Below are 288,358 nucleotides of genomic sequence, written 5' to 3'. Positions count from 1 at the left end.
TTAGCAGTAATATTTCACTAAGAATAGCATTTGTGCTGTCAGATTTACCACTGCAAATTGCCTGCAGCCTTGAAAAAGGAATCAGACAGGATGGCCATGGCATCTGGCAGCACATTTAAAGCCCAATAATCCCTGTTAGCACAGCTGTGAAGACAGATACAAAATTAGTTAGCCTTATGGCTTTTTTGAGTCTGAGTGAGGGCACACAGAAAGATGTTTCCACTTTTCCTGTTCTTTTCTCTTTGGAGCCATTGATATATATTTATAAATAGTTTCTCCACTTATCACACATATATTGATTTTCTATAGCTTGCATATTTATTGGTGTTCTCCTTTTATTTATTTCATTATGTAATTCCATGTCTATCTCAAGGAGTATGGTTTTCCAGTGATAAGAGTATTTTCCCATAGCTATAGATGTTGGTCTCTTTCAATCCTTTCTTTTCATTAAAATCATTTATCCATTTCTGTACTCTTCTTAAATGGGGATTTATTTATTTTTTGTCTTACCAAGACTCTACTTAATTTCCAACAATCATTATATATTAGCTTTGTGTTGTCATCTTCACTATGACCTAGTACTTTGGCCCAAAAGGTAAAGTCTAAGAGGTTCGTTGAAAGAGTGACAGGCATTTCACTGATTGCTATCTGTAGTACACACAAAGGCATAGTAATGAAGGCACTATGTGATACACAATATCTGTGCTTGGATATAGTCTAGTTTTCTCAGATTTGTGTTCACTGCTGATGCAAAGGCCTGTCATCCATATATCAATAATTGGCCTAATTAGCACTTTGTATAGCATTACAACCATATTCTTATCCATGTTTCGGGATGTTCCAGAGATACTTTTAAGTAAGTTACTTATATTTTTGCAATTATATTTAACATTTTCAATATGGTCCCTCCACGTGAGCTTGTTATCAGATATCATACCTAAGAATTTTTATTTTTACCCTATATTTATCTGTTGGTCATATAGATATCACTTTACATGCTTTTTTTATTTTCCTTGTTGTGAAGATCATTCCCTTAGTTTTGTATATGGAAAATATGAAACCACATCTGTTTCCCAGTTATACCTTTCTCTTAAATGAATCATTGATTCTTTTGGAAGTGCTTTCAAGGTTTCTGCTTTTGGTGCATATGGCACAGTTGTCAGCACATAATGTGATCCCTATTCCAATACTCATCTCTGAATGGAGGTCATTTATCAGGATGTTAAAGAGGTTTGGACTAATTACACTTCCCTGTGGAGTTCCACTTGCAATTGAATAAAAGCCCTTTTCTGCTACAAACTTCCTGGCTTTCTAATCACTACTCAAACCCTCCTCATCTGGGTTTCATTATCAGTTAAGCAGGGCTTTCTCTCTCTCAAGGATGCTGCCAGGTATGTTAATTGGCCTCTCATGGCCACATTAACCCCTTCAGGACCTGTGTGGGGTACACACCCCATCACAACTATAATTAAAGTTTTGTGTTCTAGGCTGAATGTGATCAATCTATCTTTCTTTATCTGTTGGAGAGAGAAGGGAATTCTTTATAAGGATGCAGATTGTGTCACTGTTAACGGAAAGCTGTTCTGTGGATGTTATGGTACAGTGAAGAAGTACCCCATTAACTTGGCATTGTTTTAGTTTTTACTGATTGCCTACGAGTGAGGTGATACACTCAACCAACCTTAAGCCCTTGTACATAGAGATTTTGTTTATGGACTCATGTTACTGTACTATATTTTTTTGCCTGTGTATTTCATTTAGCCTAATACTTGCTTGTGGCTGTTGCCTTTTCCTAGTTTAGCAACTCAATAGTGGTATTAAGATTGGCAGCATCTCTGTACATATAAAAGATTCCTTTAATTTACAGAGGTGAAGATGTCTCATTGTAGAACTTCTCACATGTGCATTTGTAAAACTATTTATCTATATTTCATGTATAGGAGTTGTTTTTTTGTCTCATTGGACCAACTTAAAACATTTAAGGTCACTTAGTTTTGCTCTAACCTCTAACCTTATACTAAGGTGGGTTTGCATGATCTAAAAAGTTTAGTTAGGATTTATTGCTTAATCAATGATTAGTGGAGCATATATATGAGTATGAATTCTTTCCTAGCCTAAGTGTCCTTCAAGGTGTGGATAACCTTTATAAATGGAACATTGTGGAATCCTGGAACTGACATAGACAAAAATACCAATTGTTTGTTTACCTAACCTATACTATATGTCAAACTGAATCTTCTTTGCCCCTGTTTGATTGTGTATTACCTAACATGCGCATTTAAGTATCGCCTAATACAAATCTAATGTATGACCTAACTGGAATCCTCTGTAACAAGGATTAATAGGCTGGGCTAGATTGACCTCAGCAGGTGAAAGGAGAAATGAAGTACAACTGACTCATGCCTCAACAAATCCTACTGTACTCCCAGGAGAATTCACCACTGCCTCCTGATGGCTTCACCTCCACTCTCTCTCAAAGACATTTATTTTGTATGTATAAAACAATAGGTGTCCATGACGGATTCTAGGTGCCCTCTCAGGATATTAAAAGGCACTGTAAGTGCACAAAAACCTATCACAAAGCTGCTCATCCATTTTAGTAATCAGTTGCATCAATTTAAATATCAAACCAAAGAAGAAAATGATACTAATTATAAAACTCTTTGCCCCCTCAACCCATCTATTCCCACTGTGGGTAGGGCAGCTTCCTCTAGTGTCTCTAGAAGACACCTGCTGAATTAAATCAACACAACCTCCAGCAGCCCTGGTCCCATAGTAGTCCCTTTGATAGAAAGGAATCTGAAGCCTAGTGACTTTGCAACTTGAGCACATTTCACCTTAGATTTTACTTGCAGTCAGAAGCTGAAGTAAATTTATCCCACTGATTAAAAAGATTACCGAGGCATTTACAAATATCATGAACTTGAGAATATATACAATGAGCCTATGTGTGAGGCAAAGAGAGCAAAGCTGTGGAACAGTAGGCAAGATTCATAAAAAAGTTGCATGAAGTTCATATGATCTGGGGAAAGAATAGAGAACTGTGTTTTCCCAGGAGTCTCTTGTAGTGCATTAGACATTGCATTTGAAAGTAGGATTAGCTCCAGTTAGTTAAACGTATCCTACTCCTTCTTCATGCTAAACAGAGCACTTATTTTAGATGTTTTACATGATGAGCCAGATAGCGAGAATTTTTGGAACGACTAATTGCCCAAATCCAACAGATTCAAAATTTCAAGCAGATGGGTCTTAACCAACAACTCTAATTTCATTCTGAGAATCGCATATTCCAAATACAGATTAATGCATTACATATGCAGATAAGCAAAAAGAATCAGGGCAGAAAGGCAGAGTTTTCTGTTGTACTCTGTCTCTCCAGTCTCCAGAACCAGTTCTCCAGAAAAGTTCTTGTCACTTCACTTTCTGACAGTTGAATTGACAAGAGCCTTCTAGGTAGGCTGCCAGGGAGCCATCACTTGGATTTTTCTGACAGAAAATCTTTATTTACTTACTTGTTGGTGTGGGGGGCAAAACTGGAATTTTCTTGGGGAAAGTTCTACTTTAGCAAAAAGGGCACTTTTAGTTGAAAAAAAAATCACTCTTACAAAACCCTTTTGACCAGATATAGTTTTATACTTAACAAAGAGACATGAAAAACCCAAGCTGTTGCATCAATCATGGACATACTCCAACCTAATTTCCTGGATCTTAATTATGCATTTATTTTGAAGGGAATTTTCTCAGACAGTCTCTTTGAACCTCTAAACTGTTCACTGTTCCTTCCAGTTCATGTAGCCTAGAGTCAAATGCATTCATTGTTAAGTTAATAGGTTGAAACTGCTTTCTCATATCATCACTTTTTGAGGGGCGGTGGAGAGACAGGGAGTTATTTCTTATGTTCTTGTGCGAGGCTTGCTCATGCTTTTTATTTAAGAAGCCTCTGCTGCCCCCTTAGGTACAAAAGATCTAACTTCAAAAATTCTGCCTCTTTCAGGTTGATTTACTCTCATTATTCGTTCTACTTGTATGTTATATTGCTTGCCCTCTATTCCACTTGTTCCAGAAGTTGGAAGGTGTGTAATGAATGAGGCATGGGACTGCCAGAAGAGAAACAATGTGAGTAAGGCATTTTAATGCAATGCTGGACAATAGTAACTCACAAGGACCAGATGGTATTCACCCAAGAGTTGTGAAGGAACTCAAATGTGAAATTGCAGGTCTACTAACTGTCATCTGTAACCTATCATTTAAACAAGCTTCTGTACCAAATGACTGGGGGATAGCTAATATGATGGCAATTACAAGCTGGTAAGCCTGACTTCAGTACTGGATAAACTGGTTGAAAGTATAGTAAAGAACAAAATGGTCAAGATGCGTAGATGAACATAATTTGTTGGGGAATAGTCAACATGTTTTTTGGAAAGGGAAATCATGCCTCACTAATCTACTAGAATTCTTTGAGGGGGTCAACAAGCATGTGGAAAAGGGGGAACCAGTGGATATAGTGTATTTAGATTTTCAGAAAGCCTTTGACAAGGTCCCTTACCAAAGGCTCTTAAGCGAAGTAAGCAGTCATAGGATAAGAGAGAAGAATCGCTCATGGATAGGTAACTGGTTAAAAGATAGGAAATAAAGGGTAGGAATAAATGGTCAGTTTTCAAACTGGAGAGAGGTAAATAGTGGTGTCGCCCAGGGTCTGTATTGGGCCCAGTCCTATTTAACACATTCATAAATGATCTGGAAAAAAGGTTAAACAGTGAGGTGGCAAAATTTGCAGATGATACAAAACTACTCAAGATAGTTAAGTCTCAGACAGTCTTCAAATAGCTACAAAAGGATCTCTCAAAACTGGGTGACTGGGCAACAAAATGGCAGATGAAATTCAATGCTGATAAATGCAAAATAATGGACATTGGAAAACATAATCCCAACTATACGTATAAAATGATCGGGTCAAAATTAGGTGTTACCACTCAAGAAAGAGATCTTGGAGTCATTGTGGATAGTTCTCTGAAAACATCCACTTAATATCCAGTGGCAGTCAAAAAAGCAAACAGAATATTGGGAATCATTAAGAAAGGGATAGATAACAGGAAAGAAAATATCATATTCCCTCTATATAAATCCATGGTATGCATACATCTTGAATACTGCATGAAATGTGGTCGCCCCATCTCAAAAAAGATATATTAGACTTGGAAAAAGTTCAGAAAAGGGCAACACAAATGATTTAGGGGTATGGAATGGCTCCCATATGAGGAGAGATTAATAAGACTAGGACTTTTCAGCTTGGAAAAAAGACGAATAAGAGGGGATATGATAAAGGTTTATAAAATCATGACTGGTGTGGAGAAAGTAAATAAGGAAGTGTTATTTACTCCTTCTCTTAACACAAGAACTAGGAGCCACCAAATGAAATTAATAGGCAGCAGGTTTAAAACAAACAAAAGAAAGCATTTTTTCACACAACGCACAGTCAACCTGTTGAACTCCTTGCCAGAGGATGTTGTTAAGGCTAAGAATATAACAAGGTTCAAAAAAGAACTAGATAAAGTCATGGTGGATAGGTACATCAATGGCTATTAGGCAGGATGGGCAGGGATGATGTCCCTAGCCTCTGTTTTCCAGAAGCTGGGAACGGCCAACAGAGGATGGATCATTTGATGATTCCCTGTTCTGTTCATTCCCTCTGAGGCACCTGGCATTGGCGATATCGGAAGACTTAATACTGGACTAGATGGACCATTGGTCTGACCCAATATGGCCGTTCTGATGTTCTTATGTAATTGGATTCTATTTCTGGCTCTGCCACAGAATTCCTGCACGATGTAGGGCAAGTCAATTACACTAAACACTTTATAGGCTGTCATGATTCATGTGTTCCTCATTTTCTGCGTGCCTGACTCGAGAAACCTGGGGATTGGTTTGCAGAATTGCTGAGCATTCCCAGTTGCAAGTGAAGCCAATGACCATTGGACTCTGATCAAACAAAGTGCTGCTAAATGCTAAATAATCAGAAAAATAAGTCCATAGGTATCTAATTTTGGGTGCTCGCAATTGCTGCACACTCCTCCTCATCTCATAGGATTGTTGTGGTGCTAGATTGATTAATCTTCTTGAAGCACTGGGTTACAAGTGCTTCAAGTATCAGAGGGGTAGCCGTGTTAGTCTGGATCTGTAAAAAGTGACAAAGAGTCCTGTGGCACCTTATAGACTAACTGACGTATTGGAGCATAAGCTTTCATGGGTGAATACCCACTTCGCCAGATGCATGTGGTGGAAATTTCCAGAGGCAGGTATAAATATACAGGCAAGAATCAGTCTAGAGATAACGAGGTTAGTTCAATCAGGGAGGATGAGGGCCTCTTCTAGACTGTCCGGATATGTTGACTCTCTATTCAGACCCTACACCACCAGCACTTCCAGCTATCTCCATGACACCACTGATTTCTTGAGTAAACTACAATGCATTGGTGATCTTCCAGAAAACACCATCCTAGACACCATGGATGTGGAGGCACTTTGCACAAACATCACCCACACAGATGTAATACAAGCGGACAGGAACAGTATCCCTGATGATGCCACAGCACAACTGGTTACTGAGCTCTGTGACTTTATCCTCACACACAATTACTTCAAATTTGGTGACAATATATACCTCCAGACCAGTGGCACCGCTATGGGCACCCGCATGGCCCCACAATATGCCAACAGTTTTATGGCTGACCTGGAACAACGCTTCCTCAGCTCTCATCCACTCACGCCCCTTCCCTACCTACACTACATTGATGACATCTTCATCATCTGGACCCATGGGAAGGAGACTCTGGAAGAATTCCACCATGATTTCAACAGCTTCCACCCCACCATCAACCTCAGCCTGGACCAATCTACACGGGAGGTCCACTTCCTAGACACCACAGTACAAATTAGTGATGGTAACGTTAACACCACCCTATACTGAAAACCCACTGACCGCTATGCCTACCTTCATGTCTCCAGCTTCCATCCCGGACACACCACACGATCCATTATCTACAGCCAAGCGCTGAGGTATAACCGCCTTTGCTCCAACCCCTCAGACAGAGACCAACACCTACAAAACCTTCACCAAACATTCTCAAAACCACGATACCCGCACAAGGAAATAAGGAAACAAATCAACAGAGCCAGACCTGTACCCAGAAGCCTCCTTCTGCAAGACAAGCCCAAGAAAGAAACCAACAGAACTCCACTGGCCATCACCTACAGTCCTCAGCTAAAACCTCTCCAACGCATCATCAGTGATCTACAACCCATCCTGGACAACAATCCCTTGCTTTCACAGGCCTTGGGAGGCAGGCCAGTCCTCGCCCACAGACAACCCGCCAACCTTAAACATATTCTCACCAGCAACCACACACCGCACCATAGTAACTTTAACTCAGGAACCAATCCATGCAACAACTCTGCCCACATATTTATACCAGCGACACCATCACAGGACCTAACCAGATCAGCCACAACATAACTGGTTCATTCATAACATAACATAACAACACATAACATCCACCAATGTAATATATGCCACCATGTGCCAGCAAGGCCCCTCTGCTATGTACATTGGCCAAACTGGACAATCCCTACATAAAAGGATAAATGGACACAAGTCAGATATTAGGAATGGCAATATACAAAAACCTGTAGGAGAACACTTCAACCTCCCTGGACACACAATAGCAGATTTAAAGGTAGCCATCCCGCAGCAAAAAAACTTCAGGACCAGATTCCAAAGAGAAACTGCTGAACTTCAGTTCATTTGCAAATTTGACACCATCAGCTCAGGATTAAACAGAGACTGTGAATGGATAGCCAACTACAAAAACAGTTTCTCCTCCCTTGGTGTTCACACCTCAACTGCTAGAAGAGGGCCTCATCCTCCCTGATTGAACTAACCTTGTTATCTCTAGACTGATTCTTGCCTGCATATTTATACCTGCCTCTGGAAATTTCCACCACACGCGCCTGACGAAGTGGATATTTACCCACGAAAGCTTATGCTCCAATAAGTCGATTAGTCTATAAGGTGCCACAGGACTCTTCGTCACTTTTTACAGATCCAGACTAACACAGCTACCCCTATGATACTTGAAGCACTTGGTTACTGTGGTGATGAGTGCCAGAGAAAAACCCATGAGGAAATTAAGTATCAGGGGGTAGCCGTGTTAGTCTGTATCTACAAAAACAACAAGGAGTCTGGTGGCACCTTAAAGACTAACAGATTTATTTGGGCATAAGCTTTTGTGAGTAAAAACCTCACTTCTTCGGATGCATAGAGTGAAAGTTACAGATGCAGGCATTATATACTGACACATGGAGAGCAGGGAGTTACTTCACAAGTGGAGAACCAGTGTTGACAGGGCCAATTCAATCAGGGTGGATGTAGTCCACTCCCAATAATAGATGAGGAGGTGTCAATTCCAGGAGAGGAAAAGCTGCTTCTGTAGTGAGCCAGCCACTCCCAGTCCCTATTCAAGCCCAGATTAATGGTGTTTTTGAATTTGCAAATGAATTTTAGTTCTGCTGTTTCTCTTTGAAGTCTGTTTCTGAAGTTTTTTTGTTCAATGATAGTGACTTTTAAATCTGTAATAGAATGACCAGGGAGATTGAAGTGTTCACTTACTGGCTTATGTATGTTACCATTCCTGATGTCCGATTTGTGTCCATTTATTCTTTTGCGGAGGGACTGTCCGGTTTGGCCAATGTACATGGCAGAGGGGCATTGCTGGCACATGATGGCATATATGACATTAGTGGATGTGCAGGTGAATGAGCCCCTGATGGTGTGGCTGATGTGGTTGGGTCCTCTGATGCTGTTGCCAGAGTAGATATGGGGACAGAGTAGGCAACGAGGTTTGCTACAGGGATAGGTTCCTGGGTTGGTGTTTCTGTGGTGTGGTGTGTAGTTGCTGGTGAGTATTTGCTTCAGGTTGGGGGGTTGTCTGTAAGCGAGGACTGGCCTGCCTCCCAAGGTCTGTGAGAGTGAGGGATCATTTTCCAGGATAGGTTGTAGATCGTGGATAATGCGCTGGAGAGGTTTTAGCTGGGGGCTGTATGTGATGGCCAGTGGTGTTCTGTTATTGTCCTTGTTGGGCCTGTCCTGCAGTAGGTGATTTCTGGGTACCCGTCTTGCTCTGTCAATCTGTTTCCTCACTTCCCCAGGTGGGTATTGTAGTTTTACAAATGCTTGATAAAGATCTTGTAGGTGTTTGTCTCTGTCTGAGGGGTTGGAGCAAATTCGGTTGTATCTTAGGGCTTGGCTGTAGACAATGGATCGTGTGATGTGTCTTGGATGGAAGCTGGAGGCATGTAGGTACGTATAGCGGTCAGTAGGTTTCCGGTATAGGGTGGTGTTTATGTGACCATCAATTATTTGTACTGTAGTGTCCAGGAAGTGGATCTCTTGTGTGGACTGGTCCAGGCTGAGGTTGATGGTGGGGTGGAAATTGTTGAAGTCCAGGTGGAATTCTTCAAGGGCCTCCTTTCCGTGGGTCCATATGATGAAGATGTCATCAATATAGCGCAAGTAGAGAAGGGGCATTAGGGGACGAGAGCTGAGGAAGCGTTGTTCTAAGTCAGCCATAAAAATGTTGGCATACTGTGGGGCCATGCGAGTACCCATAGCAGTGCCACTGACTTGAAGGTATAAGTTGTCCCCAAATCTGAAGTGGTTGTGGGTGAGGACAAAGTCACAAAGCTCAGCCACCAGGCTTGCTGTGGCCTCATCAGGGATACTGTTCCTGACAGCTTGTAGTCCATCCTCATGTGGAATATTGGTGTAAAGTGCTTCTACATCCATGGTGGCCAGGATGGTGTTTTCAGGAAGAACATCAATGCATTGTAGTTTCCTCAGGAAGTCGGTGGTGTCTCGAAGATAGCTGGGAGTGCTGGTAGCATAGGGTCTGAGGAGAGAGTCCAAATAGCCAGATAATCCTGCTGTCAGAGTGCCAATGCCTGAGATGATGGGGCGTCCAGGGTTTCCGGGTTTATGGATCTTGGGTAGCAGATAGAATACCCCTGGTCGGGGTTCTGCAGGTGTGTCCATGTAGATTTGTTCCCGTACTGTAGCTGGGAGTTTATTGAGCAGATGGTGTAGTTTCTTTTGGTATTCCTCAGTGGGATCAGAGGATAGTGGCCTGTAGAATGTGGTCTTGGAGAGTTGCCTGGCAGCCTCCTGTTCATAATCTGACCTGTTCATTATGACTATAGCATCTCCTTTGTCAGCCCCTTTGATGATAATGTCAGATTTGTTTCTGAGGCTGTGGATGGCATTGCGTTCTGTACGGCTGAGGTTATGGGACAAGTGATGTTGTTTGTCCACAATTTCAGCCTGTGCACGTCTGCGGAAACACTCTATGTAGAGGTCCAGTCTGTCATTTCGACCGTCAGGAGGAGTCCACGCAGAGTTCTTCTTCTTGTAGTGTTGGAAGGAGGGTTCCTGTGGGTCAGTGCACTGTTCAGTGGTGCGCTGAAAATATTCCTTGAGTCGGAGACGACGAAAGTAGGCTTCCAGATCACCGCAGAACTGTATCATGTTCGTGGGGATGGTGGGACAGAAAGAGAGTCCCCGAGATAGGACAGACTCTTCTGCTGGGCTAAGTGTGTGGTTGGAAAGATTGACAATGTTGTTAGATGAGTTGAGGGTACCATTGTTATAGCCCCCAGTGGCAGGTATTAGTTTAGATAGCTTACAGTCCTTTTTCCTCTGTAGAGAAGTGAAGTGAGCATTGTAAATGGCTTGTCTCATTTTTGTAAAGTCCAGCCACGTGGAAGTTTGTGTAGAAGGCTGGTATTGTATGAGAGTCTCCAGTTCTGAGAGCTCATTCTTGATCTTCTCCTGTCTGCTGTACAGGATGCTGATCAGGTGGTTCCTCAGTTTCTTTGAGAGTGTGTGGCACAGTCTCTCACCATACTCAGTGTAGTATGTTGATTGCAATGGATTTTTTACCTTCAGTCCTTTTGGTATGATGTCCATCTGTTTGCATTTGGAGAGGAAGATGATGTCTGTCTGTATCTGTGCAAGTTTTTTGTTGAGGTTGATGGATTTCCACTCCATACGGCTAAATTTAGTGCCTTGCATGGTGTCAAGTATCAGGGGGTAGCCGTGTTAGTCTGTATCTACAAAAACAACAAGGAGTCTGGTGGCACCTTAAAGACTAACAGATTTATTTGGGCATAAGCTTTTGTGAGTAAAAACCTCACTTCTTTGGATGCATAGAGTGAAAGTTACAGATGCAGGCATTATATACTGACACATGGAGAGCAGGGAGTTACTTCACAAGTGGAGAACCAGTGTTGACAGGGCCAATTCAATCAGGGTGGATGTAGTCCACTCCCAATAATAGATGAGGAGGTGTCAATTCCAGGAGAGGAAAAGCTGCTTCTGTAGTGAGCCAGCCACTCCCAGTCCCTATTCAAGCCCAGATTAATGGTGTTGAATTTGCAAATGAATTTTAGTTCTGCTGTTTCTCTTTGAAGTCTGTTTCTGAAGTTTTTTTGTTCAATGATAGTGACTTTTAAATCTGTAATAGAATGACCAGGGAGATTGAAGTGTTCACTTACTGGCTTATGTATGTTACCATTCCTGATGTCCGATTTGTGTCCATTTATTCTTTTGCGGAGGGACTGTCCGGTTTGGCCAATGTACATGGCAGAGGGGCATTGCTGGCACATGGCTGACTTAGAACAACGCTTCCTCAGCTCTCGTCCCCTAATGCCCCTTCTCTACTTGCGCTATATTGATGACATCTTCATCATATGGACCCACGGAAAGGAGGCCCTTGAAGAATTCCACCTGGACTTCAACAATTTCCACCCCACCATCAACCTCAGCCTGGACCAGTCCACACAAGAGATCCACTTCCTGGACACTACAGTACAAATAATTGATGGTCACATAAACACCACCCTATACCGGAAACCTACTGACCGCTATACGTACCTACATGCCTCCAGCTTCCATCCAAGACACATCACACGATCCATTGTCTACAGCCAAGCCCTAAGATACAACCGAATTTGCTCCAACCCCTCAGACAGAGACAAACACCTACAAGATCTTTATCAAGCATTTGTAAAACTACAATACCCACCTGGGGAAGTGAGGAAACAGATTGACAGAGCAAGACGGGTACCCAGAAATCACCTACTGCAGGACAGGCCCAACAAGGACAATAACAGAACACCACTGGCCATCACATACAGCCCCCAGCTAAAACCTCTCCAGCGCATTATCCACGATCTACAACCTATCCTGGAAAATGATCCCTCACTCTCACAGACCTTGGGAGGCAGGCCAGTCCTCGCTTACAGACAACCCCCCAACCTGAAGCAAATACTCACCAGCAACTACACACCACACCACAGAAACACCAACCCAGGAACCTATCCCTGTAGCAAACCTCGTTGCCTACTCTGTCCCCATATCTACTCTGGCAACAGCATCAGAGGACCCAACCACATCAGCCACACCATCAGGGGCTCATTCACCTGCACATCCACTAATGTCATATATGCCATCATGTGCCAGCAATGCCCCTCTGCCATGTACATTGGCCAAACCGGACAGTCCCTCCGCAAAAGAATAAATGGACACAAATCGGACATCAGGAATGGTAACATACATAAGCCAGTAAGTGAACACTTCAATCTCCCTGGTCATTCTATTACAGATTTAAAAGTCACTATCATTGAACAAAAAAACTTCAGAAACAGACTTCAAAGAGAAACAGCAGAACTAAAATTCATTTGCAAATTCAAAAACACCATTAATCTGGGCTTGAATAGGGACTGGGAGTGGCTGGCTCACTACAGAAGCAGCTTTTCCTCTCCTGGAATTGACACCTCCTCATCTATTATTGGGAGTGGACTACATCCACCCTGATTGAATTGGCCCTGTCAACACTGGTTCTCCACTTGTGAAGTAACTCCCTGCTCTCCATGTGTCAGTATATAATGCCTGCATCTGTAACTTTCACTCTATGCATCCGAAGAAGTGAGGTTTTTACTCACAAAAGCTTATGCCCAAATAAATCTGTTAGTCTTTAAGGTGCCACCAGACTCCTTGTTGTTTCCATGAGGAAATTAACAATGTTGTCTTCAGAGCAGAGTTTAAATAAATAAATAACTATATGTGGCTATACCTTGAATTATGAGGATAAAATGAAAGGTTTAATAGCTGCTTATTAGTGAGCACTATACATTCTGTGTTCTGAAGGATGCAGGGATCTTGTGGGAAAAAAATAGTATGTGATGTAATTAAAAGTGTAACAAAACAAATATATACATGAGAGCCAAATTAAGATTGCACTGGCAACCTTCATTCTGACATTTACTAAATTTTGAGAGCTTGATTTTGCCACCCTAATGTTCTTTCAACATAGTTTTTATTTTTTGTATGTAATACAGCATTAAGAATGTTTTGATTGTCCAGGTCTCTCATGGTCAGAAACCCTATTATTGTTATTATTTTATTTTATTATTTTATTAATGAATGGACTGAAGCAAGTGGCAAATAACTACAAATTTAGGTTTCAGTGAATATAGTGAAAAATGGAATGCTGTCCAATTCAATGCTTCAAAAACAGGTTTATGTTCCAATGCAGCACATACTGTTGATTGACAATTACTTTTCACCAACAAAACTACTATTATATTGAAATATAGAGAACAAAATTCTCATGATCAAAAAATATAACTCATGAATGAATATTTCCCCTCTTTTAACTGTGATCCCTTTAATCTTACTAACAGCAGCAAGTTGTCTAGAGAAATAATGCTCTTTGAAAGTAATTATAAGTTGTTAGGAAACAGTTGAACTTAACACAGAACACTTTATAGTATCCATTATACTTATCTGCCTTCCCAGTGCTAAGCTACAGTAAAATGTATTTGCTACTTTCAGATTCATGCCCTCATTTAGTAAATTATCATTTAATTATGGCCAAAGTGTTTACAGCTTGTCAGATATACACATTATCTAAATCTTTAAAGTAGAGAAATAAATACTAGTATGTATAATTTGAACATTGATTTCCTTAAGGAACATTGCACAATGTTTTAAACGATGTCACAATTTACAAGCAGACACAAAATTGCATACTCATCCTTTTCCCAACCCCACCTACTGATCTTTATTCTAATTACATTTTAAAAATACAACTCTGTGTTAATTGTATGTTAATGAGATGATTTGTGATCGAACCTCTCAAAAATCAAGGTATTCAGAGTTAAAGGCCCCTCAACAACCTTATCTCTGTCTTCTTGCATGTACGTTCTACAATAGGGCCATTCATTCTGTTTACTGAGCAAGATATTCTAGCTTGTAAGTACTGAATGACCTAGTTGGTTGTAGCTGGAGCTGTCAGCAACCAGCTGAATACATGTTCAGTACTAGATGTCCTCTAGGAATTCTAGGGAATAAGGAGGGACAGAGGGAGCAGCAGTATAAGTAAAGGAATGGAGGTGCATAGGGAGACTTGATGAATAGCTCCCAGAGGGGTAAGGTGAGATACAGTACAAAGAACAGGTCATGATGCTTGCTGATTTAGAAAAGTGTCTCGCTTTCCCCTAAGTAAAAGATCTGTGGGTTTTTTTGTTTGTTTGTTTGTTTTTTTGTAGGGTTTTTTTATTATTATTATTTTGTTTTGTTTTGTTTTGAATGGTCATAAAATGGTATTGAACACCTCTCATAAATTATAAAGAAAATCTATTGGGAAAAGTTGAAATTTCCAGCCACAAAAAATCCCCCAAAATGTATTTAGGAAATGTGAAAATGAATCATAGAATCATAGAATATCAGGGTTGGAAGGCACCTCAGGAGGTCATCTAGTCCAACCCCCTGCTCAAAGCAGGACCAATTCCCAACTATATCATCCCAGCCAGGGCTTTGTCAAGCCTGACCTTAAAAACCTCTAAGGAAGGAGATTCCACTACCTCCCTAGGTAACCCATTCCAGTACTTCACCACCCTCCTAGTGAAAAAGGTTTTCCTAATATACAAACTAAACCTCCCCCACTGCAACCTGAGACCATTACTCCTTGTTCTGTCATCAGGTATCACTGAGAACAGTCTATATCCATCCTCTTTGGAACCCCCTTTCAGGTAGTTGAAAGCAGCTATCAAATCCCCCCCCCCTCATTCTTCTCTTCTGCGGACTAAATAACCCCAGTTCCCTCAGCCTCTCCTCATAAGTCATGTGCTCCAGCCCCCTAATCATTTTTGTTGCCCTCCGCTGGACTCTTTCCAATTTTTCCACATCCTTCTTGTAGTGTGGGGCCCAAAACTGGACACAGTACTCCAGATGAGGCCTCACCAATGTCAAATAGAGGGGAATTATCACGTCCCTCGATCTGCTGGCAATGCCCCTAGTTATACAGCCCAAAATGTCGTTAGCCTTCTTGGCAACAAGGGCACACTGTCGACTCATATCCAGCTTCTCATCCACTGTGACCCCTAGGTCCTTTCCTGCAGAACTGCTTCCTAGTCATTCGGTCCCTAGTCTGTAACGGTGCATGGGATTCTTCCATCCTAAGTGTAGGACTCTGCACTTGTCCTTGTTGAACCTCATCAGGTCTCTTTTGACCTTATTTGATGTTTAAAATATCATTATAATGGTCAAAACAACAAAGTCAAAATGAAGTGCTTGTACAATTTTCACAGAAAATTTAGACTAAATCATTACTTTCCTGAAAAATGTTTCTATGCAGTTGAATCAGCATTTCCTGCTGAAAAACTATTCTGTCAGAATGCTTTCAACCGGCTCTACTATGGACAATAGGTGACATGGAACCAGCTCATGTCTGAATGTTTAACTGAATTTCTTAGACAGAAATCCAGAGTTTGAGGAGTAGAGGCTTGATTCTGTTTTCACATCAGTTCTTTTTTTTTCCCCCTTAAACCTGGGTGTAACTTCCATTGACTTCTGTGGAAATTATCCTAATTAACAGCAGTGTAACTGAAGGCACAGTTAAGCCTTACGTTTCTTCATTAATTTCATTCATTGTGTTTCATCTCATTCTCACATGAGTGTGCTGGAGTGATGCACACAACTAAGGTTAATAATTAACAGCACTATGCACTTCTACAGTCCCATTGAGGCTATAAAAGCACTTTAAACAAATGCATGAATTATGCTTCAGAATATCCCTCATGCCAAAGATGGGGAAACTGAAGTGCATTGACATGCAAATTGTCACACAAGAAGAATGTGACAGAGCCAAGAGTAGACCGCTTGTCCTGACTCCAAGCCTGTGCTTTAGTCACAAGACCACCACTTACCTCGATAAATGTCTGTTGTGCCTCTAGCATAATGCTAGGAAAATTTATTCTTCTGTTTGTTATTTTTACTATGGTCTTCAGACACAACTTGGTGATGAACACCCCTTTCTTTTCATATGGATGACCCATGGCAGCTGTGAATACAAACCACTATGATGCGTGGATTAACTATTGCCATATATTTATAGTTAACAATGCTATCTTAAATCCTTTATGCTAAAAGATAGCAGACGCTCTTTGCAATAATACCAATATCCAAACATCAAAAGCTATTTAAGGTTACTTCTGAGAACTATGTGCTTTGTAAATATATTTCACAGATTATATTTTCATTTCAGATTTGTATACCTTTCCTCTTCAGCGAGCCTACACCATTAATAAACATCAATGCATAAATATTTAAATACTATGTTAAAAAGGTCAATCTTCCTACAACTATAGCACTTTAATGACAAACGCATTCAAGTGTAATCTTTTCAATGTACAGTCAATTGACTTTATTCTTCATAAGAACTTGGTTTACCTGTAAAGTACAATTTGACCTAAACTAACTTGCAAAAATAGAGATTCACAACATATAAACAAAAAGCTAATTTTTTCAAAGAGTACGGCACACCTTTAGGAAGTACTCCTTAATACAGCAACATGTGACATAGTCTGCAGATAAACTATATTTATTCCTGTATTATCTATATGCTATGAGTTGAAACAACACAAGTCTAAGCGGTGATCATATGTTACTAATAATTTAAAATAAAATAAAATCTATTTTTTTCTCTCTCTCTTATTTTCCTCATGGTATTTTGGTACAAGAACCACTGCTGGAAAAATAGAAATTTCCTTGTTAAATCAGGAGTCCTTAGGTTCCACCCCACAATACTGTAGTGCTGTCCTTCTTCTAACATGCTTCACAACCTTGGGGTTCTGTGGGATTACTGAATATGTAGATACCGTGATTTTTTCCTCTCACATGCTAACCTCATCACAGTTATCTTTGTATTTGTCACCACTGATTTTGTCACCAGTGCTTTTTGGGTTACTGTAATGTGCTCCAATTGTGATGATCTTTGGTATCCCTTTGCAAGTTTCAACTGATGTAGAATGCAGGGACCTGCCTGGCTGAGGTGGGGCAATGTGAGAATATAACCTGGATCCTATGTACTGCACTGATCACCTAGTCTCCTCCAGATGTGATTCAAGGGATTGGCAGGGTCCATGAGATCTTTGATTCTGCTAGTGCATAATTTGTAACGGAATCCACCTCTTCTGAGTTTCTCTTTTGCCATTTCTCTTATTTAATATGTTTATGAAACTGTTATGAAAGTTAGAGAGAAGACCTAGGTTGGGGGGCCTTTGGTAAGATGACACTGATAGTAGCTGTATGTCTCTATCTTGTCTGATCCTATTGGTGAAATCCAGAATATTGCTCAGTGCCTTGTTGACACTAACATGGGGAATGATGACATGGCTAAATCTCAGTCCAGATTAGACTGATAATGGCATGTTGGGGGAAGCAACTGAAGGATTTGGCATGGATTATATCAACCCCTCTGACTGACAGGGTTTGTCTGCCATTCGTTACCTGTTTGGCAACAAAAGATGTGTTGGATCTACAGCTGCTTTTAGACTATCACATGCTATTCGGGCCACTAGTTCTATCTTTTTCATCTGTGTCTGGTCAAGAGGCTGAACCATTTATTTTGGATGAGGACCTTCCTAGTGTGATCCATTCCCATGTCACCATTGTTAGATTTCTTAAATACTTTCTATAAAGGGCTTACACCTTTAAATCCACTTGAGTGTCACTTTCAAAAGCACACAGCATTGGCTCAACTGCTCTGCTTGAAGTAAATAGTAAAATTTCATCCAATTTCAATGGGAGTAGAGTAAAAACAATCCCGAGCGCTTCTGAAAATCTCACCTTAGAAAGCTAAATTTGGTGCAGAATACCTGCTATGCTGTGGGTTTGGGGTATTCAGGGTAAGACAATTTTGTGGTGTGTGCTTTTAGTCTTGTTCTGTACCTTGACAGGAGTGCATGTCACCTTGATCTGCATTATGTGACTTAAAAAAAAATGTTGCCCAGCTCTGTTTACAACCACTGTCCCTGCTTGTGGAAGTTGTGCAGTTACTTGTTCTAGAGTAACAAAATCATTACATTAGATTATCCACTGGCTTATTTCCAGTCACCATTTCTGTGATGTCCTGTCCTTTAAACGTTTGAGTACTCCACTCCCAGTGCAAAGCCTCATTTTTGTGTTGGTTTCAGTTTTGCTACCTGAAAAATAAAGCCAGAACAGCTCCCTGTGTGTCTATTTCCTTCTCTGCTGGGTCCAAATATACCATTGTTGGTAAAGAATTTCTATCCCATGAGTGTCTTGTGCTGTCTCTGCTTTAGAAGAAGAAAAAATAAGCAAATAATACTAAAAAACTGGGGGGAAATTCACCCCAGTTTAAACCTGCAAGTGACCCATGACCCATGACCCATGCTGCAGAGGAAGGTGAAAACTCCCCAGGGTCTCTGCCAATCTGACACAGGGAGGGGGGAGGGGGGAGGGGGGAATTCCTTCCCAATCCCAAATATGGTGATCAGTTAGGCCCTGATCATGTGGGCAAGACCCACCAGGCAGATACCAAAGAAAGAATTCTTTGTACTAACTCGGAGCCATCCCTATCTAGTGTCCTGTCATTAGGGGATTTTTGCTACTGGCAGTTGTAAATGGGCCACATGCCATTGTAGGCAGTCCCATCATACCATTCCCTACATAAACTTATCAAGGGGAAGCCAGTTAGGTTTTTTGCTCACACCACTCTCCTTGGAAGACTGTTCCAGAACTTCACTCCTTTGATGTTTAGAAACCTTTGCCTAATTTGGAACCTAAACTTGTTGATGGCCAGTTTATATCCATTTATTCTTGTGTCCACACTGGTGCTTAACTTAAATAACTGCTCTCTTAAATAAAACTGGTATTTATCCCTCTGATGTATTTATAGAGACCAATCATATCTTGCCTCAGTCTTCTTTTGGTTAGGCTAAACAAGCCAAACTCTTTGAGTCTCCTCTCATAAGGCAGGTTTTCCATTCCTCGGATCATCCTAGCAGCCCTTCTCTGCACCTGTTCCAGTTTGAATTCATCTTTCTTAAACATGGGAGAACAGAATTGCACACAGTATTCTAGGTGAGGTCTCACCAGTGCCTTGTATAATATACTAACAATTTTCTATCTCTACTGAAAATACCACGCCTGATGTGTCTTAGGACTGCATTAGCCTTTTTTATGTCAGCATCACATTGATGGCTCATAGTTTTCCTGTGATCAACCAATACACCCAGGTCTTTCTCCTCCTCTGTCGCTTCCAACGGATAATCCCAAGTTTATGGCAAAAATTCTTGTTGTTAGTCCCTAATTGCATGACCTTGCACTTTTGCACTATTAAATTTCATCCAATTTCTATTACTCCAGTTTACAAGGTAATCCAGTTTTTTGTTTTTTGTTTTTTTGTATGATGCTCCAGTCCTCCTTCATATTGGCTCTACCTCCCTACTTTGTGTCATACACAAATGTTATTAGCTCACTTTCACTTTTTGTGCCAATGTAAATAATAAAAATGTTAAATAAGATTGTTCCCAAGGAGTTCCCGGAGGAATTCCACTAGTAACCTCTCTCTAGCCTGACAATTCACCTTTCAATATGACCCATTGTAGTTGCATCTTTAATCTGTTCCCTATTCAACTCAGTTATTTTATTAATCCACATCTTCTCCAATTTAACTAATAATGTCCTATGCGGAACTGTATCATATGCCTTACAGAAGATGCAATCTATGTGGATTTCAGGATTTTGTTTGCCTAAAAATATCAGTTATCTTCTCAAAAAAGGAGATCAGGTTGGTCTAGCACTATCGACCTTTCGTAAAACTCTATTATATTTTATCCCAATTACCATTCATCTCTATGTCCTTAACTACTTTTTCTTTCAAAATTTGTTCCAAGACCTTGCATACAATTGAGGTCAAACTAACAGGCCTGAAGTTACCTGGATCACCATTTTCCCCCTTTCCTTAAAAAGAGAAACTACATTAGCAATTCTCCAGTCATACGGTATGACTCCCAATTTTACAGATTTATTAAAAATCCTTGCTATTGGTTTTACAATTTCATGTGCTGGTTCCTTTAATATTCTTGGATGGAGATTATCTCCCCCCCACATTTAGTCCCATGAAGCTGTTTGAGTTTGTCTTCCACATTTTATGTGTTAATTTCTACCCCCATATCCTTGTTCCCATTAGCCACCCTGCCACTACCCTTAAGCTCTTCATTATCCTCATTAAAACAGAGGCAAAGTATTTGTTTAGGTGTTGGGCCAGGCCTAAATAATCTTTAGCCTCCACACCATCCTCAATGCTTAGCGGTCCCATTTATTATTAATTATTATTATTATTATTATTATTATTATTATTATTATTATTATTATTATTTATTATTGTGGCTCCTGGCACATTGTGAGCCAGCCAGCGAGAGAGGGGAAATTGGCAAATAAAGGTAGAAGAAAGGATAAGGATTCTGCAATTACAAATAGCTATATTATTGACCATGTGCAAGCAGGCAGGCAAGCAACCTTAGCTTTCACTGAGGATCCGTAGCCAGCAGAGTGAGGCCAAGTACAGCCAAAGGAAGAACTCTGCAGTATGCAGTATAAGCACACAGCCAGGAGAGGGCAATAAAGCACAGCTAGTTCACTGTAAAAAAAAATGAGGGGCAGGGGGATTTCCTCGGGCAAAGAAGACATCCAGAACATGTGAAGTCCAACAGGAGAGCAGTAAAATGGCCACTTTTGTGGGCAATGTCAGTGAATTCAACAAAAATTGTGAATTGGGTGTGGTGTACCTCAAACACTTTGAGCAGTTTTTTACCTGCAACACAATTCCAGAGAGTTTCATTCTGTCTGACAGTGATGGGTTCAGAGATTATGTCCTCTCTTTTCTCCAGCTATTCCCAAAGCTGCCACATACACCACAATTACTGCAGTGGTGATTTTTCTCCTATCTCACTGATAATAGCTGAACAATAATGGTTCCATCAGCAACACTAGGGAAGAAGATATTTGAGAGCACAAATATATTTGTTGCTACTCTAAGGAAGTTTTCAGAGCATTGTCAGTTTGGACAAACAATAAGTAATGCCCCGTGTGACCAGTTAGTCTTTGGATTACTCAATAATTCCAATTTGAAAAAAAGTTATTGACTGTATCAGAGATTATATTCAAGGCTGTTGAAGTAGCAGATGCAATGGTAACTGCAGAAAATGATTCTCTGGAATTTAGTGTGAGTTCAGAAGTACATTTTGTGAATCGACAGGACAGAGGAATTTCTGTGTGGCCGTTGTGCACAAACTACCCACACTGAGAAGGAATGCTGAGCATGCCAAGTTATTTGCAGAAAGTGCAAGAAAAAAAGAGCCTGTCACACAGTTCAGAGACCAGCAACAGAGAGTAGCTGTCCATCCAAGTATACACCCCTGAAGACTGGAACTAAGAAAGGATGGAAGTTGGGATTTCATAATGTAAAAAAAACCAAGAGCTCTAGTGATACTGTCCAAGATCTAGCACTGCATATGTTATTGAAAACTGGAGTCAGAGATGGCATCTGGGTCACAGCTTTGATTGAAGGAGTTCCCATAAGAATGGAGCTTGATACTAGAGCTGCTATTTCATTGATTTCTCCATCTACTTATCACCAGATTTTCTCCCAAGTTCCCCTGAAAGAAACTTCCATGGTTTTGAAAAGTTATACCAGAGAAAAGTTGATCCCAAGAGTTATACTTCTTGTGAAATTTCAACTAGATGGAGTATTAGTTGTTTTACCTTTGATGTAATGGAAATAAAGTATCCACAATTATTTGGCGGATCTTGGTTTGAAAAGCTAAAGGTGAGTTGGACCAATATCAAGGAGATCATGAAAGCCCCTTGAAATCTTTAAGAAATATTAAACAGATGCTCCAAAGTTTTTGAAAAATAACTTGGACAGATAAGCAATGTGTAAGTCTCTTTGTTTTCAGTTTAAACCATTTTTTACTGAAAATTTCCCAGGTTTTATAAAAAGCATTATTCATTGTTTTCTGATTTTCACCCTACTTTTATGTTATTCAAATAGATAAAAATAACTTGTTTTATTAGGAAAATACAGTAAATTGCATGAGATATATGTATTACAATCATATATTAGTCTTCTATCTATAGGGAAAGCTATCTGTTCAAGTAAGGCAATGTATTAGTCTAGAAAATACATACAATAAACAGGCACGCACTCAAGCTCTGAAGAACGTGCACATCTGAACGTACTGATGAATCTCCTGCTCACCATGTACACATTTCAAGCTGTTAGCAGATAACATTTTAAAGATTTGACACACTAAAATGCAAAGAAAATGAAAATGTATATCAGAATATGTTTCTGAACACAAGGAAGTATTCAAAAAATGTTAAATAACAATAATAGGAGAAAAGGATGAAGTTGAATTTATGAGCTGCAAGTATAGCGGCCCAATTATTAAATGTAAATATGTATATGCTAATACTTCTAAGTCTACAACAGTAAACTGTTTATTCAAATGAAAAGTTTTATTGGGGATTAGAGATATATTGTTTTCTTAAACTCAGCGGTGGCATTGTGTTTTGAGTTCTGTATTAGTTCTGCACCAAACCACATTGATGAACGGAAATCGAAGCATTAATCTACTAAATACTTCCCTCCCTGTCTTTATGTCCACCAAAATAAACCCTGATATTTACTCTGAAAAAATATTAATACTTTGCACTGATTTTCACCTGTTTTTGTTGTTGTGGTAATAAACACTGATAAATTCCCAGGAAAAATTAAATTAAAAAAAATTAAAATGTGTCAGTGAAGCTTATTGTTAAGTCTAACAGACAGCCAAAATATTGCAACCCTAGTGTGACGAAGTTTGGGATTTTTGTAGTGTTTTACATGAATAGTGTGTGCGCTCCTCAGTTTCCCTGTGTGCTGCATGTTTAACAAGGTGGAGGGAGACGGATTGTTGTTGAAGAGGACCAGGTATGACCTCGCCTAGCAGCCAGGACCCCCAGACAATGGCCTGGAGATGGGGAACCCTAACATTTGGTGACCTGGAGACTAAAAGGCCCACCCTAGGTTGGCAATCAGCCTGTTCTGTCCAATGGGAGGACAATAGGCTGAGGAGAGAGGACCCCAGTGACCTGACCAACCAACCAGTTGCAGCCAACGGGGAACAAAGGACTGAAGAGAGAGGGCCCCAGTGACCTGTTTACCTGGGACGGAAGACAAAGGACAGGGGAGGAGCTGTTGGAGTCGGTGATATTGGAAGCCCAGCTGGAAAGTGCAGGGTCTCTGGACTGGAGGGAGACAGCAGGCAGAGCCTATCTGGATGCAAAGAGACCTAGATGTACTGTGCTGAGGGACGCCAGGCTTGAGAGTCCTGAGAGTTTCCTGTGCTGTGATCAGATGCTCAATAAACCCTCCTGTTTTATGCTGGCTGAGAGTCACTCTAATCTAGAGATCAGGGTTGCATTATTCCCTCTGGGAGTGGAGGCCTGGGGGGTCCAGAGCGAGTGGACTCCCTGAGGGGGCCCATGGCAAGAGACAGGCGTGCTGAGGGCTCAGAGAGGTGTGGTTCCAGGAGGCGGAGGGACCTACGGCTTAACACCCGTGAGAGAGTGGACCTCCGAGAAGGGCTGTTGCACTGAAGAGGGTTCCACCCAGGGATCGTACGGGGCCAAAAATGGGCACGACCTGTGAGTCCATGGCACCTAGTGTTATGTCCTTGCCTGAGCAGGTTGTGAAAGCTAGGACTATAACAGGGTTTAAAAGTTTACTAGATAAATTCATGGAGGTTAAGTCCATTAATGGCTATTAGCCAGGATGGGTAAGGAATAGTGTCCCTAGCCTCTGTTTGTCAGAGGGTGGAGATGGATGGCAGGAGAGAATTCACTTGATCATTATCTGTTAGGTTCACTCCCTCTGGGGCACCTGGCATTGGCCACTGTCGGTAGACAGGATACTGGGCTGGATGGACCTTTGGTCTGACCCAGTATAGCCATTCTTATGACTTTTTGGAAGAAACTTTGGCAGCTGATTCCATACCAAATCCAGTTAATTCTTTATCACTGACTGTTCCTGTTATTCAGGACACTGTCACCCCATCATCACCACATTATCCCAACAGAGTGTCAAAACTAATTCTGCACCTGAATTTATAGATTTATAAATTGGTTAGCTAGTGAGTTGCTATTCCAGGACAGAATAATACCTTGCAATTTAAGAGTCCGAGTCACTGCACCCACAACTTTTCATTAGGTTATATAGTGTTTCATGTTAGCCATGTAAACAATAATGTGTATAAATTTGGGAAGTGGAGGAATGTGATGTCCTGTCCCTTTAAATATGTGAGCACTCCCCTCTCCCCACTGCAACACCTCCATTTGTGTTGGTTTCAGTTTTGCTGCCTGAACAATAAAGAAAGTACAGCAATCTCCTTCTCTGCTGGGCCCAAATATAACAATCTCCAAAATAAGGTAATTGTGTGTCCCACTGTAACCATCTAAGAATCCAACCCTCTGTTATCCTAATAAGAATGGTGATCCAGTAAGGCTTCATTATTGACAATCCAGTTAGATGAAGTAAACTAAGGGAGGGTAGTGGATAATGCTGGGTAGAAGGCCAGCAAGACACTGTGCCCAGCACTGATCATGAAGCATTGGGCTGATGACACTTGGATTCTCCATCTCCTTTCAGAAATATACAGCACTTTGCAATATTGAGCCCTAAATCAGATGTAGAGTAAAATTTTCAAAAGCCCCTAATTTTAGTAATTGACAATGTATTATTTATACATATCATACCAGAGGAAGGTTGAATGATAGAAGATTATGGGATCACCATATCTTTAAGATTAATAGCAATTTTTGGCAGAAAAGAATTGAAAAAAAAATATTTTTTCTACATAATACAGTAACTTGATGAGGGCAAATATCCATTCTTTACAAAAAGAAAGAGGAAAAAAGTATTTAACTTAGATAAAACAGCCATGAGCAATATCTTCCAATAAGACATATGCTTGAAGAGATAACAAACCTGAAATGGAACAATATCTCCCTAAACCTTCCTGATTTCACTAAAAACATCAGCCAAATAAAAGGAAAAGCTCAGCCTTAGTCATCTACAAATATTTCTTCATCAACAAATATTTTTCACCTTGATGAAATTTAATATAGATAAGCTAATACATTCATGGAATGAAGATTTCAATTTAAATATAGTCAGTAAGACCTGCAATAAAGTGTGTGTGGGGAAAAAAAAAAAACGACCAGATTAGAGCAAATTGTTACATGCAAGAGAAAAATCCTGGTTTCAAGAATGTTTTAAAACAGTCATGTTAGAAATAAGAAAGGAGTACAGTCTGCCAACCCTCAAGCACATATGTAGTCCTTGTTGATGTGAAAATGAAGCCAATGGAATTACTCACATGAGTAAGCATAGGTGCCAATTCTGTAGCCCCTCCCATTCCCAGCACCTCCGCCCTGCCAGCGGCCCTAGCACTACTTAAAGTCTATGTTAAGGGCTTAGACACGTGTTTAAATAGTGCCTGGCCCTGGGTGTAATCCTTCACAGTGGCTGATTTCTTATCTATCAATCAAATATTTCAATATCAGTATTTCTTATCTCTTGGATAAACAATGACCGCAGAGACTATAAATAGTCACTGAGGTCAATATTAATCTCTCAGGACAACCCCCCCACCCAAGATGAATTATCTGCTGGTGTAAACTGGTGTACATCCACCAGTTGCACCATTTTACATCCAGAGAATTTATATCATTATGTAAGTCACTATCTTCTCAATTATATTCAGACCTTATTGATCTATCACGAGTACAGGAAAACCCAATGGAAATATAAAGGAGAAATGCTGGAATTTTGAGGAAAGGCAAAGTAATACAGTACACACATAATACAAATGGTTATACCTAAACTGTGTTATAGAAAAAGTAAATATGTGAATTCCTACTGAAATATTTCAGTTTTCCCAATGTCCCAACGATCTTTTTGTGGGGAAATTTGAGCTATTATGGAATATTAACAAAGAACAAGAGGTGGTATTTCTGAGGAAAAAAAACACTGCAAAATCCCAATTCAAATAAAAGCCTAAAATCCAAAATTGTCCTTGGCCTTTGTGTGGGTGCAGAGAGGGTGGAGATGGGGCATATCTACCCTTCACTTTCATATGGAAGTTCCAGAAATGACCATGGCTCCTGAATTCAGAGGCTTCAGTGAAAGTTTTATTCCAGTAAGTACTAGAAAATTATAGGATTTGGATAAATATTTCCAGGTGTCAGGTAATTTTTATTCCCTTAAATCTTATTTTGCACTTGATAGCTCTTTCAAGGTCAGGATTGGGTGCTCATGTGAGCCATGGCCATCAGTTACACTAAGGGGCACTTCCCTGGGGAACCCTTCCCTTTTGTGGTACTGAGAGATATTTTGCTTCGTATCAAATTCAGGGGAGATAAAGATATCATTTAAAAAATAAATCGCAATGCTGGAAGCAAAGCAAATTTTTTTTATCTCAATAAAGTCTTAACATATCCTGAAGGATTCTAACAGGTTCTCAAAAAACTGAAAAGTACCACTGCATAATTTATAAAGCCTATAGTAGGACTAACCGTGGGCCTGCCTACTTCTCTACAATTCATCAGATGCTTGTCAAATTGAATTAATTCTGAACCTGTTTCAATGTTGTATGGATAATAGATCAAATGAAACATAGCATTTCAAAAAGATATTTTAAAAAATCACTATAAAAATAAGGTCAAAGACTGACTGATGGGGAAAAATTAGTTTGACATAAACAGTATATTGACCAAAGAATAGTACAAAGAAAAGAATAATTAAATGGCAGGAAATCTATTCTGTCTAGAAAACACCTACTATACTGATAAGCTTTGTAGAAAGCAATGCCATTAAAGGTTCTTTCAGCTCTGCATCAAAAGTCATGGAGCTTTGAGGCTGCTCAACCAAGCATTAACAGAGCAGAAAAAGAAATATTGACACTGTAGGGGTTATTACTAACTTTATGGATTAAATAAAGTTTTTAGCAAGTCTCTAGGACTGCACGTAAAAATGTCTTAATATTTTGAGCTAGCCTGTGAATTTAAACCAAAGTCTTCAACATGGAGTAAAGCTGAGGGGGAACACACCCCAGCAGGAGCTCACGTATTGATTGTGCCGCAAGCAGGCATGGCACTTCCTGGAGTTCAGGAAGAGAGGCTGCTGGGTGGGTTTAGCATATGTAATCTTGCTACTTGGGGCCTACTCTGCCACCCAAGTAAGAGAGGCAGTAAACCAACACTCCTCCCTGCTCCCTCTGGGGAAGCTAGTGCCTCTGTGCTTCAAGGCATCCTTGTGCATTTTAGGCAGAGTTTTCAGGAAATCACCCACTACTGTACTATCACTCATGAAGCCATGTTTATGGTAGGAATGTTAATGTAGCATAGCCACCGGCATATTGTTGTCTAACCATGCTTAGAGCAGATTTATGTGACACAGTGATAAACAGTCCAGTGAATGGTTGACACTAGCACTTTCACTGGTTTTAGAGAAACTGTGGGAGATTTCTCGCAACTCCTCAGTGTAAACAGAATCCTGAGTGCAAGAGTTGTGACTCCTTCACATAGGAGCAAAGGTTTCCAAGGGAAGTGAAGCTCCTCCTCCACTCATTCATCTTATGAGACCAGAAATTATCTTGATCAGAATACTATTTGGCTAAAGGCAGCTTTCCTTGAAGGCTGGGATAATACATCAGCAATACATCTGTTCATGTTGTATTGACTATTGTATTTTGGTAATGGAAAATAGAGAAACTTTATTTTTTATAAGGAAAGCTTTGAATTTGCCAAAATTTACAGAAAGAGAAAGAAGTTGCTCTTGCAATATTGATTTAGTTTGTGGTTTTATTCTGTGCCTCCTTTCAAGGCATCCTGTGGAAGTCGAGGTTGCTCAGCACCTGCCAGGAGGCACTCAGTAGGATTTGTCTGTAAAGGAGTTAGTCACACCTATTGTTTTCTTCTCTTTCTCTTTCTCTTTCTTTCTGTTACTAATTGTTGGAACTGTTCCCCAGAATAACTCCTGAAGTATTGAATGAAGTCTGGGAAAAACACTTGTACTCTCAGTATAACTTCTTATTATTTCCTCTGTCACTGAAATACCACTTGTATCTAGTGTTGGGAAAATCCATAAAAAGTTATTGGGCCAGACATAGAGACTGAAGTAACTGAGATCAATCTGAAGTCATTCCGGTGACTTCAATGGAGACACTCTGAATCTACCCAGTGCAAGAGAGCTCAGACTCTAGTTCACTATATGATATGTGGCACTTTCCCAACTTTGTACACTTCAGTAGCCCTCAAAACACTTGAACTATTAAGAGAAAACAAATTGTGATCTTGCTTACCTGGCTTGTTTTCCCATGTACCATTTCTGATGGCAAACCAGTGGGTCAATGCTGTAACATGAAGCAACACTTGCAACCAAAGAAACATACACCTGAAATATTTGGAATGGAAAATGCTACTGAAACTTCAGTAAATTACACTGTACTCCTATGTATTTGGGATATTAACAAGTTACTCATTTTATATTTTTAATGGATATATATAGAAGATATATGGAGATATAAGGGCTGTTACAAAAAGGACAGTAATGAATTGTTTTCCATGTGCATGAAAGGTAGGACAAGATGTACTTGCTTAATCTGGGGGAAGGGAGATTTAGGTTAGATAGTAGGAAAAAAACTTTCTAACAATAAGGGTAGTTAAGCTCTGGAATAGACTTCAAAGTGGGCTTTGGAATCCCCATTATAGAAAGTCTTTTAAAATGTTGGAAAAATACCTGTCAGGAATGTTTAGGTTTATTTAGTCCTGTCATAGGGCAAGGGGTGGACTTGATGACTGCTTGAGGGCCCTTCCAGCTCTACATTTCTATGATTCTCTATATATTAATTGTTGAGTATATGCAACCCTCTCTGTAGCATGTGTGTAATATCAAGTATATTAATAAGTAAATAATTGAACAAAGGGTCTAAAATACATCATGCAATTAGAATTTAAGCCACAGATCTTTTGCAGAATTAGAGAGGTAATTATTGCAAGAAGGTGAACTGTTCTTCAAAATGTTTTCATCATAGATTAGGTATAAAGAAGTTTCCTTCAGAATTAAGGTGAGCTTGTTCAATTTTTATATGCATCTGGTGTGATCAGTTCAAAGAGAACCCCCCACACATTGGGCTCAATTTTGCAGGGTGCTTAGCACTCTTGTCCTGACCCAGGACAGCACTTAAACATGAAATGGGTGACTGGTCCCATTCACTTTAATAGGACTAATAGCAAGTTTAACATTAACTATGCATTTGATCAGAGACAAATCCATAATACCTTTTATGATTCAGCTCTGTTTGAATTTCATGTTTATTAGTGTACCTAGGTATTGGTACAGTGTACAATGTAATTCTAGAACAATGCCTTTTTTGTCTTTTAAATGAGATCTTGAATGGTCATGACATTAATATCAAGGGCAATTACTTCTTAGATACTTTATTCATCAGTATATCTGTCTCCTGATTTGGCAAACTGATTTTTGTGATCTTGGTATTTAAAGGGTCCAAAATGAGCAATTTATCCTTTGTTCAAACAATTGCAATTGTCACCGGCCACAGAAGATCTGGGGCCAAAAGCAGTCAGGCATCAGAAATGAAAGCACCAAGATCAAAGCAGGCCAGAATTTCCATGCATAAAGATGTAAATGGTAAAAGCCCAGTCCTACTAAAAAAAAATAAAAAATTGGAGAAATATTTCTCCTCGTAAACATTAAAACACGCAAACCATGAAGTGATCCAAATATTAAATGAGTGTACTCATTGACTGCTGGGAAAATAGTTCAAGTGTGTTCTAATGACTTGAAGCACAAGAAAATGACTGGAAGTTAAGTGATGCTGTGAGAGATCCACATAACTTAATGCACTTTATCATCTGAAATGCACTTTATTCCATAATATTCTGCAACTGTATTTTAAATATTTTTATTTTTATTTTTTTAAATTGAATATAGTGAAAAAGGGCAGATTAATAAACCCACAGGTTAAAATCTTCTACTGAAAGAACCGGTACAGCACAGAAAAGAAAAGGAAAAAACAACAACAACAAAAAACGAACTTCCCTACCACTGTGTTTTACATGTAGCAAGTTCCACACTAGGCCCTGCCCCTTGAGGTATTTTGTAGGCATAATTCTTCCCACCACCATTGCTGAGATATTACCATACCTTCCCCTCTCCAGATTCCCATCATCTTCTTCTATGCTCCACTGACTCTCAGAGCTGTGATTTAGTACTTAGGCTCAGCCCAGAAGCTAGTTTGGTTTAGTGGATGGGGCACGGGTGTGAAAGTCAGCAGACCTGTAGTCTCTTGGTGGCTGTTCCACTCACTGCTGCGTGAAGTAACCTGGCTTGAAGTAACAATAACAAACACCAAATACATGGTTTTCATCATCAGCACCCCCACTATAAAAATTGTTCCAGCACCCCTCGTTCCACTGATCTGCTGTGTGACCCTGGGAAAATCAATCTCTGTGCCTCACTCTACTCATCTGTATGATGGAGATGCTATTTACCTTTTTAAAGATGCTTTTGTGCTCCACCGATAACAAAGACTACATGGGCCTTATTCTGCAAGATATTGAGCACCCTCAATGCCTGTTAAAATCAGAGAGAGTTGTTGGTGCTCAGTACCTTGCAGCGTTAGACAGTACAAGAACAAAATATTGTAGAAAAACAAAGTGAAACCATAGCAGAAATAGTTATTGCATTCACCTATCACAGAAATATTTATATTTAAGAGAATGAGCTTCTTTCATCATGGTGGTTTGAAGGTTTTCTTAAATCTAGAGGAAAAAACTTCTACCCCTTCCCCCCTCCCCCCCGTCACTACCTGGAGACAGCATCATCTTGGGTATAATTTCATTCACCTATCACAGAAATATTTATATTTAAGAGAATGAGCTTCTTTCATCATGGTGGTTTAAAGGTTTTCTTAAATCTAGAGGAAAAAACTTCTACCCCTCCCCCCCCCCCCCGTCACTACCTGGAGACAGTATCATCCTGGGTATAATTAAAGTCACACACATTTAAGCACTAGATAATTCAGGACATTTTATTTGCAAACTGTTGTGTAAAAATATCTTTAAATTATGAGGCAAGTAATGATGAAACATTCTGTATCAGCAACTATCAAATTCATGTGAAAAGTTTGTTAACTTGCTATAGACATTTTTGTATATGTGAATTAATGGATGATTTAACTGTCCTTATTTAACACAGTTGATTTAATTGTTTGATGCCATATATCCATTGCCTGCAGCACACAGAATTGCTTTGAACCTCAGTTCAGTTCCTACTCTGCTCATGCTTGCATTTATTTGTAAACCAAATATTGACACTGCAATTCAGTATCTGGCCTCACTATACACACTTATTGGATTTGCTCAGCCGGGGTTTCTGAAGTGTTCATAACCTGGGCACTATCCATTAACCACATATGCTTTGCACGGAGCCAATATGACAAGATTGTCAACATTATGGGATCAGCAGTCACCCAACCAGCTGCTGCTGCCAACACTTGGGAAGCCAATGCACCTGAGACCCAGGGAAAGTTACAAATCCTTTGATAAAATGATAAATTCCACATCTCCTGTTTTTACTACTCATCTGTGCCAATTACCTAAGTGTCACCATCCCGCTTTTAGTGAACCCTGGCACCAAAATCCATCATTCCTATTATCTATATGTACCACATTTGAAAGCTGTGACACAGCATGCAAAACATTCCAATTCAAGTCAAAGAAGAACTTTAACACTCAATTTGCTAGAGGCCTGATCCAAAACCCATTGAAATCAGTGGAAAGGCTTCTGTTTTACAATGTTCCTCCTCCAAAATACAGAAATAGTGTGTTAATCCTGTCATATTCATGTATAACTGTTATTTCTGTAAGATATGTATGTTAGCTTTTTGTGCGGCAATAACATATATTACCTTAGAACAGTCATACTGGTTCAGAGCAATGGTCCATCTATCTCAGAATCGTGACTTCCAACACTGGCCAACGCCAGATGTTTCAGAGGGAATGAACTGAACAGCACAATAATTGAGTGATCCACTCCCTGTTGTCCAGTCCCATATTCTAACAGTCAGAGGTATAGGGGTGCCCAGAGCATCTTGGCTAATAGCCATTGATGAACTTATCTTCCATGACTGTATCTAATTCTTTTTTTAACTCACTTATACTTTTGGCCTTCATAACAACCTCTGGCACTGAGTTCTATAGGTTGACTTTGTTTTTTGTGTTTTAAACCTGCTGTCTATTAATTTCATTGGGTGGCCCTTAGTTCTTGTGTTATGTGAAGGTGTAAATAACACCTCCCTATTCACTTTCTACACACTATTCATGATTTTATAGACCTCTGACATATCGCCCCTAAATCAACTCTTCCAAGCTGAACAGTCCCAGTCTTTTTAATCTCTCCTCATATGGAAACTATTCCATACCTCTAACCATTTTTGTTTCCCTTCTTTGTACCTTTTCCAATTCTAATATATCATTTTTGAGATGGGATGACCAGATCTTCATGTAGTATTCAAGGTATGGGCATAATATGGATTTATGTAGTGGCATTATGATATTTTCTGTTTTATTAGTTATCCCTATCCTCACATTCTGCTAGATTTTCTGACAGCTGCTGCACATGGATCAGATGTTTTCAGAGATCCATGATGCCACAGAGATCTCCTTCTTGAGTGGTAACAACTCATTTAAAGTACATCATTTTGGAGGTGTTTTTTTTTTTTCAAATGTGAAGAAGCAGGCAGGCAGTGAGTTCCCCACCTTCCCCAGGGCAGTGGGGTTCTGGCTTTGGGATTCATCCCTGGGGAGGTGGGGTGGCAGGCTCTGGCCACAGGGCTTTGGGCTCCACCCCTCAGATCTGGCTGTGTGGCAGTAGGCCCCAGACTCCAGCCGCACAGCTTCAGGCTCCATCACCATTCCCCGCCCCTCATCTGTGGGGCTTCGGGATCCGGACAGAGGGTTTCAGACTCCATCCCCCAAGTACTTTAGGAAAAAATATGAAAGTGGCCACCAACAGAAGTTGGAAGCTGCAAGAAGCCTGGGAAAGAAGTAGGAAGAATTAGAAATACTGGCACAGTCAAGGAACTATGATGTGACTGGAATAACAGAGACTTGGTGGGGTAACTCACATGACTGGTGAACTCTCATGGATGGGTATAAACTGTTCAGGAAGGACAAGTGGGGGAGAAAAGGTGGAGGAGTTGCACTGTATGTAAGAGCTCAGTATGGTTGCTCAGAGCTCCAGTATGAAACTGGGGAAAAGCCTGTTGAGAGTCTTTGGGTTAAGTTTAGAGGCAAGACCAACAAGATGTTGTGATGTGCATCTGCTATAGACCACCAGACCGGGAGGATGAGGCAGACAAGGCATTATTCAGATAATTAACAGAAGTTTCCATATCACAGGCTCTGGTTCTCGTGGGGGACTTCATCACCCTGACATCTGCTGGGAGAGCAATACAGCAGTGCACAGAAAATCCAGGAAGTTTTTGGAGAGTGTTGGGGACAACTTCCTGGTGCCAGTGCTGGGGGAACCAACTAGGGGGCCATCTGCTGCTCACAAACAGGGAAGAATTGGTAGGGGAAGAAGAAGGGGGTGCCAACCTGGGCAGCAGTGACCATGAGATGGTCGAATTCAGAATCCTGACAAAAGGAAGACAGTAGAGCAGCAGAATATGGACCCTGGACTTCAGAAAGGCAGACTTTGACTCCCTCAAGGAACTGATGGGCAGGATCCCCTGGGAGGCTAATATGAGGGGGAAAGGTATCCAGGAGAGCTGGCTGTATTTTAAAGAAGCCTTATGGAGGGCGCAGGAACAAACCATCCTGATGTGCAGAAAGAATAGCAAATATGGCAAGTGACCAGCTTGGTTTAACAGAAATCTTCGGTGAGCTTAAACACAAAAAGGAAGCTTACAAGAAGTGGAAACTTGGATAGATTACTAGGGAGAAGTATAAAAGTATTGCTTGAGCATGCAGGTGTATAATCAGGAAGGCCAAAGCACCATTGGAATTGCAGCTAGCAAGGGGTGTGAAGGGTAACAAGAAGGGTTTCTACATGTATGTTAGCAATAAGAAGAAAGTCAGGAAAAGTGTAGGACCCTTACTGAATGGGGGAGGCAACCTAGTGACAGACTATGTGGAAATAGTTGAAGTGCTCAATGCTTTTTTTGCCTCGGTCTTCACAGACAAGGTCAGCTCCCAGGTTGCTGCATTGGGCAGCACAATATGGGGAGGAGGTGAGTATTCCACAGTGGTGAAAGAACAAGTGAAGGACTATTTAGTAAAGCTGGACATGAACAAGTCCATGGGGCCGGATCTAATGCATCCGAGGGTTCCGAGGGAGTTGGCTGATGTGATAGCAGAGTCATTGGCCATAATTTTTGAAAACTCGTGGTAATCAGGGGAGGTCCTGGATGATTGGAAAAAGGCATACATAGTGCCCATCTTTAAAGAAGGGAAGAAGGAGAATCCGGGGAACCCGAGACCGGTTAGCCTCACCTCAGTCCCTGGAAAATTTATGGAGCAGGCCCACAAGGAATCTATTTTGAAACACTTGGAGGAGAGAAGGTGATCAGGAGCAGTCAACATGGATTCATAAAAACATAAGAACGGCCATACTGGGTCAGACCAAAGGTCCATCTACCCCAGTATCCTGTCTACCGACAGTGGCCAATGCCAAGTGCCCCAGAGGGGTGAACCTAACAGGTAGTGATCAAGCATTTGATCATCTCTCCTGCCATCCATCTCCATCCTGTTTGCTTTTTTGACTGCCTCTGCACACTGCATGGACGTCTTCAGAGAACTATCCACGATGACTCCAAGATTTTTTTCCTGATTCGTTGTAGCTAAATTAGCCCCCATCATATTGTATGTATAGTTGGGGTTATTTTTTTTCCAATGTGCATTACTTTACATTTATCCACATTAAATTTCACTTGCCATTTTGTTGCCCAATCGCTTACTTTTGTGAGATCTTTTTGAAGTTCTTCACAGTCTGCTTTTGTCTTAACAATCTTGAGCAGTTTAGTATCGTCTGCAAACTTTGCCACCTCACTTTTTACCCCTTTCTCCAGATCATTTATGAATAAGTTGAATAAGATTGGTCCTAGGACTGACCCTTGGGGAATACCACTAGTTACCCCTCTCCATTCTGAGAATTTACCATTTATTCCTACCCTTTGTTCCCTGTCTTTTAATCAGTTCTCAATCCATGAAAGGACCTTCCCTTTTATCCCATGACAACTTAATTTACGTAAGAGCCTTTGGTGAGGGACCTTGTCAAAGGCTTTCTGGAAATCTAAGTACACTATGTCCACTGGATCCCCCTCGTCCACATGTTTGTTGACCCCTTCAAAGAACTCTAATAGATTAGTAAGACATTTCCCTTTACAGAAACCATGTTGACTTTTGCCCAACAATTTATGTTCTTCTATGTGTCTGACAATTTTATTCTTTACTATTGTTTCAACTAATTTGCCCGGTACTGAAGTTACACTGACTGGACTGTAATTGCCAGGATCATCTCTAGAGCCCTTTTTAAATATTGGTGTTACATTAGCTATCTTCCAGTCATTGGGTACAGAAGCCGATTTAAAGGACAGGTTACAAACTATAGTTAATAGTTCAGCAATTTCACATTTGAGTTCTTTCAGAACTCTTGGGTGAATGCCATCTGGTCCCGGTGACTTCTTAATGTTAAATTTATCGATTAATTCCAAAACCTCCTCTAGTGACACCTCAATCTGTGACAGTTCCTCAGATTTGTCACCTATAAAAGCTGGCTCAGGTTTGGGAATCTCCCTAACATTCTCAGCCATAAAGACTGAAACAAAGAATCCATTTATTTTCTCCACAATGACTTTATTGTCTTTCAGTGCTCCTTTTGTATCTCGATCGTCCAGGGGCCCCACTGGTTGTTTATCAGCTTCCTGTTTCTGATGTACTTAAAAAACATTGTTATTACCGGCTGAGTTTTTGGCTAGCCATTCTTCAAACTCCTCTTTGGCTTTTATTATTACATTTTTACACTTAATTTGGTAGTGTTTATGCTCCTTTCTATTTACCTCCCTAGGATTTGACTTCTACTTTTTAAAAGATGCCTTTTTATCTCTCACTGCTTCTTTTACATGGTTGTTAAGCCACGGTAGCTCTTCTTTAGTTCTTTTACTGTGTTTCTTAATTTGGGGTATACATTTAAGTTGGGCCTCTATTATGGTGTCTTTAAAAAGCATCTATGCAGTTTGCAGGGATTTCACTTTAATCACTGTACCTTTTAATTTCTGTTTAACTAACCCCCTCATTTTTGCATAGTTCCCCTTTTTGAAATTGAATGCCACAGTGTTGGGCTGTTGAGATGTTCTTCCCACCACAGGGATGTTAAATGTTATTATATTATGGTCACTATTTCCAAATGGTCCTGTTAGGTCCAAGCGCTCCACTCAGGACTAAATCAAGTGGGTTCCCGTACCAGCTGCTCCATGAAGCAGTCATTTAAAGTATCGAGAAATTTTGTCTTTGCATTTCATCCTGAAGTGAAATGTTCCCAGGCAGTATGGGGATAATTGAAATCCCCCACTATTATTGAGTTCTTAATTTTCAGAGTCTCCCTAATTTCCCTTAGCATTTCATCATCACTATCACTGTCCTGGTCAGGTGGTCGATAATAGATCCCTAATGTTATATTCTTATTAGAGCATGAAATTACTATCCATAGAGATTCTATGGAACATGTGGATTCACTTAAGATTTTTACTTCATTTGATTCTACATTTTCTTTCACATAGAGTGCCACTCCCCCCTGCACGACCTGTTCTGTCCTTCCAATATATTTTGTACCCCGGAATGATTGTGCCCCATTGATTGTCCTCAGTCCACCAGATTTCTGTGATGCCTATTATATCAATATCCTCCTTTATCACAAGGCACTCTAGTTGAGCCATCTTATTATTTAGACTTCTATCATTTGTGTACAATCACTTAAAAAACTTGTCACTGTTTATTTGTCTGCCCTTTTTTGATGTGTCCAATTCTTTATGTGAATGTTTCTCTCTGATCTGGCCCTTACATTATCCTCTTCCATCCTCTGCTCCTGACTATAATTTAGAGAATCTCTATCCATAGACTTTCCTCTAAGAGAAGTCTCTGTCCAATCATAGAATATCGGGGTTAGAAGGGACCTCAGGTGGTCATCTAGTCCAACCCCATGCTCAAAGCATGACCAATCCCCAGACAGATTTTTGTCCCAGATCCCTAAATGGCCCCCTCAAGGATTGAACTCATAACCCTGGGTTTAGCAGACCAATACTCAAACCACTGAGCTATCCCTCTCACATGATCTTCTGTAGCAGTTGGCTTTCCCCCATCTCCAAGTTTAAAAATTGCTCTGCAACCTTTTTAATGTTAAGTGCCAGCAGTCTGGTTCCACTTTGGTTTAGGTGGAGCCCATCTCTCCTGTATAGGCTACCCCCATCCCAGAAGTTTCCCAGGTTCCTAATGAATCTAAACCTCTCCTCTCTATACCATTGTCTCTTCCACGCATTGAGACTCTGAAGCTCTGCCTGCCTACCTGGCCCTGCGTGTGAAACTGGGAGCATTTCTGAGAATGCCACCATAGAGGTCCTGGATTTCAATCTCTTCCCTAGCAGCCTAAATTTGGCCTCCAGGATGTCTCTCCTACCCTTCCGTACGTCATTGGTACCTACATGTATCACAACCAGCAGCTCCTTCTTAGCCCTATACATAACTTTTAGTTCTGTTGTATTAACTTTTTTCTTCAATTCTTCTTCCCCTTGTGCTCTTCTAGCATTCTTCCCCCGGAGCATGATAAATGGAGTCGTAATTCCTGGCCTGTAGCCTTGTCGCTGTAATCCTATATCCTGGTTTTTCTCTTTCTATTTCTCAGATTTAATCAATATTTTGCTTCTTTTGTAGTAGAGATGGGCCAAATTAAATTTCATCAATTTATGAGAAACAAAGTAGAATGTACAACAATCACTACGCTCTGATTGTACATACTTATTTTTGGCTGCAATCTATTAAGTCATAACTCTTGTGACTTTTTGAAGTTTGTTATTGTTCCCTATAACATTATTTCAAATGTCATTTAGTAACTGCATGACAATTTAATGTCATCTGAAGCACTACACGCATATGTGTTATCTGGTTCTATGTATTGCAAATTAGTGCATTTTTTTTAATAAGTTAACATTTGTTCTCATTTTTTACCTCCAATAATCTCAGCCGGTGCAATATTTTTCAAATGGGTAGGAATGTTTCTATTTTTCTCATCCAGTATCTCTATTTGTAATTTCGTGTTAGCAGATACTGTCTCATTGCATCTTTTGGACAAGATACAACTACAATGAATCCAAATACTTTATTACTGCACAATTACTGCATAAAATATGCAAATACCTTTGAGAAACCAGGGTTAAAATTTCTGTGGGATTTTTTAACTCCCGAAACAGACTTCCACCACTTGAACTAAAGGCAATCTCCTTTGGCTATAGTTCACACTGAGATCCAAAATCTCTGTGGGCCAGTCACTTGACGGCAACATGAGCAATCACAAATTTAATTAATCACAATACACATGCTCAGTGTATAAGGCCAACATTGATGCTAATAAGAATTTGTACAAGTACATGGATTAAATATCGGTGTATACAATTGTTTAAATGGGTTGATTCTAATACCATTAACAGTTGCATTTACTTATGAAAACAAGCATATGATTGTGTCATTTCAAAACCTGTCCCTAGAATGTACATGCTTTTTTGTTTCCCTTTTTAAAAAAAAGGTTTACTCATCAAATTTGTGTATGCTGTTGCCCAAAATAAAGCCATTTACCCTTGGAGCCCAAGATGTAGCCAAAGCAATATATTACCTCTGCTAATAATATGTGCTAATTAAATTTTTGGTCTGTTTGAGCAAAAGCTTTTGAGAATATTTCCACACCATGACAACCAAGTGCATTTCAGTTCATCTGATAATACGACATCATCAATACACTAGCTGGTTAAATGCTCTTCAAATATTTACTTCCAAGTGCTAAAATGAATTTTCAGTTCATCTGGGAAACTGATTATAGCTTAACTGATTAGCAGCCATCATTTGTGCCATTATATTGAGTAGCCTTAGCATAATATAATAGATACAAACAGCACTACCCTTTTCTTCCAATTATAGCATTAACCACATTGTCAAAAAATACATAACTTCCTGGGTTTTCTATTGGCTAACATTTAGTGCCATGTTAACTTTAAAACAGCTTTGACAAGTTGTCATAACTATAAAGGGAAGGGTAACAGCTGTCCTGTGTACAGTACTATAAAATCCCTCCTGGCCAGAGACTCCAAAATCCTTTTCCCTATAAAAAGGGTTAAGAAGCTCAGGTAACCTGGCTGGCATCTGACCTAAAGGACCAATAAGGGGACAAGATACTTTCAAATCTTGGGGGAGGAAGGCTTTTGTTTGTATTCTTTGTTTGGGAGTGTGTTCGTTCTCGGGACTGAGAGGGACCAGACATCAATCCAGGTTCTTCATATCTTTCTAAACAAGTCTCTCCTATTTCAAACTTGTAAGTAAATAGCCAGGCAAGGCGTGTTAGTTTTCCTTTGTTTTTCTCAACTTGTAAATGTACCTTTTACTAGAGTGTTTATCTTTGTTTGCTGTACTTTGAACCTGAGACTAGAGGGGAGTCCTCCGAGCTCTTTAAGTTTGATTACCCTGTAAGGTTAATTTCCATACTGATTTTACAGAGATGATTTTTACTTTTTTTCTTTAATTAAAAGCCTTCTTTTTAAGAACCTGATTGATTTTTCCTTGTTTTAAGATCCAAGGGGTTTGGAACTGTATTCACCAGGAGTTGGTGGGAGGAAGGAGGGGGAATGGTTAATTTCTCCTTGTTTTAAAATCCAAGGGGTTTGGATCTGTATTCACCAGGGAATTGGTGAAGGTTTCTCAGGGCTTCCCAGGGAGGGAAAAATTGGGAAATGGTGGCAGCGGAACCAGAGCTAAGCTGGTAGTTAAGCTTAGAAGTTTTCATGCAGGCCCCCACATCTGTACCCTAAAGTTCAAAGTGGGGATCCAGCCTTGACACAAGTAGTCAACCCCTGTGACTGAACATGTAAAACTGAAGCTGGTTCTCCTTTCAGCAGATGAGATTAGCAATTCCTTCACAAATGGTAGATGGATACAAGGAAATAGTCAGAATAATAATTGGTGCAAATCACTTATATTGGAAGTCCTTGAAAAGTCAGCTTTTGGCAGCAGTTAATACACAGTTAATTATCGGGGGAAAGTGTGGTATCTCACATACAAAGGTATGGTAGCTATTCATTTTTTCACAGAAACAAATGCAAGTTACATTTGTTTTTATTGTGTTGAGACATTATATAATGTAGTTTCTTTTCAATTACTGGGGAATCTTTTTTAGAGGGGAGCAGCAAAAATGGATGAGACCCAGAAAGTGGTTATAGATTGTGATAGAGTTTTTGTTTTGAAGAGAGTATTAATAGAATAACAAAAAGAAAGGATGATACATTTAATCTGCAAAGGAGACAATTATTTTTGGTAAAAAAATCTGCAAAGTAATTTCCTTTTGAAAAGAGCCAAAGAAAATATTTAGTCCTTAAATTAGCTCTCCCCGTAGTAGACATAAGAAGCTGATTAGCTCATCTGACTACAGAAGTGTCTTAGGGGATTTAAGAAGCTCATATGACTTACAGTGGTGTCTTCTTTCCATGGAGTAAAATGACAAACTTCATAGGGCAATGATAAATATTAAATGATAGAAATATTTGCGAACATACCTGAAAAAAAGAAATGAAATTTCCACTCACATTTTAAATATTTAGAGTTTTGCTTTGTTAATGATATTGTTTTCTGTGGTGAATTTAAAGGAAAGGTTCAGGGCTCCTTTCTCCTAAATTCTTAAGTCCCCCCACACTCCCCATCATCTTCTTCCCTGCTACTGAATAGCTTACCCTCTTCAGGCAACTACAATAAGAAAAGATCATTGGAAGCAGTAGAGGGAAGAGTGAAAAAGAAAACAAGAATTTAGGAGAGAATAAATGGTCCTTCCCAAATAACTGTTGGATTTTCTTTTCTCTTAAACCTCTGTGTATGGTGGTGGTCTTTGTTTGCCCTTCATTTTTTTTCTGCAATGGTCTATAGTTTCTGCTTGAGAGAGTGCAATAGCAGGCGAGCTTCCACCAGTCAACCCATACTAGCTGCCTCCTGCATTCTCATTGCCTCACTTAAATTATCACATCTAGGAGGATATAACTTGAGTGGAATGTTCATGAAATGCTGTCATAGCTCCTCATTGGAATGGGTTACTTAGGGAGGTGGTGAAATCTCCTTCCTTAGAGGTTTTCAAGGTCAGGTTTGACAAAGCTCTGGCTGGGATGATTTAGTTGAGGATTGGTCCTGCTTTGAGCAGGGGGTTGGACTAGATGACCTCCTAAGGTCCCTTCCAACCCTGATATTCTATGATTCTATGATTCTACTTAAAATATAGTTGTGGCCAAGAATTTAGCTAGATTCAAAAGAGGATTAAATATTTACATGAGTAACAAAAATATCCAATTATAATAATGAATGTTAATAAAAAGTATTGGAAAGGAGACCAAATCTTATGTTTCAGGTTTTATACCAATCTCTAACTGTTAAGGATTAAGATTAAACCTTCATAGTGGCCAGATTACTCCACATTTTCCTAGTCTGGCACATTCCTCTGAAGCATCTGGTACTAGTCACTATAGAAAATGGTATAGACCATGATATGATCCAGTAAGCCAATTCCTATGTTCATGGATTCATCTGGAATGGGCCACACCATCATATTATAAATAAAGGTTATTCTCAGCATTTTAAGTTAGCCAGAACTAGTAAATTCTGGAAAAATCATCAGAAAGATCAATATTGTGGGATTTCCTAAGTGAAGTGTCACAGAAACAACTTCAGTAGGTATCCAAAGGTTTGATACTTATATACAAACTGGAACTGATTTTGAGGTCTTACACCAGTTTCACAAATCTTTGAGAATATTTTTCATCACTATTGAGTAGAGGGTGTTTCAATCCTTGTTTATCTCTGCTTTAAATGCGTCTCTTTCATTCTGCTAATCTTCAGATGCAATTCATATTCACAGAATTTTCTAATACTGTTATGTGGTGATGAGAAACCATTTCAAATTATTCAGGAAAGAGAATAATGTCAGATATTTTGGCAAGAATATTGGGATTTGCCAATGTTGATCAAAATGATTGTATAGGTTTACAAACTCTAAAAAGCCAAGACATTAGCTTTAAGTGTCATGTAAAGCCAGGCAAACAAATAATGCTTTGGAATGCTATCATCAAAGAATTAGATCACTTTGTTCATTTTTCTTTACAGCATTTCTTATGCATACTACCCCTAAACAGATAATAGTTCAGATCAGTAATAGTATTAATGAACTATAACTTATAAATTTAAATTCTTTCATTCAGTCACTGCAGCTATTTTGGCAGCATGACTGCTAGATCTGGTCTTGTTATTGCTGGATATAGAGTACTGCAGAATATATATTTTGTGCTGGAGGGAAAAGCTTTCTCCATGATTAGTTTGGTAGCATTCCTGGCCATTATTTTTTAAATAATCACAATGTATAAAGATATTTTCAATTTTAAAATGGGACAATAAAGATATCTGACCAGCTGAGAGCTGGTTAGACAAACACCTGTCAGGAATAGTCTAGTTATTACATAGTTCTTCCTTGAATGCATAGGACCTAGATGACACCTCTGTAATTCTATATATGTGCATGTGTGTTTAGGTTGCAAAAGAAAATGACTTGGCCAAGTTCATCCTGGTTTCTGTTTATCAATATCACAAAATTTAGAGCGCCTGGCAATGTTTGCTCAACACAGTCCTGAACTAGAATGGCTAGGTGTGTTGTTCAGGATTAAAATGCCTGGACAGAGCTATATAGGGAAAGCTTATACAATGCCTGCACAGTAAGTGCTCCATGTGCATACTTTTCTGCCCTTTACTTGAGTCAAGACTATTAAAATATCATATTTTAAGTGTTTATACATCAAATATATTGTTATAACTTTAACAAATTTAAATCACCTCCAAAAGTGAACAGTGTATAGCAGAGGGAATAGAGAGTGAATGGTATAATATTTAAGTTCCAGAGGCTGATATATAATATTCTAAGGGCCAAAATTGTTATTGTTTATTCATTTATTAGCACAGCCCCTTAGGTGCACAAGGATCTATACAGACAAAATACCAGACAGATGGCCTGAGGTGCTCACAACCTCTACTACTCTGTTAACTGTAAGGGAGAGAGGTGGCAGGTAGTATGGAAGGGCAAAGGTTCCAACTGTGAAACCTTATGCTTAAATATATGTATGCATGTTAATTCCAATTTGGGTTTAAAAAATACATCTGGACTCCTGTCCCTTACCACTTCCTTCTATGGCTATGGTATTTTCTTTGCCTGTAAAGCTCTATGCACACCTATGCAAGAAATATGAGAGGTAAAGGAAGAGCAAGCACTGCTGTCATGGAGAAAAAGTTGCATGCTGCTGTGATTTTCTCCAGAATGGTGGTTGGTACACTGGTGCCACTGAGAGGAATAATCTGTGGAAATATACACATAAAAGGCCTCATCCAGCATCCACTGAGGTCAGTAGGCATTGGATTGGGGCCAAAGGCACCACAGTTGCTAGTAGAACTTACACCTGGGACCATGAGTTTCCAAACCACAACTCTCTGTTGATTGTGTTAAGTGAGAGCTTCTTTATCTGTGAGAAAGTAGTATGCAATTGTTTGGTCCAATCTAAATCCCAATGAAGTCAATGGAAAGACAATTGATTTTAATGGGATTTGGAGTAGGTCCTTAGATAGTGGGCCAAGCTACAGGATGGTGTCATAAGTATATGCACTAGACCAGAATATTACAGAAAAACATAATTTAGCCTGGAATACATCCATCACTAACAATGGTGAACAAGAAAAAAAAGTGAACCTAGCCTCACTTTCACATGCTAGTTTGAGGGCTTGAACTAACTTTGATGCTAGCAGACCAGGTGCCAGCTCATGTCAAGGCCCTAGGCCTCACTGAACACTTACAAGTGTATATCTGGAAACCAATCTTGCCTATCTGTACATCAGCATTATCAAAATAACTATTATATGTTAAATGATAAAAAATGTGTTTAATGTTTAGACTTCATTAAATGCTTGTAGGATGCTGCATGAGTTGATCTCATTTACGACATTTATAACCTACAGTATAAAGTTATAGTGAGTATTTGAATTGTAAACCTCTGTAATTGTGTAACTCACCAGACAAAAAAAGGAGCATTAATAAGATAAAGCACTTCTTCTCCTGCATACAAGATGGTGCACTGAAGGCAAATTAAGTATTGTGTAGACTCAAAGGGCAGAGGTCCTGTTGACTTCATTCCTAACTCCCTCCAGGAAGGAGAGGCCTATGAATGAATTTATCCCACCAGTTTGGACTGTGGGTGGGAAGGGATAAAAATCCCTAACAAGGAGAAAGTGGGTCTTTTATGCTGTCTGCACTCTGAGGGACAAAGTTTCCTGAACATAAGCAAGCGATGTCCATGATGCTTGGACTGGGTTAGCCGTAAAAGACATTCAGCACTGACAGATTAATACAACTCTGTCACCTTTGGTACCATAGACTGTAACTTATTTGTGTATATATATTTGCCTTCTTTAACTTGTATCTATTTTATCTTTCCTAGTTAATAAATCCTTAGTTAGTTTGCTATAAATGTTATGGGAAGCTTCCAAGGTACAATCTAATCCAAAGACATATGAAATATAATTTAACAGTCTGAATGTGTTTACATTAAAAAAGTAGAAAGAAATAGCAGTGAGGGATTATGTAGACATTAAAGAAGGGAAGAATGTATTAATAAAATATTAATGTGAGATACAGATACTTTCAGGGTATTTTTTTTTAAAAGGGGACATTTAGAATAGCACCTTACAAAACGTGTAGCTAAAATGGATTCAGGAGAACTGCTAATGCTCGTGCCAATTATGAAGTCCTTCCAAACCAGTATATGTTGGTAAGTTATTTAGCTTGCTTCAAATTACCTATTGGTATACAGAAACAAAATTGTCATAATATACTTCCTCTGCCTTACAAATAAAATATTAGCCTTTCTCTAAAACAGAGCTTGTGTCTAGTTTTACAAATATTCGGACTATGAGAAAGAACTGACTTTGGATGAGAATAGATTGGTGCTAATTTCCTCAAGTATGCAACTTTCCCAGAACCTAGGCCATGAGTTGGCCCCCTGTATAGGAAGGGGCCAGAGCTGCTAATAGCAGGATCCATGAAAGTACTTTGGCATTGCAGCACTGAGTATGGCAGCACCTAACGTTTAGGTGCCTAGAAAATCTCAGGAAAAAAACTGAAATCCACAAAGTAAAGACAGGTATCTAGGCTCCCTAAATAATGAATGAGCAGTGATAGATGCCTAAGAATGTAATCCTCAAAAGCCAGCATGCTAGGCAGCTCTCCACCTAAAACAGCAAGTGGGAGATGACAACAACAGGGGTGTACGCTAAACCCCACCCCACAGTCAGAGATAGGCACCAATCCACTAATGAAACCAGACACCTGGAGTCAGGTATTTTAGAAACCAACCTGTTTCTGAGGAAATGAGTTAGGTGCCTGCCTTGCTCCACACAAAACAGTTAGAGGAGGAGCTGCCGACTGTATAACTTTCAGTGGTTAGAGCACTTGACTGGGATGTGAGAGATTCAGATTCAATCCCACCTCTCTGCTACAGGGGAAGAAAGGATTTGCACAGGAGTTTCCCAGCTCTCTGGAACGTGCTCTAACCATTGGCCAATAGGATATTCCAATGTGGGGCTCCCTCAATCTCTCCTGTTGAAACTGTTGCATTCTGGATAAATAATGAAAGACTGATTGGAGCAGGGTGACTAGACCCAGGGGCTTCCGCCTTCCCTGTGAATGCCATAACCACTGAGCCAGAGTCATTCCTGCTCTGTTTCTGGCTCAGTATTCATCCACAGTTGAATGATCATTTGTTTGTGAATTGTTCTGGGGTTTAGGCAGGAGATAGGCATCTGAAGGACTAAAGGGAGGCAGCAGTGCACATGCCCATAGGAAGGAACAGAGGCAGCTAGGGAACTTTTACTCTAAAAACATAGGTGTTGAGTGAATTTAAGCACCTATGAAGTTTTGTGGATTGCATTGAAGCCACAAAACTTAAGTGGGACTTAAGGACATAAGAACCTTTGTGGATCCCACTGTAGGTTTTCTCTCACTCCCTCTCCAAAAGGCACCTATTATCCTCTGTCTTTTCATCTGTCTGTGACACAATTTATTCTATTTGGAGCCTGGGATGCCAGTGTTGTTTTGTAGTGGGGAATTTGGATCAGAAATATTACCAGTGAATAATAGTTTCTACAATTAAAATCACTGATTTTTTGTCATGTACTGTTTTGTGTGTTTGTTTTAGAAACACGTACAAAAATAATGATTTGGTCTATACTACAGAAGCTTCCAAAAAATTGTTTCATAATAGGGAGAAGGGTTTGCTTATCTGATTCCATAGACAAGATGATAAAAATAAAATAAAATAAATTGTGTTAAGTGACAGTATGACATTTCATAGATGAAGCATCAATGCTAAATCTTCCAGGCTTAATGTATTTGAACCAATACAATGTAAAATGAACTGAAGCATCTCAATTTTGGATATATATTTAATGTGTTCAACTTGGATTTGATATTTCTATATTTAAATTAGTAAACTATTCCATTTAAAGCGTAAATAAATGATATGGTGATGGGGTCTTCAAACTTCACATAAAACACAGCCAGGTAGGGGTTGAGAACTCTCCCTGTGTCAAGGCAGCAAAACCAGCCCCATCCTGTCTCAGCTGTGAGAAATATCAGTTATGGAGAGACAGCTCTGTAGCTAATGAGGGTGAGTCAAAGTATAAAGGAGAAGCAGGAAAAGAGAAGGTGGAAGAGCATGACCTTCAAGGGAGTAACAAGTCTCTGCAAGAGGAGCTAGCACTTGGTTCTATCTAAGGGAGGAAGATAGGGTGAAAGCTCTGAAGCTCCAGGGCTTTCTTTTGGCTTCATTTATGTTATGTTTAAAGAGTCTGCCTTTTTGATGTCTTTAATTTAAGCCATCACTGCCCAGGTCAAGGATGAAGCCAGGCTGTTCAAACAAAGGCTTTAACCAAGGTGGTATCCTTCACTTCTGACATATCAGCACTCTGTTGTAATTAGGATTTGTTTTCCTTCATATAATTCATATTATAAAAAGCCATCATTATTAATGTGTATGCCAAGAGAAGAATATATCCGAATTTAAAGTATATGAGTAGATTCAATCAATCTGCAGTGTTTAAACTAAAAAAATAAAATGCAATAAAAACTCCATCCATTTTCCACACTTTGGGAAGCTGTGCTAGTCCTGGGAAATAATTTTGTTGAGATTTCTCTGGCACATGAGGTGCAGAATTTTCATCCAGTTGAAACCACAATTGCCAGTTTTTGACATGCAATATTATTAGAGGAAGAACGGGCTTGTGGCCAAAGCACTGGACTGTGAGTTGGATCTGCTAGGTCATAAACTTTCTATATGGCCCTGGTCAAGTTGCTTAGTTCCAGACTCAGCGAATCACTTGAGTACATGACAAAATTTAAATTGAAGTTCTGATGTTTATTCACTATTGATAGAATCATAGAATATCAGGACTGGAAGGGACCTCAGGAGGTCATCTAGTCCAATCCCCTGCTCAAAGCAGGAATAATCCTCAACAAATCATCCCAGCCAGGGATTTGTCAAGCCTGACCTTAAAAACCCCTAAGGAAGGAGATTCCACCACCTCCCTAGGTAACCCATTCCAGTGCTTCACCGCCCTCCCAGTGAAAAAGTTTTCCCTAATATCCAACCTAAACCTCCCCCACTGCAACTTGAGACCATTACTCCTTCTTCTGTCATCTGGTACCACTGAGAACAGTCTAGAGCCATCCTCTTTGGAACCCCCATTCCGATAGTTGAAAGCAGCTATCAAATCCCCCCTCATTCTTCTCTTCTGCAGACTAAACAATCCCAGTTCCCTCAGCATCTCCTCATAAGTCATGTGCTCCAACCCCCTAATCATTTTTGTTGCCCTCCTCTGGACTCTTTCCAATTTTTCCACATCCTTCTTGTAATGTGAGGCCCAAAACTGAACAGAGTACTCCAGATAAGGCTTCACTAATGCAGAATAGAGGGGAATGATCACGTCCCTCTATCTGCTGACAATGCTCCTACTTATACAGCCCAAAATGCTGTTAGCCTTCTTGGCAACAAGGGCACACTGTTGACTCATATCCAGCTTCTTGTCCACTGAAACCCCTAGGTCCTTTTCTGCAGAACTGCTGTCTAGCCATTCGGTCCCTTGTCTGTAGCAGTGCATGGGATTCTTCCATCATAAGTGCAGGACTCTGCACTTGTCCTCGTTGAACCTCATCAGATTTCTTTTGGTCCAATCCTCAAATTTGTCTAGGTCCCTCTGTATGCTACCCCTACCCTCCAGCATATCTACCACTCCTCCCAGTTTAGTGTCATCTGCAAACTTGCTGAGGGTGCAGTCCACCAGATCATTAATGAAGATATTGAACAAAACCGGCCCCAGAACCGACCCCTGGGGCACTCTGCTTGATACCAGCTGCCAACTAGACATGAAGCCATTGATCACTACCCATCGAGCCCTATGATCTAGCCAGCTGTCTATCCACCTTATAGTCCATTCTTCCAGCCCATACTTCTTTAACTTGCTGGCAAGAATACTGTGGGAGACCATATCAAAAGCTTTGCTAAAGTCAAGGAATAACACATCCACTGCTTTCTCCTCATCCACAGAGCAAGTTATCTCATCATAGAAGACAATTAGGTTAGTCAGGCATGACTTGCCCTTGGTGATTCCATGCTGACTGTTGCTGATCATTTTCCTCTCCTCTAAGTGCTTCAGAATTGATTCCTTGAGGACCTGCTCCATGATTTTTCCAGGGACTGAGGTGAGGCTGACTGGCCTGTAGTTTCCTGGATCCTCCTTCCCTTTTTTAAAGATGGACACTACGTTAGCCTTTTGCCAGTCACCCGGGGCCTCCCCCGATCGCCATGAGTTTTCAAAGATAATGGACCATGGCTCTGCAATCACATCTGTGAACTCCGTTCGCACCCTCGGCTGCAGTGCATCCGGCCCCATAGACTTCTGCTCATCCAGCTTTTCTAAATAGTCCTGAACCACTTCTTTCTCCACAGAGGGCTGGTCACCTCCTCCCCATGCTGTGCTGCCCTGTGCAGCAGTCTGGGAGCTGACCTTGTTCGTGAAGACAGAGGCAAAAAAAGCATTGAATACATTAGCTTTTTCCACATCCTCTCTCACTAGGTTGCTTCCCTCATTCAGTAAGACGCCTATACTTTCCTTGACTTTCTTCTCGTTGCTAACATACCTGAAGAAACCCTTCTTGTTACTCTTAACATCTCTCGCTAGCTTCAACTCCAAGTGTGATTTGGCCTTCTTGATTTCACTCCTGCATGCCTGAGCAATATTTTTATACTCCTCCCTGGTCATTTATCCAATCTTTCACTTCTTGTAAGCTTCTTTTTTGTGTTTAAGATCAGCAAGGATTTCACTGTTAAGCCAAGATGGTTGCCTGCCATATTTACTATTCTTTCTACACATCAGGATAGTTTGTTCCTGCAACCTCGATAAAGATTCTTTAAAATACAGCCAGCTCTCCTGGACTGCTTTCCCCCGCATGTTATTCTCCCAGGGTATCCTGCCCATCAGTTCCATGAGGGAGTCAAAATTTGCTTTTCTGAAGTCCAGGGTCCGTATCCTGCTGCTCTCCTTTCTTCCTTGTGTCAGGATCCTGAACTCGACCATCTCATGGTCACTGCCTCCCAGGTTCCCATCCACTTTTGCTTCCCCTACTAATTCTTCCCTGTTTGTGAGCAGCAGGTCAAGAAGAGTGCTGCCCCAGTTGCTTCCTCCATCATTTGCTCCAGGAAATTGTCTCCTACACTTTCCAAAAACTTCCTGGATTGTCTGTGCACCGCTGTATTGCTCTCCCAGCAGATATCGGGGTGATTGAAGTCCCCCATGAGAACCTTCATTATACTTTATTTGTTTCTCCTGTTTGAAATGGTTCAGTCATCTAATTAGGTTGCAGAAATTTTGTGACTTAGCTGACCAATCACACATCACGAATAATGAACAATTACTATTAAAATTTCAAGGGCACCTGTCATGGTTTGCAAGGCTAGATACAACTTCTGTTCCCTTTTTGGCATCTGAGTGCACCTTGCTCAGGTGTTCAGCCTCTTTTTATTACCTGTCTTGGGGTGGAAGCTCACAATTATTTCATTCTTAGACCAGGAGCCCTGTACACTCCCCTATGTATACCAATGGCTTACCAACCTGCAGGTCAGACTGGAATTGGGCACTTGTGTTTGAGAACCTGTGACTACAGATATAGTGAACAACAGCCTTCTTAAAATGAAGTATTTTTATTTAGCAGTTGGACCAAAGTATTAGAGAAACAAGATTTTCAAACAATCAACTTGTACACATCTGACACCTAAAGTACTACCATCCCATAATGGTATCCTTGACAGGCCTAAATTCTTCTGGCACCCATATTATTTCCTCTGTCTTAGTCAGGTTTCTCCTTTGGAGTCCTGTGAGATTGCCCTTCTAAACTGTGCAAGAATTCTTCGCTCTATAGAGGCTTCCTTGAATATTGCAGGGTTTTGGCCCTATGTTGTCAATGTAGTTCCATAGGCTGCCTCAGGGGTTTGAGACAGAGATGACAGACCTAATAATTCTAGCACTGTGCCTTAAGTCTCTAAATGGAAGTTGTTAGGGGACCTACTTGAGCCATATCCTCCTTCCTGCCTGACCCATGACAGACAATCCACTAGGGAAGTCTTTATTCAAAGATATTTATATAGCAACCACCATGCCAGAACCAGGCCAACATACAATATTAACAAATTATTAAAGAGCACAACAACTTTTTAAGTTGAAAGTTGTTGAATAATGAATAAATTTGCTGAAATCAACATAATTTTGGCAACGATTCACAAAAACAATAAAGGATACAATTTCAATAGATACAATTTGAAATGAATAATTAGAACAACTCTAATAAGAATGCTTGTACATTATATTATGCACATTTTAAACTTCATTTTGCATGTATTACATGTAGTGCAAGATTTCAGGTCTCTGCAAAAATAAATAATAGACATTGTGTGGGATCTTCAAATATTCAAATAGCATTATCAAATAGCAAATAGCATTAGTATTTAAAGCTATATGAAATACTTTAAAATGTGCCTCTTTTTGAGTCTATTGCCCTACCATTAAAATGTATTTTTCTAATCAAAATGTTCTATCAGGAAAATGTCAAAATTGGCCTTTTATTACAATAGGACCTGGAGAGCCCAACTAAGATCACAGTCCCATTGTGTTAGGCACTGCACACACATATAATCAGAGACACTCGCAGCCCCAGAGACAAAGCATGGAACAGGAAGCAGTACAGAAAGATGAAGTTATTTGCCCATGGTCACACAGTGGGTCAGTGACAGAACTAGGAATAGAACCCAGGTCTCTGACTTAGTTTTATTCATTAAACCATGCTGCTACTCCATTTTAAGTGCAGCTTTTAGTGGAGCATTTTAAAGTTTCAAGCTGGGTTTTTCAGGATTGTTCATATTTTTGACTCCCATATGCTCAGGAGTCTCTGAAAGCTACTTAGACTTGATTGCTGAGAGCTAGTTAGGGGGGGGGGGGAGGGGAGGGGAAACAGCAACCTACTATTAATACCTATTGCACAGACTCAGAATTGTTCATATTTTCCCCTGAAATCATGATGTGGCCTCACATTACTAGTTACGTGCTAGTTTATAAGGGGAACAGAGAATATTAAGAACTCAGTTCCAGTGTTAGGTATATTTGTTATAGGAGCAGATGTGGCAACAATGATGGTAGATTTACAATCACAAAAGAAAATATTTTTTCACAGCACAGAGAATATTATCAAGGCTATCAGGGCTAAGTACAGTGTTGGTCACTGCTCCACTTGCACACTTCAGCCAGCTGCTGCTTACAATGGAAGTTGTTTAATTTTTTTTCAAATCTAAACATCTTGGAAGTCTTTTCACTGTATTTGTCTGGTGTGGTTTATTTTATTTGTACCAGCTCTCCTAATTAATACCTTCTACAGCATCAGTCTCATGGTTTTGAACTGTGTCCTGCCCTCACAGCATTTGAGCGGCTGTTGTTCTTTATTTGCAGTGCAAATAGACAAGGTTCAACTATGCCTTCAGTAACAGTGGGGATTCAACGGAGGGACAGGATGAGGAGAAAATACCAAAGATATTTCAAGTTAGGAATGAGGTAGCTTGTCAAAACTGCTGAAGGGCAGAGCTACCTAAAGAGTCTTTACAGCCTAGTCTTTTTCTGTCATTATAATCACTACCTTGTTTCTATAGCTATTAAATTTAGTACACAATTCTTTTAAAATGAATATTAAGTATATGTAAAATCAGTGTGTAAAGGGATTTAAGTTCAGACAGTGAGTAAGATATTCTAATCAAGGAGTATATACAATCACAGTGCAAAGTTTTGTACTGGATCAAATAGGAAATCAAGAAAAGTCTCCAACTGCAGTTGTAAGAGAAATAATCAGCAATCTCTTGGAGTCCACATCCCGTTGGGTCTCTTGAACATAGAATTTAGTGTGATTACCAGATACTTCTCTCCAAGACAGATCCTAGAAAACAATACAACATAGAAAGATGCTGGGAAGAGGAGAATGACTATAGCACAGCTGGGATTTGATATTGTTACTCTTGTTTATGGCAAAATAATGGAGACAATGTTCACCGGATACTGAGGACTGGCTGATAGCAGTGCAAGATTTGATTTCCATTCAGTCAATATTTATAAACAAATCAGTAGACCTATAGGCTCAGGTGATATTCATTTAGAATAATTTAATTTTAGCCCTCTTTTCTTCAAAGATTTCCTGTAACTAATTATTGTGTAAAGTTCTTGAACCTGTGAGGAATATGCACACAGTCCATAAAATCCCGCTGTACTTTTGTAGCATCTCTACTCTTTTGACAATTTGGGACATGAATAGTTCAATGTAGGAGCATTAGGTGATCAACATATATCAAAAATGTAAACATGACTAAGACACAAGGTTATTAAACAAATAAACTATTTTTCAAAAGGAAAGGAAAGATGTGTGTGAAGTGTTGCTTTTTTATTTTTTCCTGATCCTGGTTCTCCTTATTCCTAGTCTTCCCATATATAAATAACTATGATATTGTTAAGGTATATGGCAGTAAGCAACATAACTAAGAAGCTAGCAGCAATATTAATAATGAGCTAACTACTAGTGTATGATTTCTGGGTCAACAAAATGTATATTTAATTGAATGTCATTTTCTTTGCTTCTGAAAGGATTGTCAGTACAGGTCCAATAGGAAGGTCTAACGAGAGAAGTGCAAATAACTGCTTTTGGTTCTCTGGCAGTTCCAAAACAATAAAGATAAAAATTGATTTGGGTTGAACTGGAACCTTTTTTTAATTTAATTATTTTTTTAAATTTCAAAACAAAATGGTTTGTTTTGAAATGTTTTGACACTTCTGAATTATTTTGTTCTTTTCAGCCAAAGCAATTTGCTGAAATTCACATGAATTTGCTAAATATTTTGGTCCACCCAAATCTGTATTTTTTAGGGGAAAAAAACCCTCTCAAACTTGCTCATTTCTAGTTCTACCAAAAAATATAATACTGTTCTGCTTCATGTCTGCCTCATTAGCAATAGCAAAAATGCTTGCTTTTTCTTTGTTATTGAATTATTTACAGAAATGATTCTGGATCTCTGAGTTTATGATCTCAGCAGTAAAGGAGATGAATTTAACATTTGAAAAGGTCATGCCACATATTTTGTACACTTTCACATCTGAAAACATTCAGATAAGGCTCTTGCTAGCCCATAGTAAGGGTATGTTGTTCCCCCTTCATGACAACAAATACCTTACTTCTGAGGAAATGCACTGTTTCATTTTTAATGCAACATGACACTGTGACAGGGAAAGTTAATGACAGTGTAAACTAGCTTTCAAGAAAGTTCAAAGACTGAAAAAGATTAGATGGTTTTGATCTCTTGAAGCTACAAGGATGGACTCATTTATTAGTGAGGCTATATGATCCCAGATACTATCCCACTGACATCAAATGGGGGAGACTCTCAAACACGAACAAGCTTTGAATACAACTAACAGCATGCCCCTTTGTCATGCCTTTGTCTATGCCTTCATCCAAAATGCCACTTAGCTGGTCAGGCCCATATCAGCTCTGTGGCATTTACTTCAACTCTACTGTCAAATGATGATGTGTTTAGATAGTACGTTGATGAGTGCCACAGGACTGGCTATAAATAAAATAACTATTACATAGCTGCCATAAGCATGCTAATGGTAATCTAACACAAGAACTGGCTAGCATAGTACAGGGGGACTTTAGTTCCACTGGGGTAGGTTTTTATCTTCTACTGTGTACAGGGATCTGTGTAGCTGGGGACCAACTTAGCAAAAGATTCCCAATTTACACTGTACTTACTGGAACTGCCCCTTTTCCTTGTGCATGGCAATGAGCCACCTCTTCAGGCTGAGAATTTATGTGCCAGAATTGTACTCATCCAATCAGTTTTATAATGCAAAGCCTTACAGAATTATAACTACTCTGAATACTGTCCTGTCTTATTAAAGCACTGTGGTTGAAGTAGTAGATGGACCAGACCATATTTGTGCTAACATAGTAACTCAAATCTGGAGTTTTCTGTGTGTTTTATTTATTTATTTAGATCTCCCTAGGGCTTATCCTACACTCTAGGTACCTCACTTTAAACAAATGTACAAGCACTACCATCTCCAGGCTATCAGTACAATATTTCAGTTATTCCTTTAAGCAAATATCTAGTCATCAGACTGCACAGTCAAACAACAAGCCAAAACCTACAGTTCCCATCAACCCCACTTCCAACGCTTTCCCTAATACTTGCTGGAAAAGATGGACTGTTTGCAGCATGCCCAGATTGTCTATACTGTAAATCTGATGGACCAGTGGCGCGGGGAGGGAATTCTGGCTTTGAGAAACTTCCTAGAAAAGGCTGTGCTGGCAGTTTCCTCTCATTTACAGTGAGGAAGCTCTAGCTCAAATGCCTCTTCTGATTTAGTAGCATCATGTGGCATGGGGAGGGAGAGATTTTTTCTAGTGACCTGGTAAATACCCTTTCAGGGCTTACTGGTTAAAAACCACAGCTTGAAGTTCACTTGGATCTTATTGGCAACCAGTGGAGCATTCAGAGCAAAAATATATGTTCTCTACAAGATGCTCTGCTAGCTTCAATTCCTGAGTGGTCCCCATTTTAAGTGCATTACAGTGAGCTAATCCTGAGATGACAAAGACATAGGTAATAGTAGAAAATCCAAATCCAAAAGGAAATGTCCCAAAATTCTTGCCAGGATTGGAGAGTGGAGGAAAAGGAGAGAGAATCTTTCTAGTTCAATTTTACTTCTTTTTTAAGAGTTGACAAACTGTTTTGACCATCGCCCCTCAAACATGGGGAGTATGGCTACACTGCAGTTAGACACCCCTGGCTGGCCCAGGCCAGCTGACTCAGGCTCAGAGAGCTCAGGCTGTATGGCTGTTTAATTGTGGTGTAGACATTATGGCTAGGGCTGCAGCCCACTTCACAGGATCCTAGAGCCCAGGTTGCAGGCAAGCCCAGATGTGTAAATTTCAATTAAACAGACCCACAGCCCGAGCCTCGTGATTCTGAATCAGCTGACACAGGCCGGACATGGGTTATTAATTACAATGTAAAAATACCCTTAAGGTACAATAGAGCTAGAAGGTTGCACAACATGACTTTCCTAAACTAGAGTTGAGGTCCAAGCTGCAGTCTGGGTCCAAAAGTTATGAAAATCGAGAAGAGTTTAGGTCTGCTGTTTTAGTTATTACCATTATATAGAGAGGCAGTCCAGAGCAGATCTTCTCCCCAAAAATTTGGAAATGTTGGGATCTGGGGTTTTGCCTCAGTCAACACTCTAATTCTAACATGAATATACATCTTTGATCTAGTTTTCTTTCCTCAGATAAATCTGAAACTAATATAAATAATAAATTTGGTATTGAGTTTTACAAGCACTGATTGTAGTAATGTGATTTTCATCAGTTTCATATAGTGATGATTTCAGTGATTTTATCAAAATACCCTTGCAATCATTTAACTTTTTCACAAACCATTGTTGGAGTAATTTGTCATTTGATAAGATAAAGACTGATTAGTTTGTTGTAAATGTCAGATCACTCTGCTTTTTAGAGGAACCTTTAACTTTGATCTGGTGGAAAACAAAGGCCACAGAATGTTAAAAACACAGAAGAAAAACATTCTTATCAAAAGAAACTGAACATTTGTGTCATTTAGAAGAACATACTACAGATTAAACTTTGACATATTTTATATTGGTATGTGATTGAAAAAGCAACTGAACTTTATTGAAAATGACACAGTCTTGATTAATTATTGATCTGGGCAAGTACAGCACAAGCCTGCTGGATGTAGAGTGAATTATATGACAATGATACACAATTGGTAATGCCAATACCAGTGGGTGCTACAGAAATACTGTATCAGGAAGGAAGAAACTAAGTTCCTTACACTACAGAAACCAATTAGTGGTAGAATAACTGCTTCAAAGAACATTGACTTGCCCAGCTAAAACTTGCTGGCTACTCAACTGCACATGCTTAGACTTATTTCCAGAAGTATATAGACTGAATCAAGTTTAATAGCTCTTCCTGGCTAATGTTCTGTAACTTGCACTGCTGTTGGATATGAATAATATTACTGAAGTATTTAATTGGCAATGGGCTGGATGACACTTAAAATACAGACATTCAGAAGATGAGGGGAATAGGAAGAGGAGTTTTTCCATTTAATTAGGTGTATAAACAGAATATTAAATTATGTATCAAGAAAGGAATTAAGGTTTTAAATATTTATAAATGCTGTATTGAAAACCCATCCTCATTCTTGGGATCACAGGACGTACTGATAAGACTCTTCCTACCACTGTTCATGAACTATGCTGATCAACCACAACTATTCCCTAAATGCAATTTGTGTTTCCCTCTTCATCCAAATAGTTAAACAAAGTTAAGTCTGTCTGTAGTGGGAATCCAAAGCTAGATCAGGAGGGGAAAAAAATCTTGTGAACTGCCACTCCTGATCCTTTGGGCATTTTTAATAAAGCTGAACCTAAACCAAATAACACAGAAGGTTCTGATGTGCCAAAATATGATGAGAAAGACTGTCTTAATGGAAGCAAGTTGTACTGTCTACTTCAGGTTTGTTTGCTTTTTGAAATAAGATTTTCAGTTCCAGAAGGGCCTCATCCTGCAGACAGCCTCACAAACATAGACCAAGATCCACCAAGGTACTTAGATGCTACTGCTATCTACAAAGCCCCTGCTCAGCTGTCACTTAACCTAGTAGGTGCCTAAACTTGCTCAAGTTTTTGGTTCTGCTGTCTTGCAGCCTCAGAAAAGCATCTAGTCACCTAGCTGGTGATTAGCTTAGCTGATGTGTAAGTTACATCATAATCCTCAAAGCAGGTGAAGACAGGTGTTGCCCTGCCTATCTCACCAGTGGGGCCTGATTCAGGAGGCATAGCCTGAGCATGTCTAACTCCACAAAAAATGGTGGGGTGGGGCAGGAGAGGAGAATGTCTCTTTTATAACCTTTATCTCACTTGTGAAGTGGGAGATCCCAGTTCAGTTCCCCCTTCTGCTTGATAAGGAGTCTCTCTTACTCTCTTTGATATAATTAATATTAAATAACTTCAACAAGAGAGACTGAGGAAGTCCTATACCAGGCTATACTATAGCACTTAGCTGAGAGACCCTTCTCCTTATTAGGTAGAGTGGGGAATTGAACCAGAATCTGCCACATCAGTACCCTAACCACTGGCTTATATGGAGGATTCCACTGTTGTGTTCTCTTGTTCTGAACAGGTATAGGCACATACTGCAGCTGCTGGACTTCAAATGACAGGTTCCCAGCTGTAGACTGCAAGCAGAAATAGCCACCTCCGTGCAGCCTGGACATAGGCACTGAGGTCTCCAAGATGGGATGAAGTTTAGAACATGTCTATCATTGACATCTCCCATTTGCTAGCTTAGCCTGGCTTTTGTGGATCCCATTCTCAGGTGTTTCTCTCTCCACATTCATTGTATAGAGAGCGTAGGTACCTAATTTAGGTTTTGTAGTTTCCACTGTTTTTTCCAGGTGCCTAAAAGTTGTGTTGCAACAATGATCATTGTAATGCCTAAGATCCTTTGTGGATCTGGTTTCTACACCTATAGGAAATCCCACTGACTTAAAAAAAAGGGAACATTTTTTATCTTGCCTAATGAACTATGATGCTGCTCCTTGGACAGCCCAGGAACATTCCCAGTTGTCCCATTTTCACTATTTTAGGTTGCTATGGCTGAAAACCCAACCCCTAAAGCAGAGTTAAATTGTACTGCCTAAAATATTGTAATAGAAGATTACTTAAAACTTACATACAGTTACTGAGGGCTACTTAGTTAATCTGAAATATGCCCCAAGTCATCGGAAAACCTACAAGGAATCAGGGAATGATGACACTGACCCAAATCTAGCAAGGTAAAGTAATAAACACATGCTTAACGTTTTGCCATGCAAGTAGACACGTTGATTTCAATGGGATTACTCACTTGCTTAAAGATAAGCATGTGGTGATGTGCTATGCTGAATTGAAGCCTTAAGTGCTTCTGTTTCCCACTGTTAGGAGGACCTATTCTATTGTTTGGATACTAGTTGACTTATGCATAAGGTATTTTTGCCTCTGATTCAGTGACTGTTAATTTCACCTGGTTTATTTTATAACTTCTTTACTTGATTATTTTTAGATCCAAATTAAAGATGTCACATTTATTTCAATAATTTTATTACCTCTTTCACATTCTTACTTTTATTTTTGTTTGGATTTTCTTAAAGTCTGAGTCACTAATTTACATTTTAAACAAAGTCCTGTTCTTTTACTTCATCCCAAATAAAACCCTATTTTAAAAATAACTATATACAGTGTTTAAAACTGGTCTGACTTTTAGCTGACAAATAGCATTTTAAGTGGAGATGGTAACTTTTCTTCTAGTTCCTTATTATTGTACTACTGCTTTGGAGGACACATTGTAACTCTAGCTATGGGACTGATTTTCAACAGCTTTCAGAAAGCATTCACAGTTGCTCATGCAATGACAAACCCATTCACAATTCATGATGCAAAAAACTAGTAACCCATTCTTACCTAAAATTCAGAACAGAAGGGTCATCTTTGAAACACATGCTGCAAATAGAAAAAAATGCATTGTACTATTGTTATTTATCACTTATTTGTTTTACAGTGGTCCTCAGAGTTCCTGGTCAGTAGTGGGGCCTTATGCTACACACAGTGCAAACAGATAGTCATATGCAGTCCTTATCCAAAAGACTTTAAAATAATAATCAAAAAATCCTGCAGCCCACTACTGTGCATTCACTCAGGCAAAACTCCTCAGTAACCAAGTAATAGAAAAAGAATTAAGATGCAGGCATAGATTTCAATCCCACTTCCACATCTCGCCCTGAAAATAAAATCTTTTGGGGAGGTATTCAGATCTGAGGGGGTTGATCATAGATAAGACATGTAAATCACATCAGGATCTGAAGTTTATTCATGTCTACTGTTGTTTCAGTTGGCGGTTTTGGATCAGTTCCTCGGCTGGTGTAAATTTTCATAGCCTCATTGACTTCAATGGAAGTGTGACAATTTATACCAGGTGAAGGTCTGCCCCTTTATTTCAAGCCAGTTTCAGCCATGTATATTGGATTGAATTAATCTTTGGTGTAATCCCATTCTGATTTTGAAGTTATATTGGGAATGGTTTTGGCCTATTCTGCTTCCAACATATATACTATACTAAAGAAAGCCCTTTATTTCTGATAGTTAGGTAAGCATGGATTACTAGATTTTTTTTCTGCATCACATCGTAAGTGGGTTTGTCATACTCTTAACAAGTAGTGGAACTCCTTGGTGAAGGAAATGTCCCCAGTAAAGCAAATTAGCCAGAATCCTGTTGGACAACATACTCACACTATTGGGACCACACCCATCTAGAAAAGGCACAGTTGCGGATGAGATAAGGGAAGCATTTCCTTGAACTCAGAATGGTGTTCCAGCTAGACACTGCAGCAGGCCTATACTAATTGGCTTAACCTTCATCTTGCCATTGTATTTCTACAGTCCCTGCTTAGAGAGAAGGTGGAAGGCCTCTGGCAACTCCTTCCTTCTTTGTTTTGCCTAGGTGTACACATCAAAGGTCTGTGCTTGGTGCCACTTGTCCTGGTGGGAAAGGACGCAGGCATTTGGCAGTGGCTCAGATGTCCAAGCATCCCTATTTAGGGGTTGTCTGCATGCCCCAATTTGGGGAAGGCCCCATAAGTGCTGGAACTAGGGGTGTTGGGTAATGTTCCCTCTAATTTTTTACATCCGTGTGCGGAATGAATTTTATTATGTGCACCAATCTGGAGCTTATGTTGGGGGTGGGGCTAAGGGTTTGGGGTGGGGACGGTACTCAGGGCTAGGGCAGAGGGTTGGGTTACGGGGGGGTGAGGGCTTCGGCTGGGGGTGCGGGCTCTGGGCTGGGGATGGGGCCAGGGATGAGGGATTTGGGTTGCAGGCTGCCCAGGGCTGAGGTGGGGAGAGAAGGTCCTGTGGTATGTTTTCATCCTCCCAGATGTTGATGATCACGCTGTGAAACCCTGCTAGTGCTGCTGGACCTGCTGCTTTATATATCACAGGACCAGTGCGTGAAAGCTTTTTAAGTGGTAGAGCCGTTGCACGGGAGCAATCCCACTCTCTCGACCTTAGAAGCCAGACACCAATGGTATGAAAAATCGTCATGACTGGTAACTTCTTTGGTTGCAGTGGATGGCCTTGATGTCTTTCATGCCTCGTCAAGTCCTTCGCTTTCCACAAAGTGTTGCAGACCCGCCTTCTTGGCCGTTGGATCTTAGTGATCTCTTTCGCCCAGTCTGCTGGAGCTGACGTCGCATGCGGGGTAGGCATATCCCTAATTCACTAAGGGTTTGAGTCCCATCAGTTACACTCACCTGGTTTAGCCGTCCTGTCGAAGCCATTGCCCGGGGTGTGGTCGCTGCGCATGCTGCAGCTACTTGGAGCCACAGGTGAGAGCTGAGTGACAGGTGGGGACCAAAGTGGACGGACTATCCCCGAAGGGGTACGACAAGTCCCCCCGTCAGAGGTACTACCCCTCCCTGGCCACTCCATACACCCCCACCTCAACATCACTAACATGAAAGACTCTTACACTTGTGCAAAGTTTCAATGTGCACTTGAGCATGTTGCTGAAAATGATCAAATTGATTCCCCTGATTCTGACATCTTGTGGAAAAATTTTAAGAATAAGATGCCTGCTACTGCCAAGGAAGTCTTTGGAACAACAAAGGAAAAGCAGCTTGACTGCTTAGCAGCATCTGACGTTCTGCTGCTCCTACTCATGGAAAACAAAAAAACCAAGCTTGCCTAATTTTACTTCAGCAACCAACTAAGTCCAGAACTCTTAAGCTCAAAGAGGCTAAGACTGTGGTCCATAAAGCCACCTGATATTATGCCCAGAGATATTGGCAAGACGTGTGCAAAAAGATTCAGACCTGCTTTGAAAGAAGGGACTTTGTGGTACCTATGATGGAATCAAAGTGGCACTTGGTCCAATTTGTAAAAAGACTACAAACCTGAAAGTGAAAGATGGTACCATCCTGACTGACAGGCAAGAACAACTTGACTGATGAACTGAGCATTACAAAGTACTCTATTCAAAGGATGCCATTATATGTGCTACTGCCTTAGCTGCCATTCCCCAGCTTCCAACAATGCAGGAGCTGGACCAAACACCAGCTCTCGAAGATGTAGAGAATGCTATCAAAGAGAGTGTGCCTGAGAAAGCAGCAGGCATCGAGCAGATACCTGCAGAATTTCTAAAGGCAAGGGGGAAAGAAAGACATATACCCAAGGATCTGACAGATGCAAATGTAACCTTCTGGGTATGGTGTTCTGACCCATCTAGTGGCACCGAGGCCACTTAGTAAGAGTTAAATGAGTCTGCTCTACAGCCTTAACTAACAGGCAGTTGGCTTTTAGCTAATGCAGTAGAGGCTCATGCACTAAGCTCCAGAGGTCCCTGGTTCGATTCCGCCCACTGCCGACCAGGGTCAGTTGGTGTTACATAATTACTTTATACAAAAATAAAGGGGATGGAGCAAACTGCAACAATTGAGGGATATCTCTGCTCAGCTTGGCTAGCAAGGTGCCTGCAAGGGTCCTGCTGAAAAGCCTCCAAGTCCTTGCTGAGAAAGTTTACCCTGACAGCCATTGTATGAGTTCAGAGCTGGATGTTCCACAACTGACATGTCCTTCACAATATGCTTATTAAAAAAAAAAAAAAAAGCTGGGAACAAGAGGCACCTCCCTATGTAGTATTCATTGATCTACAAAAGGCCTTCAGCACTGTTAACAGGAATGGCATATACAAGATTCTGTTGAAAACTGCCTGTCCACAAAAAGTGCTCTCTCTATTTAAGGAGTTCCCTGAAATAATAAAGGCAACTATCCAGTATGAAAATGAACCATCGTCTGAGTTTAGCACTGATACTGGCTTGACACAAGACTGCATCTTAGTCCCTACCAGCTTTGGCATCTTTTTCTCTATTCTTCTTTTGTATTTTTTTGGAAACAATTAATCTGGTGTACTAATTGAATCGAGGACGGATGGCACCTTGTTCAACATCAGACAACTTCAGAGCAAAAGGCGTCACCCAGCTCACTCTTCAGGATCTGCTCTTTGCAGTTAACACTGAATTTGTTTCTAATTCACCTGATAAATTGCAGATCACGTTGAATAAGTTCTCTGATGCATGCATCAAGTTCAGCATGGTAATCAGTATCAATAAAACAGGGCACTAACATCCTACCTAAAATCTACATCAATAATGAAGATCTGGGACAAGCTCTGGATTTCTGCTATCTTGGTTCAATTCTAAACAGCTCACTTAGACTTGATAGAGAACTTGATGCAAGAATCAGCAAAGGCTCTGTTATCTCTGGCTAACTTACCTCACGTGTCTGGAAGAACAAGCTGCTAAAAATTACTAAGATACTGATGTGCAGAGATCACAGAAGAGAGGCAGGTGGCAGCAGAAAGTGACTGACAGTCAGCTGCTGAAGGAGTGGCTGGTGCAGCAGGGAAGCTGGTGGAGAGACTCATCGAGAGCGGTGAGCAAACAGACAGCAGGGTGGCAGTGGAGTGGCGTGGCCAGCAGGGCGGCTGGTGGAGAGGCACGGGGAGCGAGTGCCTGAGCAGCGGGGTGAGTAAGGTACCGCTCTACCTCACCAGGGTGGGGAAGGTGAACTCTGCAGACACACCTGTGAACTCTGGGTTGGCACTGACCAAGGACAGCAACTGTAAGTGGGGTGCAGAGAAGGATTGGGCACATGAAAGGGACTTTTGGTTTGCTGGATTTAAGAACCTGAAGGGAATAGAACACTGCCCAACCTACTTGGGGGTGGGTCTTTTACTCATGGTTTATGTTTATGAATCATGTTTATTAAAAGTTTTTTTTCTACATTCAGACACTGTGCTTGTGTGTGGAGAAATATTGCCTCTCAGAGGTGCCCAGGGGTGGTGTGTAAATTTCCCAGATTACTGGGTGGGGGCTCGAGCTGGTTCTGTGTTGTATCAATGGAAAGGAACTCCTAGATATTGACCCCGGCCCTGGTTGCTGCTGGCTCCTCCTGGCAGAAGGGTTACACATGCTTTGTGCACTCAGGAAATAAACATAGATTCATATAGATTCTACACTGGAAGGGACCTTGAGAGGTCATCGAATCAAGTCCCCTGCCCTCATGGCAGGACCAAATACTGTCTAGACTATCCCTGATAGACATTTATCTAACCTACTCTTAAATATTTCCAGAGATGGAGATTCCACAACCTCCCTAGGCAATTTATTCCAGTGTTTAACCACCTTGACAGTTAGGAACTTTTTCCTAAAGTCCAACCTAAACCTCCCTTGCTGCAGTTTAAGCCCGTTGCTTCTTGTTCTGTCCTTAGAGGCTAAGGTGAACAAGTTTTCTCCCTCCTCCTTATGACACCCTTGTAGATACCTGAAAACGGCTATCATGTCCCCTCTCAGTCTTCTCTTTTTCAAACTAAACAAACCCAATTCTTTCAGCCTTCCTTCATAGGCCATGTTCTCAAGACCTTTAATCATTCTTGTTGCTCTTCTCTGGACCCTCTCCAATTTCTCCACATCTTTCTTGAAATGCGGTGCCCAGAACTGGACACAATACTCCAGTTGAGGCCTAACCAGTGCAGAGTAGAGCGGAAGAATGACTTCTCGTGTCTTGCTCACAACACACCTGTTAATACATCCCAGAATCACATTTGCTTTTTTTGCAACAGCATCACACTGTTGACTCATATTTAGCTTGTGGTTCACTATAACCCCTAGATCCCTTTCTGCCGTACTCCTTCCTAGACAGTCTCTTCCCATTCTGTATGTGTGAAACTGATTTTTCCTTCCTAAGTGGAGCACTTTGCATTTGTCTTTGTTAAACTTCATCCTGTTAACCTCAGACCATTTCTCCAATTTGTCCAGATCGTTTTGAATTATTACCCTGTCCTCCACAGCAGTTGCAATCCCTCCCAGTTTGGTATCATCTGCAAACTTAATAAGCGTACTTTCTATGCCAATATCTAAGTCATTAATGAAGATATTGAACAGAACCGGTCCCAAAACAGACCCCTGCAGAACCCCACTTGTTATGCCTTTCCAGCAGGATTGGGAACCATTACTAACAACTCTCTGAGTACGGTTATCCAGCCAGTTATGCACCCACCTTATAGTAGCCCCATCTAAATTGTATTTGCCTAGTTTATAGATAAGAATATCATGTGAGACTGTAACAAATGCCTTACTAAAGTCTAGGTATACCACATCCACTGCTTCTCCCTTATCCACAAGACTCGTTATCCTAGCAAAGAAAGCTATAAGATTGGTTTGACACGATTTGTTCTTTACAAATCCATGCTGGCTATTCCTTATCACCTTACATGATCAGAATGCTTACGAGGATAGTCTAAAGGAGTTGGTGATCTTAGTCCAGCTCCTAATAGACAAGTGCTCAAGCTAATATAACAATTTACACTGATTAGTAGGTGAGAAATTTGGACTTTAAGAGAACAGTTTTAAAGTCCTTGTTTTGGTCACCATGTAAAATCAGTTTTATTTTCTGATCTGAATGTCCTCTAATGCAAACAGCACTACTGGGCATTCCTAACCAGCACTGGAATAGCAGAGGTCTTATAGTTTAGGATAGAAATACATTGATGGCAGGAAAAAACATGAATTTTATGAATGGTTCATTAAAGTCCTGATGCCTCATTTTTGTGAGCACTGAATTAAATCAAAACACAATCTAGTATTAGAAAAGAAACACTGCAAAGCCATATCACCTTTTAAAACATATTAAAAAAGAAACTTTAATTCTGTACTTGGCTTTTTCCTGCAAACAAACAAGTGAAAACCCCAGAAATTCAAAACTGAGTCAGTCCCTCCCGCCCCCCGTAATAATGATATTAGCTTAAAATCATGTGATTCTTTTACAAAAATCTAGGGTTCTTTTTCTTTGTTTTTGTCTTCCAGATTCTGAAACTTTAGATTATACTCAGATCACATTTTCAAGATTTTCTCTGTGCTACCATGATGGCTAGAGACTTATTTTTATTTAAATTCAAGCTGAGATTCTCATGACACTGGGACATGGGACTAAGAAATATACCAAATATTGTGAATCTAGCAATAAAATTGTAAGATTTGGCAACACTGGAAATACAAGTGGCATTAATTTCTCATTTATATGGTGCTTGATTCTACAAAACATGTCTGAAATAGCAGAAATTTCTCCATTGGAATTTCTGGCTATCTCTGTAAAAGATTGTGTCTGTGTTGAGTATTGATATTTACCTTTACAAAATACAGTAATTTTCATGGTGAGCAGTATATTTTTACAAGGCAATTAAGATATTAATTAAAGTTATCCAACTAAACATAAAACAATTACTTAATTTGTAAAGATTTTGTTTATAGGGCACAATTATACTTATGCAATAAATGTTGGCAATTTCATTACACCTTTGAGTATGCTATTTATATAGCAATTTGTACTGGAGGCCCTGTAGCACATCACGCTCTGGTGAACGAGCTAGTGGTGGCATCCTCTACTGTATATTTGTTACCTGTAAGTATGATTAATTATTTTTGCAATATAATCTTAGCTGTACATTTCCTATTGATGTGTGTGTTAGTCTGTGTAACACATTAATTAGCTTCAATAAATTACTTTTTACTTAACCTCTTTAAAGATAAACCCTTTCTTAACTTCAGTTAATTTCCTTGTGTTCCTGTCTTCTGGCCCTCCCAATCAGTTTCATATTATGTATCTATTTTTACCCTTTAAGGTATCCCCTTTATTACCTCCCCATTTAACTTCATTTCCTTAAGAATAAATAACTATTACTAAACTTCTCTGTAAACTGTAGTACTAACCTCTGGGACGCTGAAATATATTGATTGTCTCTAGTTTTTCTATCAACGTCTTCCCTGTAAAATTGCACACAAAATTGTCCACATACTCTAGATGTTGTCTCCATAAATCATAATATAGTGTCAAAGATTTTCTTCATTAAAAGTTTAGCAACTTCCCATAGGATCCTGGGAAATGACTCACATACATTCAAATATCTTAGTTTTTTATGCAGTTTTTTATACTGTGCTAACAATCTCAAAGATTTCAGCCATGGGGCTAGAGTCACAAGGGGGGCATATGGGTTGCAATGCTGCCTACCAAAAAAAAAAAAAAAAAAAGTGGTGCTGCCACTGCTCTGGTACCCATTAGCTCACTTACTTCAAATGTGGGAGACATGGGTTCAAATCCCTACTTTGCTTCATCAGGAACTAGGGCTTCCATGTCCCAGGAGAGCACTCTAATCAGTGGGTTGCAGGGTAGATTTCTTTCAATATCTCCTGTTCCATTTTGTATAAATAATTAAGTATTTACTGGAACAGGGACTTACCCCTTCCAGGAGAGCTAGCTAGCCACCAGGCTACAGAGTAGAGTCATTTTCACTCTCTCATTGATTCAATGAATATTTAATTATTTCATACAAAGTGGAGCAGCTTTAACAGGAGAGACTGGGAGGAGTCCACTCCCTATTCCAGTGGTTAGGACACTCCCTGGGCTATGGGTTCAAGTCCTCATTCTACATCAGAAGTCCAGGGAGCTCAACCTGGGTCTCCCATATGCTAGCTGATTGCACTAACCACTGAGCTATGTGGGTACTGCCACATTCTTGCAGTGTGTGTGGATAGTCGTGCTCAGAGCATACTTGCCAGCATGGGCCCTGCAAGTAAGATAGGTGAGGGATTCCCTACTTTATTAATCCTGCTGCTGCTTAGGTGGAGTTCGGTGCTGAGCTGCTCAGTAGTTTCAGGACTTGGAGAACTGAAGCATTAGGCAACACAGGGGACTTGATCAGCAGAAACGTAGGCACCTAGGGATTCTAGGCACCTACAAGTTTAAGTGGAAGCTGAGCGGCAGGTTTGTGAATGCCAATGATTCCTAAATATTGGACTTGGACATGTAAGGTATTAATGAATAACTCCTTCTTGTGAATCTAGCCCTCAAACTTTTCAGTCGCTTTTTGTGAAATTGTTATGTGAGCAGCCGATACTTGGCCAGATTCACCAATGTGCTTTGTCTGTGTAGCCCACTCCTGACCATCTGTGGTGAATTAATAGCTTCTTCTCTGTGTTTCTATTTAGTTGCATTTGGTGATTTATAGCTGCTATAAATACTAAGAGCCTCTAGGACTAATGCAAATCAAACCAAATTGAAAAAGTTATGATTGTAGCAATCACAAACACTACTCTGAAAGAATCCTCAGCTCAGGGGATTTGGGGGTGGAGGTAGAGTGGTAGACATTTTTACAGTCCAGGATTTCTGCAAGTTTTGAATGTAGTGTATTGGGTTCTGGTAGACAGAAAATCAATTTTCACCTTGCCAAAAAGGGACATTTTCTGGGGGAAAGAAAACATATTTTTGAAACACGAGGGAAAAAACAGTGTATGAGAGTCACTGTACCTAACGTTATCCTTCTGTATTTTGTATGATGTCCCTATGGGTCCAATTTTCAATCATAGGAAGAGACATCTGATTAACTATGTATTGAGGTGTCTATACGCTGCTATAGGAAACTACTTTTTGGAAAATGAGCTTCTTATTGTTAATTATCTGTCTAATATTTTTGTGCACTACTACTCTGTCCTGGGGGAAAAAACAACATTACTGTTCAACTTTGTCATAGTCTGTATACTGCCAACATTATTCCTATATCTGAAGTGATTGGGGTTTATGCTTTTGGAGCAGGCATATAAGAGTTCAGATTAATACCAGAGTTAAAAGTTCCAAATTGCTACCAACCACAGCATAGTAACAATTGATAAATCCTAGTTTGAATTTGTTATACTATAAAATAGTGATATTTTATGTTGTGTATTATACTAATGAGGGGTGAGCTGGATTCAAGGGACTGGACACTTTTCAAAACTTTCATAATCATGTATTTTTACATTTTATTTTATTATCTTCCTCCTTGCTTAATTATTTTAGCATATATTTATTAACATCCACTTACATGGCTGAGTCTTGCGAGTGACTCAAGCCAAGTTAGAAACAGAACACTTACTAAGAGACTAGATGGCTTATACAAAGGGTGATAGAATGTGGAGACTTTCACCTCTAGGATGATAATTCAAACCAATCACAGGTCAGTTCTGAACGCATATTTTCACCATATTATGGGCGTGTGGTAGATTTGGTAAAATGTACTTGTGAAAGGGATGGTTCCGAAAGTGCTGCCAAACCTACAGCTGCAGGGCACTCACCCCAATAAAGTCAGACTAGCATGTGAATGTGATGTTTCTTGCTTCTACTCCAGTACTTCATCATGTGAAGCATAAGCCATGCTGTACTAACTGAGATCTTTCCTTTGACAATAACAATTTGAGGCCCTGGTGAATTACTGTAGGATTTCTCCTCCTTTACTGTGGCCTTGGCTAGTGCATATTGCAGGTTCTGTTGGAGCTAAAATGTGTGGATTATGTAGGATGAATAATGGTCAGGCCTGAGCCTGCAGAAGGTCAAAGTGTGACTTACGGTTTGACAAGTATTTCTAAACAAACATGTTTATACTGTATTGTAAGATGGAAAAATTCTGTTACAATTACAGAATGTACCCAAGCTAAAAGTTGTGTAAGTTGCCTGCTAAATAACTGATAATAGTGTGTTTATATGTGGGTCTCCACCCAAGTTGGTGACCCAACAACAGAGAAGTTGAGATAAACAAGAAAGTATTATTAAGGCTAACAACTGAGAAATTGAGGCAACCAGGAAAGTATAGTAAATAAAAACAACCACGGGCTAAGCCAATAAATGAAGTTGTCACCATATATGGGTTATGTGTGCTTGAAAATTAACCAACAAAATGGTTAATATTGTATATGTGTTTGCTAACTGGAAGATATAAGATCCTTCAATGTTGATTGGTAGAAGCATAATGAATATATAATGTGGATTTTTATATATAGGCTAAAACATAAGGGGGTAACTGGAGCATTGTGGGACAAATCCATCATGACCTGTGTCATAACTATAAAGGGAAGGGTAACAGCCCTCCTGTGTACAATACTATAAAATCCCTCCTGGCCAGAGACTCCAAAATCCTTTTACCCGTAAAGGGTTAAGAAGCTCAGGTAACTTGGCTGACACCTGACCCAAAGGACCAATAATGGGACAAGATACTTTCAAATCTTGGTGAGGGGGGAAGGCTTTCGTTTGTGCTCTTTGTTTTGGTGGTTGTTCGCTCTTGGGACTAAGAGGGACCAGACATCAATCCAGGCTCTCCAAATCTTTCTGAACAAGTCTCTCATATTTCAAACTTGTAAGTAAACAGCCAGGCAAGGCGTGTTAGTTTTATCTTTGTTTTCTCAACTTGTGTGTTTATCTCTGTTTGCTGTAACTTTAAACCTAAGGCTAGAGGGGGGTTCTCTGGGCTCTTTAAGTTTGATTACCCTGTAAAGTTATTTTCCATCCTGATTTTACAGAGATGATTTTTACCTTTTTCTTTAATTAAAAGCCTTCTTTTTAAGAACCTGACTGATTTTCCTTGTTTTAAGATCCAAGGGATTTGGATCTTGATCCACCAGGAGTTGGTGGGAGAAAGGAGGGGGATGGTTAATTTCTCCTTGTTTTAAGATCCAAGGGGTTTGGATCTGTATTCACCAGGGAATTGGTGAAGAGTCTCTCAAGGCTACTCAGGGAAGGGAATTAGCACATTGGGAGTGGTGGCAGCGGACCAGATCTAAGCTGGTAGTTAAGCTTAGAAGTTTTCATGCAGGCCCCCACATCTGTACCCTAAAGTTCAGAGTGGGGAAGAAGCCTTGACAACCTGCCTGAACCTCAGGAGCATGTAACTGATCCATATCTTTTTTTTTCTGCCTATTTGTCACTATCTACTGCTTTAATAGTAGCTGTTAACCACAAGAAATACTTTTGGTTCAAATAAAGGTTTGAATTAATAAACCTGAGTGTCTCGGCCCCAGTGTGTTACAGTACACCAAATAGTTACACTCCCTGCTCTTGTGTAGCAGGACTCCCTACACAGTCTGCTATTTTCTCTATAAACACACCAATTATGCAAACAATTTTAGCTGTTTTCTTGCCTTTCATGGAATTGAAGTATTCCCACTCAGCTCCTGAACAAGCTGCCCTGAAAAGAGCAGGGATATGGACACACTGTGAATGCTAGGTCTTCTGTGTGGGGTTGAGACAATCAGATGGCTTTCTGGGGATCCTTGGATTTACTTGACCCAACCCTGCATGGCAGGGTTAGTTCAGTCATTACTGGACAAACATCTGCATCACACACATGTAGTCTGCATTGCAGAAACACAACTGGCACTTGAATGGGTATAGAGTGTGAATTATTCACTTGCTCCCTAGAGTGGCTCTCTCTAGGGTGAAAGATGGGGAAATTAATGTGGCCCTGAGGGGAAGCCTGGCTGAATGTGTGGTGGAGATGGAAGAAAAGGATGAAATAAGTTCAAGGCTAAACGAGTGGCTTTCATCAGAAAGCGGAAGCAGAGAGAAGAGCAAAGAATGAATCACAACAGCAAATCAGCACTCTTCAATGCTCTGTTCCTCAAAGCCTCCTGTTGGAGTATGAAAGGAGAGTGAAAGCATCAAATTAAGCCCATAAACACCAGATAATTCAATTGCTTTCCCTCCTTCCCACATTTCTGCTACTGAAAGGAAGCCAGAGAAACAGAGATCAAACAGATTAGAAAATCTGAGATTTCGGAGATGTTTCATTCTTCTAAAAAATGACTGAGAAACCTGAGTTTTGCACAAAACATTTGAGTGGGTTGTTTGTTTTTCCTTGTGAAAAAAGAATATTAGAAAATGTGATAAGATAATAACTGAGAAAATCAAAAGGGATTTGGCCTTGTCTGCACTGAGATATGCCACAAACTGATGTCTGTGAAGAAAGGATAAAAGATTTGCTTGTTGGGTATCACAGTGGTAGCCGTGTTAGTCTGGATCTGTAAAAAGCAACAAAGAGTCCTGTGGCACCTTATAGAGTAACAGAAATATTAGAGCATAAGCTTTCGTGAGTGAATATGAAGTGGGTATTCACCCACAAAAGCTTATGCTCCAATACTTCTGTTAGACTATAAGGTGCCACAGGACTCTTCGTCGCTTGTTGAGTAGTAGCCTGCCTTAAGGGCGGTGGATTGTCATGCCACTCCAGCTGCGGGTCCAGGACAGTGCCTACCTAAACTTCTTGAGGTGCAGAGAGAGTGCACACACTGCTATGCCCTTAGGGACTTCAGTGTCTGGTTTCCTCCGTAGAAAGCCAAGTAGTGGGCTGGTGCCTGCTGATTGAAGCAATGGTGCTTCCCCCCACATCACTTCTTTTTGTCGCTGTCGCATTACAGACACATTGAAGGAGACACATTCCGCCCTGTGCAGAGTCTGCCCACAATCCGATCACATTAGCATTTTTCTTCCAATGTACTAAGTAGGGTCTCAGATTTTAAAGTGACACCAAGTAGCTATTGAGAGAGTTAACTATGTAAAGGGAAATCAGTAGCGTGAAATAAATAGTTAGAGCCCTTAAGGTAATTGAGGGGAACATAGCCAAAACCTTGGACACTCCTTTGGAAATTCAGTAAGTTCTGAAGATCTACTGAATGGAATATGATTTTCTAATACATGCTTACAAACAAGTCACTTACAGCAATTTCATTATGTGTGTTGTTATTGTACATGTACAGCGTGTTCTTTATATGTCCATTTTGTGCTTATTTTTTGTTTACTACATTTTTCTTTAGGAATGTGCTGATTCCTTTTGCCATTATAAGGCTGTTATGTTAAAGCTGAAATTGGTCTTTGAGATAATCTTGTGCTACACTGCTTACAAATGTATTTGTTTATCATTAGTGCTAGATGCATCTCTTTACTAATAGATAAAGGAGCCAGTTCAGCCTTGCAAATGCAATTTTGGAGAAGGCTGTTGATCTGTAATTTTAATGATTGTACTGGTTGTGTCTCACAGAATGTTAATGTATTTAACAATTAAATGTCTGAACAGCAGTCCTGTAGCAACTATGCCAGATGACAGTACTTCAGTAAATGTACTTCCTATTCCATTTAGTCCCAAAGAGCACTCTCCTCTCAGCCTACACGCAGAGAAGTTAGATAAAAAAAACATAAATATTCTTGCTGGAAGGTTGCAACATAACACTACTTTATTGCTTAGAATTCAGAACTATAACACACAAAAGATAGAGACACAAAGCATGCTGCTTCCTAAAACAGAAAGGCATAGCATACACACCTTTATCTAGACTGTTATTTGAAGGCTGCCTATGCTGGCATCTGGCATGCTTACCTACAGAGCATCCTAGCCTGTAAACAGGACCAGAAACCTCCCCTCCCTGCTTAAGTGGTAGCTTGCAATTCCAACACAGTTCACAATAAACTACACTCTCTAATACAACAAAAGTGATTGAAGCAGCAGTCTTACCACTTGAGGCATGTAAGACAAGACTGGGCAAAGCACAATAGAGGGGAAAACCCTGCATTGGAATAGAGTTAGGTTTGTGACATTGCACTCTATATGATTTTATGAAAATATGCTAATGAGTTTAAATATAATGTAACTGGAATATGCTTCATGCAAAAGGTCTCTTGTAAGGTATCATTACAGAGCTTATAATCCACTGAGTGTGGTCATCCTATTTGTATAAATGTACCGCTCTTTTATCTGAAACTAGAAATATGAAATATAACTCTCTGAGGGCGTATTGTAATTATACAAAGTGTGGGTCATTAATGGTGGTTTGGAATCTTGATGACTCCCATTAACGAGGACAATTATCTTCAGCTGGCTAACGAGAGAGCCTATCCACCCCCAAGAATACCTGAAAGAGACTGGAACAAAGGAAAGTAACTTCAGGGCGTGTGAGTGATTGCTGGACCCAGACTAGAAGAAGACTAGTCTGTAAAAGGAAGCTTACTGGAACTGGTGAGGTTTTTATCTGTACTCAGTTTTATTACTGTATTAGGCTTAGATTTGTGTGCTTTATTTCATTTTACTTGGTAATTCACTTTGTTCTGTCTGTTACTACTTGGAACCACTTAAATCCTAATTTCTGTATTTAATAAATAAATAGATAAATAAATAAAATCACTTTTTACTTATTAATTAACCCAGAGTATGTATTAATACTGGGGAGGAAGGGGGGCAAACAGCTGTGCATATTTCTCTATCAGTGTTATAGAGGGCAAACAATTTATGAGTTTACCCTGTATAAACTTTATACAGAGTAAAATGGATTTATTTGGGTTTGGACCCCATTGGGAGTTGGGCATCTGAGTGTTAAAGACAGGAACGCTTCTGTAAGTGGCTTTCAGGTTAAGTCTGCAGCTTTGGAGCAGACTGGCATGTCTGGCTCAGCAAGACAAGGTGCTGGAGTCCCAAGCTGGCAGGGAAAGCAGGGGCCGAAGTAGTCTTGGCACATCAGTTGGCAGTTCCCAAGGGGGTTTCTGTGATCCAACCTATCACAAAGCTCTTGGTCACAACCAGGATGTAGAGGGTCAGGGACAGGAAATGGAGTCAGAGATCACTGCACTAGCCTTGGCACCCAAATAGAACAGCCATGCATCATCCACGCTGGCTGCACTGCAGCTTCCCCCTAACAGACTCACCTCTTGCATTGTCCTTGCCCCTTATTCCCTGACCTCTTGTCCCTCCTCATTCTTGTTATTTTCTCCCTGTTTCTATTGTTACCCAACATTGCCCACCCCTAGTTTTCTCCTCTTCATCCCACCCACCCTTGCCCTTCCTCATTGTTCTTGAGTTCTCTTGTCTCTGTTCTCACCTCCTCTCTCCTTTTTTTTTTAACCTTTTCCTTAATTCTATCCTCCACCCCCATCTCTACTAGATATTTCAGGCTGCCCAGAGTTTCATGCAGGGTTCATCTTCTGCTGCTTCTGTCACCTCCAGAGCAGCCTCCATGGCATTTGCCGCTTGCTGACTAGGCTCTGAAGCTGCAGCAACAGAAGGCACTGGTGAAACATTGACTGCTCACCTTACTCTTGACTCTAGTCCCACTGAAGTCAGTTGATGCCATTAAAGGAAGGATAAAAGACTTGGTCTTGTGTGAATCTGGCCATAGGACTTTAGAATGTTGATTGTTTAAAGGCTCTATAACACACATGGCAGCCAAATAGCACACACTGCCATTTAGTCTTACTGAGAATGGACCAAACCCTACTTGCCTTAGTCATGCAAGGGATCCAGTTGGCCTCAGAGGACTTGTTGCATGGGTATGGCAAGCAGGATTTGACTGCCTCTCTTTCCACATATGATGCTACAGTATTTGCCATGAGTGCAGGAAGGCTCTGACTTTTCCTGTCAGGATTTTGCTTAGGAAGGACTATGACTTTTGAGATTATTCCTTCTTTCAGAGAAATAAATTATCGACAGGTGATTTTAAGTGACCTACATGAGCGGACAGATTTGGAGTTAAATTGTGAGTGAGGAGGCTGCAAATGATTCATTTTTGATTTTGGGGTGAGCGTTCACTTATGTGGATGGAACAACCAACTCTGTATTGGCCACACTGGTCCTGTACAGGTAGCAATGTTTCACCAGCCCAGTTAAAGGAAGAGCAGAGTTTAGTTTGGTTTCCTTTGAAATAGACTGCTCTAGCTGTTCAACCCAGGATTTTAGATCCTGTGAACATATAGCCCTATTACTATTGTTGATGTCCTTATTTAAAGATTTCTTTATTATGCCAGCCTCTTAAGTATGCCAAGGAATATGCCGTTGAGCTTGGCAACTTTTTTTCTCTTCATGAGTCTTAGAAAGTGAGAGGAGGACAGTTTGATATAGAGCAAAAACAGCTAGTTCAGAGGAGGAATTTAAGTTAAATTTAATAAGCATTTTTTTCTTCTTAGATGAGAATTTGTCGTGACATCACCTGTTTTTCTTCCTTCAGAAGGGTAATGTCAAAGAGCACAAATTCATCTTCTGTACTATCAGAGCTTACCCAAGATAAAAACAAATTGAAGACCAGGCACTTCAGTTTTACAAAGTAATAGTAATAAAAATACATAGCTCTTGTATAGTGCTTTACCCCTCCAGAGGTTGACCTCAATGAGTTTACCAACAAAAGTCCCTGGTCTTTACTGTGGTTTTTAATTTGGGTTAGTTCACATGTGTTACTTACCCCAAGTCCAAAATACACCTTTTGAAGCAGTAAAAGACAAGGCCTATATTGTGTCTAGATGGAGTCCCTTGAAGTAAAAGGCAGCAATAAATCATGATGAGAGTTGTTTTTGATGTCTCATCTGAGGGAAGCAGAATATTAACTCAGAGGAAATATGAAAGATTTTAAAAAATGTTCTTTTTGTATTTATCAACTGATCTTGAACTTTTCCTTTGTGAAGGTATTAACCAAGAAGATGGTTGTCAAGCTATTCCAGAAAAATCTGGAGCGGACTTTTGGTATCTTCCAACTGGATTTCGGACCCCAATGTGGCATAGGGAATGAGATTCATCTTTGGCCTGGTCTAGACTAGAAACTTATATCGGTATAACTAAGTCATTCAGGGGTGTGAAAAATCCACACACATGAGCAACACAGTTATACCGGTCCAACTTCCAGTGTAGAAAGTGCTTTGTCAAAGGGTATGTGTCTACACTACAGGATTAAGCCGAATTTACAGAATTCGAATTTTGGAAACAGATTGTATAAAGTCGAATGTATGCAGCCACACTAAGCACATTAATTCGGCGGTGTGCATCCATGTACCGGGGCTGGCATCGATTTCTGGAGTGTTGCATTGTGGGTAGTTATCCCATAGCTATCCCATAGTTCCCGCAGTCTCCCCCACCAATTGGAATTCTGGGTTGAGATCTCAGTGCCTGATGGGGCAAAAAACATTGTCACAGGTGGTTCTGGGTACAGCCTCACCCCTCCCTCCATGAATACAATGGTAGACAACCGTTTCGCGTGTTCTTTCCTGGGTGAACACAGCAGATGCCATACCACAGGAAGCACGGAGCTGCTAAGCTCAAGACAGCAGTCATGAACATTGTAAAGACCTCGCGCATTATCGTGCAGTTTATGCTGAACCAGGACCAGAAAAATGAGGCAAGGAGGAGGCGGCGACAACAGCGCGGCGACAAGAGTGATGAGGACATGGACACAGAATTCTCTCAAAACGCGGGTCCCGGCGGTTTGGAGATCATGTTGTTGATGGGGCATGGTCTATCCGTGGAATGCCAATTCTGGGCCCGGGAAATAAGCACAGACTGGTGGGGTATAGTGTTGCAGGTGTGGGACGATTCCCAGTGGCTGAGAAACTTTTGCATGCGTAAGGGCACTTTCATGGAACTTTGTGACTTGCTTTCCCCTGCCCTGAAGCGCCAGGATACCAGGATGAGAGCAGCCCTCACAGTTGAGAAGTGAGTGGCAATAGCCCTGTGGAAGCTTGCAACTCCAGACAGCTACCGGTCAGTCAGGAATCAATTTGGAGTGGGCAAATCTACTGTGGGGGCTGCTGTCATGCAAGTAGCCAAAGCAATCATTGAGCTGCTGCTATGAAAGGTACTGACTCTAGGAAATGTGCAGGTCATAGTGGATGGCTTTGCTGCAATGAGATTCCCTAACTGTGGTGGGGTGATAGATGGAACCCATATCCCTATCTTGCCACCGGAGCACCAGGGTATCCAGTACATAAACCGCAAGGGTTACTTTTCAATGGTGTTGCAAGCACTAGTGGATCACAGGGGACGTTTCACCAACATCAACATGGGCTGGCTGGGAAGGGTTCATGACGCTTGCGTCTTTAGGAACACTACTCTGTTTAAACGGCTGCAGCAAGGGACTTACTTCCTGGACCAGAAAATAACCGTTGGGGATGTTGAAATGCCTATAGTTATCCTTGGGGACCCAGCCTACCCCTTAATTCCATGGCTCATGAAGCCATACACAGGCAGCCTGGACAGGAGTCAGGAGCTGTTCAACTACAGGCTGAGCAAGTGCAGAATGGTGGTGGAATGTGCATTTGGCCATTTAAAAGGTCGCTGGTGCACTTTACTGACTTGCTCAGACCTCAGCCAAACCAATATCCCCAGTGTTATTGCTGCTCGCTGTGTGCTCCACAATCTCTGTGAGAGTAAGGGGGAGATGATTATAGCGGGGTGGGAGGCTGAGGCAAATCACCTGGCTGCTGATTACGGACAGCCAGACACCAGGGCGATTAGAAGAGCACACCAGGAAGCGCGGTGCATCAGAGAAGCTTTGAAAACCAGTTTCATGACTGACCAGGCTACCGTGTGAAAGTTCTGTTTCTTTCTCCTTGATGAAAACCCACCCTCTTTATTGACTCATTCTCTGTAGGCAACCCCTCTCCCCCTCTGATCACAGCTTGCTTTCAAAGGAAATAAAGTCACTATCATTTAAAAATCATGTATTCTTTATTAATTGATTATAAAAAGAGGGAGATAACTGAGAAGGTAGCCCGGATGGGATTTGGGAGGAGGATCGGAGGGAAGGAAAAGGCCAATAAAAAAAGGTTAAAATAATGACTGCCTTTTGGTTGGGCTGTCCACTGGGGTGGAATGGGAGGGTGCACGGAGCCCCCCCCCCCTTTCTTACACGTCTGGGTGAGGAGGCTATGGAACATGGGGAGGGGGAGGAGGGTTATACAGGGGCCGTAGCACCAGTCTGTGATCCGGCTGCCATTCCTGAAGCTCCACCAGATGCCGGAGCATGTCTGTTTGCTCACGCAGCAGCCCCAGCGTTGCATCCTGCCTCCTCTGATCTTCCTGCCGCCACCTCTCATCTTGAGCGTCTCTCCTCTCCTCACGTTGGTTCCTTCTGTCCTCACGTTGGTCCTCATGTCCTCACATTAGTCCTTCCTGTCCTCATGTTCACTGGCATCTTTCCTATACTTTGAAACTGTGTCCTTCCACTCATTCAGATGAGCTCTTTCATTGCAGGTGGATTCCATGATTTCCACGAACATCTCGTCTCGCGTCCTCTTTTTCCAGCGCCTTATCTGAGATTGCCTTCGGGATGGAGGAGGGAGGCTTGAAAAATTTGCAGCTGCTGGAGGGAGGGAAAAAAGGAGAGAATTTTTTTTAAAAGATACATTTTACAGAACAATGCTTATACTCTTTCACGGTGAACAACACGATTCACATTACATAGCACATGTGATTTCCGTGCAAGGTTGCATTTTGCCTCTTAATATTGAGTGCCTGTGGCTTTGCTGCTAGAGATCACAGACGCAGGTCCGGGCAACAGAATTCGGCTTGCATGTGGCCATGGTAAGCCATTGTCTTTCAGCTTCTGTGTCCTCCTTTCCCACATACCAAGCAAAGCCTGTTGAGTGCTGCGGTTTTCCTGTTAACCTTCAGCAGCAGAAAACAAACTAACCACCCCCCATCCAATTCTCTGGGATGATCGCTTTATCCCTCCCCCCACCATGTGGCTGATAACAGGGAAGATCCCTGCTAGCCACACGTGAAAAGCTTAGCACCAATCTCCCCCCCCCAACCCCCCACGCTTGGCTTACTACAGGGAAGGATTTCTTTTCAGCCACAGGAAAACAGCCCAGTAGGAAGGGCCACCTCTGTTCCCTTAATTAAATTCCCTCATTTCAACCAGGTTACCATGAGTGATATCACTCTCCTGAGGATTACACAGCAAGATAAAGAACGGATGTTGCTTGAATGCCAGCAAACATCGGGACCATACACTGCCAGGCTTTGTCATACAATGATACCAGATTACTCGCTACTAGCATGGCATGGTCAATTGTCCTACCATGGAGGACGGAATAAGGCTGCACTGCCCAGAAACCTTCTGCAAAGGCTTTTGGAGTACCTCCAGGAGAGCTTCATGGAGATGTTCCTGGAGGATTTCCACTCCATCCCCAGACACGTTAACAGACTTTTCCAGTAGCTGTACTGGCCGCAAATGCATTCCAAGTCCTCAGGGCAAATTAATCATTAAAAAACGCTTGCTTTAAAACCATGTTTTATATTTTAAAAGGTAAACTCACCTGAGGTCCCTTCCATGGGGTCATGGTCTTGGGTATTGGCTTGGGAGGGTTGGGAGGGTACTTCAGTCAGGCTGAGAAAAGGATCCTGGCTGTTGGGGAGAAAGGAGTGCTGTGTGCTCTCCGCAAGCTCCTCCTCCTCCTCCTCTTCCCCGTCCGCAGAATCCTCAGGTGTGGCTGATGAGATTACCCCCGCCTCGGAATCCATGGTCAGAGGTGGGGTAGTGGTGGCGCCCCCCCCCCCCCCCAGAATTGCATGCAGCTCAGCGTAGAAGCGGCATGTCTGCAGCTCTGACCTGGAGCGACCGTTTGCCTCCTTTGTTTTCTGATAGGCTTGTCTGAGCTCCTTGACTTTCACGCGGCACTGCTCTGAGTCCCTATTGTGGCCTCTCTCCATCATACCCTTGGAGATTTTTTCAAAAGTTTTGGCATTTCGTCTTTTCTAACAAAGTTCTGCTAGCACTGAATCCTCTCCCCATATAGCGATCAGATCCAGTACCTCCCGTACGGTCCATGCTGGTGCTCTTTTTCGATTATCGGCCTGCATGGTTACCTGTGCTGGTGAGCTCTCTGTGGTCACCTGTGCTCTCCTGTGCTGGGCAAACAGGAAATGAAATTCAAATATTCGCGAGGCTTTTCCTGTCTACCTGGCCAGTGCATCCGAGTTCAGATTACTGTCCAGAGCGGTCACAATCGTGCAATGTGGGATAGCTCCCACAAGCCAATACCATTGAATTGCGGCCACACTAACCCTAATTCGAAATGACAATATTGATTTCCGCGCTACTCCGCTCTTCGGGGAGGAGTACAGAAATCGATTTTAAGAGCCCTTTATTTCAAAATAAATGGCTTTGTTGTGTGGACGGGTGCACGGTTAATTTGATTTAACTCTGCTAAATTCGAACTAAACTCATAGTGTAGACCAGGCCAAAGGGAGGACTTCTCTCATTTACATAGATTCTGCCTCTCATGGAGGTAGATTATCTACCCTGATGATGGAGCTTAGTAGCACCTTCACTGAAGCACTGCTGCACTGGTGTAAGTGTAGACCTGCCCTTTGTGATGGATGATATGTCAGCGATGAATTGCAGACAGCTACAGCACCTCATCGACAGTATTAGCCAAAATAGCTCACACCACTTCCAAATTTGGCTCAATGCTTTGTGGCTACATCTGGTTGTATTTCCTTTTGTTTAAATATTTTTGAGTGAAAGAACTAACCTCAGAGGGGCAGGTAAATAGGCCAGAGCACAAAGTAACTTAATTTGAAGTGTTACAAAGGAAAGTTCACCTGTATTACAGATATTTTCCATGGGAGAAAATCCTGTCCTCCCCAGAAAGCCTACACTACTTGTAATAAATTTAATATTTCTCTGTTCTCCAAATGATCAAAATTGGCAAGATCCTTTTTTGTTTTGTTTTGTTTTGTTTACCAAAGCCATTGATTTTATGGAAGTTTATAGCTCTCTAGTCATCTCTTTTGAGTTCTGATTTTGAAAAGGAAAAGCCAGAGACAAGATCATGTAAGGAGTTGTGTGATGATCTTAACCTTAATTTGAATGATTGTACCTAACAAATGAATATGCCTAAAGTGTGTGTGGGGGGAGGTGGGGGGGTTGGTTAATGCTACAAGAATGATGTACTTTCCTTGTTGAATATATTGCTCTCACAGTTGTGATACAGGGGGGAGTAATGTAGTTCTGGATGAACATCAGTCATCTATTTTTTTTTTTTATTATTCTTTGCCTATTTTGCTAAAAGGAATCTGAACACAGTTAAGTTCAGGGACAAAAGCTGTGGATAAATATTAAGCATATATTTTGACAACATGTGAATATGGTTTAAGAAGTCGTGGTGAGGGAGATTGTGGATTACAAACAATAATATCTTATCTCTGGCATGGTTGCATCTTTCCACTTGGGAAGAAGAACATTTGGAGACATCTCTCCATCTCCTGTCCCTCATGGATTTATTTTCTTCTGTTCTGGGTCTGCTTGGAGATCCTGACCCACAGGAGCATACAGTGCCTACATTTCAGCTATTTCAAAATGCAACAGCACAACTACCCAATTGCTTTTATCTGTAATAATTGGTGACACCTCCTCTCCATTAACTAAACTAACTTCCTGCCATTCAGCAACCATATTCTCTGGAGGATTAATTTCCCTGTAGTTCTCACAAGAACTACCTACCAGTCATATCAGCCAGGTGGGTACGGAGCTGAGGATTTGGACCTGCTAATGTTCCCAGAAGACTGAAGGTACTAAGCCTGGACAAATAAATAATAATAATAATAATTAATAATATATATATTAGTACCTATATATGTATATATATATATAATAAAAATATTAGCTAGCATTTGAACTGTGCTATGCATGCAAAAAAACTAAATACTGTTAACAGTGATAATGAAATACAATGTAGACACAGAGAAATTTATCACATCTTTCCTATACATTCTATAGCACTGCTCAGAAACTTTGTTTTTAATCAAAACGCTGTATATGAAGTCCACAGATGTAAAAGGCCTCCAGTAAGTCCTTTTAATCTTTTATCTTTAGAACTGTGATGTCCAGATTGATATGATGTTGGTATTAATGTCAACTGTCTACTGATGGAACAGTCAGCTCACAGCACAAAACATGCACAAAGAGATTTTTCAAATCCTCAGATGAAAAGAAGAGAAACAAAGGAGAGACCAAATGTTAGTAATAAGGACAAAAAAAAAGAAAGACATTCTCACAAAGATTATCACAGTCTAAGACAACTAACACACCACAAGGTGACCCTACTTTTTCTATTTATTTCCATTTATGCAGTAGGGTTCATTTTGGATAGAGCTGTTTGAAACTTTTAAACACAAAGCAAAACTGGCAAATCTAGCTTATACACAATGCATATAAAGACTTAACACAAATCACTTTTCACTGGCTCTGTTTCCTTTTATTTTGCTGTGAACCAAGAACACTTTTCACTTTTGTAACTGCATTTTGCTCTAGAGACGCTAAAAGGTAAATTCCATCTGAAGACAGACAAATGCCAAATCTTCACTTCTCGTACAAAGTCTGCTAGGATTGCATGCAGACATCGCTACCCTCATCTCCACCCTCCAAGGCCATCTTATGGCCCATACCCTGTTTCCCCGAAAATAAGACAGTGTCTTATATTAATTTTTGCTCCCAAAGATGCGCTAGGTCTTATTTTCAGGGGATGTCTTATTTTTCAGAAATGAAAAATGCCTTATTATCGGTGGATGCCTTATTATCGGGGAGGTCTTATTATCGGGGGGATGCCTTATATTACAACGAGAGGCAAAACTGTAAGTAGGCCTTATTTTCGGAGGATGTCTTATTTTCGGGGAAACAGGGTACTGCTGTCTTTGGGCTGCATTCTCCTCCTTTGGGAGAAGGTACCATTTAGTTATGGATCAAGTGACCATAGCTCTGGTACTCTGAGCTCCTATAAATGAGCCCCAACAGAACATAACTCCACAATGCATAGAAAGATTGTCACAAATCAATCTGTTGTAGAGCGCCCCTTTAGGCTATGTGGGAAGTGCATGGATGTGAGTCCAATTACTCCACCCTGTCAAAGGGGGTTTTGTATCCAGGGCCAGCAGTACCCCCTAGTGGCAATACTCCAGCCTGTGCCATCCAGTGGCGAGAGTCCCAAAGAAACGATCATTCAAATTGTGCGGCCTAGGAGATGGGCGCTCCTATGCCTGCTCCGTTGGCCACTTCCTACCCCTGCTTTGGATCCTCTGCTGGTGCCACTGGTCTGTCCTGGGGTCTCCCTCAGCTTTATTTTGTATCATTCTTGGAAGGTCTCCTTCTGTCTACAGCCTCGGCCCCCAACTGAAGGGCCTGCTGCAAGTTGACTGTGAGGCCTCATCCTCGTCTTTGAGAGTCTCGGCAAGTCTCAGTTCTTTTCCCCTTCAACCCAGGGGTTCTGCACCCTCCTTCTGTGAGTACTGCAAGCTGTGAGTCCTCTCTCCAGGCTGGAGAAGTTCAACAATCTGTTCCCTTCCCAGCAGGGCCGGCTCTAACTTTTTGCCGCCCCAAGCAAAAAAAAAGAGTGCCGCCCTCCATAGCGCCACCATAACACACACCCTTAGCACTGCGATGCGACCCCCCTCCGCAGAGCGCCGTGACGCCAAACCCCCCTGCCCCCTGTAGAGCGCCGCCAAACGCCATGCTGCTGAACCCCCCCGCCAAGCGCCCCCCCCCGTGGAGTGCCATGCAGCCGAACCCCCCGCCCCCTGCGGAGTGCCGTGCAGCCAACCCCCCCGCCCATGGAGTGCCGCCGAACCCCCATGCCCCCCGTGGAGCGCCGCTGAACGCCGTGCCGCAGAACCCCCCGCGGAGCGCTGCCGAACACACACCCCCCCCGCAGAGCGCCGCTGAACCCCCTAGCCCCCTGCAGAGCGCCGTGCAGCCGAACACCCCCCCCCCCGCGGAGCACCGCCAACCCCCCCAGCTCCCCGCGGAGCGCCGCCAAACGCCATGCCACCAAACCCCCCCCCCGCGGAGCGCCGTGCAGCCGAACCCCCCCGCTCCCTGCAGAGCGCTGTGCAGCTGAACCCTCCCCCACGGAGCGCCACCAAACCCACCAGCCCCTAGCGGGGCACTGCCGAGCGCCCCCCCACCAAGCGCCGCGCTGCTGAACCCCCCCGACGAGCGCCGAGCTACCGAACCCCCCCACCGCCACACACACCTCCCTCCACGCTGCCAAACACCCCCACCGCTGAGCCGCACTGCCGAACACCCCTCCCCCCGCGGAGCGCCGCTGCCGAATCCCACTCCCCAGTGCCCCCCGCGCGCCCAGCTGCAGAAACGAAAACAACCCACCCCACCCCCAGCGCCGCCCGACAGAACCCAATAAACCCCAAGAACCCTGAGTGCCCCCGCACCGCAAGATTGGCCGCCCCTTACCAGATGCCGCCCCAAGCACGTGCTTGGTCGGCTGGTGCCTGGAGCCAGCCGTGCTTTCCAGGGTTGCTCACATCTGAGTGGTATTCCCTTTTTTTAACTCCTCCTCTAGTCCTGGCCTGATTTGCAGGTGCAGTGGGGCTGAGCCACTCTAGCCCAAAGCAGGTTCTTAACCACTTCCATGCTAGTATAGAGTTTATATCCCCTGTCACATATTCTCCCGCTCAGGACTATGGTAGGTATGTTGTCACTGGGGTTGGGCACCCCACTTTCTAGTGAAAAGAAATTGGCATTCTGGTGTTTTTTGCCAGCCCTGTGAAGCACCTGGAAATTGTAAGGCAGCCATGACAGATACCAGCTCATTATACACTGGTTAATGTCTTTCACAGTATGCAGCCATCTGAACAGAGTGTGGTCCCTGACCAAAGAAAAGCAGTTTCCCAGAAGGTAATACTGTAGTAAGTCCATGGCCTATTTTACTGTCATCACTTCCTTCTCTATGACAGAGTATACCTTTTCCAGTCCCACATCTGAGGCATCAGTTTGCAGGATAAATCCTTTTGAAAAGTCTGGATTAAAAAGGATCAGCTCTTGACATAGACACTCCTACAATGTCTTGAAGGCCTTATCATAGGCCTATGACCACTGGACCTTCCTTGGGCATCTGTTCTTTACCAGGTCTGTGTGGGGAAGCTGCAATGGTGGGAAATATTGGTACAAATCTCAGATAGTATTCTGCTAGACCCAAGAAGCGCTGGATTTGTTTCTTTGTTGTGGGCACTGGACAGTATGTCAACGTTTGGACCTTGTGTACTAATGGCCGCAGATGTCCTGCTCCCACAGTGTAGCCCAAATAGGTGACTTTGTGGTTCCCTTTTTGCATTTCAGTGGATTAGCTGTTATGCTGGCACCTGTGAGGGCCCAGCCCAGTCCTGGCTTGATTTGCAGGTGCGGTGTAGTGGGGTCACTCCAGCCCAAAGTAACTCCTTAACCCCTTCCAATAATAATGCATAGTTTATGTGTCCTGTAATAGAGATGCTATGTCTGCCCTGCCTGCCTATTGGTAAATGGGTATTCTTGGGGCTCTATTCCTCTGTGAAAAATCATATTAGATTCCTTAAGAGAACTCACTAGAAATCTCATGTGGCCAGAGAAATCATATGTCTCCTTTGAGGGTTTCTGCAAGTTAGTCACATGTCTTCCAGTATATGCATTCACCAAATTATACAAACTGGTCATCCCATCTTTAGTCAATGTATTTTTCACCAGAAGTCTTCTTCAAGCTGTAGCATCTAAATAAGGGGAAGATAAAGTTTATATAGTTTACCATGTTTTGGATGTCTATATTTAACGGATGATCCTGCTTCACACCTGGAGATGCATTGCTGTGAAAATCCCATTGTAACAGCTCTAAACATTTAGCATGATTAAAAAATAGGAACATTTCTCAACTGACTTGAAAATGTTCATTGAGTAAATAGGTCCACAGATCCCTCCCACTCTGGAAACTAATGGATTATCATCCAAGTTTCAGAGATATAAACTGACATACAAAGTTGCAGGTTTATCTTGTTGAGGGAAGTTACTCCCATTTTCTGGAGCAGAATAAACTATTTTGATTTACAAAGTAGTTAACACAATTGCAAATTTGGGAAAGAAAGATAGAATTGTCAGCTGTGGATCATTGTCTCAACTGGTGGAAGCTTCTGGGCATGTGGAATTGCCCTGTTGCCAATGACTACATGGACTGCTTCTACCCCCAATTTATAATGTTTCAAGGTGGAATCTTAGAGTTGCTTTTGACTTGCAGAGCCTTAAATGGCTGAGCCTGTAAGCTGGTGGGATACCTCAGCTGCCCAGAAGAAAACCAGTGGTGCTTAAATGGTGTATTTTTTGTAACTCCTACAAAGTGAACAAATATTTGATTGTGGCACCTTAGAGACTAACAAATTTATTTGAGCATCAGCTTTCGGGCCCACTTCATCGGATGCATAGAATGGAACATATAATAAGAGTATATACATATACATACAGAGAAGATGCCATACCAGCTCTAAGAGGCTAATTAATTAAGATGACCTATTATCAGCAGGAAAAAAACTTTTGTAGTGATAATCAAGATGGTCAATTACAGACTGTTGACAAGAGGTGTAAGGATAGTTATCATAAGGAAATAGATTCAAGTAGTGTAATGACTCAGCCATTCCCAGTCTCTATTCAAGCCAGAGTTAATGGTATCTAATTTGCAAATCAATTCAAGCTCAGCAGTTTCTCGTTGGAGTCTATTTTTGAAGTCTTTCTGTTGCAAAATTGCCATCTTCAGGTCTGTTACTGAGTGGCCAGAGAGGTTGAAGTGTTCTCCTACTGGTTTTTGAGTGTTATGATTCCTGATGTCAGATTTGTGTCCATTTATTCTTTTGCGTAGAGACTGTCTGGTCTGGCTTATGTACATGACAGAGGGGCATTGCTGGCACATGATGGCATATATCACATTGGTAGATGTACAGGTGAACGAGCCTCTGATGGCATGGCTAATGTGATTAGGTCCAGTGATGGTGTCACTTGAATAGTTATGTGGACAGAGTTGGCATCGGGCTTTGTTGCAAGGACCTAATCACATAAGACATGCATCAGGGGCTCTAGTAGAGAAATGTATAGCATGATCCAGTGATGGAAAGTTGAAGCTAGAAAAATATGATGTAAATTTTTAACAATGTGGGTAATAAAATCATTGGAACAATTTACCACTGGTCCTGGTGGATTCTCCATCACTGACAGTTTTTAAATAAAGACTGGATATTTGTTCTAAAAGATATGCACTAGTTCAAAAGGAATTATTCTGGCGAAGATATATGGCCTGTGTTACAGAGGAGGTTAGACTAGATGGTCACTGTATTCTCTTCTGGGCTTGGAACCTATAAATCTATGGATTTTTTTTGGAAAAGCATACCTCACAAATGGTTTGAGATAGAAACACAAATGTATTTTATTTATCTCTCATCTTTGTGAAGGAACAGCTTTAGAGTATGTTTGAACAGAGTGATTCCTAAATTTGGAGTTTGTTCCTATGGATTTTTGAACCTCAAAAAATTGTGATGCAGGTGTTCTAAGGACTTCAACTCCTAGGCCCACCAGGTACTCCTGCAGAGCTTCTTGACAGACGTGGCCAGGTTGAAAGAATTTAAGAAAACTGAAGACATAGCTTTGAAAAATTCTTGGTGTAAGCAGGAGACCAATATATGCTAATTAACACAACTTTCATCTAGAATGTAATTTAATTTACTTTTTTTTTTTGGAGAATAAATACGTCCATATGGCAGGGGTACCAATATTCCTTCACAACTTCGTCAAAAACCTAAGGACATTCCCATACACATTTGTTTTATATATTGCAGTTAAAATATATCAATAACTTAATAAGAAAACCAATAGCATGAAAAGACTGACATATTTAAAAAAACAAACATATGAATCCATGGAACCTTTGAGTTAATATAAACTAAAAAATAAAATAAAACTGAAAATAACAGAAATCAAGTGAGGTTACCCAAACAGTCTTAACTCTGAGACTAGAGGGTCCTGGCCAGTTTCCCAGCTTCTATTCTGAGAATTTGCTGTCAAGTTTATTTTTGGATCAATGAGTTATTCCAGAAGCTTGAGAAGTACACAACTGTAAGCATCTTAAATTTGGAGAACACACTGTACTTTTATAGAGAGCATGGGTCATTCAAAATGCAAACCACAGAATACTAGTTTTATACATAAGCATTCCTGAGAATGGCATTCATCACTAAATTCATCTTTGCGCATAAATGGAATAATTTTCCTAAGTAACAAAAGGAGGTTTGCATAAATTCATATGCTCACTTTGTTGCCTTTATAATTTGCCAGATTATGAATCTGTTAGCAGTTTCTCACACAAGTAGTTACACTGCATTATATGTTGTTGGGAGTACTTGTGTGACTAACTGCTCACCATTATGAATAAGGGGTTCACCATCTGGGCCTTTGTGAATAATGGGGAACTTTACATTCACATAATATTTTCTGAGTTTCTATTGTTTGTTTTCTTTACACATTGGTCTTCTGTTAATGATTTATGCATTAATTAACTGGACAAATATTAAATTGCTTGCTCCAGATCTGGGGTCTGGCTCAGCTAAAATCAATGGAGATGCTAGAGATGCCAACTTTCTATTTGCAGAAAACTGAATATCCTTACTCTGCCCATGCCCCATCCCTTCCCTGAGGCCCCACCCTTGCCCGAGACCCCGACCCCCGACTCACTACATCCCTCCTCCCTCTGTCGCTTGCTCTCCCCCTCCCTTGCCCACTTGCTCATTTTCACCAGGCTGGGGCAGAAGGTTGGGGCTTAAGAGGGGGTTTGGACTTCGGCTGGGGGTGTGGGCTCTGGGGTGGGGCTAGGGATGAGGGGCTTTGGGGGCAGTAGGGGTTTTGGAGTGCAAGCTCCATGAGGGAGTTTGAGTGCAGGAGGAGGCTGGGAGAGGGGGTTGAGGTAAAGGAGGGGGAGGGTGCAGGCTCCAAGAAGGAGTTTGGGTATGGGGGGGCTCAGGGCTGGGGCAAGGGTTCGGGGAAAGGGAGGGAGTTTGGGGTGTGGGCTCCAGGCGTGCTTACCTCAGGTGGCTCCTGGAAGCTGACGACCTCTCCCTCTGGCTCCTAGGTGGAGATGTGGCCAGGGGACTCCACACGCTGCTCCTGCCTGCAGGTGCCACCACCGCAGCTCCCATTGGCTCCAATGGTTGCTGCAGAGCCAGTGCTTGGGGCAGGAGCAGCACACAGATCCCCCCTGACCACCCCATGCCTAGGAACCAGAGGGAGATGCCGGCAGTTTCCTGGGAGTCGTGTGGAGCTGGACAGGTACCCTGCCTGCCCTGCTGGGGGCAGCCAACCAAACTTTTAGGAGCCTGGTCAGCAGTGCTGATCAGACCCACCAGTGTCCCTTTTTGACCAGGCATTCCAGTCGAAAATCGGATGCCTGGCAACCCTAGGAGATGCTGGAGGTTGAAGTCAAAATTGGCTCTATGCCACCTTTTCATCCCTCTGGCCATTGGGCATTCCAGGAGCCAGTCTAACTGAGCTCTGAGCTCAGGGCTGCTGTAAGCTGTGTCTTACTGCACATGTCCCAGAGCGCCATTCCACCAGCAAGCAGTCCTAGGAGCAGTGGTACTTTGACCATGTCCCCCATTTTGCCCATTAATACCTCCTGCATGCCACCTATGGTGGGGCTTGAAAGCTCTATATGACCCAGACCAAAGGCAGGTTAAGTCACCTTTATGTCTTCTTTATACTACCAGAGTAGCACAAAGTAGTTGTAGTAGATCAGACAATTTGGCCTCTTAGCCGGAGTTAAGTTAAGGTTTGGCTGTTGTTTGTTGCAGCTCAGCACAAGTGTACAGGCAGCCACAGCCAGAGCCATAGATGCTTCTAGAAATTCTTAGTCCCAGTCTCTCCAGGGAGAAGGAGATGCTTACAAGGGTCTATAATACATGACCCAGATCCAGGCTGATTGCCCCCCAGGACTGAACCAGCAACTGGGGGTCCACGGCATTTGGAGCAGAGGCTTGAACCCCATTGTGCCACATCCCAAAGGGAGCTGCAGAAAACAATCCCTATAGCAGGAGTGGGCAAACTTTTTGGCCCAAAGGCCACATTGTGGTTGCAAAACTGGATGGAGGGCCAGGTAGGGAAGGCTGTGCCTCCCCAAACAGCCTGGCCCCTCCCACTTCCCACCCCTTGACTTCCCCCCTCAGAGCCTCCGACCCATCCAACCCCCCCTGCTCCTTATCCCATAACTGCCCTCACCCCTCACCGCCCCCTGTGACCCCATGCCCTATCCAACCCCCCTGTTCCCCGTTCCCTGACCACCACCACCCCGAACCTCCATCCCATCCGACCGCTCCCTGTCCCCTGACTGCCCCCCAGAACCCCCTGCCCCTTATACAACTGTTGCCAGCACAGAATGCCCGAGGACAGCAACAACGGGGTCCGTTACCCGGTGTGCTTCGCGCCAATAAACACACCAGGGTGGAGAAGCAATCAAAGTTTATTTGGCATCCCAAAGCGGTGCAAGGAGACTAACATGTCTCAGATCAAGCACACCAACATAAGCTAAGCCTTTCCCTTCTTCCCCCGCCCTTTCTCCCCCCTTTCCTACCTCTCCCCCTTTTTCCCTCTGGTTACATTACACGACCTTGGCTGTGCAGCTTGTTCTCACTGTTTCTTTCTGCAAGTAATCTTGTCCTTCAGCTAGAAGCATGTAGGTTTCCCTTATCACTACTGCTTCCCAGCTGCTGGCCTATGAGGTTAGTAAAGTTTAACATGCAGGGGCTTTGATTTACTTTGGCCTAGAGCGGGGGGACTTCATCGACTTTTGTGGTCTTCCACCCCCCCGAGTTACCTAGGGTAATGCCTCGTGACACCAACACAACCCTCCGGCTCAGTTATGACGCCAAGCAGAGCATGCAGAGCAGCATGTCCGGCTGCTGCATCGGCTAGAGCCAGACACGCTACCGCTCTGCTCGGCAGGAGCGCGCAGCTCCTCCACCCAGAGTGCTGCCCACGTGGAGGCGTGGCTCTGCGGGGCAGAGGGGGACAGCAGGGGAAGGGCCGGGGGCTAACCTCCCGGCTGGGAGCTCAGGAGCCGGGCAAGATGGGCCCGCCAGCCATAGTTTGCCCACCCCTGCCCTACAGCCTCAGTCCATCTCTGTGACTGATCAGCGCCGTTGTGCAGGCATTGTATGCAGGCCCCTCTTGTGGATGCCCTGCCCCAGTATTTAGCTGCTGAGCAGGGCTGGGCTGCTGAACTTCCTCTGAGGCTGCAAGGGCAGCTGAGTTTGCAGCTCAGAGCTGCTGAAGCAATACAGGCCACTATTCCAGCATGGGAAACCCTGGGAGCGGGGGCAACAAGCTTGGAGATGTGAGAGGAGATGAGGATGCCTAGACAGGGAAGCCCCCCATACCTCTGTGCAAGGTGGGGGGAAGATTCCATCTGTGCCCCTGGAGTTGGATGTGCCCCCTCTGTGCCATTGACTCCCCCCCATACCCTGCACAGGGGTTGCCTCATAAAGAGTGGGCACAACATTTATCTCTGAATGAGAATTTCAGGTGGATCTGACAACCCCAGGGAAACTCATACACACTTTGCCCCTCTCCACCATCATATTCTCAGCTGCAAGTTGACTCTCCCACCCAAATCAGCAGCCCCTGGGCCCTGTCCTTAGGAAGATTCTGATTGTGCCCCTGCTTCAGTGGGCACACTATTTATTAATACAAAAGGATATTCTCATATTACATTTACTCAGAATAGAATCAGAATGTAGCCTTTTTCAAGAAGCACCAGTAAAGGAGAAAGTAAACTTAAGAGTATGCCATGGAGAATGAAAATTAAGCTGATGACATAAAGATTGCATTTTAATAGTATAGTCCAGAAAATACATAGTACTGAGGCAAAGATAATGGGTAAGATTCTCAACTTGTGTAAATCTTTGTCGCTCAGTTGAGCTATGACACTTTACACCAACTAAGGATCCAGCCAAATAGGTGTAAATAGTATTCATAAAACTACTCAGGAGCTTATTGTGAGTATGCTTGTTTGTTGTTGTTTTTGTATTTTTTGTTGTTGACAAATACAAGGCAAATATTATTTGCATGGCATAATTTCGGAATACGTTATATGAACGTTTTATTGTTTTATTCCTCTCCCTCCCTACAAAGAGGAATCCAAAAACATATTTGTACTAAATTAAATTTGTTGTTGTTCTTAATGTGAAAGCATAGTAACCATAAATAAATAAATAAAACAAAACAGAGAGAAATTCTCGGCTGCAATTCTGCTATGTATTTCCACACCAACATGTTAAATCACAATAATGAGCTACAAACAGATTTATACAAACCAATTGAAGAGATTAATGAAAAGCGTAATGTACACTTCAGAGATGTTCATTAGGGGAAATAAACTTTCATTCCTACTAATGCTGGTATTAACTTATTCTGTAAATTCTCAAATACAGCCCCCAAAGCCACTGTTGGTACTATTTACCAGTTAATAATCTATGCCTTTTTTGGACAGATTTTTTTTTAATTGGCTTTTAGTAGAGTGTGCTGAATTGTGTGGAAAGAGGAAAAAATATTATTTTTAGATCAAAAGCTTTTGCCTTGCAGAATACTGAAAACTGTCTCAGTGACTTATGAAATGGCGTGGGTTACCATCGGAACAAGTTTAAAGTGTCACTTCTAACAAAAATGATTAATAATGCCTCATGGGAAACATGAAAATATAAAAATACATATCTTACCATAAACCAAACAAAAAGAAAAGAGGGTACATTTTATTCGCTAAAGTAGCAACTTAAATATTGAGCAAAAATGAAAGCACCATGTGTGCTCCAGTTTAGTAAAAGAGATGAGCTTCACAGTTTCTCTTTTTTAACACAATTTTAGCATGGGATATTAAAATATGAAAATTCAAATATGGTGTTTGTGATGGGTATATTGCAATTACTAGGCATGGAGGCATTGCCTATTGATTTTTGTACAGTACTTCAAGTGACGAAAGGGTGGAATTTTAGCAAGTCCAGAACCTAGAGGAGAGCAGAGTAAAAAAAGGAACGAGAAATACACAAAGCTGTTCTTAGAAAGTGGATCTTTTTATGTCAATAAAAATGCCTAATTATAGAACAAACTGTGTTAAATTTGAATATGGTTTGAAAGAAGTATCAATTAAAGGTGGGTGATAGCTGCTGTCCTGAATAACACCAGGGATAGAACTGGGGTCCCTCACAACTGAAAGCATAAGGCTTTACAACTTCAACAGCCAGCTTGAGGCTAACAACTGTACCAAACTTACATCCTCATTGGATTGACTACAGGGGGACAAGTGGGAACAGGAGACTTAAACACTGAACAGTAGATCACATACTTCCTCTGGACACAGGAAGCTCATCCTGAGCATCTGAGTCCCAGAACACTTTGAATCACGGAGAAGTACTCACTCACAGGATGGCCACTATGCCAGATATTGCAACCAAATGCAGTATCTCTGTGGACTATTGTGTTAAATTTATTATTGTTATATGTATTATTGTGGGTTAGGGATTGTATTATGCTCCATGTGGGAGGGATACCAAAGCTTCCAGAGGAACTAAAAGTCAGGGAAGTAATTATGCTATTGTACATTATGATTTTTTTTTATTAACTTAAAAACTATGAATGGGTGACTTGCTGAAGAAGATGATCTAGGTCAGGGATTGGCAACCTTTGGCACATGGTTCGCCAGGGTAAGCCCCCTGGTGGGCCAGGCTGGTTTGTTTACCTGCTGCGTCCGCAGGTTCAGCCAATCGCAGCTCCCACTGGCCACGGTTTGCCGCTCCAGGCCAATGCGGGTGGCGGGAAGTGGCGCGAGTTGAGGGATGTGTTGACTGTCATTTCCCGTCGCTTCCCGCCACTTCCCACTGCCCCCATTGGCCTGGGATGACGAATCGTGACCACTGAGAGCCACGATCGGCCAAACCTGCGGACGCGGCAGGTAAACAAACTAGCCCAGCCTGCCAGGGTGCTTACCCTGGCAAGCCGCGTGCCAAAGGTTGCCGATCCTTGATCTAGATGATGGCTGAGGAATGTATTTACTGTGGTGGGGATGTAGTAGTAGTGATATTTTCTGGTTCCTGCTCGGGCTGGTGACGGGGATGCTAAAGTTGACGCGTCTGTTGACTGGTGTGTTGAGGGCCTGATGTAGTCAGTGATGAGCCTCTGCTTGGCCTGACTCAGCAATGATTGCTTCAGCTCATACCTCAATACCTTGTTTGACTGTTAGGCTCCTGTGCATATTTGGATCTTTCTCCATCAAATTACTTATGACTTTTTCTATGATATGTAAATTTCCCCTTAAATATACTGCTGAGTTTCTGTTCCTCTTGCTCGACTTCGTCTTCACTTTCATTGTGGTGGCTGCATGAATCTCCACTAACAAACCTGTTTCATCAGCATTAAAAACCTGCTGGGGCTTGTAATCATTGTCCTCAATAATTTTTGCTAGCTCTGCAGGGAAGAGTTCTGCTGCTTGGTGGTCAGCTGATGCAGATTCCTCTGTAAACTTCACATTACGGAGGTTAAAGTGCTTCCTAAAATTATCAAACCAGACATTGATAAATGACATTCCTGTGGATGGTTTACTTTCCTTCTCACACATGGCTGTGTACAATTTCTGTGCCTTCTCACGACTGACTTTGTCTGTTTCTGACTCTGAGCTTCAATCCATGTGTTCAACAAAGTCTCTGTTTTATTTAGTTGAACATCCCACCTTGTCATCCTCTTGATGGTAAGATCAGCATTACCTGCAGCCATAATGTGCTCTAATGCTATCTTCACGTTTCCTAATGGTGTGAATCGTAGATTCATTCATACCATATTCCCGACCAACTGCGTTGGCTCGGGCACCAACATGGAGCTTGTCCAGTATCTCTATTTTCTTAGCTAAACTCATTGTTTTCCATTTCTTCTCACTTCTCATTCTCTTCCTCTCTCGTTCTTTAGGACTACTACCCCTCTTAGGTGGCACGATGACTACAAATGATGAAGATGGTCATGATATAATATCCAAAAATTTGGTACAGTGTAGTGTCAACAATACAAAGGCCACGGGTACAGATGGACCGAGGAGGGAGCAGATTCGATGGTTTTCTCACCTGACCTGAGTGGACATTATATAAAATGGGTCACTACATGAAAAACATATTATGTCAACATGCTGTATAAACACATGTTATATAAGGTTTTACTATATTAAATTAGCAGATTAGTCTTCTCCCAGCTCATTCTAAATAGCTAATTAGGCCATTAATGCAGAGAATAAAAGTTGGCACTGGAAGGAAAGCTTAGCAGGAAAGAGGCAGGCTAGCAGATTTCTGGGTAGAGAGACCTCAGTGTAAAGCTGCCTGCAGTGAATCAAGAGCATGTGTATCAGCCTCAGAGCAGATTGTTAGGACCAGGGCACAAACCCCAAATTGTTTGAGAATTCTACACTTAGATTTCTCCGACCAATTTTCAAGTGTAAACTCCTCAGGTACTAGATCAGCATGGGCGTGGCATCAGAGAGTACCCCTTGGGTATTCTGATCTGTTTTACCACCCAGGGGAGCATATTTTTGTGATAGATAGTCCATTGCAACAAGAATCACTGCAATATTCAGGTTACCCCTAGTCCCAAAACACCAGTCATTTACCCTGGGTCAGTTGCACCTTAGATCTCACACCAAAGACAGCATGTGGCCAATCCTATAATAAATTATATAACAATTTATTAAATAGGAAAAAAAAGAAATGTCATTTATAAGGTTAAAGCTAGTAAACATAGATACACATGAGTTACAATCTTAAGTTTCAAAAGGCAATAAAAGCATCTATAATAAGCAAGCTCTACATAGCCTTTAGGGCTAACCTGGGCTAATTACTGAGGGTCTTTTCCTTATGCCTAGTAAATCTGGCCATCCAGAGTACAAAGAGCATAGACATCCAGTTCTTTCTTGTTAGGGGAAATTAAAACCCTTGGTGCTCTGAACTGCAAACTCCTCTGACAGGAGGATGACACTTGCATGACTCATCTTTGTGGGGGGAGGGCAGAACAACCAATGCTTTTTGTCCTCTTTAACATCCCACAATAGTTTATTTGGGGTTGATGGGCTTTCTTTGTCAGGCAGGAGATAACAACTCCTGTTGGAGACTAGTATTTCATATCAGTTAATGCTTCTTTCCTGATTTACATGGTTACAAAGTCTTACAATGCAAATGCTCAAATATTATCTTGCAATATGGGATACAGCTGTTATAAGTGAGATTAGTGCATGCAGCAATTTACAAGCATTCAATAAAGCCTAAGCACACTAAGCACATTTTTATTAACTCTAATACCTGTTCTACCAATACTAACACAGAGATAAGCCAAACTGATTCCAGCTATGTATTTGTTAGTGTTCAGCTGAGACCTGGGTACCTTGGCATAAGCTGGCACCTGGCCTTCCACCGTCACAGTTCTCTCTCCCTTCCCTTGGCAGAGGGCTGAGAAGCAACGGATGCTGTAAACAATGTGTTGTATGGCTCAATAAAGGTGGTGGGAAAAGCAATGTAAATATACCACACAGTGGTGTTTAAACAATGAAAGATCTCTGAATAGTCTGTGTAGACAGAGAAGACATGAGTGGGACCTCGCCCTATCACACCACCCAACAGCCTATTCACAGTGCATTGGCATAGTTCTGAACATATTTAGCATTAAATAGTTACATGTATCTGCAAGAAATTGAGTCCACTCATTATAGAATGCGCTATGGATGAAATTCACTACAAGCAGAAGACTAACATGGGGCCTATACAACACTTAAGCCCTATTTTGAGGTCTTAAGTACAACTTAAGTGATGTCTAGTTTTTGTGCCTAGTTTCTGCACAGTTCTGAATATTGAGTCTGGCCAAGAGCCAGCTTGTTCCATAATGCAACATTTGAGGACTGATCTAAGTTACGCTGGTTGTTAATGGCCCTCTTCTCCCTGATGCACCCTTTGCACCAGCAACAGTGGCACAGAATCCTCCAGCTAGCCAGTTACACCAGCTTTGCAGTGATCAAACAGGAAAAACAGATGGGACAGGAGAGGGGTTGGATCTGACCCTTTATTTCTATAGGCACTATTATCTTACCTGTGGCTCCTCAGAAGCTATTTGTGCCATCTGTAATGCCCAGGAGCTTTGGGATGCTAGCCATGGCATAAAATGCTTATATTATGTACAGCTTTGTCTTTCTGTCCATAGGAAACTTATGTGATCTGCTTTGTTCATCATGGCACTGAAGAAGCACTATAGCTAAATAGATGCTACAAACTGTTTATGCCAGTTGCTAATATATACCATAATACGTATGCGCTTTTTTGCATCTTCCACCCCACTGGTCCCTGCACCAACACTACTCCTCCCTCTCTACCTTTTTCTCTATGCTTCTCCTAACTATTCTCAGAAAAGCTGTTCTGTCTGTCTCATCTTGCTGCTCATATGTGTGAGTGTATAAAAATGTTAATGGTGACCAGATGCTCAACACAATTAATATGAATAACAAAGGGTAAGGAATGCAAGCCAAAATAAGAAAAGAACTGGTTAAATAATATTTAGGTATGTTAGATATGTTCAATTTGGCAGGGCCTGAAGAAATTCTCAGCATATTTATCAATGGTTCGCAGTCAAAGTGGGAGGACATATCATATAGGGTCCCACAAGGGTAAGTCCTGGTTCTGATACTAGTCAATATTTTCATTAATGACTTGGATAATGAAGTGGAGAGTATGCTTACAAAACTTGTAAATGGGAGGGGTTGCAAGCACTTTGGCTGACAGGATTCAAATTCAAAATGACCTTGAAAAGTTAGTGAATTGGTCTGAAATCAATAAGATGACATTCAATAAAGATAAATGAAAAGTACTTCACTTAGGAAGGAAAAATCAAATACACAACTACAAAACAGGAAAAAACAGACTAGGTGGCAGTACTGTTGAAAAGGATCTGGGAGTTCCAGTGGATCACAAATTGCATATGAGTCCACCATGTGACACAGTTGCAAAAAAGGTTAATATAATTCTGAGGTATATTAGCAGGAGTATCATATGTAAGACTCGGGAGGCAATTGTCCCACTGTATTCAGCAATGGAGAAGCCTCACCTGGAGTACTGTGCCCAGTTCTGAGTGCAACACTTTAGGAAAGATCTGGAAAAATTAGAGAGAGTCCATAGGAGAACAACAAAGATGTTCAAAGGTTTAGAAAACCTGACCTGTAAGGAAAGGTTAAATGTTTAGTCCTGAGAAAAAAAAACTGAAAAACGACTTGATAAGTATTCAAATATGTTAAGGGCTGTTATAAAGAGGATGATGATCAATTGTCCTCCAAGTCCACTGATGGTAGCACAAAAAATAATGAGTTTAATCTGCAGTAAGGGAGATGTAGGTTAGATATTAAGATGAACTTTCTAACTAAAAAGGTAGTTAAACTCTAGAATTGAGGTTATGGAATCCCTATCACAGAAGCTTTTCAAGAACAGCTTGGAAAAACATCTGTCAGGGATGGTCTAGATTAACTTGGTTCTTCCTCAGTGCCAGGGGATGAAGTTGATGACTTCTCAAGGTCCCCTCAAGCCTTACATTTCTGTGATGGAAGCTCTTATGCCATAGTCTCTCTCTTTTAAGTTTCAGAGTAACAGCCGTGTTAGTCTGTATCCGCAAAAAGAAGAACAGGAGTACTTGTGGCACCTTAGAGACTAACAAATTTATTAGAGCATAAGCTTTCGTGGACTACAGCCCACTTCTTCGGATACATATAGAATGGAACATATAATGAGGAGATATATATACACACATACAGAGAGCATAAACAGGTGGGAGTTGTCTTACCAACTCTGAGAGGCCAATTAATTAAGAGAAAAAAAAAAAACTTTTGAAGTGATAATCAAGCTAGCTCTCTTTTAAGCGTGTACAGCCTGTGGAGAAGCAAATTACAAGCTTTTCCAGTATAATTTGCAGCTACTTGTTTAGTCATGCCTCTGGCCTCACTAATTTGGTGGCATGCGGATCATATCTTGCTGGCATTTACAGGTTCTAACATTCCTTTTGCCATGCAATTGTAAACCCTATCACCAGAAGCTCCAGAGAGGAACAAGCTCTTTACTTCTTCTACTAGTGAAAAGAGAAAAATGCTGCCAGAGACAGTTTCATTTGCATAGCCTACCTATCCACACTTCCTTTAGTGACACTTGGGAGGTCACTTAGGATGGAAGAATCCCATGCACTGTTACAGACTAGGGACCGAATGGCTAGGTAGCAGTTCTGCTGAAAAGGACCTAGGGGTTACAGTGGACAAGAAGCTGGATATGAGTCAACAGTGTGCCCTTGTTGCCAAGAAGGCTAACAGCATTTTGGGCTGTATAAGTAGGGGCATTGCCAGCAGATCGAGGGACGTGATTGTTCCCCTCTATTTGACATTGGTGAGGCCTCATCTGGAGTACTGTGTCCAGTTTTGGGCCCCACACTACAAGAAGGATGTGGAAAAATTGGAAAGAATCCAGCGGAGGGCAACAAAAATGATTAGGGGGCTAGAGCACATGACTTATGAGGAGAGGCTGAGGGAACTGGGATTGTTTAGTCTGCAGAAGAGAAGAATGAGGGGGGATTTGATAGCTGCTTTCAACTACCTGAAAGGGAGTTCCAAAGAGGATGGCTCTAGACTGTTCTCAGTGGTACCTGATGACAGAACAAAGAGTAATGGTCTCAAGTTGCAGCTGGGGAGGTCAAGTTGCAGTTGGGGAGGTTTATGTTGGATATTAGGAAACACTTTTTCACTAGGAGGGTGGTGAAGCACTGGAATGGGTTACCTAGGGAGGTAGTGGAATCTCCTTCCTTAGAGGTTTTTAAGGTCAGGCTTGACAAAGCCCTGGCTGGACTGATTTAGTTGGGAATTGGTCCTGCTTTGAGCAGGGGGTTGGACTAGATGACCTCCTGAGGTCCCTTCCAACCCTATGATTCTGTGATTCTAAGTGCTCTTTGCTCCCCTCTCTTGGGAACTTTGCTGTGAGAAACAAGGCAAAATGAGGACTATACTGTGAGACAGAGTGTAGAGGATTCTACTACAAAAGATAATACAGAGGACAGCTGAATGGACTCCAGTTAGGTTCTGCTTTATCCAGCATCTAAAAATTAATCACTATGCTGGAAAAGCCTGTAGGTAGAGCCAGGCAATAAGCTTACTTGGTACTGGAGACAGACCTACAAAGTGACATTGGACTGCTGCTACTCACTGATCCAAACCATGAATGAGGTTTGGTGTTGGTGAGGTGGCGTGGCCATCTGTCAAATATTTTTGCTGGCATCTGGGAAGAGAGTTAGGTGGACTGCTGACAAAGTTATTGGAGTCGTGGCATAGGGTATTTTACTCTTTATTTGCATTATATATTATGTTGTGTTTCACAAGTTTATGATTCTGCTCCCTTTCACCAATAAATATTCCATTATTTGTATACAGTCTTGGTGTTTGTGAGGGTGGAGGGGAAGAGCCCAACCCACTTTGGATGTGCTAATCCACCACCTTTGATTCTCCCAGGATGGCCATTTCCTGCTAGGAGGCTCCCTTATGTAGCTGCCCAAATAGAAGTTTTTCCCTGCTCAAACTTTTTGCAAATGTTGACCTTAATAATTTAGAAAGCAATGTGACTCTGGATAAAATGATCAACAAGTGTTAAACTTAACAGATTCCATATTCAGAGTGAAATGCTTTTCACTTATGTACAAATAGCTACCTTATAACCCTCCATTACCGTTGTGTCATTCAAACTAAACCAGCAAGCCATTTTTATTCAATGAAATAAAATAAAGCATGTCAAAAATAATGACTGGGTGTTGTCTGTAATGGCCAGATGCTTTTTGTTAAGAGCCAGCAGGAAGATGTTTACCAGACAGCTGGGGTCTGACTAACCTTTTTAGTGCAAAAATATGGGCAGAGGAATAAGATGAAAAAATATTACATTGAAATTAATGGTTGCCAATTATGTCCATTGATAACTCACAACCCGATCATTGTATATTGATGCCCAATGGTAGAGAGCTCACCCATATATATAGGGAAAGGCATGTTGTCAGAGAGCCATCAATGGCTCAGCATACATGGACTCTATTTTACAGTACACTTTAAAGGTTAGTCCTGGGCCCAAACATCTCTGATCCAAGTTCTGGCACTTTAAAGATAGGTCTGGGGGATCCAGTCAATACAGTGTACTTAGATTTTCAGAAAGCCTTTGACAAGGTCCCTCACCAAAGGCTTTTAAACAAAGTAAGCTGTCAAGGGATAAAAGGGAAGGTCCTTTCATGGACTGGTAACTGGTTAAAAGATAGGAAACAAAGGGTAGGAATAAATGGTCAGTTTTCAGAAAAAAGAGAGGTGGTTTCCTCTAGAGGGTTTGTACTCGAACCAGTGCTGTTCAATATATTCATAAATGGTCTGGAAAAAGGGTAAACAGTGAGGTGGCAAAATTTGAAAATGACACAAAACTACTCAAGATAGTTAAGTCCAAAGCAGACTATGAAGAGCTACAAAGGGATCTCAGAAAACTGGGTGACTGGGCAACTAAATGGCAGATGTGTCTGACGAAGTGGGCATTCACCCACGAAAGCTTATGCTCCAATACATCTGTTAGTCTTAAAGTGCCACAGGACCCTCTGTTGCTTTTTAAATGGCAGATGAAATTCAATGTTGATAAATGCAAAGTAATGCGCATTGTAAAACATACTCCCAACTATACATAAAAATGATGGGATCTAAATTAGCTGTTACCACTCAAGAAACAGATCTTGGAGTCATTGTGAATAGTTCTTTGAAAACAACCACTCAATATGCTGCACAGTCAAAAGAGCTAATAGAATGTTGGGAATCATTAAGAAAAGGATAGATAATAAGACAGAAAATATCATATTGCCTCTATATAAATCCATGGTACACTCACATCTTAAATACAGCATGCAGATGTGGTTTCACCATCTCAAAAAGGATATATTGGAATTGGAAAAGGTTTAGTAAAGGGCAACAAAAATAATTAGGAATATGGAATGGCTGCCATATGAGGAGAGATTAATAAGACTGGGACTTTTCAGTTTGGAAAAGAGATAACTAAGGGGGGATATGATAAATGTCTATAAAATCATGACTGGTGTGGATAAAGTAAATAAGGAAATGTTATTTACTCCTGCTCATAACACAAGAACTAAGGGTCACAAAATGAAATTAATAGGCAGCAAGTTTAAAACAAGCAAAAGGAAGTATTTCTTCAAACAATTCACAATCAATCTGTGGAACTCTTTGCCAGAGGATGTTGTGAAAGCCAAGACTATAACAGGGTTCAAAAAAGAACTAGATAAATACATGAAGGATAGATCCATCAATGGCTATTAGCCAGAAGAGGTATTGGTGGTGTCCCAAACTCTGTTTGCCGAAAGCTGGGAATGGGCAACAGGGGATGGATCATTTGATGATTACCTGTTCTGTTCATTCCCTCTCGGACACCTGGCATTGGCCATATAAGAAGACAGGATAGTGGGCTAGATGAACCTTTGGTCTGTCTCCGTATGGCAGTTGTTATGTGCTTAATTGTGAGGGTCATGCGACTGCAGGATGGGACCAAATTGGAAAGAACTGCCAGGCACTTAGAATGATGGAAGACCCTGAGAAGAAACTTGTGAATGGAGACTTCTCTTCATTTATAAAGTTATTGAGTATACCATTTGCAGCCATTATCTCCAGGTCTTCTCCTCAAACTCCTTCCTGCATCTTCTTTAATCTAGCTACTGCTTTCCCCACAATCTCTAGAAAACTTTGTTGCCAAATTTCTGGGCCTCTATTCCATCCTTTCAACAGTTTGATACCTCTGTCACAAAATCACATTGTACCTGTGTTTTTCAGACTTTGCCTTCTCCTGCTCTCCTTGTACCAGTCTGGTTGTTCATACAGCTTCTCTTTCAGTGACCCTCCTCTTACCTTCTATCTGTCCCTTCATCCTTGGCCCATTCCTCTTCTCCTGTTACATGCTATTTCTGGGTGTTTACATCCACCCACATGGCTACAACTATTTTTATGCCAATGGCTCACAAGTCTTCTCTTCTCCTGACTTTTATTCTTCCATCTAATCCCTCAATTAAGCCTGTCTCCGACCTCAATTTAACAAGGATCTGAATCAAACTCATCTTCTCTCTAAAGCCTCCATCCAAGTAACATGATTGATGACAAAAGGATTTTTCACGTGAGTAATGGGCAATTAGGTGTTAGCTTTGAGACATGGTGTATGTTTGTAAATATGTTGCTCATATAAATGTAGGGTGTGATAAATACAGACATCCATATTGCCTTCACTGTTGCTTGAAGCTTTGTTTGGGACACTTTCACATGTGGGTAAGAACAGTGAAACTTCAAATACAAGAGAGCAGTTACTACCAAAATGGCACAAAGGCATTAGTATGTAAAACATCTTCCTCCTCCTAAGCTGCTTAAGCCTGGAGCTGCCTGAAAGAAACAAAACCTGCTAATTACCTGAAAAAAATCATTTGGGACTTAAGTAGACAAAATGTTTCAGAACAGTTAATTCCTTATCCATCATCTAAGTCAACTTTTTCACCCCTTTCTCTCTAAAGCTTTATAGACATCTATTAGATCTACTAGGATCAACAATAATCTTCCTGGTTTTGTAAATCAAACACTAGTGCATTTACAGTGCACAAATGATATCCCATTGTTCACATGCATATTGATTTTTGGGGAAGTGTCACACAGAATTAATGTAACTACTAAAACTTCCCTTATGTTGCCTAAAATCAGAATAACGGCTGATTGGTTTAGACACTGCTTTTTCCCAGAAGGCTATTGTGATATCTGCATCTATTAAAGGAAATTGTTTTCCTTCATTGGAAAGATGCTTCTAAATTAAGGACCATATTAGAGCTTCCTCTCTGTGAGGGTGTGAGGTGAGGGGGAGAGGATACATGAAGCCCTTTCCCCTCTTCTCCTCCCCCATACAGAATTTATAATACAGTTGCCAGCACATCTTGACTGCAATGTTGGCCATGCTTCATACTTCAAAAGGAGCATGTCTGTATAGGATGGGGTTTAACCAAGTCCACACCTCCATGCATATCAATTAATGTGAACAGGAGGGAATGATATTTCAAATGGGACCAACTGCTTGGGAATGTGCCATATGTGATATAAAGGGAACCTGACAATGATTCTTACTCCGAATATATTCGCAAATCTTCATTGCTGGACTATTCCTATAATTTCTGCATAAACTGAGGGTTTTTTTTTAATTCAGAAATTTTCTTTCAATAGCATATTGGCAGTCTGCTTTTTTGTGTCATTTCTACCCTACATGATTTGGCAGTGTACATTATGGGGAGGTGTTAATTATATTTCATTGATTTTGCTAATGCGTCCAGTCAGAGGATGTAATGTCTTGATTACTGCCCAAGACTTTTCAGTATACAAACCATGGCATTCTTTAAAACATGGAGCATCATTCACAGTTATTATTTATGAGTTCATCAAGGCCAAATATTCTGTTTTCTACATTCTACAATTCTCTGCATTAACCACATCTCCTTTTTCTGGTCTCATATCACTCTTGGATACCCATGGTTGCTGTACTAATTCACCTACAAAAATTCCCAATCACTGTTATTTTCAAAACTACAATATAAGAATTACCTTTGCTTGGCATTTCTATAAGGGAAAGAAAATGGAAAATAGCAACCTAATCATGAATTCAGATTGTCAAGTATAAGCACAAGAATTCTTGGAAATTAGGGAGTCCGTGCGGTTTTATTCCACATTTCAATTGTGCCATACTGTGTCAGATTGACTCTTTATGGGTCAGGGAGATGCAAATTGTGTCTTAGTGCATCAGCCTGCCCTGCTAAGCTCCATATGATAATCATCAGAGAGAAAGCAAATAGCAGTACCACTACCTGTCTACCATCAAGGCTTCTGCCAAGGAGAGGAGTCCTGTGGATGGGAGCTGCCGAGACTGCCACCCACACAGACACTTCCTGGATTCCATGGGCTAGATGCCTGATGGAAGAGAGCATTGCCAATCCCAGTGGATTTTCTACCAGGATCCCTTTTCCTTGGTCTATGCCAGTAGGATCTAGATCAGATTTTGGACTGAGTCAGGACAAGTATTATTTTCCATCAGAATATTTAATTCCTTTTCTACAATGCTTATATGTGGAGTCATGTTTTCATATCTTCATCAATGTAATATGGGGGGAGGGGATAGTGGGTATCCTTAAAATGTTCCACCAGTTTGAAAAATTCTAATAGAATTCCCCAGGTTACACTTTGAAAAATTTTACTGCTTAGAGAGATAGTCCCAAATCAGTGGAACCTAAGTGTTCTAACTATCTCTCTGACCATATAATAATATATGGAGATATCCTATCTCCTAGAACTGGAATGAACATTTTTGAGGTCATCAAGTCCAGCCCCTTTCCTTCACTAGCAGGACCAAGTACTGATTTTGCCCCAGATCCCTAAGTGCCCCCCCTCAAGGATTGAACTCACAACCTTTGGTTTAGGAGGCCAATGCTCAAACCATTGAGCTATCCCTCCCCCTATCATGTGAAGTGATTACAAAGTATCCTGAGAATTTTTTCAGCCATGACTGCAGTGCCACTGTATCTGGGGGAGATGTAACAATTTAGGAAAAAATATAAAAGATGTGGTATCTGATCTTCTTTAAATCGGTTTCAGTGTAAAATTATGCACTCTGGAATCTGAGATACCAGAGTTAACTTGCCTGTTTTTATGAAAAGTATCACAGCCTTTTTAAAGATCACAAGTGGCAAGAACCTTGGTTTAAAGTCTCTACCAAAAAAAAAATAAATAAAAAAAATAAAAAAGCACCCCCAGTAATACCTCCATTAATCTCTTATTAGGGCATTTCGTGTAGCCTCCTAAGCTCCTAAGTTTTCCCAGGGAGGTCTTTCATTCAATTGTTGATCAGACCACAGAGAAGGCTTTTGAGTTCTACACTGTTCTATTCTATATAAGTACTTATACCATAGCCATTACCATGGTATTATATGGCTATATTAAATATTATAAATGCTAATCAACCACAAGTTGTAACTTTCCTTAAATATGTTGATTTTAATATTAACACTGGCCCTGATTGCCTTCTCCTATGGAAATGCTCACTACCTGGGTTTCTGGGGTAGGATATATAAGCCAACAGGAGGATCATAAAAGATATTTCAATACTAATCTCAAAGACAAATGTCAAATGGATCTCTCTCACACACATACATGCACCATGACAGCGTTGCACTCAACTCTCGCAAGCGACCCTGTGGCCAAGTCATACGCAGTCTGTGACATAAAAGCAAAGCAAACCCCTTTTGAGGTACAAGTCCAACAAGGGCCTCTCTCAGTGCCCTCTGTATCATATCTCTCACTTTGTCCCTAATCCAGACTAGAGCAGTGCCTCAAGGCTACTTACCTGGAGGCAATGTCTTCACCCTCTCAGAACCTTTCTGGCCCCAGCTCTTCAGTTGGGCCACTAAAAAAGTTTAGTTCCACCTTCTGGGGTGTTTCAATGTTCAGGCCACTTTCCCTGGGAATGGCGAACTTCGGACATTGGGAGCTACGGACGGCTGTGCAAATATAAACAAACTGTCTGGTGGTGCGCCAGTGGATTACCCTGATGGGCTGCAGGTTGCCCACCACTGGTTTAATATATTTTTCACTATAATTAATACAGCAGCTGATTTTCTACATTAGCTACCATAGGCAAATCAGCCTCAGCTGCTTTAGTGGCTGGACTTCCTTTACTTATATTGATGCACTCTTGTTCAGGCATTCCACACCAGTTTAGTCTTTCATCATGTATTCACAAGGTCCCCTTTAGACATTATATACCTTGGTGAGCTACCCTTCTTAATCTTTTTTCTCACAAAGATCATGAACTAAGTTTCTCTAACCTTTTTAAATAATTGAGAACTTTCATCTGTGTATCATTTAGAGTGCCCTCTGCTGCACCTTCTCTATTTCTATAGCTTCTTTTATAGTAAGAGAGCAGAACTGCACAGGAACTATTCAATAAATGAAGACATCTAAAGACCATCTCTTTTAAAATCATAGTAGCTGCTAAAAATAGTAAATCAAATATATGCTGAGTGCAGAGCTAAAACCTAGTGCAGTAAAAAGGAACTTTCAATAGCAGAGTGCCTGGCCATAGAGCAGCCAGCACCAATTTGAGTTAGTTATTGGGATAGTCTTTGTGAATTGCTTATTTTATTTTGAAAACTAGTAAGCAAACAATCTAGGGTTTAACAATGTGTTTTGTTTCATAGTACAGACATAAATGCCAGGTAAAATATTTTGTCAAGTAATGTAGTCTTAATAATGTGATCTTACTGCATTCTCCTCATAAATCTTAAATGAGAAGGGGAAGTGATTACTAAATTAGGATGGAAATTACAGTGCATGAAGATTAACAAGTTTGTTAATATTACTGAGTTTGTACTCTAGAATAAAACTTTGTAATTCTGAAAAATAAATCATTCAATATATTTCAAGGAAATATGATAAATCCAGTGATATGGAGAAAAACATACCTGTTTTCTTTATTCCTAGTAAAGACAGAGGGAGATGCTTTGTCTTAGGCCTGGTCTACACTACGACTTTAATTCGGATTTATCAGCTTTAATTCGAATTAACCCTGTAACCGTCCACACAACAACGCCATTTAATTCGATGTAAAGGGCCCTTTAAATCGATTTCTGTACTCCACCCCAACGAGCGGAGTAGCGCCAAAATCGATTTTAGCAATTCGAATTAGGGTTAGTGTGGCCGCAATTCGATGGTATTGGCCTCCGGGAGCTATCCCACAGTGCATCATTGTGACCGCTCTGGACAGCAATCCGAACTCGGATGCACTGGCCAGGTAGACAGGAAAAGCCCCGCGAACATTTGAACTTCATTTCCTGTTTGCCCAGCGTGGAGAGCACAGGTGACCACAGATACCTCATCAGCACAGGTAACCATGCAGGCTGATAATCGAAAAAGAGCACCAGCATGGACCGTGAGGGAGGTACTGGATCTGATCGCTGTATGGGGAGAGGATTCAGTGCTTGCAGAACTTCGTTCTAAAAGACGAAATGCAAAAACTTTTGAAAAAATTTCCAAGGGCATGATGGAGAGAGGCCACAATAGGGACTCTGAGCAGTGCCGCGTGAAGGTCAAGGAGCTCAGACAAGCCTATCAAAAAACAAAGGAGGCAAACGGTCGCTCCGGGTCAGAGCCGCGGACATGCCGCTACTACGCCGAGCTGCATGCAATTCTAGGGGGGGCTGCCACCACTACCCCACCTTTGTTCGTGGATTCTGGGTCGGGGATAGTCTCGACGCCTGAGGATTCTGCCGATGGGGTAGAGGAGGAGGAGGAGGAGGATGAGCTTGCAGAGAGCACACAGCACTCCATTCTCCCCAACAGCCAGGATCTTTTTATCACCCTGACTGAAGTACCCTCCCAAGCCTCCCAAGCCAGTACCCAAGACTCTGACCCCATGGAAGGGACCTCAGGTGAGTTTACCTTTTAAAATATAAAACTTGTTTTAAAAGCAAACGGTTTTTAATGATTACTTTGCCTGACTTTGCATTCGCGGTCAGTTCAGCTACTGGAAAAGTCTGTAGCTACTGGAAAAGTCTGTTAACGTGTCTGGGGATGGAGCGGAAATCCTCCAGGGACATCTCCATGAAGCTCTCCTGGAGGTACTCCGAAAGCCTTGCCAGAATGTTTCTGGGCAGTGCATCCTTATTCCCTCCTCCATGGTAGGATACTTGACCACGCCATGCTTGCAGCAAGTAATCTGGTATCATTGCCTGACAAAGCCTGGCAGCGTATGGTCCCGGTGTTTGCTGGCATTCAAGCAACATCCGTTCTTTATCTTGTTGTGTAATCCTCAGGAGAGTGATATCACTCCTGGTAACCTGGTTGAAATACGGGAACTTAATTAAGGGGACAGAGGTGGCCGTTCCTACTGGGCTGTTTGCCTGTGGCGGAAAATAAATCCTTCCCTGCAGTTAGCCAAGCGCAGATGGGAAATTGGCCCTGAAGTTTTCCGCGTTTGGCTAGCAGGGATCTTCCCTGTTACCAGCCACGCGGTGGGGGGAGGGTACCGTGATCATCCCAGAGAATTCATGGCGAGGGGGGGGGGTCGGCGGCGGGGGGGGGTAGTTTGGTGCCTGCAGGGATCTTCCCTGATACCAGCCATGCGGTGGGGGGAGGGGTACCGTGATCATCCCAGAGAATTCATGGCGAGGGGGGGGGTCGGCGGCGGGGGGGGGGTAGTTTGGTGCCTGCAGGGATCTTCCCTGATACCAGCCATGCGGTGGGGGGAGGGGTACCGTGATCATCCCAGAGAATTCATGGCGGGGGGGGGGTTAGTTTGTTTTCTGGTGCTGCTGAATGTTAACAGAAAAACCGCAGCACTCTACTTGCCTGAAGGGGCCCAGACAAGCCCCCCCACACTGCCCCCCCCCCAACTGGCTGAGATTGGCCAGGCTTCTGCAGCACTCTACAGGCTATGCTTGGTATGTGGGAAAGGAGGGTGCAGAAGCTGTAAAACAATGGCTTACCATGGCCGCATGCAAGCCGAATTCTGTTGCCCAGACCTGTGATCTCTAGCAGCAAAGCCACAAGCACTCAGCATTAAGAGGCAAAATGCGACCTTGCACAGAAATCACATGTGCTATGTAATGTGAACAGTGTTGGTCACCGTGAAAGAGTATAAGCATTGTTCTGCAAAATGTAGCTTTTAAAACAATTCTCTCTTTTTTCCCCTCCCTACAGCAGCTGCAAATTCCTCAAGCCTCCCTCCTCCATCCCGAAGGTTATCACAGATAAGGCGTCGTAAGAAGAAGACGCGGGAGGACATGTTTTCTGAAATTATGCAATCCAGCAGGAGTGACAGAGCTCATCTGAATGAGTGGAAGGAAACAGTTTCAAAGTATAGGAAAGAAGTCAGTGAACGTGAGGAGAGGAGGGACCAACATGAGGAGAGGAGGGACCAACGTGAGGAGAGGAGAGACGATCGAGATGAGAGATGGCGGCAGGAAGACCAGAGGATGAAGGATGCAACGCTGGGGCTGCTCCGGCGTCTGGTGGAGGTTCAGGAACGGCTGCTGGAAAACAGACTGCCGCTTCAGCCCCTGTTCCACCCTCCCCCCTCCCCATGTTCCGTATCCTCCTCACCCAGACGTGTAAGAACGCGGGGGGGGAGGCTCCGTACACCTTCCCATTCCACCCCAGTAGACAGCCCAAGCAAAAGGCTGTCATTTTTTTAACCTTTTCTTTGTGGCTTTTTCCTTCCCAGCAATCCTCCTCCCAAATACCACCCGGGTTCCCTCCCTCTTTTTCTAATCTATTAATAAAGAATAAATGATTTTTAAATGATAGTGACTTTATTTGGTTTGAAAGAAAGCTGGGGGAAGGGGCAGGGTGGGTTCCTTACAGAAAATCAGTCAGTAAAGGGGGAGGGTTTTCATGAAGGAGAAACAAACAGATATTTCACACGGTAGCCTGGCCAGCCATGAAACTGGTTTTCAAAGCTTCTCTGATGCACAGCGCTTCATGGTGTGATCTTCTAATCGCCCTGGTGTCTGGCTGCGCGTAATCAGCAGCCAGGCGATTTGCCTCAGCCTCCCACCCCGCCATAAAGGTCTCCCCCTTACTTTCACAGAGATTGTGGAGCACACAGCAAGCAGAAATAACAATGGGGAGATTTCTTTGGCTGAGGTCAGAGCGAGTCAATAATGAACGCCAGCGACCTTTTAAACGGCCAAATGCACATTCTACCACCATTCTGCACTTGCTTAGCCTGTAGTTAAACAGCTCCTGACTCCTGTCCAGGCTGCCTGTGTATGGCTTCATAAGCCATGGCATTAAGGGGTAGGCTGGGTCCCCAAGAATAACTATGGGCATTTCAACATCCCCAACGGTTATTTTCTGGTCCGGAAAGTAAGTCCCTTGCTGCAGCCCTTTAAACAGAGTAGTGTTCCTGAAGACGCGAGCGTCATGAACCCTTCCCGCCCAGCCCGCGTTGATGTTGGTGAAACGTCCCTTGTGATCCACAAGTGCTTGCAGCACCATTGAAAAGTACCCCTTGCGGTTTATGTACTCGGTGGCTTGGTGCTCCGGTGCCAAGATAGGGATATGGGTTCCGTCTATTGCCCCACCACAGTTAGGGAATCCCATTGCAGCAAAACCATCCACTATAGCCTGCACATTTCCCAGAGTCACTAACTTTCGTAGCAGCACCTGAGTGATTGCTTTGGCTACTTGCATCACAGCAGCCCCCACCGTAGATTTGCCCACTCCAAATTGATTCCCGACTGACCGGTAGCTGTCTGGCGTTGCAAGCTTCCACAGGGCTATCGCCACGCGCTTCTCAACTGTGAGGGCTGCTCTCATCTTGGTATTCTGGCGTTTCAGGGCAGGAGACAGCAAGTCACAAAGTTCCATGAAAGTGCCCTTACGCATGCGAAAGTTCCGCAGCCACTGGGAATCGTCCCAGACCTGCAACACTATGCGGTCCCACCAGTCTGTGCTTGTTTCCCTTGCCCAGAATCGGCGTTCCATGGATAGAATCTGCCCCATTAACAACATGATCTCCAAAGCACCGGGGCCTGTGGTTTCACTGAATTCTGTGTCCGTGTCCGTGTCCATGTCCTCATCATGCTTGTCGCTGCGCTGCCGCCGCCGCTGCCTCCTCGCCTCGTTTTTCTGGTCCTGGCTGAGCATAAACTCCACGAGAACGCGCGAGGTGTTTGCAATATTCATGAGTGCTGTCTTGACCTCAGCGGGCTCCATGCTTGCCGTGGTATGGAGTCTGCAGTGTTCACCCACCCAGGAAAAAAGGCGCGAAAATGGTTGTCTGCCGTCCGTTGCTTTCATGCAGGGAGGGAGGGAGGGAGGAAGTGAGGCTGTACCCAGAACCACCTGCGACGATGTTTTTTGTCCCATCAGGCACTGGGATCTTAACCCACAATCCCAATGGGCGCAGGAGACTGCGGGAACTATGGGATAGCTATGGAATTGCTACCCACAGTGCAACGGTGCAGAAATCGACGCTAGCCCCGGTACTTGGACGCACACCACCGAATTACTGTGCTAGTGTGGCCGCACTCATTTCGACTTTATACAACCTGTTTCTCAAATCCGAATTATCTAAATTCGGATTAATCCCGTAGTGTAGATATACCCTTAGACATTGTTTGATAAAAATGCAATAATCAAAGGTTCTCTGTGGCTCTTTTTCTTTTTTATGTGCTGCTTTTAGAAGTATATTCTTCTGTGTGGGGAAAGTCCACACCCACACTCCTTTTACATATAGATACATTTTCCTATTCTACAATCTATCTTATTTTACCCCAAAATTTCATTTCTTCTAATGGGAATTTTACAGGTCCATTACAATGCATCTTACCCCTGCTTGCACATAGGTGCGCTTCAAAAGTTTCCTAATTTCTTGAGCCCACCAAACACATCACCCTTGTCTTCACTTGAACCATAGCTAAGGGGTACTTGGAGTATGTCAGAATCAAAGGTTGGCGAAGAAAATTGATGCCAGCTTCAAGATCAAGGAAGATCATTCAGAGAACAATTTCATCCAATATTAATGGAAGAACAGACCTCCAATACAGTATTGATTGATCAAGGTCAAAGCTATGAGTCCTGTCCTGGTCAGCCAAGATGTACCAATGATGTCTTACAACACTTTCACAGCAGCTTTTATCAACAAGAAAGAAGGTAACAGATCCTCAACCCTGTTATGGATATCTCATTTTCCATGTTCCTGGCAAAAAGAAGAAAGGAGAGAGAAAGAGATGTAGGAAAAATAATCTTTTGTTTTCTCAGGTGCTAAACATAAAAAGGTAACAAATATCATAGCAGCTGGTTAAGCAAGCTAAAGATGGATCCATGTATGGATCCAAGAATGGAGTGTATATCCCAAGATCTTCAAATGGAGAGTTTCCCCTCTTCCCCTGAATGGACCTGCTTGCATCCAATATCCAGCAGCTGAGGTACTGAAGTCTTTTTACAGATGAAGAAATTAACAAGCCATAGCTACAATCATACATTTTCTCACATGACCAAAAGTATGAATGCCTTTTTCTGTTAACCGAGAATAAGTTAAATAGGTTATTCATTTATTCATGCTCTTAGCCTTGAAAAAGTATTCCACAAATAGGACATCTTTATGGGCCCATTCTATAGGTGAGACATAGTGCTAAATCAGGGATTGGCAACCTTTGGCACGTGGCGCATCAGGGAAATCCACTGGTGAGCAGGGACGGTTTGTTTACCTGCAGCATCTGCAGCTTCAGACGATTGCAGCTCCCAGTGGGCCAGCCTCTATTTCACCTTGGTACCATGGCCCACTGGGGACATCGGATGTTGGCTACTTCACGGAGCCATGAGCACGGGTGTGTATCTGGCATCATTTACCCCCATTCCCGAGGCCTGATCCTTCTGCAGCATGAGGGAGAACCTGGTGCATGCCTATCTTGAATGTACCAGATTTCAGCCCCTATTCCAGCTCCTTCAGAACCTCTTGTTGAGATTCTGGCTGCACTTTTCCCCACACCTGTTCATTTTTGCACACCCTATCCGTGGCCCCATGAAGTCGCAAGACCGCCTCATCAACCTTCTCCTGGCTCTGGCCAAGTTACCATCTACAATACCAGGAGGAGGATCCTGGAAGAGGGCGTGCTCTGCGACTGTGGGCCTATTTCCAGTCTTCCCTAGTGTCATGCCTCCAGGCAGAGTTCCACTGGGCAGAATCTGCTGGCTCCCTAGAAGCCTTTGAGGAGCAGTGGGCGCTGTCTGGGGTCCTCTGCTTGGTGTTCCCATCTGGATCCCTCATTTTGAACCTCTGACTACCACTCCTAATCCTGTTTTTTATTAGTTGTCCCCCATTTTCATTTGGTTCCCCGGTCTAGTGGTCCTTCCTTCTAGGCTGGGGGAGATGCCTTTAGAAGTGATTTCCAATAAGGCAGCTCCCACTGGCCGCAGTTTACCATTCCAGGACAATGAAGGCTGCAGGAAGCGATGGCCAGCACATCCCTCGGCCCACTCCACTTCCTGCAACCCGCCATTGGCCTGGAACGGTGAACCGAGGCCAGTGGGAGCTGCAATTGGCCGAACCTGCAGACGCTGCAGGTAAACAAATCATCCTGGCCCACCAGCGGATTTCCCAGATGGGCAGCATGCCAAAGATTGCCATTCCCTGCGCTAAATCATGTTAATGGATGGATGAAGTCTAGACTAGTACAAAGCATAAATATTTTGGAGTTCTTACAGTAAATTCTGAATATCAGCCTAAAACATCAAACATCATACTCTAAAATCCAAGTGATAAGTAGTTCCAGCCCACTACAGACAGCAAGTAGGCACATTATCCAGATTCAGATACTTCCTCTCATTCAGATATAAGATTTCTTTAGAGCTGCCCCACTTCTCAAGTTTACACCAATGAGAACTCCATCATGGAACCTAATTCTTGTACCAAATGTCCTGACAAAGCCTCCTTTTGGTCCTTTGGGTGAAGTGTTCTTAAATTTGCTATCTTTAAATGTTGTTATCCTGGTTGCAATCACTTTGGTGAGGAGCATTTTCAAAAATTATGGTCTTTTTGGGAAGTAGTACACCTTTCACCTTTCATCAGGGCGAAGTTATGTAAATAATTCACACAGTCTCTATTCTTAAAATAAACCCAGTTACAAGAAATTGTTCTTTCTTCCAACCTTTTTGCCCACTTGCAAAACAACCTTGAACTTAATTAACCTCACACACACACAAATACCTTCTTATGTACAGCTTCACTGTGCTAGAACACCTTTGTCCTAAATATCGTTAGGTGCTTTAGATGATCTTTTAGGTATCCTTAGCCAATAACATTGAATGCCTTGAAAATGAGGACTCTGGTGAAAACTCTGAAAGGCATAGGCACCCTTTGAAAGTCATTGAATGAGTTGGATACCAAACTGTCATTTGTGCCTTTGAAAATCTTCCCATAAGACTTTGAATTTGACCCAGTATTCCATGCAGAAGCAGAGTAGTGAGCATAGGACACATTTAACATGTTAGTTGAGGAGATGCAGTTCTGGATAACTTTTAATCAGATACTTATTTTGTTGAATCTCTGGGACTGATTCACTTTATTGTTGATACAAAATCCTCCATGGTTCATATTTTAAACTGGTTAAAATAAAGAAAATGTTTAAAACAACGAAGCATATGGGACATCCTAAATTATCCTAAAGCACTATGCAAAATGGAATTATGCATGAGAGCATACTAAGCAGAATTTTGGTCCTCCAAATACACGCAGCATATATAAACAATGATAATTAATGCACCACTGAAATGCTCTGGGATAAACACTGAAAATGTTTTACAGCACATCAGAACTCTAATTTAGACACCCAGAATATAATTACCTGACCTGGAATTTGGTCAGAGTACTAGAGGTAATACTCTCAAAGTTTAAAGCACTAGTGACACTTTTTAATGTCTACAATTGCTTAGAATCTCAAGTTTACACTTCCACCAGAAAGCTGAGGGGTCTCTAATACAGAGCATGATGAGTATACTGTAAACCAGGGACAGAAACTCTACAGGAAATATTGCAGTAAATTAATTCAAATGATTTGAATATGTATCTTTCAATTTTAATTGTTCTAAGCTTCTGTCTCTATCTCCTTTTGCTTTCTATCATCTCAAAACAAATCATGAGCTTCAAATAAATCCAAGAATTATCCCTTTCATTTTATTTTAATTTTCTCTTTCTTGGACATTAAAAGAAAAGAAAAAGAAATGTGTCTATTACCCACTTTCACATTTTATTCTATCTACATTATGATGGAAACACCCTTTTTTAAATGTTGTGGTCAATTTATGTTGATTGTTTCTTGGTTTAAATGCCTCTCTGAAGCTAACACCACAGTAGATACAGCAGTGCTATGTTTGGGCCAAGAGCTTCAACAAGGAGTTGTACTGAAGAGGTTCATTGTTGCATCCAAGAGCAGACTAGGGTGAATTCTTAATTCTGGATCAATATTAATGAGGAGAGAGAAAATTGGAAAGAGAGGAACAGGGTCTTCTGGATCCAGTAAAAATACAGAAGTGTGACTTAGGAACCTCTTGTTGGCACTGGCAGAGGACACAAGTGGTGTATAGTTTTAAATGATTCCCCTGGGTCAGATATGTGCATATTAAGTTTACCAAAGGTTAGTGTGTGAGCCCTCTACCAAAAGCCAATAGCCCATTGGTCATCATAATCATTGTGAAGTTAATACAGATAATGTTTAAGAAATTATGTATCTGTATTGAAAATTATGTTCTTAAAGTACGTGACTGAAGACTGGTCACAAGAAGTTGATAAACATGTTCTTGTCAGGTAGCATGTCTCTCTCCGAGTGGTCATGTGTGTATTGTCCACTTCACAGTGGAGACCTATTTACGGATTGAGGCAAATGCTAATCAAGAGATTGTGAACTTGACAAGAAAGAGGCACACAGGGAAAAAACAACCAGCAGGGGAGCATCCTGTTTATAAGTAAAGACAATGGATTCGTGGAGGAGACACACACTGGATCTTTTCCACTGATGAGACAAGCTGACAGTGTGACTTCTCTCATGAATGGAAGATCACAAGTCAAGGCAGCCTGTAATACCCTGAAAGGATTTTGAGTGAGCTTTTGCTTTATAAGACATAACAGTAGCTAGTTAAGTAACTCTGGGTAGTAGAACATGTATCATGTTTTTACTTTAGATGTAACCATTTGTTTCCAATATTTCTACTTACTATCACTTGAATCTCTATACTTTGTTAAATAAATGTTTACTTAGCCCTGATCTCCACTAAGGGGTTGGGGGGAGTGGAATCTATCTCAGTTACGCAACTTCAGCTACGTGAATAACGTAGCTGAAGTCGATGTACTTAGATCGCTTTACCATAGTGTCTTCCCCACAGTGAGTTGACTGCTGCTGCTCCCCTGTCAACTCTGCTTGCGCCTCTCGTGGTGCTGGAGTACAGGAGTTGATGGGAGAGCTCTCAGGGGTCAATTTATCGCATCTAGACTAGACGTGATAAATCGATCCCTGCTGGATGATCGCTACCCGCTAATCCAGCGAGTAGTGAAGACATACCCTTATTTTCACCTTAAACTTTTGAAGTGCTATATGTGAAGCAGACCAGTGGTCTGAGGTGTAACTGGTAAGCTGGAGTGCATTGTTGCTTTAGGAGCAGTGAATATGAGAATACTATGAGTGTCCAGTGGAACAGGGTCTGGGCACTCCAGGGGGACACTTAGAGGACTGAGGGTTTAAGCATGCCTATTGCTAACCTGCAGAGGGACAGCAGAACTTGGATAGGCTGAGGGGAATGTTTGTGTTGTCTGAGCCTGCTCGGTCCCCAGGTCCATTGGTCATGGACAAGGCTTCCTCTTACTAAGGATAGGTGCTAGCAAGGTGCCTCTCAGCCCTGGGAACAAGCAGGGTGGAGGTCAAAACCCAATGAGAGGTGTAAGCTCAGGTGGTGCAGGGATGGAGAAGTGCTCTGTTATCTCATCTTCTGGACCAATGGGTAGGGCCATAACAATGGATCAGACCACGAGGCATCATGCATATGGATTGGTTATATCTGACTGGGTAACTGGGGTACAGACTGGTTAACGATAGAGGCCATTGAAAGAAGAAAGTAGGATGACAAACATGTCTAGGAAGACAATTCCTGGAGGTCCCAGTGAGACCCCAGGCAGTAGACCAAGTCTTGCTCAGAAATACATTTATTTGCTCACCAAACTACTGAAGAAGTTGAAGGAGCAATCTAGGTTTTTGATGTAAAGGACAAATTTATCTGTGTATTGCCTATTGGACTGGCCAACAAGCTGTAATGGGCACTGTCATGGGGTCCACTCACTGCTAGGGAGCCTCCTCCTGGTTGCTCTAGGGATTAGCTCCTTCCAGGTGCTACACCCTTTTCTGCCCCTCATTCATGCACTCAGTAGCCTCTCTCCCTGAGATTCAGAGTGCTTTCTCTTTATAACTTAATCTTTCAGCTAGATCACTAGTCTTCCCCATCGAGGGTATTAAAGTCTCTCCATACAAAATAAGGCTTCCCTTCACTGCCATGACTATGCCACTCTTCCAGTGGCTGGTAGATGAACTGGGGCCACCCCTCTACTCTGGGTTCCAGTCCAGGGACCCTATGTTTAGTAACATTCTCCCAGTAACATTCTCCCTGCCCAGATGCTCTTTCCCTGGATTCCTTCCTATGTAGTCTGTCTCCCACGTCTCTGGGTTTATCAGCCCAAACTCCCTCTTCCCAGGGAACAACTGTAGGTTACTTGGTTCTGTAGCCCCTGTAGCCCACAGGGAGTGATTGCAAATTACTTCCCCTGAAGCCCCCTTCTGCTGCCAACTTCCAGATTTTCTACCAGCCCCACCTGTTCCTTCTCAGCTGGGCTCCATCTGCAATCAGCCTTTCAGTCCTTGGTTGTTCCTCAGGTGCAGCCTTTCAGGTAAATTATCCTAATTTAACCTGCTCTGCCTTGTGTGGGGTGAACACCCCATCACAGGCACTCACTGTGTATACTTTTTTTTTAACCAATGCTTAAAGTAGATTGAATCTGATCAGTGTATTATTTTACTGATGAACATACCAGTGTAAAGATCAACCTTTCTTATAAACAGGACTACGAAGAGCAGAGGTCAGAAACCTCTGGCACGCAGCTCCCCAGGGTAAGAACCCTGGTGGGCTGGGCCAGTTTGTTTGCCGCGTTGGCAGGTTCAGCCGATCGCAGCTCCCACTGGCCCTGGTTCACCATCCCAGGCCAATGGGGGCAGCGGGAAGCTGCAGCCAGCACATCCCTCGCCTGCGCTGCTTCCTGCAGCCCCCATTGGCCTGGGATGGCGAACCGTGGCCAGTGGGAGCCGCGATCGGCTGAATCTGCCGACGCCGCAGGTAAACAAACTGGCCCGGCCCACCAGGGTGCTTACTCTGGCGAGCCATGTGCCAGAGGTTGCTGACCTCTGACAGAGTAATGAGGTAACAAAACTACCTAATAGTTTATGTCAGTGGCTCTCAACCTTTCCAGACTGCTATACCCCTTTCAGGAGTCTGATTTTTATTACGTACCCCCAAGTTTCACCTCACTTAAAAACTACTTGCTTACACAATCAGACCTAAAACTACAAAAATATCACAGCACACTAATACTGAAAAATTGCTTGCTTTCTCATTTTTGCCATATACTTATAAAATAAATCAATTGGAATATAAATTTGTACTGACTTTGCTAGTGCTTTTTATTTGCCTCGTTTTACAACAGGCTACACATATAGATGAGATAATGTATCCACTGGAAGACCTCTGTGTACCCCCTGATTGAGAATCATTGGACTGTGTAACTGTAGACTGCAACTGCTCTGTCCGGTGCTTCTTTGCTTCTGCTCCTCAGTAGGAAGCACATCACAAGAAATCAAAGTCTCCATGAAGAGTATAGAGCACAGATTGGCAACCTTTGACATGCAGCCGGCCATGGTAAGCACCCTAGCGGGCAGGGACAGTTTGTTTACATGCCACATCCACAGAATCGGCAGATCATGGCTTCCACTGGCTGCGGTTCCCCGCTCCAGGCCAATGGGGACTGCAGGAAGTGGCATGGGCCAAGGGATGTGTTGGCTACGGCTTCCCCCATTGGCCTGGGACTGCAAACCGCAGCCAGTGGGAGCCGCGATCAGCCGAACCTGCGGACATGGCAAGTAAACAAACTGGCCTGGCCTGCCAGGGTGCTTACCCTGGTGAGCCGCGTGCCAAAGGTTGCCAATTCCTGGTATAGAAGAAGTGTGGCATCTCTACACTATTGGACGACTTACTCTATAGCACACCTTCCTTTTTTAGAATCATTTCTAAATTTCCTGAGTGAATTAAAACACTATTAAACTAAACTAACAAAATATAGCAAATGCAATAACTGATGTAACTCTTTACCATGTTCTCTTAGAACATTTCAGCAATCTTCCCGAACTGTTGTATTGAAAATCCTCTTTATGGACATCCTTGTATGTAACAGACTTTTTCATCTCATAGTTAACAAAAGGGTCATTTTTGATTTGTATTCAACTTGTATGTCTGTTCTCACTGTACTTGTCTCAGGCAAGTTGTCAGGTATCTTCATCTGTGATCACAGAGTGAGAGCAAAATGACTTCTTTGATCACAGTACCTTTGACTGGCTAATGCCTATATTGCCAAATTTTTATTAAGTCCTTGTTTTGTTTTGTTTTAATTGTGTGAGATGTCTTTTTTTCTATATTGTAGTATTTGTCTGATTGTACTTTCCCAGTCTTTCCCTCACTATCACAGACTCTTTAGTTATCTTTCCCCCCACCCCCACCATCCCTTATCTGGTAATTGAGTATTTGTATGTCTGTTGTACAGGACTTCAGTCGTGGAAGAGTTTCCACATTGCAGCAGGGTAGCTCTCAAATATGGACCTTCTTTTGTAACCATTGCCTATTTGAGCAAATTCCTCTCCTATATATACTCTCCTTTCAGGTGATCCATTGGCATAAGGATATCTGGGTCTAGATGTCTCACAATGGAAGTTGTATACTTTACCAAAGTCCAGGAATTCTGTGTTCTTGAACTGTGATCCATTGTCAGTTAGAATACCATGACATGCAAATAATGTATGTGACAACTGTTGGAGCTGTGGTATCTTCAAGTGTGACTACTTCTAGGAAATTAGTAAAGTAGTCCATTATAATCAAGTGATCATATCTTCCCTGGCTGAGGCTGAACATGTGAATTTTGACTGTGTCCTACAGAATTACAGATTGTCTGTGCAGTATCATTGGTTCTTTCTGCTGAGAATCTCTGTACTTCTGACATGTTCCATGCCTGCTCATTCTTTCTTTGATTTTACTATTCATCTGTGGCCAGAATAAAACTTAGCTAGCTCTCCTTTTTGGATTTGATCAGTCCCAGGTGACCTTTCATTCCAATATTTTCCTTTTCATTATTGTGAAAACCACAATCTGTGTCCCTTTCAAGAGCATTCCAGAAATCAATGAAAGCTCATTTTTATAGTGGAAATAGGCAGATGAAAAGCATGGATTTTTCCCTCCCTCACTTATAGCTGGTATCACTGCTTGCAGCATTTCATCTTTAGCTGTTTTTCTCTCCCACATACCTGGCAATACAACATATGACACTTTTATCATGTTCACATGTATGTTTTCTACATGTTTCAGATCAACAGGCTGTGTACTGACACATGGAGCATAAGCTCTTGAGAGTATCTGTCATTACAAAGTGGTATCCAGGTTGGAACTGCAGGGTCACATCATACTTTTGTGTTTTCAGAAGTAGTCTCTGTATCCTGGGTGGTGCTTCACTAAGCATCTTTTTTGTGTATTGCAATCAGTGATTTGTGACCAGTTTCTGCTTTGAAGCTACAACTCTTGAGAAAGTCATGACATTTTGTATATCCAAACACGTAGTGTTTCTTTTTCAGTTTGTGCGTACATTTTTTCTGTGGCTGTCATAGCTCTAGATGCATATGGGATTGTAAACCATTCATTTCCACAACCCTGTAATAGTACTGCTCCTCGCTTTGTTCAAGTCATCTGTGGAGAATTTGATGTCTTTCTGTGGCTCAAAAAATTGCAGCACTGCAGCTAATGTCAGAATGTGCTTTAAATCACTGAACTCTCTTTCATGCTTTGGCTTCCATGCCCATTCAGTGCCCTGGTGGAGATGTTTCAGTTGTTCAGTTGTACAGTTAGATATGAACTTGCTGACATAATTCAATATGTCTTGTAGCCTTTGAATTTCCTTTTATCTTCTGGTCTCGGCATGTTCAGTATTGCCTGAATCTGTGATTTATTGTGCAAGATTCTCTTTGAGATCAGTCTCTCACACAAGTATGTAATTTCTACTATTTGAAATTGACTTTTGGCCTTATTCATTTTAAGGTTATTAGATCCCGCAATTTCCAATTCTCTCTTCAGTTTTCCCTGAGATTGAATAGCAGTGTGTCCCCAAATTATTATGTCATCAGTGGATACTTTCACACCTGCTAGCTTCTCTAGCATCTGGCTCATTGTATCATTAAATAACTCTAGATCTTAACACATTCAAGGAGGGATAGCTCAGTGGTATGAGCTTTGGCCTGCTAAACCTAGGGTTGTGTGTTCAATCCTTGAGGGAGGGGCCACTTAGGGGTCTGGTGCAAAATCAGCACTTGGTCCTGCTAGTGAAAGCAGGGGGCTGACTCAATGACTTTTCAAGGTCCCTTCCAGTTCTAGGAGATAGGATATCTCTATTTATTCTAAAAAGCAGTCTTTGGAAGCAGTATCTGCCAAATGGTGAGCTAGAAGTAGGGCTTGCATTTAAATCGCATGTTAAATCAAACTCAAATCAAAAATATTAATTGCAATTTAAAGAATTAATCATGATTAATCACAGTTTTAGTTACACTGTTAAAAATAGAATACTAACTGAAATGTATTAAATATTTTTGGATGTTTTTCTACATTTTCAAATATATTGATTTCAATTACAACATAATACAAAGTGTACAGTGCTCACATTATATTATAATTTTTATTACAAATATTTGCACTGCAAGAATGATAAAAGAACTAGTATTTTTCAATTCATCTCTTACAAGTACTTTATCTTGTGTACAACCTCTTTATCTTGAAAGTGCAACGTATAAATGTAGTTGTGTTTTTTGATACATAACTGCATTCAAAAATAAAATGTAAAACTTTAGCGTCTACAAGTCCACACAGAGAGAGATATAGAACTTAGTCCTATTTCTTGTTCAGCCAATTGTTAAGACAAACATGATTTTTTACAATTATGTGAGATAATGCTGCCTGCTTCTTATTTACAATGTCACCTGAAAATGAGAACAGGCATTTGCATGGCACAAGGTATTTATGTGCCAGACATGTTAAACATTCGTATGTCCCTTCGTGCTTTGGCCACCATTCCACAGGACATACTTCCATGCTGATGACACTTGTTAAAAAAACAATGTGTTAATTAGATTTGTGACTGAACTCCTTGCGGGAGAATTGTATGTCTCATGCTCTGTTTTACCTGCATTCTGCCATATATTTCGTGTTATAGCAGTCTCGGATGTTGTTCATTTTAAGAACACTTTCACTGCAGATTTGAGAAAATGCAAAGAAGGTACCAATGTGAGATTTCTAAAAATAAATGCAGCAATTGACCCAAGTTTAAGACTTTGAAGTCCCTTCCAAAATCTGAGAGGGACGAGGTTTGGAGCATGCTTTCAGAAGTCTTTAAAAGAGCAACACTCTGATGCGGAAACTACAGAACCCGAACCACCGAAAAAGAAAATCAACCTTCTGCTGGTGGCATCTGACTCAGATGATGAAAATGAAAATGTGTCAGTTCATACTGCTTTAGATCATTATCAAGCAGAACCCATCATCAGCATGGAGATAATGCTGCCCACTTCTTGTTTACAATGTAACCTGAAAGTGAGGATGGGCCATTCACATGGCACTTTTGTAGCCGGCGTCGCAAGATATTTACGTGCTAGACATGCTAAAGATTCATATGCCTCTTCATGCTTCGACAATCATTCCAGAGGGCACTGGGAGTTGCGGGGGGGGGGCGGGGGGGAGAGGGAATGCCTGCAGATGGTCAACATAAGCACAATTACCCTTATGGGCTGCAGGTTGCCCACTACTGATCTATAGTGTATAGGAAATGTGATCTCTACACCTCCTGGAGGACTCACTCTATTAGCACAATTGGGAGCTCTCACCACACTAGTCAGGAAAGAAGAGTTGTTATGGGGCAGGGCTGTTAACACAAGCCTGGAAGAGAAGGTAAATCTCCCCTTTACTAAACTCTGCCTGGTACTGTAGTTCAGTGCTAAGACTTTGTACAAAGGGTATTTTCATCCTTTCCTCTGTGTTGTACTGGATGTGTGTCTGTGACTGTTTATTGATTGACCAAGTGCTAGAGACTCCTTGGCTTTCTATTTAATACTCTCAGAAGGTATGAGACCGTTGCTGCTAATCTCCACAATACAGCAATATTTTAATTCCATTTTCACAGTAGAATAAGAAGCCTGGGGGACAATAAATAAATATGCAAGGAAGTGTCCCTATTTCATACTTTGAAGTAGACAAACATAAATCTAGATTCCATAAATTCTGATAATTCCTAGATAATAATGACTTTAACATTGCAGTAGCAAAGCCTTTCCTGAAAGAAATCAAGCGTACGTTAAAAGAAAACAGTTGAGTACTGTAGTGCTGTAGAAGCCAAATAACTGGGTTACATCATTCTGAGATATGGCTGTATGTCAACACTGTTGCTCTTTCCCTACAATCACTGCAATGAATTATAGTAACACATTCAATCTTGATAAATGATATACTCAGCTTCTGCCTAAATTAAACAGACTGCAATCCAGATGAGTGCAGCCACACATTAACATTGGGTCCACCATTTCCTATCTCCATCTTGGTAAATTATGTGTTTGGTGGTTGCTAGCTTGCACGCATTGATTAGCATTGCTGCTACAGCTTTTAACAGATCCGTGTCAAAGTGAAATAAAAAGTAGGACAAAACATTTTGCTGTGACAGTTAACTCTGTCCAGTTAAGTTATATCCATAGTTTTTAAAGGCAATGTTAAGAACCATTAAAACAATCAGTCTGAAGAATGATGTGAAAAAATACTTACTCTACTGGTAAATAGTAAGAACAGAGGTTGGTGCAAATGCTTTATAACTTTTACCTTTTGTAATGTTTATTGTTTTTTATTAAACTCTACTTGGAAATAATGTGCTATATAAAGTCTTCAGTTAGACTTAAAAAGCAACAGAGGGTCCTGTGGCACCTTTAAGACTAACAGAAGTATTGGAGCATAAGCTTTCGTGGGTGAATGCCCACTTCATCAGACACCTGATGAAGTGGGCATTCACCCATGAAAGCTTATGCTTCAATACTTCTGTTAGTCTTTGTCATAACTATAAAGGGAAGGGTAACAGCTGTCCTGTGTACAGTACTATAAAATCCCTCCTGGCCAGAGACTCCAAAATCCTTTTCCCTGTAAAGGGTTAAGAAGCTCAGGTAACCTGGCTGGCATCTGACCAAAGGACCAATACGGGGACAAGATAGTTTCAAATCTTGGGGGGGGGGGAAGGCTTTTGTTTGTGTTCTTTGTTTGGAAGTGCGTTCGCTCTCGGGACTGAAAGGGACCAGACATCAATCGAGGTTCTCCACATTTTTCTATACAAATCTCTCCTATTTCAAACTTGTAAGTAAATAGCCAGGCAAGGCGTGTTAGTTTTCCTTTGTTTTCTCAACTTGTAAATGTACCTTTTACGAGAGTGTTTATCTTTGTTTGCTGTACTTTAAACCTAAGACTAAAGGGGAGTCCTCTGAGCTCTTTAAGTTTAATTATCCTGTAAGGTTAATTTCCATACTAATTTTACAAAAATAATTTTTACCTTTTTCTTTAATTAAAAGCCTTCTTTTTAAGAACCTGATTGATTTTTCCTTGTTTTAAGATCCAAGGGGTTTGGATCTTGATTCACCAGGAGTTGGTGGGAGGAAGGAGGGGAATGGTTAATTTCTCCTTGTTTTAGATCCAAGGGGGTTGGATCTGTATTCACCAAAAGTTGGTGGGAGGAAGATGGGGGGATGGTTAATTTCTCCTTGTTTTAAGATCCAAGGGGTTTGGATCTGTATTCACCAGGGAATTGGTAAAGGTTTCTCAAGGCTTCCCAGGCATGGGAATTCTTGGGATGGTGGCAGCGGACCAGAGCTAAGCTGGTAGTTAAGCTTAGAAGTTTTCATGCAGGCCCCTACATTTGTACCCTAAAGTTCAAAGTGGGAATACAGCCCTGACATGGTGGCAGAGCGGTGGGATCATTTTAAACCCAAAAGCCAGTAAGACTTTTTTTTTCCTTCTAGCTGCTTGAAAAGCAGAGCTGAAGGTAGATACATATCTTATCTCTCCTTGCCTGAAGGCAGAGGTGTTAAGTTTTTTTAACAAGATCCTTTGTTAAGAGAAGGGTTCAATTAGCAAACGACTGGTAAAAGGAATTTACTGGCTGAATTGTTTTTTTTTTCTTTTTACATCCTCGGGAGTAGCTAGTTAGAAAGTCTCTGTTAACTCAGCAGCAGCCAGAGCTGAATACATCCCAGTTTCAGTCAACTGCAGAGGCAGTGACCCAGCACAAGAAAACAGGAAAATGACTATCAAAGAAGTAGCTAAAAAAATAGAACTGGCCAAACTAAAAGCAGAAGAAAATAAAAGAAAACATCAAAAACTGCTTCAATTAACAAAACTCAAAACACAGCAAAAAAAAAAAAAAAAAAAAGAGAAAGCCAAAGAGGAGGCCCACAAAAAAAAGATGGAGCTAAAAAAAAAAGAAATAGAGCTAAAAAAAAAATGGAGGGGAAAAAAAAAAAGCATAAACTGGAAGTAGCAAAGGCTAAGGCGGATACAACAGCCCATCCTAACAACCCCTCTCCAGGTACCACTTCCCATCCCAAAAAGTTCCCCACCTACAAGGCAGGCGATGATACTGATGCCTTCTTAAAAAATTTTGAAAGGGCCTGCCTTGGATAAAGCATCATTCCAAACCAGTACATGGTAAAGCTGAGACCACAGCTCAGTGAACCCTTAGCAGAAGTGGCGGCTGAAATGCCTAAGGAACACATGAACAGTTATAAACTTTTTAAAAACAAGGCCAAAATCAGAATGGGGCTAACACCTGAGCATGCCCGTCGGCGGTTCAAAGCCCTAAAGTGGAAACCCGATGTGTCATTTACCCGGTATGCCTACCACATTAACAAAAATTCTGATGCCTGGGTATCAGGAGCAAATGTTAAATCTCTGGAAGATCTGGTTTCCCTAGTAAAAATGGAGCAGTTTTTAGAGGGTGTTCCTGAGGAAATAGAAAGGTACATCCTAAATAGGAAGCCCAAAACTGTAACTGAGGCGTGGGAGATTGGAGCCAAATGGGTGGAGGTGGCAAAAAAAAAAAAAAAACTAGTAGCAGTTGGAGCGAATATCAAAAGGGGCAAGCCAAAACAAAACCTTACCACCGGGGACAACCCAAGGCCCCACCCACATCCCAAGGGAAACCCCAGACGCCTTCTCACCCCACCACACCAGTCTCCACCAACCAACATCGCCCCGGTGATACCTTAGCAGGGCGATGTTTTAAATGTAATGAACTGGGACATATAAAGGCTCACTGCCCCAAGAACCCCAACCGATTACAGTTCATTACACCCGAATCACACCAAAGATCCCCAGACCCAGATGCCTCTCTCATACCCTTGGAGCGAAGGGAAACCTTGAGAGTGGGCGAAAAGAAGGTTATCGCTTGGAGGGACACTGGGGCACAAATGTCAACTATCCACCAATCGCTAGTGGACCCCAAACTCATCAACCCAGAGGCTCCAGTGACAATTCAACCCTTCGTGTCACAGTCCGTAACCTTGCCTACAGCCACGTTGCATGTCCAGTACAAGGGCTGGTCAGGAATGTGGACTTTTGCAGTCTATGACAATTATCCCATCCCTATGCTGCTGGGGGAAGATTTGGCCAACCATGTGAAGCTAGCCAAGAGGGAGGGAATAGTCACCCGCAGCCAGGCTAAGCAAGCTTTCACCCCCATCCCTGTTCCTGAGCCGTCCACCAGGGCCCCGTCTGTGTTACCAGAGACCCAAACAACTGTGTTGGAACTGGATCCCCTGCCAATGACTGCAACAGCCGTAGTGGATCCAATCCCAGAGACCCAGCCAAAGCCAGTCCCAAAACCGGAACTGGCAACGCAACCAGCACCAGAACCATTGCCAGCACTGTGTCCAGCGCTTGCAAACCTGTCTACAACTTCAACGCCAGAGGGCACCAGCGAGCCTGACCTGGTGGAAGCAGCAAATAATCCTACCCAAGAGGCTCAGCCAGAGCCTAAAATACCACATAGTGCACCAGCGAACAGCGGTTCACAGTCAATGGAAACAGCCCCAGCACCTGCATCGCTTCCAGACGGACCAAGCCCCAGTCCACAGTCCAAGGAGGAACTGATGTCTCCAGCATCAAGGGAACAGTTCCAGGCTGAGTAGGAAGCAGATAACAGACTTCAAAAAGCTTGGGTGGCGGCGCGGAGCCCCCCACCGCCTCTCAGCTCTTCTAACCGATCCCGGTTTGTTGTAGAACAAGAACTTTTATACAAGGAGACTCTTTCTGGTGGGCACCAGAAAGACTGGCATCCTCAAAAACAGTTGGTAGTTCCTACTAAGTATCGGGTAAAGCTCTTGAGCTTAGCCCATAATCATCCCAGTGGCCATTCTGGGGTAAACAGAACCAAAAACCGGTTGGGGAAGTCCTTCCACTGGGAGGGAATGGGCAAGAACGTTGCTAATTATGTCCGGTCTTGTGAGGTGTGCCAACAAGTGGGAAAGCCCCAAGACCAGGTTAAAGCCCCTCTCCAGCCACTACCCATAATTGAGGTCCCATTTCAGCGCATAGCTGTGGATATTCTGGGTCCTTTCCCAAAAAAGACACCCAAAGAAAAGCAGTATGTACTAACTTTCATGGATTTTGCTACCCAATGGCCGAAAGCAGTACCTTTAAGCAACACCAGGGCTAAAAGTGTGTGCCAGGCATTAACAGACATTTTTGCCAGGGTAGGTTGGCCCTCCGACATCCTTACAGATTCGGGAACTAATTTCCTGGCAGGAACCATGAAAAACCTGTGGGAAGCTCATGGGTTAAATCACTTGGTTGCCACCCCTTACCACCATGAAACCAATGGCCTGGTGGAGAGGTTTAATAAAACTTTGGGGGCCATGATACGTAAATTCGTAAATGAACACTCCAATAATTGGGACCTAGTGTTGCAGCAGTTGCTTTTCGCCTACAGGACTGTACCACATCCCAGTTTAGGGTTTTCACCATTTAAACTTGTGTATGGCCGCGAAGTTAAGGGGCCATTACAGTTGGTAAAGCAGCAATGGGAGGGGTTTACGCCTTCTCCCGTAACTAACATTCTAAACTTTGTAAGCAACCTACAAAGCACCCTCCGACACTCTTTAGCCCTTGCTAAAAAAAACCTAAAAAATGCTCATAAAAAGCAAAAGGCCTGGTATAATAAACATTCCAAAAAACGGACCTTCAAAGTAGGAGACCAAGTCATGGTCTTAAAGGCGCTCCAAGCCCATAAAATGAAAGCGTTGTGGAAAGAACCATTCACGGTCCAGGAGCGCCTAGGAACTGTTAACTATCTCATAGCCTCCCCCACCTCCAACATAAAGCCTAAGGTATACCATGTTAATTCTCTTAAGCCCTTTTATTCCAGAGAATTAAACGTTTGCCAGTTTACAGCCCAGAAAACAGATAACGCAAAGTGGCCTGAAGGTGTCTACTACAAAAAAAAAAAATGGTGGCGTAAAAATGGTGAACCTCTCCACGACCCTTGGACGTCTGCAGCAACAGCAGATCAAGGAGCTGTGCACAAGCTTTGCTCCAATTTTCTCAGCCACTCCAGGGTGGACCGAACGGGCATACCACTCCATTAACACAGGTAATGCTCACCCAATTAGAACCCCACCCTATCGGGAGTCACCTCATGCCAAAACTGCTATACAAAGGGAGATCCAAGACATGCTACAAATGGGTATAATCCGCCCCTCTAATAGTGCATGGGCATCTCCAGTGGTTCTAGTTCCCAAACCAAATGGGGAAATATGCTTTTGCGTGAACTACCGTAAGCTAAATGCTGTAACTCGTCCTAACAACTATCCAATGCCACGCACAGATAAGCTATTGGAGAAATTGGGACATGCCCAATTCATCTCTACTTTAGACTTAACAAAGGGATACTGGCAAGTACCACTAAATGAACCCGCTAAGAAAAGGTCAGCCTTCGTCACCCAGGCAGGGGTGTATAAATTCAATGTACTCCCTTTCGGGTTGCAAAATGCACCCACCACTTTCCAAAAACTTGTAAATGGTCTCCTAGTGGAATTGGGAAAATCTGCAGTTGCCTACCTCGATGATGTGGCCATTTTTTCTAATTCATGGGCAAAGCACCTAAAGCACCTAAAAAAAGGATTCAAGCACATCCGGCAGGCAGAACTAACTGTTAAGGCTAAAAAGTGTCAAATAGGCCAAAACAAAGTAACTTACCTGGGGCACCAGGTGGGTCAAGAAATTATAAATCCCCTACAGGCCAAAGTGGATGCTATCCAAAAGTGTCCGGTTCCAAAGTCTAAAAAACAGGTCCAATCCTTCTTAGACTTGGCTGGATATTATAGGTGATTTGTACCCCACTACAGCCAAATCGCCACCCCGCTAACAAACCTAACCAAAAAACCCCAGCCAAATGCAGTTCAGTGGACTGATAAGTGTCAAAAGGCCTTTAACCAGCTTAAGGCAACACTCATGTCTGACCCTTGCTAAGGGCCCCAAACTTCATCAAACCGTTCCTAGTAACCACAGATGTGTCCGAGCGAGGCGTGGGAGCAGTTTTAATGCAGAAAGAACCAGATCAAAAATTCCATCCTGTCGTGTTTCTCAGCAAGAAACTGTCTAAGAGGGAAAGCCACTGGTCAACCAGCAAAAAAAAATGCTACTCCATTGTGTACGCGCTAAAAAAGCTACGCCTATATGTTTGGGGACGGCGTTTCCAACTACAAACAACCCATGCTGCCCTACTGTGGCTTCATACCGCCAAGGGAAATAACAAAAAACTTCTTCGGTAAAGTTTAGCTCTCCAAAATTTTGATTTTGAAATACAACACGTTTCGGAAGCTTCTAACAAAGTGGCTGATGCACTCTCCCGAAAAACTTTCCCAAAGTTAACTGGTTAACAATTGTTCTTGGAATGAAACATATTGTTAGTTTTTATATAATCAGTAGTATGTCTAAAGGTACATGTGTCTTATTAACTCTGTATTCTCCTAAAACTCCCCCCAAAAAAAATCACAGCCAGTGTAGAACCAAATGTCCAACACTATCTGTGATTTGGGGGGCGTGTCATAACTATAAAGGAAAGGGTAACAGCTGTCCTGTGTACAGTACTATAAAATCCCTCCTGGCCAGAGACTGCAAAATCCTTTTCCCTGTAAAGGGTTAAGAAGCTCAGGTAACCTGGCTGGCATCTGACCAAAGGACCAATAAGGGGACAAAATACTTTCAAATCTTGGGAGGGGGAAGGCTTTTGTTTGTGTTCTTTGTTTGGAAGTGCGTTCGCTCTCGAAACTGAAAGGGACCAAACATCAATCCAGGTTCTCCACATCTTTCTAAACAAGTCTCTCCTATTTCAAACTTGTAAGTAAATAGCCAGGCAAGGTGTGTTAGTTTTCCTTTGTTTTCTCAACTTGTAAATGTACCTTTTACTAAAGTGTTTTTCTTTGTTTGCTGTACTTTAAACCTAAAAGTAAAGGGAAGTCCTCTAAGCTCTTTAAGTTTAATTATCCTGTAAGGTTAATTTCCATACTAATTTTACAAAAATAATTTTTACCTTTTTCTTTAATTAAAAGCCTTCTTTTTAAAAACCTGATTAATTTTCCTTGTTTTAAGATCCAAGGGGTTTGGATCTTAATTCACCAGGAGTTGGTGGAAGGAAGGAGGGGAATGGTTAATTTCTCCTTGTTTTAGATCCAAGGGAGTTGAATCTGTATTCACCAAAAGTTGGTGGGAAAAAGAAGGGGGGATGGTTAATTTCTCCTTGTTTTAAGATCCAAGGGGTTTGGATCTGTATTCACCAGGGAATTGGTAAAGGTTTCTCAAGGCTTCCCAGGCATGGGAATTCTTGGGATGGTGGCAGCGGACCAAAGCTAAGCTGGTAGTTAAGCTTAAAAGTTTTCATGCAGGCCCCTACATTTGTACCCTAAAGTTCAAAGTGGGAATACAGCCCTAACAGTCTTAAAGGTGCCACAGGACCCTCTGTTGCTTTTTACAGATTCAGATTAACACGGCTACCCCTCTAACAGTTAGACTTAGAACAACTAATTTGAATAAATCCGTTGCCTCTATTTTTTTATAAAATACATTATCTATACTACATGCTACACAACTAGGGATTACTTGATATTGAAATTCAAATTACTCTTGCTATCTTAGCCATGCCTAAAACTGACTTTCAGCACTCTGTGTCAAAATCATATGTGTAGTTGCTTTCTTAATTTGCACAAACTACCACAGTTGTGTACTCAAAGCAAGCATTTACATGCACAAATGTAAATATAGCTTTGCACACTTGCAAATATCTGATTTATGTGTGTCAATTAGGAGTACAATTGTGAACATATTTTCCCTTGTATATGTGAATTTATGGCAATCTGACCCACACTGGCATCCTGAATTATTATTTATTAAAGTTTAGGAAGCCATGTGGACCAATAGATAAGACAGTGGCATGATAATCAGAAGACTGGGGCTAACATTGGCTTGCAGTGTGACGTTGGGCAAATCACTTCAGACGAATGTGCCTCAGTTTGCTCATCTGTAAAATAAAGATAATGATACCTAGACACTTTTCTAACATGCTTTCCAAACTATGGGTGAGAAACCTATATATGAGCTAAATATCTCTGTTGATTATACTGAGAATTCATTTTCAGCTAGTCAGAATAGGAAAGAATGCTGCATGGTTACAGATGCATGATTAGACTCTCCCCTCCCCCCCATTTCACTTTTGCAAAAACCTGCACTGATTGTGGATATCTGGTTAGCATATTTGCTGTTTGCTTGTTCTCAATAAATCTGCAGTATGAATATTCCTATACTTTGTTTTGACTGACAATGAATGTCAGCTGATGCAGTGTATAGATTTGTGTAATCCCTGCATAGATGTTTCTTAATCATGCAGGACCATATTGCAACAAGCCTGTATGCAGATATGGGAATGCTCATGAAGGCTCCTCAAGCTTTAGGAGGTAGGTCTGTTTCAGGGCTAGTCTAAGGGGAAAGCAGAGACTACTTCCTTAATATTCCACTTGGGGCAAATGGTGCCTCAAATGCGGTAGGAGTTGGGATAAAGCAGACCTCTGGCTTCTCCTCACTTATATGCTTTCATGCTGAGCCACCCTTCTAGGTGCATCCTATGCAGTCCCCTGTATACTGGGCAACTCAGGGGAGGGTCTATAGATCTCTGAGGGGGTTAGTATGTCTGTGGTGTATGTTATAAGATGTTATAAATACAATATTTTATTGTAAGCAATATTAGCATACATTTTCTTCCATCACTAATGCTCTGATAGGAAATATTTTCTTTCCTAGCACAATGGGGCCCTGATAGTCAAAATAACCTTCTTTCAAGAAGTGGATAATATCTTACATATTTGCTGCTAATTTGCCAGCAATGCTAATACAATTATCAAAAATCTAATAGACACCTAGGGAACCAAATTATTATACAAGTATGTACCTGTACATAACTCTTTCCCCATAGGCATTAACAAAAATGAAGAACAGTCATAAACTCTTTGGGAAGCGTCAGGGCTGGCCATGGCTGGGAAGAGCCAGGGCTCTGAGGTGACACTGAATATACTCTGTCTCAGGTTCCTGGTTGGCTGATAATTTCTCACATGCTCAGAGTCTAACTGATTGCTATATGTGGGGTTAGGAAGGAATTTTCCTCCAGGTCAGATTGGCAGTGACATTGAGGATTTTTTACCTTCCTCTGCAATGTGGGCACAGGTCACTTGCCGGGATTATCTGGGTGTATCTCACTTAATCATTTCCCTGCCATTGTAGGGACCTCAAGCACTGGTGCATCTCATACCCTCCTATTCTCTGCCTATTTCTAGTTTCCTGTTGGCTGTAATTCTTTGGTCTAATTTCAGTTGTTGGGTTCAGTGTGCAGATGCTGGGTGGTGTTGGTGGCCTGTAATATGCAGGAGATCTGACTAGATGATCTGGTTGTCCCTTCTGGCCTTAAAGTCTGTGAATCTAAGTAAAAATCTTTGAATTGAAAACCAGTTTCAATTTTGTTCTTTAAGATATCACTTGGTAAAGGGATTTTTATTTGCACTTTTTAAAACTTTTAATTAAAAAATCCCTAGGAACATCTCAAAAGGGTAGAAATCCTACTATATATGCTCCAAGTGACAGGACATATGTATAACCCAAATTGTAAATATTTTTTATTAATTATTTAAAAAATGTAAATAAAGGGAACTTAACAAAGATGTTTAAAATTATATTGGACAATAATACACCTCTACCACGTTATAACGCGGTCGTGGGGAGCCAAAAATCCCTACTGTGTTATAGCTGAAACCCCATTATATTGAGGTTGGGGCAGCAAGGCTTTGGCAGTGATTTAAAGAGCTCCAGGCTCCGGCCGCTGTGGGGAGCCCCGGACCCTTTAAAGTGCCACTCGAGACCCGGTGCCGCAACCCTGGGGTAGCGACGGCAGGGCTCCAGTGGTGATTTAAAGGGCCCGGGACTCCCCGCAGTAGCCAGAGCCCCGGACCCTTTAAAGCGCCACCGGAGCCCCACTGCTACCACACTATACGCAAAACTGTGTTATATCGGGTCGCATTATAGCGGGATAGAGGTGTACTAGAAAACAGACTGTAGGACACATTTCTGAAGTGGTAGGTGGATGGGATAGATGGTCTATTAGTTCTTGTATTAATATGCTTCCAACTTTTAAAATGTGGTTTTATGACTGAGAAGATTGGTGATACAATATGAAGACTTTCATTAATCTGAATCCAGCCTAGGCTGATAGTGACCAAAAATAGTTGCACACAATCAAAAACTGACTTGGTTTAATTTCTATTGCTTCAGGATTTCAGTAGTTCAGAATTGATTTTGCTCTTCCCACAGGTGCCCCAGGTGAAAACAGGAACAGCCAAACAAAAGGAAAAAAAATAACCAAAACTTTTCCTGAGACTCTCAAATTGTCTACATAATAATTTGAGGTTTAAATGATTATCACTTATCAAGGATTACTTATATCAGTTTCTTTATATACATATATATCTAAAGATACAATTGACTTCTCACACCTCTGCATTATAGCTATAATTCAGAAAAGCACTTAAACATAGAATCAGTGGGACTTAAGCACATGCTTTAAGTCAAGCATATGCTTAAATGCTTTCCTGAATTGGGGCCTGTGCACATAGCAAGTCTAGGTAACCACGCATTTCTATTGCTGTTACTCTTATGCTCTCTCTGTATGTTACACTAACTTGTTGTGTTTTGCTTAAATTGTCTTATAATCTGATTGTGGCAAGCACAGTCTCTTGCTAGAAGTTTGTGCAATGCCTAGAACAAAGAATACTTGATGCCAACTGGGTTTTCTGGGCACTAATATAATACAAATACATAAATAATAGATGAATGTGCTTGTTCTTATTTTATCCAAACCATTAGAACTAATCCCTAGTATTGCCTCTATAAAAGAATAAACTGTGGTTTCTGCCAATAAGAATTCGTTGCTTGTCAACAATCCAAACTTCAGAGATTGGACACAAATCAAATTTGACTGACCCTCAAATCCTAGCTATTCTATCCTTGCCAATAGTTACAGTCTGTTCAACACTGTGAAAAGTTGTCAAAAAGCCATTCAAGTTTCTTGATTAAGAAACTGATCAAGTTTGTTTGCCAATACAGAGACGGAATCCATCTTGCAGAAAGAAACGCCTGCTGCAGTCACCTAAAGAAGCTATTAAGTATCTATGAAATCTGGATGTAATTGTTGTGTTATAACTCTCGTTCTTCTAATTTAATATAATGACAATGGGAGTTGAACTTTCATCAACGGGGGCTAATATGTAAATTCAAAGATCACATATATATTTCAGAGCTTTTGGCTTTCTAATCAAGTTTTGGTTTTGTTTTGAGTGAAGAGAAGGAAATATGTGACAACAGACACTAAGAATACTTTAAGAACTCTTATTAAGGTAATTTAATTCCAAACAATCAAAGCAACTATTTTTAAGCCTCAGTATCACTATACGTTGGCAAGTATCCCCCACAAACTGGCCTCAATCAGTGCAGAAATGATGCATGCCTCTCCATCAGCCTCACTAGGGGCCTAATTAATTAAATGAACATGATGTGAGTTCCCTATGTAAATCAGCAGCAAGCTTCCTCATGTTCAGGTAGGAATTAAATGAGATATCCAAAAAACCTGGATATCTTAAAGAATTACCTGTAGAAATTTGAGTAGGGACAGTGATTGTGAAAATGGTGCTGGAGGAGGGAGTGCAATATAAAGAGGACATGAGAACTTTATGGGTGGGACTTTCAAAAGAGCCTGGCTTTCATTTATTACTTGTGCTCCAAAGTCACTAAGGCCCTTTTGAAAACCCCATCCTATACGTCCAATAAACAATTACACAATCATATTGAGAAGAAGAAACTGGAGATGGTGCAAAGTTAAAGTGAGAGTCAGAAAGTTATAACTGTGTGGCATACGGTGAATAGATCCTGATGTGAAATTACACCCCATATTTGTCATAGTGATATTATTATGATATGATTATGGCATTGTAACAGTTTGAGACTCACCCCTGTGGCTCCTCCTGCTGGTCTTCTCGGGAATTAGCTCATTTCCAGCCTTGGAGCGTCCTCTGCAGGCTGGTGATCCGCCTTGCCACTGGCCCTGTGTCCCTCCCAGGACCCCGGTGCCCTATCCCCACTTCACCTCAGTGTTAGGCTACTGCCCAGTCTCTATCTAGCCCCCATTCACTGGGGCAGACTGCAGTATAAGCCACTCATCACAGGCAAAGGGGTTTGGACCTGCCACTTCTGCCTACCCATGGGCTTCCTCCTGCAACCCAAGTGCCCCTTTGGCCTTACCCTAGACCTGCAGTCTGTGGCTTTCCTAGGCCGAAGGTCCCCAGCTCCCTTGGCCTTTCCTCAGCCCTGCTCCACTCTAGGCACTTGGTTAAGCTCTCTGCAGCCAGGCCTTTCTCTCTCTGAACACACAGAGAGAGTGTCTGCTCCCGGTCCACTGCCCTCTTATAAGGGCCAGCTGCAGCCTGATTGGGGCATGGCCCAGCTGTGGCTACTTCCCCAATCAGCCCAGGTTTCAGAGCTGCAGACCTCTCCAGGGCTGCTTTCAAGCCCTTCAGGGCAGGAGCGGGTGACCACCACGCTACAGGCATAATTATGGTGCTTTTTGTACAAGATGGGTCATTGGAAGTTGTCATTGGGAAAGTTATGATTTGCTGAATAGGATTATCCTATGCGTATGCACATATCCTTTTTTGGATCTGAAGTTATGGATATTGACCATGTACCTGTATTTCAAATGTGGTTATATCTGGGTGACTCCCACTAGGCAAAATGCTTCCAGTCTAGACAGCTGGTTGTGAAGGGCCTATTCAAGGTAATAGGCCATTAGGGGAAACAATAGTCCTTAGAAGAAGCTTATCCCCCACCTGGTGAGCCTTCCTGAGAATGCTCCAGACAGCCTATGTGTAATGGCTGCTATGACTCAGCGGGGCAAGCAAGGGCATGTGAACAGACCGCATGATGCTGATCTCCATTTTGGGTACGTGTATTTTTCCACAAACTGGGCTGGGGACTATTTTTGGAACAAAGGGTTCCCGTCATATGGTAAAGCTATATAAAGTGGAGTGTGACAACATCGAGGGGCCTCACTCCCCACACAAGGACATTTCTGGTTTCATCTGTTTGCTATCATTTATAATAATTTAAAATCTATCTTTTGTATTTAATAAACTTGCTTTTTTTTGCTTTATCTAAACCAGTAAGCCTTTAACTGAAGTGTATGGGGAAAATCTCAGCTGGTTTAACACATGCTTGTTGCGTATTCCTTTCCACATTGATGAAGGGGCAAACTATTTATAAGCTTACATTACACACATCCCTGTGCAGTGCAAGACAATATAATCTTGGATTTATACTCTAGGAGGGGGTGCGTCCCTGGGGAGGTAGGGGTTATCTTTGCCATAGCCTCTCTATTGTTGCTTCATGCAGTGGCTGGTCAGCCTGCACGCAACTGAAACTGGGTGTGTCTCTGCCTGTGCAAATGCTGGTGGAAGTGTAGGACTGGAAGTGGTCTACAGCTTGTCACAGCAGCACAGTGTGAGTGGAAATCCATGATGGTGAGTCAGAGGGCACATTGGAACCCCTGTTCCAGGTGGCACACATTGGGGAACCCATCACACCTAAACTACTGAAAATTTGATTTTAAGGAAAAATCTGTCTCTGATAAACTTCATAGAATATCTTTATGGAAAACGCTTATTACATTGGAGAAATATTTTTGTTATTAAAATATTAGTAGAATTAAATATTGTTTCTTCACAGATCTAACACATAAGGAAAGATCTATCTATCTATCTATCTATCTATCTATCTATCTATCATTATCCTTTACTGCCAACCATGTATCAAATAAGATGTATAAAATTTAAAAAGTTGCTGTTGTATATTTTGCTGAAAAAATGAATAAGCAGGCTTTATATACTGGCTAAAATAGAGGTACCAGTATGGTGGGATGCTATATTTATTTTGTGATTCAAAATCTGCCTCATTCTTGTTGGAGAAAGGACATATAATAAACAACTTAAAGTGTAGCTATACCTAATGAAGTGACTATAAACATGATAACATTGGTGGTTCCAAATTTAATTTCTCTATAGATCAGTTCTGTAAAGTTATTTGGGGTTTTGAAAACAAATTGTGTTGATTCTGCCTTACATTATCATCAGTTTAGGAAAGGGGAAAAGATTCTGGAATGTAATGGATTTTATTAATCAATGCAGAACAGAATCCAGTCCATTTTTATGTATTGGTTTTGCTAACAATACTAATGACTTGGGATTGGTCAGTAAAGTAAGAATATGCAACTGAGACACACAGGAAGTAGATAGATGTGAGTCAAAGAACTATAGAAAGCAGATATGCTGAATGAGAAGGTGTGACGTTATTGACATAAACTGGGACCGTATAGATCATTGTTGCAACCAAGGTCCTGTAGTGGCACCCAAATCTTGTATAAAGGGGGTCAAATGGGGTGTCTAGGACAAGGTTATGGTTTACTGGTTATGATTATGCTGTCCATATGTGTGTATCAGTTTTATGGTCGAAGTTATGAATATTGGCTCTATACTGTCTGTATGGCAAACTTATGCTATGCTTCTGGGTGACATCCCAGACAAGCTGAGATTAGCTCTGCCTAGCCTGCTTGATGGCCCATTAAGGGCCATCAGCTATACAATGGACCCATTAAGAGAAGGCAAATATGCCTTCAGACTCAGCAAAGTATGCAGGGACTGGCCCATGTAACTCGACTCCATTTTGCTGTAATTTTCCACAGTAAGAACAAAGAGGTGTACTTACACCTGGAAAAGACTATATAAGGCTGATGCCTCATCTCCATCTTGTCTTCAATCCTGCTTCATACCTCTGGAGAAACTTTGCCACAAGCTGAAGCTTTGAACAGAGGACTGAGGACCCATCCCAGCAGGGGATGTATTCCAGAGACTTGATTTGAACCTGCAGTTTATTCCATTGCTGCTGCAAGCCTGAACCAAGAACTGTGCCATTACTGTATGTAATTGATTCCATTTAACCAATTCTAACTCTCATCTCTATCTTTTATAAATAAACCTTTAGATTTTAGATTCTAAAGGATTGGCAACAGCGTGATTTGTGGGAAAGATCTGATTTGTATATTGACCTGGGTCTGGGGCTTGGTCCTTTGGGATCAGGAGAACCTTTTTCTGTTACTTGGGTACTGGTTTTCATAACCATTTGTCCCCGTACGAGTGGCACTGGTGGTTATACTGGGAAACTGGAGTGTCTAAGGAGATTGCTTGAGAGACTTGCGGTTAGCCAGTGGGGTGAGACCAAAGTTCCCTTAGTCTAGCTGGTTTGGTTGGCCTTAGAGGTGGAAAACACCCCAGCCTTGGGCTGCAACTGCCCTGTTTAAGCAATTTGTCCAGAGTTGGCACTCTCAGTTGGGTTCCGCCAGAACCGCATTGTCACAGAAGGACACCATTTTCCACAGAGACTTTTTAAAATCACAACCACGCTTCTTTTGCTTGGAGGAGAAAAATTAGAAACAAAGAAGTTTATTAAACAGTAATTTGATTACTTAAAACAATTAAAAGGTCTTGAAATTTTCCAACCTTTTGCATTTCTTGAAGACTGATGGAATTTAAAACTTCACCAAACTGGTGGTTCATGAAAAAAGAATTTAATTTCATGTATGGTCATAGACATTCATAAGAATTTATTTTCACTATAAGTATTCTCTTTTTCAAACATGGTATTTGTTTTGTTTTCTTTTGTTTCCTGAGCCGGGCCACCTTTGCACAGTTGGTCGCTCCCCAGGCAGGGTGAGTGTCACAGTTCCAAGCTACGCCTCTGGAAAGCTTTTGCCTTTCCCCCAAAGGAGCCCAGTGCTGACCGGTGACACCCCTGGAGTCATTCCCTACCCACGAAGCTCAGCTTCCATGAGATGCTCCTGAGGTGCTTCCTGAGAAGGGCCCCCTACTAGCTTGCTGCTGCCCTGGTGCTCATGCCCTGGCACTGCCCTGGCCACTGACACTTGCTTCTGAAGTGCCAACCCTTGACAGGAGGCAACAGTTTTCAAACTGTATTAAATGGAAGAAATCTGTGGAGCATGTGACCCTATGTGCCCCTTGCATATACTTGGGGGTGCAAATATACTTGCTTGCCCTGGGCACTAATATGCCTACTTACGGCTCTGCGCAAAATATCTGGTGGTTCTGAGGATGTTAACACTTGCAAATATCAAGTGAATAATTTGGTTAATAATCATTATTGTTACCAATTCAATGTGGAAAATGCCACAAATTCACTAACAGTTTGGTTGTCTGTTTTCTGTTCCTAAATTCAAAGTGTAATATAAACTAATGCTTGCTTTCAGAGTCAGACTTGTAGATCCCAAGGCCAGAGGGGACCATTGTGATCATTTAGTCTGATCTCCTGTATGACACAACCAAAGAACTTCAGTAAAATAATTCCTAGAGCAGTGTTTCCCAAACTTGGGACGCAGCTTATTTAGGGAAAGACCCTGGTGGCCTGGGACAGTTTGTTTACCTTCCGCGTCCGCAGGTCCGGCCGATTGCTGCTCCCACTGGCTGCGGTTCACTGCTCCACTTCCAGCAGCTCCCATTGGCCTGGAGAGCGAACTGTGGCCAGGGGGAGCCGTGATCTGCTGGACCTGCGGACGCAGCAGATAAACAAACCAGCCCGGCCCGTCAGAGGTTTTCCCTAAACAAGTGGCATTCCAGGTTTGGGAAACACTATCCTAGAGCATATCTTTTAGTAAAACATGCAGTCTTGAGTTAAAAATTTTCAGTGATGGAGACGATACCATCATCCTTGGTAAGGTGTCCTAATGGTTAATTACTCTTACAGTTAAAAATTTACACCTTATTTCCAGTCTGAATTTGTCCAGTAAAATTGAACTTCAAGGCACTGGATTGTCATATACATTTCACTGCTAGATTAAAGAGCCCATTATTAAATATTTGTTCCCCATGTAGATACATAGAGATAGTAATCAAGTCACCTTTAACTTTCTCATTCTTAGGCTAAATAGATTGTGCTCCTTGAGTCTGTCACTAAAAGGGAATGTTTTCTAATCCTTTAATCATTCTTGTGGCTCTTCTTTGAACCCTCTCCAACTTATCAACAACCTCCTTGAATTGTGGACATCAGAACTGGACACAGTATTCCAGCAGAAGTCATGACAGTGCCAAATATGCTCCTACATGGGAGCTCATGTTCAGCTGATTATTCACCATGACCCCGAAATATTTTTCAGAGTCAATGCTTTCCAGGAAAGCATCCCCATTCTGTTAGTATGACCTACATTCTTTGTTCCTAGTTGAATACATTTACGTTTAACAGTATTATAACACATATTGGTTGCTTATGACAAATTACCAAGCAATCCAGATTTTTCCACAGCACTGACCTCTTTTCTCCATTATTTACCACTCTACCGATTTTGTATCATCTGCAAACTTTATCAGTGGTGATTTTATGTTTTCTTCCATGTCGTTTTGGATAAAAAATGTACACAGTGTAGGACCAAAAAACGATTCCTGCAGGATTCCACTAGAAACACACCTGTTCAATCATGATTCCAAATTTACACTTACATTTTGAGACCTATCATCCAGCCAGCTTTTAATTCATTTAATGCATGCTATGTAAATTTTATGAATGTTATTTTAACTCTATCTTTCTAAATTTAATCAAAATGGTATGTGGTACCAAGTCAAATGTTTTATAGAAGTTAAAGTATATTATATCAACATTATTATCTTTATCAACCAAACTTGTAATCTCATCAAAGAAGGTCTTAAGTTAATTTGACAGTATTTATTTTACATAAACTCATGTTGATTGAGATTTATTATATTGCCCTCTGATTCTTTACTAATTGAAACCTGTATAAGTCTCTCCATTATCTTGTCCCAGATCAATGTCAGACTGGCAGGCTTATAATTATCCAGGTCATCCCATTTAACCTTTTTAAATATTAGCACAACATTAGCTTTCTTCCAGTCTTCTGGAATTTCCTAAGTGTTAATGCATAACCACTTGTAATGGGATGTACAAATCCTACACAGCCAGGTAAAGATTAATGAATGGGTATGGATGCAAGCAGCCTAACTCCACCACACCTACAAGGTATGCCAGAGCTGGAACAAAAGCCTAAAAAGGGGAAACAACTCACCTAGCAGCAGCTCTGGGAGGAAAACAGACTTTGAATCCTCAACTCTTGAAGAAGAGAGTGGCTGAGAACAGGGCCAATGTGGGGGTGAGATAATGGTGTTTGGAGGAAGGATTTAGGTTTATTAGGAACTTGGGAACCTTTTGGGAAAGTAGGAGTCTATACAGGAAGGATGGCTTCCACCTGAACCAAAACAGAGCTAGATTGCTGGCATGTAAAATTAAAAAAGACATAGATGATGTGGGAAAGCCAAAAAGCACGAAGGAACACACAGTTCAGATGGAGATATCCCTTAAGGGAGTATTTAATGAAGGATATATTCTGTATCATAGTAAGGAGGAGAGTATATAAGTTAATAAAATACAGGTAGGAAATGAAGAGAAACAGCCAAACAAAAAAAAAAGTCCCATTCAATTACATCACATGAAGGCATACAGCTAAATATTGTGCAATTTTAAGAGCATGTACATAATTTTAGAATGCTAAATACCAAGGGCTAGTCTACACTGGCAATGCCAAAGTGCTGCCGTGGCAGCTAGCGCTTTAACGCGCCTTGTGTGGTCGCAGTGCAGGTGCTGGGTGAGAGCTCACTCTCCCAGCTCTAAAAAACCCACCTCCATGAGGGGAGTAGCTACCAGCGCTGGAGCACTGTCTACACTGGCGCTTTACAGTGATGAGACTTGCTGCACTCAGGGGGGTGTTTTTTCACACCCCTAAGTGAGACAGTTGCAGCGCTGTAAAGTGCCAATGTAGACAAGCCCTAAGATGGGTGAACTTGAGAACCTGGTATTAAATGAGGATATTGACATAATATGCATCATAGAAACTTGGTGGAACAATGATAATCAGTGGGATACAGTAATACCAGTGTGCAAAATATATAGGAATGACAGAGTAGGTTGTGCTGATGGGAGAATGGCACTATATGTGAAAGAAAACATAGAATCAAATGCAGTAAAAAACCTGTACCATATTATCTATAGGGAAAGAAATTCCATGTTTCAATAATAAGAGACTAGCAGCAGGAATATACTACCTAACAACATGACCATGATGATGAGGTTGATTGTGAAATGCTCAGGAGATTGCAAAAGTTACAAAAACAGAAAAGCCAATAATAATGGGAGATTTCAACTATCCCAATATTGGCTGGCCACATGTCATCTCAGGATGGGATGCAGAGATAAAATTTCTAGACACCATTAATGACTGCTTCTTGGAGCAGTTAGTCCTGGTACCCATAAGGGGAAAGGCAATTCTTGATTTGATCCTAAGTGGCACACACAGTCTGGTCCATGCTGTGAACATAACTGAACTGCTCAGTAATAGTGACCATAATGTAATTAAATTTAACATCCTGGTGTGTGTGTGTGGGTGGGGGGTATATCAAAGTAACCCACCACAATAGCATTTAACTTCAAAAAGGGGACAATGAGAAAGCTACTTAAGTGGAAATTAAAAGGAACAGTCACAAGAGTGAAATGCCTGCAAGTTGCAAAGAAACTTTTTAAAAACACAATCACAGAGGCACAATCTAATCCCCCTGGGGGATTTCCAATCCACTGTTTCAGGACTTCCCCAAGAAAATTCCAGTCTTTCCTCAATATTACAAGGTAGGCCAAGGTGGTCAATAGCCCTACCCAGCAAGACTCGGTGTGGTCCGCTACCATCAGCTGCACTCCTGTTGTGGGTTAGAGCTGTACATCCCTGTGTATGCACTGAAGTTAGAAGGGAGAGCCTGATGCATCAAGAAAGTCTAGTATATCTCTACTACATCTCATCTTTTACTCCTATGTCAGATAAAAAAGAAAGATCAGGATGGTGTGGGTCAACTACTCAGTGAAGAATGTGAGCTGGTAACGGAAGATTATAGGTGTAAGCAGAGTCAGGATGAGCTCTACCCTGACATCTGGTGGTGAATTATGGCAAGTGTGGAAAAGAACTCCAGGGGCTGATCTTGTTTGCATAGGCACACCCACTCGCCTGGCATGAAACAACAGCAACTCAAAGTGGTTACTTTGGCTGGTTTGGGATCCCCAATTTTCTCTGTTATTGGGGCAGGAAGAATAAAGTTTTGTTACCCTGATTCTGTGAATCAAGGCCAGTGAAACTGTTGTATGACAGAAGGACTGAGTGAATCCTTCACCATTAAATAAGTAGCACTTGCTTGACAAGGGGCATGGGTTACAAAACCCAGTGAATTGAGAGAGGATGGGGACAGGTATTTGTACCTGATGGTATGGGCCCCCTCTGAGGGTTTGAAACACCAATTGCACTACTGCCTCTCTCCCCTGTTGAATGTCAGAGCTAATTTTGATTCCTTTAGGGGTCTAGTTACAAGCTGCTGAGCTGAATTCACTTTGGGCCAATGGTGCACTAGCACTGGGGCTCCCCTACTATGAGCTGACATTGCTAAGAGCTGAAATCACAAAAGGGCTAAAGTTATTAAGAGCTGAGATCACTGAGTGCTGTGTTAACTAGTGGGGGAGCCTGAAGCTATATTGCTAAGCAGCTGGCGGAGCAATTTGTGGGGACGACTGGAGGAGCAGCGAGTGGCGCGGAGCCTTGCAGGGCCGGTTGGAGCGGCCCAAGGAACGGCGAGCAGAGCTGTTTGTGGGGACGGCTGGAGCGGCTCACAAGTCGGTGAGCAGAGTGGAACAGTTTGTGGGATGGCAGAAAGTGGACTGGCTTGTGGTGAAGGCTGTGGCGGAATCCCACGGAGAGATGGCCAGACGGCCTCGGATCACGTAAGGTGCCCCTTAACACCCTGCGTGCCCCCCCCTTTTTACTCTGGGGCTGCACTGACCAGGGACAGAGACTTTGGGGTCTGTTGGACTTTTGGGACTTTGGGTGGTTGCTGGACCCAATAGACTTTGGGGGTGTTGGACTTTGGGGACTCTGGGTGATTTTTGGGTTGCTGGATTCAAGAACCAAAGGGAAAGGACACAGCCCAATTTGCTGGGGTGGGTTTTTTTGCTCCTGGTTTGTGTTATGAATCCTGTTTGTGGTGTTTTTCCAATTTAATGCTGATGTCGTTTACCTCATGTTATTAAACATTTTCTGTTACACTCAGACTCCATGCTTGTGAGAGGGGAAGTATTGCCTCTTAGAGGCACCCAGGGGGTGGTATGTAATTGTCCCAGGTCACTGGGTGGGGGCTCGAGGCGGTTTTGCATTGTGTTATTGAAACGGAACCCCTAGATACAGCACCCGGCCCTCGTTGCTGCCAACTTAGATGGGCAGAAGAGTTGCATAGGAAAGTAGAGCTGCTCAATGCCTACTTTGCTTCAGTCTTCTCAAAAGAAAATAACATGTTACTGGATGACCAGAAAAGTTACCATAGGGAATAAAGGAAGGGATACAGATTGGGATAAGTAAAAAAAATGTCAGAAATTGGCTGACTAATTTGAATGAATTCAGGTCACTGGGACTGAAGGAACTAGCTCAAGATATCTCAGAGCCACTGGCATTAATATTTGCAAACTCATGGTTGACAGGAGAGGTCCCAGAAGACTGGAGAAGGGCTAACATAGTGCTCATGTTTAAAAAGGGGGAAAAGAACTAGCTCGGGAACTATAGAAAAGTCAGCCTGATCTTGATACTTGGGAAGCTACTAGAGCAATTTATAACACATTCAATTTGTGAATACCTGGAAGATGAAGGGTTAACACCTAATTTAGACCCCATCATTTGATGTATAATTCGGATTATGTTTTCCAATGTACATTATTTTGCATTTATCAACGTTGAATTTTGTCTGTCATTTTGTTGTCCAGCTTCCCAGTTTTGTGAGATCCCTTTGCAATTCTTTGCAGTCAGCTTTGGACTTAATTAGCTTGAGTAATTTTGTATTATTCATAAATGTTGTCACCTCACTATTTACCCCTTTTCTAGATCATTTATGTATATTTTGAACAACCCAGGTTTCAGTATAGATCCTTGGAAGACCCTGTGTTTTTACCTCCTCTCTATTGTGAAAACTGACCATTTATTCCTACTCTTTGTTCCTATATTTTGTTATTCAGTTACTGATCTAGGAGAAGACCTTCCGTTGTCACCCCAAGAAGAGATTTGGGGTCCCAGAGTAGCCCTTCTGTTGCTTACTTCCAGGTTCCCCAGAGGTTAACCTATTAATCTGTTCCTGAAAGGTGAAATGAGAGGGCCCACCTTAGTTTACCAAGGATCTCCCTACATGCTTCAGGAAACTCCCCAGAACAGAGTAGATCTGTTCACACCTGGGAGGATATGGATACAGCCCTCTGCTCAAAGGATTGACACTCAGGCATACTTTTCCAAAACAAAGTGTTTTCTTTATTTAGTGTAACTAATTTTTCCTAATACAATTAATCTAAAACCTAAATTAAAACATAAACATAAATCCCTTAGCAGAAGTATACAAGTTAAAATGTGCAATACTGTAATGTTATACAGTTAGAATGGTTTAAGAGATTATGTTCTGCACATGGTGATCAGTCATATGCAGGACACCGAGAGCAATCAAACTCTAAACTTTATATATAGTATCAAACATACACACACAGAATCCAACATTATTATCACAAGCATACACATTCATTAACCCTACTTCTGTTCTATATCCTATACCATGGCTGGCATGCTTATTCTCTGCAGGCTTCTCTCTCCCTCTGTTCTGTCAGGGTCCTTCTCCTTTGTCCCAGCAACACTGCTGCTGCCACCCTGCAATTGCTTCTTCCTTGAGGTCTTCTTCTTGCTATTCTTTTGTTTTTTAGTTTTCTCTGATCTTCTTCTCCTCCTCCTTCTCCTATTCCTAGCCAACTAAATTTTGCCTGCCTTATATACAGTTTTTGGCCTGTTCTGATTGGCTTATTTTTTTTAAATCCTAGCGTTAGCAAATCCTCCCATCACTGACAGACCCTCTCTGATTGGTCCATACTTATAAACCAATCATAACTGCAAATCTATGGTGAGTCTCCCACGGTTTTGGACTGAATATGTTTAACTGCCTGCTCCCTGCACTTTTGGAGTAACCTTTCCCTAATCTCAGCCCAAACCCTCTTAACAACAGACCAGTCTTTGGCTGAACTGCTTAGAACTACCGTCTCACTGTTCTTGGCTGTATGCCAACATTGATCACTCACTTAGAATTACCAGACTTTAAAATTATAAACCATCACCTTATTTCTTTAATAGATACTTATTTGTTAATCTATGCATCTTAATGTTATGCTCTACTGCTGCCATCCTGTTTCTTACCAATTTAATTACATTTTATTTCGGTTTTCCCCCTATTTTCAGTTAATAGTGGCAAAGCAGTGTTTTTCAATGCTGTGCTAGGAAACAAAATAAATTTGCTCAAAATCCTTCATATCACCCTCTTATCCCATGACTGATTATTTTGCTTAAGAGTCTTTGGTGAGTGACCTTGTCAAAGGCTTTCAGAAAGTCCAGGTACTGATGGGTTTTCCCTGGGGTACTCCTGCTTCTATGGGACAAGAGGGAACCCCAGTAGTTGAACCTGAATACCTGGGAGGAGAGGTGACATTCTACCCTTATCCTTCCAGTTGGGGGGCAGGACCAGAGGAGCACCTGGTTTGTGTAGGGTGTCAGATTGCCTTAAACTGACCTTGTTTGCTCTATCAAATATCAACCATACTTGGGGCTAACCTTTTTCTTACACATATATAAAATAGCAGTGAAGTCAATAGAGTTATGCTAGCTGAGGATCCGGTCTAACGCTGTACAACGAAAGCAGAGAAATATGTAATCTATTCTTTTCCTACATTGACATTGCTGTTACTCTTTCACCCTGAACAATTCCAATGTGATTTACAGACTAAGGGCCAAGTCGTGCCTTCGGCTCCACTGGAGTATGATTTCTCCCAGTTCTTTCCTCAGGTACTGCAGCTCCATGCTGTTCCCAGCACAGGGAAGTTTCTACAAAGCATAACTGCATCTTTCACAAAGTGATATAGAACCTATTCTCCAGGTCCATCAGTGAAATGCAGTCAGCTATTTAGTACAACATAGTAAATATATAAGCACAAAACAATATTATCCATTATTTTAAGACGTAATGTGAAAAATAATATGGGAAATTGGTTCTGATCCTGCACCCAAGTCAAGTCAAAGGCGTCACTCCCAGTAAAGAAAGGAGAATATAGTATCGTTTTTGAACCTGGGCATTTAATGCTGCTACTAGGCTAAAGCTCTAGTTTTCATGACAAAGGAGGTCTTTTCTTTTTGATTCTGATGTCAAACATCACATTCTTCTAAAAAATGATAAAATATCAAGCCATCATCTTCTAGTTGTCCTTGTAAGTGGCAAGGATTTTTAACTATGTAAGTCCAAATCCTTAGCTTTTGTTAGTCAATATAGCTTCATTGATTTCAGTGGAATGAAACTGATTTACATTAGCTGAGGATGTGATCTATATTTATTAATTTTCTCATACTGGTCTCTGCTCCTTCTTTCATTCTGCCCCTTATACTCATTATCTGCTTGTTCATCAATAGATCATCTTCTCTTTTCTTTTGCATCACTCCTGAAAATGCATTTCCACAAAGACACTCAATATTAAACAAACTACAAAAGGTGTGTTATGGAAAGAATCTTTGTTCTATATATTTCAAAAGTGTAAATGTTTTGTACAACTTTGAAATTAACTCAAATTCTGTGTTGTTGTTTGTTTTTGTTGGTGCATTAAGGGATTCATGTTCAGAGGGGTTGAAACCCACCTCCTGTTTTATGGGAACAAGTTAATCCCACAAAATGAATTGTGTATGTAAATCTGAGCATGGACTCACAATCACAGTGGTGAGAGGCTTTAGACTGTTAAATTAATATTTAACAACCAGTTCTGTTCTCACCTCTAACTTCCTGTGTAGTCTCAGGCACGTCACAGAGGCTCTGCGAGTGACAGTGTTTTCATCTGTAAACTGAATATAATAAATCCTTACATTACAAAGGTGCCATTGTGATGCACCATTTGCTGGTAAACCTGTTCAAAATTCTGAGAGATGGAAGTGCTATGAGAACCTTCCTACAGATGTCAAAAGTGTTTTCATTCCAATTGCATAAATAAATATTGCTTACTTGCAGTATAATTAGCTCTAGTATTTTTACATATAGAAATTATTAATGGTACAAAATGGGAAAAATCCAAGATTTTTTTCAAAAACTATCATTACATAAATGTTCTTTTAAATCCATCTGTTCTAAATTTAATCATGTGTAAATGTAGTTTCCAACTAGTTTTGGCTGTCTTATCTATTTAGGGGAAGTATCAGAGCCTGTAACAGGGTGATATGACCTAATGGTCAGAGCCACATTAAAGTCATGATCGTGGCTGGGAGTCAAGCCAAAGACTAGAATCAGAGTTACAAGTCACAATAAAGGTCAGCGCCAGTATGAGTAAGGATACCAACAGTCTGACTGTCTGTTATAGCAAAACTGGTTATTTTCTTCCATTGCTATATGAAATGCTTTATTTTCACTCTTAAAATAAATTCTAACTATAAAAAAGAGCAATTGTTGCTCATTAACTATTCAGGAAATCTTTCTATGGAAGCGTAGTATAGCTCATGTTCGGATATTTATTGAACACCTGTATTTTCAAGGGGATTTTGCATTAATTGGTGTGGCAGAACTCCTCCAAATGATTAAAGCCTTACAGACCAGAAAAATCAATATGTCATGTCTCCCAGTTTATGTAGGACAAATGAAGATTGAGTAGTTTAGAGTGAATAAATTCTTAAATTAAAGGTTCAGTCAGTAATGTCCACTTTAATCTGCTGGTGATGTATTAAATAATCCAGGAAAACATTCACTACTAGTGTGACTTTTTTGTACTGATTACAGGTGCATAATGGTCTATAAAATCTTACAGATACTGGGTCTATAATCCTTTAGTCCCTACTCAGAGAAAACTCCCATTAAGACAAATGAGAGTTTTGCAAATGGAGGGCAGCCAAACAGAGAACTTTTAGGTATTAGTTTCTGATAATCAAACACTGTGATGGTAAATATATGCTATATATGATCAGTAACTTGATAAATTGATACTTGAATTGATCAATATATTTTTTGAAATACCAACAGATTCAACTCTGCTATGTCATACTACAAGTCAGCACAGCCAAATCCCAATGCAAATAAACACAAATAACATAACTCTGTTTTAATTTCACCTAATGAAAAAGTTAGTGTTAGTTAAACTGTACTTCACAAATCCTTTGTATGCCCTTCTGTGGTTTTCTCAGCTTTGTAATACAGACATTAATCTTGCAATACTGCATTAATTTAAGTGGGAATTTTGTCTGTTTTAGGACTACAGGTTTGGGCACTAAATTAAACTGGGGTATTTGGGGATTTATTTTTTACTAGCACTATCAGACATTCTATTGCTAACTCCATGTTGTCAGATAAAATATAGGCTGGGATCCTCAAAGGAAGTTAGGCACCCAAATCCCTTAGTAATGGAATCTGGATGTCTAGCTCACTTGGGACATGGCAAATGATTTAATAGTATATAAGTGCTAGTAGCAAAAAAAAGAGCTAACAATACTGAGCACTGATAATTAATTTCAGTGATATGTTTAATGCTAAATAAAATGCTTCAATATTACAAGTAACGTGTGGACTGATCCTTATTTTTCAATTTAACACCACTGCTTTGTAAATGGTATGGGAAAAATGTGAGACATTTAAAAAAAAAAAAAAAAAAAAACCTTCTGCCAGCAAGATCTGCAAAAACAATGAAATACCAAGTAGATGCAGATGTTGTGATGGTATTTGTTTCTAAATCATGGGAAATGTTAAAAAACCTGAGCTGGATCCTTCTACTACTTTAATTTAAAATTTTGCCTCAGTAAGCAATCATGGATCAGACGCTTTGCCTATTATTCTGAAAATCCTGACAATCTCTAATGTGTCCATTAGGTATAATTAGATATGGGAGAAATGGCATTTGCTATACCAGATAATATTTATTTAAAGAATATATAATTACTCAACCATTTCACTTTTATTTTTGTTTTTTGTTTTGTTTTCAGGTTTCCAAAAATAATTGACTACACAAAGGAGTAAGAGGATGATATAACCCTTTTTAAGTCTGTGTAGGCTACCTAGACCTTGAATCTGGGTATATAGGAGTGTAGGAGGCAGAACGTAGTATGCAGGAGGTGCTGAGTTCCCATTTCTTCTCCTCGGACTTACTATCAAACCAATAATTCTTTTGGGATAACGTAGCGAGAATATATAGTTCATTACATTAAGATATATTTCATGTATCAATTCTCATTGGGGAAAAATAAGATTTATTAGATTAATCCTAGTATATTCCTGCAGATTATACCACTACATATATTCAGAAACGAGGGTGCTCATCTTAACTCTCTTATGAAGGCAAAGTTCAATAAGTAAATTCATTGGGAAACTCTTCTTTTATCTGATCGAAAAAGGAAATGAAGACACAAACAAGTGCACTCCAAATTAAGCAAATCATTACTGTTTAATTTATTCTCTTTATAAAAAATGGACCCCAATGTAGTAAACCACCGTAGATTTCCTCCAAGTATATATTGCCTGAGTTACAGTCCTAAAGGGAAATATGATGTCCTTTTATCATTGAAACTGAAATGATAATGCTAAATGCTGCACATAGGAATATTCTACCTATCCAGGCTCTCATATGACCCTTAACACAATAATTGGGAGTGCTTTGTTCCAGGTGGGCCTTGAGTGGTTGATTGGAGGGAAGGCTTTGAGCCGGGGCAACTGCTTCGAGCCAGCAGCCTTATAAAAAAGCAGTCATTTGTGAACTGAGTGAGCTGCAAACAGAGGAGAAGCAGCCAACAGAGGGAGTTTGCCTGGGAGTTTGTCTGGGGGGAGTTCCCACTGAGTTTTTGCCTTTCAGGCTTCTGTGAACAGTAAATACAACATCTGAGGAGGCTCTTAGAAGGAAGACAATTTAGATAGTGAGTGATCAGCTGTTGTGACTTGCACAGGATATGCCACGTTTGTCTTTCTCCCAGAGGATAGAAGCGACTGTATGAAGTGCAAGCTGGTCTCCATATTGGAAGAGAAGGTTAAAGGACTAGACACCTAAGAATCGACCCTGTGTTGCATCAGAGAAAATGAAGACTTTCTGGATAGAAGTCAGTATTTGGTACTGCAGGCACAGCATGCTGAAGAATCAGAGATGGCAGTGCAGAATGGGGGAGGAAATTGGCAGCATGTGACCTCCAGAAGAAGAAAGAGGAGAACCCATGTATCTCCAATGCAGATAGAGGTAAGAAACCATTTTCAGGCTCTCTGCACAGGTATTCTGGTGAAGAATGGTTTGGAGGAGTCATCTGAGGGAAGGGATCAAAAGGAGACCTCATCAACCAGAAGGCATGGGATGCATTGTCCTAGGGATGGGGGTTCCACAACCACCAATCCCAAGAGGAGGAGTCAGGTGACAGTGGTCGGAAACTCCCTCCTAATGGGGACGGAGTCATCTATTTGCCGTCCAGACCAGGAGACTTGAAAAGTGTGCTGATTGCCTGGAGCAAGAATTCAGGATGTGACTGGATGTGCAGAGACTGATCAAGCCCTCGGACCGCTACCCCTTCCTACTTCTCCATGTGGGCACTAATGATACTGCCAAGAATGACCTTGAGTGGGTCACTGCAGTCTATATGGCTCTGAGAAGAAGGATAAAGGAGTTTGAGGTGCAAGTCATGGTCTCGTCCACCTTTCCTGTTGAAGGAAAAGGCCCAGGTAGGAACCATCAAATTATGGAGGTAAATGCATGGTTACACAGGTGGTGTCAGAGAGAGGGCTTTGGATTTTTCTACCATGGGATGTTCTTCCAGGAAGAAGGATTGCTAGGAAGAAATGGGATCCACCTAATGAAGAGAGGGAAGAGCATCTTCACAGGCATGCTTTCTAACCTAGTGAGGAGAGCTTTAAACTAGATTTGCCCAGGGGTGGAGACTTAAGCCATGAGGTAAGTGGGGAAGTGGGATACCGTGAGGAAACACGAGGAGGAGGATGCAACAGGGGAGACCTCCTGATTCATACTGAGAAAGTAGGGCAATTGGCTACTTATCTTAGGTACCTGTACATGAACACAAGAAGCCTGGGAAACAAGCAGAAAGAATTGGAAGTACTGGCACAGTCAAAGATGTGATTGGAATAACAGAGACTTGGTGGGGTAACTCACATGACTGGAGCACTGTCATGGATGGGTATAAACAGTTCAGGAAGGACAGGCGGGGGAGAACAGGTGGAGGAGTTGCACTGTATGTAAGAGAGCAGTATGAATACTCATAGCTCCAGTATGAAACTGGAGAAAAGCCTGTTGAGAGTCTTTGGGTTAAATTTAGAGGCAAAAGCAACAAGGGTGATGTCATGGTGAATGTCTGCTATAGACCACAAGACCAGAAAGATGAGGTAGACAAGGCTTTCTTCAGACAACTAACAGAAGTTTCCATATCACAAGCCATGGTTCTCAATCACCCTGACATCTGCTGGGAGAGAAATACAGCAGTGAACAGACAATCCAGGAAGTTTTTGGAGAGTTTTGGGGACAACTTCCTGGTGCAAGTGGTGGAGGAACCAAGTAGGGGCCATCCTCCTCTTGATCTCCTGCTCACAAACAGGGAAGAATTGGTAGGGGAAGTAGAAGTGGGTGGCAATCTGGGCAGGAGTGACCATGAGATGGTTGACTTCAGGATCCTGACACAAGGAAAAAAGGAGAGCATCAGAATAAGGATAATGGACTTCAGAAAAGCAGACTTTGACTTCCTCGTGGAGCTGATGGGCAGGATCCCCTGGGAGGCTAATATGAGGGGGAAAGGAGTTCAGAAGAGCTGGCTGTATTATAAAGATGTCTTATTGAAGGCACAGGAACAAACCGTCCCAATGTGCAGAAAGAATAGCAAATGTGGCAGGTGACCAGCTTGGCTTAACTGAGAAATCTTTGGTGAGCTTAAACCAAAAAGAAGCTTACAAAAAGTGGAAACTTGGACAGATGACCAGGGAGGAGTAAAAAAATATTGTTTGAGTATGCAGGGGTGTAATCGGGAAGGCCAAAGCACAATTGGACTTGCAGATAGCAAGGGATGTGAATGGTAACAAGAAGGTTTTTACATGTATGTTAGCAACAAGAAGAAGGTGAGATAAAGTGTGGGACCCCTACTGAATGGGGGAGGCACTCTAGTGACAGATGAATTGGAAAAAGTTGAAGTACTCAATGCTTCTTTTTTTGCCTTGGTCTTCACAGATGAGGTCAGCTCCCAGACTGCTGCACTGATCAGCACAGTGTGGGGAGGAGGTGAGCAGCCCTCAGTGGTGAAAGAACAGGTTATGGACTATTTAGAAAAGCTGGACATGCACAAGTCTATGAGGCCAGATGTAATGCATTTGAGAGTGCTGAGGGAGTTGGCTGATGTGATTGCAGAGCCATTGGCCATTATCTTTGAAAACTTGTGGTGATCGGGGAGGTCCCAGACGATTGGAAAAAGGCAAATATAATGCCCATCTTTAAAAAAGATGAAGAAGGAGAATTCAGGGAACTACAGACCGATCAGCCTCACCTCCGTCCCCAGAAAAAATCATGGAGCAAGTTCCCAGGGAATCCTCTTTGAAGCACTTGGAGGAGAGGAAGGTGATCAGGAACAGTCAACATGGATTCACCTAGGGCAAGTCATGCCTGACCAACCTGTTTTCCTTCTATGATGAGATAACTGGCTCTGTGGAATGGGGAAAGCGGTGGACATGATATACCTTGACATTAAGAAAGCTTTTGATACGGTCTCCCACAGTATTCTTTCCAGCAAGTTAAAGAAGTATGGATTGGATGAATGGACTATAAAGTGGATAGAAAGCTGTCTAGATTGTCGGGCTCAATGGGTAGTGATCAACAGCTTGATATCTAGTTGGCAGTCGGTATCAAGCAGAGTGCCCAAGCGGTCGGTCCTTGGGCCGTTTTTTTTCAACATCTTCATTAATTATCTGAATGATGGGATGGATTGCACCCTCCGCAAGTTCGCAGATGACACTAAGCTGGACAGAGAGGTAGATACACTGGAGGGTAGGGATAGGGTCCAGACTGACCTAGAAAAATTAGAGGATTGGGCCAAAAGAAATCTGATGAGGTTCAACAAGGACAAGTGCAGAGTCCTGCACATAGGAAGGAAGAATCCCATGCACTGCTACAGACCGGGGACTGGCTAAGCAACAGTTCTGCAGAAAAGGACCTGGGGATTACAGTGTATGAGAAGCTGGATATGAGTCAGCAGTGTGTCCTTGTTGCCAAGAAGGCCAACAACATATTGGGCTATATTAGTAGGAGCATTGCTAGCAGATCGAGGGAAATGATTATTCCCCTCTATTCGGCACTGGTGAGGCCACATCTGGAGTATTGCATCCAGTTTTGGTCCCCCCACTACAGAAAGGATGTGGACAAATTGGAGGGAATCCAGCAAAGAGCAACGAAAATGATTGGGGGCTGGGGCACATGACTTATGAGGAGAGGCTTATTTAGTCTGCAGAAGAGAAGAGTGAGGGGGGATTTGATAGCAGCCTTCAACTACATGAAGGGGGGGGGCGGTTCTGAAGAGGATGGAGAATGGCTTTTCTTAGTAGAGGCAGATGACAGAACAAGGGGCAATGGTCTAAAGTTTCAGTGGGGGAGGTCTAGGTTGGATATTAGGAAAAAGTATTTCATTAGAAGGGTGGCAAAGCACTGGAATGGGTTACCTAGGGAGGTGGTGGAATCTCTATCCTTAAGATTAAGGCAGATTAAGGCCTGGTTTGACAAAGCCCTGGTTGGGATGATTTAGTTGGGGTTGGTCCTGCTTTCAACAAGGGGTTCAACTAGATGGCTTCTTGAGGTCTCTTCCAACCCTATGATTCTATGACAATATCTGAAATTTATCCTGGATTTTATTGTATCAGATTCTACTATATAATTAAAGCATAAACTACTTATAGGGTTAATTCCACTATTTGTTTTGTCATCCATTCTTATCCATAATAGAATATTAAAGAACCATTTGATAATGGGAGGACCATATTTAATAAGTACTCTCTCAAGTTATGGTGAAAGCTGAGTGAATAACTGCCTCCCACCCCCAGGTTGAGGGCTGAACCAAAAACTCTGAAAAAATATTTGGTTAGCTTCAAACCAAAATTGATTTTTTTCCCCCAGATTTCTCATCACAGTGAAAAAAAAAAAACAAAAAAACTTGGTTCGGGTCAAATGGAGCATTTTAAACCACATTTAAAAAGCAAAATTTTTTTTAATAAAATATCAATTTTCAATATTTCGTCATTTACAAAAATATTTCTAGGGATTTTTCATCCAAAATTATTTGCCAGATTTGAACTAAATTTGCAAATGGTTTTGTTGGCCCCCAAAATTAATTTTTGACAAATTTACCATTCTTACACATACAAACACACAAAATATTATTTGTCAATCTCTAATTGTATTGTCATTTCATGCCCTGTAATCGCACTAATTTAATGAGAATATAAAGTGTAATTTGGTTGCAAAATTAGCCCAAGACTTTAATCAAATCTAGGCAAACAGGAGCTATGAAATATTAACATTATAATAAATACACAGTGCTAAGATGCCCTAAATGTTCAGTGACAGGCAGTATCTGTTGATCATCATCTGGTTAATTTAATTTACTAGAGTTAGGTACACTTTATTTTATTTTTTTATTTTTTTTTTGGATAATTGGTCAAATCATGTTCAATTACCATTATCCCAAAGTTTCACTGCCTTCATAAGATATTACTTGCAAAAAAGAAAACATACAACCTCTAAGGAAATAATATTGTATGGTCACACAAATGGGAAATGCATATATAATTCCTCTTGGAATTCATATTTGATATTCATACTTTACTTGTGGATTTTCAAAAAAAAATGCTTGACTACTAGCTTGGGCCCAGCGTTTAGAAGCTATGCTCTAGCAATGTTTTTGTGACCTGCTATGGGTGAATTTTAGGAGGAAAATGGTTTTTTTTTTTTGGAGGAAATCAATTTATCTTAGGCACCTCAAAAAGTGAGCAATGTCTGTATTTTATTAAAGAAGCCTGGAAGCTGGGAATGGAAGGTATAATTAATTGTGAAAATTTAGCCTTAGCCCAGATCTTCTAGAACTCTGCAATATCACTTCTCTGTAGCTTCTTATTTGAGGCTTCATGATTTCACAAATACAAGAACTCCATTATTTCATAAATTATTAAAATAAATGTACAGACTTATTAAAAAAAAAAAAATGCAATTCTGTCTAACAGTGTGAAAGGAAAAGAATAACTGGTTAGATTATCAAATTACTTTGTCATGCTTGCTGATTTTCATTTCATTCTCACTCTCCAGTGCAATATAGATAATTCCAAGGTTGCTTTAAATATGCAGCAGCTGGAAGTTGCCAAATGAGTGGCATGAGTTATTGAATTTTAGCAAAGTAATGTGTTCACATCTTTTTGACATGCCTGCAATGGAAAAGTTGACTTTGGCAGATGGGCCCCCAGAGGCAAAAGGATAAATACAATAATAGCTAGAGCAGCCCTCCTGTTCAGTACCCATAAAGGAACATCAAAAGTTCACAAGAAGAGTATACAGTTGGCTTTCTCAGTTTCCCTTTCAACTTATTTAGTCACATTTTTTTTCTGTGTGAAACTGAAAGTATTGCTTAAAAATAACTTCTGTGTTTGGGGCATATAAACATATGCAATTTTAGAATAATCACATACAATTTACGTAATGTATTTATAGCTATAAAGTGGCTTGATTTAGGTTTTAGAGGGTAATCATGAGAAATGCTGGACATCTCGTTGGGAAGTATTGAATTCTCCCCATTTACATCAAATGACAACTGCCTGTCTGAAAGCTAATCCCTCCATGACTGTTATAATGAGACAAGTTTACAGACTGGAAATGTAGACCCATTCAAAGTACTGCATTGTTCTTTACTGAGGATGAAGACAGTCACCTCCAGTTTTACAGGTTTCTTCAGTAAGACAGAAATCAAGCATCAAAGAGATCTTATAAGTGAGAGAATCTGAAACGGATGGAAAAGTCTGGAAACAAATGAAAAATGTATAGTGAGGAGAAAGGAAATAACAAACATAGGGCCAAATCTACTCTTGGACACAGTCTTTTGCCTCTCATTGAGAGCCCCTCGCTTGCCTCCAAAGCTTGGAAACATTTTCAGTGTAGAGCCTGGGGAATTAGTCATTCAACTCTTCTTAACTAAGACAGGAATAAGGCACCAAATTTCCCCAGCACAGCACTGAACATATACCCCATAATGTTTGAAGGATTATAAAAGATAAATGTCAGAAGTGGAGCTTTATGTATTTTCTACTTTGTCATACTGGGAGTTGAAACTGTTCAATGATTAACCTAGTTTTCTGCTATTTATTCAGCAGGTATTCATCTTTTATTTTGCTATATGGTCTAAGTATTTTTACTTAGTTTGTATTCAGTATCTCTAAGAGACTCAGTTTTGAAAAAGACCAAAGGAAGAATTCATGAGTACCCTGGGAGAAGGAAAATATGCAGCGATTAATCAGTGTTGTGCTAGCTGAAACTGGTAGGTTTGGGCACTTTAAATATGTATGGCTTTCCAAGTAAGCCTGCTGTATCTCCAGAGCTGCTGGCAACAATAACAGAGAGATGCTATGTAACCTAAATTAAATAACAGGGTGTTTTTCCCCCTCCCAACATGTAACCTACACCCAGAGCTAGAGCTGAATTTTTTGTGTTTGCAAATATAACCAATATAGCTTATACTACCAAGATTTTTCAATACAGAGCTTCCCTCAGTGCTGAGGGACTTTTTTATAAATACACTATTGACACTGTTAATAGAGCTATGAGTACATATTGTTGATTATTGTGTTCCAAGTGGTTAGTAGTTGCTTTTTGGTAAAGTAAAAACCATTTAAGGATAAGATCATGAGTTTATGATATGCCCATCATATGGGGCAGCTCAAGTGGGAGATTGTGACACTCAAAGTCACAGTATACCTCATGCTCCAGGGTTGTGCCAGTTTTGTACTTATGGCAGTGTAACTCTCAGATGTGCTGACATAACTATACTATCCAGTGTGTTAAAGGGTAAAGAAGCAGAGCTTGCTACTCCTCACACATTGATACCCGTTATACAGGTAGTGGGGACAATGGAATAAGAATTTACCTTGTACCTTCATATTCCCTTGCACGGATGTGCACCACGGTCCACAATCTGACCCTACATTTGCATCCAAAAATGAAGTGGAGAGATGGGGGAAGGAAATGAATGTATCATATCTTTGTTATTACAAATATGCAATATAACTCAGAGTTGAATATGCCTTCTATGACATAACTGTTCATATCTGTCTATGCAGAAAAGTAGCATGTTGTGTTTTTTTTTTTTAAAGTGCTTTCCATCAGACCTTAGTATTTATGCTGTTCATTCTAGAAAAAGGATTATCAGGTCAAAAAAAGGGGATACAATGTCTTATTGCACAAAACAGACAAACAAACAAAAAAGCACACGCACAAACAAATCTTCTGTGTATACTGAAGTTTGCTGTTAGATAAATTCCATATCTGTTCTAGAATAACAAGAAATTCCTCTGCACGTATCTCAACCCTTAGCATTTTTTCACAGATCGAATTTACCATTTTTGTCACTCTCCTCTGCATTTGTTTTGGGCTGCCTTTCATGTTTTAAAATGTGATGCTCCACACTGAAAATAGGCCCCTGAGTCCTACCAGTTTTACAGAAGATTCCCTATCAACACCACTCACCATCAGATTTCTTTTTAATGTTAGGGTCTCATTTCTAATCAATATGGCCCTGATTCAGAAAGAACTCCATCATATGCTTAACTTGAAGCACATACATAAATCCATCCCTGTTCAGCAAAGCATGTAAACATAGCCTTAAATGTGATGTTGAGATGGGATCTAAGATAATCTACTAACTTCAGCTCCTTTCTTTACAGTCAATATCTGTGTATTGATTCTTGTTGTCTTTATTTATCACCATCCTACTTTGGCATTAATTGGAAATTCATCTTGGCAGTCTTGGCAGAAAGACCAAAAATTGGTAAGGTTCATGTCACAGGAAAGTGTGGGGAAGCTTACACTATCTCAGCCTGGTTTGTACCTTGTACTCTGGCTAAAGAAAGAACTTCATTTTCCTGGGTGGCCTATCCAGAATTTTGCATAAGCATTGCAATCACTTAACATGTTTGAAATGGAAAAAAAAACCCACCACTGAGCATACACAAAAGCCATACTGATACATTTCTTCGGGCAGGAATTATTTGGCATGTAGAAGTACACAACATAAGCCAATGTTAATGCCATGGCAAAAAGCACACCAAACTAAAGAAAACTGTATTTATTGGCACAGATTTACACAGATTTAATATAATTTTGAAGAAATAACGTGCCTATTCTTATAAGGCATAAACCAAAGCCCACTGGAGTCCATGATTCCCATTGGCATCACTGGGTTTTGCCTGACGTAAGAACTTCAGCATGAGGCTATTGCTCTCTGAAGTTTCTCCATGAATATTATATTAAAGGAGGGAAGAGGCAGAGATCTGGTCACCACTCAAAACTGATAAGAGTATCTTTGGTGTCAACTTTAATAATTATTCAAAAGGATGCCAGGGGTTGGGGAGGGAAACTTAGTTACATGTTTTGTAGCTGTCAGTCAACTAGTTACCAGCTGAGATAACAGAACATGCCAGAAAAATAATGATTTAATGCTAGTGGTCTGCCTTTACAATTTCCACAATCTGTCAGTGTGAGGCCTCTTAAACCCTAGTGTATAATCCTCTTTTTTCACTTCTCCTGTTGAGGAAAGAAGCTTGTCAATAGCCTTTAATGTGAAAGTTAACAGCTTTTCCTTAGGTTTCAGATTATAATGCCAAATTGAACACAGAATTCTCTACAATGCGCTAATCTATGAATCCCATTTGGTCTATTCTTTTTTTTTTTTTTTTTTTACCAGTAGCTCCATATCAGCTAAGTAAATGCCAGTCAATATTGGTTATTTTTAGATCATACCGTTCTGTGAGAAGTCATTACAGTGACTTATAAGACCGGTCCTGTCTCCACTGAAGTCAATAGAAAACTTCCAGGATGGAATTAAGGCCCCTTTAAAGACAGTGGCAAAACTCTCATTGCCTTCGATGGAGACAAGATGTAACCCCTCTTGATTTCACTAGGAGCAGAATTGGGCTTATTTTTTGTTGGTGTGTCCTGTTGTAACCTTCTGTTTTAATTCTCCAAATCAATACTCTATGTTAAAAATATGTTAAAGAGAAGTTAAAATTGAGTACATATTAGTAATTTAAAGGTAAATATGTTGAATTTTCTGGGTTTCTAATAGATATTTACAACATCCTTGTAATCTTATGATTAAGTTTAAAGTAATATAAACATGTTAAGTTAAGAGATACACAGTTAAGGCATTCACATATCCTTAACTCTACCCCAGTAGGGCACCATACAATTGTGTGGTGTTTGTAATGGCATTTGTGGCCCCTACTTACTTTAAACTGACTTATAAAGGTTTATTAAATTTGTATTTTTTCATTATGTCACTGTAGATTACTGTCATGATGGTTTAGAGGGTTTTTTTGCCTTGTTTTTGTCTCTAACACAAGACTACAGCGAACAAAGCCCCTAGTGGTAATTCCCACTGACCACACTTCATTTCTTTAACTGGCCTTTATGAGTTTCTGCCGGAGGACCAATAGACCCAAGAAACAGCAAACCAACTGACCAATTAGTCTGTTCCAAAACCCAGTTGTCCAATGGAACTAGTAGGGCCAACAGGAGTCAGTAAAAAATGTTCTACTTGAATTTCCCCTCATGCCCCAGTTTTGGGTATTTGCCAAATACAAGTAATTTACGTTGTTCTTTGCTTTGCACGTATGTGTCAAGGAATAAGAGCGTGGCAACAGGATTTGAAACAAGGAGGATAACTTTGGTGGCACTGATCAGCTTTAGGCATAAGGCAATCTTAAATTTCAGAGGAGTCAATATTTGAGATGATACAAAGTACAGCATCGTAGACATTTACCCCGCAAAGTCATTGTTAGGAATTTGCTATATTTCCTTCATTAAAAAAAAAGCTTGCCAAAACAATAAAACCTTAAACCCCAATATTCTTCTGTGATTAAAATACATCACAGAGTTCACAGAATATTTGTACTGATACATACTTGATATGCACTTACATAAAACTTCAATTTTGTGTTTATGTAGCCTTTTATACTACAGTTTCTGAATTTACTATTAATAAAAAGGCATAGACATATAATTGATTGTATTTGGCATTCCACTAGTACTTTGAATGAAGTATTTTTGTCTTGAGTCTAATGAATCCACTCTTAGCAGAGAAAACATGAAATACTCAGACAGAAAGTGTAAATACTGGTATATCCCAAGAGATAATATAAATGTTCACTAATCAGTCTCACTGTTTTTGTTGCCTAATAAGCAAACTATTAGATTAAACTAGTTTCCCAGGTGTATGTATGGATGAGAATCAAAGCAGGAGTAACCTGTAAACCATTTATGTTAGCAGAGTTCAACCAGACCATTGAAATAAGTTTTAGACAGCATGACTGCTTCTTTGAAGATTTGGCTGGGGCAGATATGTGATAATGCCAAAGGAAGGTAGAATTACCAACAAAAGCAAGAATCCCCTTCAAAAAGAGACTTTCTTTAAGTCTCATGGTTGCTCAAGCCAAGATATAGCTCCCTTCTCTTTAAAATTTGTCCCAAATTATTTAAACAGGAGCTGGTCATGTAATGTTTTTGTTGTTGTTGTTGTTTGCTTGTCCTTTCCTCCCTTCTCCCCCCTAGGAAAAAGAATAAGGAAAATATGTTTAACAAGCACCATAAAATGGAAAATGTACAGCAGAGAACCAAAATTTCAATTTAGAAATGCTGCCACTGTGCCTCATGGCAGCTGTAGTTCAAGTGTCTTCTGCCCCCATTTTTCTCTAGGCGGGACTCCCTAGCTGGACTACTTCTCCTTTGATGCACCATACTATACTGTCTTGATGATCTGATGCTGTACATCATGGTAGTCCCTGTATTTTGGGAGGATGTTTGTTTTTTGAAAAAAAAGTTGATTTTTTTGTGTGGAAAGCAGACATTTTTCATAAAAGATTTGACTGAAAACCTAAATTTCATTTTGAAAACATTGCAAATGACTGTGGCAGTCAGTGAAGTTATGTTAGCAGTATGAGCTGAACTTTTAAAAAAGAGAAATGTTGTTTCCAAAATATGTTAAAGATCTTTGTCTATCTTTATTGTGGTTATAGACACAGGATTCTTGGGACCCAGGTGCCATGCTACATCGATCCTTCTGTTTCTGTGTCTCCTCCTCCTCCTCCTCATGAGGGACGGCTTTAGAATTTTCGGGCCTTCAGAGGTCTTGGATGCCACCCAAACTACATCACAATGTTGACATCTTTGCAAGTACATCAATGCAAGATAATGCTGTTCCAATTTTTTTTCTTACCCAAGGTACGTTGATTTAGCCTTCTTCATTGTTCATGTCACTTCTGTTGTGGGTCTGTTTTTTTCTGAAGGCAATGCTTCCTTTTGATGACTTTCATAACATGCTGCCTTTGGAAGAATAAATTGTGTCTCTTCCATCCCTTTTATCTCTGATCTGCTTTCTGCCTTTTCCTTGCTATACTCCCCAATCAATACTCGCTTTCACCCATTCCTTTCTAGCTTTAAAGACTAGTAGTAATTCTAGCATCTCATGCTCAAAGCACTGCAGCCTCTCATACTGGAAGTGATACCAGTGATAGACATCAGAGGCTGGAAGTTGTATCCAATGCTATTAGCAATAGAGACTAGGGACACTACCAATGTCTAATGCCTAAACCTAATAGTACTTGTAGCATCCCTAACTATGGATGATAATAGAATACCATTTATTTAAATATTGTGGATGTTTTCTATATTTTCAAATATATTTATTTCAATTACAACACAGAATACAAAGTGTACAATGCTCACTTTACATTTATTTCTGATTACAAAGATTTTCACTGTAAAAACAAAATAAATAGTATTTTCCAATTCACCTAACACAAGTACTGTAGTGCAATCTCTTTATCATGAAAGTTGAACTTACAAATGTAGAATTATGTACAAAAAATAATTGCATTCAAAAATTAAACAATATAAAACTTTGGAGTCTACAAGTCCACTCAGTCTCATTTTTTGTTCAGCCAATCGCTCAGACAAACAAGTTTGTTTACATTTGCAGGAGATAATGCTGCCTGCTTCTTGTTCACAGTATCACCTAAAAATGAGAACAGGCATTTGCATGACACTGTTGCAAGATATTTACATGCCAGATACGCTAAAGATTCATATGTCTCTTTATGCTTCTACCACCATTCCAGAAGACCATCCAAAAATGTTTAATAAATTTCAGTTGGTATTCTATTGTTTAACAGTGCGATTAAAACTGCGATTAATCGCGATTAATTTTTTTATCGCGATTAATTTTTTTTAGTTAATCGCTTGAGTTAACTATGATTAATTGATAGCCCTAATTTTATATCTTCATAGTGGGAATCATCGTGATGTAATTCAAGTTTATCACACTGATATGATCATCTTCATTTTGATTACTGAGAAAGCCAAACTGAATAAATCAAATAAAAATAAAATATACCAGCGTTCAAACTCAGTCTCTTTGTTTTTCTTTCCCTTTATTGTTCATCTTTTTTCTCCTTATTTCCATCCTATGTTTTTCCTTTATATCTATTGTTTTTTCTCTCTAATTACTATGTCCTTTTCCTTTGTGTTTCTCCTCATTCTCTCCCTCATCTTATTGCCTTCTAACAAATATTGTCCCCACATCCTCAAGTTACCTCTATTCCTCTAGACCCTGGATCGGCAACCTTTGGCACGTGGCCCATCAAGGAAATCCCTTGGCAGGCCAGGATGGTTTGTTTACCTTCAGCGTCTGCAGGTTCGGCTGATCGTAGCACCTACTGGCTTCAGTTCGCCGGTCCAGGCCAACGGGGGCTGCGGGAAGCGGTGGCCAGCACATCCCTCAGCCCATGCTGCTTCCCGCAGCCTCAATTGGCCTGGAACAGCGAACCGCGGCCAGTGGGAGCTGTGATCGGCCGAACCTGCAGACGCTGCAGGTAAACAAACCGTCCCGGCCTACCAGCAGATTTCCTTGATGCAGGGCCAGCTCTAGTTTTTTTGCTGCCCCAAGCAAAAAAAAAAAAAAAAATTTGGCTGCCGCCCACCGCAGCCCTGGGCTCCCCCCACACTCCCCTGCTGCCCCAGCCCTGGGTTCCTCTCCCACACACCCCCTGCTGCCCCAGTGCTGGGCTCCTTGCTTTCCCCCCCCCACTAGTGCCCTCCCCATACTCCTCTGCCACCCCAGCCCTGGGCTTTCCCCCCAACCTGCACCCTCCTGCTGTCCCAGCCCTGGGTCACTGGTAACTCGCTCCCAGGGCGGGTCATTCAGAAGGGATTTTGGATGTGCACTATCACGGTCTTCCTTTTAAACAAATAAAATTAAAAAAGCAATGGCTGTTGAAAATAGCAATGCCAGTCCTAAAAACCACTGGGAAGCATTTCTTGCTCAAATTTATCCTACTTTTTCTACAGCAAGTTACAGTGGATCAGTATATTTGATTTGGGAGAAATGAAGTAAAGCTGCCCTAATTTTGAGGGTGTTCAAATCTGGAAGGCAGGTGCTAGATTCCCTTTCTGAATATTAGCTATATCTGGAAAGGAAAAGTCAATTTCTGCTTCCATGACTCAGAAGTGGAAATCCTCCTAAGTGCCTGGTATTGTATCTAAAGCTGCCCAGGTCCAGGGCCTTCCCTCCCTTACTTTTCATTTTAAAGTCTAGTGGGATCCACGTACCTCCCTTGCTAGGCTTCAGATAAAGAGGGGCACTGTCCATTTAATCCACCCAATTCCTTCTTTGGGGGCTGCAAGGTGAGGTCACACTAGTATCCCTAATCCAGTCTGGGGAAGTCTTCTGAAGGGGATATGTGGGGCAAAGCCTTCTACTCCTTGGGCACACTTGTTCCCCATTCACAGTGACACCCCCTTCCGACTCACAGCAAGCTGAAGCATGGCTCAGCTACCTCACTCCCTACCCCTCCCTTTCCTGTTGATAGGGGCCAAGGGATTGCTGGGAAATATAGTTCTTTCCCTGCTCCAGGGCTGGCTCTCTAGACAGAGAGCTAGGCAAGGAACTACAGCTCCCAGGGTCCCGTGGGTTCTCAGCTCCCATGCTGGATCCCCAGCTGCTCCATGGCTCCATTTCTGCAGGGTTGTGAGAGGGGAGGAAGTGAGTAAAAAAAAAAAAAAAAAGGATGGCCAAAATGCCGCCCCCTGCAAATGTGCTGTCCCAAGCACCTGCTTCTTTTGCTGGTGCCTAGAGCCAGCCCTGCCTTGATGGGCTGCATGCCAAAGGTTGTTGATCCCTGCTATAGACTCATCACTATCTCCATGTATTTCTCTTATGATCCACCCATAAAATTGGTTTCCCTCCTCTTGCTCTCCCTATCTCTTTCCCCTACCATTCCATCTTCCCCTAGGTCTCTCATGTGATCACCCATGTGATTTGTTATTGTTGTTTCCTTCTACCGCCTTATAGACAGAATATAGGGGAATACATTTTTTTCAGGCTTGGTTCTCTTGCCCACTTCTCTAGCTATGTGTTCCTGAGGATGGACTCCCTGCATGTGTGCAGGGGAAGGGGAAGGGGGGGTTGGATGGGAGTGCTGTGATTCAGGACCTGGAAACTTCAAAGGAATGCTGACATATATGGGCTTTTGCAAACATGAGGCAGTTTGCAGGGCTGAGTGTCAAAAGGGGTTTAGTACATTTTTCATTCTGTTCTCTCTTTGGGAGGGGTAAGGAGACTATGAAGAGGTGGTGGTGGAGCAGGAATTCCTGGCAGAGCAACAGAGGCAACATGGGGCTTGTCCTATCAGAACAGGCTTTTTCGTCAGGAGGTGCTGTGAGCTATGATGCAAGTGAGTCGTCATAAACTAAGGGTTTTCTGCGGCGTTTTCAAGTCCTTAAAACCAGTCCTGTTCTTCCAATTAGTAATTGGAGTAAGTTTATCATACTGAATGAAATAATGAATATATGGCCTTCGTGAAAAGTGATGTCAAAGAGTACTACTCACTTGTATATGAGTTCCATAAAATAAGCAAATTAACATGTTTGAGATTAATGACACAAGAAAGGCAGATTATTTCCTTTTTTTGTGGACTTTGTTTAACAATTTATATCCATCAGTTATTCAAGATCAGCTATTATAAGAGTTCAGTTAATAGCTGTGTTGTTCTCTCTTGTAATTAGAGCTATGCTGTTCCTGAGACAAAACCTGCATAAATGGTTTTTCAAAGTAAAATTCAATAAACTCTGTGTGTGTGTTTGTACAATGTATCTTAACAAAGCTGGTTACCCACAGTTTGAACTCTGATGAACAAGTCCCTGCAGGCTCATATAAAACATGTAGACATATTGCTCAGTTCACTTTTCATAATAATTAAATGCAGCTTGTTATCCAGTGTTTGCTTTAAACTATATTCCAACACTCCCTCTACAGGGTCAAAATATTACAACCTATGAGAACACTAGCACTGTCTATTAAGGAACCAGCCCTTCCCCCTCTCCACACCAAATTGAGTGGAGGGTGGTTAAATGACATTGTGATCTCAGGTTTCAGAGTAGCAGCCGTGTTAGTCTGTATCCGCAAAAAGAAGAACAGGAGTCCAAGTACTCCTGTTCTTCTTATTGTGATCTCAATCATTCCTCTTTTCGAAAAGAAAAATTTAACATATTAAGATTTTGCACAATCAAAACCACTCCCAAACTGTGCTTTTATGTGATATGTATCCAAACCAGAACATTTAGCTAATGCCTCTGTACTCTGGGAGTATTTACAACTTACTTCTGTTGAAGTTAATGGGAATTTTGTGACTGATTTCAGTGGGGGCCGGGTTGGTCCCTTATTTAGGAATTTGTTTGTGATGAATTCTTATATACAACGTATGAATCCATCACAGAGCTGGCACAGATCTTTCAGTAGAGTTAAATGGTATTTCCAATCACAAAGCCTGTCAGACCTCTCCAAAATGTTCAATAATACCTCTAAAGGATACTGGCTTGGAGATTAACGTAGTTGAAGTGAGACACTGTGACAATTTGAGAAATCTGTCTGTAAATCTTATGAATTCTGGTTGATACCGTAAAGTTGTTATGAAATTTCTGTATCATGGAATGCCCTGATGTCTCTATTTGTCCCCTATTGCTGGTAAGGCTGTAGCACAGGCATACCAGACTAGAGACAATGACTGTGCTTAGATTGGTCAACAGATATGCTAAGGAGTTTGGTGAGAGCTTGGGTAAGCAAATTTTTCCAGCTTGTCTATAAGGGGACTGGGTTTTAGAGAGTAGCAATTCCCCTAGCAGGACAAAGACAGAATCAGGAGATGTGAAGCAGGGGACTCTTGGCGCCAACTGCTAGAGGGCACATAGGGTGCATAGGATTTTACAGGGATCCCCACGGTCAGATATATGCACAATAATTCACCAAACAGTGGTATGTGAAGTCTCTACAAAGAGATCAGAGCCCACTGGTCATCATAATCATTGCAAAATGCATGTATATATAATATTTAAGGAGTTATGTATCTATACTAAAATTATGTTCTTAAGGTCTTAGAGTTAAGGACCGTCACCAGAGTTACTGTAGCTACTCTGCTGTTTGTACTCATGCTAGCTTGATGAGATCTAGCACTAGTACATGTACACAAGCAAGGGAATTACAAACCTAGCTCATAGTGTAGACGTATCCTTAGTTAGATATGCTGTGTCTCTGCACACATGCAGAGGGCAGGGAGGGGGAATTCAGCTAGAAGGTCCCAGAAATGTCCAGAAATAGTATGTGTCAGTTAACCTGACATGCTTAGTATGATCATGTTCTGAAGAGATATATATGATGTTTTCACTGGGGCAACCCACCAGGCAGGCCATACCCTAGTTGCCCTCTGAGAGCTGAGCCAGTCAGACAAGTGAGGCAGGAAAAGGTAATAAACACGGGAGGTAAAGACAGCCCTGTGGACTTAGAAGCTGATTGACATAGGCCCATGATACATGTCTAGAGTGGGAGGGTAGGTCCCAATCCCTGTACCAATTTGGATACAGGTGAATACTCTTCCAGTTTTACTTACTAGGGAAGCCCTTCATTAGGATCTTGTATGGTGGTGTGTTCTATGGACCTAGAAGGATTGCTGGGAGGGAAGCATTTGCCCCCCTCTCCTCCCAGAGGCTCCAGAGTCTATGGAACTTACATTTAGCAGTCAGCTAACTCCTCTAAACTGGGATCCTGTCTCATTTAAAGAGAGCAAATGTGGCAGCCATTTTGGAGATGAGGGTGTGTGAATTTTTGCCTCTCTTAGTTGGGCTTATTGGAAGAAGATGGTGCCCTACAGTGTGAAAGCCTTATAGAGATCCAAGAAATGGATATTTTATATGCTGATGCCAATGTCTGTAACGCCTTGAAAACGGGCTACAGACTTCTGTCTTACCAGCTGCTGAGAGGAACAGCTGGAAAACTGCTAGCTGTACAGACCCCCAGACTGTTTTGTTTGCTGACATAGCTCAAAAGAGTTTGAAAAGACTGAGATGCTACCATTTCTCAATCTCTGAAGAGTCCAGATGACACACATGGCACACTAAGGTCACACTATAGAGACCGAGAAATCACCTCTGAGAGAAGATTGGTGGGCAATATGGTTTGATGTGTGTGCTACAGTATAGAAAATGTTATGTTGAAAGCTTACATTTGAATATTTGTAACAGAAACAGAAGCTGAATGTTTGTATAAGGAACACCAGTAGCTTTAATTTCTAATAATGTTTGTTTGAAAGTTGTTCATTTTATTCCTATTATTTACGTTTTCTTCTATTTGCAATGTGTTTTGTGTGCATCAAATGTTTGTCTTACTTAGAAATGGCATGGTACACTCTCTTTGAGAATTAACTGGGAATTATTAATATCCATTTACCAGGGTTTTATGTACAATAGCCCAGAGGTTTAACTCTAACTTTAACTTTCTGAAACGACTGAACTCTGACCAGTGCTTTTGCAAAGAGTTAAGCTGATGTGCAGGAAGAAGGGGAGAGTAATAATTATACAGAATATTGCATGAGTATTCCCAGTCCCCTTTCCAATCATATGCACAGGTATCTAAGAGGAAAGGTATCTTACTAGAGAGAAAACTATTATTATGCTAGGTACAGAGGATTTTGATTGCAACCAAGTTAGATACGTACACAGTTTCTAAGCCCTGGAAGTGGAGAAGGGGAGTTCATAAAGCAGATACAAAGGTTATCATACTACTGAAGACTCCTGTTCTCTGTTACCAAGGTAGCATAAAAATATAAGAATGGCCATACTAGGTCAGACCAGTGGTCCATCTAACTGAGTATTCTGTCTTCTGACAGTAGCCAGAGCCAAGCGCTTCAGAGGGAATGAACAAAACAGGTTAATTATGAAGCGATCCAGCCTCTGTTGTCCAGTCCTAGCTTCTATCAGTCAGAGGCTTAGGGACACCCAGAGCATGGGGCTGCATCCCTGTCCATTTTGGCCAATAGCCATCGATGAACCTATTCTCAATTATTTTTATCTAATTCTTTTTTTAATGCAGTTATACTTTTGGACTTCACAACATCCCCTGACAATGTGGTTCACAGGTTGACTGTATGGGGTGTGAAGAAGTATTTCCCTATGTATGTTCTGAACCTGCTGCTGATTAATTTCTTTTGAAGTCTTCTTGTCCCTGTGTTATATGAAGGGGTAAATAACACTTCCTTATTCACTTTCTTCACATCACTCATGATTTCATTTACCTCTATAATATCCCTCCTTAGTTATCTCTTTTCTAAAATGAACTCGTCCAGTCTTTTTCATCTCTGCTCATATGGAAGCTGTTCCATCCCCCTAATCATTTTTGTTGCCCTTTTCTGTACTTTTCCCAATTCTTATATGTCTTTTTGAGATGGGGTGACCAAAACTGCATGCAGTATTCAAATGTGGGCACCATGGTTTATATAGAGGTATTATGATATTTTCATTCTTATTTTCTATCCCTTTCTTAATGATTCTTAGTATTCTGTTAGCTTTTTTGACTACTACTACACATTGAACAGATATTTTCAGAGAACTATGCACAATGACTTCAAGGTCTCTTTCTTGAGTGGTAGCAACTACATTAGACCCTACCATTTTGCATGTATAATTGGGATTCCGTTTTCCAATGTGCATTACTTTGCATTTGTCAACTCTGAATATCATCATCCATTTTGTTGCCTGGTCACGCAGTTTAATGAGATCCCTTTGTAACTCTTTGCAGTCAGCTTTGGATTTAACTATGTTGAGTAATTTTGTATTATCTGCCAACTTTGCTACTTCTATATATACAACTTTTCCAGATCATTTATTAATATGTTGAATAGTACAGTTCATGGTACAGATCGTTGGGGGACCCCACTATTTACCTCTCTCTTGTGAAAACTGGTAATTTATTCGTACCCTTTGTTTCCTATCTTGTAACCAGTTACTGATCCAGGAGAGTATCTTCCCTCTTATCCCAAGATTGCTTACTTTGCTTAAGAGCTTTTGGTGAGGGACCTTGTCAAAGGTTTTCTGAAAGTCCAAATACACTATATGCACTGGATCGTCTTGTCCACGTGCTTGTTGACACCCTCAAAGAATTCTAATAGATTAGTGCAGGGATCAGCAACTTTTGGCACGCGGCTCGCTAGGGTAAGCACCCTAGTGGGTTGGGCCAGTTTGTTTACCTGCCATGGCCACAGGTTCGGCCGATTGCGGCTCCCACTGGCCATGGTTCACCGTCCCAGGACAATGGGGGCTGTGGGAAGCTGCGCAGGCCGAGGGATGTGCTGGCCACCACTTCCCGCCGCCCCCCATTGGCCTGAAGCGGTGAACCGCAGCCAGTGGGAGCTACGATCGGCTGAATCTGCAGACGCGGCAGGTAAACAAACTGGCCCGGTCCTCCAGGGTGCTTACCTTGGCGGACCGCGTGCCAAAGGTTGCCAATCCCTGGATTAGTAAGACATGATTTACCTTTACAAAAGCCATGTTGACTCTTCTCCAACATAGCTCCTCATGTCAATCCTTCTTTTGGCAAAACAAGCTTTATTCCTCACTTATCACAGGCCAAGGCTGATGCAGGCCCTACTTTCTTTACTGGGTTTGTTGGGGACCTCATTGTCATGGTCCACATTCCAGCCATGTCAGTGGTCCCTTTATATCTGCAATAAAACAGCTGTGGCACTGAATCTCAGAGCCCAAGACAATTGACTCTGGCTCAGGGTGTAGGGCTAATAATTTCAGTGTAGATATTTCGGCTTGGGCTCTCAGACTTTATGCCTTCCCCCTTCTCCTTCTCCTCCCCCTCTCCCTCCCAGCTGTGCTTTCAGAGGCTGGGCTCCAGCCCATGTCCAAACATCTACACTGCAATTTTTAGCCACATAGCCCAAGCCTGGTTAACCCGAGTCAGCCGACCTGGGCTCTGAGACAATGGCGTGGGTCTTTTATTGCAGTGTAGATGTATCCCCCGTGTTGAGCTATTCCTCCAGAAGAAGCACTAATGGCAGACTGCCTCCCAAAGACAATCTTTGGGTGCCATGCCCAGTTTTCCAGTGAAAAGCCTTCCCCAACCTAACTTTTCTTAGTCAAATTCAAAAGGCCTTATGTATAATTGTTTTGTATATTTATATTGCCAATCTCTCGCTTGGCAGCCTTACATATCTTTCTATGCAGGGATGGTGCTTGTTACCGCCAATACCTCTCCCTCTCCCACCAGAGTACAGGCATCTGGCTCCCTTTTAACTCCTGCTCCTGGTGTGTCTGTCTCTCCTCTATGGAGCCCAACAGACTGAATGCAGGTGTCGATCCGCTCCTGCCCTTCCAATCCTGGCTCACTGGCTCATGTTCCTGGTCTTCTGACCTGCTCCTATTGCTGCAGGCTTCTGGTCTTCAGCTATGGTTTAGAGGAGAGCTACTGATCCACTGGCTGGGATCCAGAATCTGTTTCAGGACAGATCTTTTCAAAGATATTCTGTGATCCAGGACTCATTGCCAAAATGGGTCACTGGCACTGCTAGTGGGTGGTGGTTAGAAGAAAACTGATTCATTAAGCAATTTGAGTTCTGCACATCCTCCTTTTTCTTTTATGTTCTGACTATACATATGCAGACATGATACATCTTTTGACTGGCTAATGGGACTTATTCAGATAAGTTATTATGGGCTTCAGCAAGTCACTGGTCTCAATTTTTTAGGATTATAACTTGAATCCAAGTTTCTTTTTCATCCCTTTAATAAAAAAAACTAGTACTAGGTCTCTAATTTCTTTATACCTTGCTGTCTTCTCAAGACACATACGATTACAAAATAGTTACCCACCTCAATTGTCATAGCTTCCAGTCTGGAACGTAAATGCCTTCTCACTAGTAATGCAGCTGCAAGCATTCATTTTGTAGAACTGTGTGATGATGTTTGATAAGATATAAAAAAAAACCCTATTTTCTGATTTAAAGATGTTTTTATCTCCTTTGGCAATTTTCATAGCACTTTTCAAAGTTTTACACAATGTTCCACTTCCTTATTAGAAATTGGATGGTAGGGGGCAGATAAAACATGTTGATACTAATAACCTGCAAAAATTTATTGTTTTGAGATGGAAATTCAAGATACTGATACTTTGCACATATTGTACAAGTGTTTTGCATCCATAGAACTGAAAAGCACTTCATAAACATTCATAAACTGAATATCACAATATCTGTCTGAAGTGGTTAAGTATTATCATTTCTATTTTACAGATCAGGAAACTTTAGGCTTGGACTTTGGGTAAGTGATTTACCCAAAGTCCTACAGAAAATCCATGGAAAAATCAGGATTAGAAGCCAATTCTTCTGCTATTTAGTTCATTGCTTTGGACAAAAGATCATCAACCCAACAGTAGTCTGTGTAAGGGACCAAATCCTGTAAGCCTCACTCATGTGGCTAATTATATTAACATTAGTGGAGTTATTTGAGATATGAAGCTATGCTAAGGTCATTTTATGCTGCACTGGTATCATAAAGAGGCCATTAGGTGGATGGAAATGACCCTCAGTACAGGTAGCTTTCCTGGAGGGCACAGAGCATGCTTTAAAGCTCTATGCCAGCCCTGGCTCCCCAGCCATTAGTGTAGGGAGTTAATAAGGTACATGTTGAGAGGGGGCCATTGAAAGTAAAATGTAAACTAAAGAAGCCCTAGATCCAAATTTGTAAAGCATGTAGGCATTACCGAGATCATTATTGCAACAACTGACTGATTTTGGAGCCTAAATCTCATTTTCAAAAGATATGTAGGCACTTAGGAGCCTGAATCCCATTGACAGTCACTCTTAAGAGCTTAAGTCCCTTTTTAAAATGAAATGTAGGCTCCTAAATCAGTTAAGTGTTGCAATGTTGAGTGCTGCAATGCCTAAATATCTTTAAAAATCTGGGCTCTAAATCCTTAACACCAGAGTCAGGTAGGCTCCTGAATCAAGCCCATAATGTAAGATATCAATGGGTACTAAAATTGGTTTAATATCTTGTCAACCATTTCCAGGTTGGTAGTAGGTGAAATTTTACAGCATTTACAGGGACCAAGATATTTAAAAGAGTTCATTTAAAAAAAAAATAACCCACAAAAAGAAAATAATTTCACTTTTTAATTTTGATCCCATACTCAGGAAAACATTTGAAGACATGGGTTTTGTTTGTTTGTTTTTTTGTGCTTTTAAATGCTATTCATATGTTTTCTAGTCATTATTAAATCATCCAGGTAGCATAACACTGGAAGAACTTGTATAATCTTATCCACTATTGACTGGAAAACAGCCAGTGATGAAACTACACCATATGATAATTTCTTATAGCAATATAAACTTAAATGTGTGTTTTTAGTGACCATTTCTAGATTTTTCATCTATTAATAACTGCTGGATGTGCTGGTTGACTCATAAAAATGATTTGTGAATATTTTTCAGAATTAAAGGGATTGATTTCAGATTGCTGTAGCGGACCATTATTTAGTGTTTGAAGATCTGACCCATAGATACTGCCTCTTTGATGATTTTTAATAGACTATTTACTGTAAACTTATTTTTGTGATATTTTTCTTTCTGCATATTCATCTCACATAGCCATCCTCCTGGTATCTGTGACAATTTGTATTTGTAGAATAGTATGTGAATAGAATAGAGTGAAATAACTCTAATTGTTTCAATCTTATTGTATGAACTGGGGTGCTCACATATTAAGTTAATGTGCCTTTTTCTCTGCAGTCTTCTGACTGACAGATATGTCTGACCACACCCTTTTTTCATTGGAAGATCTTATTGTAGTAGATTCTTTTGTGTTTGGTATTAATTTAAGCCTCACTCATTTGTCCTTTAAAAATCCATTTAGAAACTGAATATAGCAAAGAATGTGGTGGCCCATGAGCACCTTCTCTAGTAATGCATTACCTGCATTGAATGACTGGCTCCAGCTGAAGCTTAAATTTTTGTTTTGACCTGAAAAGCAGAAGTCTAAAAAAATGGCACAAAATAGTATTTGTTTGGAAAAAAATGTTCTTTTTTGTTTGTTTGTTTTGCAAAACTGAAAAGAATTTTTTCAAATTTTTCCACTATTTGAATTTTTCAACAAGGATTTTAATGAAAAAGAATCATTTTTGTTTGTTAGATTTTCATTTGTTGTCCACACCTTTGCATTTAGTCTTCAGTCACCATTGTACCTCTCTTCAATTTATTTGTGTGGTCCATTATCAGACCTTTGTTCTCTTTCTTTCCTATTTTTTCCCTTTTATCTGTGCTCTCTCATTGTTCTTCTCTTCTTTCTTCTAATTAATTTATTTTGGTGGTATGTTCCATCATCAAATGTGGCCTTTGTTGCCATTTCCATAGTGTTTTACTTTCTTTTTATTACCTGTCATTATTTCAATTTTTTTTTACCAATTGAAAGTACTTTTTGGTTTCAAGTGCTCTTTAACAAAAATGCAAATGTCTTCATAAACTTTTATACTGGAATATTTTGGGATGTTAAAATTTTAACTAGGGCTGTCGATAAATCACAGTTAATTCACATGATTAACTAAAAAAAATTAATCATGATTAATTGCAGTTCTAATTGCACGGTTAAACAATAGAATACCAATTGAAATTAATTAAATATTTTGAATGTTTTTCTACATTTTATCAATTGTTTTATCAATTAATGGACTTAGAACTGTAAGAATATATTCAAAATTAATTATTCAACAAATGATTATTTTGAGCATTTACTATTTGTAATTTATTATTCATGCTATGTGATTGGTCTCTTTAGGTACATGTTGCTGGTTATACTCTCTGACTAGCTTACTCCCACAATGGCAAAAAATTTTTGAGATGGGCACACAAGCTTTTGTGAGTTATTCCCCACATATTGGAAGGTGTATTGGCACACAAATGCTTATTGAGAAGATCATTTGTGATGCTTGCCCTTTCTATAAATGTCCTTGTGAGGAAAAAATTCAGTTGAATACATGTTCATGTAAAGCTAATTAAAATATTTACAAAACTCTTAAAGAGAATTCATGGGTTTTACTTGAACAAACATTTGTGAATGCTTTTTTCAATGTTTATTCAGCTATAAATTGGAAACACAAATTTCCAAAGGTTTGATTTAAGTTACTCAGAAAACCTAACAAATGCTGCCTTGACTTCCCTTTGGCACTGAACATAAAATGTGAAAATCTGAGAGGTAAGCACTCTGCAGTTTGTGGTTTTTTTTATTTCTGTTTGAGGCTTTTTACATCTTTATTCTTGTCATTCAAAAAGTATGTTTTTTATTTTACCAGAGGGAATTCATGCTCTATTTATTTAGACCAGCCATTGATTTTAAGTATTAGAGAGATCCTTTGGAAAAAAAGTGCCTGTTATCTGCTTTAGTAACAGTTACTAAATATCATTCCTACTTATAATCATAGAAATTAGGGCTGAAAGTAACCTTGAAAAGTCATCTAGTCCATTCCCCTGTGCTCAGGCAGGATTAAATATACCCTAATAGGTGTTTGTATAACCTGTTCTTAATACCCTCCAGTAACAGGGATTCCACAGCCTCCCGAGGTAACCTGTTCCAGTGGTTAACTTATCTTTATAGTTACAGAGTTTTTCCTAATATCTACCTTAAATCTCCCACTCCGCAGGTTATGTCAATGACTTCTCCTCCTATCCTTGGTGGATAAGGTGAGCAATTAATCACTGTCCTCTTTACAACAACATTTTCTGTATTTGAAGACTATCATATCTCTCAACCTTCTCTTCTCTACACTACACATGCCCAATTTTTTCAATCTTTCCTCACTGTTTTCCAAATCTTTCATCATTTTTTGTTGCTCTTCTCCTTACTCTTTCCAAATTGTCCAATTTCTTAAAGTGTGGCAGCCAAAACTGGACATAGTACTCCAGCAAAGGCTTCACCTGTGCTGAGTAGAGTGGAATAATTACCTCCCATGTCCCACTCCTGTTAATTTATCCCAGACTGACGCTTGCCTTTTTGGCAACAGCATCACTCTGTTAACTCACCTTCAATTTGTGATCCACTATAATCCCTGGATCCTTTTCTGCAGTACCAGTGTCTAACCATTTATTCCCCATCTTACATTTGATTTTTTTTCTCCTGAAGTGTTATACTTTGTACCTGCCTTTATTACATTTCCGCTTGTTGATTTCAGTCCAATTCATCAATTTATTGAGATCATTTTGAATTTGAATCCTGTTTTCCAAAGAGCTTGTAACCCATCCCAACTTAGTGTCATCTGCAAATTTTATAAGCATATTCTCCACTCCATTATCCAACTTATTAATAAAAAATGCCTAATACCAGACTCAAGACAGACCTCTGTGGGACCCCACTTGATATGTTCTCCTGGTTTGACAGTGAACCATTAATAACTACTCTTTGAGTACATTTTTCCAACCAGTTGTGCACCCACCTCAGATTAATTTAATGTAGACCACATTTCCCTACTTTGCTCATGAGAATGTCATGTGGGACAAAGATTTACTAAAATCAAGCTATACCACATCTATTGCTTTCCCCTATCCAGTAGGTCAGTAACCCTGACAAAGAAGGAAATTAGAATACTTCTCAGACTTAGCCAAACCTTCTAAATATGAAGGCAGGGGTCGGCAACCTCTGGCATGCGGCTCGCCAGGATGAGCACCTTGGTGGGCTGGGCCAGTTTGTTTACCTGCGGCATTGGCAGGTTCGGCCGATCGCGGCTCCCACTATCCGTGGTTCGCCGTCCCAGGCCAATGGGGGCCGCGGGAAGTGGCATGCCTGAAGGATGTACTGGCTGTGGCTTCCTGCCATCCCCATTGGCCTGGGACGGCGAACCGTGGCCAGTGGGAGCCATGATCGTCCAAACCTGCTGACACAGCAGGTAAACAAACTGGCCCAGCCCGCCAGGGTGTTTACCCTGGCAAGCCGCGTGCCAGAGGTTGCCGACCCCTGTACTAAGGCATCAATCCTGCAATCGATAATGTCTACGTGGATTGCTGTGCCCATTACACTACTCCATTGACTTTAAGGGGATATGTGCAAGTGCAGTTTTCTATAGATGCACATTTATTTGCAGGATTGGGGTCTTCTTTTCCTTCCTCTGAGCAGATTGCAGCTGCCTCTAACTTTTGGAGGTGTAGCTCATACAGTATGGAGGTGTAGCTCATACAGACTACAGTCCTAGCTTGGCTGCTTCAATCAAGATGGAATACTGTATGCTGAGATCTGATTTTATTTCAAAGCCACATATCTGTACTAAAGAAGAGAGGAGCTGTGTATTTATTGCCAAACTCTGTGGCCTTCATTTTGGAATCCCTGATTTACTCCATTGACTTGAATTTAAATCCCACAAAGTTCTTAAGCAAGCAGAATGGAGATGGTTTTGTTCTTAAATGAAGAGAGCAAACATTTGCTGGAGACAGGAAAGAAGAGGGCAAAAGTCCAGTTTCTACCCTCTCCTGATTTAGGCTGAAATGTTGAGACCTCCAGTGTTTAGCTGGATTTACAACAGTTGTGTATTTTCTGTTTCAGTTATACTTTCATTTTTGCAGTGTTCAACTCAGGTTCCTTAATCACTTAATACTGTACTAGGAAATGACTCATATATTGCCTTTCTGACTTGAGTTACTCTTTCTAAAAGTATTTACTGGAACATAGTCCCTCATTTATTATACTTTATAATTTGCTGGGTTGTTCTTCTTTGAATGATTAAGATACAAATGAAGTGTTAAAGGTATAGAGTTTTAAGGTTTTTCTACATTTTATGATTGAATAACTAATGCATGTTGACTATAACAATTTCTCGTGTGTGTGTGTGTGTATATATGTATATATATATATATATATATATATATATATACATACACATCGTTGTACTAGAAAAAAAATCTTTTGCAGTCACTGAATGGACAGGTCTTCATAAAATAAATATTAAATCCTGTCACTTTACGTATCTGCAAGGCAAAAATTCTTACCTGGCTTAGTATTTGTGTATGAAAGTTGCATGTCATTGCATATATAACTGCTTGAGAATGACATTATTTATTTATTTTTGGAAAAATTGAAGATGAGAAAAGTAAAGCCTGCTATCTAAGACTCCGAAATTAATATTTCCATATTTAAACACTAGAAAACCGCACTAGCTCAAAAAAGGGAGATCATTGATCATATCATAAATTGGCAAACATAACTGACAATTAAGGCCTGGTCTACACTACGAGTTTAGGTCAAATTTAGCAGCATTAAATCGAATTAACCCTGCACCCATCCACACAAATGAAGCCATTTACTTCGACATAAAGGGCTCTTAAAATCGATTTCTGTACTCCTCCCCAACGAGGGCAGTAGCGCCGAAATCGACATTGCCATTTCAAATTAAGGTTAGTGTGGACGCAATTCAACGGTATTGGCCTGTGGGAGCTATCCCACAGTGCATCATTGTGACCACTCTGGACAGCAATCTGAACTTGGATGCACTGGCCAGGTAGACAGGAAAAGCCCCGCGAACTTTTGAATTTCATTTCCCATTTACCCAGCGTGGAGAGCACAGGTGACCACACAGAGCACATCAGCACAGGTAACCATGCAGTCCGAGAATCGAAAAAGAGCACCAGCATGGACCATACGGGAGGTACTGGATCTGATCTCTGTATGGGGAGAGGATTCCGTGCTAGCAGAATTACGTTCCAAAAGACGAAATGCCAAAATATTTGAAAAAATCTCCAAGGGCATGATGGAGAGAGGCCACAATAGAGACTCATTACAGTGCCGCAAATGGAAGGTCCGGGGCAGAGCCGCAGAAATGCCACTTCTATGCTGAGCTGCATGCAATTCTGGGGGGGGGGCACCACCACTACCCCACCCCTGACCGTCGAGTTCAACGAGGGGGTACTCTCAGCCATGACTGAGGATTCTGCAGACGGGGAAGATGAGGAGGAGGAGGACAACGAGCTTGCGGAGAGCACACAGCACTCCATTCTCCCCAACAGCCAGGATCTTTTTCTCAGCCTGACTGAAGTACCCTCCCAACCCGGTATCCCAGACAATGAAGCCATGGAAGGGACCTCTGGTGAGTGTACCTTTGTAAATATAAAACATTGTTTAAAAGCAAGTGTTTTTTAATGTTTAATTTGCCCTGAGGACTTGGGATGCATTCTTGGCCAGTACAGCTACTGGAAAAGTCTGTTAACGTGTCTGGGGATGGAGTGGAAATCCTCCAGGGACATCTCCATGAAGCTCTCCTGGAGGTACTCCAAAAGCCTTTGCAGAAAGTTTCCGGGTAGTGCAGCCTTATTCTGTCCTGCCTGGTAGGACACTTTACTACGCCATGCTAGTAGGAAATAATCTGGTATCATTGCATGACAAAGCCTGGAAGCGTATGGTCCCAGTGTTTGCTGGCATTCAAGCAACATCCATTCTTTATCTCGCTGTGTTATCCTCAGGAGAGTGATATCGTTCATGGTAACCTGGTTGAAATACGGGAATGTAATTAAGGGGACAGAGGTGGCTGTTCCTACTGGGTTGTTTGCCTGTGGCTGAAAAGAAATCTTTCCCTGCAGTTAGCCAAGTGGTGGGGGTGGGGGTGGGGGTGGGGGTGGGGGTGGAGGTGGGGATTGACACTGAGCTTTTCGCATTTGGCTAGAAGGGACCTTCCCTGATACCAGCCACGTGGTGGGGGGAGGGGTAAAGTGATCATCCCAGAGAATTGGATGGAGGGGTGTTAGTTTGGTTTCAGCTGCTGCACATTAACAGGAAAACCGCAGCACTCAACGGGCTTTTCTTGGTATGTGGGAAAGGAGGGAGCTGCTTTTATGAAGGTTGCAGAAGCCGAAAGACAATGGCTTACCATGGCCGCATGCAAGCCGAATTCTGTTGCCCGGACCTGTGTCTGTGATCTCTAATACCAAAGCCACAGGAACTCAATATTAAGATGCAAAATGCAACCCTGTACCAAAATCACATGTGCTATGTAATGTGAATAGTATTGTTCACTGTGAAAGAGTATAAGCATTGTTCTGTAAAATGTATCTTTTTAAATACTTCTCTCCCTTTTTTCCCTCCTGCAGCTGCAAGTTTTTCAAGCCTTCCTCCTCCGTCCCAAAGGCTATCTCAGATAAGGCGGCGAAAAAAACGGACACGAGAAGACATGTTCTCTGAGATCATGGAATCAACCCGCAATGAAAGAGCTCATCCGAATGAGTGGAAGAACATGGTATCACAGTACAGGAAAGCTGCCAGTGAACATGAGGCCAGGAGGGACAAGAGTGAGGAGAGGAGGGACGAACGTGAGGAGAGCAGGGACGCTCAAGATGAGAGGTGGCGGGATGCAATGCTGGGGCTGCTGAGGGATCAAACGGACATGCTCCGGCATCTGGCAGAGCTTCAAGAACGGCAGCAGGCTCACAGAGTGCCGCTGCAGCCCCTGTATAACTGCCCTCCCTCCTCCCCAAGTTCCATAGCCTCCTCACCCAGACGTATAAGAACACGGGGAGGGGGGAAGGCTCCGTGCACCCTGCCACTCCAGCCCCAGTGGACAGCCCAAGCGAAAGACTGTCATTATTTTGAACTTTTGAAGTGGCCTTTTCCTTCCCTCCTCCCAAACCCCACCCGGGCTACCTTGTCAGTTCTCTCTCTGTTTTATAATCAATTAATAAATAATGCATGATTTTTAAATGATAGTGACTATATTTCCTTTGAAAGCAAGCTGTGATCGAAGGGGGAGGGTGGGTTGCTTACATGGAATGAGTCAATCAAGGGGGTGGGTTTTCATCAAGGAGAAACAAACAGAACTTTCACACCATAGCCTGGCCAGTCATGAAACTGGTTTTCAAAGCTTCCGGATGCACAGCACTTCCTGGTGTGCTCTTCTAATCGCCCTGGTGTCTGGCTGCGTGAAATCAGCGGCCAGGCGATTTGCTTCAACCTCCCACCCTGCCATAAAGGTCTCTCCCTTACTCTCACAGAGATTGTGGAGCACACAGCAAGCAGCAATAACAATGGGAATATTGGTTTGGCTGAGGTCTGAGTGAGTCAGTAAAGTGCACCAGTGAATGTCCTTTAAATGTCCAAATGCACATTCTATCACCATTCTGCACTTGCTCAGCCTGAACAGCGCCTGACTATTGTTCAGGCTGCCTGTGTATGGCTTCATGAGCCATGGCATTAAGGGGTAGGCTGGGTCCCCAAGGATAACTATAGGCATTTCAACATCCCCAACAGTTATTTTCTGGTCTGGGAAGTAAATCCCTTGTTGCAGCCATTTAAACAGATTAGTGTTCCTGAAGACGCAAGTGTCATGGACCCTTCCCGGCCATTCCATGTTGATGTTGGTGAAACACCCCTTGTGATCCACCAGTGCTTGCAGCACCATTGAAAAGTACCCCTTGTGGTTTATGTACTGGCTGCCCTGGTGCTCTGGTGCCAAGATAGGGATATGGGTTCCATCTATCGCCCCACCACTGTTAGGGAATCCCATTGCAGCAAAGCCATCCACTACGACCTGCACATTTCCCAGAGTCACTACCTTTCGTAGCAGCAGCTCAATGATTGCTTTGGCTACTTGCATGACAGCAGCCCCCACAGTAGATTTTCCCACTCCAAATTTATTCCCAACTGACCAGTAGCTGTCTGGCATTACAAGCATACACAGGGCTATAGCCACTCGCTTCTCAACTGTGAGGGCTGCTCTCATCTTGGTATTCTGGCGCTTCAGGGCAGGGGAAAGCAAGTCACAAAGTTTCATGAAAGTGCCCTTATCCACGTGAAAGTTTCGCAGGCACTGGGAATCATCCCACATCTGCAATACTATGCGGTCCCACCAATCGGTGCTTGTTTCCTGGGCCCAGAATCGGCTAGAACCTGCCCCGTTAACCGCATGATCTCCAAAGCACTGGGGCCCGCGGTTTGAGAGAATTCTGTGTCCATGTCCTCATCACTCTCGTTGCCGCGTTGCAGTAGCCGCCTCCTCCTCTCCTGGTTTTTCAGGTCCTGGTTTGGCATAAACTGCACGATAATGCGCAAGGTGTTTACAATGTTCATGACTGCTGTCTTGAACTGGGCTTGCTGTGGTATGGAGTCTGCACAGTTCACCCAGGAAAAAAGGCGCGAAGCGGTTGTCTGCCATTGCTTTCACAGAGGGAGGGGTGAGGCTGTACCCAGAACCACCAATGACAATGTTTTTTGCCCCATCAGGCATTGGGATCTCAACCCAGAATTCCAATGGGTGGGGGAGACTGCAGGAACTATGGGATAGCTACCCACAATGCAACACTCCGGAAGTCAACACTAGCCTCGGTACATGGATGCACACTGCCGAATTAATGTGCTTAGTGTGGCCGCATGCACTCGACTTTATACAATCGGTTGCCAAAAAACGAATTCTGTAAATTCGGAGTAATCCCATAGTGTAGACATACACAAAGTCTAGTAACCTGACCAGAAGGAGATTTTTTTTTAAAGCTTTTTTCCCCCAGTGTTGTATGATTTAGAACTGGAAGTGAGAAGAAATGTTTCAGTTTGTTGCCCATTTACAGTAATTAAAAAAGGGAAGAAAGTTATGAAAAAGAATGATACACTTTTGGAGGAAAAGTAATTAAGCTAGAAATCAGGTAATTTCAGAAAGGCCTGTCAGGCTATGCAATAAACATCTATATACATTAACCACATTCTTAGTTAAATTGATTTCACAACTTCAGCAGTACTTTTTTTTATTTTTACAGTATTTTAATTCAATAGGGATATTTGCAGTGTGCACTTCAACGAAACAGATTGTACCACTTTTGAAATACTGGAATGAGGAAAAAAGAGGAGTAAAGGATGCTAAAATGATTGAATACCAAAGTGATTTAAGATCTAATCTTCTGTAAAAGCAAAACAAAAAAACATTAGATTCTTCACATAAAAAATAAACCGCTGTTATAAGCATCTAGTCTGTAATCCAGTCTTTGCTACCAAACTATATACATAAAAGAATAAATTTAATAGAGACTAGGTAAGTAGGTCAATTAATTCAGTAATAAATCCTCTATTGAAGATTGGACAGAACTGGTGGAAAATGTTTAAATATTAATGTGATTTTTGACAGATTATTTGTCATGACTTCATGGCATTTGACTTTCTTGTGAATTTTTGGGGGACTGTTATGTTTTTCATGGAAGCACATGACAACCTCAAAAGGTTATGTTTATTTGTTTATTGAAATAAAATGTTATACTTGAAAATTTTTGACGAGGATTATTAAAAAGGAAGAGAGAAACTTCCTGGAATAGAACCATATTTGTCATGCCGATTATGAGATCTTAAACTCAGCTAATTGTAAACTAATAATTTCTTGTTATCTTAATTTTAAATTGGTTCAATTAGAATAGATTAACTGGATAAGAATTAAGTAGCTAGGGCCTGGTCTACACTTGGAGGGGAGATCGACCTAAGTTATGCAACTTCAGCTACATGAATAACAAAGTTGAAGTTGACATACTTAAACCTATTCACTGTGGTGTCTTCACTGTGGTGAGTCAACTGCTGCCACTCCCCCTTCGAACCTGCCTGCATCTCTCACGTCGGTGGAGTACAGAAGTCGACGGGAGAGTGCTCGGGGGGTCAATTTATCGTGTCTAGAATTGATGTGATAAAAAGACCCCCGTTGGATTGATTGCTGCCCGCCAATCCGGTGGGTAGGGTAGACATACCCTAGGTTAGCTAAAATATGTGTGCCAGCATAGTTGGGGGTAAAGCTGAGTGAAGAGTGATCCTGGGATTTTGAAATTCCCTTTTACTTCTGTCTTGAATTTCTGTTTGGAGTCCAGGGTCCATATTCTATTTTTTTACCATTCTGCTGATTAACAGAGGACTATATCTACAAGGACTGTCAGTCCAACACTGGTTCATGGACCACCAGTGGACCACCAGTGGTGTGTTAAGCATTTTCTGGACATCTGCAGAGAACCAATTAATCACATAGTCTGGCTCTTCTCCTTCATTTCCAGCTGCTAAATTATACTGGTCACAGAAACAGTGGGCCATAATTTGCTCTGATGATGTCTCTTCACTTTTTGAACTGATTAACACAAACTTGTTCAATTTCCATTTGTCATATTAATCTCTAGTAGGTTCATTCTACTGATAATGAACGCTGCAGCAAAAAGTTTTGTATGCTGAAGCAAGCTCTTTCCAGTCTCCAGAGCAGAATGGGAATTCCCATCTGGCTCAGCAATAATTACAATAATGTAAGTCAAACCTACATGGGAACCTCAGACTCCTCTTTTCAACCCCGCTCTTTCTGGTATGGTATTACATTAGGGTAAAGAAAAAAAAGAGAAAGCCACTGAATTACTTGCTCTCCCAAAATTCACTTACAGAGAGAGGCAAGTAGAGTTTAAAACAGTGTCTCTGTCTCAGCAGAAGATAGTGGTGGCTTGAATATTGAAACTTACATTTGCTTCAATGTGCCATAGTGTCTTGCTAAATGGATTTTGCCTGTAAACCACAAGCTTCAAAGGTCACGAGAAGAATAGTCTGCATTTTAAAAAAAATAAGTAATGAACAGACCTAAGCATTTAGGAATCTGCACTGCCCATATGAGAGCCCAATGTTCAAATGCCTTTCACAATACTGATCTCTTTTAGTATTAGGCCCTGCCACCAGAAGGCCAATCAAAAATGAAGTTTCAGAGTTAATTTTTATACGTTTGTGAGCATCGGTTCATGGTGATTTTTTAACTTAATGAATATTATTTTACCATTTCTGTTCCATTTGTCATCCTAAATATTGTCAGATGGTTGGTCTATGAATCTGCCTTAGTGTCACAAGAACAGACTTCACAGCATGTTGATGTCTCTTAATCTCCTAATATTTTGAATATTTTATTACAAATCCCCCACTCCAAAGATTACAAATGGAGTGCACATCAGTTCAAAAATACTTTCTCATGAAGAAAAGATTGCAAAGCAGACAGAAAGCTGTTCATTCTTGGACAATCAGGGTGAACTCTGAAATATTAAAAAAGCCCATGAATTCACTTATTATTGTAAAATTGAGATTGCATCCAAAAAAATGCTTCCAAAGCAGTTGTCTATTTTATAATAAAATGTCTTCAGAATTCAGCAAAACAGAATTTCAATGTTTCTATTTTCAGTGGAGTTTGTTCCTTTTTATTTGTGGTTATAGAAATAAGACACTGATTTATGGAAAATGCACACACATTTGCACACACCCACATACATTTAAAGCTTCCATGGCTTAAGATCACTTGACATCAGGAAGAATTCCACCCAGGAATTTCCCAGGACAGCATTGTACAATTGAGTGCAAGTATTATGAAAATGGGGGCTTTCTCCAAAAGGGTATTTATTGGCCAAAGGACTGTATTGATGCCTATGTTTTGAGAGTTGTATAGAATATTTTGCCTTAGTATTCTTGTCTTCTGATATATAAAACAGTTTGTCATGCACCAGCATGATGAAAGGAATTTGTTAATTATACATACTTTTACAATAATTTCCAGGAGTAACTACCTTGCACCATATGACAATGATGCAAATCATCATTCATAATTTAAACAAGCCTTTTGTGTGTTCTTTAAATTTTCATCATGTGCTGGGGAAAAATGGAACACTTGCAAGTTTCTGTTAGGGCTAACTGTAATCTTATTAGGGACACTTCAACAACCTCAGCTCCTCATACAAGAAAAACGAGGTTAAATTGTTATCAGTTGCAATGTTACATTATACATGATTGTTGACAGCTCACAGTGTGAACAAATGGTATTATGTTCCATTACTGATTTTCATTTTTTTCCTGATTCCTCTGTTTATCTGTGTATGCTGTGTAGGGTGACGTAGAAACCCAGGGTATGAAACTCCAAGGATTCTGTGTTGTTCTGCAGAATCTAAACATACATTTTGTCAAAATAAATGTTTCCAGCCTTTCTGGTTATTTACGTTTCTGTTCTGTTTGCCCTGGTTTCTGTTACTAGATACAATGCTATAATACAGCACCAACAGCCATGTTGACCGTAAGAGTTGATCAAACTACCTGATGTAAATAACACATTCAACAAATGTATCATTTCTAAACTATATAAGTTATCCAAAAATGGTAATTTTTACAAATTTGTTCAATATTCAAAATTATCTGAGGATTAGCTTTATAAACATATTTGAGCTATAGACTTTGCAAAGAGTACATATATGAAATATAAATATTAGATCTCAGAGATGTATAGATTTTTGAAGTGATAATTAATTTGATTATTTGAATTTTAGAATTTGCTATTCAAGTTCTGGTCACCTGGTCAGATGGTTTTGTTTTTGTTCTCTCGCTGGATGATTTAAACCTTATAAACTATTTATGCTTCCACCCAAAATTAAGGTCCCAATCCAGCAACTGGCATTGCTTGGTGGCAGAGGTCTGCCTCAACAGAGCCAGTTACAGGCTTGGGGCCCAAATTAATATATTTCTTAATTAAACAAACCTTGGCTAGTAGCCTGAAATTCATTTTTACACACACATTTATATAAATGAAAGTTTGGGAAATGGCTGTCCCTGGTGTAGATTTTTGCTGGTACTGTATGTAATGCTTTTGAGGGCTGTTTTGTAGTTCCATCTCACAATGGATATACATTAGTACTAGTTCTGTACTCCTGAAAGATAATGAGAAGTAATATGGTATTTACACACTTGTGTCCCTAAAGATTTTTTTGTTATGTGACTATTTGTCTGAATTAGATTTCTTTTAATGAACATCCTTGAAGAAAATGTTTTTGCCTGGTATAGCTTTGTGTAAAGGATTTATGAGGATATTTTTAACTTATATATATATAAATATATATAATAAAAAAAGTTAAATATATAAAGTTATATATATAAAGTTAAATATATTTAAATGAACTCTATGATCATTTAATTTTATATGGGACCCAGATTTCAGGGGAGGGGCTATATAAATGGCAGGATGATGTAATGGCTTGTTTCTGTCCCATGATTAGCCAAATACAGTGGAAGTTTTTTCATCTGGATAGTTTCTTGTTCTTATCGGCTATTAAGTTTAAGATGGGCTCATTGTTTTCCAGTTAGAAAGGGAAACTTGGGTTTGAGTCCAGGTTCAAATTATTTTTAATACATTTCACACTCCTAAAAATGTGCATCCCCTCAAACAGCTAGAAATGACTTCAGAATGCACAGTTTCATGAGCCTAAGAAAACTGTTTCATATAAGCTAAATGACAGCCATGTAATGCAGTTTTCTCACTTCAGTTATAAAAGCATCTGAGATGTGCATGTTAAGAAAGAACATGATTGTTCAGGTATATCTTCTCCATTAAAGATTGCATTTCTTTCTACTTCTACTTTTTACAAAATATTGACTAAGGTTAGGTTCACTCCGTCTGTGGCACCCGGCGTTGGCCACTGTCGGCAGACAGGATATTGGGCTGGATGGGCCTTTGGTCTAACCCAGTATGGCCATTCTTATGTTCTTAAGGACTTATTTATCATGTAGTCAGTACAATATATCATTAGACAGTCAAACTACAACTCTTCAGGCTCAATTCTTCAACATGCTGAAAGCTGTTATGTCTCGTTGATTTCAAAGAGTCTTGTAGGTGCTCAGCACCTTGCAGGAGGACTCAACATCTCATAAGAGTGTTTAGAAATGTACAAGATCAAGCTCTGTGGCCCTAATTAAGCAAAGCACTCAGGCATGTGCTTAACTTTAATTAACGCCAATGCAAGTTAAGCATTTGCTTAAAGCTAAGAACATTCATAAGTGGTTTCCTGATTCAGGGCGTATATGAAGTACTAATATGAGCTGTAAGGTTCTAAGCATATTGTTGAGCAAAACCTCAGACCAGTATATAATGTCAACATGTGCCATTAGCTGAGTGTTGTAGTATAGCAATTAGCCAGATAGATTTGTTAGATGCTTTCTTTATTAACTTTAAGAATACTTTTATTGAATTGGTTTTCCCTATGCTAACATTTTCTATTTCTTGAGTGACATTTTGAAAAGTGACTAAGGGATTTTCAAAGCTATTTAGGCACCTAAAGATGCAAAATAGTGTCTAGTGGGATTTTCAAAAGAGTTAGCAATCAGGGATTGCAGCACAGTTGGTCTCCAGGTAATGTAATGAGCATGGCTGGCCTGTACTAGTCTGCCTGACTGGCTAGACTGCCTGACTTGTGTGAAGAAGCAGTAAACTGGCTCTTAAACGCAGCAGCAACAGCAAAGTTGTAGCTGCTCAAAGCATTTGTCTGTGGCTACTGTAGCTCTTACGCCTACTTGTTCCAGTCTTGTTCCTTCCTTGTCCCCTCTGGTAACCTAAACTTTGATTTCCGACTTTGGCTTTGACCCTTGTATCTGGCCCTTGGTCCCTGCTCTAACCACTAGGCATGAATAACTCATGCTCCAGTCTCTGAAAAAAACACCGATCTACATCTTTAGGTGCCTAAATACCATTAAAAATCTGTCCCTTGGTCGCTTGGGAACTCATTGACACTTATGCTCTAAAGTGAATAAGTCACTTTTGGAAAAGTCTTATTACACTCTTAAGCAACTAAGGACTACATCTACAAAGGTACTTAATCTTATGATCATAGAATCATAGGATTGGAAGGGACCTCAAGAGATTATCTAGTCCAGTCCCCTGCATTCATGGCAGGACTAAGTATTATCTAGACAATCCCTGACATGTGTTTGCCTAACCAATTTCTAACCCCTAGGCACTCTGCCATCCAGTTAGGTGTCCAGGTTCCCCATACAATGCAAGGGAGCCTCAGAAGCTAGGAAGCTACCCAGGAGTGAAATAAAGAGGAAAGGGATGCCTCAAATGTATTTAGGCACCTACCTCCTATTGATCTGGTCCTCTAGGCACCTGACTGGCAGGCTGGAGAGAGGCACCTACCCACATTCTCGATTCTCAGTCTTGAACCTTCTCCTGGACTTAGGTGCCTAATCCAGGTCAGCCCATGCCCTAGCAGGTGAAAGCCAGACCTTTCCCATCGAAAAATAAAACAGAGAGAACAACTCCATTATATCCACCAGCCTGGGGGTCAGAGTACTCACCTGGGATGTGAGAGAGCTGGGTTCAGGCCTTGCTCTCAATCAGGCAGAACAAGGATTTGAACATGACTGGAACCGCATGGACGCTGAAAAAATTCCTGACCCACTTGCCTCCAACTATCTTTTGTGTGGGGCCCAAGCCTACAGGCATGTTGTGAGCATGCCAATGGGATCAGGCTCAGCTGGCAAGATAGGCTGGGAGTGTGCCCAATTTGAGAATCCTGCTTCAGAGTCACTAAGGTTTCAGCTTCAGCAAGGGAGCCAAGTAGCTCATTAGCGGTCACATCAATGAATAGGCAGCTTTGAACAAGCATACATATGGAAACATATGTGGCTAGGTGGCTTAGGCACTTATGAGGTTAGGCAGCATTGAGTGGTGGTTTTGAAAACATCTCTGGTCCCTAAATGATGGACCTAGGTGCCTAACGAGGTACTTATGCACTTAAATCTCTTTGTGGATCTAGCCTAAGTCACTTTGGAAAATGGGACTTAGACTCCTATGTCACTTACAGGATCTTGAAAATGTTCATTCTTTTCTCTTTTGATATTGTCTAACTTAAAAATGTTGTATTTAAAAGGTATTTATATTTAATAGCTTCAGGGAGTGCAACATTGCTACTTTTGGTATACGGTTGTTGCGGAGGTTGTTCAGGAAATAGTCAAGTAAACAATATTTATGAAGACCCATTGCTGTCCAACACAAATTTGTCTATGCTAATACCTTTGACCGTGGTCCTACAATGAGCTCCACCAGGGTGGAACCCTGGGATTTCTTGGTGCTCATTGTAGGATTGGGACCTTAGACATTAACCATCGTAAGATTTATTTTTACCCCGAGGGGCCCAATTCAATACTGACTTACACCATGTTTGACCCAAATAGAATTGAATTTCACAGGATGTTCGGCCAGAATCCCGAGTTGTAATTTTGTCAGTGAAAAGGCACTGAAATTGTGTCACATGGGTGACTATTCTTTATGTATTAAACAGAGACTTTTAAATTCATTCCATATAAACAGTGATACTTGTTTGAGAGATTAAAGTTAGGACAGTATTACCCTACTAAGGGTTAGTCAGCCAGCAACGCACAGTGTAACGCCAGTGAAATGTGGAGTGTGACAAATTTCATTTATAGAGTTTGTAGCCGTGAACTAAAAGTCTCTCTAAAAACAAACCAAGATTGATAATATTGCTGCATGCACTGCTAAAGGCTATTATCTCTTTTTTCTCTTTGTCACCTCACTTGCAATAACTGTTGGAAACCATGAAAAATCTCTCTCTATTTTAAAGCCAAGCCTGAAGAATAGCTTGAAAACTATTGGATAGTGTCAACTGTCTGTGCTACTTCTGAATTATTACACCACAGAAAAATATATTAAAACAATATTTAGAATTTGAACAAAGGAAAAGCAATTTAGACTCAAAACTGAAACATTATCCTTAATCTTTTGAGCCTAGAAAATACAATGTGCTAAGATACACCTGAGCATGCTTATAGTAAGCACAAAGCGGAGCTATCACTGAATTTCTGCCAGATTTGAAGACCACTACACTCTCACTACTGAAGCAATCAAAAAAACATGACGATGCTCCTCAGGTGGAATAAATTGTTATAGCTCCAATTAAGTTAATAGAGCAATGCCAATTTATTCCATCTGAGGATCTTCTCCTTTTTCTTTAATCTCAATGTGCCAAATCCCAGCTCAGATGCTTAGGGTTTACAGCTGCAGGGCCTAGTCCTTCTCATACCGATTCCAATGGGAGAGGTAATCAATGGTAAATCCTAACCATACCCCACAACGTGTACTGGATGTAACAAAAAAAACCAAACAAAAAAAAAGCCAATTTGCTTTTATTTTGGCTGTGGGATGTGTTAGAAAACTATGTGGGGCAGACAAAGCCTGTTTTGTTATCAGCCTAATCTGGAGCAGCCTCAGGACTGCTCTAAACTATGTCTAGGATCCATTTAGCTGGTTGGAGATAACCAAAGTTCAGCATGCTCCAGCCTCTCCTTTCTCCCCCAACACACTCTTAACATGCTATCTATGCTGAGGGTCAGGAAGGAGTGGAATGGCACCACCAAATTTACATCTGCCAAGGATTTCACCACACCTTACTGGATCTAACTCTAGTTCCTCCATTGTCCTACCTTGAAATCTCCATAGTTTTTTTCACAGTGCACACAACTGTTATGAAGTTTTTGACTGATATGTAACCTATATTTGAAAATATTCATGTTCAATACTTGCTGCAGTTGCTGAATCATCACTTAAAATATCTTAACTAACCGCTTGTAAGGCCACTAAAAATGAATTTTGGGGTGCCAGACTCAGGATTTCTAGAATCCACCTGACATCAGCTAACAAAAGGGACAGGAAAAGGAGGAAATTTCACAATATAGGTGAAAATAACCTGCAGTATTAAAATACTTTGGCTTAGAGAGCCTGACACAGATCCAATAACCATTGCATTTCCTTATATCATCTGCCATAAAGACATGATGTTTTATAGAATGACATTGAGAACTTGAATTAAACACTGAACATCAAAGTTTCATCCAAGCTCTGTAAATATGTTCACATATTGTATAAATGAACAATCTCTTGTCCTGCCTGCTGTCAATACAGATTTTCTTACACTATAGACATATTTAAAATAGTTGTGTCTTCTTTTACTTGGAGCAGATGGAAAAAACTTTTCGAATTTTACTATGTTGGAAACTTGCAAGGTTATAGACCTTGGTTCCTATCACTCTGACAAAGCATTGGGGAGAATTTACATCTGAGAGTTGCACAGCAGCTGTCAGAATCAGAAAGTCATTCTGTCCAAACCTGTCTGACAGCTGCTGTACACCTCTCATATGTAAATTCTTTTTTGTGCCATGTTAAAGTAATAGGAACCAAGGTCTATAACCTTGCAAAACTCCAACATAGTGAAATCTGTTAATCGAAAAGGTTTTTCCATCTGTTCCAAGTGAATGAAGATGCAGCTATTTTAAATATGGCTATGGTGCATGAAAATCTGTACAGACAGCAGCTAAGTAAAGATACTGGTCACATTTATGGATTCAGGATGACAATACTATTAAATACTCCAGGTATGCTGTTCTGATTTATGAAAAGGGAAAAATAAATTATAAATGCTTGCTGAATGGTAGATGGAAACGATAGCTAAAGGTAACTGAGATGTGTAGGGCTGTATCATACTCCTCTTAGGAGTGGCAGGTGGAGTTCTATGCATATGCAAATGCTAATTATTCATATAAATCCCCATACATTAAGCTGAAATATAACCTTAATCTCAGACAGTTTGTGGTAATTGCTCTTTAAGCTTAAAAAAGATATCAAGCCATCATTTTAAAATGTAAAGGTAAATTTCCACTTTAAATTGAATAAGTGTGTGTGTGTATGTGTGTGTGTGTGTGCTTGCGTGTTTAACAAAACTGCTTTTGAGGTTTCACAGAAGGTAAGTCGCTTAGCCCATCTATTGGTTCCTATACATAGAAGAGGTGTTAATGATCTAAGTCAAGATTTTCCAAAATACCTAGTTATTTGGGGGATCCTACTTGAGATACCACATCAGGTGAGTGCTCAGCACCTTTTGAGAATCAAGTCCCATTAAGGTGTTTGAAATTGGACACCTGGAAGTTGAGGCACCCAAAATCACTACACACTGTTCAAACTCTTGGCCAAAACATTACATATTTTTCTTTTCTAAACAAACACTACAAAGATTCAAGGCTTGTATTTTCTCTGTTTTCTATGTTAATTTGATTAAATAGCTATTTCTTCCATCTTTAATTTCTGTTATACTTTGGGGTCTGAGTTTGCTCTCCCTTACACAGATGTAAGGTACAAGAGTAACCCCAGGAGTCTGTTCTGTTACAAATTGTCTTGTCGGTAGTGTTGTTGTATATTTTTCATTCTATTGCTGCAGATACAGTCATGAAGGGCAAGATCCTTGACTGTTGTAAATTGACATAACTCTGTTGACGTTAGTCTGTTGACTATGTGATTTACACCAGTTGAGGATCTGGCTCAGTCTTAAAATTCCTTCTTTCTCACAGGAAGGTAGTGACTTTCCTATGCAAACCCAATGTTATTCAATGGAGCTCAGCTTGCAGGACAGGACTGCCTCTTTGGGACTGGAAAAATATGAAGACTTCAGCTCTGTATACGTGTTTGAAAATTTGGTTTCTCCCACTACAGCCAGCTTTTTTAGCCTGCATATCAGATACAGGGCCCTAATATCCCCTTCCCCTGGTGAGCCAAGGTGGATGAAATCCAGTCAGATGTCAGTGGGGAGATCAGGAAGGGTGAAGTGGCATTCTTTTTACTCAATTCCACCAACTCCAAAGAAGCTCCTCCTGTGGGTGTCCAGTGGGATTTTGGCTTCCATGTCTACAGAAGGGTTGGGCCAGCAAAAGATTGGAGAGATGGCTTGTCCTTTATCACTTTTGCATCATCCCGCTCCTCCCCAAACAAATGAGACTCCTTTGCCACAGACTCCTCCACACAGTGGACTCTCCCTATGAGGGAGATTTTGGAGGCAGCAGTCTGGGAGTTAGAGGGCAATTCATTGACAGCATGATTCCTGCCAGAGCCACAGGGACCAAGAGCCAGCATGAAAGACAATGTGAATTTCAGGGGCTCCCTTGGGTTTGGAGAATTAATCCATTATTTCTTTTGTAGCGGGGCAAACTTCCCCTTTATCCAATGGAAAAATGACAAAGAAACTGTAATTTGTGAAAACTGTAATTTCCATTCCCTTGGAGTAGCCTGTTTCAATGACGGTAGGGCCCGTAGTCTTGGGTTTACAACTTCACAACTGTTACAATCAAAACTATTGGAATATGACTGAATATTGACAGTGGACTAAATATTGCCTTCATTTATGCAGGTGAAATTCCCAAGGATATGCACCTGTGTAAGTTAGAGCAGATGTAGCCTTTTCAATATTCTGCAAGATCAAGCAGAAGGAGCAGGTAGGTTATGGAAAAAGGAAATGGTTGATTATCCAGCAAATATAGGTAATAATTACAAAAGTGACAAGGGAATATCATCATCAGTTCATGACTACCAGAAATAAGAATTCAAATGAAAAGTGTCTGGTGTAGGGAATAGGCTTTAAAGAAACAAAAACATTGAATTGGGAATGTCCTCTTTAAATGTTTTGACATGTCTTCCTTTTATTTGTTTACACTACATTTTATCCAACAACAAAGAATTAGCTTATGTTAGTGTTCACCTTAGTGCTGGAGCCTTTCCGTGTGTTGAACTAGTGTCTGCTTATGCTGATTATTAAAGTTCCCTGAAAGCTGTTTCCTTCACATCATTTATTTACAGTGACAGGGGGTCCTTCTTGGGAAATGGGGTCTAGGGTGTATTATGACTTGTCAAAATAAATAATACTTATTTTGATCTCCTGAACAAATAAATAAGCCAAAAATGCATAACTATAATTTTAGAGAAAACTAAAAATCTACAAGAGGAAATACAGGGAGAAAAAAAGGTCTTGGAAGGAGACTGTGGCCCAGATCTACAAATAAAGCATGAAAATGACTTGATAGCCTGCTGTTTAGGTCACCCGCATAGGAGTCTGGAGACCCAGCATATACTCCCCAGACCCCAATGAGTCTTTAGTTATTTATACACTGTGGACCAGCTTCTTCAAGAGAGCTTGAGGGAGCCCCAAATTTGAACATCCCATAGGTTACAGAACTTCCTTGAGAGGTGGGATTTAAACAGTAGAATTGAACCTAGCTCTGTCACCTCCTAGGTTAGAGTGCTATCCATAGACTACAAGGCAGGTGTTGCTGCTACCAAATTTTGATTCAGTAGACAGTATCTCAATACACCTATCTGATTAGACCTTACAGGTGAGATGCAGAGGAGCTACTATCTTCTCCTGGTTCATAGGTTGCCCTGGGATTTAGGAGGGATTTAGGCATCTGGACCTAAATCTGTGGTTTAGGTGCCTAACTACTTTTATGGATTTGGGCCTCTGTGTTCTCATATGCTGTAGGAAATATGGAAATTCAAATACAGAACAGAAAAACTCTCTCTTCTCTCCACAACTACTTCAAATTTGCTTGCAAGAAATCAGATAAACAAGAAATGACCGATAGTTTAGGGGTCATATTAACATCATAAAACAGGGTTGCCCATAGACAGAGCTAGCTGATATGGCAAAATGAGCCCATAATTAGGGCAAACAGCTGTGATAGATTCCTTCTGCCCTGGAGAGTTAACCCTGTCCCTGCCAACATACTACCACAGAGGTAAAAAACAAACAACAGTTTACAATTAGTCGCTGTGCCTATAAAACTGCCACTGAGGATACAATGAGAAAAGGATCTAGGAAAAGTAATTATACTGGAGGAATTGGATTTGATTTAAAAAAAAAATGACAGACTTAATTTGTAGTATGATAAGAGAAATTCGTTTAAGATTGTGATCTCAAGTCTATTTCATACCAACACATTTTTAAACTATATTGACACATTTGGTAGATATAGATGTTGGAGAAATTGTGGGGAAAGAGAATACATATATGTATGGTTCACATGTCCAATTATTAATGAGTATTAGGATGCAGTTCATGTCCCAATTTCCCCCACTTTTGGACCTTTATCACCAAATGATCTGTTGGTAAACCTTTTGGGGCTTCCTAGTGGAAATAGCCTCACTCTGAGAAATAAAGAATGTATTCTTTTATCTAATATTAGTTACCAGGCTAATGATAACTTTAAATTGGGAAAGAAGAAAATTTCTCCACATTGGAGGAATGTTTCCAAAATTATTGGGAAGTCATTGTTGAGGCAAAATGAATAAGTTCATTGAATAAGTTGAGGCAAAATGAGTTATGTGCACAGTGAAATAGGCAAAGGATCAAGTGTAATGTAAATAGCAATGAATACGTTCTCAGTCCTACAATTGTCTGTATATAGCTGGAGCCTTTCCCCTGTGTTGAACCCCACTCTGACTTTAATGACTCTGTAATTCCTATATCGGGAATGCAAGACAGCAGTACCACAAATAGATAGATAGATAGATAGATAGATAGATAGATAGATAGATAGATAGATAGATAGATCGTGTTGATTTAAATTGCTTGCATTATTTTATATAAAAGACACATAAGTGGCTGAATATCTCTAATGTTGCCTTACTAGCTTAAAAGAAATCATGTTTTCTGATGAGATTTCTCATGAAAGTACTGTACAAAACAACTTTATATGTTGAGAAACGGACAATAAAAGTTACTTGTCACACGATATGACATTTAATACCAAGCAATCAAACAGATTCACTTCAAGATTCAGCACCTGCTAAAAGCAAACTATAATTTTATATGATCTTGGTCCAGTCATCAGTCATTGCACATTTCCTGTTGCTGCAGTGCTCTTCTCTGAAAGATCCTCAGCATCCAGATTTTGACATATACGGGAGCCTGCTTCCTAATATATAGTGCAGCAGTCACAGCTTAATGGTCCAAGAACTAAAAAAAAGATCTGTATGCCATCAGTTTCTTGAAAATAAAACGACACTGGATTAAACATATGATTTGCGTTTGCTTCTGCAAACATTTTTTGCTTTTTTCTCACTTAAGTAAACTTGAAAGCTCTGTGTCTTGAGAAACTTGAAATGCTTTTTGCCAATGAGCTCTGTGCTGCTTCTAGAAATCAGAGCAAACACAGGTGATTTTTAATCTGGAAGTGTATTTCACTAGTCTTTCACAAAAGAAATGGCTGACAAGTATTTTCATACCTGCAAAACTAGAGATTATATTGTAGAGATGCTGTGTCATAACTTTGTTCATTTGCCATTAAACTTTTATTTCAGAATCTTGCTGCAGTACAGGCTACTGTATTTTCAGATTGGGTGATACAAAAATGACCCAGTAGGCTTCTTTATGAACTGTCACTCTTGAGGTATAAGATTTCACTTGGAAAGAGTCTGTTAGTTAAAAAGAAAGTGCCACAGTTAATTTTTCATATCAAATGATCTGAAAATGTTTTTTTCCCCCTCTGGGGAATTTTTCCTCTGCCTACATTCTCTCTGTTTCACATATGGTGGATGGATACTGGTTCGTCTGACAATGAGTGTGTCTCTAGAAATTAGCTATGCACCCTCTCAGCATACTGCATTATCTGCTCATACATATTAGAGCATATTAACAAACTATCCTGTAACACAAATTATATATTGTACCTTGAATGCCTGAAACAGAATTCAGTATTTTGAGTAAATTTGGGATTTTGAGGGTTTTCTTTAATGTCTTGACACAAAACCCATTGAAGTTGAAGGAAGGACTCCTCTTTACTTCCTTAGACTTTGGCTCATGCCATAAAATGCAATTTTTGAGAAGTGTGGAGATCCCTTAGATGAGATTGAAGATGCAGCTGCTCAGAATCAATCAGGATCACACCCTATAGTTAAAAAGTTCATGGTGTTTCCATATCCATCATTCCCAAATCCCCAGCGACAAGTTTATGCAAACTGGAGACAAATTACATTGACATAAATGGAAGTTCCACCACAAAAGGCTTGAAGCACTGAGCTAGCACTTACAAGAAAAGACCAAAAAAAAAAAAATACATTTTGAGCTTTATTTACTGTCAATCTGTTGCCACAAGAAGTGAGACAATAGGAATAAAAAAACAATAATAAACCTAGTCGTTATCATCACCTCCGGATTTCCCAGTAATGCTGCTTCTATATGTTTGTCTTTTAGTCTGTATCTTTTAAGCTTCAGGGCAATGACTATTTTTATTACTTGTTTTTATAGCTTTTATCACACTGTGAGTATTAAATAAATAAAATAATACATAATCATAAACTTCTTTATCATTCCAAGTAAGAGATTACTAAAAAGCATATTTAATGGAAAGACAAATAAATATGGCCTATTGTAATCTGATTGTTGTATTCCTATTAGAATGTAAGTCTAAGTTTAGTTGCATTTAACAGCTGACAACCCTAGGTACACACAGAGGTCACAAACTAGTTTGGTTGATGTAAGAGAAGCTGTGGGATGAGATAAGGTGGTGGAAAAGGCTAATAGTTACAGAAAATGTGTTTCCTGGGTGCTGCTGGAAGTTATGCTAAACTTGCTATTGACCTCTGAAGATTTGAGTATTTTGTCTGGATTTCTGATACATTTTAGAAACCTCTCATTTCCCTCAATCCTGTCTACCAGTTTGACTCTTTACTGGATTAACTGAACTACTGAACTGTTACTAAACTCTGACCTGTATTTTGGATATCTTCTAATGTCTGATGTCTTTTTCCCAAGTGATATTTTGGGGGTGGATAGAGCCATATTGGCTGAGAAGACCAATTTATAATGCTGAGTTTATTAAACCACATTTCTTAATTCCTTTTCTGCTCTTCACAGCAATCAAAGGGGTCCCAGGTGCACTGATCATTAAAGGTCACAGTAAGGACATGATCCTGCATAGTCACGTAAGAGTCTTTTCAGTAAGTATCTTTACTGATTAAATTGTTCCACTAACTTCAGTCCTTTTCAGAGCTCTGGTGTGATATGACTCTGCTATGTCAAATGGGGGCCAGATTGTAGATTAGACATTTCATCCTAAATAGCTTGCTCAAGGCCTCAGACCGTGTCAGATGTGTGGGCAGGATAGAAATTGGCAAGTTCCTAGCTGTGCTCTAGCCAGTCTTTCATTATTCACTCTCTTTCATTGGCTAGATACAAAAAGTTGTGGGGTTTTTTTTATTTGTTTTGTTTTAAATAGAAAGAGATACAGCAAAACTTCGTAAGCTTAGGAACAAGAATTTCAAATGCAGTCAGTGATTTCAGATGCCTCATGTTTGGACATCCAATCTGAGACAACTTAAAGGGGGCATGGATCTCAGAGTGTGGGTGCTCAACACATACTGAAAACAAGACTCCTCTAAGGTGTCTCAAGTTGGCCCCCAAAAATTTGATACACCCAAATCACTGGTCACTTCTGAAAGTCTTGGCCTAAATCAGTAATTGAAGAAATTTTCAAAGAAGAAAAAAATGAAAAAAAAAAAAAACCCTACATGATAAAAGTTTACATTTTGATACAACTTTGAAACTTTCTTTCCTATGTTCTTACATTATGCACATACAGAATGGAACACATTTTGTCCAAAAATATGAGAGAACACTAACAGGAGAAATAGGTGCTGAGTATTTATTCTTTATTCAGTTATATCAAGGCCAAGTAGAAATGACTAAATTCTACTTGATATTCAACTTTAATAATAAATGAAAACAAGTTGGAATAAGTGGGTCATTCTCCTGTTTTTTTTTTCTATTATCTTGTCATAATCTTTTAGAGTTTATTTTTCCTACACTATATTCCTTCTGAAAACCTGTTCGTATGCACATTTTGCTGCATTCTGGTAGCTGCACATTGAACTAGTAGTCTTGTAAAACAAAAAAAAAGATATGCCGTTTATCTGGATTTATCACAGATTAGGATTTTCTGTCCATTTTCACACCTTGGACTAAAAAAGAGTCAAATAGCAGATAAAGGAAGAAATCAAAAGCATGGAGAGTGCTTGGGTATTAGAGGGAAAATGATTAGGGAAATAAGCAATTCAAGGAGAAACTGAATTCATTACTGATTAATGAAAATGATTTTTCTAATTGAATAAATACATATATTATGAAAAGGGCAAATAAGTGATTCAGATCCTATAATTTCCATTTAGGGGAGAGAGAGAGAGAGAGAAGATCCATCAACATTTAATTGGGACATCAGCGCTAAATCAAGGAAAAATTGCTCACCAAAGATTTGTTATGATACTCAAGCAAAAAATCTGTACTGCTGGTGAAGTTTTGATAAATTGTTAAATGTGAATGTGTTGTGAATATATTCTCTAATGGCGTTACTGATTGCTTAGGACAGGACTATACCACAAACTTTTCCCAGCATAGGTCTGTTGGTTGGGAATATGATGAGATGTTATCAATATTAAAGGAACTTGCACATGAAATTGCAAACCCAATAGCATGGATTTTTAATGAATCTATAAACTTGGGGATTATACCCTCTGACTAGAGAATTGCTAATGTAGTACCTATTTTTAAGAAAGGAAAAAAAAAGTGATCCAGGAAACTACAGACCTATTAGTTTGTACTCAATTGTATTCAACGTCTCAGAACAAATTTTGAAACAGAACATAATTAAGGACACAAAAGGTAAATTATGCCAGACCAACCTGATCTCCTTCTTTGAGAAGGTTTCAGAGTGGTAGCCATGTTAGTCTGAAACATGCATTTTTTCATGTCCTCTGTGTATATATATCTTCCTACTGTATTTTCCACTGCATGCATCCGATGAAGTGGGTTTTAGCCCATGAAAGCTTATGCTCAAATAAATTTGTTAGTCTCTAAGGTGCCACATGTACTCCTTGTTCTTTTTTCTTTGAGAAGATAACTGAATTTTTAGAGAATCTAAATCCTGGCGTCAATCTAATCCTGCTGGATTTCAGTAAGGCATTTGATACAATTCCACATGGGAAATTGGAGAAGCTGACGATTACTATGAACATTGAAACATGGATAAGGAGCTGGTAAAGAGGAGACTACAATGGGTCATACTGAAAGGTGATCTGTAAGGCTAGAGGGAGGTTACTAGTAGAGTCCCTCAGGGATCGGTCTTGGGACCAATCTTATTTAACATTTTCATTCATAACCTTGGCATATAAAGTGGGAATCTGCTAATAAAATTTTTGGATGACAATTTGGGAGGTATTAAGAATACAGAGGAAGACCAGAATATCATAGAAGAAGATCTGGATGACCTTGAAAACTGAAGTAATAGAAAAAGGATTAAACTTAATGATGTTCATCCATTGTTATTGATGAAGACCTCAACAACTCATTCTTTCGATGACCAGGCTCTGTGTGTCCGGAGATGACTGATCTTTCCGATTCGGGCGTGGAACGTCCTGTCACACATCAGGCAGACATATAATGGCACTGTTGATGGTGTACGAGCAGCTCTGGACTTGCGCAGCTCACGCTTTTTTTCAGCCTCAGCAATACGCCTCGCCTCAGAGGTATTACTGCCTGCGTGAATGAGACTGTGCCATGCTGAACAGTTCAGTGCGAAGGTTTCCCATGTGGCCGTGTTGATCTCAAAGGACTTCAAAGAGGTCTTCAGCATGTCCTTGAACCGCTTCTTTTGTCCTCCATGGGTACTCTTTCCCTGAGTGAGTTCTCCGTAGAAGAGCTGTTGAGGAATGCGTTCATCTGACATTCTCAACATGTCCGGCCCACCTGGTCTGGGCTCTCATCAGCAATGTGTAAACTGATGGCAGACTGGCTCTAGCAAGGACATCAGTATCGGGCACTTTGTCCTACCTTCTGATTTTTAGAAGCTTTCGCAGACAGGAAATGTGGAAGTGATTGAGCCTTCGTGCATGACTCCGATAGACAGTCCACGTCTCACAGTCATACAGCAGAGTTGGAAGCACCACTGCTCAGTAGACCTTCAGCTTCGTTGGTAGGCTGATCCCTCAACGTTCCCAAACATTGGAGCGCAATCGGCCAAATGCAGAGCTGGCTTTAGCAATTCTGCAGTTTACTTCATCATCGATTGACACTGCTCGGGAAAGGGTACTGCCCAGGTACGTGAAGTGGTCCACTGTCTGAAGTCTCTGTCCATTTACAGTGATGGACGGTTCTGAGTACAAAGCGTGGGGAGCTGGCCAGTGCATGACCTCAGTCTTCTTGATGTTAATGGTGAGACCGAAGTTGTTTCATGCAGCTGAAAACTTGTACATACTGGCTTGCATTTCTGGCTCTGTACTAGCATTCAGAGCACAATCATCGGCAAAGAGAAAGTCTCGAAGTACAGTTTCCTTCACCTTGGTGATGGCACGCAGTTGCCTCAGATTAAACAGTTAACCATCAGTTCTATACTTCAGGCCTACTCCTTCAGTGCAGTGTTGAAAGGCATGTCAAAGTGGCAGAGAATATCATGCTGAACAAAGTGGGTGCTAAAACACACCCTTGCTTGATGCCGTTGGTGACTGGGAAGGCCTCAGATGTTTCACCGTCATCCAGAACACGAGCCATCATACCATGATGAAATTGACATACCATTCGTATAAATCTGTCTGGACAGTCAAATTTCAACATGATCCTCCACAGGCTCTGGTGGCTGACAGAGTCAAATGCTTTTGTGAGGTCCACAAAAGTTGTGTAGAGTTCACGATTCTGCTCTTGACATTTCTCCTGTAGCTGATGCACAGCGAAGATCATGTCAATAGTCCCACGTCCCTTATGGAAGGCACACTGTGATTCTGGCAGTAAGCCCTTCTTCAGGTGAGTGATCAATCGGTTCAACAGAACCCATGCAAGAACTTTCCCCGCTGTAGAAAGCAGCGAGATTCCACAGTGATTGTCGCATACCTGGCGATTGCCCTTCCTCTTATAGAGGTGCAAGGTGGACGCGTCTCTAAATTCTTGTGGAATGGTTCCCTGCTTCCAGAAGGACTGAAACAGCTCAGTGAGTTTCCGTAGCAGCACGGGTCCACCGACTTTGTACACCTCTGCTGGTATGGCATCTGACCCTGGGGCTTTGCCACTTGACAGCTGATTGATAGCTTTCTTCACTTCGTCCTCTTCTGGTGAAGCATCCATAGAGTCATTGACTGCAACCTGGGGCTTGTCAATGGCCTCATCATTGATGACTGAGGGGCAATTGAGAATTGTGTCAAAGTGTTCAGCCCATCTCTGGAGAATCTGCGTCTTCTCTGTAAGGAGCACAGTACCATCAGAGTTCAGGAGGGGAAAGCTTCCAGAAGACTGTGGACCATAGAGTGTGTTAAGGGCTTCATAAAACTGCTTATAGTTTTTCCTGTCCGCATATGCCTGTATTTCATCTGCTTTGGTGCTCAGCCACAAGTCCCACATTTTGTGCAGTTGGTTCTATACTGTTCTGCGAGCATTGATAAAGGCAGTCTTCTTTGCCGCTGAGGATGGATTATTTTGATATGCACGATGCAGGCAGTGCTTCTCAGCAAGTAAGGCCTGGATTTCTGCATCATTTTCATCAAACCAGTCTTGCCGCCTGCATGTGGAGGGCCCCAATACCTTCAATGCAGCTGTATGGACAGGGTTGCGGAATTGCTCCCAGTCTTTCTCAGCGTCATCCTCAATAAGAAGATCAGCAAGCTCATTCTCTAGGTCTTCCGCTAGATTTTCAGTGATGCAGCTGTTCTTCAGCTTCGGCACGTTGATCCTTTTGAAAGCCTTACAGCCTTGTGGTCGTCTCTATGGCATGATACGGAGCTTCATTTTGGATACTATGAGCCTATGATCTGTCCAACAGTCAGCACCACACATAGCTTTTGTAACCCTGACATCTTGTCTTTCCCTTCTCCTGATGATGACATAATTGATCAAATGCCAGTGCTTGGAACAGGGATGCATCCACGAAGTCCTGTTATGGGTAGGAAGGCAGAAGACTGTATTGTTGATTAGAAGGTCATGTGCTGCACAAGTTTTCAGCAGTAACAGACCATTGCTGTTACACTTTCCCACTCCATTTTTCCCGATGACTCCTTCCCAGGCTGCGGCATCACATCCAACTCTTGCGTTAAAATCGCCAAGCATAATCAGCTTGTCTGTGCGGTTCACTGACGATAGCAGAGTATCTAGTTCTTCGTAGAATTTATCCTTCACATCCTCTGGGTTGGTCATTGTGGGAGCATATGCGCTGATCAAAGTAGCTTTTTTTCCTTTTTGAAAGGGAAGCTGCATTGTCATAAGCCGGTCATTCATACCCTTGGAGGAACTGGCAAGTTTCCGAACAAGATGATTCTTGATGGTGAAGCCAACTCCAGATTCGCGACACTCATCACTGCTGCGGCCACTCCAGAAGAATGTATAGCCACCGCCTGACTCGGATAGCTGTCCTTCATTAGCAAGGCGAGTTTCGCTAAGGGCTGCAATGTCAATGTTGTAGCGTGCGAGCTCTCTAGCGACAAGTGCTGTTCTTCTCTCCGGTCTGTCTGCCGTGATGTTGTCCAGTAACATGCGCACATTCCATGTGCCAATAGTGATCGGTGTCACTCTAAGTTTTGTTCTTGTTTTTGTTCGACCGCTTTTATGGGATCCCCGCTAGCCGCGGTATGCTGGCCAGGGTAAGGTGAAGCAGGCAATGTTTAGGGCACCTTTTCTAGCCCCCTCCTCGTTCTATGGAGGTGAGCAGTGCAATCCTGAATAGGGCTGCTCAGTCGCTCAAGAAGATGCCGAGCTCCACTGCTGCTTTGGTCAATGAGGAACGACCATTATGCCTGAGCCGCCAATGTGCAGGTCCGCGGCTACAACTCCCAGTGTATCCACACCTGCTGCTTCATCACTCACCCATCGCCACAGGACTTGATATGATGTAATATGATATGATATGATGTCGAGACTTGCGCGTGAATTGGATTACAGTGAGGGACAGTTGTGCAACATCAGCCTCACTCTCTCTTCCCAGTTCCTATCTGTATCCTGTGGCAGGACAGAAGTTGAAACGGCTGGAGATAGGGCAGGGGGCAGTGGATGACCAGGACGCCTACGTGTCTTGTCGTGCTCTTAAGCGTTCCACAACGCTTGCTGTCACCGCCTTCCTGACCATTAAACCAGGTTGAACCAGGTTGCCTCAGTCAGCCGGATCCAGCCTTCGCATGCAATGGGTAGACAGGCCCTAACTCACCGAGAGTCTCATACTCATCAGCTACCTTCACCTGGTTTAGCCCGCCAGTCGAGATGGTCTCCGGGGCCGCTGTCGCATGCTGACAGCTAATTACATTAATAGTGCAAAGTGCAAGGTCATGCACTTAGGGACTAACAACAAAAATGTTTGCTATAAGGTGGAGACTTATCAGTTGGAGGAGACAGAGGAGGAGAAAGACTTTGGTGTATTGGTTGATCACAGAATGACTGTGAACTGTCAATGTGATGTGGCCATGAAAAAGGCTAATGCAATTCTAGGATGCATCAGGCGAGGTATTTCCAGTAGAGATAGGGAAATGTTAGTACCCATTATACCAGGCACTGGTGAGACCTCATCTGGCATACTGTGTGCAGTTCTGGTCTCCCATGTTTAAGAAAGATGAATTTGAACTGAAACAGGTGCAGAGAAGCGCTACTAGGATGATCAGAGGAATGAAAAATCTACATTGTGAGAGGAGACTCAAAGAACTTGGCTTGTTTAGCCTAAACAAAAGAAGGCTGAGCGGAGATATGGTTGCTCTTTATAAATACATCAGAGAGATAAATACCAGGGAGGGAGAGAAGTTATTTAAAATAAGCACCAATCTGGACACAAAAAAATGGGTATAAACTAGCCATCAGCAAATTTAGGCTTGAATATAGATGAAGGTTTCTAACCATCAAAGGAGTATCGTTCTGGAGCAGCCTTCCAAGGAGAGCAGTTCGGGGGGGAAGGCTTCATGACTGAGCTTGGCAAGGTTATGGAGGGGATGGTATGATGAAGCTGCCTACAATGGCATGTACCTGATATGCGACTGCTAACAGCAAATATCACCAACGTCTGGTGATAGGGCACTACATGGGAAGGGCTCTGAGTCACTACAGAGAATTCTTTCCAGATGTCTGGCTGGTGGGTTTTTCCCACATGCTCAGTGTCTAACTGATTGCCATATTTGGAGTAGGGAAGAAATTCTTCCACAGGTCAGATTGATAGAGACTCTGGGTTTTTGTTTTTGTTGCCTTCCTCTGCAGCATGGGCTACAGGTCACTTACAGGTTTAAACTAGTGTAAATGGCAGATCCTTTGTAATTTGAAGTCTTTACATTATGATTTGTGGACGTCACTAACTCAGCCAGATGTTATGGGTCTATTACAAAAGAGGGTGAGTGAGGTTCTGTGGTCTGCAGGAGGTCAGACTAGAAGCATTTTGCTGGTATATCTATACTGCTATACTGCTGGCAAAGCACTCCCAGTATGGATCCTGCTTATACTGAAAGACCTGAAATCTTCCATGGGGAGGATAGAACCTTTTTTCTGACCAGCTTTACTTAATAAAAAGTAGAACAGGTCAGTTATATAGAGTTCACTGAAATGCTTGGTAAACTGTGTGGAGTCAAACACATGCAAGGTCACACATTAGCAACAAACAATGTAAGCTCTATTTACAGGGTAAAGTAAAGTGACACTGAAAAGCATAGCTCTGAAGAGGACTTAATGGCGTGTTTCATTTTGGATAACCAAACAAACTCCCAATGTGCAGTAGTCAATATTACTTCTGTAAAGAACATTGATATTTCCTACAGAAATATTGTGTCAGTTTGGTGTCCATACTTTGAAAAGAATGTTGAAAAATTGGAGATGGCTCAGAAAAGACATAGGTGAATGATTTACAATCTGGAAAACATGCCGTACCATGCAAGAATAAAGCAGTCCCAATCTATTTAATTATCAAAGAGAAGTTTATCAGGCAACTTAATCACAGGCTGTGATTACCTATCCAGAAAGAAGACATCAGAGATTAGAGAGGACTTTAATCTAGAAGACAAAGGTGTAACAAGAGCCAATACATAGAAGTAGAGTGAACGCGTTAACCATTGGAACAGATAACCAAAGGAAGTTGAAAATTCTCCAACATTTGGAGTTTTTATCTGAAGATTATATATCTTTTTTTTTAAATGTGCTCTAGTTCAACACAAGCTGTTGGGCTGGATCCAGGAATAACTGTGTAAACTCAGTGGACTGTGTCATATAGGAGAGAGGAACAGAAGATCATGGTCCCTTCAGGTCCTAACATCTATCGGTAAAATCTGGGAGTTTTGCCATTAATTTGATTGGGGCCAGAATTTCACCCTATGAGTCAGTGAAAATGGCTTTCCTCTTAGGCTATATCTACATTGGCACACATACCCAAATACTGGATCATATTCATGCTCATGCATGCCCACACTCTAGAGTTCACCTATGCTGGGCTGGACACAGGTATGATGCTGTGTACACATGTATGCCCTGATCCACACTGCCACTTTTGTATTGTGACATTAGTGCTACCTTTCAGGTGTGGTATTCTAGGGGTTTGTGCATCACAGCGAGACACTCTAGGAATCACTTTGGTATGTGTTACTGGTACTGTCCCCCATCTTCACACATTTGCTGATGGCAGTTCTGGATCATGTCTCCTCTCACTTTTATTCCCTGCAAATCTGGGTTGAAGAAATGGAGAAATGGGTTGATTACTTTGGTTTTGCTCTTGCTCCTTATTGTGGGATCTGTGTATCTCAGTTCAGTATTGGATGGAATTTGGGCAGCATTTTCTGACATATCAAAGATGTGTGGTCTTGAGGGTCACTGACAACTCATTCATGTCACATTGGACAGTTTATTGTGAATGCTGGCATTGCCATGGTATTGTCTCAAGCAGAGAGAACCCTCAACAGAGTGAGAGAGCACAGCTGCCAAGGTAAGGAGAGTTTGGCTGCAATGAGAGTTGCTGGTAGAGGTGTCTGAGGGAGATAACAAGTAGAAAGATATCTATTCTCCAAGAAAAGTAATTGATAGAATAAACAAATCCCAGTGCACCTAACAAAATACTCTAAACTGAGGTTATGGGGGGGAAAAAGGAGTAAAAGTGCAGACCAGCCATGGGGAGAGGGGGTTGCTGAGTTTATTGCTTTGACTGCAATGTATATAATGACCTGCCTCATGGGTAAGTGGCATATGTATGTATTTGGTGCAAGCAACTTGCTATCCTTAGACAAAATATGGGCTCTTGAGGAGCAAAGAGAGACTGAGGTACATAAACGAGACTTTCACGGACATAGCAGAGCAGTCTCATCTCTGTTTGACAGTCTCTGTGCTGTTAAGGAGGCTGAAAGTCTCAGAACAGGAGATCATCAAGCTGGAGCAGAGGGAAAAGATCCCAGAGTTGGGATCCATCTTCCAGCTGGTGTCATGATATTCTCTTGCACTCACCTACTGGGGAGGGAACCCCAGTTAATAGGAAAAGACAGGCAATAGTAATGGGAGATTCAATTATTAGAAATATAAATATCTGGGTTTGTCATTACCAGGAGAACCTCATGATGAATTGCCTGCTGGGTGCAAAGGTTGTTCATTTCATGAGATAGCCAGACAAATTTATGGGCAGTGCTGTGGAAGAGCTGGCGGTCGTGGTACAAGTAGGTACCAGTGACATACGGAAAGGTAGGACAGAGGTTTAGATAAGAGAATACAGTCCAGGACCTCCATGATACAATTCTCTGAAATCCTCCAGTTCTTCTGGCAGAGCCACTAAGACTGGCAGAACTGCAAGATCTCAATATTAGATGAGATGATGGAGTAGAGAGCAGAGTATTATGTTTATTAGGAACTGGGGTTATTTTGGGGAAGGGAGTGGCTTGTACAGGAGGGATGGGTTCCAGCTGCACTAAAGTGGAACCAGATTGCTGACACATAAAATTTAAAAAGGCTGTAGAGGATTTTTTAAACTAAGGGCTGGGGGAAAGCCAACAGGTGTGAAAGAGCACACGGTTTGGGCACAGACATCCCTTAGGTAAGAAATTGCTAAAGGGGAAACTATATCTTAGTAAAGAGGATAGGAATGAATTTGGCAAAGTACAGGTAGGAGGTACTGATAAATAGTCAACTGAAATAGTCCCATTTAAACATAACACATGGAGGTAAGCAACTGAATATTGACAAAATGTACAAGTGCTTATATACAAATGGTAGAAGTCTAAAATACTAAGATGGGTGAATTAGAGTGCCTGGCATTAGCGAGGATATTGATATTATAAGTTTCACAGAAACTTGGTGGAATAAAGAAAATCAATGGGACACCATAAAACCAGGATATAAAATATATAGAGTTGATTGTACTGGTGGGGCAGTGGCATTATATGTTAAACAAAGCATAGAGTCAAATAAGGTAAAATCTTTCAAGAGACAAACTGTACCATGGAATCTCTACGGATAGAAATTCCATGCTTGAATAAAAAGAGTATATATTGACCAGGATGGTGACTGTGATTGAGTAATGCTAAAGGAGTTTAGAGAGGCTACAAAAGCACAAAGCGGAATAATAGTGGGTGATTTCAACTATTCTCAGGGAATGAGTAAGTGCTTCTTGCAGTAGCTAGTCCTGGGACCAATAAGGGGAAGGGCAAATCTTGATTTAGTCCTAAATTGAGCACAGGTTTGGATCCAAGAGATAACTATTGCTGAAACACTGTTGAGCACTCAACCACTGATAAGAATGTAAATAAATTTCACATTCTTTTAGGGGGAACATTAAAAAAAAAAATCACAATATCATTTTACTTTAAAAAGGGGAAATACACAAGAATGAGAATGCCTATTACATGGGAATTAAAAGGGCTGTCACAAAGATTAAATGCCTAAAAACAGCAAGGGGACTATTTAAAACACCATGATAAAGCCTCAAACTAAATGTATACCCCTAATCAGAAAAGAGAATAAGAGGACTGAGGGTATTCGATTTTACTTAAAGCAAATTTGTGGAACCGATATTACAAAGTCGAACGTGTGTATCCACACTAAGGACAGTAATTCGACTTTGTGAGTCCACACTAACAGGGCAAGCATCGACATTGGAAGCGGTGCACTGTGGGCAGCTATTCCACAGTTCCTGCAGTCCCCACTGCCCATTGGAATTCTGGGTCGAGCCCCCAATGCCTGCTGGGGCAAAAAAATGTGTCGAGGGTAGTTTTGGGTAACTGTCGTCATTTAACCCTCACTCCCGCCCTCCCTCCGTGAAAGCGCTGGCGGGCAATCAGTTCGCGCACTTTTCTGGTGATTGACAGCACGGACGCCACAGCAATGCGAGCATGGAGCCCGCGGCAATCATCGCTGCAGTTATGGCCATTGTCAACACCTTGCGCCTTATCATGCACCTTTTTCAGAGGCAGATGCTGAGAAATCGGGCAAGGAGACTACGACAGTGCAGTGAGGAGATTAAGTCTGAGAGGGGCACAGACCTCTCACAAAGCACGGGACCCCGCGCCGTGGACATCATCGTGGCAATGGGTCATGTTGATGCTGTGGAACGGCGATTCTGGGCCTGGGAAACAAGCACGGACTGGTGGGACCGCATAGTGCTGCAGGTCTGGGAGGAATCACAGTGGCTGCGAAACTTTCGGATGCGTAAGGGAACTATCCTGGAACTTTGTGAGTTGCTGTCCCCTGCCCTGAAGCGCAAGGACACCCAGATGTGAGCAACCCTGACTGTGCCATAGCCCTCTGGAAGCTTGCAATGCCAGACAGCTACTGGTCAGTCGCCAATTTGGAGTGGGCAAATCTACCGTGGGGGTGGCTGTGATGCAAGTAGCCAACACAATCATTGAGCTACTACTCTCAAAGGTAGTGACCCTGGGAAACGTGTAGGTGATCATAGATGGCTTCGCTGCGATGGGATTCCCAAACTGTGGTCGGGCTATAGATGGAACTCACATCCCTATCCTGGGACCAAACCACCAGGCCAGCCAGTACATTAACCGGAAGGGCTACTTTTCAATGATGCTGCACGCACTGGTGGACCATAGGGGACGTTTTACCGACATCAACGTTGGATGGCCGGGCAAGGTTCATGAGGCTCGCGTTTTCAGGAACTCTGGTCTATTTAGACAGCTGCTGGAAGGTATTTACTTCCCAGACCACAAAATAACTGTTGGGGATGTGGAGATGCCTATAGTGATCCTCGGGGACCCAGCCTACCCACTAATGCCCTGGCTCACGAAGCCCTATACAGGCACCCTGGACAGTGAAAAAGAACTCTTCAACTACCGGCTGAGCAAGTGCAGAATGGTGGTGAAGTGTGCTTTTGGACGTCAGAAGGGGAGATGGAGAAGCTTACTGACTTGCTCTGATCTCAGCGAAACCAATATCCCCATTGTTATTGCAGCTTGCTGTGTGCTCCACAATCTCTGTGAGAGCAAGGGGGGGACGTTTATGGCGGGGTGGGAGGTTGAGGCACATCGCCTGGCTGCTGATTATGCCCAGCCAGACAGCCGGGCGATTAGAAGAGCCCAGTGGGACGCGCTGTGCATCCGGGAGGCTTTGAAAGCTAGGTTCCAGAGTGAGCAGGGTAACCTGTGACTATTATGTTTGTTAAAACAGAAGCTGAACCTGCCCCTGTTTCTTTACCGAGTTAATGTTGACTATCCTCTCCAATTACCAACCCTCTTCCCCCCCCCCCCCGCTTCAAACACACTGTCCTCTAAAAGGACATGACGGAAACAGTAACTAACAGAAACATATTTTTTATTAAGAACTACACAGGGGATGAAACTGGGACGGGGGCTTTGGTGAGGTGCATTTGGAGGGAAGGAAAGGACGTATCAAATCTTTGGGAATGAGAGCCTTCTGCAATTTGAGCAGTCCTCAGGGGTGCAGTGATTGTTTTCACGGCCCCTGCCGCCCCTCCTTCTTGGGACTTTGGGTGAGGGGGGGATGGGACTTTGTGGTGGGGGAGGGCGGTTAGAGATAGAATGCAGGGGTCTCTGTCCTCCTACCTCCGGTCCTGCAGAACATCTACAAGGTGCCAGAGCATGTCCGTTTGCTCCCTCATTAGTCCAAGCAGTGATTGAGTCGCCTGCTGGGCTTCCTGCCGCCACCTGTCCTCCCATTCTCTGTGTGATTGCTGGTATTGCGACATGTTCTCCCTCCACTGGGTCTGCTGTGTCGCCTCAGCTCGGGAACAGACAATAAGTTCTGAGAACATCTCTTCCCTTGTCCTTTTCTTTCGCTGCCTGATCTGCGCCAGCCTCTGGGAGGGAGATGCCAGGGTAGCTTGGGAGACGCTCGCAGCTGTGGGATGGGAAAAAGGGAGTGAATTCCTCAAAAAGATACATTTTTGCAAACAATGAATATAGTCTCTCTCTGTTAACAAGACCATGCACAGTACCTATCACATGTGCACTCAGTACAAGGTCGAATTTTCTGTCTTCACCTTGAGTGCCTGGGGTCTTGCTGTACAGATCACACAAGCAGGACCGGACAACAGAATTCTGCTAGCAGGCGGCCATGGTAAGCCATAGACTTTTGGCTGCTTAAAGCTTAATTTACAGCAGTGCCCTCCTTTCACGTTCCAAGCAATGCTCCTAGTGTTGGCCAATTCCTGCTGCCAGCGATCCGGCCGGCATGAACTCTACCCCTGTCCCACCCCCGTCGCGGCTGTCCCCAAGAAAGATCCCTGCATGCTGCTGGCGAACCGCTCAGCATGAACGGTTTGCCTCCCCGCCCCCACCGCGTGGCTGTAAACCGCCGGTTACAGTTATTTAAAGGAACAGGCAATCAGTCCCCATACTAAAATTCCCCTAATTCAAAGCAGGTCACCATGAGTGATATCACTCTGATGAGGATTACGGAGGCAGAGAAAGACCGCATGCTGCGTGAATGCCAGCAAACACCAGGACCATATGCCACCAGGCTTTGCCAGGCAAAATACTGGAGTACTTGCTGCTAGCCTGGCGCGGAAAAACATACACAAACAGGCCCTATGCTAGCCTCACACAATTCCTGCTTGGTAAACAGAGAAGGTGGTTACCAAATTCTATGGACAACTTCTTCTCTCCAGATCTGGTCTCTTCAGCCCTCTGGTCTGTCCTGGATTCCATTGAGGCAAGGCCTTGGCTGCCTGGAAACTCTTCTGGCTCACAGTCATACTGAAGCCCACAGAGCAGAGTTTTGGCTATTCTGTCTAGCAGTGTTTTCAAGCGTCAATTAAGGAATTCCCCAATTCCCCAACAGTAATTTAATTTTCTTGATTTTTATACTCTTTTTCCTCAAAGGAGTCACATGTCTTAAAAGCATGCCCAGTGGGCGTGTGGCTACTAATTTTTACCAATTTAATACTTTAGGACAGGGGTCGGCAACCTCTGTCACACAGCTCGCCAGGGTAAGCACCCTGGCGGGCCGGGCCAGTTTGTTTATCTGCCGCATCCACAGGTTGAGCCGATCGCGGCTCCCACTGGCGGTTCGCCATCCCAGGCCAATGGGGACAACGGGAAGCCACCGCCAGCATATCCCTCAGCCTGCGCTGCTTCCCACCACCCCCATTGGCCTGGAGTGGTGAAATGCGGCCAGTGGGAGCCGCGATCGGCCGAACCTGCGGATGCAGCAGGTAAACAAACTGGCCCGGCCCACCAGGGTACTTACCCTGGCGAGCCGCGTGCCAGAGGCTGCCGACCCCTGCTTTAGGAGGTGACTGCAGAGTGTTGCCAACTGAATATTATCCCACATTCACTCCATTATCAATCATTCACTTCAGCCCACTGTGTGATGTCCTTCAACAGGGTTGAGATGCCACAGTGAGCCCATGCTCCACTCAGGACGCTCTACACACATTTTGTTTGCTTTCAAGTGGACATATTTGCTGACTCAAAGATCAGCATTGATCATACACGCAGCATGGAGCCAGTCAGTTTCACCTCTAGCATCTGCCTGATGCTAAGAGAAGGATTCTGCTCCCAGAATCCTCTTTCATTGTTCAGTCATGTCAAGCCATGTTCTTACCATTCATTCAGTATGGCCACAACAATTTGGCACTATCACAACATCTGGTATGTAACATCCTCAGCTGATATAAAGCTGTGTAACTGTTGGCATAAACAGAGATATTGATTTATGGTAGCTGAGGGTCTTATCCTTTATCCCTATTTTTAAAACATTTCAGTGGACCTCATTTTAATAGCTCGCTGTAATTCCTGAAGCTGTCTGATCTCTTTACTTAGACTCTTTAAGAAGTATCCAAATTTATGCTAATGAAACAGTCTACCATTAGTTTCCAAAGACTTTATTTAGTCTTTCACTGGATTAATTCTGTTTACATGAAAAGGCTGTTTGTATCCTCAAAGTTCTTAAATGGTTTCCTTTATGAAGGAGAATTAATTTTATTGACCTTGTTTCATCCTACACTTCCCAGCTTGATGATTTTTCATTATGCATCTTTTAGCAACTGTTTCTAATTCATTAAAATTCAGATATATACATACACCTATAATCAAAACACAGGCACTATCTGGGCAATTTATTTCAAATAGATTTTGCAATTAATGCCTGTTGGGCATCTTTAAGCCCTGCTTAATACTGAAACCACCAGCTACATTTATGCCGACTGTGTCTCATGTAAGCTTTCAATGCAAAAGCAGTTAGATAAATAACAGTATGAATAAAAAGGTTTCTGTCTATTAAAATGCCATCAGTCTCACGAAAGATGCTTAGACTGTTCATACTCATTTTTTAGAATATAGATAAACTAAAGGCAATATTTACATGACATAAATACTGGAAATGAAGATATATATTATAAACAGCTTAAGCAATGATTTTGGGTGACAGTATGGTCATAGCTTCTGAAAGCTTTATTTTAGAGTATGAGGCCTCTGGAGCAGACACTATCTTTATATTGTCTGTACAGAGTCTGCCACAATGAGTCCTGATCCCTCATTAGGTTCCTTAAACACTACCTCAATAGAAATAAAGGATAATTAATAAGTCTGAAACACTAGAAATGTATTATTTCCTTCTTGATAGACAAATGAGTTGACTTGGACTTAGGCTACTCTATTCTACTCCTATTCACAATAGATATACTTTTGAAGAGAAGCATTAAATGTCAAATACCCCGTGAAAATTATAAATCACTTGGTTTATTGGATTTTTAGTCTCTTTCTGGTTATTTTCTGGTTTTCAGGAGAGGAATTACTGCTGCTTTAAATTTTTCTTTCATGATTTTATTTTGATGTCAGGACACAGGTGCTTACAACCTAACATAAGTGGTTTTTTTTTTTTTTTTTTTTTTACAAATCTACTATCAAAATAAAGAAGTAAGTATCAATTTTACCACTATATATAGCACCTGAACCAAATCCCAATTGAAGTCAATATAATAACTAATTGATTTCAATGGGAATTCAATGTGTCCCTTATAAACTACAGAAATTGAGTTATTTATTCAAACCCCCAGCCAGTCTGAGATCCACAGCTTTTTCTCACGTGAAATGAGTAACAACTGTGACAAAAAAGAGTTGGCTAGCACCAGCCAAGATTACCAGCTGTATCCAGTACAGTACTTGTAATCCAGCAATACCTAAATGTAATTTTCAAATAATCAATTAAAATTATAAGAGTTTCAGCAAAAGTGAAAGGAGAAGAGAAACTTACTATTTATGAAACTGGTATTTTATTAATGCAAATGAAGAAAGTAAATAAAACAACAAATCTTTTAAAATAAATACTCTACCAAGAAACTAAAAGAATAATTTGTGGAGAAATTCATAGAGCAAATGAAGGATTATTACAAGAAGTCATATCATGTACTCCCAATTTAAGAGCTGATACGTAACAAAATAAATTTCTTCCCTTACATGAATCATGTGAACATGTCCACCTTCTTCAAAAGCTAAGCATTATTAGGCTGACAAAATCCAGAATCTGTTATTCACATGTAAACATGACAAACAATAAACACTTCACATTTTGATAAAATGCTAAATCTCCATTCACAATTTGATCTTCATCTTATGCTGACATTTACTGAAATATAACATTTTTCTTCAGCTCTTTTTGTTGGGCTGTTTCCACTGGTTGGGCTATAAGGAGCTCACAATGATAAATAATAAATTAGTATAAAATTGCCTTTTCATATCACCTCTATATGGAAACAAATATAAAATACAGATCTCTGTGGTCTGTTTGTTTCCCTTCTCTAAACAATTATGAAATGAAGACTATAGAATTAAATATACTCAACCACAATCTCCCCAAAAATGTTAAAGACAGAAGTTGGAAGTGTCCTGGGTGCCTTAGGTCAATTTATGTCATGCTGATGCTAGTGGGTAAGCAGCTTTAGAAAGAGCAATGGTTTTGACAAAACTTATGTTGCTTTAGCTCTTCTCTTCCTGCCAGACATTGATAGACGTGACTAAAAACAGCTTCAAGAGTGAAGTAGCTTTGTGAAGCAGCTTCTGTTCAAGTGCATTTTTACTCTGAAAAATGAGTATAAAACAAAATTGTGGGGTTCTACCTTTCTTTTCTTGATAACTTCCTTACCAGATTTATTTACAAGTTCAAAGTTTGGGGGGCTTTTTTTTGGTTGTTTTGCTTTTTTTTTTCTCCTTGCCAGTGCTACAAACTCAGCCTGGCATCTAAAAACTGAACTGGGCTCTTTTTGCCTCTCATTTCATCACCATCAATAAAGGTTGTATTATTGGAACTTAACTGACAGTTCTCTTGATAACGTGCCAGACAGAATCCATTCACATTTTTGTTAGTTATCCTATGGCATGACAGTAACTTTTGTGCATCAGAATTGTAAATAGATGTGTTTCAAAGATGCAGAGGGACCAGATTTTAAGTAGAGTTGTGTGTCATTTATGTAATGTAACATAAGCCATGTAAACTCCATTAGTTTCAGGTTCAGTTCCTGAAGGTTTGCAACTTTAGATTGTTACTGCTACAATCTAGGCTGCTTCAACTGATTTGAAACTGTGGAAGTAGAGCAAGAACTGATGGGGATTTCAATGCATACAGTGTCCTCTGTGAGCAAGAGTTAGGATAGCTGTAACCCTAATAACACGAGATTTGTAGAAGCGAGGATTGTGTGAGGCGAGTGGGAAAGAACTGTGTGAAAAGTGGTTGCGACCTTGTGTAGATGTAGACTAGAAAGTATTTGATTTGCTGCACCCAAAAAAGAGAGTGAGAACTGTGTTTTTCTCTGACAATTCTCATGTTCAGCATGGGTCATAGATTTACTCTTTATCTTGGAGCTTTCTGGAGTGAGAGGCTGCCCAGTAGTATCCACTCATTCTCTCCTCCTTTTCTGTGCACTTGAGAGCCACCTGGACATCTTGAACGTTGTGGGATGTTCCTGATATGGGTCACAACCCTTTTATCCTGCCAGGATCTTCTAAGAGTGGCAGTTTCCTCCTTCTACTACTGCTTCTGGGTATTGACTATAGACACTCCAAAAGTATTTGTGCTGTCTAAGGCTCAGCATTATAGCTGTAGAAACCATGTGACTTTTCTTATAATCACATGAGGGCTTCTGATACACCTCTGTTCCAGAACCTAATATAGACAGAAATGTTTTAGAACAGGCTGTTTAATATCTCTGTTGCTGCAATATACGGGGGAAGCCTCTTCACAGGGCCAAAACATCTTTTCAGGACAGCAGCATAAGCAGAAGATGCACACTTAAATATTGCATAATGGGAGGATCAGCTACCTGGCAAGACCCCCCTAACTTCCTGTGGGAAGGGGTTAGTTGGCCCTGACATACCAGGAACTGGAGAGAAGTAGAAGCTGTAGGCCACTAAGGTCCCTGTACAATCCTAGAGATTCAAAGGATAAGGGATGAGGGTCATTCTAGAGCCTAAACTGAGAAAAGTGGCAGCTGTTGAGAGGGATAGGAGGTTAGAGGAAAGTAAGGGGAAGGGAAAGTGAAGGGATAGAGGTTGAAGTGAACTTGCAATGGTTGAGCCACTATATGAATACAGCCTGTAGTTTTAGCTTCACATAACCCATTTTTATATGAAATGTAGAGTTTTTGTAGCACCCGGATACTAACCCATCACAGAGACTTTCGTGACCATAACAACATTTTAAAGACACTTACCTGTCCATCACTAGAAATTAAGATGATAATAATGATGATTTAATACTTTTTTCAGCTGTGTTTGTTGGGCTGTTTCCACTGGTTGGGCTACAGTGAGCTCATAATGATAAATAACAAATTAGTATAGAATTGCTTCTTCAAATCCTCTATATGGAGACAAATATAAAATACAGATCTCCATAGTCTGTTTCTCTTCTCTAAACAATTGTGAAATGAAGAATGTAGAATTAAATATACTGAGCCACGATCCCCCCCAAAATAACAAAAAATATTTGATGCTTTGCAAAACATAAAAAAAATCATAGTCCCATCTCAGACAGCTTACAGTCTAATGCTAAACAAAATACTGTAAGAAGGGGAATAACTAACAGTGGGAAGATGGTTGGGAGATGAAGTATGAAGGTTTCAGCAATAAGAGATGATGAATACTCAGTTTGGCATGTCAGTTTAATGTGGTTCGATTACAAGATTTTTATTATTCATATATATTATTGGTTATTATTATCTCACTTATTGTGGAAGTCAGAAAATAAATGCGTCTGAAGGAAGAAATTGGAAAAACTGGGATCTGAGACCCACAAACCTTTTTTGGTCGATAAAGCTTTTGAAGAATTCTGAAATCAAAGCGTCTTTTAGAAGGAGAAGTCTGAAGAATTTCTAGGGTAGACTAAAACGTCAAAAAAACTTACTTCCCTCCTCCCACTATTCCCCCCCCCCACCACCACCCCGCCACAGGACACTCTTATGTGCTACTAATATATATTCCTACTTCAAAGTCAATGTCAGCTACAAAAAAAAATAATATCCTACAGTATGTGTTTTTATAGATAAGGAATTAATTGCTTTAGAATACAACTTAGGCAATCATCTTAGCATTCTGAACAGCACCCCATGCCAACATAATAATAAAAGAAAAGGCCATTTTACAATATATATGCATTTTCAGTGAACTATCAGTTATCAACATGATTGTAACCGAGTATACTACAGAACTGGCTTTCACAACCAACAGTTAAAGGGAATGTGGACATGGACAGCAAATGCCTTTATAATTTCAGCACCATCACAAGAGATTATTTGGTACATACAGCTTGAGCTTTTTATGTTTTATTTGGTTTATTTCTCCTCAACACAAAATCTGATAAATTACAGTATTTGTATTTCTAATGGTTATCAGTCATTTTAATCCTTTGTGCTGTCTTTTCACTTTATGTGTGTGTGTGTGTGTGTGTGTGTGTGTGTGTGTGTGTGTGTGTGTGTGTGTGTGTGTGTGTGTGTGTGTGTAAGTAGAAAACTTTTGAAGCCATTTTGTTCCAAACACTACAGTGTCAGAAACAAAGTTTGCTTCTGGAAGCTGTTACAGAAGCACAGATTAAATGTTCTATAACCAATTAAAATGGTGCATAATATTGATAACAGTAAAAATGACTAATGGCTTTTGAATGTTTAGACCATTATAAGTATCTTGATTATGGTCCAAAGTGTTACATACTAGTAACTTTAGTTTTATGAAAGTGATTTGTAGTAAGTGAAATGAAATATTCTTGATTCTCAAAATATGGCAACTATAGTTTTTAATTGGAATAAGCATTTTTATTTTATAAAGCGGCCTTTGTATTTATTCCTTTAACAAATTACAAGTTTGGCTGGGGAAATTCTGCATGGCATTACTTCCAAAGAGCAAAGCATCAAGCAGTATTATCAAGGTACAAGAGTGCTTGATAACATAATCAAGAATCTCCATAATTCATGCTGATCTCTTTACCAGGAAGATGTAATGATAGCATGCAGTAGGGTGATAAATTATAGAAAATTGTCTGCTTAAAACTTCATACATATTTAAAAGATACAGATTATTTTCCTGATAAACCAAGCTCTGTATCACTAAGTCTTCTTTGCATGGTGTTATGATGCTCCTGCTGTTTCTGGTCAACTTGTTAACCTTTCTTTTGTTTCATAATTCCTTTACTAGCAAGCAACTTTATGCATGACTTTATTTCCAATGCAGGTACCAAATGTACACAAAAGGGCATATATAATTAGCGAGATCTGAGGCAATGTGGGATTAGTCCTGTAACTTCAGTGGGAATTGAGAGTTCTCAACTGCACTTTGTAGGAGAGTCTCAGAATTTTAACCTAACACCTCTTGTCAACTGTCTAAAATGGGCCATCTTGATTATCACTACAAAAGTTTTTTTTTCCTGCTGATAATTGTGCCTCTTAATTAATTAGCCTCTTAGAATTGATATGGTTACTTCCACCTATTCATGTTCTGTATGTATATATATCTCCTTACTATATGTTCCATTCTATGTATCTGAAGAAGTGGGCTGTAGCCCACGAAAGCTTATGCTCAAATAAATTTGTTAGTCTCTAAGGTGCCAAAAGTACTCCTGTTCTTTTTGCGGATACAGACTAACATGGCTGCTACTCTGAAACCTGAAAAGAAATGAAACTTTGGTTCCTAAATCACCTTTGTCTTGTTGAATCACCAAGAGAAAATCACTTAGTCTTTTTTTAGGAACAACTTCAGCAATGCCATAACCAGGAGCAATCTCACATAAGTCAATGGAAGTTGTGCCTACAAATGCTAAGACTGAATTTGTCCTGGGGCTCATTTTCTCCATCTCTGAAATAGGGATAATGCTTATTATCACATAGGGATGCAGTGAGAACCAATCAATGACTATGAAACACTTTTTAGATACTAAAATTAACAGATTAAGGCATATTTATTTGGACTGTATGTGCTTCTATCAGAGGACTGTGTGAGTGTCCATTACATCGTGAGTATTATAAAAGCAGTGAAAAACAAAGTAGTCATTCATACTCAACGTGATCCACTCTTGCCCTTACAACTCATGTAGAATGAGGATTAGATACCTTTCTAAGGAAGTATGCCAAATCTAATGAAGTTTGATGTGGAGCACATATCACTGAGCTGTATCAGATTGAACTCTGCCACCACAACTACTATCATTCTCCTCCAGGCAGAACCCTTCCAGACAAAAGCATGGGGACAATGAGGAGCTGTGAAAGGTCAGGGAAGCCAAAGGATGGTGTTCCAAGCTATGTAGCAAGTGAAAGAGACATACCATGAGAAAAGATATATTATTTTGATGAATAAAATATATTGATAAAGGGGAGGCCAGTGCAAAGAAACTTGTTTATTTCCTGTGGTTCACAGAAGCATTTACAAAACCAATGGTTCTTAGTCAGATGCTCTAAAAAGCAGTCTAAATATCACCTTACAACTGAAAAGCTTAACACAGATGAATTTCTGCTTTGGGAATATATGAGCAACCAGCTGGGCCAATGCTAGGATCCGGACGATGATGTGGTCCCAAAATTGATAGATCGATAGATTATTATGACCTAAAAGAAATGCATGGGAAGAAATGCAACCACAAGAATATAAAGTAGTAGGTGCCTTCTAAAGAAATTAATTAATTGATCAATAAAATCTCCTTTACTTGAGCTATTGATTAGTGGTCACTACTGTCAAACTCCAATGAGTCCTACTTTCTTTTTAGCCTTCCCCTTTTAAAGGGAATTTTGTTCTTTTTATTTTTAGCTAAAGCATTTGATTATAGGCCTCAGACAGGAAAACTGCAGATGGTGGGCCAGATTCTGCTACTCTTACTCATAATAAATACTATCATATTATGCAAGAAGCTCAATTGAAATAATTAAGTCCTTGTCTGTATGCATACACCCACATAGTGTAAGGATGGGCGTTATATAAGAACACTGGTAGATATTTTCAGGACTCCATGAAACAGTTTACAGTTTGAATCACTAGCTAGACATAAGTAGATTATGGGTTTTCCAAGGCATGCATTTGCCTAAACAGAAAACATCCGAGTGGATTAAGGGAAGCGAACCTGTGGCTCCAGAGCCACATGCTGCAAAATAGTTCCTAGAAAATTGCCGCTGATTCTATCTCTATGTGGTTTAATCAGTGTGATTAAGGGTGAAAGACTTAGGCCCATATATGATCAGTCCCTTAAATTAAGAACAAAAAAAAATATCTTTCTCATGTCCATAATAAATTTTGTAAGTAGGCCCAATTCTTCCTATGAGCACCATGAGCTCATATTTCTAAATTGTCTTAGAGTCAGAGTTTAAAAGCAGAAGGGACCACCAGATCATCTGGGCCTGATCTACACTACATAGTTAGGTCAACATAAGCTGCCTTGTTTCAACCGAGCTGTGGAAGTGTCTTCACTTAAATTTGGCTCCCGCTTATATAATTGCCTCTTTGTGCTGATTTAGTAACACCACCTCCCTGAGTGGCATAGAGTCATGGTCAATGTAATGAGGTCAACACAGTGTCAGTGTAGACACCACATTGCTTACATCGACTGTTACCGGCATTTAGGAGCCATCCCACAATCCCCCATAGTGACAATACAACTTATATGAGTGTTCCCAATGAGGACACACACCACCGACATAAGGAGCAACGTTTGCGCACACCCAAGTGATTTAATAACTGTGATGGCTGTATATTGCTGGAAATTAGATCAACATAATTTTGTAGTGTAGACATGTCCTTAGTCTGACCTCCTGTCTATCACAGGCCATGAACATCACCCAGAATAGGCACACTAAATCCAACAACTATTAAATATCCATATATGTGCATCACTAGAGCCCTGCGCAGATACAAAAATGTGGACCTGTATCCGATCTGCATCCACAAGAAGCAACTTGTACCCGACCCACAATCCACACTCTGTCTTTTATCTCTAGCTACATCTGCACTGCAACCTCAGCAGCACACTATCTCACAGTGCCTCTCGGGAGGAGCATGTGTACTGTATATAGAATCTCAAAGGCAGGAAAGTAGCTGTCTGCAGTTCATAGCCTATGAGAATGCTTCCCTGCCTTTGAGATATTTTATTCCCTCTCCCCCAGTATACAGAAAAAGGGGAGGTGATAGATCTAGGCAAGCAACAAAATCCCACATGCTCCTATCACCACAGTTTAAGCAGCCAAGGAATTTAGGAAACCTTTCTTGACTTCATTATTGCCATATCAGGTCAGTTGGAGAGGGAGGCAGCTGCTTCTGCAGAGTAAGTAAGTCTGGCTTCCTGACTTACTTTACAGAAGCAGTCGCCTCCCTCTCCAGCTGACCTGATACAGCAATGAAGTCAGGAGAGCTTTCTTAAATTGCTTGGCTGCTTAAACTGCGGCAATAGGAGCATGGGGGATTTCGCTGCCTGTCTTGATCTATCACCTCCCCTTTCTTTCTATCAGGTTGGGGGGAGGGAATATAGGGTCTTGAAGGTGGGAAAGCAGCCTCATAGGCTATGAGCTGCAGACAGCTGCTTCCCCGCCTTTGAGAACTTACATTTAGAGCCCTGCACTGCTACAAAATTAGTATCCACATCCAATCCACAGTCTGCAAAAATGGTCCGCGGATATCCACAGATATAAAGCGGATATCTGAGGATTTGCAGGGCTCTAGGCATCACATCAAGGTTTGGGAGAAACTTAACAATGACTGTCTTTTTCGAAAAGTTGTTCCATTTGTTTGTCACTGACCCAGTCCCATTATTAACAGCTTGTAATTCATTGTATGTGCAAATACATTTTTATGTATCAAAAAATAAAAATAACTGAACCACCAGCCAAACACCAAATCCACCGCTCACCACTCTAATCACGAGTCAAGCATCTGAGATGACAGATCAGGTTAATTGTCACTTGCACATCAGGAGAATCAAATGGTTAATTAAGAATTATAATAAAAGCCCTTCCTAACAATATTGTTAAAATTAAGTCAGGTGATAGACTGGAACTCTGAAAGGATAGAAAAGGGATCTGGAAATTGGTAACTAAGAAATATAAAAATTGACAGCAAAATAGCAAATGAGTTTATTTCAATCATCTCATGAAAAGACTTGGAAATCTTTACCAGAGAAGGAGAGTTTAAAATATATATTTGATTTTTAATCAAACTTCAATAGGGTATTATTGTAATATATTTTACATTAATAAGTATTATTCATTTATTTAAATTACTAAATAAATACTTATACTTCCTCCAATAATTTAGACAAACTTTAGCTTTCATCCAAAATTTCAATGTATCTATAAAAGCACAGTTTGTTGCTTAATTTATCAAGTAAGGAATTAGTTTTTTTGGTATTTACCATATTTCTATCTTTTTACTAAAAAACAAACCCCAGGAACACATAATTTGCTCTTTCAAAACAAGGAGGCATTTAATGATTGTTGGTTTAAGAGATAAACACAATGCTTTAAAATTATATTAGTCATTTTTAGTGATGGTTACAAGGAAAGGTTTAATTTCTTAATGTGTATGTAATGAATGACTTCTTAGTTATTTCTAAAACCACAATTAAATACAGAGGGCTTGATTCCCCAAGACCTTGCACTTTGCATACTCATTTCCTCCTGTGCACACTGAGTGCTTTCTGCTTTAGTACCATTTTACACCCACTTTTCACTTCCTTCCTTGGTATAAATTATAGCACATAGTGCAAAAGAATGGAACAGTAGGCCAAGGGAGAGGAAAAACACATAAAAAAATAAAAAAAAAAATTTCTGCTTTGCCAGGTGATTTACAGCAACATTTAAGGTCCAGTGTTATTTCTTTCTGATTCAATGGTAGAGTTAATTGCTGTTGATTCCTAGTGACTGCATATGAATATTTGAAGGCTGATTTGTGGAACATTATGCCAATTATGCCAATTAATACTAATAGGCATTGTGCAGTGGATTAATGTACAGTGCCACTAACATTCATATCATCACCAATCAGAAATGTACAAATTTTCAGAATGTATCCATTTAGGAGCAAATTCTCTGTCTAATACTTGGCTGAAGCAGCTGGACTGAGTACTTGGAAAAGCACAGAAGTGGTAGGGGACAACATGTTACATGATTTTGACACAAATAAAATTTAGCTCAAAAACTTCATGAAAAAGTTGATGAACTCTGTCAGACTATATCAAAGCATATAATGAAACCAGAAGATATGCAGTTGTTTGTGGGGGGGCTGTTGGAAATTAGGGGACTAGTTATTAAGACATCTCTTTATTTGTATGACACTTGTGCCCAGAGGGTCCAATAAGGATTAGGGCCCCACAGTGCTATCTACTGTATGAAAACAGAGTAAGAAGCAGTCCCTGTCCTGATGAATATACAATCTAATTTAAGATGAAATGCAACAAGTGGGTGTAACAAACAATGAGGAGGAACAAGGGGGAGGAAAGATACAGAGAAGGAAACATGTTTACATAGAATAGCTATGCATACAGCTAGATAGTTTCATGTCTATTAAAGGGTAGGATTTTTTGATAACACTCAACCTTAGCCTAACTCTGGTTCTAGTGAAGTCATTGGGAGCTTTATCATTGACATCACTGGGAGAGCAGAGTTAGACCTGCCTTATTTGGTATACTTCTTCCAAATTCTGCAACAAAACTTTGATCCAGCAAAGCACTCATGCATGTGCTAAATTTTTCAGTACAAACCCTAATTCATCCTCTGGGCACCATCTATCTCAGGGATTGGCAACCTTTGGCACGCAGCACACCCGGGTAAGCACCCCGGGGGGCTGGGCCGGTTTGTTTACCTGCTGCGTCCGCAGGTTTGGCTGATCGCGGCTCCCGCTGGCCGCGGTTCACCGTCCCAGGCCAATGGGGGCTGCAGGAAACGGCGCAGGCCGAGGGATGTGCTGGCCGCCGCTTCCCGCCTGCAGACGCGCGAGGTAAACAAACCAGCTGATCCCTGATCTATCTAGTACACTGAATGAGGCAGGGATCCCATGGTAACAAATAGTATGTGATCATGTAATTAATATCAATTATCATAATATATATGCACAGGGGGCTATGTTATGGTTTTCCAGAAAACCGTACTTATGATATTTCCTAATTGTTGAGTGCTTGACTTTACAAACATTTTTATTTTATTTTATATTTCTGTAATTTGGGGGGAGGGCATTGTATGTAATATGATGTTATACTGTATGAATTGAGAAATAGTATGTGATCATCATGCAAGTAAAGACTTTTGGAATCATGTGCACAAGGAGTCAGACTTAAACTTGAAAAAGTAGTCTTAATGTCAGCATTCCCTGTGTTGTGAGAGCTTAAATGAGAAACCTTAATGTTCCCTAATATTGTTTTTGATGGAATTATTCATTTTCAAGATTAAATTATGTGAAGTACTAAAGTACTTTTTAAATGTAATCTTATAGCATTTTATAACTAGGAAATTAAGCAAATTTTTTTAATTACTAGTTATTAAATGTATTTTAAAATCTTATCTGAAAATATTACCATTTAAAAAGGAAGTACTATCCATAAAGTTATATATTATAAAAAGCCTTTAATGAGTTAATAACGTTGTCATTTCTATCCAGAAGAAATATTTCTTAAAATAATATATTCAGCAGAAGATAATATTTAGAGCCTTACTGTTATGAAACCTTGTCAGATATAGCTGCATAGACATACAATTTATTTCAGTCTCTTGTTTACACATTAAAACAGTGTGGTTTTCATGACATCTGAAGAGAAAACTACATATTAAATAGCTTTTCTCAAGTTGTAATTATAGAAGAAATCATAGAGCATAAAAAATTCAAGACCACTGTTTAAAAAGACAAGACAATGGGGATTTAATGTTCTCTGTACATTGTACTTCTTTCTACAAGAAATGAAGAGTACTAATAATGTCATGCAGTAAAAAAAATCTTTAAAAGAAAAATATCAAATTGCTATTCTCATAACATGCTTAACAAAACATACTGGACCTGACTTTCCACTGCTTTCCGATTGGTGTAGACATAAGGACAGTGACTGATACCAAATCAGAATACTTATTAAAGGGATGCAGTGAAAGATATCCAGTCAAAATACTTACAGAGAAGGAAGAGGTTCATAGTATTAATTTCCTGCATGTTATTTATCCAGGCACATTCAGGATTCTTCTGTGGTGTGTTTTCAATACTCCTTGGAAGAACATTAGCTAATTCTTTTTAATGTCATTATTTAAAGAACAAAGATATTGGTCTATACCAGGTTCTGTAACCCTGTCTTGTCAAGCACTGTTATGCATGTCTCCATCATAAAAGGAAAACTAATGTTGGACAAGATCCATGGAGGTGATTTAGACATTACAAGGCTCAATGTTGCAATATCTAACTCCTACATACCCTACTGCCCAGAGGAATTCACAGCCCCGAGTTAGGTGCCCAGGCTACCCATGCATTTTATTGGGAGAATTAGGCACCTAAGAAAGGGATTCACAGAAGATAGCAAGCTGACTGGGGAGCCACGTAAACTAGCAAGTAGGAAGTGCAGAGAGAGGGCCCCTTCCCTCAAAGGTAGTTAAGCACTTAACTCCAGGACAGATGGAGGTGCCTCTCTCCACTGAAGATTAACTGTCATAAACCTTCTCTTGGAATGAGGCACCTGAGCCAGGACATCCCTTTCCTGTGATAGAACAGAGAATCCCCCCACCCCACTATAGACAGTAGCCCAATGGTTAAGGCATCCACCAGGGATGTGGGAGACCTGCTTTCAAGTTCCCACTATGCCTAGATTGGAGGAAGGAGTTGACCTCAAACCTCTTACATTCCAGGTGAGTGCCCTAACGACCAGGCTTGTGGTATTCTGAGGTGGTATTCTCTCTCCTGTTTAAGCTGTTGCATTTTCTATAATATAAATAATTAAATATTCATTGAGGGAGAGAGAGATTAACCTTACAGCCCAGTAACTCCCACATTGCCAATCATTGCTCTAACTATTGAGATGAGGGGAAGGCATCATCTCTTCCTCTGTTTGTATGGGCCTAATCTATTAGGTAGACTGAAAACACCTACTGGATCTGGTCATACAGGTGAGATAGGAAGGAGATGCCTTGTTTCAGGATCCTGCTGGGACACAGGTGCTGAGATTGGCACAAGTGTCAGGACTTAGCTGTGCACACACCCATCAGCGCGGGTTCTTTGCTGGCAGAAACTTTTAAGAGGACGGAAATTAGGGGCCTACAGAGTTAGATGGGAGATGAGCAGAAGTTTTGAGGATATCAATGACTCCTAAATGTTGGATTTAGGTGCCTAAAATATCTGGTAGGTGCCTAAAATTCCTTTGTGGATCGAGTCCTTCACCATCAAGACCTTACTATACAAATGAGCCAATAGGGGGTTAATATTAATGTTGTGTAGAAGCAACCTTTACAAATCCTTTGTGGAAAGAGGCAGCAGCCTGGGATACCTCTGTGATCTGAGAAGCAGCAGCTTCATGTGCTACCTGCTACCTGTTCCCACTCAGCCAAAGACATGTATTCCTCAGGTGCTCAATGAATTTACAATTATAGCACCTTTTGGGCTCCTCTGCTTGTATAGCAGATTTGGGATGAGTAACAGGGGAATGGGAAGGTGAACGCCCATCCTCCTTTTTCCCAGGGGTAAAATGGTAATTCTGCATTCCACCAACCCCGCACCTCTCTGCCTGTGGTTTATGTTTAATTGCAGCTTGTGACTGCTCATAAGAGTCTGCAAACTGAGCTAATTCCCCACTGCATTCACCTTTTTGTCACACAAATGCTGTTTTGCATCATCACTGCGCATATTTAGGAACTGTTCCTGAGTAACCAAATTACACATTTCTTCAAAGCTTATAATGCCTTTTCCGCTCATCCACTTCTCTAACAAATCTCTCATTTCATTTACATAAGCCACATTACTCAATCCAGATCCCCTCTTAAGACTCCTGAATTTAACCCTGTAGATTTCAGGTGTAATCTGAAACTGTTTCAAAACCAGTTTCTTAAATTTACCATAGTTTGAAGCATCATCAATAAGTATCTTATTGAGTATGTCCAGAGCTCTCCCAGACAATTTTTTAACTAAAGTGGTCTTTTTTTGATCTTCAGGAATCACATGGAGAATGTACACTTTCTCATAAGTGATGAAATATTCAGCAATATCACTGGATTCATCATACTATGGACATACCCCCCCCCATTTGTGGATTTTTGGGGAAGTGGAGCCAGCTGCTGAAGGGTTCTGTCTCTTCCACTCCATTACAGTCAGTTCATGCTTCTGGGTATCAAAAATCTGGGCTTTTATTTCTCTGTCTTTTAACTCCAGGGCTAACCTTTGGGTTTCCGTGGCTCTTTTGTGAGCAGTTTTTTCCCCGGCTGCCTCTGCCTCCATAGCCCTTCTGTGTGAAACCTTTCCCCTGGCTGCCTCTGCTTCTTTGAGACTCATTTGGAACCCACGGTCCTTTGCCTTCTCTTCTGTTTCCAGTCTGGCCAGCTCTACTTTTGTAGCTGCCTCACTGGTAGTCATTTTCCTGCTTTCTTGTGCTTATTTCCCTCACCCAAAATAAGCAAACAGAAAATAACAAACCGGTAAACACTTTGTCTGTTCTCCAGCCAGCAAACTTAAAACTCACTTAAAATAACTACCAGTATCTCAAAGCAATCAGCTGTGCACAGATCCTGCTTAACTACGCCACTGTGATGGGTTTGGTCACAGAAACTTCCTCAAGACTGCCACTAGATGCGCTGGGATATCACTGAGAACAAACCCCCCTACCAGAAAAGGTTTCCCTCCACTCCCGTCTTGCTGAGCTACAGCACAGAACAAGAGGTTGGGCCATGCCCCCCTGCAGTTCACAGAAACTAAGATTCACTTACCCCAGAGGCTTCTCACTTAACAGGGACTTTTCCAGCACCCAGTATTCAGTCTTTCTGGGAGCCTAAACCTCAAATGAATCCATTTTACTCTGTATAAAGCTTATACAGGGGAAACTCATAAATTGTCCGCCCTCTATAACACTGATAGAGAGATATGCTCAGCTGTTCGCTCTCCCAGGTATTAATTACTTACTCTGGGTTAATTAATAAGCAAAAGTGATTCAATTAAGTATAAAATGTAGGATTTAAGTGATTCCAAGTAATAAAACACAGAACAAAGTAAGTTACCATGCAAAATCAATAGCTCCATTGATTCTCTACATCATGTACACTTCCAGAATCGGGTATAATCCCTCACTCAGACTCAGTTTGAGACCAGCCTCTAATTCTAATTAAAGGCCTGGATTTAAGAAAACATGCCTATACATCAGGGATCTGCGGGAAACGGCTGTCAGCACATCCCTCAACCCGCGCCGCTTCCTGCAGCCCCCATTTGCCTAGAACGGCGAACTGCGGCCAGTGGGAGCTGCAATCAGCTGAACCTGCAGACACTGCAGGTAAACAAACCGTCCCGGCCTGCCAGTGGATTTTTCGGATGGGCCACGTGCCAAAGGTTGCTGATTCCTGCTATACATGAAGGGCACTTAAGCATGTGCTTATCTTTAAGCACGGGTTTAAGTGCAATTGAAGTGAATGGGATTTAAAGTCAATTGCATGCGTAAGTGCATTCCTGAATTGTGCTCAAGATGTGGACTATGTAATTTTCAAAATAAAGCATTTATGACATTTGGAAAATATATTCCAATTGTATATCAGTTGGGATGATGATGTTACTTTCCATTGGCCAGATAAGAGCAGAAATGTGTGTGGGACTTTGAGCAAATCAATTTGTTAAAAAATATTTGGTGTGTTCTTAAAGATTATCTGGAACAATTCTTTTAAAAGCATAATCACAGAGGCAGCTGGTGAATGTTTGCTCTTCTATGCATAGTTTTCAAGAAAGAAAAGTAAAAAAAACCATGCCATTTTATCCTTGGGAGATTAAAAGTATCATGTGCCACTGAAAAAAGAATGACAGAATGTGGTTGGGGAGGAAGAACTGAAGACAAGATTCAGTGAGTTATCCATGGCATATAAGAGAATAATTGCTGATACAAACATGTGAGAAGAGAATATAACAGCTTAAAAGGTTAGAAAGAACAAGAAATTATCTTTTTAATCTATTAAAAAGAATCGGGGGCATAAGGGTAATTTTGTGTAGGACTGCTTAAAATTGAAGTAGGGAAGATCTGGATGGAGGATGTAAGGATGCCTGAGGAGCTAAATAACCTTCTCTGAGGTATTCACATTGGAATAGGAATTTGTTCAAATAAACACTTACTGGGAAGCTCTGCATATGACACATCATTTCTCAAAACTAATTTTTCAATTAGCTTTTCTACACTGTTAGTTGTGCCATTACTGCTATCCCTGATGCTGCTGACAGGTGAGGGTCTTTTAAGATGTCAGACTGGCATCAGATGTGGTCACATCCACATCACTCAAATGATGGCAGTTTCTACCATGCTGTAATACACAGAGAAAATACTTGTCTTTTTACCAGAGCTATGTCACTAACTTTTTTTTTCTTCTCCTCTCCAAAGCTACCCTCCGCTTCCACAATCAGCAAGTAGCAGAACCCAGGGGATGAATGGGGCACTGCAAAAGTGGGGAGTAACAGCTATATGACATGATCCCTTTTTTAATGTTCTGTGAGGTCCTTCTCCACACTTCGGAGGGGGAAGATGGTAGTTGGAAGATACAGTAGTGGTGGGGATGGGCGGTGGGAAGGAAGATGTGCTTTCAGCTACACTGGGAGACAGGACTTTCACTGAAGCCGTGGATGCTCAGCACGTCTGAAAATCAGTCCCTTGGGATACAGTCCCTGATATGCCACTGACATGCTGTGTAGTCTGGGGCAAGTCATTTAATTTCTCTTTGCCTCAGTGTCCTTGTCTATACATTGGAATTATTATGTATCAAAGGGGTAGCCGTGTAAGTCTGGATCTGTAAAAGCAGCAAAGAGTCCTGTGGCACCTTATAGACTAACAGACGTATAGGAGCATGAGCTTTCGTGGGTGAATACCCACTTCTTCGGATGCATGTCATGGAATAATTATGTTTACCTTCCAATCTATCCACAATGGTGCTGAGAACATTTGTTAATGTTTGTAAATCATTTTGTACATGTAGAGCTCTAGGTGCTAAATAAAATTATTACTGTTCCCTCCTAAACTCCCTCTCAGAAAGTCCCAGTGAGAGTTAGTGCTGACAGTGTAGTAACTTGTGCATGCTCCCTCACCACAGATTAGCCCAAAAGGGTGATTGTGGGAGTAGGGAGAACAGCACATACTGGTTGCAGAATCTCTAGAACCACTCAGGATCACTGTCTCCTGTGGGCTGAATCCCTTGCAATGTTAGCCAGAGAAAGGGGAAGGGGTGCAGGATGATAAAGACTAGATTACCAATGAAATATATTCCTTCAAAATCAACAGATCCAAATCTAAGAGTTTCCTTGGCCAGTGGTGGGATTAATCTATGTAATCTATGTAGGAAAGCACTAGTCCTAACTTCAGTGAGAGATGATATCAGGGCCCTAGGGAATTATATGTGATTTGCTACTAAAATTGTGTTTCATTAATTGCATTTAATTCCTTCAACCCTGTGTGAAACCCCTTTATCCTCCTCTACCCACCCCCACTCCAAAAAACACAATACAAAATTCTATAGCAATAGTCCAAAACATTCAAGCATGTAGGGGAGAATAAGGACTAACCCGGAGGGACTTTGCATGTGCTTCTACTGTTCTTCAGAAATGGCCTGAACATATTATGCCCTTCTAACCCTCTTCTCTTCACAGGCTGACTAAGGGTATGTCTACGTTGGAGTTGGAGGTGTAATTCCAGCTTGGGTATACATATCTGTATTAACTCGGATTATTTGTAACTGCACGGGTGGCAGGAGAGGCTAGCTGCCCTGAGTACAATACCAACTGAAGCCATTGGTACATAGTTGAGGCAATAGCTGGTCTCACTACCTGTGCAGCTGTGGTTAAACTGCTGTTTTTGGCATGCTAGCTAGACAAATTGGAGGATTGGGCCAAAAGAAATCTGATGAGGTTCAACAGGGACAAGTGCAGAGTCCTGCACTTAGGATGGAAGAATCGCATGCACCAGCTGGGGACCGACTGGCTAAGCAGCAGTTCTGCAGAAAAGGACCTGGGGATTACAGTGGATGAGAAGCTGGATATGAGTCAGCAGTGTGCCCTTGTTGCCGAGAAGGCTAACGGCATATTGGGCTGCATTAGTAGGAGCATTGCCAGCAGATCTAGGGAAGTGATTATTCCCCTTTATTCGGCACTGGTTAGGCCACATCTGGAGTATTGCATACAGTTTTGGGCCCGCCAATACAGAAAGGATGTGGACAAATTGGAGAGAGTCCAGCGGAGGGCAACGGAAATTATCAGGGGGCTCGAGCACATGGCATACGAGGAGAGGCTGAGGGAACTGGGCTTGTTTAGTCTGCTATTCCAGTCTTGAGACGACATTGACAAATGTCCTATAGAGAGAGACAAACATTAGGGTGCATTTATGGATTTACTTTAAACCTAGAGAGACTTTCAATAAATTGTGTGCTTTCTGTTAAATCCTTTGCTTGGCTAGCAGCCATGTCCTGTAGGCTATGTTTTGGAGATTTTTTAATGCACCAGGAAATGAAAAATATTTTTCATGCAAAAGAATTGACTTGGAAGAGTTTTACTGGAAGTGGTGTGTACTACAGTTAGCATATTCTTTAAAATAAACCCTTTAACATTTAATAAGTAATGAATGTTGTATCCAATTAAACACTTCACTTCAGACACTTACTGCAGTCTTCTGAGAGACTAAAGCATATACATTAATACTAAGGTATTACTGTAATTTCAGCAGTCTGTATAAGTAATTCCTTGATATTCCCAAAGCAAGATTGTGTTTCACATATATATGATTAATAATGGATTATTTCTGGATGCTTTGTTCCCATCAGCATTAATGTGCTTTTGGAACTGCGGTGGTTAAATTTAATTGGTATGAAAAAATAAGCATTTCTCAAAACAGACTGTTGTGGGATCTAGCCCCTGGAATATAAAGGATAGAATGGGGAATCTGATTTAATAGCTTTGGCTATTAACCAAGAGCTGCTGCAGTGTAATCAGTTGTTTTAGTGCATTATAATAACCTGAATGGTAAATAAGCAATTGTCACTATTAATATTAATAAAGTAGCCAATTGTAAAATAAATTGAGAAAGCTAATGATCAGTTTTGATAAAAGAAAGGCAAGGGGTCACATACCATTCAGCTTCTAGCAAACTGTATAAATTCCTAGCATGTGTTCTGAGATTATAGAGAGATTATATCATGGACCAACTGCCCTCCCACAGGTAACTGAATAATATCCCAGTGACAATTGTGGCAATAACAGGTTATAGAACTTCCCCAAAATAATTCCTAAAGCATATCTTTTTTTTTTGTGGGGGGGGGAACTATTTTGATTTCAAAATTGCCAGCCATGGAGAATCCATCACCTCTCTATTCCTCCTTGAAATTACCCTATTTATGTAGCCAAGGATTTCATTTGCCTTTGTAGCCACAGTGTCACACTGTGAATTTATGTTCAGCTGATTACGTACCAAGACTCCAAATCTTCCCAGGATAGAGTCCCCTCCCCCACCCCCCATCCTGTAAGCATGGCCTACAATTTTTGTTTCTAAATGTATACATTTAGCCATATTAAAATGCATATTGTTTGCTTGCACTCAGCTTACCCAACAATCCCACTCTGTATTAGTGACCTTTCCTCTTCATTATTTATCACTCCTCCAATGTATGTGTCATCTGCAAAGTTTATCAGTAATGATTTTAGGTTTTCTTTCATGTCATTGATAAAACTGTTAAATGGCATATGGCCAAAAACAGATGCCTGAAGGGTCCCACTAGAAACAAACCAGTTGGGCAATGATTTCCTGTTTACAGTGAAATGTTGAGACCTATCAGTTAGCCAGCTTCTAATCCATTTAATGTGTGCCATGTTAATTTTATATCATTCTAGCTTTTTAATCAAGATGCCATGTGGTACCTTACAGAAGTCTAAGTATATTAGTTCAGCATCATTGCCTTTATCAACCAAACTTGTCATTTCATAAAGAAAAGTTAGTCTGAAAGGGTCTGTGTTCCATGAACCCATATTCATTGGCTATATTCCTCTAATTCTTTATTAATCAAGTCTTGTATCAGCAGCCTCAGTATCTTGTCTGGCATCAATGTCAGGCTGACAAGCCTATAATTACCTGAGCCATCCCATTTATCCTTTCTAAATATTGGCACATTAGTTTTCTTCCAGTCTAGTGGAACTTCCGAAGTGTCCCAAGAGTTATTGAAAATCAACATTAATGGTCCAGTGAGCTCCTCAACCATGTCTTTTAAAACTATTGGGTGCAAGTTAGCTGGACTTGACGATTTAAAAATTTAGTAGCTATAGTATCATTCCCATGATACTAGTGGAATGGAGTGTTATCATCATATGATATGACTACATCATCTGTTTTTTTTTTCCCAAATACAAAACAGTAATATTTATTGAACAGTTCTGCCTTTTACCAAGTGATTTCGACATCAAGATCATAACGTCTAGTTAAGATAGACCATATATTTTAGAAGCTGGTAGACTTGATTGACAGGCTTCAACTGATGACAAATCACCACGTCTCTAGTTTAATTTGTTCCAATAGTTAATTGCCCTTCCTGTAAAAAAAAAAAAATGTGTGCCTTATTTCTAGTCTGATATTGTATTATTTTAGCTTCTAGCCACTGGAACTCATTATGTCTTTGTCTACTAGACTAAAAAGCCCTTTGCTATCAGAAATCCTCCTCCCTTGGAGATACTTATAAACTGACCAAATCTTATCTTAATCCTCTCATTTTATTCTTATTTGACAGAACTTCTTTAATTTCTCTCTGTAAGGCATAATGCCCACTTTTGCCACCATGTAGCCCAAGGATTAGACCCTCCCCTCCCAGAGCCTGGGCTCCAACCTGAGCCTCAATGTCTACATCACAATTAACAGACCCATAACCTGAGCCCCATGATCCTGAGTCAGTTGACACAGGCGAGCCATAGGTGTTTAATTGCAGTGTAGACATACCCTAAGTGAGAATCCTTAGGCTACCCAATTACAACTATGACCTGAAATGAGGTTGATCTATTATACAAAGGCTCAGATCCGTGTAATCCGTAGACAGTTTTATGACTAGAAGAGGACAAGCAGGATAGGCAAGGCAGTGCCAGATTTTGAAGGATGGCCTGCTGTCCATCCTATTTTTCAGGGCCCCCTCAGTATCTGGATTTATAGATTCTCTGCATATTGCCCATCTCTTATTGTGTAGTGTAGGATGTGGCCTCACTCATAGTCACCGATTCTGTGGATGCTCGGGGGATGGAGCAACCACAGGGAAAAAATGGTGGGTGCTGAGCACCCACTGGCAGCCTTCCTATCAGCACCTCCCCCTCCTGCCATCAGGCCCTGCATGGTGCCTCCCTTCCTTCCCACCAACCAGAATCAGCTGTTTTGCGGCATGCAGGAGGTTAGGGGAGGAGGGAGGAAGGAGCAAGGATGCAACGCACTCGGGGGATGGGGCAGAACTAGGCAGGGTGAGGGTGAAGTGGGGGCGGGAAGAGGTGGGGCCATGGCGGAAGGGGTGGAGTTGGGGTGGAGCCTGGGGTAGAGCTGGGGGTTGAGTCCCCTGGCACTTTGGAAAGTCGGCAACTGTGGCCTCACTGCAGTGAATTGGAATTACACCATAGGATCCCTGGAGACAATTGTGCTAATGTCCATTTGAACTGCAGACTAGGCCAGTTTAAAAGTGTACCCTCGATATGTTGGTTGACTGGGCCCTTCTCTGAAGCAATCATTGGATCAGAAATCCTTATGGGCTGCCTAGCTTTCTTATTCTTGACAAGGACCAGCTGCAACAGGGGACACACAAAATCTGGCACAGCCTTGCCCCTTTTCTAGTCATAAAACTGTCTTCAGATTACACAGATCTGAGCTTTTGTATAATAGATCAACCTCATTTGAGGCATACTTGCCAAAGTGATGGAGGTGAGCATGACCACATGAACTCTAGCTCTCAATCACTTTGGCCAGTCTCCTCATTACTGTATTGTTATGCTGAGTGGTATTGGTCACTGCATGAACCACAAACTTCTTTGAGATGGATTGTGAATGCACCCTTCAGTTAACATAACTAGGAGGATGAGTTATTCAGAAGCCCCCTCCCAAGACAAAAGGTTGTGAATTGCCATGGAGTTTGGATTCTGTGGGCAGAAGGTTTTTGTTTGTTTGTTTTTGCTGAGGGGTGGGAGTGTGTGTGTGTGTGAAGTATACAGAGAAACTGAGGAAAGACAAAGAGATAGAGGCAGAGGCAAAAAGAAAAGGAAGACAACTAGTAGCTGGTAAGCACAGTTTGACCCTGGAAAAAACTAGAGAGAGTTTTTAGGTCAGTTGGATATTTAAGCTGTTTAAGAGGCTTGGGTCTGTAAGCTGAGAAACTGCTCCATTTGTTCTTGGTTCCTCATGCATTCAGCAAGCAGGATTTTGTATATTCCTCGTAAATAAACAAGACTGCATCAACATCAGTTTCTACTCCCAACTGGAACATCCCTAGAGTCCCTAACGTTGACTAGCCATGGGGTCAAAAAACGTGCAACAGAGAAAATAATAATTATTTATATAAATGCTCGCAAGACACAGAGAAAAAGCTACTGAATGTAGTGAAATTAGTTTACATAAACCTGCTTAAGGTCAGATTGTCCTTCTGCAATTTTATTGGCTCACTTTTATGATGATTAAAATATTAGTATGTGCTGTTGTAGCAAAGTGTTTAAAAATATAATAAATGGTCATTTATCATACTATCTGCTGTTCTATAAGTACTGCAAGCGCATTCACTTTTGTTTCAGTTCTGTCTTCTGTAACAGCTTTCCCTTTGCCTTTAAGGTCTTAGTTTAGATTCCTAAACAGTGTGGTTTGCCTTGCAATAGAATTACATTTAAACACAGATAACTGAAAAAATTAATAGAAATTTCACAGCAGATAAAAATGAAATGGTGAAATAAAGAAAACAATTACTAGTTTGTAGAATTGGTTTCAATTTGTTGAAATGTAGCTCATACTTCAAAAACATTCATGGTGAAATAACATTCAGTACTACATATATATATTTTTCCCCACAGCAATTTCATGAAGAATTTTAGCCAGATTTTAGGTCCAGAACCAAAGCCTATTGAAAAACAATGGAAAGGTTCCTATTAATGGCAATGGATTTTGGATAAGTTCTAATTGCCACAATCATGCAGAGAAGAAATCAAAATAGTATATATGCTTTGGCAATTGTGATATTGTGACCCTAGACTTCCTAGAGGATAAAGTGGAAAGGTAAAATTAAAAGTCAAGAGTTAAAAGACTGAATAAAACTCCAAAACACAATCAATATTGTATCATACACTCTTAGAAAGCAATTAATTAGAGACTTATTGTTTTCGTTTATGCAGCCTTGGTGTCCAAGGAAACAAATGAGAAGCCATTGTGCTAGCAGTGACTAAATAGAAAAGACAACATGGTCCATGACCTGTAGCAATTGCTATCTAATTTAAGACAATATTTAACAAGAAAGCATATCAAACAATAGAGAGAAGGAGGACAAAGGTAATAATAACAACAATTTATATGTATATATAGTAATTGCTGAAATTTATCTAATCTCTCTTAACCCTCTACATTGCCATTAATAAATGGCAATTTCCTGCAGGCATCACAATTGAAATGAGTCTCAAGAAAGGATTTGAAGGAAGAGATAGTAGTGACCATAGAGGAATAGTTAGACAGCACATTTTCTATTTAAGTGGCAGTGTGGAAGAAAGTGTAAAGATGCTTGCAGGAGAAACAGATTAAGTACTTGACCAAGGCTGGTACTGTTAGCACAATGTCAGGGTGACATAGTAAGACATAGTAACAGGGTGACTACATAGTAAGTACGAAAAATCAGAACAAGGGGTGGGGTGCTAATAGACACCTATATAAGACAAAGCCCCTAATATTGGGACTGTCCTTATAAAATTGGGACATCTGGTCACCCTAGCTGGTAAGCAATGTCAGGCAGAATAGTTAAACTTAAAGGTGAAGACGAGAATCAGCTTGATGTGATTCAAGCAGAAGAGCCAGTGGAAGGATTAAAAGAAGAGGAAAACTGGAGAGAATGATAGGAAAAGCAGATGTTCTTGGCAGCTGCACTTCATAGGAAAGGAACTGATGTGAGTATCAGGGAGTCTATTAAAGAGGAGATCATATAAATTTGCATGGTTTCCTACTCCTACCAATACCGTAGATATCAGTGGGGCTGAACCCAGATGTTCAACACATCTGATATCATTACTGTCCAGAGCTGAGAAGGTGTCACTGGGACCTGCCTGTTATCTAACATCCTACTCATTCTTTTTCATGCAACAGTCAGTCTCCAATCCATACAAACAGTTCATACTATCCAGAACTTCTGCCATCATCAGAGCTGGTGATGATGATAATGGAAGGGGGAGGTTGCTCAGTAAACATGGCCCTTAAGTCCTGTCTCTGCACCAAAAGGGCTTAGCTAGCGCTACGATTTCTGCAGTTGCTATTGACGAGATTACACCTGTGATTTATAGAGATCATTAAGGATTTTCTATAGTTTCTGTCTAAGGAACCCTAGAAACTGATATTCTACTACTTCAGTGACAGAGGGATATTGCAAACTTATCTGACAGGAAACTCCTGAGTCAAAGGGAAGTTATAAATAATAGAGAAGGAGTTTGTTGGCTGATTCCTGAAGAAGCCAGAACCTAATACTGTATACACCTTGGTAACCAGAGAGAGAAGGCAAACCTCCCAAAACAGCCTGGAGGAGTAAAGATGCTGTTCTGCACACCACGGTGAATAATGATGAAACCTGACCTGAGGAAAGAGTGCAAGGATTCCACTAATCATCTATCCTCTACCATATCTTGTCAATTGTTAACCATCTGTCACTAAACTAAGCCTAATGTTCAGATACTTATCACCAGAGACAAGCTAAAATCAGATGCAAATTCACAGTCTCCCCAATAACACTGATCGACAATTTTTGAGAAATGTCTGCTTCAGAGATAAAACGTGCTATTATTATGTATTTTCATGTGCTGAATTCAAATATGACAATTAAAACAACTGATTGGTTACTGTTTCTAAGACATTTAAGATTTTACATTTTATGTCTATGTATATTGTGTAGATAGTAGAGTTTTAATGATAAATTGTAAACCTAGGTCTTTTCATGTTTTTTATGGTTGCTTTACATGAAAATATTTCACCTGTGCTGTCTATGTAACATTTTAAAAATCAGCAAAAGGGTTATATAAATAAAATTTATTATGAAACAAAAGGCAAAAAATATTCTGTACATAGTTTAGTCCTATTCAGTGTCTACTCGATGCTTCTTGGCTTGTCTCTTGTATTCATTAAATGGAGCATCTCTTGTCACTGTCCAGCAATAGTCTGCAAGCATTGATGGGCTCCATTTGCCCTGATAGCATTTCTCCATTGCTGCAATGTCCTGGTGAAATCGCTCGCCGTGCTCGTCGCTCACTGCTCCGCAGTTCGGTGGAAAAAAATCTAGATGAGAGTGCAAAAATGTATCTTTAGTGACATGTTGCAACCAAGGCTTTTGTATGCCTTGAGGAGGTTTTCCACCAACAAGCTGTAGTTGTCTGCCTTGTTGTTGCTGAGAAAATTTATTGCCACTAACTGGAAGGCTTTCCATGCCGTCTTTTCCTTGCCATGCAGTGCATGGTCAAATGCATCATCTCGAAGAAGTTCACGAATCTGAGGACCAACAAAGACACCTTCCTTTATCTTAGCTTCACTTAACCTTGGAAATTTTCCATGGAGGTACTTGAAAGCTGCTTGTGTTTTGTCAATGGCCTTGACAAAGTTCTTCATCAGACCCAGCTTGATGTGTAAGGGTGGTAACAAAATCTTCCTTGATTCAACAAATGGTGAATGCTGAACACTTTTCCTCCCAGGCTCCAATGACTGTCGGAGTGGCCAATCTTTCTTGATGTAGTGGGAATCTCTTGCACGACTATCCCATTCGCAGAGAAAACAGCAGTACTTTGTGTATCCAGTCTGCAGACCAAGCAAGAGAGCAACAACCTTCAAATCACCACAAAGCTGCCACTGATGTTGGTCTGGGATAGGGACTTGCAGACAGATAATTAGAAATTATTGCTCAAATCTTTGAGTCCAAATTTACTTATCTATCACCAGAGATTCCTTCTTAGTATTGTTTACTGAAAGATGTTTATCTAGCTCTTTATACCATATCTTACAGCGACAGTACCTTTGAGACAACTAAATTCTGTCCTGAAGTTCTTAAAGATCTCTATACTATAACTTGATATCTAGATAGCCAATTTTCTAACTGAGATAGTAAAATATCTTTAAGTATCAATGTACATATTACACTATGTAGCTACAATTTATATTAATCCATATTTAGGACGCTGTACATCTTTAGAGTTTTCTTGGAAATGTGAGTTGACTATAACATTGTTGACTGAATATATGCTGTACTGCAAAGGCTAACAAATCTATTTTTTTTTGAGACTGAAGTGTGCTGTTGATTACTTTATTAATTGTCTGATGGTTTATTCTATGTGTTCATTAAATCCAAATCCATTAACCAGAATCACAAGTCCAAGATTTCTATTTCTTCAGAAAGAGCAGTAGCAATTTGAGTTTTCCCATATCACAAGTCTTCTGATGTTTTAAAATTATTAATTTTAATTCAAATTATGATTATTTCAATTAACCCATTACATTGGAAAGCAGGATTTAATAAGTACTGAACTTCATAATCAGTATACACAGAAAAATTGAAAATTATATTATTTATATATACATAGCTTCAATGGCATTGTAGGTGCAATAGACAATGTACCTGTCTGAAAAAGCTTACCATTTTATTACATTACAAATTTCTATCAGCCTTTGCAACTATTACTCAGGAAAACGGAAAGAGGAATATTAAACTGTTATTAACTGAAACAAATTATATAAAGAGAAATGAGCTGACACAATACAATAATATTTGCCTATGCTTTTCATTTTCAAAGTACTGTGCAAACATTCACTAATTTATTCCTACACCACCCGTGTTTAGTAGGGGTATTTTCTTCCATATTTAAAGATTGGAAAACTGAGGTTCAGAGAAGTTAAATGACTTTTTCAAGGCTGAATCTAAATTAGAATACGCAGGACTCAGGGCCGGCTCCAGGTGGCAGATTCTAAGGGGAGGCTTCCCTCCAATCCTTTTTTTTTTGGCTTTGGCTGCCCCACAGTTTTTTTTCTTTTTTGTTTCACTGCTCCGGCCACCCTATAGTCTGTCCCAGCTGGTGCCAGGTCTGCAGCAAGCCTGGCAGGGCAGCCCGCATTCTTCCCTCCCTGCTGCCCGGAGCGGCACGGAACCCTCCCGGCAGGTGGCGCAGCAGGAGGGGCCACGTGGCGAGCGCCCCGCTGAAGGAAGCCCTTGCCACCCCCCTTCTCTCTCTCTCTCTCCCGCTCCTTCCCCCTCCCCCCTGCTAGCCAGGGTGTGCACTCCACTGCTCGGGGCCCGTCTGCAGAGCAGGGAGTCCCCCTGAACCCTGGCTCTGGCCGCCCCACAGGTTTTTATTTTTTATTTTATTTTTTGCTTGGGGCGACAAAAAAGCCAGAGCCGGCCCTGGCAGGACTTTCTGGCTTCTATACCAAAATTTATTCTACAACAGTTTTCCTAGAATAGAAACAGATTTCTAAAAAGAAATCAGAAATTGAATTGGAAATAATATAATGGGCCCACTGTGACACACACAAAAACGTGTAAGAAGTAGCATTAAAAATAGACAGCCACTTAAAGAGATACTGCTGTGCTATGGTTTATGGTCACAAGCTTTTCCTGACTGCTCTATAAATTATAACAGGCAGGATACTGAAATTTAGGAGTGACTTGCTTTCCAAGATCAAGTCTTCTAGCTGTCAATACCCTGATTGCTCACAAGTGTGGAACAGAGAAGTACTGCAGAGCACATCATAGAATAACAGAGGGCATGTTCATAAAGGATCTATGGAAATCTTACCATTGAATTTAATGGGAGTTGCATCATGCCCTAAAGCAGGGGTTTTCAACCTTTTTCTTTCTGAGCTCCCCTCCCCTTCCACCATGCTATAAAAACTCCACAGCTCACCTGTGCCACAACTAGTTTTCTGCATATCCAGTAGATTAAAAGCTGTTTTAAATAGATAGTCATACAGTTAAACACATGCATATATATTATACAAAATAAAATAATGATATAGGTACAAAAATAAATATCTTAATATTATTTTTGTTTTATCTACCGTACTCAGTAGGAAACTTGTTGCTGGTGCTGATCAACAATTCTGTCAAACATGGGGGTATCTTTGGCAAGCATACACCCATCTCAGGGTCAATGTTCATCCTGATCTGGTACTTTGTTTTCATGGATGTCATGGCTGAAAATTCAGCTTCACTTAAGTAGGTGATACTAAATGGGATCAGCGTTGCAAAAGAAGCAGTGATGTATTCATCGGAACATTCACATCAAAATGTCTCCAGTGGCATTTCATTAAACCTGGTTCTAAGGAAGCTGTCTGATGAAATGTCAATGAACTCTTCTAACATTTTCGATGGGACAGTGGATGGAAGTTTAGCTTCAGTGTTCTTACTTAAGCAGACCAGACAGATGTGCTGCTAGCTGAGGTTTAATTACGTCAAAGTCAATGTTTCGGTCCTGAATGGAAGAATGTAAGAACTCAAACGTATCAGTAGTGCCCCCACAGACACAAACTTTCTGGTATTGTAGTTTTCTTTTGAATGCCTCAATTATTTCATGCTGGGTAACACAATTAGTGCTCCCATCTTGCATAGTTTTATTCAGCTTATTCATTTCACTGATTATGTCTGTGAGGTAACCCAGTTTTGCCAGTCACACGACATCTTTCAGCACTTCAACAAATGTGGGTTTCTTGTCAGCTAAGAATGTAAATGACTATTCCTTGAGATTAAATATACGGGTAAGCATGAGCAAGGAATGGTGCTCTGCACCCACTTCCTCACAAAGTGCAGCAAAATACCTAGAGATTGCTGCTCTGGATTTAATAAAATTAACGACTGTTACTGCTGTGTTCAATATGTTTCACAGCAAGCACCTCTCGGTGTAAAAAGCAGTGTATCCAAATAGCTCAAGGTGCAATGACTTTTACTTTTTGCACAACACCAGAATGCTGCAGCTCCAACAGTGCAGACCCTGATGCAATTAGTCCAGGTGATTTCTGCTGAAATCATAAAATCATCTAACAGTCGTTCTCAAACGTATTTGATTGAACCCCTTTTCTTTGTGTCTTTAGTAGTTTACTCCCCACCTCGGGCACCCAGCCAAATAGCCGCTGATCTCTGGCCACCCAGCTCTGAAGCAGAGCAGAGAGTGGGGACTGCTGGCTGGCTGACCAGCTCAAAGCCAGTGTGTCACCACCAGCAGTAGTGGAGTCTGGAGAAGTAAGGGTACAATGCCTTGGTATTGCCACCCTTACTTCTCCACTGCTGCTGGCAGATCTGGGCGGCTAGCCAGCAGCCACCTCTTTCCAGTCCCCCAGGTCTGAATATGCTTAGCAAGTTTTTTTTTTTTTTAACAAAAGCTTTTCGTGCCCCCCCCCCCCCCCCCCCAGTTTGAGACTCTCTGATCTAACAGTTTGAAAATGTCATCTGACTTTGTTGTCGTCTTGAGATCTTTGCAAAGCAAAGTCTTCCTTTATTTCCTTATTCCACATACCTCACATAGGCAAGTAAATGGGATCTAGTTGTACAGCAAAATCATTGTCACACAGCCCATCAATACACTGTGAAACTATCTCTTCTTACATAGAAGTGATACATCATTTGACAATAGTATTTTTGCCAGTACCTTGGCCTTCTCCTCTCCAAACGTTTCCTTTGCAATTTCAATAGCACATGGCATTATTAAAGTCTCAGCCACTGTATGCATTTTTTTTTTTGGATTTAGCAGTTTTCTGTGCCACTATGTAGGATGACCTTACAAGCTTTTTACCCGCAATAGTTGTGGATTTCATGACTACTTTAGTACCATGCAGTTCCTTGGCCTTTCTCTCAAAAAATGAATATTGCTTGTCCTTATGGATTTCATGTTTTGTAATTAAATGCCTCTGTAATTTGGAGGGTTTCAAACATTCATTGGACAGTACTTGTGCACAAATTATACACAGCGGTTGAGGTATATCTCCACTTCCAGAACAAATAAAACAGAAATTCAAGTAACTGTCTTTGTATTTCCTAAATTTTCCAAGGTTAATAACGGCTTTATGTATCTTACTCACACCACCTCCTCAGTGTTCTTCAGCTTGTTGAAGGAAGTTTGGTATCATTGCTCTGTGGGTTTTGTTGTTTTGAAGTTCATGGTCAAATTAAACATTTATCCATATCTGATATCTATTGTTTGTGTTTATAACGATTTTCCCTGTGCTGTGTAACTTGTGTTCCTCCCGCTGAAACAGCTCCTTTACACCTTATGTAAATGGAGAAAGTGCTACGTAACGTTCAGGGCTAGCATTAGACTTGTTAGGACCCAATGCAGAAATTAAGGTGTGGGCCCCACAGGCGTGTGCGACAGTCTTTAGGGGGTGGAGCCAGCACTGGCACAAAGATGTTAACACTGACCACAGGCTGGATGGTCCACTGAGGTGAGTCAGGGGGTGGAGGTGGTGCTCCCTCCCCAATCCCTATTGCCTAGAGCTGAAGCTTGAATCCTGCCACCAGGGCTGAAGCCTGAAACACAGTGCCCGGGCTGAAGTCTGAGCCCAAGCCCCACCATGCAGGGCTGAAGCCTGGTTTATTTTGGCAGACCCCATGAAACCTGCTCACAGCCCCCAGGGGGCCATTGACCTCCAGTTAAGAATCAGTGCCCTAAAATAATCTAAGTCCCTAGTTGCTACTTAGGGGTCTGGAAACAGAATATCCTGCATTTTTATATTTTTTGACTTTGTTTGATGAGAAATAGATGATTCTCCAAGGTCTTGTAAAACTGTGTCACTAAAATGTGATGCATGTAATATATATTTTGGGTCTTTTGGTCTTCATAGTATCCTTTTAAGGTACACTGGGAAAATGAATAGCATGAGTGAAATAGAATTTTAAAAAACTAAGTTTTAATGCACTGGCAGACTGGAATTTGGCTTAATTCACAAACAAGCTCTATGGTTTCAGTTTTGATTTGAAATAATGTTTTTTTCTAAATTACAAAACATTTTCAGAGTTTGGCAGCTTCTCAGGAGAAGTCATTTAAGTGGTGGAAGCTCAGAATTTGGGCCTGCTTTGCAACACTTCAGGTGAGTTTTGGGGCACACTACAAATTTGAGAAGAAAGCTCATGACTTTCATATGTTACTGCAAATATTTCACACAGCTCCATTCATGACCTCTTTTGTCTCATCTGAAAGCAAGCATTTCCAGAACTCCTAATCCTTTATAATAGGCAGTTCAATACTGTTCAGAGAGTACCAAATCAAATACCTCTCCTTGATACATCTGTAAAAGTCCCTTCCAAGTAGTGACCTGGCTTGCTCTTGCCTAATATATGAAATCTGATGAGATGACAGCTTGAGGGACTTTGACTGCAAACACAATAGTGCTTTTAAGAAAAAAGCTATTTGGAGTTAAAACATGCAGTTCAAGACTCATAAATAGAAGGTCCTTAAACCAGACCAAGCAGATTGAAAATTAAGGAAACCAGCTGAAGACTCAAGATAAGGAATCAAAAATGTCTAGAAGCAGGTCACAGCAAAAAGGACAAATAAATAAAAATACAGCTCACAATGGCACGGAAATTACAGAAAATAATGTATGGTATTAGGAGTGATTTTTTTTTCTGCTTGACTAAAATTATAAATAGCAGCTACAGAAACATAAGGGTATCTACTCAAGTGTGCTGCATCGTGACAAGGGGACTAAAATTACAGGAAACCTACATAAAGCCAGTTGGGGACATTAAGGAAGGAATAGGTCTCTATGGGGTAGTATTCTCACATATTGCATATAAGTGTTGTGTGTGAACTCAACTGGGGATGGGAAAGAGTGTTTACAGTTTTGACGCTGCTGGACATTTGCACCCCTGTGTTGATTGGCTCTTTGCTCCAACACCCTCTTCACTGAGCCTCACTCCATCTGTTCCCCTTTCTCTCCTATTCCCTTCTGTCCTCTCCTTCCAAGGTCCATTGTCCCTTTGCTTTTCTATTTAGCTAATCCCTTCCTTATAAAAAAAGGGGGGGGGGTGAGAAGAATCATGACCTACCATGTTGTTTGCTGCCATCACATTTTTCACTTTCCTTGTATTTGTATCCCTTTCCCCTCCCACCCCTTCCCTCTCTCTCTTGTTTATGTTCAAAGTTGGCTGAATTTGATTTTCATTTTATTTATAATTACCACTTTAATATAGATTTGTATTTAATTTTTTTTCAAATTTTAACAATTTTTATTGTTACTGTTGCTGGAAATTAAGGGGAGCAGGGGTGGTAGGGCTGTGATTAGGGTTAGGGCAATGCTGACAGCAGGGCTGCAGGGTTTTCCCAGAACTCACACTGGGAATACACAGGGTCCCTGTATGACTGAGGGGACCAAGACACCAGGGCACTAGCTGCAGGGAAGACTGCAGTCCTTGTGCCACAAAGCAGAGCCCCTGCCTTTAGTCAGGACAGCAAGGAGGAGGACAACCCCCTGGTCTTGTCATATTGGTAAACAGTTCCTGTCCAGGGATGGCTCTCACACTCCTGACTGGTGAGTGAATGAATGGGGCCATGATTGTGGAGCTGTACAGGGCTCCCTGCATGGCTGTGAGGCCGGTAACACCTGAACCCTGCAGACACAAGGAGTGGAGAAGGCTGCAGTCCTGTGAGGGCAGAGCGGAGTCCCTCTTGGCCCAGGTTGCAAGGAAGAGGTGTCTGTCCCCAGCCATGTGGGAGGCCATTCTGCTGCTGAATGGCTCCTGCCCAAGGACTGAGCCATTCAGCAATGGGATACCTCCCCTGAGAACAGGGGCTTATCCTCCTCCTCAGAGTCCTGGGTGGGGGTCTCTGCTCCACTGGGCCAAGACTGCAGCCTTCTCCACCTCTTGTGTTTGTAGGGGTTGGTTGTCACTAGCTCTGTGGTCATGGAGGAAGCCCTCTTCCACCCCATTTTATTAAGCATGCATGAGTGAGTAGGTTGCATTGGGTTGGCAACTGCAAGAATGGCAGGGGATGTACCGGTAGACATGTTTCCTTTGCTGCTGGCAGATTGTGGGACAGGTTGATATCCACAGGATTTGGGATTAATATTCCTGTGCTTTCCAAAAGAAGTTGCTTTTTGCTCTGCCAACAGCCCCAGTAGATGATCGTGTAGTGTAATTCTAGTCCACAAGCCACATTTATTCAACATTGGTGAGGCCTCATCTGGAATACTGTGTCCAGTTTTGGTCCCCACACTACAAGAAGGATGTGGAAAAATTGGAAAGAGTCCAGTGGAGGGCAACAAAAATGATTAGGGGTCTGGAGCACATGACTTATGAGGAGAGGCTGAGGGAACTGGGATTGTTTAGTCTCCAGAAGAGAAGAATGAGGGGGGATTTGATAGCAGCCTTCAACTACCTGAAGGGGGGTTCCAAAGAGGATGGAGCTCGGCTGTTCTCAGTGGTGGCAGATGACAGAACAAGGAGCAATGGTCTCAAGTTGCAGTGGGGGAGGTCCAGGTTGGATATCAGGAAAAACTATTTCACTAGGAGGGTGGTGAAACACTGGAATGCGTTACCTAGGGAGGTGGTGGAGTCTCCTTCCTTGGAGGTTTTGAATGCCCGGCTTGACAAAGCCCTGGCTGGGATGATTTAGTTGGGAATTGGTCCTGCTTTGAGCAGGGGGTTGGACTAGATGACCTCTTGAGATCCCTTCCAACGCTGATATTCTATGATTCTATGATTCTATGTCATTTTTAGTCACTCCTCTTGTTTTGTGTCTTTGAATGAGAAAAAGTGTCAATGTGGGTCATAGAACAAAATTCTGATCTCATTTTTTCCAGTGTCTCATCCAAAAACCAAATCTGGCCCATAGTGTATTAACACTGTGTAAAGTGGGAGCACACATAAATTAATAAATAGTACATTGTTTAGAGCAGCAGAAAACTGGTTTTCCTAAAAGCTACTTGAGAATTAAAAGATGCCTATCAAATTAATAATGCTTCAGGCAAGCAGAAAATGAAATGAATTATAAATAAAGGAGATAATATTAAAGCATCTTCGCACTTTTTAATTTTAAAGTAATAATTACAAATTATTCTGGAGATGTGGAAGCAAAACAATTGATACTCTGCTGTCCCTCTGCACCAGGTTCTTTAAGTATTTACTTACAGAACTTACTTACATATTTATGCCATATGCCACTTTTGGAAAGGGGCATTTTCTACAGAATAGAAAATGCCCCTTTCCAAAAGTGGCATATGGCATAAATAAATTACTTATATTACTTGCTTTTGATTGGCTTTATATATCTGTGCAATGTTTATGGTTGGCTAGAACTGCTTTCTTTTTCACTTATTACATCCATTAGTTATTAAAAAAAAAAAAAAAAGCCATTGCCTTACTCATTTTGACCTTTGATGAAAACCGAACGGGGTAGTGGACAGACTATGTGTAGAGCTGGAGAATAGCAAAAAAAATATATATGACATTTTGACAACTTAACAACTGAGTGTCAGAGTTTCCAATACACTGTGGTCACACAGAGCTTCCATAAATGCACTTAACTGACCAGTTACACTTGGAACATTGAGTCAAGATGGCGGATAGCTGAGTACAGCTCAGCAGCCCACCCAACTCTAGTCCACAGTTTAAGTACCATCAGTTTCATAGGCAATGAGATGGCACTCTGCCTCGCACTCAAGAAAGTTGAAGTGAGTGCAAAGATTGTGATTTTGCTTGGGACGTGAAAAGGAGGAGTGACCCACACAAGATTGAGCATAAGCCCTTGGCCTTCTCTTTTCTTGATTTCCCACAGTTATGTTGCTATTTCACATAGGTTGCTGCATATGTTAGGAATTCTTCACATACCCTTCTTCCTCTGAAGAATAGTGAGTCAATTCTCTGATAAACTCTCCTTCAAACAATCTTTTGTTTATGGCCACTTATACCTCTATGTATGACATCTTCATGATTCTCATATGCCTATGGAATCCACAGGCCATATCATGCCATTGATTTTTAAGCTAAGCTCCTTAGAGAAATCAATAGGTGCTATTGCTTTAAAATAGATGGTGTGATATGGCCCCATGGTAGGAATTACCTAGAAAATAGTTTCCAGTTGTAGCTTCTCTAAAACTTGTTTCATGCCAGCCAAATTTCTTCAAAGAAAACAATCTGCTATCCCTGCAGAGGCAGCAAATGTCAGCTAGATTCATTTCAACATTCTGCACTGTATCCTTTCCGCAAGGAAAGAAAAGACAATGGAACATTATTTTATGAATCAAATGAGAACCATCATGCTGTAACCCTTATTAAAATCAGAAGAAAAAAAAATTCAGAGGAACAGAGTTCCATCAACTAGTGCCATTTAAGCACTATGGGCAATATGTACTGCCTCCACCTTTCTTGTAAAAATGTGCTAAAAATATTAAAAGCTGCAAACATCTATTACAAGAATAAGGAATATAAGTTCATACATGACGTGCAAAGAAAATATTAGTAGTAATTGCAGATGCTGTAGGTATTATAGGTCTGATTCTCTATTACATTGACCCTTCAGAAATCATTAATGCCTGTGCAAAATGCTACTATTCTGATTTGAGTGCACTATGAAAGGACAGCAAAAGAGGGAGGAAGTGGAGAATAAGGCCTGTTATTGGGAAGACAGGAGCACTTCCACATACCTAACAGAATTTGGAATAGGAAGCCATCATTTCTAAAAATATTGCAACCCCCTTTTTGAACACTTTACAGTCTGAGGAGAAGGCTACCTGCCCTGTCCCACACACACTGTTTGCATCCAGCCCTGCCCTGAACATCCAGTGAATCATTTATATTTTGTGACAGTGGAATGCATGTTTGTGTGGACAGCAGACTGATGTTATTGAGATCAGGAGTAATTTATCCGTTTTCTGTCATGAAATTATGCTGTTTTCTTAGGGTAAAATATGTAGTATGGTATTTTGGTCTTGCCCTGAGTCCTCTCATGTTATCTCACAACACATCCCCGATTTGGGAGTTTACAGATCTTTTGTGTGGGACTGTAGAAGGTGAACAACTGTCAAAAGTGCCAGGCAGGGGTTGGCAGGTCATCTCCCCATTGGAAACACAGTCTTATCCATCATTACTCCGGCCCCAAGGGTTTCCAGTCCTCCCCTTTAGCACAGGGGCTTTGAAACAGTCAAGGTCTTTTCCAGCAGGATTCTCACCCAAGGTGAAGCTCCTGTGTAGTAATGTCCTCTCAGAGTAAGCAGGGGAGAATGGGCCCACCTTCTCTATCAGGCTCTAGGTCAGGGCCCAATGGTGGGCAGCTACACTCTGCATCTTGGCATAATAAGCAGACACCCTCCTAGATCACTTCCGACCCCAGTCTCCTTAAACTTCACAGAGTAAATCACAGAATTTTCAATCTAGTCTTTGAACTGCACATTCAGTCATCCGCCTCACCTTTGTATGTTTGCATAGGTCTGCATTGTCATGTCTTAGGCCAGGGATCGGGAACCTTTGGCACACAGCTTGCCAGGGTAAGCCCCCTGGCGGGCCAAGCCAGTTTGTTTACCTGCTGCATCTGCCCGACCCAGCTTACCCTGGCGAACCGCGTGTCAAAGGTTGCCGATCCCTGTCTTAGGCAATGAGATCCTGGCTAGCACTTCCTGGTTAGAACAGCCATCTCCTTCCTTCCACTCTCTCTGCGCTGCTCTGTTTCCATTTTTAAGCCTGTAGCTTGTGAAGGCTTGTGAAGCAGGTGTGGTGGGGCCACCTGGACACAGAGCTGTCCTTGAACCCCTTGCTCTCCAGGGTGGGGATCACTGATGATGATGTATATCCCACCACATGGACCATTTTCTGAGTCTGCTATGGAAGTATACCACATATCAGGTTTTTGGTTGTGCACAGAATTTTGGGGAAGGTTTTGTAGTAAGTTGCTAAAGGTTTCAGTTCACAAAGATTATCCCTAATGCCGCGGAAGTGTCTACCTGAATGTGCCCTTGAATCTACCCAAGAGTATGGTATCTTCAAGGCCCAGTGTCCTATTGCCATATTTTAATCAAATAATTATTTGTATTGTGATAGGAACCCCAGTCATTGACCAGGTCCCCATTATGCTAGGTGGTGTACAAACACAGAACAAAAAGATGATTCATGCCCCAAAGAACTTAGCATCTAAGTTTAGGACGGGAGACAAAAGGTGGATACAACAGACAGGGGAACACAAGTGAATAATGGGACAATACTAGTAAGCATGACAGGCTTTATGAATGGGGGATGCTTTATGAATGTATCCAGGGAGTTTCTCCTATGTGTGAGGGGCATCATGGGAAAAAGCACAAAGGAGCTTGCTTGAAAATATAAGAATCTTTTTAAGCCCTGAATATTAGCCATACTCACCATTCAGGCATAAAGTTTTCCAGATGACACAAATTCAGACAAAGATTTAAAAAATACTGAATGCATTTTTCAGACCAATTGTCTCACATCTTTTTCTTTCTCTTTTCACAGACAGGTATTTTTGAGCTTCAGAATAAAGCTATGAGCAATCATTTAATTTTCATAGCACCTTTCATCGTTGGTTCCCACAATTAATTATTAATTCCTCCTTTACCCCCTTTAAAAGGCATACAAGGAAAGGACAGGCACAAGCCTCTCACTGTCTGGGAAGGTGAGTGGCCTGCAACAGTTCTGGGGGTTGGGCTCCACAGCGAACAACCTTATAGAACTTTGGATTTCTGTTTGTCCAAACATTTGCTCCATGACTCTCCTATACTCCCCAACCTCAACCTACACAAATGACTCAGCTTCTCTTGGCTTTTCTGAGCTTTAACTGCTTCTAGGATAGATATAGGATATGTAGGGAAAGTTTTTGTTTCCTCAAATGTCAGTCACGTATAATGCTAACTGCATTTTACTTGGAGGTTAAGGGCACCATTCATGTTTTGTAGTAAGTTGCTAAAGGCTCTTCCTCAACCTATTTGATTTATTTAGATTTATAAATGCACAAAAAGGTACCTCCTAACTTTTGACATAAATGCCTATATACACAGTCACAGGAAAAGACCGAGCCAGAAAATATTCATCATCCTTAAATCAGAAATTAACCAACCATTTTGGCAGAGAAATGCTGTTATTTTATGCTGTAAAATATGTGCACACAAAAATGCATGCTAATTTTCCTTTTCAAACAATAACAAATGAGAAATGAATTTTACTGAATGCTTAAAGATGCAGAGCCAGATCCTGAGCTTATATCAACTCATGCAGCTCTATTGAAATCAATTAGAGATACAATTATTTCTGCGAGCTGGGGATCTTTCCTTTTGTTTTTTTTATACCAGTGGAGATTCACACACACACACCCGACTATAAAGTTATTTGGAAAGAATAAATGATAAAGGTATTTCTTAATTGCACTTGATGTTGGTTTGTGTATGAGATAGGCCAGGCAATATTTTCTGTTTTCAATGACAGACAACTAAATACTTTAATGGTCAGGTTGACAAGTTTTGATAGGTGAGTGCACTAATTTCTAGTTGCTACAGTATGTTGTTTAGCTACAGTGTAGCCTCTGCGGCATTATTTTGTTTTTCAGTTGCTATCAGTCCTAAGAACATTAGCTCTGTGTAGGCACAGCATGAGTAATTAAAATGAAAGGCCCCACACTGCAAGTGGTTTACCACCAACACAAAAGTGCTAAAGAAAAATTGTGGCACTGCCATCAATCAAAAGGTGCATTGGGACAGGCCTAAATCAAACTTGGGCCTGCCTTTTGTTCATTAATAATATATCATGTCTTACATTTTAGTAGCTAATTTCACAAAGTAGCATGGGAAAGAACAGCTATGCAGAGAAGTAAAAATTAAGCACACGGATAAGTAGTGAGGAAAATTGGTTCTATCCCTCTTTCATCTTTGTCTTCTTATTTAATAGCATTTCACAGACTTTTACATTTTTGAAATTTTTGGTACAACCACAGTTACCCCAACTTCACTTATCCAAAGCTTCCTTTTATCTGAAAATGCACCAGTTGTCATCTGACTTGTCCTTAGGGTCTAACCTTGTTTCAGACAACATAAAGGTTCAGACATAAGTGATGGGGAGACAGACTGATCAAACAAAAACCATGGTTTTACTAGATATATTCTGAACATCACTGCTCATTTAGTCACATGCTTTGTACCCTTCCATTCCTCATTATTTGTCTATTTTGTTTTAGATTTTAAATTCCTCAAGGAAGGGATTCTGACTCCTTTGGTGAGGAATCTAACAAGTTTTGGGTATATATAATTGCAAGATTAATAATGGAAAGATAATCTGGTAGAATATTTTTTTTAAAGTGGTGAGATATACTGGGCTATAATAAAATATGGAAAATAAAGTAACTTTCAAACAACATCTCTGCTTTGTAGTGATACTTAGTGGATTCAAGATAAAATGATACAACACCACGATACAAGAGATGTATAAATCGTATGGCAAAGTTTCAAAACTGGTCTCTTACTTTATTATAAATACATACCTTTCCCCTTTCCCCAAACTCACTGCAGTCAGAGGGACACACAGTTAGCTGTAGAGAGATGCATTTGCTTCGATCACCTGTTGCATTTAATCATAATGGAAGCAGTAGGCCAGATTACCATCAGAGTCAATATAAATGGATTGATATGCTAATCTACCATGACTTGTTGTATTTGCTTGAATTTATAACGGAAAAATACAAATATGCATTACCTCAGTATATCATCAGTGGAAACATACAACTGACTATAGTACTGAACTGAAAGACATTTCTGTCTTCCGACAGTGGCCAATGCCAGGTGCCCCAGAGGGAATGAAAAGAACAGGTTATTTTCAAGTGATCCTTTCCCTGTCATGCATTACCAGCTTCTGGCAAACAGAGGCTAGGGACACTATCCCTACCTATCTTCGTTAATAGCCATTGATGGACCTATCCTCCATGAATTTACCTAGTTTTTTTTGAACCCTGTTATAGTCTTGACCTTCACAACGTCCTCTGGCAAAGAGTTCCACAGGTTGACTGTGCGTTGAGTGAAAAAATACTTCCTTTTGTTTGTTTTAAACCTGCTGCCTATTAATTTAATTTGGTGACCCCTAGTTCTTGTGTTATGAGAAGGAGTAAATAACACTTCCTTATTTAATTTCTCCACACCGCTCATGATTTTATAGACCTCTATCATATCCACTGTTAGGCATCTCTTTTCCAAGCTGAAAAGTCCCGGACTTATTAATCTCTCCTCGTACGGAAGCTGTTCCATATCCTTAATAATTTTTGTTGCCCTTTTCTGAACCTTTTCCAATACTAACATATCTTTTTTGAGATGGGGTGACCACATCTGCATGCAGTATTCAATATGTGGGCATACCATGGATTTATATAGAGGCAATATGGTATTTTCTGTCTTATTATCTATCCCAGGGATCGGCAACCTTTGGCACGTGGCCCGTCAGGGAAATCTGCTGGTGGGCCGGGACAGTTTGTTTACCTGCAGTGTCCACAGGTTTGGCTAATCACAGCTCCCACTGGCCGCAGTTCACCGTGCTGGCCACCATTTCCACCATTCCCCATTTTCCTGGAACGGCGAACCGCAGCCAGTGGGAGCTGCGATTGGCCGAACCTGCAGATGCTGCAGGTAAACAAACTGTCCTGGCCCGCCAGGGAATTTCCCTGACAGGCCACGTGCCAAAGGTTGCCGATCCCTGATCTATCCCTTTCTTAATGATGCCCAACATTTTGTTTGCTTTTTTGAATGTGGCTGCATATTGAGTTGATGTTTTCAGAGAACTATCCACAATGACTCCAAGTTCTCTTTCTTGAGTGGTAACAGATCATTCAGACTCATCATTTTATATGTATATTTGGGATTATGTTTTCCAATGTCCATTACTTTCCATTTATCAACATTGAATTTCATCTGCCATTTAGTTGCCCCGTCACCCCGTTTTGAGAGATCCTTTTGTAGTTCTTTGCAGACTGCCTGGGACTTAACCATCTTGAGTAGTTTTGTATCATCTGAAAATTTTGCCATCTCACTGTTTACCCCTTTTTCCAGATCATTTATGAATATGTTGAATAGAACTCGGTCCAGTACAAACCCCTGGAGGACACCACTATTTGCCTCTCTTCATTCTGAAAACTGACCATTTATTCCTACTCTTCATTTCCTATCTTTTAACCAGTTACCAGTCCATGAGAGGACTTTCCTTTTTATCCCATGACAGCTTACTTTGCTTAAGAGTCCTTGGTGAAGGACCTTGTCAAAAGCTTTGTGAAAATTTAAGTACACTATATCCACTGGATCCCCCTTGTCCACATGCTTGTTGACCCCCTCAAAGAATTCTTGTAGATTGGTGAGGCGTGATTTCCCTTTACAAAAACCATATTGACTCTTCCCCAACAAATTCTGTTCATCTACGTGTCTTAGAATTTTGTTCTCTACCATAGTTTCAATCAGTTTCCCTGGTACTGAATTCAGGCTTACTGGCCTGTAATTGCCAGGATCCAGAGCCCTTTTTAAAAATTGGCATTACATTAGCTATCCTCCAGTCATTTGGTACAGAAGCTGATTTAAATGATATGTTACAGACTACAGTTAGGATGTCTGCAATTTTACATTTGACTTCCTTCAGAACCTGGGGGTGAATACCATCTGGCCCTGGTGACTTATTGCTGTTTAGTTTATCAATTTGTTCCAAAACCTCCTCTAATACACCTCAATCCTCAGATTTGTCACCTAAGAAGAATGGCTCAGGTTTGGGATCTCCCTCACATCCTCAGCCGTGAAGACTGATGCAAACAATTCATTTTGTTTCTCTGCACTGGCCTTATCGTCCTTGAGTGCCCCTTTAGTATCTCAATCATCCAGTGGCCCCACTAGTTATTTAGCAGGCTTCCTGCTTCTGATGCTTCTTAATTTTTTTTTTTTTTTTTGCTATTGATTTTAGAGTCTTTGGATAGCTGTTCTTTAAATTCTTTTTTGGCATTCTTAATTCTATTTTTACACTTTTTGGCATGTTTTTGGTTCTCTTGTTATGTTTTTTTAATTTGGGATATACATTTAAGTTGAGCCTATATTATGGCATCTTTAAAAAATTTACATGCAACTTGCTGGGATTTTACTTTTTGCGCTGTACCTTTTAATTTCTGTTTCACTAACTTCCTCATTTTTGTGTAGTCCCCCTTTCTGAAATTAAATGCTACAGTGTTGGGCTGCTGTGGTTTTCCCCACCACAGGGATGTTAAATTTAATTATATTATGGTCACTATTGCCAAGCAGTCCAGCTATATTCACCTCTTGGACCAGATCCTGTGCTCCACTTAGGACTAAATCAAGAATTTCCTCTCCTCTTGTGGGTTCCAGGACTAGCTGCTCCAAGAAGCAGTCATTTAAGTTGTCAAGACACTTTATCTCTGCATCTTGTACTGAGGTGACATGTACCCAGTCAATATGGGGATAGTTTTAATCCCCCATTATTATTGCATTTTATTTTATTTTTTTTATTTTAATAGCCTCTCTAACCTCTCTGAGCATTTCACAGTCACTATCACCATGCTGGTCAGGTGGTCAGTAATATATCCCTACTGCTATATTCTTCTTATTAGAGATTCTATGGTACAGTTTGGTTCATTTAAGATTTTTACTTCATTTGATTCTACACTTTCTTTCACATATAGTGCCACTCCCCCACCAGCATGTCCTGTTCTGTCCTTCTGATATATTTTATACCCTGGTATTACCGTGTCCCATTGATTATGCTCTTTCCACCAAGTTTCTGTGATGCCTATTATGTCAATATCCTCATTTAATATGAGGCACTCTAGTTCAACCACCTTATTATTTAGACTCCTAGAATTGGCACATAAGCACTTTAAAAACGTATCACTTTGTAGCTGTCTGCCATTACATGATGTAACTGAATGGGACTTTTTTTCATTTGACTGTTTCTCATCATATCATACATGTATTTTATCATCTTTAATCCTCTCCTCCTTACTAGGAAATAGAGAATCTCCATTAATAAATCTTCCCCTAAGGGATGTCTCTGTCTGAACCACTTGTTCCTCCGCACCTGTCGGCTTTCTCCCAGTCCTGGGGTAGATTGTCTGCCAGAGCTTCCTGTAAAAGGAAAACATCTCTGCTGCACTGAACATTGTCTGAGGCCCAGAATAGTTCTTGCTGAAGCTCAGTCCCTGGCCATTTCCAATTATATGGCACCAAAGCACCTGGCACAAAAATCTTGAACCTCAGGAAAGACCCTGGCACTAACTCCCTTGGCACTCAAACCAAGCCAATCAGGGCAAGGCAATGTCACTGTAGCAGAGATTGCTGTACTTCCCCAAGAAAACCCGGTTCCCACACATTTGTGTACTCTGCCCTGCATGGCACTGTTCAGATACTCATCACTGATGTATCTGCAGATACACCTGGAACCATAGTCTCCTTTTCTGTTGACTTCAGCACTACAGTTGGCACCAACTTGGTCTAGTAGTGCAGCATTGTCAGTCCTTAACACTCTGAGGGCTACAGCATCTCCTCAGCTTCATTTTCAGAATTGGAGGGTGAGAAAGATGCACATCAATAACATCTTTATTCACCCAGACTCTCACTACAGCCCTCAACATCTTATAAAGGGTCCAGACCTTCCTTATGAGTGAGACACTGAGAACCAAAGAATCTGAGCTCATGGTTCTCTACTCCCTGGCCACATAGCTAGGGCATTACCAAATTCACGACCATGAAAAATGCATCACGGACCGTGAAATCTGTTCTCCCCCCATGAAATCGGGTCTTTTGTGTGCTTTTATCCTATACTCTACAGATTTTATGGGGGAGACTAGTGTTTCTCAAATTGAGGGTTCAGACCCAAAAGGGAGTTGCAGGGAGGTTGCAAGGTTATTTTTGGAGGGGTCATGGTATTGCCACTCTTACTTCTGTGCTACGTTCAGCGCTGGTGGCCGGAGAGCGGTGGCTGTTGGCCAGGTGCCCAGCTCTGAAGGCGGTGCCAGCAGCAGAATGGAAGTAAGGATGGCAATACCATACTTACTTCTGCGCTGCTGCTGGCAGCAGCTCTGCCTTCAGTACCACCACCAGCAGCAGTGCAGAAGTAAGGGTAGAAGTACCACAACACCCCCTATAATAACTTTGAGATGTCCCCCCCACACGCACACACACAACTCCTTTTTGGGCCAGGACCCCTACAATAACAACACTAAGAAATTTCAGATTTAAATAGCTAAAATCATGAAATTTACTATTTTTAAAATCTTATGACCATGAATTTGGTAGGGCCCTACACATGGACATAGTTTGACTTCTATATTAGGGGAGCAGAGCCTGGCAGGGCTCAGGCCAGCTTCACACTGTGTGGCCCAGGGAGGGAATGCCACCTCTACCCCCTGACGCATGTCAGCAGGCCACACAGCCTGTCTGGGTTTGGGGAGGGCACAACCAAAAATTATAACTCAAAGAGGGGAACTCAATTCAAAAAGTTTAAAAACTGCTCAGGATGCGAGCAAGGGGTAGCTTGGAGCTGTGTATAGTGAGCAGGATAGCTCAGGATAAAGAGGGAGGGGGTAGCTAGAGGTTGTGTGCAGGCATGGGGTTAGCCCAGAGTGCAGGCAGGGGGTATCTAGGGGCTGTGTGCCAGGAACACCAGGTTCTTACCCACTGATGCCCTTGTGGCCCTATTGGGGATCCTGGTTGTCTCAGTGTAATTTCAGCCCCATAGAGGAAACTCACCACCAAAAGACACGGCTGTTACTCTGAAACCCACCAAAAGACTGTTTCCTCCATGGCATCAGATACTCAGATACCCCAATAGCTTCTCCCAGTTCCTACACAAACACAAACAGAGGAGGAAGAAATGGAAGAGCGGGCACCAGGATGCAATCTTTCCACACTAATAACCCTTTCCTCATCATTCTCTGGTCCCACAAATGGATAACTACAAAGGTTTCAAAGACCTATTAAAAAGGATGGTTGAGGGCTACCAAATCCCTATTGTGGAGGTATATGAATAGACACATAATCTGGTGGACGTGCTTCAAGTCTCCTCAGTAGGGAAGATAGCTATCTGGTGTTGGCCAAAACCTTGTGGCATGCCTCCCTCAGAACAATCTGCATGCCACAAGACAGACAAAAAATATCATGTGCTTCCTAAGAGTGCAGAATTCTTTTACACACATTGGTTCCCATCCTTCCTTGTGACTGCAGTGAGTGAAAAGGGAAAACACTTCAGGTCTATATCAAAGGAAAGAGCCAAAAAGACTAGATCTATTTGGCTGGGAAGCCTACTCCTTAATGAGCCTACAGTTCCATGTGGCCAATTATCAGGCCAAATTAGACAGATTTGACTTCCACATGCATGAAAGACTGTTTGCCTTTGTGGACAACCAGTCCAACAACACTCCTGAGGACTTTACACAATTAGTTAATGAGAACAAGCATGTAGCGGACAAGTCTCCAAGTATTGCTTGATGTGTTGGATATGGCTGTCAGTGCCAGATCAGTGGAAATAGTTGTCATGTGTAGGACATCATGGCTTCAGGGAATGGGATTCCCCAGACAAGTACAAATATTGATGGAGGATTTGCCTTTCAAAGGAGCCAAATTGTTCAGTAATAATAAATATAAAAACCAGTTTGGGTTGGATTGTGTAGCCTATAATTTGAAGATATATTTTAGCAAGACACAAGATGGCAGATACAAAAAACCCTAAATCTTACTTCATTTGAGACCTTGAGACTTGATTTTAGACCTTTAGCCCTCTTTACCTTTCTTTTAGAGGCAGGGCCGGCTCCAGGCACCAGCTGACCAAGCACGTGCTTGGGGCGGCACCTTGGAAGGGGCGGCCAATCTTGGGGTGGTGGGGGGCATTCGGGGTTTTTTGTTTTTTTGGTTCGGTGGGGTTTTTTTGGCTCAAGGTTTTTTTTTTGTTTGTTTTTGTTTCAGCGGTGCGGCACTGGGGGGGGCAGGGGCTGGCATGGTGTGGCACTTGGGGTTTGGGCGGCCCGGCGCAGCCCAGCGCTCAGGATTTGGGCGGCCTGCCGAGGCCTGGCACTCGGGGTTTGGCGGGGGGTTGGGCGGCACGGCACTGGGGGGGGGGCGCGGGGGGGTTGGTGGCCCGGCGCAGTGCTGGGAGAGGGGGAGCCGGGGGTTTCAGCGGCACGGCACTGGGGGGGGGGGGTTACGGCAGGGTGGCACTCTTTTTTTTCGCCTGGGGCGGCAAAAAAGTTAGAGCTGGCCCTGTTTAGAGGTACAAATCTATCTCTCTACTAGAGTTTTGAACTAATTTACCACAGTTTCTCAGTCTGATCCTTCCAGGCTTCCCCATGCAAAATTCACAACAAAGTAAATGGGAGTTCTATGCACAGAGGGCTTGCAAAATTACTTCAGAAGATATCAGAAGTAATAACAGACAGAAGGCTCCTAAATTGGACTTTGGTTTCCTATCTGTTAGAAAAGAACTCTAAGGTGTGTTAACATTTTTTTCTTTAAAGAGTAGCTGGTTTAGTGTTTGAGTCTGTCTAGAATTTACATACTCTTGGAAAGATTAGAAGAATTCCATTTAGGGAAGATTTGAATTAATCTACATCTTCAAAAGGATTTGATCCCATTCACAAGCTAGTTTGCTCTCCTGAGTTTATTTCTGTGGGTTTAAATTTGTTCCAATTAAATCCAAGTATCACTGTGTTTAATTTTTAAATTTTATTTTTAAGCAAATTCTAGACATTTCAGTTCTGGGGCATGCGTCATATTGATGTAAGCTGCTGCTGATGTGCTGTCAAATTCATGGTATTAATGTGATAACTCAGAATGATATTTGGGGAAAGCTTAATTGCTACCCTGGAGATATATATATAAAGCACATAGAAATATTTACAGATTCAAAGTTCTAGAATATCTAATAGGTGATTTTTTTTTTTTTACCAAAATACACCAGTCAACACACTCAACCTATAAACGTAGCTATTGACCTTCTGTTTGGTTTCTGTTGACTATAAAATGCATTACAGAACAACTTCCTCCCCCCCCAACTCCTCTTGTGCATTGAAGAGCTAAAGTTAGAGCTCTATTTTTCATTATAACAACTTGAATGCACATTATCACTACCATGAAGTCAATTTATGTCTGAAGCGTCCAGAAACAATAGTCACACAAATCAAACTGAAGCAGGCTTCTGCTCTGGCTGCTGTTCTACTCCAATACATTCCAAGTGATTAACACCACCTGTGGCACTCCTAATTCACAGCAGCAGACAATTATTTCCCTTGGATACCCATTACCAGTAATTATTCCCAAGACAGGCTATTAGATATGGGTTGTGAACATCTCAGCTGTAAACTTTCTTTGCAATTGTATTTTGATTCTGATATTACCATTGTGAGACATATTTCGGTGAAAAATCGGATGGTTCCACTAACACTATCTTTGCAACAAGCAAAGGATTCATTTTTGTTGCTGGAGATGCAGTAAGATTCATTATTTAAATATGTGCTTACAGAAGATCTTACATATTTGCCATTACAAGATTGTTTTATTTTATTCTTTTAATACTGAGGCAATAACAAATTGTGCTGACAAAGTGACACTGGCGGCAGTCTGAAACCAATTATTTTGTTTTAAAGACTCTCTGCTTTCCTTACCAAAATCTGTGATAAAAGTGCAAACATGATTTAGTATGAATATGCAGAGGAATTCTTAGCATGAAGAGGTTTAATTCAGTGTCACAAATTAATAAAACACTATTGTTGCCGATATTTCATTTCATTTTAAATATCTACCTTAATTATGAAATAAACGATTTTAATACCATCATGTTTCTATTTAATTTCCTTTCAACATAAGATATGACCTTATGTGCAAAATATACAGGCCCTGATTCTGAATGGACCTAACATCAGTGTAAAAATCAAGTCAGATTCCACTGAAATTGAGGGAGTCAAGATAGTGTAAATTATAGAATTATAAGACTGCAAGGGACCTCAAGATAGACTTCTAGTCCATGCTCTTTTGCTGAGATAGCATTAAATTAATAGAGAACCACACCGACCATTTAATATAAACACAGACCTGGGAGACAAATATAAAGAACTAAAACATCTACATTATACTAAAAGATTAAGTCTGAACAAAAGGGAAAAAATATGGCATTTGTACAGCATTATTACAACGAAAAAAAAGAAAAAAAGATTATTTCTAATGTATTATATATGTGTGTAAAAGAGAAGACAAAATAAATGGATATTATGGATGTAGCAGTTGTGGCTCCAGGCTGAGTTGAGTTGAAAGCAGAGATCCAATCTCTTTGTTATGTCTGAAAAATGCAGCATATGCTTTAACACCCAGTGACAGACCTTTTTTATTATTTTTGTCCCAAATGAACTTAATAATGGAATAATGCAGACTATTCAAATTTAAATCTCACTAAAATCTTGTACATAGGATACATTTGAAGAATGTAACAACTTAAAAAAACAACATCATCCCTGATGGCTTTTTCATTCTTGGCTTCACTCCCATTGGAAAGAGTGGGAGGAAGTGTTTATTTCAAAATAGGGCAATTCTTCATGAGTTTCTCCTGGGAAGATTTTGATTCTTCAATCTCTGCTGAGAGATAAATTCATTTTTTTTTAAATGGCAAAAGTTTACCCTTAATTCAAAATATTTCTTTTCCAAATCTACCCATGCACTAGATCCATTTAATTGTGGGGAGGCAGGAGAGAGAGGGAAACTGAAGTGTGTATAAAGGAAGCAAATTTGGGGATTTGTGTGAAAGAGATACTGGAGGGCAAACAGGACGGAAAATTGAGGTGCATGTGAGCAAAGAAATGTAGGGATCAGGAGGTAGAGGAAAGTTGGGGGAGCTGTGTATACGGTAATTTGTATTGCAAGAGGAGGGAGGAAACTAGGGTATACATTCAATTACTTTTGTTCTGCTTTGGCAATGCGAAACTGCTGTTAATCCAATTTAAATGGTCACCATACTCTGGCTGCTTCGCAATGTTCTAGAGCAGTAGTTCTGAACCAGGGGTACACATACCCCTGGGGGTATGCAAAGGTCTTCCAGGGTGTATGTCAACTCATCTAGATCAGTGTTTCTCAACCAGGAAGTCGTGATCCCCACAGAGGGTCACAGGACAGACTAAAGGGGGTCACTAGTGCAGGGCCAGTGTTAAGGGGTGGGAACGAGGGCAATTGCCCGGGGCCCCACACAACAGGAAGCCCCACAAAACTAAGTTACACGCTTCAGCCCAGGTACCGTGGCTCAGGCTTCAGAGGTAGAGTAGTCTGGAAAAGTTGAGAAACACTCCTCTAGAGCAGTGTCAGGTATCTGGAGCATCCTGGTGGATCTGGCCTAAAATGCTAAAATTTAGAAAACAATTTAAGGTTGACACTGCATATTTTCAAATTGTAACTAATATTGCATACTAACATTCACTTTGAGTTTAGTGTCCATCTATGATATTTGAAATAATATTTAAAAAAATAAAATTCCCAGACAAATTTGCATCAAGAGAAAGTTAAGGTTGAGAGTACACAAGTAATTTAGTATAAAAAGCATTACAGGGACCTTGTCATTATCTGAATGTAAGGGAGAGGGATGGAGTTAATGAAAGCAGAGATTGGCTGGAAGGATAGTATAGTAGTTAGGACACTAGCCTAGGCCTTGGAAAATCCAGGTTAAATTCTCTCCTCTGAAACAGACTTCCTATGTGATCTTGGACAAGTTATTTTGGGCCATATTTTTAAAGGCACTTAGGTGTCCAAACATTCTGAAAAATCCACTAGGTCATTATCTGCATCTTTAGGCACCTAAACACCTTTAAAATCTGTCCCTTAGTCTCTCTGTGCTTCAGTTACCAAACTGTAAATCAAGGAACTCCTTACCTCACAAGAATGTTGTGAGGAGAAAGCCAGACACACAGATACTGCAGTGGGGATGGGGAGGCTATAGGAGTGTAAGCACTTTGGGAACAGGGACTGCCTTTTTGTTCTTTGTTTGTTCAGAACCTAGAACAATGTAGTCCAAGTTCTTGATTGGAGCTGCTAGGTACTATGGTAATACAAAATCATCATCATCATCATCATCATAATTAGGCAATAGTTAATAATAAATAACAACTTTAGATAAAAACAAACAACCAAATTAAAAAAAAAAAACCAAGCACTAGAAACTCAGGACATTCAAACTTAAGTTTAAACGCAAAACAAAGTAATAAATGGTCTGTTTTCAGAATGGAGAGAGGTAAATAGTAGTGGCCCTGAGGGGTCTGTACTGGGCCCAGTTCTATTCAACATATTCATAAATGATCTGGCAAAAGGGGTACACAGTGAGGTGGTAAAATTTGCAGATGATACAAAACTGCTCAAGATAGTTAAATCCCAGGCAGACTGCGAAGAGCTACAAAAGGATCTCTCGAAACTGGGTGACTGGGCAACAAAATGGCAGATGAAATTCAATGTTGAGAAATGCAAAGTAATGCACATTGGAAAACATAATCCCCATATCAAATGATGGGGTCTAAATTATCTGTTAGCTGTTAATAGGCAGCAGGTTTAAAACAAACAAAAGGAAGTATTTTTTCACACAACGCACAGTCAACCTGTTGAACTCCTTGCCAGAGGATGTTGTGAAGGCCAAGACTATAACAGGGTTCAAAAAAGAACTAGATAAATTCATGGAAGATAGGTCCATCAATGGCTATTAGCCAGGATGGGCAGCGATGGTGTCCCTAGCCTCTGTTTGCCAGAAGCTGAGAATGGGTGACAAGGAATGGATCACTTGATGATTAACTGTTCTGTTCATTCCCTCTGGGGCACCTGGCATTGGCCACTGTCAGAAGACAGGATACTGGGCTAGATGGATCTTTGGTCTGATCCTGTATGGACATTCTTATGTTCTTAAATGCATTATCCCAAATTGGGAATGCTGCATAAGGAATTTCATCTATTTTTTTTATTTTTGCTAGAAATTCCAAATAATAACCACACGGGGCACCTGAATTCCCTCTTTTCCCTCCATCCACCCACACAGCTCCTCTCTTCCACACTGGCTTAATACCTATTGGTTGGGAATAGCCTGGACCCCAGGAATTGGGTGAGAGGGGACATGTGTGGAGCATACACTGCCTTCTTTGCAATTTTATAAATGAAACACAATTTTAATAATAGGACAATTGGGGAATTAGTGACACAAGAAGTTTCCCAACATAACTGTATCTTCATGGGACACTGGATGTGCTTGACATTCTGTCCATATCTATTGTTTTGCATGGGATTATGCAAGCCTGAAACCTTTCTAACTAATATCAAGGAAATCTGAGGATTCCAGAAATGATATGGCTATTACCCTCTCTATTCCCGCCCTCCCCCCCAAAAAAGGGAAACTTGAACACAGATCACTAGTTAGCATGATTTTCAAGGGAAGTTTCTTGAGCAGATGCTTTGCAACAACTTCCGTAATGCAAGCAGGCACCTGGACTCTCAGGACTCAACCAATAATGGGCTCAATACTTTTCTGCAGGTCTTCAGTGATTGGGAGGGACATGGATCCAACACACAGGCTACAACCAGATTAGAGCTCCTGCATAATCTCATGGGATGACACCAGATAAAACCAAAATGGAGAAGATTTAGTAGTTGTCTGTTCAAGATATTTCTCTGGCATCAAGTAAGCACACAGCACAATGTGGATCTGTGGAATTTTATCCACAAAATGACACAAAATTCTTCACTTTAAGGAAAATCTCCACTCTGTAGGTGACATGAGGTAGCTTTGAGTAACCTGGCTATTCATCTATACCAGTTCAGTGTGCAAGACCATGCTAGGGTGGAGGCAAAGAAATATTTCTTCATCTTATGTACCGTAATAAGAAATACAACTTAAAATACTATTTATTGAAGTTAGTCAGACTCAGAACAAGGCTTTTAGCCAACAACATTCTACAAAATCCTGGCACACCTCTCACTTCATCCATCAGAGGTCATATGGTAAATCCTTGGTGCTCACAACAGCATAGTAGATGGAGAGCCCATTTGAGGATTACTGAATTAATGGTTATGGGAAAAAATATTTTGAACTTCAACAACACAGTCAGTAGAATGGTCTGTCAGCAGAACAGCATTCTCCCTTGGAGTCTTCTGGAAACTTTTAGGTACTATTAAACTCCAAGGACATTCACATCCACATGTACATCAAGGGCAGCCTATTGTGCTAAATATTTATTACTCAAACACTGATAAACAGTCTCATGACTTCACTGGCTGTGTTCAGCTTCAAAGCTACATTTTAATATATTTAACTAGATATTATTTTATGACTTTATGTTTTGAGACATTGTGGGATTTTTTCCCCCCAAATGAACTTTTTTAAAATTTTGTAGTCCGTTAACTACAGCAAGTCTTTATTGAATCTTGAACTGACCTTTCTTGGCATGCACAATATACTGTTCTTCTAATTTGAAATGTGGCACTGTTGGTAATCAATTATTTTCTTTTCTGTAAATAGTCAAGTTTTTAAGAAAAGGACAAAACATGAGTTAACACTCTTCTGAATGGTTAGGGGCTGTGCAGACTCCCTTTCACACTCCTCATTCTGTTACTGACAAAAACTTCTTTTCGCCTTCAAGCTTCATTCCAACTGTGTTCATGAAAGAATGAAACAATGCCATCTGTCAGTCATTTCCTTCAACTGTCGAAGTGACTCCCTATTAAGAGTAGTATGTTTGAAAATAGGACTGCAATGAGAACGTCTTTTATATCAGTTACTAAAAAGTAACTATCTGCTAAATTGGAACTCTTATTATTATTTATGCCCACATCTTTAAATACTATAAGTATTGGTGTAATATATAATAGAGTAATAGTAAAGAATCTAAGTTATATCTATCTATATATGTGTTCACATATATAGTCCTTAAAATAGCCTTTTGCTCCACTAAGATAACAGATTTTTTTGTAGTCATAGTACATAATTTAATGCTAAAATACTGTTTTAGAACCTTGATCAATTTATAGAATCAAAAAATGGTTGTCAAATTCAGCCCCCTCAGGTGAGGCAGGACCAAGTAAAACTAGATTATCCTTGACAGGTGAACTACCCTTTTAATTAGAAAGTTTTTACCCAATATCTAACCTAAATCTTCCTTGCCACAGATTAAACCAATTGCTTCTTGTTCTACCTTCAGTGAATCACAGTTTTCTTTATAACGGCCCTTACCATATTTGAAGACTGTTATCAGGTCTCCCTTCAGTCATCTTTTCTTAAGAGTTTTCTGTAGTACTACCACTTAGCCAAGTGCAAAATACTATGCTTAGGAAGGAAAAATAAAATGTACAATACAAAATGGGGAATAAGTGGCTAAGCAGTAGTACTGCTGAAAAGCATCTGGGGGTTACAGTGGATTTCAAATTGAATATGAGTCAACAACATGATGCAGATGCAAAAAAGTCTAATATCATTCGGGGGTGTACTATCAGAAGTGTCATATGTAAGCTACAGGAGGTCCCACTCTACTCTGCGCTGGTGAGGTTTCAGCTGGAGTACTGTGTCCAGTTCTGTGCACCACTTTTTTAGAAAGATGTGGACAAATTGGAGGGAGTCCAGAGGAGAGCAACAAAAATGATAAAAGGTTTAGAACAAGGGTTCTCAAACTGGGGGTCAGGACCCCTCAGGGGGTCACAATGTTATTACATGGGGGGGCGGGGTTGCGAGCTGTCAGCCTCCACCGCAAACCCTGCTTTACCTCCTCCATTTATAATGGTGTTAAATATATATAAAAAAGTGGTTTTAATTTAGGAGGGGGTTGCACTCAGAGGCTTGCTATGTGAAAGGGGTCACCAGTACAAAAGTTTGAGAACCACTGGTTTAGAAAACCTGACCTATCTGGAAAAAAAATTCAAAAATTGAACATGTTTAGGCATGAGAAAAGAAGACTGAGCAGGGACCTGATGATAGACTTCAAATATGTTAAGAGCTGTTATCAAGAGGACTGTGATCAGTTGTTCTCCATGTCCAGTGAAGATAGGACAATAAGTAAGGGGCTAAAGGAAGATTTAGGTTAGATAGTAATAAAAACTTTCTAACTATAAGGGTAGTTAAGCTCTGGAGTAGGTTTCCTTTGTGGCATTCCCATCATTGCAGGTTTTTATCAAGTTGGACAAACACCTGTCAGGGATGGTCTAGGTTTACTTGGTCCTTCCTCAACTCAGGGGGCTGAACTTGAAGACCTTGCAATGTCCCTTCCAGCCCTACATTTGTATGATTTTATGATTATCAGCATCCTTCTCCCCAGAACAGCATCCCATGATCGAAGAAGCCAAAGCCCTCTTGTTGACACCATGAATATAAAAAAGGGGAAATTATTATATTAAACATGTATGTAAGAAATACTGTCAACTTGTTTAGGCTTCCCCATCTGTGTATCATTTGGAGAAAGGCGACTCACTTACAGCATAGATATTTTTCATTTTATTTATTACCAGTAAAAAATATTTTGGCTTTTGTAGTTTAAAAGATATTTAAAGATTCCTTAGAATTCTTGGTGCTTCCAAAGCTTACCCATTCCCTAACAATTAACTAGAGAAATAGCATTTGGTGATTGGATTTGAAATATCCTCCTGAACTTAAAAAAGCTTTCTGCTTTTAACTCCAGCTCTACCTTGAGAAAAATTGCTACACACCTCAAATTATCTATAATAGTCCTTAAGGAGTACACTTGTGAAAATTCCAATTCAAGCATTCCATAGCATGAAAAAGGTCCTTTAACAACTACTCCTAGGATACTTAACAGCCAAAATTCTCACAAAAAAACTACCAAAGTTCAATTTTAGCAAAGGTCAGGATCCACCAGATACCACTCTTCATTATTCCTTTTACCACACGAAAGATATTTTGAGATTTGTGTGTGTATGTGATTATCCTTGGGGAAAAAAGAGTTCTCTGCTCCGTATTGCAGTGTCTGTACAGTTCCTTTTACTAAGTAACAAATCCCACTTTTTCTTATGGCTTAATTCTGTCATTCACATTCCAATTGAGTACTATGCTGCTGCATAAAATGGCCTATTCGTGTAAGAGTAGCAGAGCCTGACCCACAGAATCTGCAGATTGAAAAGTCCTTTTATGACTCTAATCCATCACCCAGCAAATGCAAGATTATTCAGTGTTGTACATTTATTAATGTTTTAATCCATCCTATATAAAAAAAAATTGCAAAGCACTAGGGTCTCCTGTACTTCCTTTAGGTAGTTTTCACAGACTAATAGAACTAAATGACATAAAGTTGTCCCTGATATGCATTTTCTATTTCTTGATTTCATCCCATTACTCCAATTATCCCTCTTATTATGTTAAATAATTCTCCCTGTCTGGCGCTCAGATACTACAGTGATGCGTGCTATAGAAATTACTATAAATAAATTAAGCAAAATTATGTCCTACCTTAATTGTCCCTTAGCAAAGCCATTCAGATTTAGACCATTGTAGATCAGGTCTTTAAGACCCCTAATAATTTCTCTTGTTCTTCTTCAAACTTCCTTTCCTCTATCACTAGCTTTCTGGTGATGAGGAGCCCAGGAAATGAACAAAATATTCCGGTGTCAGTCACAATGAAGGACATGATTCTGATCTCACTCACACCCAAGTAAATTCAACTGAGTGACTCAGTTAGGCTCAGTAGAGTTGCAGAGGTTTAAAAACAATGTAAGTCAGATCAAAATCAAACATGGAGACTTTATAAATTCCACCCAAAATGTCATTGGATTTTTTTGACTGCTCTTACATACCATAAAAATGTATAGTTGATATAAACCATCATGCTTCAGATTAGAAAATAATGGCTAACTCTCTAGGGTTAGAATAACCTTCCCCTGTCAGCACGCTGTTTACATATCTATCCATTACAGGTTTCCTTGCACCTTAGTTTGAAGCATCTTGAACAAGGCACTGCCAGAAATAGGACACTAGATTATATAGACCACAGATTGGATATGTTCCTATGTTCTATATCACATCGTACAGTTATTATTTATTATTTGCATCACTGTAATGCCTAGTCATGGACCCCATTGTGCTAGGCATTGAACATTGTTCAAACACAGAACAAAAAGACAGTCCCTGCCTCAAGGGGCTTTCAAACTAAATATAAGAAGCAACAGATTGATATAGACAGATGGGGGAGAACAAGTAAATAATGAAACAATATTGATCAACATGATAGGCAGTGGTCTCTGTCATATCTGTCACTGCCATGTCTAATTTGTTGTACAATTTCACCCCTACAACCTTTGGGATATTAATGGTTTCCAGAAGTGTCAATCACATTGCATATCTGTATTTCATACTACACTTCGCTACACAGGGCATGCTAGCTTTCACTTTCCAAAGCTGAATATAATTTTTTTATTCCCTGCCCAAATTTCTAATTTCTCTTGTCCCTTTTGTACTTCCTTTTCTGTCCTTACTGGTGTTCAAACTGTTCCTAATTAATATTATCTGTGCATTTGTTGATGCGTTGTTTACTTCAGCCTCCCAAAGACTAATGAAAATCTTAAATTGGACTAGACCTCACCTGGACTAGACCTCATGTTTGGTATCCACTAAACATACCCTATCAATTTAATCACTTTCTCATTTTTTATTACCTTTTGTTTATGATCTCACCATCATTTTCAATTCACATGACAGAGTTCATATCCAACTCAACATGATTTTTTTTATGTAAAACGAGATATCATCATATCCTTTTTCAAATACAGCTACCTCATATTTATTATATTCTCTTCTGACAGTGATTTTGTAATTTTATTTTTTAATGGTTTAGTAACTTCTCATACTAAAAATAAGAGAAGCAGTTTGGTTTAATTGAAAGCGAGTCAGGCAATCTGAGTTCTGTTTCTGACTATGCCACTAACCCTTGTGTGACCTTGGGCAAGAATCTGTACCTCTAATTCACCCTTTATGTATCTTCTCCATTTAGATTTTCAGCTCTTTAGAGCAAGGACTGTCTTTTACTAAGTGTTTCTGCAGTGAAGCATGATAGGGCTTCAGTCTTGGTGAAGGCTTTAGATGCTAATGGAATATAGATAAATGGCTATTCAAGTCCCTCTTCTCCTCTAGAGCAGAGCTAGCGTAGCAATGGTGAAAGTGTTCATGTAAACAAGGTTGATGACTGCAGTATTTCAAGTATCATGTTGGGTAAGACTGTTCTGAAAAGGATTAGATGATCTAGTGCTTAAAATGCCCCGAAGATCTTATGATATCTAATATCTTTCTGTTTCCCTTCATTCACTCCACTTTCACTCAGTCGTTCTACTTTCTTCTCTCCTACACGATCTTCATGCATCCATTTATACATTCCACAGTCATTTCAGGGACAGGGGTTATCTCCCTTTCAGTACACTGGCTGTTTATGGCTCTGGATTCATCTGTACCAAGATAATAGCAGGGCCTTAGCTTTGACTCACAGTCCAAAGTTAAAAATAAAAACCATAACAGCAGAAGGAGAGAGTAATTAAGAGTTATAGACAACAGAGAAAATACATGTTTTCAAAAGAGATTTGAAAATGGATAATCGATGCGGTGGAGAGAAGCAAAGTGTAAAAAATGTGCTTTCCTTAAAGAAAGGAAAATTCCCTGTTTCACTCCCGATGACTGTTTATCCTATAGCTACAGTATCTATTCATTCTTTTTCAGGACTTATAATTGTTCAAGGAAAGTATATTTTGGAGGTCCTGAAGTAGTGATAGCTTCTTTTTTCTAGTTTTAAATTAAATTTAAGCCCAAAATATATTAATATATCCATTAAATACAAAATAAAAATCTCTATCTTGGTTCAATTATATGAAATTTCTGACAATTTCAGAAAATATTGAATGGTTCTGCATGCATGAGTCCCCCATAGAAGAAACTATTTTTCCTGGGTCATTGTGCAATCTGCTATACCTGCCGGTGCTCCACAATAACAGAGCAAAGTGTTTCAGCTAAATGGTTCACTGTCTAATTTTGCAGTCTCAGTGGGGATAAATGTTTGAAATATAATCTTCCTTGCTGTGTTTGGTGCTAGAATCATGCTGCTACATTTTCATGAATGTGTTGGGTTTCTTAACTATGCTGATAGTGTCAGGTAGAAAAAACCTTTCTTTTGATTTTATGAGGATCTGCAAAATATATGTCATCAGAAAATTCTACTACGTCTTATGTGAAAGCTGATTCTGTGTTATAAATATAGAACTGCATATTGATTTCCCAACCCCCTTCTATTATCCCTGGTCCCTTTGAGGCTAGGAGCAATAAAGAAGTAGCTACTCTAACGAGAGTGTCTTGTATCACTCAGAATCAGAATGTCCTTTTACAGCATCACTTAATTAACAGACTGTTTAATGCAGAGTGGTTAGAGGAAAGCAGGTCCAATCGTTAGGGAACTAACCTGTGATTTCAGAGACCTGGGTTCCATTCCGCGCTCCACCATATATTTTTTGTGGCACCTTTAAGACTAACAGAAGTATTGGGAGCATAAGCTTTCGTGGGTAAGAACCTCACTTCTTCAGATGCAAATAATGGAAATTACTTATGCTCCCAATACTTCTGTTAGTCTTAAAGGTGCCACAGGACCCTCTGTTGCTTTTTACAGATTCAGACTAACAAGGCTACCCCTCTGATACATATATTTCTTGTGTGACCTGGAGCAAATCACTTAATCTGTCTGTGCCTCCATTCCTTGTCTGTAAAAAATGAGAAGAAAGGTACTTCCCTACTTTATAGGGATATTGTGAAGATAAATACTTCAAAGATTCTGAAGCATACAGGTACTATGAGTAATGGGGTCTATAAAAGGTATCTAGATAGATAGTCCTTGATGCAAAAGATGATAGCTATAATGTGAAACTCAGAGTATGGAGATAAAGAAAAATTAGAGCATCCTCAGATTTCTGAGACAGGCATGGCTTGGAGTGCTTTGTTAAATAGTTTCTATGTTTCTTCCCAGAGGCAGCTGCACTTCAGTGGTGGGCCAAGTGATTCCTATATATAGGTGCTAAACTCATGAGCTCCTGAAGACCTACTGATAGATGCTGTTCACCCTAACTCCTAGTGAAGACCTATATTTTTAGGGATGACCCCTAATAGTGCTAAAGCAACTAGTGGGTATGTCTCCCCTTCAGCTGGGAACATGCTTTCCTGCATGGGTAGATAGACATGCCCTAGCTCTTCTCCAGCTAGCATGCTAAAAATAGCAGTGTGGCTGCAGCACCAAGAGAAATGGCATGGGCTAGCCGCCTCAGTATGGACCCAGGGAGAGGGTGAGCTTGTACTTGGGAGGCTATGCCATGCTGCTGTGGCCACCCTCCTATTTCTAGCTTGCTAGCTCAAGCTCAGTTAGTGTGTGTCTGCCCACGTTGGGAAGTATGGTCCTAGATGCAGTGTAGACATTCCCTGCATTTGTCTTTATGTGTGAAGCATATAGAAAGAGGGCCAAAGATCTTTCACAGAGTCCTGCTATGTATTGCAGATCTGAAGTGTTGCACAGACTGGGAGCAAGTGATCGAAGGAGCAGACCACAGCAATGCAGTTAATTAAAGTTGGGGTAAAAAAATGAAACAGTGTCAGCTTGTTTGGAGATGTGGGTAGTGTATAAAGGAAAAAGAAATTGATAGTATGCGATGGGGATATAGTGCTTCTCTTTGACAGCTACTTTGGTGGAGAGTGGGAATGTGGTAGACATAATATACCTGTTTTTAGACACAGTCACACATGACATTCTGATAAGTAAGCTGGAGAATTGCTGGCTTGGCAGAACTACCATTAAGTAGATACATACTTGATTAAACAATCATAAACAAAGAGTAACTATTAATGGAGGGATGTCCAATTGGAAGGAGGTCTCAAGTGCGTCTCCACAGGATCAGGTTTGGGTCCAATTTTATTTAACATCTTTATTAATGGCCTGGATGTAGGAATAGAAAGCATACTGGTCAAATTTGCTGATGACACAAAGCTAGAGAGGGTTGCAAACACTTTGGATGATAGAACTAAGATTCGGAGGGATTTTGATAAATTGGAGAACTGGGCTACAGACAACAAAATGAAACTCAACAAAGACAAATGGTAGGTGCTACACTAAGGGAAGAAAAACCAAATGCAGAATGGGGAATAACTGTCTTGCAGTCCCTTCTAACCGTATGATTCTATGATTCAATAATATGTGACAGAGCAGAAGAGTGTAATATTATTGCCAACTGCCATTATTTTATCGTGAGTCTCACGCTTTTTTAAAGGGTTCTCATTCATTTCTGATTTTTTTTGTCTTCAGTCTTGTGAAATTTTGCCCTTATCTAAAACGACAGCCATCTCCCATTACTGTCAGTGGCACTGAAGCAATACCTTGATCATCATAAGATGGCTGCCACAACCTTTTAACTTTTGAGGTAAAAATGAGGGCACCATCTAACATTGTTACCAGTAGGGTTGAAGCTAGACTGTTCTCAAGGAAGAGGGTGCCCCTGTGTTACCATATGGGGCCAGTTCAGGCAACAAGCTAATGGGAGTTGGGAGTGGGACTGAAGGGGTAGCTGAGAACGTGCTGGGGGGAATGTGTCCAAAAAAAAAAAAAAGAACATATAATATTATGAAGAGTCAGGGGAATATGTGGTGAAGGAGGCAGACAGAAGGTAGGAAGGCAACAGTTGAACCTGGGGTCCATGTTACTAGAGGTGTGAGTTCAAGGCAGGGGACCACACAGTTTAAACCTTCTAACCTTGCTACTTCCTTATCATGAGTCTTTCCCCCTTCATAATCTCAAAATGTGCAGGAAGTGTTGGGATATTTTTTTTGAAAGAAATTGATGCCAACTGTTTTCAAAGCAAAGCAAATCAATTGTATTACTATTCTTTTTTTATGACAGAGCTATACATTATGTTCAAGATGTCAGTGGGTTGGTTATTGATATTTAATGTGAGCAATGATTTAACTAAGAGCTTTTTGAGTAATGGTAAATGTACGCTACTTAAGGAATTAAAGTCCTTTTGAAAATAAACTTGTATTTTGAAGTAATTCACATACACACAAAATTATCCTAAATATGGTACATATAATTGGGGTGGTTGCAGTGAATAAAGCTGTGTGCAGGCTTCCATTTATGTGTTAATAAATTAGAGTGCAAATAAATTACTGTACGGACGATGTATCAGCAATAGTTTTTTTTTTTTTTCCAAAATAGGTGTCCTAATCGTCTCTATGGCAGCCATTATGTAATAGAGAGATGAACATTAAAAGCTGTTTTTATATGAATATATGAACATAAGCTCACAAGCTGCTTTTAGATAGCAGTCCATGTGATGAGCTGACTATATATCCATGATCTTGTGTTGCCCTCATGCTGTCATTAATTCAATTGCACTGCTTCTTTACAATTCTCCAGATTTACCATAATAGTAATTCATACAGAGTATCCCTAGAGATATATGGGCAGTGCATAACTTAAGTTACCTTATAACCAGGAATGGTTACATCCTTAGTGTTTTGAACGGGCTTACAGAGTCTCTTACTAGACTGCATCATCATGTCTTATTGGGCAAATTTTAAAGAAATATTATTGTGGATGTACCTTTTTTATATATTACAGAGATTTTTTTTTTCATATAAAGGTCTATGCTTATCCCAGCCTATCAGATTTCTTTGTTCCAATTTATCTAGGGAGAAAGAGGTTGTATTAATAATTCCTGAAAAAAAATGTAGTAAAAATTTAGTACCTTTTTTCAGTACAGCTTTTCAGGGAGCAATCATTCTTAACGGAACATGGTGCATTGTATTTTAACAGAAGTATAACAAGTGTACTATTTTATTGATAACTTTTTTTTGAAAATGGACTACATTGCAAATCTTGTGTTGAGAAATTACAGGAGGTGCACAAGGTTTGTTACTGTTGAGAGTTACGCCTACTTTTTTATTTTCCCTTTGCTGAAAGCTGACCTGAGAATATTTTACATAGATACTACCAAAGGGCTATATTCTCTCACAAGATGACATATAAAAATCTAGCTATCCAACATGCATGAGAAAAGATTTTGGCCTAATCCTGGTTCTGAGGTTCTGAGAACCTTCCATTGCCATCGGCTTCTTCGGGAACTGAGGTGTTCCAGGCTTTTTTAATAAAACCATTCTACTGTACTTTTGTCATTGGGGTGTTGTGAGGATGAATTCATTAATGTTTCTGCAGTTCTTTGTAGATTTTAAACACCAAGAGTAATTTAATTGCTCACTTAGGGCTCATTTCTATAACTTTGACCTATGTCACTCATTACTCCTCACTGGATTAAGTACATTGACTTCAGTAGAATTATTTTCCTGAGAGAGGGCTGCAGAACTGAGCTGTTTAAGTGCCCTGGGTTGACTCTTCAAAGAGAACTAAGAGAAAGTAGTTACTCAATTTCCAGTGACTTTCAATGACAATTGAATGCCTAATTTCTTTTTGCCCTTTCAAAGTGTTCAGTTCAGCCTAGACTCTGATCCTGACAGAGATTAGTCACACAACATATTCCATTGAAGTCTGTGGAGCAATTTACATGAGTGAGGGATATTTGTGCGAATATGGGATTGCAAGACAGGACCTCTATATATTAAACAAACAAACAAACAAACAAACAACAACAAATGTTAAAAGACTGTTATTAAGTTTGCAAAGTGTCAGAGGCCAGCCTGCAGCAGAGCCAGTCTCCTGGAAACCTGACCCGCTGACTGGCTGCAGGAGTCTGCAGGCTGATACTTAAGCTCAGTAGCAGCAGAATTTCAGCCTGCATTCCTAACCTGCAGCTGTGCTTTTCCTTACCTCAACTGTCTCTAGCCTTGGTCCTGCTCCTCACGCAGCCTGTACCTGCTCCAGGCCTCAGCTCCTTCCTGACCTCTGACTCCTGGCTCAGACTCTGGGCTCCACCTTGTGGCTATGACCCTTGCTGGCCCTTCAGTTTAGGCTTTGGTTTCTGACTTCCAGCTACAATCCTTGGCATTGCTTCTGGACTGCCCCATCTGGACTTAGTGCTAACTGGTAGGCTGGACTGTTGCTTGAAACAGTAGGCAAGATGGCCCGTGACTCTGTTGCTAACACAAAGTAAAGTACTCAAAAGATAGGAAATCTTAATTTGGCCCCCTTGTGTGTCCATCCTGTTGCACAGTGAGACAAAATAGTATGTGCTCATGTTATTTAAAGACAGATGCAAATGGGGGAAGAATTAAGGCGCATAAGGCACATGCACATGCAGGCAGAATTAAACTTTCACAAGCAACAGTAAACTAACTTTTTCCTAACTTTTTCCTAACTTTCAGTGATTTGACTTTGTAACTGAAATATCATTCTTTTAACATAGCTTTTAAATGTAATTTCCCAGGTCCTTTTTAAAGAAAAAGGTAACAAATTCCACTATGTGCATCTTTAACAAGCCCTCATCATACATCATCTTCTGTTTGAACACTGAACTGTCCTGTCCAGCACAACTGTCCTGTCCTGTCTAGCACAGACTGCTACCAGTTGAGCTAAAGGACTAACTGTAATAATTGTCAGCAGAAGAAGTCTATTATTCCAGAGAAGGGGTGGAGTCTTGGTGGAGTCGGGATGGGACTCAGTTTTTTTCTCTTTCTCTCTCTCCTGAAATTGAGTCGGGGGGATGATTCCTGCTCCATATGGTGCCCCCAAAAGAGGAGATGGGCCACTGGGGGGGATGTGCTGGGTTCAGGGGGTAGTTGGGGAAACCTTGTCCTGCTCTCTCTTATTTGCCAGGACTTGGGGCCCTTGAGGAGAGGCTCAGAGTAGACAACTGAGGCTTGATAGTTGGTCTGGAATGGATGGGTGGGGAGAATCCACCACACTCTGTCCTCACCATCTTACAGGAGGTGAGGTATTCCTGATCTATGTGATGCACCAAGACAGGGAAATTAGCCACTGGGGCAATGTACTGATTCTAGAGGGAGGAAACCAGGCCCAGCTTTATCACCAACTACAGCTGTTTTGGCAGTCCCCAGATAGTCCCAGTACAGTGTCTGCTGCTGGTTTGGTGGCTTAGAAAGTTGTTGTTTGTGTGTTGTTTGTTTGTTTGCATGTGGCCAAAAATTTCCTGAACAACGCAAATGAGAGAATGGAAAAGATGATTTAAAAATATATAATTATATCTCAGCAAAAGCGGAACAGAATTCCATGGGACAAAGGCCTCGTCTACACACAAAAAAGTACGACTTCAACTATATTGGTACAGTTAAATCAACACAATCCCTAGTACAGATGCTGATATATTGGTATCAAAGTGCTTATAGCAGTATGCCTTATTCCTGTAAATTTCAGGGAGTAAACTATATTGGTACAAGATACCTTGATACTATTATATGAGTATCCATATTAGGTAGGTTGTACGAATTTAACTACTTCAGTTAAAAAATATCACCCTGAACCAAAATAGTTAAATTGGTACAAAAACTGTATGTAGCCATAGCTAAAGAAAGGAAATTATTTAATCTGAGGGCATTGCCCCTGCGAAATACCGAAGGCTGCTGTAAACAGTGGAGGTGTGAGTGCTTCTCAAAAAGAAGGTATCAATCTTTCTTCATGAAAAAGGTTAGGCAGCCTAAATAAAGTGTTAAAGGGTAGCTACTAACCCCACCCATAAGCGTAGTTTGACTTCTGTATTTGGGGGGCAGCTCTAGTTAAGCCAAATAGGCCACACTGAGGAGGGGTGAGGATTCCGTGCCTGTTCAAGGTTTGCAGTTTGGGAAGGCAACACTCCCCTGCCCCACCAAAACTACTCCCATGGCCCTATTCCCCCCAATAGAGTGGTCCTGATTCTGTATGGTACAGTGGTCCATCTCTGCTGGGTGCAACAGAGAGTGAGAGGCACAGAAGAGTTTCCATTGGGTGTAGCAGGACTAATTTCCTAATTCTCTGTTCAGTGTTAGTCTTGTTTTGACATTACGCCCTGGCCACCCCTCCTTCCCATCCTTCTCTGCCCTCCCTGTATGGAGAGCAGCATAGCATCCAGCTCTACAATTGCTGGGGACTGCCTGAGCTAGGTATTTGTGGCTAGTCTCCTCTCCCTTCATAGCATCTGGGTGGCACAAGGGTGCAAAGCAATGCAGATAATCTGCCCCAGTATGTTTTGCAGCAACTGGCTGTCCTTTATAATAGAGCGAGCTTACGTGAGATGTACAGGAGACATTAAAAATACAGCCTATGTACCATATGGAGCATATGTACCATATATACTCGTTCATAAACCAAATATTTTTGGTAAAAAAGTGACGCATCAAAGAGCAGGTGTCGGCTTATAAATGGGTCTACACCAAAATTTGATGATTTTAAACTCTATGAATCATTGAATTGAATATCTAATAAATTGTAATTTTGTTTACCTGGAGCGTCTGCAGGCATGGAGCCCCTCAGCTCCCTTCCCGCAGTGGGAAGGCGCGCCACTTCCCGCAGCTCCCATTGGCTGGGAACGGCAAACCGTAGCCACTAGGAGCTGAGAGGCTCCGTGCCTGTGAATGCTCCAGGTAAACAAAACATCCCAACCCACCAGCAGCTTACCCTGATGGGCCAGGAGCCAAAGATTGCCAACCCCTGAAATATAGGGTCAGCTTATGAAAGGGTCATACAGTTTTTGCTATTTTTATCTAACCATTATGGGGAGTCAGCTAATAAACGAATGGGCTAATGAACGAGTATATATGGTAATACTGATAGAAAGTTTAAAATATTTTTAGTAAAGAGAATATTTGCTAAATTAATCAAATCTTCACTAAACAGTAACAACTGAATAGCCCATTCCACCAAAACAGCTAAAATAAGAGTTCTAAAGAAGTTTTTGTACTGCCCAGCCGACTGAATAATTTGATTTGTTGAACCCTTCTTAGCTGCTTCATAGAGCATTCTATAAAGCTCCAAACTTGAAAGCTTTATTAAAATATTTATCCCTGTAACCTTTCTGCCAGGTGGAGTCAACAGGTTCAATATCTAGGGGTTTATCTTAGCAATATAAAACAGAACCAGCATGAGGTGCTAAAAGAGCAGCAAAGAAGACAAGGCTGTTGCAGAGAAGCTAAATGAATTCCTTGCATTGATCTTTCACTGCAGAGAATGTGAGGGCAATTTCCACACTTGAGCCCGATACCTCTTTTATTACAAATTAAGCACTGTGATCCTGGCAATTACAAGATGGTAAGCCGATCTTCTGTACAAGGAAAACTAACTGAAAGAACAGAATTATCAGACACATAGATGAACATGATATGTTGAGGGAAGAGTCAACTTGGCTTTTGTAAAGAGATCTTGCCTCACTGATCTATTACAATCCTTTGAGGGTATTAATGAGCATGTGTACAAGGGTGATCCAGTCAATACAGTGTACTTGAAATTTCAGAAAGTCTTTGGCAAGGTCCCAAACCAAAGTTCTTAAGCAAAATAAGCAGGTCATTGGATAAGAGGGAAGGTCCTCTCATGGATCAGTAACTGGTTAAAAAAGATAGGAAAGTTAGGAAGACAGGAATGAATGGACAGTTTTCACAATGGAGAGAGGCATGGGCAGTGGTTATTGTAGGCCAGGGGAGGCTAAGCTTCTCCTAACCCAGGCCGTGGCCCTGTCCAGGCTACAGTGGGGGCTCAGCACCAGACAGTTGCCTGGAGCTCGGGGCTTGGGCTGGCTGCTGGCCCAGGGTTAGCCTGATGGCCAGGGCATAGGGTGGCTAGGGGAAGCTTGGGCTAGCCGGCAGCCCAAGGCAGCTCAGGCCAGCATGGGTGTCAGGCCAGTGGGCCGGGGAGGTTCGGGCCAGCCTGGTGCTCAGGCTGATGGTTGGGCTGGCTGGCGCAACTGGGCTGGGCTGGATACTTTCACTGTGGTGAGGAAAGGCTCTGGCAGAGGGAGGCAACAGAGAAAGGCTGAGTGGGGAAAGAACTCCCTCCTGCTAGATCCTTTACCCGCTGCCAGCGTGGGAGGCACATGAACCGCAGGCTGGGGGAGGCTAGTCCGCAGCACCGATCCTTCTGCCTGCTGATGTACACATATTTGCATTAGCTTGATATGAGCTAGTGCAAGTATAAATACTAGTGTAGAAATGGTAGCATAGGTAGTGGCAGCAGATGCACAGCTGAGCCATGCTGACTACATACGTATCCTTTTCAGTCAGGTTTGTACTTGGCATGACTCAACCATGCCTCCACTGCCACTACCCATGCTACCACAGCTATAGTCAGAGGTGAAAGTAAGCTGGTACGGTCCGGTACGGCATACCGGCAAGAGCCAGTACGCTGTGCCGGACTGGACCGGCTTCTGCGGTGGTGATTTAAAAGGTCATGGGCTCCAGCCGCTGTGGGGAGCCCCGGGCCCTTTAAATCCCTGCCGGAGCTCCGGCAGCCGGGCTCAGGTGGAGATTTAAAGGGGCCGGAGCTCTGCGGCGGCCGGAGCCCCAGGCCCTTTAATTCACCCCTGAGCCCTGGGGCTCCCAGCTGCCACAGCCAGAGCCCCAGGGCCTTTAAATCTTGAAAGGTCCCACCTCTTCCGGTTGAGGCCACACCTCTTCCACACCTCCGCTCAGGACTCCACTCAGGACCGGTAAGTCCTTTAAGTTACTTCCACCCCTGGCTACAGTACTATTTATACTCACTCTAGCTTTCATCAAGCTACCTTGAATACACAATCAAGGGAATCGCTCCCTAGCTCGTAATGTTGATGTAGCTACAGTATGTTATGATGATAGAGTGCATGCAGTCTTTAGAGTTGGCTTGATTTCTTTTTCTCTATGAGATCTTCATAACAAGCCAATCTTGAAGAAAACTGCTTAAGTAATTTTAATATTATTAATGTTTAAAGTCACCATGAAAGAAATCCTGTAGGATAAAAGACGCTATAGGGAAGTGAGATATATTAGTCACTTTTTTATTTGCATAATTGCACATATATTTATCTGTGCATTCTTCTGATATTCAAACCTCAAAAAGTTTTATGTTTTCCCACACAACATAGACATTTTTTTAAAGGTAGCTTGATTATGCAGAGACATAAAAACTGTATTCTAATAGTCATAGACAGATCTGAACTGAGTTTCTGATGTAAAACTTATAGTTGCACCTGCCATCAACACATAAAAGGCCTCTACGTATCTCTTGGTAGCCTTCTGTATCAATTATGCTAGCTTACATTTGATGGCTTCCCTATTAGATTTTTAAAGCTTGGCTACAAAACCTTCTGCATTGGACAGACAGATTATTTATAACTGGCATAGTGCCGCAATGACCCGAAGAGTTGCTGAATCCATTGTATGCCTCTACAAAATGCTATTTAGATAACTTGCAAAGTCTTTATTAGAAGTTCTCATAATAGAAATGTTATTTGGTACTATTTGCATGTAAAATATGACAGGCATCAGGGACCAGTAGATTGGGCACTGGAATAGGAATCAGGAAACTGGTTCTGCTGCTAGCTCTGCCACTGACTTCCTGTGTTACCTTTGGCAAATTTCTTAGCTCTCTCTGTGCCTCAGCTTCACCAGCAATTAAAATGATGATCAAAATTTGTGCCTGCCTTTTTAAAGCATTTTGAGATCAATGGGTGAAAAGTGTTATATATAAATATTAGAGAAAGTTAATGAATGAGTACTACATTTTGTCCTAAGAATGAATATGTCTCACAACGTTTCCTGAGTACCATGAGTTATTTGAGTCCTTTAAGAATAATCTAATATAGAGACATATTTAAATTGTCTTTTTTTTTTTTTTTTTTTTAAGAAAATGGACCTCATCCTTACCTCAATGAAAATTTTGCCACAGACTTCAATGGGGACAAAATCAGGCTCTAATCTGGTACTGAAATATTTGTGTGTGAAGTTCAAAATTACTTTAATGTGTGTTCAATAGTTGAAGTAAATTCCATAATTTCTTAGGCCTGGTCTACACTACGAGTTTAGGTCGAATTTAGCAGCGTTAAATCAAATTAAGCCTGGACACGTTCACACGGCTAAGTTCCTTTTTTCGACTTAAAGGGCCCTTTAAGCCGGTTTCTTTACTCCACCTCCAACGAGGGGATTAGCAATAAAATCGGCCTTAGCGGGTCGGAATTGGGTAGTGTGAACGGAATTCGACGTTATTGGCCTCCGGGAGCTATTCCACAGTGCTTCATTGTGACCGCTCTGGACAGCACTCTCAACTCAGATGCATTGACCAGGTAGACAGGAAAAGCCCCGCGAACGTTTGAATTTCATTTCCTGTTTGCCCAGCGTGGAGAGCACAGGTGACCACGCATAGCTCATCAGCACAGGTAACCATGATGGAGTCCCAGGATCGCAAAAGAGCTCCATCAAGGACCGAACAGGAGGTACGGGATCTGCTCACCATATGGGGAGATGAATCAGTGCTAGCTGAACTCCGTAGCAGTAAACAAAATGGCAAAATATTAGAAAAGGTCTCCAAGGCCATGAAGGACAGAGGCCATAACAGGGACGCACAGAAGTGCCGCGTGAACATTAAGGAGCTAAGGCAAGCCTACCACAAAGCCAGAGAAGCAAACAGAAGGTCTAGGGCAGAGCTGCAAACATGCCGCTTCTATGCGGAGCTGCGTGCCATGCTAGGGGGTGCAGCCACCACTACCCCAACTGTGTGCTTTGACTCCTTCAATGGAGAAACACACAGGGAAGCGGGTTCGGGGTACGAGGAAGATGAGGATGAAGATAATGTAGATAGCTCACAGCAGCAAGGAAGCGGAGAAACCGGTTTCCCCAACAGCCAGGATATGTTTATCACCCTGGACCTGGAACCAGTAACCCCCGAGGTGTGCTCCCAGACCCTGAGGGCACACAGGGGATGTCTGGTGAGTGTACCTTTGTAAATATTACACATGGTTTAAAAGCAAGCATGTTTAATGATTAATGATTAATTTGCCCTGGTAATCGCGGCCAGTACAGCTACTGGAAAAGTCTGTTAACGTGTATGGGGATGGAGCGGAAATCATCCAGGGACATCTCCAGAAAGCTCTCCTTCATTTACTC

The sequence above is a fragment of the Malaclemys terrapin genome, chromosome 1 (assembly GCF_027887155.1).
Source record: "Malaclemys terrapin pileata isolate rMalTer1 chromosome 1, rMalTer1.hap1, whole genome shotgun sequence".
NCBI lineage: Eukaryota > Metazoa > Chordata > Testudines > Emydidae > Malaclemys > Malaclemys terrapin.
The sequence above is the reverse complement of the archived record's forward strand: the minus strand, read 5'-3'. Positions refer to the sequence as shown.